The sequence below is a fragment of the Polyodon spathula genome, chromosome 5 (genome assembly GCF_017654505.1).
Source record: "Polyodon spathula isolate WHYD16114869_AA chromosome 5, ASM1765450v1, whole genome shotgun sequence".
NCBI classification, from domain to species: domain Eukaryota; kingdom Metazoa; phylum Chordata; class Actinopteri; order Acipenseriformes; family Polyodontidae; genus Polyodon; species Polyodon spathula.
The window spans coordinates 3910188-4139782 of NC_054538.1; the positions used below are offsets into that span (position 1 = coordinate 3910188).

General features: G+C 39.5%; 5 protein-coding genes and 2 long non-coding RNA genes across 13 annotated transcripts; 4 read left to right on the top strand and 3 right to left on the bottom strand.

The window, feature by feature from the left end:
* Positions 1-1762: 1762 nt before the first annotated feature.
* LOC121315440 (akirin-2-like) lies at positions 1763-9778 on the bottom strand. The gene is made up of 5 exons (XM_041249543.1): positions 9322-9778; positions 6895-7038; positions 3330-3479; positions 2650-2721; positions 1763-2062 (listed from the first exon to the last, which is right to left on the bottom strand). The coding sequence occupies exons 1-5, from the start codon at positions 9500-9502 to the stop codon at positions 2052-2054; spliced, it is 558 nt and encodes a 185-aa protein (XP_041105477.1). The 5' UTR covers positions 9503-9778; the 3' UTR covers positions 1763-2051.
* Positions 9779-9912: 134 nt separating this feature from the next.
* LOC121315438 (lymphocyte activation gene 3 protein-like) lies at positions 9913-36793 on the top strand. 5 transcript variants are annotated; one of them, XM_041249538.1, is made up of 19 exons: positions 9913-10021; positions 12386-12430; positions 13590-13634; positions 14387-14428; positions 17247-17291; positions 18386-18430; positions 18662-18706; positions 19721-19762; positions 22549-22593; positions 23679-23723; positions 23955-23999; positions 25069-25110; positions 25455-25499; positions 25830-25910; positions 26693-26794; positions 27859-27965; positions 28592-28727; positions 35001-35106; positions 35559-36790. In XM_041249538.1, the coding sequence occupies exons 5-19, from the start codon at positions 17267-17269 to the stop codon at positions 35878-35880; spliced, it is 1233 nt and encodes a 410-aa protein (XP_041105472.1). In that variant the 5' UTR covers positions 9913-10021; positions 12386-12430; positions 13590-13634; positions 14387-14428; positions 17247-17266; the 3' UTR covers positions 35881-36790. The 5 variants fall into 5 exon arrangements, with proteins under 5 accessions (XP_041105472.1, XP_041105475.1, XP_041105474.1 ...); XM_041249541.1 differs by lacking the exon at positions 18662-18706 and having other exon boundaries at positions 35559-36793; XM_041249540.1 differs by lacking the exon at positions 19721-19762 and having other exon boundaries at positions 35559-36792.
* Positions 36794-47705: 10912 nt separating this feature from the next.
* LOC121315442 lies at positions 47706-66794 on the top strand. The gene is made up of 3 exons (XR_005950266.1): positions 47706-48477; positions 53760-53766; positions 66781-66794. It is a non-coding gene; the product is annotated as an uncharacterized LOC121315442 (long non-coding RNA).
* LOC121315441 (cannabinoid receptor type 1A-like) lies at positions 48696-55274 on the bottom strand. The gene is made up of 2 exons (XM_041249544.1): positions 55026-55274; positions 48696-51835 (listed from the first exon to the last, which is right to left on the bottom strand). Exon 2 carries the CDS (start codon positions 51767-51769, stop codon positions 50342-50344), a length of 1428 nt encoding a protein of 475 aa, XP_041105478.1. The 5' UTR covers positions 51770-51835; positions 55026-55274; the 3' UTR covers positions 48696-50341.
* A 6665-nt stretch (positions 66795-73459) lies between the features above and the next one.
* On the bottom strand, positions 73460-194734 carry LOC121315443. 3 transcript variants are annotated; one of them, XR_005950267.1, is made up of 12 exons: positions 194430-194734; positions 191493-191602; positions 186869-186972; positions 186211-186301; positions 179574-179811; positions 179059-179156; positions 173003-173102; positions 123801-123845; positions 109465-109564; positions 90058-90124; positions 74286-74413; positions 73460-74099 (listed from the first exon to the last, which is right to left on the bottom strand). It is a non-coding gene; the product is annotated as an uncharacterized LOC121315443 (long non-coding RNA). The 3 variants fall into 3 exon arrangements; XR_005950269.1 differs by lacking the exons at positions 191493-191602; positions 194430-194734 and adding an exon at positions 189985-190028; XR_005950268.1 differs by lacking the exon at positions 191493-191602 and having other exon boundaries at positions 73461-74099.
* A 5877-nt stretch (positions 194735-200611) lies between these two features.
* LOC121315444 (proline-rich nuclear receptor coactivator 1-like) lies at positions 200612-205853 on the top strand. Its single transcript, XM_041249546.1, has 2 exons — positions 200612-201616; positions 204341-205853. Exons 1-2 carry the CDS (start codon positions 201212-201214, stop codon positions 204812-204814), a joined length of 879 nt encoding a protein of 292 aa, XP_041105480.1. The 5' UTR covers positions 200612-201211; the 3' UTR covers positions 204815-205853.
* A 5549-nt stretch (positions 205854-211402) lies between these two features.
* LOC121315445 (peptidase M20 domain-containing protein 2-like) lies at positions 211403-222533 on the top strand. Its single transcript, XM_041249547.1, has 7 exons — positions 211403-212101; positions 213527-213675; positions 215237-215379; positions 215839-215993; positions 219220-219355; positions 220870-220977; positions 222075-222533. The coding sequence occupies exons 1-7, from the start codon at positions 211676-211678 to the stop codon at positions 222278-222280; spliced, it is 1323 nt and encodes a 440-aa protein (XP_041105481.1). The 5' UTR covers positions 211403-211675; the 3' UTR covers positions 222281-222533.
* Positions 222534-229595: the final 7062 nt, after the last annotated feature.

Genomic DNA, 229595 nt, shown 5'->3' on the forward strand with positions numbered 1-229595 from the left:
TTATTTATTTTTTGGGTATAACAATGGTGCTTACATGAAGTAAGAACAAAATATGTGAGAAGTGATACATTGATTACATTGTGTAACAAAAAAAAAAAAAAAATTTTGTTCCTGGGTAGTAAGTGTTATTTCCTAATTGCTTATGCCTCAAAAGTATAGAAAATGGCTATTATTCCCCACAAACTTTGCTTTTGTGACCAGGACAGTGATATTTCAACATATCACTATTTCTAATGGGAAAATGGGCAAATGTGTCTTTTCGTTCACATAGACAGAAAAAAACAACATGAGTGGATTTACAATTATACTGTAAATACTCGAAAAACTACTCGCTTCTAAATCTTTTGTAGTCATTTTTGTATTACTTTAGTATAAATACATGTTAATTTGGATTCATATGTTGTTTTTTTCTGACTATGTGAACGAAAAGACACGCATTTGGCCATTTTCCCATTAGAAATAGCGATATGTTGAAATATCACTGTCCTGGTCACAAAAGCAAAGTTTGTGGAGAATAATAGCCATTTTCTATACTTTTGAGGCATAAGCAATTAGGAAATAACACTTACTACCCAGGAACAAAAATTGTGTTACATAGTGTTATATTAGTGACAGCAGGAGACAGAATTCATTATCTCCGTTATTAATAGAGCAGATCATCAGTTTCGAATTGACCGGTCAACCAAACATACCACTTTTAAATGAGTGGCACTACAATAAACTGCATGCTGGTGACAGAAGGAAAATTTACTGAACCAACAAATGTATTCAGACAAAGGAAGCAGACTTCAAAAGCAATGCGGGCAATTTTATTAGGAACATTTTAGTTTTAAACAAAGCTAAGGCTCCCCCCCCCCCCCCCAAAATAAATCTATTCAAAACACTGATATTACTGTAGTTTAATTACTCCAGATACACTAATCAGAGCATTACTGACAAAATCTAAAACACATGTATGTGTGACAAGGCACATCCACATACCCCAGATTATGACGCTGCATAACTTATGCTAAAAAAGGTCGTCAGCAGCAGGTTTCAAGGTGGAAGACTGAACTGTGTATGCAAATGACGAAACAGGCCAATATTGTACATTTTTGGAAACGTCTTTGAACAGTGCATCACAAGATCATGCCATTTTACAGACAGCACTACAGCTGAACTGTGCTGATAAATCAAATCTGCACAGCAAGCCTCTGACAGCAGCCAGTCTTCGGGATTGGCTCAAGATCTTGGTCTGGGAGGCCTGCAACTGTCATTTCAGTGACGTCTTAACCCAATGGCTTGACTTTACACGCCACCTTCCCCTCCCCATGCAGCAACACATCTATATAACCAATACATTTATTTTGTGTAGGTGTAAAAAACCCAAAACAAGACTTGAGCCCAAATATTTTAGAACACAATCAGATGTAAACATTTTATTTCAACTAAAGTCCATTATGCTACATGTGTAGTAAAACAATTGCTGGGTAGTGAAACAAAATGCAGTATGCTACAATAAATAAAAAAAAAATAAAACCAAAATCAGTTAACCGATCATGAACCCCATAAATGTCCTGGGACACAGAAATGTCGTCCTTTATCCTTCAAGTCCAAAAAAAGATCAGGCACCTGAAACACAAAATGTAATGTGTGTCTTCCAATCCCCATCCCTTCCCTGGTCTAAATATATAAATTTGATATGCAAAATGACATGGCATTCTACACTGGCATCATCAATCACAATAGATTACGAGAATGACGGTCACTGTTTTTATAAAGGAAAAGGAAAAAAAAAAAAAAAAATCAGAAAAAAGCCTAATCAATCTTTATACAGCAAATGAAACATAGGAGGCCACTGGTAGAGTAATAGTAGCAGAGGTCCATATACACATTTTAACATCAGGGAGCACTCCAAAACCAGTTGCTGAAGAAAAAGTGGTTACCGATGACAAAAGCTTGAAACAGCCTGCGTGTGCCTACAGGGGAAACATGGCACTGCTGAGAGTCTGAACAAACAAAGCCAAGGTTGCAGCAACCAAGAGTACTGGAGAATACAAGCAGGTTCTCTCTCAGGAGACATCTGTGAGGGAGAAGAGACGAAAAACTGTAAATCAAGTTAAAAAACACAAACCAAACATTCCATTCAAAACATTAAGAGGCAGCTCCAATTACTACAGAACACTAACTGGACAGTTTGGAATTATATTGCAATATAAAACTAGGATGATCACTAATCACTACAACATTACAAAGACTAAACTGCTGAAAAATAAAACCAAATAGATGTAAAATATCAGAAAAACGCAATGTGCAACGTACTGGAGAGGCCTTAAGAACTTCCTTTCAAGAAGAACTGCAAGACCGACACCTATGCTAGTACAGCTCATCTCTGTGGCAGATAGGCAAGTTATGTAGTTTAACAATCAGTGCCGATTCAGTTGTGCATTGGGATACTGAATCACGGTGCCTTAGACAGGGAAACAATTCAATTTGAAAAACGAGCACTCTTAATATTGGGGACAATACAAAAATAAGAGTAACTATTGGAACATTTTAAAAAGACAACAGCATTTCTATTTCCAGTGTGCAAGGAGATTTACAAAATTATGAATGAAAGTCAAGGTCACAAGGTAAACACACAAACATAAGAAATTAACAAATACTTACAACTAGCAGGTTGTTCACCAAACCGCCGCATTAGCTGGTCATGTGTAAATTTCACAAATGCATCATATTGCTCTAAAAAGATATAGCAATTGAATAAGACTCTGCATAGGAATCTGGCAAGTATTTAAAGCTAAAAAAAAAATCACTGTGGTAGGAATGTTAAAACAGTACTTTTACACATTCACTTTGTCTGTAGTTTTCAGATTTGATTAAATACTCTGCTCAAGTAAACTGGTTATATCCATATAGCACTATATTACTGTACTCAATCACACCTAGGATTCTGATCAATTTTTACCAGGTGGCTCTCTCCATGCCCTGTATATGTAATATAACTGGTTAAAACAAACAGTACAGTTGTATTGTTGGCCAATACACAGAATGATAGATGTATCAATCCAAACACACAAGTATTAGTTTAAAAATGAAGCTACTTTCATTTGAATGATGAACAGCAGGGTTTGTTTGGTGCCAACAGTCTTCCAATTTCTGTTACCTAGTTTCATTTTAATGTAGTTCAGCACACAGGATAATGTTACATACAGATAGATATGGACACCACTCTACTCACATACATTAGAGCAGTTGTGTGTTCTCCAGACCTTAGTTGTGGCAGGTGTTTGCTCTGAAATTCAGACTTGTCTTGTTACCAAAATGAAACACAGTAAAAAGCTGCATACCTGCCAGTTTTGTTGTCAAAATCTCTTCATACTCCTCTCGAACTTTCTCTTCTCGCTCTTTTAATAATCGTTCACAAATCATTCCAACTTGTCTTAGAGTAAATAAAGGCTGTTCTTTTTTAGCTGGTGATAATGGCCCTGATGATGTGCCTAAAGGGAAAAACATGCACGTTGGTGATATTCATCGCCCACCACAAATAATTTAACATTAGACTCATCAGCAAATATGAAAAAGTAGATCACCATGACAACACCAAGGTCAAAAAGGCATTTTTACAAAAGACAGACGCCTTCATTTACCCTCTAGATCAGCAGTTTTCAAACTGGGTACGTGAATAATCCTGGAATGGAGGACAGGGATTTTTTTTTTTTTTTTTTTTTTTTTAAAACCACGTTGTAGTATTTTGCAACTTAATCGAATTAACAATGTTAAATCTCCTTTCAAATAACACCACAGTCGTACTGGTGTGCGTCTCCTTTGTTGGGCGGTTAATAAGCCCCCAGCTGGCTGCTGGCAGTGAACGAGCATCGTTGAGCGCACACGGGCAGTGGTTACTGTAGTCTGTTGCTTCTTTTAAAAATGTCTAGTATTTACTAGAGAAGTTTAATTTCTGGAGTTTAAATCTTCAGTGTTAATTTAATCAGTTCAGTGTTTTACCTACGTTTAAATTTTTAAAGAACAGTATTATTGAGTTGAGCAGGCAGCTGGGCCGCTCTACTTTAGACAGTGAAATCACTCACTTGTTCTGTGCTGGAGCGACACGACTGCTAATATGCTACACATACAACCGATCAGGTGACAAATTTCACCAAATGCATATTTAATGCATTGATTTTAGTAATTTATCACAGTCAGTGTTGTGTATCCGACTGCTCTGGTGCCACAGTGAGGGCGGATATTATAAAAAGGAAGGGGTTTGGCAATTGTCTCCAAGTAGCTTTTCTAATTGGTGCAACAGAAAGATTGACACCGGGGCAGGTTTTATTCTCAGTCGATCTGGCGCTTCACTGATGCCTTCTGTGTTCATGCTGTACTGGGTGTGGTATGGTACCCAGTCCACTTGGTAAGATAGTTAGACAAGCTTTTTTTCTGACGTTTATTATATTTAATAAAATGGCATCTCTAAACAATGGAACAAGGTGAAGCAAAGTTAGAACAGGGGTATAACTGTTTAAAACAAACGGCCACTGAATTTCCAGACCGCTTTGTAGAAGGTGATGGATTTCAAGATGTGATGAAATTTGTTGAGCCATACTGTGCCGATGCAGCGAGGCTGTGTGCTGCAGCTGTTCATACAAAACTTTCAAAAGGGAGAAAAAGTTGCAATGACCACAGACTCGTGGGCCCCATTCCCCAAATATTCCCTCAGTGGAAGGTTTTTTCACTTGAAATTGTTCTGTGTGACTTTGAACCGAATGGCCTTTTATGTTTAGTACAATTTGTTTCTATATTGGAACTACTGCACTAAAGTAAAGGACCTCTGAGAGCCAGGCATCTCTAACAGTTTAATGTAAAGTTGTGTGAATACATTAGGAATACTTGACCATATAGAATGAACTGCACAAGGTGGCAAACATTGTATTACTTACTTAATATATTACTTGATTGTGTGTTAGATTGGCATTTAAAAATAGTACTTGTGGTAATGTTTGGAAGGGTTATGTAGTGGATTGCAAATGTTTTAACCTCCAAGGCAGACCTTTTAATATCAGTCACAGTGCTCTTTCCAGTTCCAAAATATTGTGCTATTTTATCCCTGGTAACTCCCTTTTCCAGAAGTATTTAAGTTTGTTTCATTTACAAAAAAGTAACTACTCTAAAAACATACTATCTGAAAATATGCTGAGTATGTCTATAGTTCTATCTCCACTGCCAACTTTAATTACAAGCATTTTGTTTGAAGAGGGCATTTAATTATGAACATTTCAATAAATATTTTGGCGAGTACATATTTTTGTTTTGTATTTAATACTTAGGATTCGGTGAACCGAATCCTAATCCTATATCCGTCCAGACACATATCCATTTTAATACATCCCTTCTTACAGTTCGTTAAATAAGAGGCACGAATCCAGTATTGAATGCAACTTTTAAATTCAATAACAAGAACACGTTTGATGAACTCTGTCGCAGCTCTCAATACCGTTACTGGTGTCAAACGCACTGAACACACACAACTGCTGAATAGAAACGTACCCCCATACCACACTTTTCATGGAGTAAAGTTATGCAGTAAACCTGTAATATATAGTTATGGCAAATTGTTGTAGACTTCTATGCTTTATCTGTCAAACATGTTCTAGATATCTTACTGAGAAAAAAATATATAATAAATCAGTGCACAGAAATATATTTTTATAACTTTACAACTGTCAGATGTGCAAGACACTGTAGAACAATATGCTTTAGTAAATTATGTTATTGTAATGTGCAAATACAAGTTGAACCATTTAGGAACTGCTGTGTTTTATTAATATTTTTTAAACTATTTCGTAGCCCATTAGATGTGTTACACACACAGTGCATTAAATCAACATGGGTTTTATTTCACAGGGAGATTCAGGTCACTCACAGTAGTTTATTCCTCATCGCTGTCAATCTCGGATCAGCTAAGCAACAGGTTGAAATGTCATTAAAGACAATAGAGGGTTAAGCAAAGATGCATCTCTACTTTCTTGTAAAGGTAAAGTAAATGGTTCTGTATTTTGATATTTCTATTGTGGGGGGAGGGGGCTAGCGGTAAACTGTGTAAGTTTCAAACTGAAATCTTATTCAGGGATATATTTCCATTCAGTAATAAAAATACTATGAACTAAAAGGCTAAAAATTATAGATTGTGTGCGTCCCTTGTTAGTAGCTGCCAGTCTGTTTTTCGTTCAACAGTTTCCTTCAATTTTCTTGACTGTTTTTTAGAGTCAGTATTTGGCCGAACCCCAAAAACCTGGATTTGGTGCATCCCTAGTTTAAACATTCAGGAAAAAAAAAAAAAAAGTACCACCAAAATGCACAATGTCAGCTTCCATTTGCAGTACTGAGTATCAACAACCATGTCCTTTAAAGTTTACATTTCTTTGACAGGTGTTAATGCAAGTGTGACATTTAGACAGTCTATATTCAGATAGTAGGATGCTTATGCCATTCCAAACCCACTAGTTCGCCATTTAGAGTTAAACAGTTTTTTTCAATCAAGTTTACTGTAGGTCAACATTTTAAAGACTCCCTGGCATACATTCTGAAATGGATATGACAAAGCACACAATAATTCACTTAGTTTAGTGACACAAAGAGCAGCACAGTAGTATGCAGTGCCTAAAATAAGTGATTTATCTCAACCCATTAGCAGAACAGGGTCAGAGTGGATATTACACCAAGATATATTGCAACTAAACAAATTGACATTTCTTCCCTAAAGGTTTTCTGAATCTCTTGCAGGACATCCGCTTACCTTTTGATTCCTTTAGTCAAAGTGCATAAAGAAACCACTACAGCCACCAACACACTGTGACTAGATAGTCATAAACCAAACCATCTCATGTAGAAATGCCTGCCGTTTTGTTGATTTACCTGGCAGAGTGGATCCACCGAGAACGGAGGCAGGAGGCTGTGCATCAGTGGAACAGCAAGCGTCTGTCTGCTGGAAGCTGCTCTCCAAGTGCCTCCTCTTCTGCATGCGCTTATACTCCTGTTTTATGTTGTAGAGGATTTGTTCTGAAAGAGAAGGATGGGAGTTTTAGACAAAGCTGGTCTCTACTCAATGGTGCATTTGTGTTTTAAGTAAAAATAAACTGGTTAATTGTGATACTAGAAAAAGCACAGGAGGTACAAGTTACCTTTGACACGCACTTGACTGTGACAAAAACAAATAATGTGTAAATATTAGCCCTCCTATTATGTTCAGAATTTAGATACATCGTTATGTTAAGTTTGTTTCATTCCTGCACACAAATTTACATAGATAAATGCCATGGGTCACAGTGAACCGAAGCATCTTATTTGTATACATGACCTGTTCAAAAAAAAAAAAAACACCTCAAAGGTTCTGTTTTCTGTGGATAAGTTCATGACCCCAACTTAGGAAAAGTCATAAAATATTATACAGAAAATTAAGAAAAATAGCGTTTAAGCTATTATGGTCAAATAGACCCGAAACCTAACAGGAGGGTTAATGTGCATGAGGTATAAAAAGGAAGCACGTACACAGACATTGTGCACTGACATTCGAAAAGTCCTCATTCCCCTGAAGAGCTCAACTAAATATTAAATATTTCCTCCTTCACAAGCCCCTTGCAAACTACCGCAATCAGCCACACAACAGTAGTATTAAGATCACTAAAAAATGTAACCTACAAAATGTTAGGATGAACATGGTCCTATTTTTAAAGTAATTTTTTTAAATACCTCCATGTGTTTATATTCACACTGTACTCTTCACACCTGATAGAATAGAATGGTGCATTGTTCACGGAAAAATGATTAAAAATAGTCTAAAGTGTTGGCAAGTCTTCAGCTTCAGCTCCTCCTGGCTAGGTTTTGTGAATAAAAATCAACTTTGGTAGGTGTAACCAAATTACACACTGAATTACATGTTCCACTCCAGTAAACGCTGAAAAAAGCAGGGTTGAGCAGGCCAAGAACTCAGTAGTTCACGTGTGACCAAAACATGACATACAAATAAGGCAATGCCAAGATGTTATAATAACAAGCAAACATAATAAGAAACAAATTGAATGGAAATCTTAACCAAAGCCGCGATTAAACACAGTACTTAAATACTGCGTCGATCGCACATAACTTACCAAGTGACAAACTTGACAATGGCCAACAGTGTGATCCATATTCGAGCTGGTATTACACAAGTATTTTATATTTACACTCTGCTGTACTGAAACGACTGAATCAAATCAGACACGAGGAACGTGAGCAACCAACTGGCGACTTAGATACATGATCCGAGCTCATTTCGACACCCAACCCCCAAATACAACAATGCAAACCTCCATTTTAAATGCTACAAACACCATTTTAGTCGCTTGAAAATATCTGTGTCACAGATTGTGTATGTTGTTTGTTTTGAAACAGCCTATCAAAACTGTACCGGTATTTATTTAGTTTTTTAAAAAATAGTTTGCTGCAGCAATCGCCGAAGGCAACCGAGTATACATACCAGGAAGTTTCAAATCAAGCTTAACGCAAGAGATTGTCAACTTTAAAATTCACACTTCACACAATGTTAATCCAAAAACTCAAATGAAACATACGGGCAAGTGGTTAAAGATTAAGTTGGATGTTCGCAAGCATGAGACATTTAAAAAAAAACTCAATTAGCTACGCAGAGGGACAATTCAAATTGGATCTACTCCTAACCCCCCTCCCCCAGTCAAAGCCTCTCTCTGCAAGGTCCTCTTCAGCCATATTTCCCACACTGAAGCGTCAGGTTTGTACCGGGTGGCCATGTTGAGACATCATGAACACACTACCGTACTTTGAACAGAGACGCCAACCCATTTACCGGCACTTGAGTTTACAAACAGTGTTACACTATTTTACAAGATCTATCTGTGTGTGTGTGTGTGTGTTTAAAAAAATGCATACGCCCAAAGCGTTTATTATTCCTAAATTGCTGAACGAACGCATTTATTTATAAATCATTTATCTTTAATATCCATTAACAATGCTCTTAAGCATCGCGTAGACCAAGTCTGAAAGACAAACTAACTGGACATCCTGTCTGAATTCAGGCCACACTAGGCCTTCGGCTGGACACCTCTGCCCCGTGTTAAACACGGACTGTTCTCCAAAGAGACTTTAACAGTGAAACCTCCGTATAGCTGAGGGTTCAACTGCATGGAGCGGAAAACGCCCCGACTGCACCCAAGACAACAAGGAAAGAGACCATCGAAATGACCTTTTGTTGTTTCTCTTAAGACTTTCCCTTGACTATTTTATTTAAACTGTATTTTGTTTGTTTAACAAACTCTTAGGGTTACACACCTGTTGTGAGTCTGGACGACACCTCTCCGAACGGAGACGGCTCCATACGCAGGTATTTTTGCGGGGAAGAAGTGGAAGCTGACGGGGTCGACATTGGGGCGCATCGCCTCCTTTTCGGGGACGCCTGGCTCATGAGAGGGTCGAAATCCATAGTCCTTTTTAAAGTAGCACCACACGCCATGATGCAAAGATAGTAACAACCTGAACAAAGGCGACGAAAAAAATGAGAACGACGTGATCTTATCGAGCCTCCCGTGGCTTTCTTCAAACTTCTCTCCAGGGAGAGTTCTGTTCTGAAGAAAGACTTTAGGTTTTATTATTTTTTTTCCGGCCTTATATAGTCCTCCTTCTCCTACTACTGAAATCTCGCTGATATTCAAACGCTGTAGATTTGCTAGCTATGGTTCTCTGGGCTGCAGGATGTGAAACAAAGACCGATGAGGACGGATTTAAACTGAAACCAGTCTTCAACACTTCCGTTTATTTCCCCTCTTACAGTCAACATGGCGTCAACAACAACGTCAAGATTCAGCAACGCATTAGTGAGCAGGCGCAAGAGCCCGCTGTCGCGGAGGGACTTGTAGTTTTTCTAGTCATCGGTTGCATATAAATGAATGGGAAGAAGACTACATTTCCTCTAATATTGGATGAAAGCTTTTTTTCCGGGATTCGATTTAAATGCCCGCATTGGTAATTTAAAGTAAGAGCGATTAGATATTAGTTGAATCAAGCAGCTGAGAAGTCTATCAATACTATCGTCAGGAAGTCCGCGCCTCACACAGAATACATTGTGCGAGTGCCCCAGAAAGCGCTGGATTCGTGCCCGATGGTTTTTTCTAAGGCTCAGACGTTATTTGGTGGCAGAGCGTTCATTTAATTTGATTTCGAAATGAAGCGTTTGTCATCATATTTTATACCTCATGTACTTATTTTGACCACTGCTTTTTAAAGTAATCAAAATTCATTTTTGTAACTATTTTACAGTGTGTAATTTAAGTGGTTATTTTTATCATCTTATTTTGTATGCCACTGATTTGTGTTGCTTTAATCTGTAAAGCGCTTCGAGGCGACTGGCTTATCACGAATAGTGTTTATATATATATACACCAACAAAAGGTGAAAAGGGGGTGTAGACTGTATAGGCACTGTGTGTGTATATATATACACACACACACATTTGGAGAGTCGAGACATCCCGTCGACGTAAATTCAAATTTTTGTACCACTTACAAACTTTCATTTTAACTAAGTTTTGTTGTGATGGCACCAAGTCTGGCCTGCCCGCGTTGTATCACCACATGCTACCACATTGTGATACACGTGTCAACTGCGTGTAAAGGTGTTGCCATTTGATTGCAACTGTGATGTCATACTGAACAACCAACCTCGCTGTAAGCAGACACAAATAAAAAACAAATGTTTATGGCTTTGATAAGTTTTTATCACACATTGAATCTATAGCTCTCTGCTATTTTAGAATATTTCTGAAATGCAAATCACATCAAAAGTGGCCAACACATTTCACAACAGCTGTACAAATCGCTGAAGACATCATATGCCAACATTTCTGAACATGTATAATGGATTCGGTACTGAAAAATAATTTCCTTAGTCCTTTCACCTCTTACGTAAACGTGACATTAATTATGTAAACCTCATTTATTTAAAATCTAGAATCGTTTTTACGAGTAATGGGGTACAAGTGTCCCATTTACCAAACTGTCAAAAAAGGTCTGCAATAACACTGAGTGGATTTGCAAGCAGTCTGGCAAATTGAAGGCTGGCAACGCCGCTTAATTTGAACGAGACACCCTTGGCAACGATAATTAATAAATAAATAAATAAATACGTTATATTGTTAGAACAAATGACATCCCTTCGGTATTATTGTGTGCATATGACCAAACTCACAGTTACCAAGATAATTACAACCGTTTAATTAAAATGCAGCAGTTGGCTGAACTCCGTGATCAGCGTCTGGCCGGCAGCATGTCTTCTTCTGTGACGTTGGGGCTGATAGTTTCTTTTACAGATGGGTTGCCTAGCTGCCACTTGACAGCTACCAGCTGTAGTAAAAGCTGCTTATTTTGATGGGTCAAATTTCTCATAGAAGTGATAGTAACAAATAATGTTATTTATATCAAAATCGACAACAATAAGCTACGCGCTTCTATTTTTTATTTTAAAAAATGCCAACTCCGATGATAGCTATCAATCAACTGAAAAAGCAGGCGAGTTGTATTTTTGTTTGTGTTTCTGATTTTGTGGAGGAGTGTGTTCATGTAAGACTTGAGGTTGTCAAGACGTGTTTTACAGCGGCCCTCATGTTAGCCAGTTTACTCGTTGGGTTGCGCGTAATGTGAACCTCGCAAATACTGGGGGCTACACCAATCTGAACGTTTACCGAAGCAATACAAAATGTGCACGGTAATTTAGCACTTCACCAGGTAATAGCACTGTTATTTACGTTGCTTACCTGGGTTGCGTTTTTTAAAAAAATGACTTGCATCCTTTTCTTTAGTGAGGAAAACGTTAGGTTACATATGTGAGGAGGAGGATGATGAGAAATGTAGTTCTGAGAGGTCCATGCGGGTATTTGGGAAGCCATCTTGAGGCAAGGAATGTAATCTAAAAGTTTAAAAAAAAGCGGTCAAAATGTAAAAAAAAAAACAAAATCAATACACATGCCATACGTAAACAGTTGTAGCAACACAATACAATAAAAAGGCCCTTATATACCCTTTAATCTACGCCTATTAACAAAAGTTTTTTAAAAAGTGTTTTTTATTTAAATAAATAAATAAATAAATAAATAGACTCTGGCTCAGGACCAGGTGTAACCAGACAGCACATTTGCACAGCCTCTACACAACAAGGCAGTACACGCCAGCTGAAGTTATTAATGTAACAACGATTACACATTGATGTTGCAAATCTCAATTGTATTAACAAAGATGAAAACATTTAAAAAAACTGAAATTACATTTCAGGCTATTGGATGAATACTGTGTGTAGTTTATATATTTAAAACATGTATATTAACTATATATTTCTTTTTCACCAGAGTCTGTAACTGCTCCCAATAATACTCTACTTACCAAACTGCCAGGTGAGTCTGTCTGTCTGTCTGTCTGTCTGTCTGTGGCATTTACATGGTAGCAACATCGATCTGTTGAATGGCTGGTCCAATTGTGGTAAAATTTTGCTAAGAACCTTCTTTAGCTTAAATCTAAGACACATGATTGAGAGATGGTCTGTCTGTCTGTGTATTTTACAACTATCAGCAAATACAAAGTTACAAACTGACAGACACTTTCAGGCTGTTGGGTGAATACTTTGTGTAGTTTATTGTGGCAAAGTGATTTATTGTGTACAGGTGCAGAGGTGATGCAGTGCAGGAATAAAACAGACAGTGATTATAATCCGGTATGGAAAAGTGCTTTCTTTATTTTATAATCCAAGTCTGGCGACCAAAACAATGACCCACGGCAATACACAGCAATGTGTAATACACGGGGTAAATAATAATGGGTTTGCAGTCCCAAACAATAAACACAGGTATCTCTCCCACAATATACAAACACAGTCACCAATCCTGGGAGCGTGCTGTAGTGCTCGTGGTGGGTGATAAGTTTAATGAGTGACAATAGTGCAGTGCTGTTCCGGGTTTTATGCTGGCCCTTAGTGACAGCTCCGGAATGTGTTTGCCATCTATGAAAACACAAGTAACAGACAGTACAAACAAACACTCATGATATTCTCACAATTACTGCACGGGTCCCTCCGGGTTATATTTCGTAACCAAAGCGAAGGAACAGATTACGAGTCTCCGTCCCCCTTTTATGCTGTCACTCATGACCCCTTGGTAAAAGACTGCAGTTGCCTTTACAATCTGCTGCTGCTACATCGTTTCCCTTCCGGGTCAATACGTTCTTGCAACAGAGTCTCGCCGCCTTCTACGCTGACCGACTTCCCGACCTGGGGAAAGAACTTTAAGGCCAGCCTGTCCAAAGACCTCTGTCCTCACTACTTAGCACCCTCACAGGTCTGTCTGTCTGTCACACTTACATGGTAACAACATACCTCTGTTGAATCGCTTGTCCAGAGGTAGTCTGTCTGACTTTCTGTCTGCATTTTACAGCTATCAGCAAACACAAAGTTACAAACTGACAGTCACTACATTTCAGGCTATTGGATGAATACTTTATTTAGTTAATATATAATATTTAGTTAAAATGTACATTAACTATATATTTCTTTTTCACCAGAGTCTGAAGCTGCTCCCAATAATTCTCTAATTACCGAACTGCCAGGTGAGTCTGTCTGTCTGTCTGTCTTTCTGTCTGTCACACTTACATGGTTTAGCTTAAATCTAAGACACATGATTGAGAAGCTGTCTGCCTGTATCTTACATGAATGCTGTAAACTTGTCTAATATTGATGACATTTTGCTAAGTACCTTCTTCAGCTCAAGTTATCAGAATCGGACAATGGTGTCCAGGTTTATTGATCAAATGCACTGTCCAGAGACTGTCCCCCCTGCATCTGTTCTGAACACACTCTCACCTCTTTCAATGTCTCAAGGGTTAAGGACATTCTCCTGTAAAACTATACTGAAATCATTTTAGCTTCTGAGGGCAGAATTACAACAACAAGGAGCAATACATCCATTACTTAGCATCAGATATGTGGGATAATATCAGTTGTATTGAGGTATTTCATCTGTCATTTAGCATCAGATATGTGAGAGATTGTATTGAGATATTTGTTGGAATATCCCGTGAGGTTATGTATGCCTCTTTACACAAAGTAGACTTCAGCATCAACATGTTTAAAATGTGTGTATATAGAGAGTGCTTCTATATTAATTCTTCAAGCATTTCTCTCTTTAAATTGTGGATTTTTGTAATAATAAAGTTTTTAATATTGGTGCTGCAGGCGTGTATGTAGGGATTGACAGCCTGAGGCAACTATTGCACAGACTGAGACTGTGCTTGACATCGTGCTAGTGGTCTTTTCTAATGTGCTTTTAAAAATATAGAACTCATTATTTCTTTTCAAAAAGGATCTGCGGCTGATAATTATTACTCAACTGCTGTAACACCAGGTGAGCTTTCTTTTCAATTCTTATACCAGAACTATGGAAACAGATTTAAAAATAAAAACAGATGACACCATTAGTGCTGTGCAGTACACAGCTATGGTGTAATGTGCTTTTACAGATTATTAGCAGTTTCTTATTGAATCTTTTTTGCATGTGCTGTTCATACAGTGCCTTGCCAAAGTATTCAGACCCCTGACCAATTCTCTGATATTAGTGAATTACAAATGGTACCTTGAAATTTCGTTCTGTTCGATATTTTTTTTTAAAACACTGAAACTCAGAATCAATTATTGTAAGGTGACATTGGTTTTAAGTTGGTAAATACTTTTAAGAAAAATAAAAAACTGAAATATCTTGCTTGCATAAGTATTCAACCCCCACACATTAATATTTGTTAGAGCCACCTTTCGCTGCAATAACAGCTTTAAGTCTTTTGGGGTAAGTATGTACCAGCTTTGCACACAGTGTCGGAGTGATTTTGGCCCATTCTTCTTGGCAGATTTGCTCAAAGTTGTTCAGGTTGGTTGGACGACGCTTGTGGACCGCAATTTTCAAATAGTGCCACAGATTCTCAATGGGATTGAGATCAGGACTTTGACTGGGCCACTGTAGGACATTCACCTTTTTGTTTTTTAGCCACTCCAATGTTGCTTTGGCCTTGTGCTTGGGATCATTGTCCTGCTGAAAGGTGAATTTCCTCCCAAGGTTCAGTTTTTTAGTGGACTGAAGCAGATTTTCTTGCAGTATTTTCCTGTATTTTTCTCCATCCATTCTTCCTTCAATTGTAACAAGATGCCCAGTCCCTGCTGATGAGAAGCATCCCCACAGCATGATGCTGCCACCACCATACTTCACTGTAGGGATGGTGTGTCTTGAGGCATGGGCAGTGTTAGGTTTGCGCCACACATAGCGCTTTGAGTTTTGGCCAAAAAGCTCTATCTTGGTCTCATCTGACCACAAAACCTTTTCCCACATCGCAGCTGGGTCACTCTCATGCTTTCTGGCAAAGTCCAGACGTGCTTTCAGATGGTACTTTTTGAGTAACGGCTTCTTTCTTGCCACCCTCCCATACAGGCCAGTGTTATGCAGAGCTCCTGATATGGTTGACTGGTGCACCATTACTCCACTCCCGGCCACTGAAATCCGCTATGTATATTATGGATATACTGTATAATGTATTACCATATGTATTACACTTTAAAACTAACATTTCGAATATATTGTTATATATATATATATATATATATATATATATATATATATATATTATATATATATATATATATATATTATACAGTGCCTATAGAGTCTACACCCCCTTTTCAACTTTTGTTGACTTATACCCTGGATTTTTTTTTCTTTTTTTTTCTACACATCCTACCCCACAACTTCAAAGTGAAAAAATATTCTAGAAATTTGTAGAAAATTAATTAAAAATCAAAACTGAAATAGCTTGGTTGGATAGGTGTCCACCCCCCACCCCCACCCCCCTTTGTAATACCAGTCTTAAATTAGCTCAGGTGTAACCAATCACCTTCAAAATCACACACCAAGTTAAGTGGCCTCTACCTGTGTTAAATTGTAGTGATTCACATGATTTCAGGATAAATTTAGCAGTTCCTGTAGGTTCCCTCTGCTGGGTAGTGCATTTCAAAGCAATGACTCAACCATGAGCACCAAAGCGCTTTCAGAAGAACTCTGGGACAAAGTTTTTGAAAGGCGCAGATCAGGGGATGGGTATAAAAAATATCAAAGGCCTTGAATATCCATTGGAGCACAGTCAAGACGATTATTAAGAAGTGGAAGGTGTATGGCACCACCAAGACCCTGCCTAAATCAGGCTGTCCCGCCAAACTGGATGACCGAGCAAAAAGGAGACTGATCAGAGAGGCTACAAAGAGGCTAATCGCAACTTTGCAAGAGCTACAGGCTTTTATGGCCATGACTAGTCGAAGTGTGCATGTGACAACAATATCCCAAGCACTCCACAAATCTGGCCTGCATGGTAGGGTGGCAAGAAGGAAGCCATTACTCAGGAAAGCCCACGTTGAATCGAGTTTTGAAGTATGCAAATAAACACGCAAGAGATTCTGTAGCCATGTGGCAAAAAGTTTTGTGGTCTGGCGAAATTTAAATTGGAACTTTTTGGCCTAAATGCAAAGCGTTATGTTTGGCACAAACCCAGCACAGCGCATCACACAAATAACACCATCCCAACTGTGAAGCATGGTGGTGGCAGCATCATGTTATGGGGATGTTTCTCATCAGCAGGGACTGGGGCACTTGTCAGGATAGAAGGGAAAATGAATGGAGCAAAGTACAGAGAAGTTTGAAAGGAGGTGTAACTGCAGTGTACAATAATGAAACAAGGTTTTTTGTGGATGTTAACAAAAGGTTTTATTTTGAGAGAGAGAGATAGAGAGAGAGAATGATAATTGTATTTCCATGGTTTAGGGACTCCTTCCAGGTTATACTTTGTAACCAAAGAGAAGGAACAGATTACGATTTTCCATCCCCCTTATATGCTGTAACGCATGACCTCTTGGTAAAAGAGTGCAGCTGCCTTTACAATCGCCAGCTGCTACATTGTTTCCCTTCCGGGTCAATATGTTCTTGCAACAGAGTCTCGCCGCCTTCTAGACTGACCGACTTCCCGACCTGGGGAAAGAACTTTTAAGGCCAGCCTGTCCAAAGAACTCTTTCCTCATTGCTTAGCGTCCTCACAGGTCGGGAGGGAGATTTACAACCAAGATTCATTGTATATCTGTGACATTTATATATTTAAAACATGTACATTAACTATAGATTTATTTTTCACCAGAGTCTGTAGCTGCACCCAATATGATTCTAATTACTGAACGGCCAGGTGAGTCTGTCTGTCTGTCTGTCTGTCTGTCTGTCTGTCTGTCTGTCACACTTACATGGTAACCACATGCATCTGTTGATTGGCTTGTCCAATTGTGATAAAACTTTGCTAAGAAGCTTCTTTAGTGTAAATCTAAGACACATGATTGAGAGTCAGTCTGTCTGACTCATTTTACAGCTATCGGCAAACACAAAGTTACAAACTGACAGTCGCTACATTTCAGGCTGTTGGATGAATACTTTATTTAATTAATATATAATATTTAGTTAAAATGTACATGTAGAAGGGTGGTGGGTAATTCACTGACACAGGAGACAGACAGGTGGATTTGGCAACACCGCACAGGTGCCCAATTCTATTTTCGGGGTGCTGTTTTTAAGTTTATCCCGCAGATGGCGCTGTGGGTCCGTGGTCTGATTTACCAACGATGGTAAACAGAACCACGGGCATACCAAGCGATGGTACACAATACCGGCGCCTTGCAGGTGCTCAAAGAAATAATAATGAAAACAGAAGGCAAAAATAACAAGGGAAAAAAATAACACAATAACAAAACTACAAATAAAAGGTGCTGCACTCTGCAGCAATATCCCAGTCGCCACTGCCCGCGTGACCTGGATCTCCGTCCTACGCTGCCGGCTACCTAGCCTGCTCTGTTGTATTTTTAAGGGGTCTGCCCAAGGGTTCCCCTCCCTCACTGTCTCACTGTGACACTTTCGTGTCTTTTTCTCTCCCGGCTAATTCTCGGTCCGCGACCAGCGTTTCGGCACTCTCAGCGCGTCTATAAGGGCAGACGTGAGGAAACAGCAGAGCGTTATTTTATAGGACCAACAATCTCCCAAGACTCGCCTCTCAGCCATTCAGAGAGGGGGAAAGTCCACACACCCACTTTCCCACCTCCCCGTGTCACTGCCATGACTCACAGGCGGTTGTTGGGCGACTGCCGCCCTCTTCCTGCAGCCCGTGAACACGCCAGCAGAGTCAGTCAGTCTTTAGTGTAAATCTAAGACACATGATTGAGAGTCAGTCTGTCTGACTCATTTTACAGCTATCAGCAAACACAAAGTTACAAACTGACAGTTCTTTTTCCGCAGAGACTGCAGGTGCTACCAATGATGATCTAATTACCGAACTGCCAGGTAAGTATGAAAATTAATCAATTAGGAGACGTTTTTTATCCAAAGCGACTTACAGAGACTATTGATATGAACTATGTATCAGCAACTGCTGCAGAGTCATTTCCAATAGGATCTTGGTGTAACACAAAGTTACAAATTTACAGTCACTACATTTCAGGCTATTGGATGAATACCGTGTGTAGTTTATATATTTAAAACATGTACATTAACTATATATTTCTTTTTCACCAGAGTCTGAAGCTGCTCCCAATAATACTCTAATTACCGAACTGCCAGGTGAGTCTGTCTGAGAAGCTGTCTGTCTGTCTGTATCTTACATGAACGCTGTAAACTTGTCTAATATTGATGACATTTTGCTAAGTACCTTCTTCAGCTCAAGTTATCAGAATCGGACTCTGGTGTCCAGGTTTATTGATCAAATGCACTGTCTGCTACACCAAAGCTCCATGGCTTTATTTATGAAGCAGATCTGTGTAACTTTATCTCTCAGCTCAGTCAGGTAGCAGACATTACAGTTGCAGATTAATGCATTTACAAATGGAAGAGTATTGGACTCTTTCAAACTGTAAGGAAAATAATGTTCAATAAATCATTGTATTGGTGCTAGAAGGCCTTGCATAAATAATAAAATGGTATCTTTTTGCTGGCTGGTGACACGGGTGCCCAGCTCTTTGAAACTGTAAAGAACTAAACTGTCCAGGCAATGCCTTTGCTCATCCAGCCCTTGCCTATAGATACACCATACCTACCAGAGACTGCCCCCCCTGCATCTGTTCTGCACACACTCTCACCTCTTTCAATGTCTCAAGGGTTAAGGACATTCTCCTGTAAAATTATACTGAAATCGTTTTAGCTTCTGAGGGCAGAATTACAACAACAAGGAGCAATACATCCGTTACTTAGCATCAGATATGTGGGATAATATCAGTTGTACTGAGGTATTTCATCTGTCATTTAGCATCAGATATGTGAGAGATTGTATTGAGATATTTGTTGGAATATCCCGTGAGGTTATGTATGCCTCTTTACACAAAGTAGACTTCAGCATCAACATGTTTAAAATGTGTGTATATAGAGAGTGCTTCTATATTAATTCTTCAAGCATTTCTCACTTTAAATTGTGGATTTTTGTAATAATAAAGTTTTTAGTATTGGTGCTGCAGGCGTGTATGTAGGGATTGACAGCCTGAGGCAACTAATGCACAGACTGAGACTGTGCTTGACATCGTGCTAGTGGTCTTTTCTAATGTGCTTTTAAAAATATAGAACTCATTATTTCTTTTCAAAAAGGATCTGCGGCTGATAATTATTACTCAACTGCTGTAACACCAGGTAAGTTTTCTTTTCAATTCTTATACCAGAACTATGGAAACAGATTAAAAAAAAAACAGATGACACCATTAGTGCTGTGCAGTACACAGCTATGGTGTAATGTGCTTTTACAGATTATTAACAGTTTCTTATTGTATCTTCTTTACATGTGCTGTTCATACAGTGCCTTGCCAAAGTATTCAGACCCCTGACCAATTCTCTGATATTAGTGAATTACAAATGGTACCTTGAAATTTCGTTCTGTTCGATATTTTTTTTTAAAACACTGAAACTCAGAATCAATTATTGTAAGGTGACATTGGTTTTAAGTTGGTAAATACTTTTAAGAAAAATAAAAAACTGAAATATCTTGCTTGCATAAGTATTCAACCCCCACACATTAATATTTGGTAGAGCCACCTTTCGCTGCAATAACAGCTTTAAGTATTTTGGGGTAAGTATGTACCAGCTTTGCACACAGTGTCGGAGTGATTTTGGCCCATTCTTCTTGGCAGATTTGCTCCAGGTTGTTCAGGTTGGTTGGACGACGCTTGTGGACCGCAATTTTCAAATAGTTCCACAGATTCTCAATGGGATTGAGATCAGGACTTTGACTGGGCCACTGTAGGACATTCACCTTTTTGTTTTTTAGCCACTCCAATGTTGCTTTGGCCTTGTGCTTGGGATCATTGTCCTGCTGAAAGGTGAATTTCCTCCCAAGCTTCAGTTTTTTAGTGGACTGAAGCAGATTTTCTTGCAGTATTTTCCTGTATTTTTCTCCATCCATTCTTCCTTCAATTGTAACAAGATGCCCAGTCCCTGCTGATGAGAAGCATCCCCACAGCATGATGCTGCCACCACCATACTTCACTGTAGGGATGGTGTGTCTTGAGGCATGGGCAGTGTTAGGTTTGTGCCACACATAGCGCTTTGAGTTTTGGCCAATAAGCTCTATCTTGGTCTCATCTGACCACAAAACCTTTTCCCATATCGCAGCTGGGTCACTCTCATGCTTTCTGGCAAAGTCCCGATGTGCTTTCAGATGGTACTTTTTGAGTAACGGCTTCTTTCTTGCCACCCTCCCATACAGGCCAGTGTTATACAGAGCTCTTGATATGGTTGACTGGTGCACCATTACTCCACTCCCGGCCACTGAAATCCGCTATGTATATTATGGATATACTGTATAATGTATTACCATATGTATTACACTTTAAAACTAACATTTCGAATATATTGTTATACTATTATATATATATATATATATATATATATATATATATATATATATATATATATATACACACTTATACGCAGTGCCTATAGAGTCTACACCCCCTTTTCAACTTTTGTTGACTTATACCCTGGATTTTTTTTTGATTTTTTTTTTTTTTTTTTCTACACATCCTACCCCACAACTTCAAAGTGAAAAAAATATTCTAGAAATTTGTAGAAAATTAATTAAAAATCAAAACTGAAATAGCTTGGTTGGATAGGTGTCCACCCCCCACCCCCACCCCCCTTTGTAACCAATCACCTTCAAAATCACACACCAAGTTAAGTGGCCTCTACCTGTGTTAAATTGTAGTGATTCACATGATTTCAGGATAAATTTAGCAGTTCCTGTAGGTTCCCTCAAAAGCAATGACTCAACCATGAGCACCAAAGCGCTTTCAGAAGAACTCTGGGACAAAGTTTTTGAAAGGCGCAGATCAGGGGATGGGTATAAAAAAATATCAAAGGCCTTGAATATCCATTGGAGCACAGTCAAGACGATTATTAAGAAGTGGAAGGTGTATGGCACCACCAAGACCCTGCCTAGATCAGGCTGTCCCGCCAAACTGGATGACCGAGCAAGAAGGAGACTGATCAGAGAGGCTACAAAGAGGCCAATGGCAACTTTGCAAGAGCTACAGGCTTTTATGGCCAAGACTGGCCGAAGTGTGCATGTGACAACAATATCCCAAGCACTCCACAAATCTGGCCTGCATGGTAGGGTGGCAAGAAGGAAGCCATTACTCAGGAAAGCCCACGTTGAATCCAGTTTTGAAGTATGCAAATAAACACACAAGAGATTCTGTAGCCATGTGGCAAAAAGTTTTGTGGTCTGACGAAATTAAAATTGAACTTTTTGGCCTAAATGCAAAGCGTTATGTTTGGCACAAACCCAGCACAGCGCATCGCACAAATAACACCATCCCAACTGTGAAGCATGGTGGTGGCAGCATCATGTTATGGGGATGTTTCTCATCAGCAGGGACTGGGGCACTTGTCAGGATAGAAGGGAAAATGAATGGAGCAAAGTACAGAGAAGTTTGAAAGGAGGTGTAACTGCAGTGTACAATAATGAAACAAGGTTTTTTGTGGATGTTAACAAAAAGTTTTATTTTGAGAGAGAGAGATAGAGAGAGAGAATGATAATTGTATTTCCATGGTTTAGGGACTCCTTCCAGGTTATACTTTGTAACCAAAGAGAAGGAACAGATTACGATTTTCCATCCCCCTTATATGCTGTAACGCATGACCTCTTGGTAAAAGAGTGCAGCTGCCTTTACAATCGCCAGCTGCTACATTGTTTCCCTTCCGGGTCAATATGTTCTTGTAACAGAGTCTCGCCGCCTTCTAGACTGACCGACTTCCCGACCTGGGGAAAGAACTTTTAAGGCCAGCCTGTCCAAAGAACTCTTTCCTCATTGCTTAGCGTCCTCACAGGTCGGGAGGGAGATTTACAACCAAGATTCATTGTATATCTGTGACATTTATATATTTAAAACATGTACATTAACTATAGATTTATTTTTCACCAGAGTCTGTAGCTGCACCCAATATGATTCTAATTACTGAACGGCCAGGTGAGTCTGTCTGTCTGTCTGTCTGTCTGTCTGTCTGTCACACTTACATGGTAACCACATGCATCTGCTGATTGGCTTGTCCAATTGTGATAAAACTTTGCTAAGAAGCTTCTTTAGTGTAAATCTAAGACACTTGATTGAGAGTCAGTCTGTCTGACTCATTTTACAGCTATCAGCAAACACAAAGTTACAAACTGACAGTCGCTACATTTCAGGCTATTGGATGAATACTTTATTTAATTAATATATAATATTTAGTTAAAATGTACATGTAGAAGGGTGGTGGGTAATTCACTGACACAGGAGACAGACAAGTGAATTTGGCAACACCGCACAGGTGCCCAGTTTTATTTCAGGGTGCTGTTTTTAAGTTTATCCCGCAGATGGCGCTGTGGGTCCGTGGTCTGATTTACCAACGATGGTAAACAGAACCACGGGCATACCAAGCGATGGTACACAATACCGGCGCCTTGCAGGTGCTCAAAGAAATAATAATGAAAACAGAAGGCAAAAATAACAAGGGAAAAAAATAACACAATAACAAAACTACAAATAAAAGGTGCTGCACTCTGCAGCAATATCCCAGTCGCCACTGCCCGCGTGACCTGGATCTCCGTCCTACGCTGCCGGCTACCTAGCCTGCTCTGTTGTATTTTTAAGGGGTCTGCCCAAGGGTTCCCCTCCCTCACTGTCTCACTGTGACACTTTCGTGTCTTTTTCTCTCCCGGCTAATTCTCAGTCCGCGACCAGCGTTTCGGCACTCTCAGCGCGTCTATAAGGGCAGACGTGAGGAAACAGCAGAGCGTTATTTTATAGGACCAACAATCTCCCAAGACTCACCTCTCAGCCATTCAGAGAGGGGGAAAGTCCACACACCCACTTTCCCACCTCCCCTTGTCACTGCCATGACTCACAGGTGGTTGTTGGGCGACTGCCGCCCTCTTCCTGCAGCCCGTGAACACGCCAGCAGAGTCAGTCAGTCTTTAGTGTAAATCTAAGACACATGATTGAGAGTCAGTCTGTCTGACTCATTTTACAGCTATCAGCAAACACAAAGTTACAAACTGACAGTTCTTTTTCCGCAGAGACTGCAGGTGCTACCAATGATGATCTAATTACCGAACTGCCAGGTAAGTATGAAAATTAATCAATTAGGAGACGTTTTTTATCCAAAGCGACTTACAGAGACTATTGATATGAACTATGTATCAGCAACTGCTGCAGAGTCATTTCCAATAGGATCTTGGTGTAACACAAAGTTACAAATTTACAGTCACTACATTTCAGGCTATTGGATGAATACCGTGTGTAGTTTATATATTTAAAACATGTACATTAACTATATATTTCTTTTTCACCAGAGTCTGAAGCTGCTCCCAATAATACTCTAATTACCGAACTGCCAGGTGAGTCTGTCTGAGAAGCTGTCTGTCTGTCTGTATCTTACATGAACGCTGTAAACTTGTCTAATATTGATGACATTTTGCTAAGTACCTTCTTCAGCTCAAGTTATCAGAATCGGACTCTGGTGTCCAGGTTTATTGATCAAATGCACTGTCTGCTACACCAAAGCTCCATGGCTTTATTTATGAAGCAGATCTGTGTAACTTTATCTCTCAGCTCAGTCAGGTAGCAGACATTACAGTTGCAGATTAATGCATTTACAAATGGAAGAGTATTGGACTCTTTCAAACTGTAAGGAAAATAATGTTCAATAAATCATTGTATTGGTGCTAGAAGGCCTTGCATAAATAATAAAATGGTATCTTTTTGCTGGCTGGTGACACGGGTGCCCAGCTCTTTGAAACTGTAAAGAACTAAACTGTCCAGGCAATGCCTTTGCTCATCCAGCCCTTGCCTATAGATACACCATACCTACCAGAGACTGTCCCCCCTGCATCTGTTCTGCACACACTCTCACCTCTTTCAATGTCTCAAGGGTTAAGGACATTCTCCTGTAAAATTATACTGAAATCGTTTTAGCTTCTGAGGGCAGAATTACAACAACAAGGAGCAATACATCCGTTTCTTAGCATCAGATATGTGAGAGATTGTCAATTGTATTGATGTATTTCATTCATTATTTAGCATCAGATATGTGGGATAATATCAGTTGTATTGAGGTATTTCATCTGTCATTTAGCATCAGATATGTAAGAGATTGTATTGAGATATTTGTTGGAATATCCCGTGAGGTTATGTATGCCTCTTTACACAAAGTAGACTTCAGCATCAACATGTTTAAAATGTGTGTATATAGAGAGTGCTCCTATATTAATTCTTCAAGCATTTCTCTCTTTAAATTGTGGATTTTTGTAATAATAAAGTTTTTAGTATTGGTGCTGCAGGCGTGTATGTAGGGATTGACAGCCTGAGGCAACTAATGCACAGACTGAGACTGTGCTTGACATCGTGCTAGTGGTCTTTTCTAATGTGCTTTTAAAAATATAGAACTCATTATTTCTTTTCAAAAAGGATCTGCGGCTGATAATTATTACTCAACTGCTGTAACACCAGGTAAGTTTTCTTTTCAATTCTTATACCAGAACTATGGAAACAGATTTAAAAATAAAAACAGATGACACCATTAGTGCTGTGCAGTACACAGCTATGGTGTAATGTGCTTTTATCAGATTATTAGCAGTTTCTTATTGAATCTTTTTTGTTATATATATATATATATATATATATATATATATATATATATATATATATATATATATATATAATATAAATATACTAGACATACTGAGCCTGTATATAAACTATGTATTTCAGCGTATTTGAAGCCTATTTTAAACATGTTCTCGTAATCCATTTAGAAAATGTTATCCATGTGTGTGTATTTTCTCTTCCATAAGGCTCTGTGGCTAATGACAATGAATATAGAAATGACATGAGGGCAGGTGAGGACTTTCGCTGTGTATATTATGGATATACTGTATAAGGCATTACCATATGTATTACACTTTAAAACTAACATTTTGATATTTTGAATATCTTGTTATATACAGTGTGTGTGTGTGTATATATATATATATATATATATATATATATATATATATATATATATATATATATATATATATATATATATATATTTGAAAGGAGGTGTAACTGCAGTGTACAATAATGAAACAACTTAACAGGTTTTTTTGGATGTTCACAAAAGGTTTGAGAGTGAGAGAGAGAGAGAAATAGAGAGAGAATATGATATTTGTTTTTCCATGGTTTAGTGGCTCCTGAGATGTCTAGTCATTTTCAAGGACAATTGAATCCAGCAGACATCGTGTTTGGACCGTGTAGTGTTACCTGTGGTAAGTACAAAGAGCAGGGATCATATACTGTAGAACTGATGTAACCTCAGATTCAGACACTACCTTGAATGTGAATTCAACACAGATTCAGACACTACCTTGAATGTGAATTCAACACATATTCAGACACTACCTTGAATGTGAATTAAACACAGATTCAGACACTACCTTGAATGTGAATTCAACACATATTCAGACACTACCTTGAATGTGAATTAAACACAGATTCAGACACTACCTTGCATGTGAATTCAACACAGATTCAGACACTACCTTGCATGTGAATTAAACACAGATTCAGACACTACCTTGAATGTGAATTAAACAGATTCAGACACTACCTTGAATGTGAATTCAACACAGATTCAGTCACAACCTTGAATGTGAATTAAACACAAAATTCAATAATTAAGCCATTTATATTTACTGACTGCTTAAAGATTAAAACAAAACACCCTCCTTCATCTTTTACTGGCAGTGATTGTATTTTGAAATATTGTCAAATGGATTTCTTGGTTTATTTCTGTGTTTCCACGTTTGGTCCCCACAGTTTAATGTGTTCTCCCAGGCAGCTGTGCATGCTGATATCCGGTCAGCCAGTAGCATGCAGTATCAGTGGGCTAGTGCTGGCGTGTTCAAGCGAACACTCCTCAGAGTCACTGGGGTGCACAGTTAATCACTTGACTGTGAAGCTTGCTCATTGGATAACTGATTCAGGGTCAAGACCCTGCCTGTTAATGCTAGGAAAGCTAAGTCTTTTGTAAACTGTTGTTTTTCACTAGGAATTGGAGTTCAACAAACTCTAAGAACTAAGGGCTGCCCTGGAAATCAAAAACAATGTGTTTTAGGCGTAAATGAGTGTAAAAGGGACCCAGATTGTGGTTGTAAGTATTGAAAGAATGATTTCAAGTAACTGGCATAACAGTAAGGGATGAAAGGATGTCCAAAATATTGTTTTATTTTGAATAAAAGGTATACCTTTATTTAAGATCTGGTACCATTTAGATCAGTATGAACTCTGTGATTGTGTGTGCCTTGTTTTCTGTGTGAGGCAGACGTTATAATCAAGGCTTTAGTCCCTTCTCAGGTCTCTTGGTAGCTTGCTTTTATAAGCCCTATACACAAAACTTCTATTCAATCACTACCTTGAAGGTTATTTTATTAGATTTGAACATTTGATTAAACAGTACTTTGAAGAAATGTGAATACATTAATAAAAAAATGAGAATGCATTAATAAGCTTTTCATCTCTTAAACAGTTGAAAAGCTTGACTGAATTATTCAAAATGAGAATGCATTAATAAACGTATCTTAAACAGTTGAAAAGCTTGACTGAATTGTTCAAAATATTTTTTGGTTTTGTTTTTTTAAACAGTCCAGACAAAGCATTCATTAGCAGCAGTTGTATGATGTCTTGTGAATAGGGCCCTTGACTTCATTGATATGTATGCAAATCTTTCAAAGTTAATACCTTATATGTAGAAAGTTTCCTTGTTCCTTATCACTTGTTGTCCTGCAGGTCAGCCTGGTTACACACACCCTCCCTCCCAATATCACTCCCTCCCACCCAGTATCACTCCCTCCCATATCACTCCATCACTCCCTCCCTCCCAATATCACTCTCTCCCACCCAGTATCACTCCCTCCCATATCACTCCCTCCCTCCCTCCCTCCCAGTATGACTACCTCTCTCCCAGTATCACTCCCTTCCACCCAGTATCTTCCAGTATCTCTCCCTCCCAGTATCACTCTCTTTCGGTATCACTCCCTCCCTTCCAGTATCACTCCCTCTCTCCCTCCCAGTATGACTACCTCCCTCCCAGTAACACTCCTGCCCACCCAGTTTCACTCCCTGTAAGTAGCCCCCTCTCCCTCACATTGTCCAACTGTCGAGACTGAGGATCGCATTTTAGTTTCTGCTTAGTAACTGTATTTTTCCATTATCCAGACGGTTCGGTTGTACCACGTGGCCGCGCCAAAGCTTTGCTTTATTGTGCTACCATCACATCAGGATTCAGGTTTACATACAGATGGCAACGAATTGAGGGTAATAATGTGAGTTGTTTTTCTTTTTTCCTTCTTGTAGAATGCGTCTTGAAAGTATTTGAATTTGACATAATGTTTCCAGATTCTGTCCTGTACACCTGCTCTCTGCGTGCATTTGATTATGATTGCATAGTTTGGATTAAAAGTCACTTTGGCGGTTCGAATTAGCAAAAGTCAATTGAATATTTTAAAATAAAAGTACAGTTCACAATGCGTGACAGTCATTAGCTTTGTTTACAACGAAAACAGAGGTAGCACACTATGATAGACTGAGATCCATGACGTGGGTTTACAACAACTTCAGAATGTTAATAAGGGGGGGCTATGCTACGTTTTGGATGTAAATGCATCATAGAAACTGTACTATAAAGGAACTGCATTGCTTTGAAAAGGCATCCGTTTTGGGTCTGAGAATGTGTTGCAAACAATAACCAGTGAGAACCAGCTCAAACATTTTTCCCTTCTCAATCTCTCTCTCTTTTCCTGGATTATTAGGATGTAGTCTTTTTCCATATTTTAGTTTTCTCCACTAGTTTTATTCTTGATTGTGAAACCTTTTTTTCATTTAATATTCTTCCTGTAATAATAATAATAAAATTGACTCAAATGAATTTAACTTTATGTTGCTTTAACAGGAGCCGTTAACTCTGAAAAATACTCGTTCTGTCATTGAAGTGAGACGAAAGAATTATCCCGTGGATTACCAGTGTGACACTTATGAAAACGATTTGATCACTAGCACAGTACGATTTACTGTGCATCAATCTCCAGGTATGTATACTGGATAAGTGTATACTCAATGTTGAGTAACAGTACAATTTCAGTGCCATTGTGTACATGTGGTGCTTAATAGGGTTTGCAGCATTAAGCTCCAGGTCTTTATTTTCTTTTGCTGTCTGAAGTGAACTGTATTAATAGAAGGTCTTTCATCTAGAACTAATGGGCATGGTGGAAGACGTAGTTATACTAGAACACAGTGCATTGGAAGACGGAGCTCATGCTGAATTGTTTTTTGGTATAGTCCTTCTATTTTTGACCACAGTTCCTTCTGTGTAGTGATTATTGTTTGCAACATCTGTCTGCTACCCGAAGAACTTTGATTTGTTAAAACACCATCACATGACCGGTTATAGTTGGCCATGGCCCCTGACATCCCAAACAGCGGTCTAGATGCACAGCAGCGGTACATATGCGTTTGTCAGAGCTTCTCCTCTCAGAGGCTTTGTGACAGGGCTCCAGGTCTGTAGCCCGCTCACAGTCATTGGTTCTATGTGGCATTGCTGATTTATTTTTCACTGCCACTAAGAGTGATGCGCAGGGGCAGGTTTGTGGTTTCTCTATTGTGTCCCAGATGTTAATGATTCCGTGAGATCTTTTGAAGCCGTAGGGTGGTGTGACAGGACAGCTGCAGGGGTGACGCAGGGCTGGTTTTGGGGGTGGAACCGCATAAATATCTCGCGTTTTCTTTCAAATAGCATATAGTGTATCTATAATCGTCTGTGTGATTTATTTTGATTGCAAATATATATCCTGCCCACTATTACAGTTTTGTTACAGGATTCATTAGTCTATCTGTAATGTAATCACAGTTTTACATATAGGGTGCTTATTCTCAGGGTTCTGACCCTGGGATATTCTGCCCAGCTGACAGCCAGGTCTCTAAGTCATGCATGCTCAGTTTACCAGAAAAAAGTACACAGAAACTGGATTGTGAATTCATTTAAGAGTAACCCTAAGTACATGAATCAAAGTTAATGTATTTTTTTACTCTCCCCAGAAAACTTTATTATTTCTGAAGAAACAGAAATCAAATGTAAATGGGAAAAAAAAACCCAACATATTTCTTTATTATAATGAAGAAACTGGATTGCACTGAAATAGATACATGAAAATGAATTAAAACAGTCGTTTTTCTTTATTAAAGGCTAATATTAAAACACATTTTTGAGAAGGAACGTGGTATTCCAAAAAAAAGGACATCTAATTTTATATATATATATATATATATATATATATATATATATATATATATAGTATATAGATAGATAGATAGATAGATAGATAGATAGATAGATAGATAGATAGATAGATAGTAGCGTTTTGGGTTCTTTTTCGGACAGAAATAAGACTGCAACCATGAGTAGATGAAGGCGCAAGCTGTTTATTTTTACAGTAATTCAAGTAATCACAAAGTAAAGTCATAAGTGAGGGAAAGTGAACCGTGAGTCAAAAATTAAAATAAATGATTCTAGGTTTTCTTTTACCCTACCTTTTCTCATGCTATGTCTCTGTCTCCCCCAGACACAACCTTTTGTCAAACTTTTGTCTTCCCCAACCATCCCGGTCTTTTCCCTGCACGCCCTTATTTGCCCTCGCTTCCTCCACCCCCTCCCCCCTGTCTTTCGTGCTAAACCTGCACTCCAATTCCCATCCACACACATCCACATAAAACATGCAACCCCTGCACTCACCCACCACCATGCAACCCCTGCATGCACACCATTGTGCGACCCCTGCACGTACAAACCACCATGCAACCCCTGCACGCACATACCACCATGCAACCCCTGCATACACACACCACTGTGCAAACCCTGCACTCACAAACCACCGTGCAACCCCTGCACACACACACCACTGTGCAACCCCTGCACACACACACCACCATGCAACCCCTGCATGCACACACCACTGTGCAAACCGTGCACCATGCAACCCCTGCACGCACAAACACCACTGCATGCACGTGTGTAAACATTTGTGGACTCACAAACCACACGTTGGTGACGTACTTGGTGTGACAATGACACGTTTTTGGGTGCACCACCATGCAACCCCTGCACACACATGCCACCATGCAACCCCTGCACGCACACACCACTGTGCAAACCCTGCACTCACAAACCACCGTGCAACCCCTGCATGCACACACCACTGTGCAAACCCTGCACCATGCAACCCCTGCACGCACATACCACCATGCAACCCCTGCACGCACACACCACTGTGCAAACCCTGCACTCACAAACCACCGTGCAACCACTGCATGAACACATTACTGTGCAAACCCTGCACCATGCAACCCCTGCACGTACAAACCACCGTGTAACCCCTGCACGCACACACCACCATGCAACCCCTGCACGCACACACCACTGTGCAACCCCTGCCCTCACAAACCACTGTGCAACCCCTGCACTCACAAACCACCATGCAACCCCTGCACATACACACCACTGTGCAAACCCTGCACCATGCAACCCCTGCACGCACATACCACCATGCAACCCCTGCACACACACACCACTGTGCAAACCCTGCACTCACAAACCACCGTGCAACCCCTGCACACACACACCACTGTGCAAACCCTGCACTCACAAACCACCGTGCAACCCCTGCATGCACACCCACTGTGCAAACCGTGCACTCACAAACCACTGTGCAACCCCTGCACGCACACACCACTGTGCAAACCCTGCCCTCACAAACCACCGTGCAACCACTGCATGAACACATTACTGTGCAAACCCTGCACCATGCAACCCCTGCACGCACATGCCACCATGCAACCCCTGCACGCACACACCACTGTGCAAACCCTGCACTCACAAACCACCGTGCAACCCCTGCATTCACACACCACTGTGCAAACCCCCTGCAACCCCACACACACACCACCATGCAACCCACTGTGCAAACCCTGCACTCACAAACCACTGTGCAACCACTGCATGAACAAATTACTGTGCAACGCAACCCCTGCACGCACACACCACCATGCAACCCCTGCACGCACACACCACTGTGCAACCCCTGCCCTCACAAACCACTGTGCAACCCCTGCACTCACAAACCACCATGCAACCCCTGCACGCACACACCACTGTGCAAACCCTGCACTCACAAACCACCGTGCAACCCCTGCATGCACACACCACTGTGCAAACCCTGCACCATGCAACCCCTGCACGCACACACCACCATGCAACCCCTGCACGCACACACCACTGTGCAAACCCTGCACTCACAAACCACTGTGCAACCCCCTGCATTCACAAACCACTGTGCAACCCCTGCACTCACACACCACCATGCAACCCCTGCACACCACATGCAACCCCTGCACGCACACACTGTGCAACCATTACTGTGCAAACCCTGCCCATTCACCCCTGCCCGTGACACACCACCTGCACGTGCACACACCACCGTGCAACCCCTGCATGCACACACCACTGTGCAAACCCTGCACTCACAAACCACCGTGCAACCCCTGCACGCACACACCACTGTGCAACCCCTGCATTCACACACCACCGTGCAACCCCTGCACGCACACACCACCGTGCAACCCCTGCATGCACAAACCACCGTGCAACCCCTGCATGCACAAACCACTGTGCAACCCCTGCACTCACCACCACTGTGCAACCACTGCATGAACAAATTACTGTGCAAACCCTGCACCATGCAACCCCTGCACGCACACACCACCATGCAACCCCTGCACGCACACACCACCATGCAACACCATGCACGCACACACCCATGCAACCCCTGCACACACACATACGTTGGTACAAACCCTGTTTGGGCACAAACCAACGTGCAACCCTGCACCCACACACCGTGCACGCACATGCCTGTTGTGGTGTACACGTGCACACACCACCATGCAACCCCTGCACGCACAAACCACTGTGCAACCCCTGCCTCACACACCACTGTGCAACCCTGCACTCACCACCACCGTGCAACCCCTGCATGCACAAACCACTGTGCAAACCCTGCACTCACAAACCACCATGCAACCCCTGCATACACACCACTGTGCAAACCCTGCACCATGCAACCCCTGCACGCACACACCACCATGCAACCCCTGCATGCACACACCACTGTGCAACCCCTGCACGCACACACACCACCATGCAACCCCTGCACGCACACACCACTGTGCAAACCCTGCACTCACAAACCACCGTGCAACCCCTGCACACACACACCACTGTGCAAACCCTGCACCATGCAACCCCTGCACACACACCACCATGCAACCCCTGCACGCACACACCATGCAACCCCTGCACGCACACACCATGCAACCCCTGCACGCACAAACCACCGTGCAACCCCTGCATGCACACACCACTGTGCAAACCCTGCACTCACAAACCACTGTGCAACCCCTGCATGCACACACCACTGTGCAAACCACCATGCAACCCCTGCACACACACCACTGTGCAACCCCTGCACGCACAACACCACCGTGCAACCCCTGCACGCACACACCACTGTGCAACCCCTGCAACCACTGCACACAAACCACTGTGCAAACCCTGCACCATGCAACCCCTGCACACACACCACCGTGCAACCACTGCATGAACAAATTACTGTGCAAACCCTGCACTCACACACCACCATGCAACCCCTGCACGCACACACCACTGTGCATGCACCCCGTGCAACCCCTGCATGCACACACCACCATGCAACCCCTGCACGCACAAACCACCATGCAACCCCCTGCACGCACACACCACCATGCAACCCCTGCACGCACACACCACTGTGCAAACCCTGCACTCACAAACCACCGTGCAACCCCTGCATGCACACACCACTGTGCAAACCCTACACCATGCAACCCCTGCACGCACAAACCACCATGCAACCCCTGCACGCACACACCACCATGCAACCCCTGCACGCACACACCACCATGCAACCCCTGCACGCACACACCACTGTGCAAACCCTGCACTCACAAACCACCGTGCAACCCCTGCATGCACACACCACTGTGCAAACCCTGCACCATGCAACCCCTGCACGCACACACCACCATGCAACCCCTGCACGCACACACCACCATGCAACCCCTGCACGCACACACCACCATGCAACCCCTGCACGCACACACCACCATGCAACCCCTGCATGCACACACCACTGTGCAAACCCTACACCATGCAACCCCTGCACGCATACAAACCACCGTGCAACCCCTGCACGCACACACCACCATGCAACCCCTGCACGCACACACCACCATGCAACCCCTGCACGCACACACCACCTGTCAAACCCCTTCCAGCACATGTGGGGCAAAACCCTGCACTCACAAACCACCGTGCAACCCCTGCATCACACACCACCATGCAACCCCTGCATTCACACACCACTGTGCAAACCCTGCACTCACACACCACCGTGCAACCCCTGCACTCACACACCACCGTGCAACCCCTGCACTCACAAACCACCGTGCAACCCCTGCACGCACACACCACTGTGCAAACCCTGCACTCACACACCACCGTGCAACCCCTGCATGCACACACCACTGTGCAAACCCTGCACATGCAAACCACCTGCAACCCCTGCATGCACAAACCACTGTGCAAACCCTGCACTGCAAACCACCGTGCAACCCCTGCATTCACACACCACTGTGCAACCCCTGCACTCACACACCACCGTGCAACCCCTGCACGCACACACCACTGTGCAAACCCTGCACTCACAAACCACCGTGCAACCCCTGCACACACACACACCCATCACCATAGCAATTACAATATATACAATAATAACACAAATATTTATAAGGCGGCGGGGCACCCCATCACAGGTGGCGTTAGAGTTTTTGAGAACTGTAGAAAGGCTGTAATGACACTAAATTAATCTAATCAACAAGAACTATAGGTTCCAATGACCAAGTTGTGTGCCTGTTATGCATGTGTCTTAAATGCCCATGCAACGTTTAATCAAATTCCTGTGAGCCGTTTCAAAGATTTAGCCCGCCTAATACTAGATTCCAGAATCTAGGTCATCATAACGCCCTTAACACCTTGTGTAGGAATGTCCTTACAAAGTTAGTCTCAAGATGGAGCTTACATGTTTGGAATGAACTGCATGTAATGTTTATCTCTATCACTAGATGATTAGAAATCATGCAGGCAACTTTTGTTTGTAATTTTCAACTACTGACATGCTTTCTTTTCCCTAAACAAGCAATTTTTATTTTTTCAGGGTTAGATGAACATGCTTATTCAAAGAAAGGCTCGCAACCCATTTTCATCAGTGTAGGAGTTCTGACCACATTGTGCTGCATTTTCCTTGTATATGAATTGTACAGGTATGTAAAATTAATGTTGTTTTAATGAATGTAATTTAGTGAAAAACACATTTTCAAACTGAGCTGCTATGTCCTCAGTGGACTGTATGGCTGTAAATGTTGTTTTTTTGTGAATCAGTTATTGGTAGAAACCACGGAAATGTAATTATACATCCTTATCCACTGAAATATTCCGCAGTCTAGGAAAAGTTGATATTTTCTATATTTCTGGTGGTAGCAAACTGCAGTCTATCTAAAAATTCTAAAGTATTCATCCCAGCCTATAAAATCTTTAGACTATGGACCCTAATGAAAGCATCTAACAAAAGCACTGGTTATCAATACCAGTCCTTGATTCCCTGATCACTCCAGGTCATTTTTATAAACCAGTTAAACTGTATCTCAAACAGATCTTGCAGCATGCAATCAAAACCTTCTCCATGATTCCCTTTTGTCTTCCACTTTGAATTTAGTAAAATTATGTCGAAACGCTGCAAGGAAATAGATGCAGAGAGCTGCCAAGGCCCATCTGCAGATTCTGCTCCAACCCTGGCACCACAGCCTCAACCTGAGCCAGAACCGGAACCAGAAACTGAGCCTATAGCAGAACCTGAGCCAGAACCAGAACCAGAACCAGAACCTGAGCCGGAACCAGAGAAAGAGCCAGAACCAAAGAAAGAGTCAGAACTGGAACTAGAACCTGAACCGGAACCAGAGGTTGAACCTGAGCCAGAACCGGAACCAGAACCAGAACCAGATACAGAGCATGGTTCTGAGCAGGAGCAAGAAGACTGAGCCTGCTCAAGCATAAATGACTGACACATAGAAAAGTGACTGCAGTACTGATTATGGACTTCCATCGATCCTCTACATAGAAAACAAACTTTCAAACCAAATATACATGTAACCAAAAAAAGCGTACTGTAGTAACTGCTTGATCTGCCTCTCCAGCTATCATATTGAAAACACTTTAAGACAAACATTTTGAAGAACTGATAAATAATTTAATATGTGTGTGTGTGTGTGAGTGTGTGTGTGTGTTTAAATATGTGCAGTTTGTACTGATAACTTTGCTTAGTCTTTAACAGATATCACATGTATACGTGTCTCATTTAAATATAGAAATCCTTTTGCTAACCCAGTGTGAAATTGCAATGAGATTAGGGTTTACAGACTGATTTCATGGTGCAGATGGAAGCGTTGAAATAGGTGCATTTTACATTCTGCGTGTGCATTATACTTAATATTGGTTTTCTGCACGTGACAACGTTTCACACTGTGTGGAAAAGAAATACCATGATAAGGAACAATAGGAAAAATAAGTTAAAAACGTGTGTCGTGTATGGACCATACCAGGGCATATGTGTAGAGAACAAAACAGTTAATTAAGGTTGCTGTTTTGTAAACAATAACCTTTTTTTCTAGTTTGCGATGGATTGTGTTTTCTGTGATTTTGGCCACTGACGTTTCACTCTGTTTTATAGTGCAATTATGTCATTATTCATTACAGTATTCAGAAATTCATATTTTTGCCTATTGAAATTGTAAAATAATAACAATAGTATACTCTCAATTAAATGCTATTTTGTTTTAAATGTATAAACTAGCTGCTGTAATCTAACAAGCATGCTCACTGTGTGTATGTCATTCACAACAATCAAAGGAATGGAATCTAGAACTATAACACTTTCTACATGATGCACTTGCGTGGCCACCCGGTCATACTGTGGTGAGCTACAGTGTGTGTGTGTGTGTCTATATCTGTATCTATATCTATATCTAGGATAGAATCTATCTATCTATCTCTATCTATCTATCTATCTATATATATATATATAATGTACTGTCAAACTAAATAAAGAACACTCCAGTACCGACGTAGGGCCAGAGTGTTATAAAGATAACTTAAAGGTGCAAACTCAGTACGTCGTGCCCTGTTCAGACGTGCGACTCCTTGTGTTCGCGCCAAAATCATTGCGCATACCCGGGCACCAGGTTTTAACGGGTACCACAAAATAACACCGCCCCTGCTGGTAGAGGTAATGCTGCTAACTGGTTTTGACAGCTGTTTCTCAGAGGTAACTGTACACCGGCAGTTTCCCCTGTAGATTAAAAAAAATAAAAAATTCTCTCTTCCGAGTACAACTACACAGAAGGCAGCCTATTAGCATAACAAGACTGGAAAACGATGACTATTGTGACGTAATGTCTTTGGCCTGTGTTTATTTTTTATTTGAAAGCTCCCTTCAGTAGGAGACGCTACGCGAGAAACTTCCAACTATGCTCTACTACAGTGTTACAAAATTGAAAGTAATACGTTTTGTGGTTACATTCCTAATGTTCACAAATGTTTACGGTGAGACTATTTCAATCGGAGACGCTAATGGTAAGTACAAATGTATTTACGGTGAGACTATTTCACTAAACAAGGAGTGAGACCAAAAAAAACTGATTTGTTTTGACACAATACATTGTAATTTTCAGTTACGCTGATACTTTAAAATAAACTTAATTATAATTTCTGCGAAAAATTTTAATATAAGTTAAAAAAAAAAGAAAAAAGAAAGAACTATTTTGTTTTTTTTTTTTTTTTTAAAATAAATTGTAATTATTTATTTCTGCACGAATGCAAAGGAATCTTTTTTTTTTGTTTTTAATTATGTAAAATACCGCCTTTGGTTTTGTTGGGTATTAATAACGTTTGATAATCTAGTTTTATAGGTGTGGTCGGGCGGCGAACCCCCAGTCTTTTATTAATGAATTGCGCTTCCCTTTTTGTGGGAGATGTGCGTCTCATTTCCCGCCTGACACTGGGATGCCTCATGCAGCTTGTTTAATGGGCTGAAGCCGGCCCGTGCTCGCTCCCAAATTCCAGCGCGGATTCAAGCGCAGCAGCTTAGCGAACGCAGTGTACTAGGTTATTATTATTATTATTATTTATTATTATTATTATGATATCCTATTACTACTAACTACTACGACCATGAGACAGATCTTGGGAGTTAAAAGAAACTCCAACTAAACTTTATTTTTCAACAAAATCAAAGTTGGTGTAGTCGTTTTGTTTGTATAAAATCAAATAAGTTGTTCATTTAAAACAAACACACGTTGGTGTGTGTGTTAATTTACCGCCCACTACTGCCTGCATGTGGGTAATCAGTTATTAAATCTACTGTACAGTATATGTGTATTATTTGAATTATATGTGTGTGGGTGTGTGTGTGTGTGTGTAGGTATCTATATATATATATATATATATATATATATATATATATATATATAGATATATAAATTGCTATTTTTAATTTTTTTTTACTGTTTGTACCTGCTTGATTTCTTTGAGGATGCAACATCGACAATGGATAACTGCAAAGCATATGGCATGGTTTATTTAGGTTTCCAGAAAGCTCTTGACAAGGTCCAGCATAAAAGATTAATTCTCAAACTGAATGCGGGAGGGATTCAAGGAAATGCATGTACATGGATTAGGGAGTGGTTAAGATGTAGAAAACAGAAAGTACTGATTAGAGGAGAAACCTCAGAATGGAGTGTGGTAACCAGCGGTGTACCACAGGGATCAGTATTAGGTCCTCTGCTATTCCTAATCTACATTAATGATTTAGATTCTGGTACAGTAAGCAGACTTGCAGATGACACAAAAATAGGAGTGGCAAACACCACTGCAGCAGGAAAGGTCATTCAAAGTGATCTAGACAGCATTCAGAACTTGGCGGACACATGGCAAATTACATTTATAGAGAAAAGTGTAAGGCACTGCACACAGGCAATAAAATGTGCATTTTAAATATCATATGGGAGATACTGAAATTAAAGAAGGAATCTATGAAGAAGATCTAGGAGTTTATGTTTACTCAGAAATGTCTTCATCTAGACAATGTGGGGAAGCTGTAAAAAAGGCCAAATAAATGCTCTGATATGTAGTGAAAAATGTTAAATTTAAATCAAAGGAAGTAATGTTAAAAGTTGACAATGCATTAGTAAGACATCATCTAGAATATTGTGTTTAGTTCTGGTCACCTCGCTACAAAAAGGATATTGCTGCTCTAGAAAGAGTGCAAAAAAGAGCAACCAGAATTATTACTGATTTGAAAGGCATGTCATATGCAGACCTGATTTCAAGCATTCAAAATCCTAAAAGGTATTGATAGTGTCGACCCAGGGGACTTTTTCCTTTAGCCATGTTATCAATTGAAAAAGACATGATGCCCCCTGGACCCCACCCCCTCACCTGCATCTGAGGTGTGAACACCCAAACATTGAAAAAGACATTTCATTTTATCAGTCTCTTATATTAAAATTAATAATACATGTCCTAATTATTAATACAACATAATTTCCAAGTTATTATTATTATTATTATTATTATGTTATTATTATTATTTATTATTATTATTATTATTATTATTATTGTAATTAAACTGCCTGTTTTGTCACAACGTGTAAGATAAAAAAGATTTGTAAGATTTGTGAGCTAGTTTTTTGCCCTAGTTTAAGACTGTATTTCAAATAGGTTTATTTGAAACTGGATTATTTGGCTGCTGTCAGTGTAGTTGCTGTTCTATCTTGATGGCAGTGCGCTGTGTTTATTCGTTTTTAGAAAGGTTTTTCTAATAAGTTTTCTAATGTGACAGTGAAGGTGGAACTCAGGAAAGAACAAAAATGCAGCATTCTGATTGGCTGAAACACTTTACAATAGTGGTGATGTAGAGTCGTTATTGATGTGAGACGGGAATTCGGTGTGGTTCAGCTTTGTGTACCATGTGAAAGATTTCTCCTGAGAGAGATAATACTGTACTGTAAATATTTCTTCACAACGCCAGATTCAGGCCATCTTAGCTCATTTTAAAACTATTGGAATACCTGTAACTAATAGAATACCTGTAACTAATAGAGTGCCTGTAACTAACAGAATACCTGTAACTAATAGAATGCCTGTAACTAATAGAATACCTGTAACTAATAGAGTGTCTGTAACTAATAGAGTGCCTGTAACTAATAGAATACCTGTAACTAATAGAGTGTCTGTAACTAATAGAGTGCCTGTAACTAACAGAATACCTGTAACTAATAGAATACCTGTAACTAATAGAATACCTGTAACTAATAGAGTGTCTGTAACTAATAGAGTGCCTGTAACTAATAGAATGCCTGTAACTAATAGAATACCTGTAACTAATAGAGTGTCTGTAACTAATAGAGTGCCTGTAACTAACAGAATACCTGTAACTAATAGAATACCTGTAACTAACAGAATACCTGTAACTAACAGAATACCTGTAACTAACAGAATACCTGTAACTAATAGAATGCGAAACAACCATAACAAATTTGTGGTATTGTTGTTTAGACACACCTGTGATGGACATTGGCTCCTCAGAAAAAGATCGTTGATGTCTGATAGCAAGTACTTGGAGGAGATACCCTGCATAGTTCTACCTGTGGTAAGTATCAAGAAGGATTGATGCATTTTAATTACTGGAAAATATGTATTACTGATCAGTCACATACTGAATTCACAATGCCATCTTTAGGTTACTTCTAGGATGACTTTGGAGAGATGATATAAAATACACATCGAGTACTGCTGTAAACATTGTTCTTTTTATGTCAGTTACAAGAACAGTAAGGGGTTCTTTGTCCTGTGTTTCTTTTTTTTCTTTTTTTTGCATTTTCAAAGCTCTGGGGAATTGCATCGAAGGACACCAGCGTCCACTCGGTGGCTGTCTGATATATACAGTATTTACCTGTATTCAACAAAGCCTTCCATGAATTAAATAAAAATCTTATGAATAGCATTTTTACAACTTGTACCTACGAGTACTACGACAAAGGACCACGACAAATGCTGTGCATGTGACAAGTGCTGCTGTTTCCTGTGCCTGCTCACATCCTCACCTGTAGGAGAAGCACACTCATTGCAGCTTCGAAAGTGATAAAGCACCAAATGATTTTGAGCACAGTGAAAGGGGATCAATGCAAATACTTCTCATGCTAGTACTAGGTTAGATATTGATGTAAAGCCTGTGGTTAGGATGATCCATTCTAAGAGGACATGCGCTCGCATACTGAGCTCCCGGAAATCCACACAGGGTTGAGTATTTCTTTGCCATCGGGCCCCTTCATTAAAGACATACCGCTGAGAGAACGGTAGGATAAATAGTTCATTCAAAATAAAGACATGGGCATGCAAACAAAGTAAGGAGAACTCGCAACCACGTGTGGTTGTCAGACCTATAACAGAGAGGAGAGGGAAAAAAAACAACTAAAAAGTATTATTTTATTCTTGGTTGTTTTTGTTGTACTGTGCTTGTTAATAATGGTGATGCTTTGTTTTTAAATGTATTTACGTTTGTATGCTTTAAGAAACTTAGACTATATCAAATAAAATATATGGTCAGAAGACGATATTATTATCACATGATAATATATGTCAGTTATTGTATATTCTGACCCATACATGATTCTATTTATATTAATTCAGAGCTGCCATAGCAGTTTTTCACATCAATAATGCAGTCTTTTACCTTTATCCTAATGTGGCAACTGGATGTGTCTCTTTCTTTTCTCTCTTTCTCCCTCTCACACTATGCCTGCCCATCAGTCTGGTCTTTCTCATTATTATCAGAAAGATATATTATAATAATAATTATTATTAATAATGATATTATAATTATTATCCTTACTAAAATACTTGCCATATTTTTTTTTTCTCCAGGTTGGACATCAAGAAATTCTGAAAACTAAAGGCTGTCTGGGAAATAATAAACAACATTAGTTTTGTACGCACAGCTGCGTGCAGAGGGGCCGTAGATTGTGGAGGTAAACGCCTAGTATGTATCTTGCTAGGGAAATCAGAATGTCTTAATGACATGCCAGTGATTAAACTTCTCTGTCCTGGAAACCACTGTGAAAAAAGCCTAGAAAGTAGCGGTTGTGTTGGCCTTTTTTAAAGATTTTCATACATACCACAACCAAAAACATATATAGTGTACGGTTATCCATACTACAAACTACAGACCTCTTGAGATCACACTCACTCTTAATTACAGTCTGTTGGGTTTTGCAAAGCAAAGGCAAGAACAGGCTAAGCTTTTGGATATTTCAGTCCAAAATTATTGTATTACGATTGTTTGTCTCAGTCAATAGGCACTTGTCCTTATTCAGTTAGTCCCACAATACCCCTCGGCCCGACCAGACCTTTACTGTATTGTGTTGCCGTAGTAATGTTCCAGCGGTTTACCTTCGTTTGGACAGTAACAAGGAACAATATGGACTTTAACAAGGTTGTTTCGGTATGTCATGCCTGAAATTGTTGACCTAGACTTGATTATATCCAATTTGTACATAGCTGTAGCCATGGTAAAATGCCGTTGAATGGCATGTCTGTCTAGCTGCACTACAGTGGCTAGTCGAGTAATGCTTCAATCCAAGCCTTGATGCTAGCTTCAAACGCACTGCGTTGATAACTGATATACAGCAGTAAAACTGGACCGATAATGTCAGCCATATTGTTGTCATCTCACATGGTGGTTTCTGCAGGATATAGACATAGCTCTTTTAGGGTTTGGCTTCATACTCCATACATAGCTGTATTCTGTGATTCTCTTAGTCAAGTTTGATGCATGTGTGTCGTACAATCAAAATTCAAATAAAGTGATCTTCAGAATTTCATTTTATGACACATGCACAGAATATCTGCGAAGTGAAGTAGGCATATTGTCTCACACTGTATATAATACATACTCTTAACGTTACAAGGGTGTCTATCAAAGGGCAGAAATGATAACTGAGTTAATGTTGTCGACAGAATCCCTTCCAGCTTCCTGATAATACCTTTTCCTTGGAAGTGATACGAAGGAAATCTCCCATGGAATACCACTGTGACACTTTTGAAAAGGGTGGCTTGGTAAGCACAATCAGGGTTGTTGCGGATGCTGTTGGGGGTATGTATATCTGGTAGGGGTTTGCAAAAGAGCATGCTGTGCAGGCTGGCTGCATTTGAGGATCATTTCGGACGACCCATAAGAGTAACAGTTTAATTTTCCTTTAACAATGATGCCAAGTTAATTTTAGTAGATAGACCTTCTTAAGTTTCATGCACAAAAAGTCAGTTTTGTATTAGTCCAAGGGTATGAGGTTATGAAACTGATGCTGAGCTATTGTAGGTCAGCATGTGTGTAGTAAACCGTAGAGCTTCAGGGCTTAATCCACTTTCTGTGGGATATTAAAATATGAAAGGGGCTCACTGTTCACCCATTGATAGTAAGCATAGTACTGTACAAGTGAGGGGCATTGTGCTAGTTCAGTTTTTACTCAGAGAATGCTGGGAAGTTCATTCAGAATTGTTGTACACTGTGAGTCTGTAGAGCCTAATAACTGCCTGGTTTGTGATTTCAGAGCAGGAAGATGCAGAGGCAGCAATCCTTCTTAACAAGGGTGGGATTGGCCTGCTTTTTGTGTGTCTCTGGGGCTGCTTCTTATTCTCGCTTCTATCTTTATTATTTCCACATTGCTTTTTCTTTATTTTAAGAGGTAAGCCAAAACATACTATATTTTTAAATGAACGCAAGTACCTTTCCTTGGTATTGCTAAGACTGGATTGTATTAATTTTATTTTAAACTCTTGCCTCATATGAGAAACCCTTATTAATACATCTATATACAGTTCAGATGTACTGTATTCACTTTGCAAATCCTTAACGGTTTTGCTTGGTGTTTACAAATCATGTGTTATTCCCGATATGGACGTTTCTTGTAAAAGGTAGTTCTTGGTGAAGATGGATGTTAGCAGTGCATGTTCTCCAGGGGCGTCATTTCAGAAACATTTGGGGCAAAGTTGGATCAACATTGAACATTTTCTGTTCCAAATAGCATCATGAATGAGATAAAAACAGGCAGCAATTAGGCCAGTTTACAATGAGATAGTGTGCTGCGCTTTGTCAACGTTGTTCTTATTCTTAAAATATAGATTTGATACATACTTAAAACCTCAAGTTAAGTTTTATACATTTTACCTACTTTCCACAAAGAATGACACTTTGTATCAAATATAAACCAATGAACATAAACTGCTAAATAAGCACCTCAATTCTGTGAATGTCTGTGGCGGGGTAGTGTTGCAGCCCCAGGTGGTATCGGCAGGAAAGGAGACTCAGAGGCAAGAAAACTGCAGTTTAAGCACTAGTGCGCACTTTTAATAAACAAACAAAAATACAAATACAAAACAAAACACTGCTCACAGAGCTAAATAAAAAGGTGTGGCAGAGCAAAGCTCTGCCCTTTTTAAATTGGCAGGGATGGGGTTAATTTCCCCTACCTGCCTGGGTTTATTATCTTCAGGTGGCTGGGGTTGATTAGTTGATTAAATGATTAACCGATCAATCAGCGCCCAGCCACCTGACATAAAAGGAGGCCTCTGCTTCTCATTTAGGAGGAGGGAGCTGAGGAAGCAGGTGGGTGTTTGTGGTTGTGTGTGATTTTTTTGAATTTTGCTAAAACCAGTGAAGGCATTGCCCAGCCTGGAAACCTTTGTTTTTGTGAGTTTTGTTTTTGCTTTATTTGTGTTTGAGTATCTGTTATTTTGCCCTTGTGCACGTTTATTTTTCTTTATAATAAAATTAGTATTCTTTTGAAACTACAGACTGTCTCTGGGCCTCTATTCACTTGCCAGCCTGCCACATTTGGTGTCAGCACTGGGATAGCGCCACCTAGAGGCTCAGAGCAGTATTTTTTTTTATTTTTTTTTTTTAATTTTTGGGATAAATTTCTTTTTAAAAACATGGGAAAGAAGAGCAGACAGCGGCAAAGGCAGGACAAGCAGCAGCTGAAGAAATGTAAGCTGCTGCAGCCACCGCTGGAGGACCCGGCCAGCCTCTTCCCTTGGTGTTCCTGGTGCGGGAAGGAGGACCATCGTTGGCGGTCCTGTCCAGATGTGCCACCGGCAAACTGGTGTGGCCGGTGTGAGGAGGACAGCTGCAACTGGGCAGGATGCCCCTACAACCAGGCCCAGGAAGAGGTGCAGTATTCACCCCGGGCATCGAGTCCACCCCACTACCTCCAGCACCACCACCATCACCGCCGTCCCAGGAGATCTGGGACTGCTTGATGCACCCTGAGGCAGACCTCGTCCACGATCTCCCCATAGTTATCAACACGCTGTGGTGTCGAGATGGGGAGAGGTGGGAACAGTGGGAGGAACAGCACCACCCAGCGTCCTTCCCAGAGGTTGACCTCATGGTGGTTAATTACCTGGCGGTAGACATGGGAGATGCCCCGGTCACTCCAATAGAGAGGGGTGAGCCCCCCGCCTTCCCGGGAGCCATCGAGGGGTGAGCCCCCCGCCTTCCCGGGAGCCATCGAGGGGTGAGCCCCCCGCCTTCCCGGGAGCCATCGAGGGGTGAGCCCCCCGCCTTCCCGGGAGCCATCGAGGGGTGAGCCCCCCGCCTTCCCGGGAGCCATCGAGGGGTGAGCCCCCCGCCTTCCCGGGAGCCATCGAGGGGTGAGCCCCCCGCCTTCCCGGGAGCCATCGAGGGGTGAGCCCCCCGCCTTCCCGGGAGCCATCGAGGGGTGAGCCCCCCGCCTTCCCGGGAGCCATCGAGGGGTGAGCCCCCCGCCTTCCCGGGAGCCATCGAGGGGTGAGCCCCCCGCCTTCCCGGGAGCCATCGAGGGGTGAGCCCCCCGCCTTCCCGGGAGCCATCGAGGGGTGAGCCCCCCGCCTTCCCGGGAGCCATCGAGGGGTGAGCCCCCCGCCTTCCCGGGAGCCATCGAGGGGTGAGCCCCCCGCCTTCCCGGGAGCGGGGTGAGCCCCCCGCCTTCCCGGGAGCCAGAGAGGGGTGAGGCGCCGCCGTCCCGAGAGCCAGAGAGGGGTGAGGAGCTGCCGTCGCTCCCAGAGCCAGAGAGGGGTGAGGAGCTGCCGTCGCTCCCAGAGCCAGAGGGGGAGGAGGAGCTGCCGTCGCTCTCAGAGCCCAGAGGGGAGGAGACGCTGCTTCCAGAGCCAGAGAGGGAGGAGCCGCTGCTCTCTGAGCCCAGAGGAGAGGAGCTATGGCCCAAGGATGCCTGCCTTGCACCGCCCAGGGATGCCACGCCCACTCTGCTCAGGGATGACACATTTGCATCGCCTGGGGTTGCCTGCTGCTTTGCATCGCCTGGGGTTGCCTGCTGCTTTGCATCGCCTGGGGTTGCCTGCTGCTTTGCATCGCCTGGGGTTGCCTGCTGCTTCGCATCGCCTGGGACTGCTGGTGTCTCCTTTTTGTTTTCTAGGGTTGCCGAGGGTCCGCCGCCGTCGCCGCCTCCGCCACCAGAGGGAGCCGGGCCGCCGTCGCCGTACTACCTTGGAGATCCGGGGCCCCCTCAACCAAAGAAGGCTTGGGGGCTCCGACATCAACCCCGCCCACCACCACCCACCATAACAGCCCACCCAAGGGACATAATTGGACTCTTGGGGGAAGGGGGGAGTTGGCCGATTGCGGCCGGTGTACGTTGTACATGGGGGGAGGTGTGTGGCAGAGCAAAGCTCTGCCCTTTTTAAATTGGCAAGGATGGGGTTAATTTCCCCTACCTACCTGGGTTTATTATGTTCAGGTGGCTAGGGTTGATTAGGTTAATTAACGATCAATCAGCGCCCAGCCATCTGACATAAAAGGAGGCCTCTGCTTCTCATTTGGGAGGAGGGAGTTGAGGAAGCAGGTTGGTGGTTTGTTGTGGTATTTTTGAAAGTTTGAAAGTTTTGTATCCAGTGAAGGCATTGCCCAGCCTGGAAACCTTTATTTTTGTGAATTGTTTTTTGTTTTATTTGTGTTTTAAAGATTTTTTGTTTTGCCCTTGTGCACCTGCATTTTTGTTTATTTATAATAAAATTAGTTTTTTGCAGTTTTTAACTGCAGACTGTTTCTGGGCCTCTGTCCACTTGCCAGCCTGCCACACAGTCCTAAACAAAAAACAGAGCAGGGTGGATGGAGGACAAGGCACGGACGAGCAAACGAACGCCGCTTGCCGTGCCGCTATGCGGCAAGCTTTGGTGTAAATAGCCTCCCAGCCGTGGCCTGATGAAGTCACCTTCTCCACCTCCAGCAGGTCAGAAGCTGCTGGTCTGTGGATCAGAGTCTCGAACAGCACAGCCAGGGGAGCAAAAAATACATTGAAAACAGTGCAGAGCTGAATGTGCAGAGCTAAATATAAACCTGTGTAGCAGGAACAGTAGATGTAGATGCAGTCGGTTGATGTGCGCAGTAGTGAGGTTGGAGGTTGAATAACTCCCATCTCCCACACAACTGTCTGAGTGAGTCAGTATTCCTATTGATGCAATGAAAAGAACGTTAGGAGCTTCTTATATTACAAACTACTTCTTTAAGAAGGCTACAAATGCTGACGAAGACGACAGCAGCAGTGCATCGACTACGACTGTGGACACAAACACAAACAAAGCCAGTGACACACAGACATATTAATAAAGTAAAGCCTTCTGACAAGATGGAGAAAGACAATTGTAGAAATTAGATAAATGCATTACATTTTATATGTGTAACCAGAAGTTAAGTATACAAAGAAAACATGAATTTGTATAATAATAATTCTTTAAGAAAATCAGTATTTTAGTGCCTTCAGATTTAGGACTTCCAGACTACATCACAAGCAAATATGAATCTGGAACCAAATTTTTTTTTTTTTTTTTTTGTAGATTGATTTCAGTTTATTTTTTAACATCTTTAATTGAAGAACACTGATAAGTTTTACACAAACAAGAGGATCTCGGATGTTTAACAGGAGCGACTTTATTCATAGGTTTAGTTACAGACTACATTTTATATATGTCAAACACCTCTGGCCAATGGCCTGGAACGTAATTTGTTTCTGACTAATTCTTTGCATGCAGCCTTAATACAGAAGCCACTTCACAACTGAATCCAAGCTGAAGACTTAAGACATAACAGGAGCGTAGACCAATACAATTGTGAGTCACATTAAATTGAATACAGACCATTAAGTTCAAACGTAGTTATTCAGGTCATCTAAAATGTCCATTGAACGAACCATTACATATATCAAGTCCAAACTGAAGTTTCAACCCCCAGTAGTGCAGTGTATGAATCTTGACTATTCCAAGGCAAGACACGCAAGCATCCTATAATGCATTTATTCTGTCTTGTTTTCTCACTTTCACTTTACCCTAAACCATTTGTGCCTTAAAGAGAGTAAATAAAATAAATATTTAATCAAATGAAACTTTTTTTGTTGTATTTAAATACTTTACTGTACATTACCGCAACACAGTAATAAAATATTGAATGACCAAATGGTATGCAGGTTTACCTGGTAATTTTCAATGAAAATACTGTACAACCAAAGAACAAAACACTGAAATTAACATTAACTGTAATTCGAATTTAGTAATAAAATACATATCATGTACCACACTGGTCGTGCATTGTTCCGTAAGTGATACTCGCGATATTCTATGCTTTATAGTATATATATATATATATATATATAGATATATAATATATATCTATATATATATATATATATATATATATATATATACATAAAGAGTTCTCAACAATAAAGAAACTAATCTATTGACAATAGTCTGGGTTTGTCCAGTTCAAGGGATTTACACATTCATTATCTCTGTAAGTACACTGCTCATTAGCCTCCTGACAAGCCTCTTTAGTACTGTTCATTTGTGATGTAAACTGGCTTTGAAACAGTTTTGAACAGTGATTTACATAATGCTGCAGCGATGGATTGGGGGAAGGCCGACACTTTTAATAATTGTGCAAAATAATTCAAGCATAACCTTAAACACCTAATTATAAAATGTGAGTAAAACTAAAGAAACTCCTCATTCTGTTTTCAGTATGATTCTACTACAGAAGTGTTACTCGGGTTTGTGTTATGACTGCGTTTTGTAACGTGTCAAGTGTGCCATCCATCAGATATACATTAGGGCTGTGTAAATTCCCCTGTGAAGAGCGTTGTCAGAGTCCCTGGAATGTAATACCAGGTGACTCTTAAACTCTGTGGCGTAATGCTTCTATGTGACGGAGTAGCTTTTGATCTGGTTCTGCCAAAATACTTAAATATGTTAACTCTAAAACACAACAGATTTTCTATTTTTTTTTTTTATGTTTTTTTTTTTACTCATCCCTCAAATAATGTTAGAGATACAGTACTTTCTTTGTGTCCGTTGAAAGAAAGTTGCCTGAGCAGATCTTTTGAAGCGATGGGTTTAGAAGGAATGGGCTGTCTTGAAAGCAAGCTCTGGAAAGAAGGCGTGCCCACAGCCACCTGGAAGTCTTACAAAACCGGTCAAGACTACCAAGAAGGGCTGTGTTTCGTGTAGTAGAATGGTTTCTGTTTTCAGCACTGCAGTTTTGTGTGTGATAAGTACCTGTCGGTACAAAATTAACCCTATGCTGCACGACATGAAACAAAGCCAGCAAAACATCAAACTAGTATCCAACTGAAGCATCAAGTCACTGGACACAAGTACACATACACTGAAAGTAAAACACGTACCAATAATACATATACCAATAATATTCAATATCCACTGTAAAGCATGCAGTGGAACATAAACTGTCAGGCTATGTCATGTTAATGCTGCATTTACAACCAAGGCATAATCTAAAGAACAATGACATCTAATTTTTATAAAGCAAGACTGAGTGAAATTACATAACAACAACCCAAGTGCACAGATGGGGAGGGTCGTACAAATGCAAAACTGCTTGTGTACTGTAACTTGTAAGCATGGCTGCAAGTATTTACAAACAAATATTTAACTGAAATATACATATCAACATGTTTGCTGTACAATCTAGGTAAAGACCACTATAGCCCCTTTGTCCCATCGTTACAAAGATATACATTCTTCTCAACTGAATTCAGTCACCTAATGCTGTTATTTAAGTTGATACACGCTGGCAAATAAGATCAAATTAAACTAACTTTGTTTTATCCAATTTAATGACATTAGGAATTGAATCCTTCTTTAACCCTTTATTTACATGTTTGATCCTTTTTGTTATAAACGACAGTCTCACAAAGTCATACAATGAAGCTTAACTGAACAACAGGTAGAAGTATTGTTGTGTTTCCACTGCACTGGCTCACATAACAGTCCATATGCAATATGTAGGTTATGAAGGTTTTACTCTTGTGAAACATTTAACAGTAAGTGCTGTATGAGACTTGTATATCACAGCTTAGTACATTAAAATCCTGAAAAGGCAGTTCAGACGGCTTCAGCAGATGTCTCTGTAGAGACAGACATGGTCACTTTGGCAATTTTCACAGTGCTCCTGACGCAGTTCTCTGCAGCTTTGTTGGCACTGCCAGTATTGTTTGCGTGCTTGTTCTGGCAATCGGACTCCACGCTATTATCAAGGGGCTGGGTCGTCCCTTTGCAGAACTGAAACGTGGTCTGGAAAGCGTGCCTAAGATCTTTGCTTCTAAGGGCATAGATGATGGGGTTCACCGTTGAGTTCATCAGACATAGCATGCTGCAGAATGCAAAGATGGTCTTGGTAAAGTCATTCATCTTCCAGAAGAGATCGTACACCATGATACCCAAGACTGGGCCCCAGCAGATGATGAGAACCACTAGAATGAGGACCAGCGTCTTTGCTAACCTGATGTCCATTCGTGTTTGATCTGGCCTAGTAAGCAGCACTGTGGTGCCATCCGAGGAATGCACAATCACGCTTTTCTGAGTCCCGCGGTTCAGCATCCGAACTGCATGGGAATGCGCCTTCCACAGAATGTACATGTAAGCGTAAATGATGAACATCAGTAAAACACTGGTGACTCCGATCCAGAACATCAAGTAATTCTCATCGATCAGTGGGAAGATGTCCGAGCAAACAGAGTTCAGCTTCTTGCAGTTCCAACCCAGCAGAGGGAGGACCGCTATGATGATTGAGATGATCCACATCATGCAAAAGGCAATGACTGCCTTCATCTTGGTCACAATGCGTTTGTAAGCCATTGGCTTGTGTATGGAGATGTACCTGTCAATAGCAGTGAGGAAGAGGCTCCCCACTGAGGCTGTGAAGGAGGCGGTAACTCCTCCCAGCTTGAACAGGAACACATTGGGGCTGTCCTTACGATGGAATACATGGAAGTCAACAAAACTGTAAACGAATATGACACTGCCCAGCAGGTCAGCCACTGCCAGGCTTCCTATGAAGTGGTAGGACGGTCTATTTCTGAGGCTGCGAGAGTGCAGGATCACACACAGCACCACTAAGTTCTCAAGAACTGTGAATGTCCCCAGGATCAGTGCCAGGACAGCGACCGCCAACTGTTGACTGGGAGTCAGGATCATAAAACACTCCATGTCCACGAAGTTCTCTCCACATTGTATAGTGCCTTCCTCGTCCCTGTAGCTGGGGGTAGTTCTGTTTGTGTACAGATCGGTAATGTTTGTGGGGTAGAATGGAATGCCTTTTAAGAAGAGATACTCTTCGGCCGATGCCTTCCCCTGTAATGAGCCGCTTTTGAATGCAGAGAAAGGTAGTTTTTGCGAAGAGTGCCCCACCTTGGTGAAGTCTGCATTAACACTGGAGTCATCATAATGGACATCATTGGAACCAAGGTATTCCAGACCTGTCGTTATCGTCCGAAACGTGGTATCCGCTATACCATCCAGGACTGACTTCATGGCTGGTCCCCTCTGAGACGTGTTGTAGAAAAGCAGTAGGAAAGATGTGGGAGGGCTTAAGGAATCCTATAGAAAAAAATTAAACAAATCAATAATAAATGTGCTGGTCAAGCTGCGTGTCAATCATTGTAAGGTCTTTATAATGTCAAATTGATGATGTGAACACTTCTTACATGCTGGGATGGGAGAACAGAGGAGAGAGGGATAGGGATGGGGATTGGCATGGGGGACTGAGGTTCAGGATAAAAGATAGGGAGTCTACAATACTGACCCCTGGTGTGTAAATGACAAAGAAATACATAAAGTCTGTAACTCCTTACAAACAAGCCTGGCTACATGGTTCAGATCTGGGCTGGCGTGCACAAATTGCCAAACTTCTATTAAAATGCCCTGGAGCCTTTTACTTAATCAGTGTAAACAGTGGCTCTTTACTAGACTTAAATTAAAATGAAACAAAACATACAGTCATAAAAAAGCAACGGGTGAAATAAGTTCTCACAAAAAGAGATATTATTGTGCTTGAGAAGGTAGTAGAAAATTATAATGAATAATAACACCATTTACTTGGTATAAGAAAGACAATGGTGGAGTATGGAGTTCAGCATGCCTTTATAAAACATGTCAACATACACAGAAATACCCAAACTATTCAGAAAACGCTCCATTGTCCTATAGTGATAAAGTGAAGTTATATTAGGCTGCTAATACATATCAATTCTTGAGATAAAACACAAATAGATATTTTATTATTAAATAGATTTCACAGAGAGTATTGTTTTTATGTATATATAAGCCTAAAAGTAAAGTGTAAGACTCTCAGCAGCCGTGATCCTTGAATTTTTTTTTTTTTTAAAAACCCAGAAAACAAGGCGTACCGATACCTGTCCTGTAGCTTCCTTTGTTCCATTCACTACAGCAGCTGTAATATTTAAACAGACCATTAGAGGCCACTGTTTACAAAGTTCCAAATACTGGATGCAATATGAACGTTTTCGGTTATACAAGTTGTTGAGTACAGTTATAAAAAGAAAAAAAAGGGGGGTTCTTTCGCTTGTACGATATTCTTTACATATATTTTAGAAGTAACCACCTATAACTATATCTATTTTAAATATATGAAACTACTACATAGATAGTGGTGTTTACTGATTACTTGAGATAATGTATTGCTTTTCAAGATGTTTTCATAAGGGGTCAATGTAATGTAATGGCGGTGTGACAGTGACAATATCACACCTCGTATTTCTTCACCTTCCTTGTGTAGTCAGTATACTAATTCAGATTACCTAAGCATTCCCTAACCTACCCCGTAGCTAGGCTGTCATACTAAATCCACCTGCTTCGTCCCATTAAGGTCATTACCGTTAACAGTGTGCTGTGTCCACATTTCGATTGCTCTTCACGGTGTTAAATCACAGCATTAGAACTCTTTGTGCTGTCGGTGTCGGCTGTTGCAAAAGGTTGTTTTTGTTGTTGTTGTTTTTCATGATCTCAGTTCAAAGGCGCATTATTGTTTTGCAGCTGATTTCTGATCTTTAGTTGGAACAGAATGTGTGCAGTATATAAATCAGATCACAACGCGTGCTACCTGTGGCTGAGGAGCTGTAAACTGTACTAATCTGCGGAGGCGTTGTACACTGTACAAACGCAGATTCGCTTTCTCATTTAAAGAAATGCATTCATGAAAAACTGAACACTTACACTGAGCGTTGTATATGCTGAAGAAAGCCGTGAGTGATAAAAAAAATATATAATGCATGCTAAAATACACTGTAGAATGAAATGACCTACTCAGTGCAAAATGTAAACGTCACGCAGCAGTCGTTTATAACGTTTTATTTCAACGCCATTGTTTTGAATGAAAATAAATAGATGAATACAAATACACGCCATTGTCTCCAGTCTGCTTTTAAACGCCAGAAGGCTGGAGACTGGAGTTTGTGATTTTTACGCAAAATGATACACACTCCATTAAAGGCTCAGCAAGGAGTAAACATGTAATCTGAGTGATAAAATCTGAGAAGACAATAATCTGGTTCTGCATTCGATTTCAGAAGGCGATAATCTGATTCTGCATTCGATTTCAGAAGGCGATAATCTGGTTCTACATTCGTTTGAAGATGTAGTTTAAGTTAAAGAATATTCACAATAAATAAATAAATAAATATGATTTTAAAAAATGCAAATAAAAGCACTGCAAGTTAAAAACCTATGTATGAAAAGGATTTAGCATAAAAAACGCATAGTAACATAACGCTATTGTATTTGCCATGATAATGGTCTGTTGCACTTAGGGCTCATATACCCGCTCAGCACAATACTGTCTTGAAAGTGTGCCGTTTTTATTTGTATTAGAACGTTATGTAGACCGAGGTTAAATCGTCTTTTATGTGGGTCAAGACGATGTGTTAAAATAATTGAGAACATTACTCAGTAGGTTTCCACATCGCAGTAAGTGGGATCTGTCACACACCAAACATGAATTCATAGCACGTTGCACACACTGATTTCAGACCGTCAGTTTGGCGATTTCGTTCACGATTTGTTTTCCTAATACTTTAATTAAAGCATTGCTCGGTTAATCTACATGGCAAGGATAATTGCTCTGAACGTGAATAAAAACGTGTAGAGAGTTCTGTTTTGTATATCACACAACTGCGAATCCAAAAGCTTGTAGAAAGTACTGAAAAGGACCGCTGATCTTATGCATTAATACTGACTCGATCTTGAGTACGAATGGATCACAGCTGATACGGGCAGTACTTTACTCGGATATTGTAAATGCTAACGGTCTAGGATCTTTGACATCGAATCTATTTCAAATGTTAATAGCGGCTGCATCGTTTTGAAGCACTGGTAAAAATAAAAAAAACGACGTTCATAAAGTCAACAGTTCTGACTTTAAAGGAATATAAAAAATGGTTAAACTGTACTCTGCACTGTAATGAACTTATATAAATGATTGATGGATGTACGCAGCATTTAGCTTCACCTCATAATAGTACCATCATAAGGCTTCACATTTTACCATGAGGGTGTCCAATCGTGCATTCGAATAGAAAATGGTCTATCATAAATTAAATGTGTAGTTATGGAACGTAAAACTCATCAATTTATTTATTTTATAGATACATGTTAAAAATGCATTCTGCACTTTTACTTAACCAGCCGGATTTAAAAACATTGTGTACCGTTTTCCGTTTACAGGCTGCATCAAAAACCCACTAAATCTATAAGATACAATATGCTACAATACCTTCGCATAGTTTGTTAGTGGATTAATTCTTGTAGTTGGACGGTCGTCTTGCTGAAGTCCAATTGCTGATGTAAACTGTACTGAGGAAACCTGTTGTGTTGAATTCAGTCCACGCTCTTTCTCTGGTTCTGTAGTACTCTGTTCTTGCCTCCCTTGCCTTTGTGATGTGAAGTGATGTGATTGTTGCGAAGCACCTCTGAAATCCTGGCGCTGCCGCTCCCTCCTATCTTTCTCTATGATAATCTAATGCTTCTGCATATTTATGAAGCGCAACTCACAGCATCACGTGTTACAACCCATTACCTCCCCCCTTGAAAATGACTATCCAGGCAGAACAAAAGGCATCTGCGGGACCGCAATGCAATGATCTGTGCCTCATGGCAAAGGAAGCCAGGGACAGCGCGGCATAATAAGTCAGCTTCCTTTATTCATCAAAACTATTAGAAAGATGAACGAGGCAAGCAATTCTCAGGTACCCCTGGCTGTAGAAATGAAAAGGTGAAACACGTGGTCCTGTTTCTATTGCATTAGATTTATTACAGTGTTAGAGAACCAAGGCAGTCAATCCATTTTGGTTTTACTGGTGTTTGTTGAGGAGTTTCATGCACAGCCCGGCTGGTTTGATCAACCCTACAGATCATCTCTTCCTCCACCTCATGTAAAGAGTTGAGCAGCTCCTTTGATGGACTCATACCTATAACAATGACTGGCAGAGGTAACATTGCACAATGGAAGAGGCTGGGTGTATGGTTATCACTCATTGTCTATTGGTCCTCCCTCCATAAAGATGTGGTAGAACCCTCTGGTTGCTATGGAGCTAACCTCAGGATAACAAAACCATTGTGCAAATACTGGGCCTTATTTACCTCACCTACAATAATGTACACCCCCTTGATAGCGAATGGTACTGTACATTCACGAATGAGAGAAACTTTCCCTTAGATCTGCACTGACACTTACAAAAAAGATCAGCAGACTGCACATATCAGCACACATTAAGGACTGAAAAGAAATCTCACATAGCATAGGAACTATTCCATTGTTAAGCATTTTTTCGGGCTCTTGGCTGTTTGCAATTGTCTGCATTGGCTGCTATAATAGCAATAATTTACATGCAGATTAACCAAGCTCTCAGCGAGTGTATATCTTCAAAAAGCATGGTTTCCTATGAAGCAGTTGCACTTGTTCAAGTTTAATGGCTCCATTAAACTCGGAATGCTTTGCTAAATCAGTAATAAAAGCATTACAGAGGAAGGCTTGAGAGGCATTCAGAGCTCCTTTGCTCACTGAGTCAGCAGCACGCCAGCATTAGCTGGATGCAAAGTGAGGAGACTCACACTATTCCAAGGATAATAGTGTGTGAAGCACAAACGCCACGGCAAGATCCGACATTGAAGGTAAAATTGTTTTGCAGTCAGAATAAGAATACTGTATTTCAGTGTGTGGATCAGACAAAGAGATAGATTATATATGAACCTGGATTTAAATTTAATGCACACACATTATTTTTTTCAATGTTATATGATTATCTGCAGTTGGTTTTGTATCTGGTGCCTGATGGAAATATAATCTGACAGAGAATGGAGCTCAGTCTCTGTCTGGACTGCATTTGAGGCAAGTGCATCTGAACAGGGTTTTAAGTTCATATTTTAGACACTGATGATGAAGAACCCATAACCCCTGTCGCATCAGTTAATGAAGTTAATTATGCATCCCAAAGGGCGTTTCTGTTTCTGTAAATCTGCTCTTGCCTATTCAGTTGATGATATCCGTTTTAGAGGGAGTCGTTGTGCTTTTCACATCATGTTAACAATTTGAGTAAGATGTGACAGTACTGAGGGTATAGCTACTAGATTGAGGTCATGCGACTTTTTGGTTTCTGGATTATTTTCTTAAAGCTTTATGATTCTTTTGGTCAACTTCTATCCTATGTATCTTTCAAGGCAAACAAACCCTATAACTTTACAAAGTTGTGGCAGCCACACTCTCAAATACATTGACCTTTGACACAATAGTCATGTGACTTTTACAGTTTCTGCATGACACAGGCAGCACACTTTTTTTAGATTTGTTACATTCTGCGATTCTCTCAGTCAAGTTCCATTATGAGTGTTGAACTAGTTCTCTGCCACTGTATATGAATATGAATGATGCATATCACACTCTTTTTCACATGTCATTTACTTTCATGAGTATAAACATCAAATCAGAGATGCTATTCTAACATGTCATTATGCCTACAAGGTAGCTTGATTTGTGTTCTAAAAAAAAAAAAAAGCAAATAGATGATGCATTCAATTTAGATGGTTCAACTGTATCATTATCCTCTACACTTATGATATGATCACCTATATTAATAGAGGAAAACATTCCCTATACTAGACCTGTCAGATGATCTACCAGACTCTTTGAGTGAACAGAAATTATGAGTAAGAGTGGCACAACATACAACTTGTCACATGGCAAAATGTCTTTTGTTTCCAAATTTTACACACAAATCTGCTAAGGAGTCAGACTCTGACTGCAGAAAAAGCCTTGATCGTATCAGAGCCCTTTTATCAATGTGGATCTCGGAGCTCCATTACTGCTTCTTCCAATGAGCCTGCAGATTAAATAATGGTCTGACAGCATCAACAGGATATACTCCTGTGAAGCCACTCATCCCCTCTCGATTTTAACCTGCAGTACACTCTTGTCATTGCATCCCCTCCAGTTTGGACGAGAGTCCAATTTAGGGGCATTGCCAGAGCAGATCCAGTAGTGGGGAGAATAGTTATCTTACCTGGTAAACAGGCAACACATCTGCATTTTGAATTAAATGTATTCAGACAGGCAGGCACTAATATTGCAGAATGTAGCTGTTACAGTACAGGGGTTCCCTGGAAATCCTATTCTGCAAAAAATGCATGGGCTTGTTCACTTTTCAATAAAATGCATGGGCTTGTTCACTTTTCAATAAAATGCATGGGCTTGTTCGCTTTTCAATAAAATCATTCAAAGTCACGTACCTGTTCTTCGTCATGAGTTAAGGTTCATTTCATTCAGACTACATGATCTGATGTTTAGTGAAGTCCCATGTAAGCAAAGTTTCTTGCCAAATGAAAATGTACTGACAACGAGCTACACTGTGCTAATATATTAAGCTTGTTCGAGTGTGAAATGCTCTTATGCTCGGTCTTTTCTCTCTGTAATGAATGGTAAGTGTTTTGCATTAAAGTCTTGAGCTGTAGATACATTAGTTTGCATATGGCCATTTAGTTATCTGCTGTCTATTATGATTTATTTCATAGCAGACGCCGGCCCTTATCAAGGGCGACACACGATTTTTACAAAATATCACATTACAAAATATCACATTACAAAATATCATATTACAAAAATCACATTACAAAATATCATATTACAAAAATCACATTACAAAATATCACATTACAAAAATCACATTACAAAAAATCACATTACAAAATATCACATTACAAAATATCATATTACAAATATCACACTACAAAATATCATACTACAAATATCACATTACAAAAAATCACATTACAAAATATCACATTACAAATATCACATTACAAAATATCACATTACAGATAAGAGCACTTATAAGGTACAGTAAAATCAGTAGAAAATACAATCAAAATCAAATAAGAGCAAAATAAAGAATGGACTGAGCAGTCCTGATGTCTGTGGGTAGGTCATTCCGCCACTGAGGGACAAGGAGCGGGCTCTGGAAGCGGGGGAGCGGAGGGGGTACAGCTAATCTGCCAGTGGTGGAGGAGCAGAGGGGGCGTGAGGGATGTAGGGAGAAATGATAATCCGGAGAGCGATAGGAGATTATAACATTTTTAACAATTTAATCACTGTGGTTTAAATCCACATTAAAAAGGTTTCTGTTTTAAAACCCTGTCTAAAACACAACCAATCATATTGCGAGGGACAAAGAAAGAAAACACTTGTTAACATTTCTCAGGCAGCTGAACTGTCCTTGTCATATGTTTCTGTATGATATGAGGCAGTTGAAATGCCCTAATAAATTAATTGGATTCAGGCACTAAACAAGGCACCTGACCTTTTCACTCCAGGTGTCCTCGGTGTCCTCAGGGAGCTAAATCTGTAGGTATGAGTCCAGGTGGACATTACTCCCAACTGCTGCCAATCATCTCTTGTCATCATTAGATTTTTTTTAAAGTCATTTTTTTTATGTATCTTGTGACCTGATCTTCTGACCAGACCGGACAAACCAAGACAGTTAAATCCCTGGCACACTAAACAATAAAGGACATGTACAATGCATGCTATACATTAACACACAGCAGTAAAGTATTTTCTGTGTCTATGGTGGGTGGAAGCCCTGCTGGTGCACAGGTGTGTGGGTCTGTGTGGGTTGAATATTGGGTGAGTTAATGTTGGAGACGAGGAGAATTGTGTGTGGGTATCGTTGGTGTTTAGGCGTGTGCAGTGCCATGTTTTATTGAAACCACTGGGTATTTAAATCGTTTGTATTGTTTTTGTTCAACTGTTTATGTAGTATGGTGGCCTTGAAGTGCAAAACAAAAACAAAAAGAATATGCTAAAAACATGTAGTGTATTCTAAAAGTACTGTGCATTTTTCTAAAAGTACTGTGCATTTTTCTAAAAGCACTGTGCATTTTTCTAAAAACACTGTGCATTTTTCTAAAAGCACTGTGCATTTTTCTAAAAGTATTGTGCATTTTTCTAAAAGCACTGTGCATTTTTTGTATAAAGCGCGCACCTTTTTAAATGCATGCCAAAAAAAGAGTGTCTTCAAAAACGTAGCGTGTGTGTGTTAAAAGCACTCATCTTTGTAAGAGCAGTAGGGAGGCACCACGTGTAAACAGGATAGCGTCCCTGGCAAGGCTGTTACTGACCAATGATACCCACACAAAATTCTCCTCTTCTCACCTTCTCCAAAATTAACTCACTCATCAACACTAAACCCAACACCATTAACATCCTTTATATACCCGTCTTTCACTTGATAGAGGCAAATATTTGTCTGTGTAGCTGTTTACAATTTCCAGGTGAGCTGGAAGAAATAAAGTTAACCAGTCTACAGTATGAGACAGTGTGGAACCAAGAGACAGTGAGGAACCAGTCTACAGTATGAGACAGTGTGGAACCAGGAGACAGTGAGGAACCAGTCTACAGTATGAGACAGTGTGGAATCAGGAGACAGTGAGGAACCAGTCTTCAGTATGAGACAGTGTGGAACCAGGGGGCAGTGAGGAACCAGTCTACAGTATGAGACAGTGTGGAACCAGGGGGCAGTGAGAAACCAGTCTACAGTATGAGACAGTGTGGAACCAGGGGGCAGTGAGGAACCAGTCTACAGTATGAGACAGTGTGGAACCAGGGGGCAGTGAGGAACCAGTCTACAGTATGAGACAGTGTGGAACCAGGGGGCAGTGAGGAACCAGTCTACAGTATGAGACAGTGTGGAACCAGGGGGCAGTGAGGAACCAGGGGACAGTGAGGAACCAGTCTACAGTATGAGACAGTGTGGAACCAGGGGACAGTATGAGACAGTGTGGAACCAGGGAACAGTGAGGAACCAGTCTACAATATGAGACAGTGTGGAACCAGGGGACAGTGAGGAACCAGTCTACAGTATGAGACAGTGTGGAACCAGTCTACGGTATGAGACATTGTGGAACCAGGGGACAGTGAGGAACCAGTCTACAATATGAGACAGTGTGGAACCAGGGAACAGTGAGGAACCAGTCTACAGTATGAGACAGTGTGGAACCAGGAGACAGTGAGGAACCAGTCTACAGTATGAGACAGTGTGGAACCAGGGGGCAGTGAGGAACCCGTCTACAGTATGAGACAGTGTGGAACCAGGGGGCAGTGAGGAACCAGTCTACAGTATGAGACAGTGTGGAACCAGTCTACGGTATGAGACAGTGTGGAACCAGGGGACAGTGAGGAACCAGTCTACAATATGAGACAGTGGGGAACCAGGGGAAAGTGTGGAACCAGTCTACAGTATGAGACAGTGTGGAACCAGTCTACGGTATGAGACAGTGTGGAACCAGGGGACAGTGAGGAACCAGTCTACAGTATGAGACAGTGTGGAACCAGGAGACAGTGAGGAACCAGTCTACAATATGAGACAGTGTGGAACCAGGGGACAGTGAGGAACCAGTTTACAGTATGAGACAGTGTGGAACCAGGAGACAGTGAGGAAGCAGTCTACAGTATTAGACAGTGTGGAACCAGGGGACAGTGATGAACCAGTCTACAGTATGAGACAGTGTGGAACCAGGGGACAGTGTGGAACCAGTCTACAGTATGAGACAGTGTGGAACCAGGGGACAGTGAGGAACCAGTCTACAATATGAGACAGTGTGGAACCAGGGGACAGTGAGGAACCAGTCTACAGTATGAGACAGTGTGGAACCAGGGGACAGTGAGGAACCAGTCTACAGTATGAGACAGTGTGGAACCAGGAGACAGTGAGGAACCAGTCTACAGTATGAGACAGTGTGGAACCAGGGGACAGTGAGGAACCAGTCTACAGTATGAGACAGTGTGGAACCAGGGGACAGTGAGGAACCAGTCTACAGTATTAGACAGTGTGGAACCAGGGGACAGTGAGGAACCAGTTTACAGTATGAGACCGTGTGGAACCAGGAGACAGTGAGGAACCAGTCTACAGTATTAGACAGTGTGGAACCAGGGGACAGTGATGAACCAGTTTACAGTATGAGACAGTGTGGAACCAGTCTACAGTATGAGACAGTGTGGAACCAGGGGACAGTGAGGAACCAGTCTACAATATGAGACAGTGTGGAACCAGGGGACAGTGAGGAACCAGTCTACAGTATGAGACAGTGTGGAACCAGGAGACAGTGAGGAACCAGTCTACAGTATTAGACAGTGTGGAACCAGGGGACAGTGATGAACCAGTCTACAGTATGAGACAGTGTGGAACCAGGGGACAGTGTGGAACCAGTCTACAGTATGAGACAGTGTGGAACCAGGGGACAGTGAGGAACCAGTCTACAATATGAGACAGTGTGGAACCAGGGGACAATGAGGAACCAGTCTACAGTATGAGACAGTGTGGAACCAGGGGACAGTGTGGAACCAATCTACAGTATGAGACCGTGTGGAACCAGGAGACAGTGTGGAACCAGTCTACAGTATGAGACAGTGTGGAACCAGGAGACAGTGAGAAACCAGTCTACAGTATTAGACAGTGTGGAACCAGGGGACAGTGAGGAACCAGTTTACAGTATGAGACAGTGTGGAACCAGGGGACAGTGAGGAACCAGTTTACAGTATGAGACAGTGTGGAACCAGGAGACAGTGAGGAACCAGTCTACAGTATGAGACAGTGTGGAACGAGTCTACAGATGGGGCAGTGTGGAACCAGTCTACAGTATGGAATTGTGTGAAACCAGTTTACAGTATGTGGCAGTGTGGAACCAAAGTAAATAAACAGCTGCAGATAACCTTATCCTACACCTCTGCCTAATTTATAAAGAGAAAGAATACGATCAGAATGGTTTGAGACCCAGTAATCAGTCACAGCTCTACTCTTCTACTCTTCATATACTGTCATTGCCAAAGGCTTATACTAAATGCAAATCTACTCAACAGCTTACATTAGCACATATAGAGAGAGATTCACAACACTGACTAGAAAAGTGGATGTGCAGTACAATGCCTGTCCCTACTGTTACCGGAGGCAATGAGGCATCTGTTGAAATTAAGCTTAGTGGGGTGATCACTAAAGAGTAAATAAAAGTTATTTCACCAGATATTCCAGAGCAGCAACCCAGTTGCACAGCCAGTGGAGTGCTGGGCGAGTCATGCAATTAACGCATCACTGTTGTGCTGAGTATCTGATCTTGGCAGAGGGTTGGCTGGGCAGCATCTGCTGCTCAGGGTTGATGGTTGAAACGAGAAGGGGGGCAGGGTGCATCCCTGTGGGCGGAAGTCGAATGGCCCGTTTCTAAAAGGGTACATTTTATGAAGCATTTTTACTTTTACTGTATATTTATTATCTTCAGAAATAACTTCAGTAAAATAAGTAACTGCGGTTGGCTCATTACTAAAAGAACCAGAGCTTATGAATATTCACCCATTTTGTTTTACCTCGTACTGGATAAAAACTGACCAAAAAAGGTAACCAATTTACTACAAGTTTATTTCATATTCATTAATATTTTAATTGCACCAGTTTCTATTCCTCTCCCAATCCAATTGTGCTTTTGCAGTTTCATTGACACTCATTTGGGTCTAATTATTCTTTTGATCAAGAGTATTTATTCGTAACTATTATAAAAACAACTTGAACAGTCAATGGTACAAGCAAAAGGACAAAGGCCATCCTAGCATGTGACTTATTTCAAATCATGAAGTTGTAATGGATCTCCACATAGTGGCTGCTGAGCTAATACTACTGACATCAGCATTAGACCTGTACTTACCTCTCCATTACAGAGCTATCTAGGTGAGTGCCAGAGCTCTCTCTCTCTCTATGTGAATGGCAGAGGTCTCTCTCTGTGTGAATGGCAGAGCTCTCTCTCTCTCTATGTGAATGGCAGAGGTCTCTCTATGTTTGAATGGCAGAGCTCTCTCTCTCTATGTGAATGGCAGAGCTCTCTATGTTTGAATGGCAGAGCTCTCTCTCTCTATGTGAATAGCAGAGCTCTCTATGTTTGAATGGCAGAGCTTGCTCTCTGGGTGAATGGCAGATCTCTCTCTCTCTCGCTCTCTGGGTGAATGGCAGAGCTCCCTCTCTGTGTGAATGGCAGAGCTCTCTCTCTATGTGAATGGCAGAGCTCTCTCTCTATGTGAATGGCAGAACTCTCTGAGTGAATGGCAGAGCTCTCTCTCTGGGTGAATGGCAGAGCTCTCTCTCTATGTGAATGGCAGAGCTCTCTCTCTGTGTGAATGGCAGAGCTCTCTCTCTATGTGAATGGCAGAGCTCTCTCTCTCTATGTTTGAATGGCAGAGCTCTCTCTCTCTTTGTGAATGGTAGAGCTCTCTATGTTTGAATGGCAGAGCTTGCTGTCTGGGTGAATGGCAGATCTCTCTCTCTCTATGTGAATAGCAGAGCTCTCTCTCTCTCTATGTTTGAATGGCAGAGCTCTCTCTCTGGGTGAATGGCAGAGCTCTCTCTCTCTGTGTGAATGGCAGAGCTCTCTGAGTGAATGGCAGAGCTCTCTCTCTCTCTCTATGTGAATGGCAGAGCTCTCTCTCTGGGTGAATGGCAGAGCTCTCTCTCTGGGTGAATGGCAGAGCTCTCTATGTGAATGGCAGAGCTCTCTCTCTCTCTATGTGAATGGCAGAGCTCTCTCTCTGTGTGAATGGTAGAGCTCTCTATGTTTGAATGGCAGAGCTTGCTCTCTGGGTGAATGGCAGAGCACTCTCTCTCTCTCTCTCTCCCTCTATGTGAATGGCAGAGCTCTCTCTCTCTATGTGAATGGCAGAGCTCTCTCTCTGGGTGAATGGCAGAGCTCTCTATGTGAATGGCAGAGCTCTCTCTCTATGTGAATGGCAGAGCTCTCTCTCTCTATGTGAATGGCAGAGCTCTCTATGTTTGAATGGCAGAGCTCTCTCTCTCTATGTGAATAGCAGAGCTCTCTATGTTTGAATGGCAGAGCTTGCTCTCTGGGTGAATGGCAGATCTCTCTCTCTCTCGCTCTCTGGGTGAATGGCAGAGCTCCCTCTCTGTGTGAATGGCAGAGCTCTCTCTCTATGTGAATGGCAGAGCTCTCTCTCTATGTGAATGGCAGAACTCTCTGAGTGAATGGCAGAGCTCTCTCTCTGGGTGAATGGCAGAGCTCTCTCTCTATGTGAATGGCAGAGCTATTTCTCTATGTGAATGGCAGAGCTCTCTGTGTGAATGGCAGAGCTCTCTCTCTGTGTGAATGGCAGAGCTCTCTCTCTATGTGAATGGCAGAGCTCTCTCTCTCTATGTTTGAATGGCAGAGCTCTCTCTCTCTTTGTGAATGGTAGAGCTCTCTATGTTTGAATGGCAGAGCTCTCTCTCTCTGGGTGAATGGCAGATCTCTCTCTCTCTATGTGAATGGCAGAGCTCTCTCTCTCTCTATGTTTGAATGGCAGAGCTCTCTCTCTGGGTGAATGGCAGAGCTCTCTCTCTCTGTGTGAATGGCAGAGCTCTCTGAGTGAATGGCAGAGCTCTCTCTCTCTCTCTATGTGAATGGCAGAGCTCTCTCTCTGGGTGAATGGCAGAGCTCTCTCTCTGGGTGAATGGCAGAGCTCTCTATGTGAATGGCAGAGCTCTCTCTCTCTCTATGTGAATGGCAGAGCTCTCTCTCTGTGTGAATGGTAGAGCTCTCTATGTTTGAATGGCAGAGCTCTCTCTCTCTGTGTGAATGGCAGAGCTCTCTCTCTCCCTCTATGTGAATGGCAGAGCTCTCTCTCTCTATGTGAATGGCAGAGCTCTCTCTCTGTGTGAATGGTAGAGCTCTCTATATTTGAATGGCAGAGCTAGCTGTCTGGGTGAATGGCAGAGCACTCTCTCTGGGTAAATGGTGAAACATTAATTTCAAACTTGAGGCTAGTGGTTCAGGTACAGCCTTTCCCTCTCAATGCAATTCAATGGGATGAGAAGCCAAGCCATAGCAAAGTATTCAGAATAAGTGGACAGCTAGGATTCTACATTGCTATTCAGTATTGGAACAGAAGAACTCAAAACCATGGTAGACAGGCAATGGAAGGGGGAGAAAACAAATAAAATGACACCTGATGACTGACACGTGACTCTCCTCAGAAACAACTGTTTAAAAATGAAAGATGTCATTGATCGTTGCATCGCTTCCTTCACACATCTCCTAGACTATTCTTCCATAAATGTGTTCTAGTTGGTATTCCTGGTGCTTTGAGAGTGTGTGTTGCTGAATCCATCATCCACACACTTACCAGCTGCATTCTATTGTCATTCCAGGTCAAAAATAATTGAGTGTGTCACTGAAGTAGAATTACTGGTTTTGTTGCTTTAAGTTTATGTTCAGTTTTATTGGCAGAAGTTCCCCTAAGCCGTGACAGTGTAATTGGATCTCCTTTCCAAACATAAACAAATTATAATAAAATGCTTTTGTTTTATTCGCAGCAAATCAATCTGATTGACCTCCATCTTGATCGTCTGGTGGTGGTGGAGAAGGGACAATATCTCTTCTCCTTTCAGAAATTCATTCAGCAGGGCCTGGGGGACCATGAAATACGAAACAATCTCAGACTCTAATATGTTTAGCGGGAAATGGCTTCAGCAGATGATTTTATGTGGCTTTATTTACACGGGTGGAAGACATCAAGTTGCATTTATGAACTATATATAGCAAAGAGTTATTAATCTTTTATAGAGGCACATTCCATATGGAAATGTTATTAGTAGCCTGCATGTACATACACTGCTCTACCAAAACTGTGTTGGTGTGTGGTGCTGGAGTACTTGGATGTTGTATCAGTCTTGGCAGTCCACATTGTAGTATTCTGGTATTTCACAATTAGCATACCTGTAAATTCACCGTGCAATCCTGACATGTCCCTGTTTTGCTGCCTCAACCTCTCAATATTGCAACAGTAATAAACAATACCTTTACTAACCCTAAAGATTAATAGGGTGGGAGTTTGACCACTTAAAAAAATTGTGTGAGATGTGATTAAGTACACAGATGTGATTTCTTCCCTATTTGGTTATTAAGAAACCACGTGACATATTATTTCAAATAACAGTGAACATCCAATAAAGTATTAAATATATAGAAAAGAATACAAGCAAACATTATTGTGGGTCACGTTAGCTTTAAGAAAAAAAAGTTGTTAGGTAAGCCAATAAAGGAACAAAGATATGAAGCAACCTGCTAAAAAAAAACCTTTGTTAAACAATACATAAACTGTTTCCACACCCACCGGATTATAAACCACAGTTAAACATACATCTATACAGTCTCATACATTAGAACTTCTACAATCGCTGCGGTGCATGTGTAACCAATAACCAGAATTAATAATCTCTTCCTACTTAAACCAGTGTGACCTAATGAATGCAGTCTGCCAGCTGTTGTACAGACACCCCGCCGAGAGAAATACATGCAATGGCAATCAGTAAGAAAAAGAATTGACCCTATTTCAGACGGCAGGTCGTTTTAATAACAACAGCGGGGGACTGGGGGGGGGGGGGGGGGGTTAGTAACAAGCTGTCAGCAGCGTACAGTTTTATTTCTCATAGTCACTGCACAAATATCCCACATCTCTTCATTTTACAGCGCAGACATGGTACGCCTTTGCAAAGTAACCCCAGTCTGCATGTGACATGTAAGAGCCAGTGCAAACTCAAGTGATAATGAGCTCTATCTCTTTTTTTATGTTATCTCTAGTTTTTATGTTATTTCTTTTTTTTGTTTTGGTAAACTGTTTACTTTGTTGTTGTTTAGTTAAAGTCAATGTATACGTCATAAATATAGTATATTCTGAGTGTTCTTCTATTGCAGATATTTAACTGGGCTGTTACAAAAACAAGGCCAATTCAGCAAAATCGCATGTTTTACTGTCTGCTTCAGGTAGTGCTGAATATGGAGCGTTTTGAATTCCTATACCTGGTACCAACTAAAATCAAAGTGCCATGCAAAATATAGCCTCCCTTGGGTTGTGACCAAAGCTGTCCTTATCTAATAAAATCATCTGCCATCTGCTTAGTTGTTGGTTTTGTTTTGTTTTGTTTTTACATTCGGTGTTTTTCAGTTGATTAATTTGATGTATGTGTTGTGTCTTACACCAGCTGTATGACCAGATGCCCACTACATAGCTATCAAACTTAAAAGCTATATGTTAACATTCAACAAAAAGAAACGCCGCAAATACTAAAGTCTTACTTTCTATATTATAAAGCTTCTTGATCTGGTTTCATTGTTCATCAAAGCCAGGCTCAGTGCGAGTAAGCAAGTAAAACAAGGATATACTAAAGTCAGGAAAATCCCTTGCAGATACCTGGCAACATTTTTAAAAGTTGGGTGCTGATACTGGCTCAGGGCCTTCCAAAGAGGAACTCACTTGTGGGCAACCTTCCAATTGTATACAGAGTCTTGCCATAGGGGGCAGTAAGCCTGGACAAGGCTGTCAGCATAGTACAAGCATTAACTGGCTAAAAAAAACACTGATGGAGGATTTTCTTTTCTTTTTTATAGTTACAGTAATATATTGAGCACATGATATTTTTTTTTTACTCTTATCAAAATGTAGGATGGTTCCACACTTGCTTAAGAGGCTGAGATAATCAGAAGAGCCCCAGTTGCAGGTGTTACCTGGTGTGTATAAAAGCATGACCAGGGCACCTGTGCATTGCTATTAGGCTTGATTCTATGCTTCACAGGAACACTGTCATATCAACACTGACTTCCAAACGCTCAACTCGTAGCACGTCAGAACTAGCTTTCAAAGTTTATATAAAACCAATGACAGAAATGATCTCTCATCACCAGGAATGGTTTGCAAGGTTGACAGTGGAAATATAGATGCAGACAACCACAGGGATTTCAAGATTCATGCATCACCTTTCCTCCAGGCACATCAAGAATAGGGAGTAGCCGTCTTGGAGGTGGAGAATCGGGATGCGTATCAGCCTGCGGGGCAGTGATAAAAGCGAGCAGGTATAAACGGGAGAGCGGCTGCAATGTGGGCACTATCTCTAGGGAAACGGAAGACAGTTCTGAAGGCATCAATACATATAGTCTGCTGGTACTTTTAGAATTGTCCAAACTTATTCCACACCAAGGAAAATGTTTAAAAGTAAATTAAGCTAGTGGTTCTAAACAGCACATGTTTTTGTTTCAAAAAAGATCCCTTCAAGAAATGCATTGTAAGAGCAATGAATTTATGTCATACTGCAACAAATACTTTTTAGTTAAATCTAGACATTTTACCATTTATCTTCTAATATATTGTGTATGCCCCCCACACGTTGTGATGGGTCAGACTATATCAAGAGCAAGATTCTACATTGAAGGCACTTACTAAATGAGTTTAGCTTTTAGCCCCTTATGGATCATCAAGTGTAACCCTCAAACCCTTCCTCCCTTGTACAAGGTGTGAGGTCCTTTTTTGAGTGAAAGGTGTATGCCAGAGATGCATGGCTCTTTGATAGAACCGGCTTAATTTCTTTGGGACACAAACTGAACATTTGTGAAAATGTCAAAATATTATAATGGTTCTGTGTTTTAAAGAATATAAAGCAGAAATACTATTGCAGCAAATTATGAGCAGGATAACAGGATTCAAACTAAGAAACAAGCTTATTGAAAGAACACAGGTGAAAAGTACTAGCCTTCCTTATCTGAGAGCTGCTGGGAGGAAAGGCAGAAATGAGGATCGCATTTAATGAAATGGAGAATGTGTTCACAGTCAGGTTTCTTATCAGAAAAAAAGATAATCTTGATTGTCTTCAATCTAATTGAAAACGTGTAAAGGTTTTGCTGTAATAGAAAACAGAAGTGTTATAACAGAAAAAAAACACTACAAGCTCTTATTAGTAGACTTACTGAAAAAGGCCTCATGGCTTTTGCCTGCATGAGCAAGGCAGTATTAACTGTCCAGAGAGAAGGGAATAAGGGAATAAGGGAATAAGGGATTAAGGGAATTTTGGCATCCAAAGTGGGGTTTACTGGTCAGCTGCTGTCTTAGATCCAAAGTCCTTTTACCATGTATAATCTGTTATATTTCACTAACGAGAAGTACTGCATAGTACAAGAAAACAAGAAAATGATCTTAACCTTTATAAAATTAATGAGAGCTTGGTAGTTACTTGAAATTAAGATGTGGACCTCTTCTTATCTGTAGAGATACCAGTCCGAGCAGTTTCTTAAATCTGGCCAAGGCATGACTTCATGCAATGGAGTTGGGAAAGTGCTTATAGTATAGTTTCTTGTTAACTGAAGTAACTCCTGTCAGAAAGTGGGCCTCCTCGAATTCTTATCTATTGGTCGTCAAGGTCTGCTGAAGCAGGGAATTTTCAGGTAGAAAAGTTTATTAAACACACAAGCCAAGTTTATTAAACACACTGCTAAATGAAAAGAAACAAGTTTATTAAAACATACTGAGAAGTAGGTTTTTACTGTTAGGAAGGAAATACATTTTAGACCAAGGCTGGAATAATTAAACAGAGCTGGTGTTATATATATATATATATATATATATATATATATATATATATATATATATATATATATATATATATATATATATATATATATATGAGAACTTTATGGTACCAGAAAATATGTTATCAGTTTAAATATGACCTCACATTTTTAGAGATTAAAAGGTAGAGGACATGAGATCATATCCAATTAATTTTAAAGGAGTTGTTGGAAATTTTTAAATATATTATTCACTTAAAGATAAGAGCTTCCAAAACAAACCAAATGTTTAGATTTACATATTTCTTCTGACGTACGAAGTGGAAGAAAGATTCTATGAAAGTTGAGGCAAGACTACAGTCAAGTATCGTTAAACTTGCTAACACAAGCTGTTTAGTCCAGTCTCTGAAGATCTCTGAAAAAGCTGGTTGCTGTTTGGTCGCATTCAGAAGCCTCTGCCGTTGAAGACAGCTCGTCTGTACTTATATTCCACACAAATCTACCAATTATCGGGAAGTAGGCATAATCTTGAATTAAGATCTCACTTATATTGAAGAATTGCATTAGGAATAGGAATTATATTTTAGCTTTAGAGAGTGACTTATTAGTTGCTATAGGATTTTTAGCAGTGAGCATTTATTAGCATTTTGCATGTCTAGCCCAATGACAAAATATGTTCTAACCACAACTGTTTGAAGTACCAACTCTGTTAAGTTTGCACAATGTACTGGACTGCACAGATTGTCTATCAGCTGGGATCTGACGTGTCTGTAACCACTCGATCCATTTTAAGTATTTAATAAACTGAAGGAGTACTAATAATGCTCTGAATCATGAAACTTGAAATTGAATGGGTCAATTATTCTTGATTAATGTTGTCTAAAGGCATCACACTGTAAGCCAGTAGATGAACTATGTACTTTAGTGTTTGAACGATCTATATAGCACCCTGTTAGCCTCCCCTGTGCTCTCTGATCAAGAACCAAAGTAGCATTCGAAGTGACAGGATGCATGTGCATCTTAGAATTTATAATTTATCATTATCACCACCCCCCCCTCCATCTTTGTAAAAATAGCTTACCCAAGACGGTTATTTCCACATACATATATATATCCCTAAAAATGTCAATACTGTAAGTTAGCAGTGTGTGAAGATCCTCTTGCTTACAATCCTCCCACCATCACCAGTCACATTGACTGACACACAAGAAAGACAGCCATGTTATAAGCCCCAAAAAAGTACTTTAATAAAAGATTGGAGTTTCATCTGAAAACACTATATATATATATATATATATATATATATATATATATATATATATATATATATATATATATGGTGAGTTTGGATGGTGCTGACAATCAGACTCGTTAGATGTAGATATGTACTTAGATGTAGTTGAGACTTTACTCATTTCCAAAAGGGCCCAGAGGAGGCCAGCATTTTTCCACTGCTTCAGAGCAGTGTTTCATTCTGAAAGAAAGGGTAACCAGCCAATGTTGTGCACCTGTGCTAAAAAAAAACAAAAAAAACTTTTGTCTATTTCTAGCTATAAAAACAGGTTATTTTTTATGGAAAAAAAATATGTAAAATGATGCATGCATTAAAGTTTTGTAATCTGTCTGAAAGAATGGGCTAAATGATAATAAGGGAATTTGGTCCAGATGTTGCATGTGGTTAGTACAGAAATAAAAGCTGTTTCTCACTGTGGGACATGGTTTGATATTGATGCAAGTGTACCACCCTGAGTCTAATTCAGGTGTATTTGCTGCATGTCTAGCAGACAAGTAAATCTCTATACAGAATAAATGTAAGGTCGCTCTTACAGTGACAAGCAACATTAACACAAATTAAAAACATTAAGGAAGGCCAACATCCCCTGAATCACAGGTTCCATTCTCAACCTGTCTGCGGGACGAGGACCAGAGGAGCTGCCTCTATCTTGTGGGGCCACCTGAAGACAGTAGTGTACTGAAAAACCAAAGAACACTGCTGAATTACAGGTCACAACTGAATCAGAATGTGCACTCATCTGTGCAATCATCACAACCGGCATTCTAGACAACGGCCTGCCACTTGCCTAGCAAAAGGTGAAGCTCAATTCTGTGGCATGTTTTCATGTGGTGGGTTATTTGTGAAGCACCCTGTAGAACTGGATAGTTTTATCAGTAAAAGATAATTCGTTTTTGAACTCCAGTTGGTACCAGAAGAGATTCTATATTTTTTCTATTGGTGAATACAAAGGGCTGCCTGGTAATAAAAGAAAACATTGGTGTTATACCAATCTTGTTCAAACTGCAATTTGACTTGCAGGTTCGTATAACGCAATCTACACTGTGAAATTGATGCTAACAGAGGGAAAAGGCAGATGACGGTAAAAACCTTCAGACGGTTGAAAAAATTATTAGCAAACATGAAGATAGAAGATGGAAAACTTGATGGATTGGGTTGAAACGCAATCCTTCATGAGATCCTTAAGGTCAGAAATGTAACATGCATGAATGTGATGAATACTGACCCACCCCACAAGTAATCTGTGGTTGTAGACTGGCTAGCTGGAATCTGAAGCATTGATACTGCCTCTGAACCCTGAAGAACTCTTCAATTTACTAATAGCAACCTTGCATTTGCAGAGAGCTTCTAATATAAGCTGCCCATTTCTCTGGTACAGACACAATCCCTTTGGATTGCAACTGAGATTTCATTGCCCCCAGTAAGCTAAGCGCACATTAAAAGCGAGCAGAAGACAGATAAGGTGCTTTGAAATCTCTGAGCTGATCTTTTATAAGATAAAGTTGTGTTAATAATGTAACTTAGCTATTTGAAATGAACACCACCACTGCACTTTATCTTTAACACGACAGCCTATTAAAACTGGGCTGGAATGCTCCAATGCAGGTTCCCATGCTAAAGTCAGGAACTAGTAAGACGTGCAATTGCTGTGTAAATACAACTCTGAACATGTATTTATGATTCTGATTTAATGTTTTGGCAGCCTCGCACTTGTGGCAAGAGTGCTTTATCTTCATTGCACCATATCATATCCACCCTGCTTGTAAGCAATAAGGGTTTCTCTTTTAAGAGACGGCCCAGACTGAATGGCAGGGTGGTTGTTGGGAGACCGCTGTTAGAAAGTTCCTTGAGCACAATCACTGGATAAAAACATTTAGAAATTCAAGTCAAATGATCTGCAAACAATTTCAAAAGGTACAATTTAGCAGAAAGGAAGACGGATACAAACAGAAACCGAAGGTGTTCCTTTAATCCAAATGGTTGAAATTTAAATAGACACATGTGAAATACAAAAAACAAATTGAAACATATTGCTTTAATGTTTCACACCAATCAACAAATGCGTAAAATACTTCTTTTAAAAATAATTAAACTAAACCAGTCCTTGCTTGTATGTAAAATGAGAATATATTGCATACAGTTTAGTAAAAATGTCTCTGAGGCAAAATAAGAAATCCACGCTACAGTACTTGGAATGATCAAAATTAAACACAAACAGAAAATGTATATGATTCCTGTACAGGCAAGGGGGGAGGAGGAGGAGGAGGGCAATCCATTTTTAAAAGAGAAGCAGTCCTTTTTGAAAGGCTGCCACAGATAACCCTAAATATTAACCATAGCCCTAAGAAGAAATGTTTGTACATCGTCAATTCCACAGAGGTGGATGTTCTATTTCAGTAAACGTGGGGGTGCTCTGTGCAGGTGAACTGACACTGCACAGCAGCAGCGGTAGTGAAGGGGTGCGAGTGGCCCCTGGCCCCAGCGCTATGGTATAACTCGGTTCGGTCTCTTTGGGGGAGGGGGTGGCATCAGCTCCGAGTCTGGATCCAGGGGGTGTTTGTCCTCAAGCTGGAAGTGCACACCTATCGATGAATTCCAGCAGGATTGCCTTTGTGACTGGATGCTGAATGCTGTTGCAAACCACTGGAAGAGAAACCAAATGACACATGTTAATAAATGTAATTTACCCATGTCCATCCATTATTAGAAATTAGCCTCCTCAGAAGTGCAGTGCAATACACCTCGTGTTTATACACGGGATGAGCTTGATCACCATTCTAAAGTCGCCCTGTTTCTGTGAGGTTGGTTTCCTGCTCTGTAAATGCTTACCCATGGCTGTTTGTTTCGTAGGCGTTTGGGAAGCTCTTGTCTATTCGCTGGTGCATGAAAACCCAGGTGTTGTTCACAAAGGTGCATTCAATGATTTTGTTGTCATGCTGTTTCAGATCTTTTGACCCCTAACCAAAGGAAAAAACAAACAGTCTTATCATATAATTGTATTTTACAGTTTGTATTCCATGCAGGTTTGTAAACTTATAAAATATAAAACTGGTAACCCATTCACTTTTCTTTTCATGATAAAACAGCCAATAAGAATGCATGGTTTCAGTGCCTTTGATCAGTAATTTTTATCAAGTGTTGTGCATGAAAAACTGAAAATTAAATTCAAGGCCCTTTCTCAAAGGAAAGGGAGAATACTAAAAAATAAAATGGACAATTACACAGAAATGTCCTGATCTTTTAATTAAAGAAAATTGGTCACACTCTTGTGAACAGTGACATACTGTACCCGTGTAAAGATAAAATGAACATGTAATATTGTTTGTCTGAAAAGGCACTCACAGTTGAAAGGTAAAACAGCAATTACTGCAAGCTAAGCGACTACCATTTCTCATCTAGAAAAATATGTTGCAATTATTGTGATGTTTCTGTATGTTGAATAACCAATGAATGTAATCAAATCATCTATTAAGAATATTGTTTTATTAATCAATAAACCATGTAATTCAATTTCATTATCAAAGTAGCATTGTCTGATACATTATAACAAATAAGCAAGTTACCACTATTCCCTGCACCTGCAATGCGAATGCCTATTCTCTGAAAAGTGCTTTCACAACGTGCTGAGCGGACTGCTTTGCAGACCTAAACCAAGGTCCCTTTTTGTATTGGTGTTGACAATATCAATACAACATGTAGTCATTTGTCTACATGACATTGCATGACTTTTTGAATTAATCAGTAATGTGTTAAATACCATAATCTTAGAATATTTAATTGTTGATTACGGTGCATTTGGTTTTCTTCTATCAATATTAAATACATCTCACTTAGACATTTTAAGATTTCAATATTTTGCAAAAGAGTAAAAGCATCCTAGCTTGTATAGTAACCTTCAAGAGGTACAAAGTTCAAGTGTTTTGATTGAAAAGCAGCATGAAAGATCACGAGCAGCTTAAAAACATACACATTTCTAAAAATATAAATCCATACAGAAAAAGAAATTAGCTCAATAAAAAGCATGACTTGAGAGCAATAACCAATTAAATCTTACAAATAGTTCTAACTATTCTCAGCAAGACATCACAGCAGGGTTCTGCTCAACAGTATCTTCCCAGTATGCAAACATTAATAACTGTTGACTGGCTGACTTATTGAGACATTTAAATCAGTGAAACAACTCGTGTCAGTCTGAAGTCAGTCACTAATGTCTGCAAAGACAGGTAGTTGGGGCCCACAAGGATTTCACATTCATCAGCTTGACATAGACGACAGATCACAAACAATATTAATCAAGCAGAGATGTGTAATGAAATACCCCCCCCCCCCCCAAAAAAAAAATGCATTACAAGGATTGAAGAAAGATACCGTTAAGTTATTATCATAACCCTTGTTCTCTGAAATAGAACTGTAACCATTACCTAATGGGATGTATCTCTTCTAGCTCGAATCACCTGAGCACTTACATCAAAGCTGCTCCTTTAAGAGCCCCGTATGCGTTAGACGGCGTTAGAAGGAGGTGGATAGAATGCCTCCAATTCCACTGATTGATATAGAAAAGCAGAAACACTTTACGGAGAAAAGCAGGATTAGTGAGGAGAGTAACCTTAGCTCTGGCCTCCGCAAAAAACAAACAGGCTTTCACCATCGAGAATGCTTGTGTTTCATCTTCCTGCTTGGAAGAGGTAGCAGCAAGCAGTAAAGCTGTCTCTCTGGACAGGAATTTTAGCTCTGCTGAAGGGGCTTGAATGGTGGTCTTATAAGTGCATCCAGCACTATATTGAGCCGCAAGGGTCTGAACCTGTGAGTACCCTTCAAAAGTGTGCTCCTGGGGAGACTGAGTCAATTTAAATATGGCAAGCCTAAATAGCTGCAAGGTAGACCTTAAGTGTGGAGGGAGATTTCCCTTCATCAAACAGGTCCTGCAAGGGGCAAGTCATAGGGTCCAGTGCACACTACTGACACCACATCTGGAACACGCCTCATTTGTAGTTGTACTGGGAGCAGGTAGACGCTGCCCTGGCATGCTGAAGGGTGACAACGACCTTGTCAGATAACATGAAGTGACTGAAATGTCTCCGCTCAGGGGCCAGGCCCCGAGCTGCAGAATGCTTGGGTCTCTATGCCAGAGTGCTCCGCACCTGACTCAGCAGGTCACGATGGGCTGGCAACTCTCACAGCTGACCGTATAGGAGCTATGCCAGTACCGAAAAACAGGTCCTCCTGGGCCACTTCGGAGCTACTAAGAGCACCCGAGCCTGGTCTTATCTGATCTTCTCCAAGTACAGTGTAAGCACTGGGAACACTGGAAAAACATAGGAGCAGAGTCTTGGGCCATCTGTGGGCCAATATGTCTATGCCGACAGGGTGACCACTCTTCATTAACGAATACCAGTGTTGACAATGGGTGGCCACACCCAAACTTCTCCCAGATGAGGTTTACAACCTCTGAGTGAAGTGCCATACCGAACTGTGGGGGCCACCTCTCGAAAGAAGGTTCGCCGCCCAGTTCCTCACCCCTGGCACATGAATTGTTGTTACTAAAAACAGGTATTCATGTGCCCACAGCAAAAGCTGCTGGGCAACACGAGAGACCCCGTGGTGGTTGATCTAAGCAACCACTGTGGTGTTGTCTGTGTGTATCAGCACATGTCTCCCTTGTATCTCTGGAAAAAAATTGTTGCAGGGCCAGATGAACTGCATGCAACTCCAAAACATTGTTGTAAAGACCAATCCTCCCACGGGGGGTTCCCACACTCCTAAGCTGTTCCACACAGCGCCCTGAACTACCTTGGGAGCATCTGTAGCCACCACTTCTCTCCTCATGACACTGCCCAGAGCTGTGCCCAAGCACAGATGAGCTGGTTGAGGCTTACGCTAAGATAGACAGCCCTTTGAAAGGGTGTTAACCGGCTTTTCACCGTGATACCCAACCGTTGGAGGTGGTTGGTGACCAGTCCCATGGGGGTAGTAGCTTTGTCAAAAGGGACTGCTGCTGGTTCATAGCTTCAAAAAGCTTCTCCATTTGCCCTGCAACCAGAATGTACCAGAATGCCTTCCACGGTGGCTACTGTTCGTCTTCCTTGGAGGAGGAGAGGGGGAGCTTTCCAAGCCAGAGGAAGATTTAGAGGAGTGAGGACTCTAGACCTGCTCCTACCTCTAGCAGCTCATTTCCTAGCTCCAGGTGTACCAAGGAGTGGGAACCCTGTTGACCACACTGCAGGAGATGAAAGGGGAGAGTCATGCTGCGCTGGCATCAAAGATACACATAGGTCCCTGGAACAGCGGGCTAGCCTGCTTTCCAGTGTCCTTTTAGAAAAATTAGTCTTTAACTGCTCCCTCTTCATGCTTCCTTCCCAGGCAGTGGATGCACCTGTTGTGCTTATCCTCTGCTGGAATGTTTTTCATGCAGCCAGCACTAGGGTGAAACCCAGTTATGAAAAAACAGTTCAGCTGTGCAATGAATGTGCACAAGAACAGACAGTAAGCTGGCTGGTGCTGAAAGCTGTTTTGTATGGTGTACACAAGAATGGAGCACTTGTAATGGTCTTGGTGTTAAAACGGACAAAACCTGGTCACTGGTACCAATTTTGGTATGAGCAATCAGGTAACTGGTACCAAACCTGGTATCGACCGGGCCACTGTAGAGGCACTGGTACCAACAGGTCACTGGTACAGGCTCTGGTACCGACCAGGTTATGGGATCTGGTACAGAGTAAACCTAGACTGTAAACTTCCAGAATGTAAGCAGCTGGCACGTTTGTCTTACTATTTGTAGCATAACTTGTTATTAAGGAACTGAATGAAGGCATCAAGTATTCAGTACTATCTGGGAGGCAACAGGAAAACAACAGAGCAACATTAATGTGCTGCCCTGTTCTGCATTTTCACTTTTGCTACATGATTTAACTGCACAATGCTTTGATTTTACAGCACATTAAGGGTAATAATTCAGTATAATCATTAATAATTTAATACATTTTCTGTCATATAAAAAACACACTGCTCTTTTTATCACTGAGCAATGTAATTGCTTTTACACCACAAACACCTGGTTCAGAATATGCCAACCTGTGGCTAATGTGAAAAAGTAGCTTGTTGTTTCGGTTTTAAAATCCCAAACGAGAACTGAATCAGTGCACTAAGGACAATCTAAAAGCAGGTCAGAGTTAGGGGAGATGAAGGCGCTTCTATTGACTGTGGCTAGCTTTTATTTTAATTGAATGCAAAACAACATTTCAAGCTCTAGTACTTAAACATTTTGTGGTTGCCACAAAGTTTTAAAAAGTACTGCGATTCATGTTAAATGCCAATAAAAGACTGGTAAAAAACAAAAATCAATATTCTACATGCAAGCTACAGTGTGAGGTGGGAATTAAATGTTCCAACAGACAACCTCTAAGACTGTGTTATTGTACTGCTATGAGAAGGCGCTCTGGGGTCAGGGAATCAGACTGTGTTATTGTACTGCTATGAGAAGGCACTCTGGGGTCAGTGAATCAGACTGTGTTATTGTACTGCTATGAGAAGGCACTCTGGGGTCAGTGAATCAGACTGTGTTACTGTACTGCTATGAGAAGGCACTCTGGGGTCAGTGAATCAGACTGTGTTATTGTACTGCTATGAGAAGGCACTCTGGTGTCAGTGAATCAGACTGTGTTGCTGTACTGCTATGAGAAGGCACTCTGGGGTCAGTGAATCAGACTGTGTTATTGTACTGCTATGAGAAGGCACTCTGGGGTCAGTGAATCAATGTTACTGTACTGCCATGAAAGGACACTCTGGGGTCAGTGAATCAGACTGTGTTATTGTACTGCTATGAGAAGGCACTCTGGGGTCAGTGAATCAATGTTACTGTACTGCCATGAAAGGACACTCTGGGGTCAGTGAATCAGACTGTGTTATTGTACTGCTATGAGAAGGCGCTCTGGGGTCAGTGAATCAGACTGTGTTATTGTACTGCTATGAGAAGGCACTCTGGGGTCAGTGAATCAGACTGTGTTACTGTATTGCTATGAGAAGGCACTCTGGGGTCAGTGAATCAGACTGTGTTATTGTACTGCTATGAGAAGGCACTCTGGGGTCAGTGAATCAGACTGTGTTACTGTATTGCTATGAGAAGGCACTCTGGGGTCAGTGAATCAGACTGTGATATTGTACTGCAATGAAAGGGCGCTCTGGGGTCAGTGAATCAATGTTACTGCACTGCTATGAAAGGACACTCTGGGGTCAGTGAATCAGACTGTGTTATTGTACTGCTATGAGAAGTCATTCTGGGGTTAGTGAATCAGACTGTGTTATTGTACTGCTATGAGAAGTCATTCTGGGGTTAGTGAATCAGACTGTGTTATTGTACTGCTATGAGAAGTCATTCTGGGGTCAGTGAATCAGACTGTGTTATTGTACTGCTATGAGAAGGCACTCTGGGGTCAGTGAATCAGACTGTGTTACTGTACTGCAATGAGAAGGCACTCTGGGGTCAGTGAATCAGACTGTGTTATTGTACTGCAATGAGAAGGCACTCTGGGGTCAGTGAATCAATGTTACTGCACTGCTATGAGAAGTCATTCTGGGGTCAGTGAATCAGACTGTGTTATTGTACTGCTATGAGAAGTCATTCTGGGGTTAGTGAATCAATGTTACTGTACTGCCATGAAAGGACACTCTGGGGTCAGTGAATCAGACTGTGTTATTGTACTGCTATGAGAAGGCGCTCTGGGGTCAGTGAATCAGACTGTGTTATTGTACTGCTATGAGAAGGCACTCTGGGGTCAGTGAATCAGACTGTGTTACTGTATTGCTATGAGAAGGCACTCTGGGGTCAGTGAATCAGACTGTGTTATTGTACTGCAATGAGAGGGCGCTCTGGGGTCAGTGAATCAATGTTACTGCACTGCTATGAAAGGACACTCTGGGGTCAGTGAATCAGACTGTGTTATTGTACTGCTATGAGAAGTCATTCTTGGGTTAGTGAATCAGACTGTGTTATTGTACTGCTATGAGAAGTCATTCTGGGGTCAGTGAATCAGACTGTGTTATTGTACTGCTATGAGAAGGCACTCTGGGGTCAGTGAATCAGACTGTGTTATTGTACTGCAATGAGAAGGCACTCTGGGGTCAGTGAATCAATGTTACTGCACTGCTATGAGAAGTCATTCTGGGGTCAGTGAATCAGACTGTGTTATTGTACTGCTATGAGAAGGCACTCTGGGGTCAGTGAATCAGACTGTGTTACTGTACTGCAATGAGAAGGCACTCTGGGGTCAGTGAATCAGACTGTTATTGTACTGCAATGAGAAGGCACTCTGGGGTCAGTGAATCAGACTGTGTTATTGTACTGCAATGAGAGGGCGCTCTGGGGTCAGTGAATCAGACTGTGTTATTGTACTGCTATGAGAAGGCACTCTGGGGTCAGTGAATCAGACTGTGTTATTGTACTGCTATGAGAAGTCATTCTGGGGTCAGTGAATCAGACTGTGTTATTGTACTGCTATGAGAAGTCATTCTGGGGTCAGTGAATCAATTTGTTACTGTACTGCTATGAGAAGGCAATTACAGATACTGATAACCATTTGGTCCAATTGGCTTTTCTCTTACCGTGCACCGCTGGGTTTCAAAATATCTTTTAACATGGGCAAACTTTTTAAATAAGAATTGTCCCGAAGCCGCTGCCTGTCTTCTTCAATTGCTTCCATGTGTATTAGCACTAATGTGACTGGCTGTACGTGGCCGCACCAGATGGACGTATAATATTCCATCTACAAATATCAGGTATTCTGTCTGTTTGTTACCCTTGAGTCACTGACTGACTGAACAAACTACTTAAAATCCCAATAGCGAGTGTGCAAGTACTGTACTGTGCTGGACGCTACCCCTGCTTGTAGAAAAGAAAGCCACTGGAGAACTTTAAGAATGGTAGCTCACGATTCACGATTAAGAGCTGCACCTGCAATTTGTGGTCTATCTGCTGAAATGAAAACTCTTCCTTTCCCAGGCTGCAATTACACCAATGTACTTCAATGCATTCATTTATTGCTAGAGAAAAAGGGTTAACTTGAATGATAAACATCCTTTCACTGCTGTTTAGAGATAAAGCCATTAAAGAGGTGCATTATTAATGTAAGGACTTTAATGTCCTTACAAAAAAGAAAAATCAATATCAAAATACTTCATGAATTCTTAATTTAAGAACACAGGGAAATGATGGGAAACAGTAGACTGAACTGTCATGGTTACACAGTTATTTGACTTATATTAGTTCACCTAGCATGCACGACAGTATGTTGTCACTTTTCCAATGCCACAGTAAAAGGGTCTTCAAACTGGACTGTGCAAAACGATTCCGGCAGGCTTCTGTGTAACAGTGACTTGATGGATTTGGTTCCAAATTAAGATTTCTTTCCTTAAAGACATTATAAAGGACACGTTGTTCTTTTGTGTTTATTTTCATTAAATGCTGATGTTTATAAGATGAAAGTCTGCTTCTATTCATCCAAAGACGCTCACACCCTTCTGTGGCTAGTGCGGAACAGCTCAGTAATGTAAAAAAAACATGATAAAGAGAATAATATTCAAAAGAAATGCTGCAAGGGCAATGTAAGATTAATAATATAATAAATAAACAAATAAAAAGTATATTTAAAAAAAAAAAGATTTTGGAATTTGAAAAGGTGTTTTTTTTGTGTTTTTTTTTTTATTTTTGTGGCGGTCATTTTCAGTATACAACCCATCTGTGCTGAATACTAAGAGGTCTTCTCTAAAAAAAAACAACCACCCACTTGAAACTGCATTACCTGACTGGAATAAAAAACAATATAAAGCATTTAAAAAGGAAAGATGAGGCATAGGATCTATTGATTTTGGTTTCTAACACACTCGATTATGAACATCTTACTAGCAGATTTTGAACCTGAAGGTTGTTTTATGTCTCTATACCGTGCCATTTCTCTCAAGCTCGATATTTAAATTTCTTTTTAAAGGTACAGTTCTGAATTTCAATTATTTTTCACAATAATTTTCCCTGGTGGAATCGCCGGTGAGCTTTTCTTGTGGAGGCATATTGGCCAGTTCATAAGCAGGCTTAACTGTGCCTGTCAGCCACTTAGACAGACGCTGCTTAGACAGAGCCTGTCCCTGGGATTCAGCCCTGTAACAGACAAATAATTGCTCTGACTGCCTCCAGCTTTTAGTCCTGTCAACATAATATGCTAAGGAGCTGGTGCTCCCTGTCAGATTGGAAAGGTGGGGGATGGAAAGCCTTCAATTCCACTGACTGGTTAACATGAAAGCTGAGATGGTAATCGGCAAAAAAGCCGGGTTAGTACGAAGGGTAACCTTCGTTCTGGCCTCTGAAAAAATTAGACAGGCTTTCGATACTGAGAATGCTTTCATTTCACTCACCCGCTTAGCAGAGGTAACTGCAAGCAAGATCGATGAGTGCACGGGCTCAAATGGAAGTTTCATCAGTACTTTAAGCACTACATTTAACCTCCAAAGAGGAACGACATCCTTCACCAGTGGCCTAAGCCACCAGCTGCCTTTCAAAAATTGCCCTGCCAGGAAATGAGCTTCTGGGGAGACTGAATCTATTTTTACATGGCACACCGAGATGGCTGCCAGATAGATCTTTACAGTAGAGGGGGATTTCCTCTCATCAAAAAGGTCCTGTAAAAATTGCAATATAACTGCCATAGAGCATGTGGGTTCAAACCCTTGAGACATGCACCACCCCTGAAACACGCCTCACTTGTACCCATATTGGGAAAGGGTAGAGGCTGCCAGGGTGTCACAAAGTGCCCTGCACCTGAATGAGCAGGTCGCTGCGCATCGGCAGTTCACACGGCTGGTCGCTCAGGAGCTGCATCAAGAAGGAGAACCAAACTCTCTTGGGCCAGTATGGGGCTATTAAGAGCACCCTGGCCCAGTCCTGCCTGACCTTCTCAAGAAACAGTGGGAGTGGTGGAAAAGCATAGAGGAGATGTGCTGGCCACAGGTGTGCCAGTGCATCTACTCCCAGAGGCCCTCCGTCTCCTTTTACGGAGAACCACAGGGGGCAGCGTACTGACTCCTGAAAGGCAAATAGGTGTTCCTCTGCTCTCCCAAATAAGGGTCACAACCTCAGGATGGAGCCTCCATTCTGCTCTGCTGGGGACCCCTCTCAAGAGGTCAGTAGCCCAATTGATCACCCCAGGCAGGTGAACTGCCCAGAGTGAGAGCAGTGTCCACAGCAGAAGCTTGGGTGACCGCAAACCACCTTGGTGGTTGACACAGGACACCACAGACTCATTGTCCGTACGAACAACCACTTGTCCCCCGGACCTGCTCCAAAAGGTTCTGCAAGGACAGGCACAGTACCTGCAGCTCTAAAACATTTATATGGTGACCCTTCCATGGTGGAATGAGTCCAGGCGCACCCCTAGATAGGTAACTATCTGGGTGAGCACTAACTGGCTCTTTACATAATTCACCTTCAGGCCCAGTCGAAGTAGATGGTTGGTGACAAGCTCTGTGTGCTCATGTGCCTGTGCTGGAGACTCTGGGTCAGTATAGGCTCCATGCATTTTGTAAATACGCGTGGAGCTAGGGAGAGGCCTAACGGCAGACCACAGAACTGGCATACTGTTCCCAGAAAGGCAAACCTTGTTTATTTCCTGTGTGCTGGTTTTATGGGGATGTGAAAATAGGAGCCCTTTTGGTCCACCATGGTGAACCAGTCGCCTGGCCTGATGGACTGCAACAGCCGCTGCGACGTCAGCATCTTGAACCGTCTCCCACTCAGATACAGGTTCATCTGCCTGAGAGTGGTATACTGTGCAAATTGCCCGCTTTTACAGCATAGCTTCTACCTCCGGAGCTACCTGAGTGGCAGCTTGTGGGTCCGTGACAGTAGTTATTGTCACACCCGAAAAGGAAGGAGGGTCGTGTTGGAATTGCAGAGAGTAACCAGTATGAACAGTATTGAGCACTGGTTCCAGCAGTCATCCACCACCAGGCCAAAAGTGTGACCTGGAGTGACTGGGGTATCCAACTGTGCTGTTTTGTCTCCATCAAGCAAACATGCTTGGGAGAGCCAAAGCTGTCTTCGAGCAGCTACCAGTGCTGCCAGATTTCTGGCTATCGCCTGTCCACTAAGCTTATACAGTTGGAGAAGGTTCCTGGACACCAAGCGTAGCTTGTCCACCTGTTGAGACGAGGACTTTTGGGTCTCAGCAATGGACCCAAGAAGGTATTCCTGGTAAGCCATGAGGATAATAATAATAATAATAATAATCTTTATTTTTATATAGCACCTTTCATAGTGGACCACCATCACAAAGTGCTTCACAAGATGCAAAACTAGGATGTGTGAACTATGCATCAGTTGCAGAGTCACTTACAACAACGTCTCACCCGAAAAACGGAGCACAAGGAGGTTAAGTGACTTGCTGGGGTCATACAACGAGTCAGTGGCTGCGCTGAGATTTGAATCGGGGACCTGCTGGTTACAAGCCCGTTTCTTTAACCACTGAACCACAAAGCCTTCCTGTTGTAGCTTCCCAGGCATGCTTTAAAAACACCAGCAGCATACACTTTATTAAGCATTACCTCTCTCACCCTGGACTGTTTGTTTACGCACACCGCATCCTTGGACAGAAAGGTGCTCCTACTGGCAGAAAATGGGTCAGGCCCAGTTCTGGGTGAACCGGAGGGGCAGCAGAAGCAACAGTAGGCTCATCGTAAATAGTGTGCATCTCTTCCTTTGTCACAAGCCAGGGTATCTCCAGGACTGCAGTAGCCAGCTGCATCAGAGGTATAAGCTCTGAAGATAAGGAGAGCTGTGCCATAGGAATGCTGTCCGATACCGCATCATAAGATGGGAAACTGCATCTTGATCATCAGCCTCCTCATAGGCGATGACAGACAGCATATTGCGCTCCAGGTCACAAACCTCTGCCTGCAAAGGTGCAGGTGGGGCTGGAGGAAGGGAAACCGGTGGTATCAGTGGGGCTGAACGCTCTTGCCGTAGTTCAGCAAGGACAGCCTGCTGGAGTGACATGGCTTCCCATATCTTATTCAAATGTCTCCTGTCTGCCAAACATGAGCGCCCAGCTTTCTTCCTTTTCCACTTGGGAGGAGGGGAAGGAGATGGAGAACTGTAGGAAGACGCCGAGGAGAAAGACAAGGAGCACAGCTTCTCGACTGGACTCCTTCAAAGGCAATTCCTACCCTCCCTTGACACAGAGCCATGGGAGGAGGGTTCCGCCTCACTGACAGAGTGTGGCAATGTCGAGCAGGTGTGAGGGAGCGTTCCCTTGAATGACGGGCCACTTCACTCTCAAGTGTACATTTGGAGAAGAGGGCACAGAAATCACATGAAGTGGAATCTGCCAGGACTCTTTGAGCACGCTCAGGGCCCAGGCAGACAGTGCACTTACTGTGCCCGTCCTTTGCAGGCAGCTTGGCCTTGCAGGAAACACATGCATGGAATCCAGGCATGGTAGTGGTGCAGTGTACTTAGTAGTAGTGTCAGAGCACAGTAGTACTGCACTCAGTACACTCGGTACTGACCCAGTACACTCGATACCTACACAGTGTACGCAGTACTGACCCAGTACACTCGATACCTACACAGTGTACGCGGTACTGACCCAATACACTCGATACCTACACAGTGTACGCAGTACTGACCCATTACACTCGATACCTACACAGTGCACTCGGTACCGACCCAGTACACTCGGTACCTACACAGTGTACACGGTACTGATCCAGTACACTCGTACCTACACAGTGTACACAGTACTGGCCCAGTACTCTCGGTACCTACACAGTGTATGCGATACTGACCCAGTACACTCGATACTGACCCAGTACACGTGATACCAACCCAGTACACTCGGTACCTATACAGTGCACTCGATACCGACCCAGTACACTCGATACCTACACAGTGTACTCGCAAATGACCCAGTACACTCGGTACTGACCCAGTACACTCGGTCCCTACACAGTGTACTCAGTACTGACCCAATACACTCGGTACCAACCCAGTACACTCGGTACCAACACAGTACACCAGGTACCAACACAGTGTACTAGGTACCGACACGTCACTCAAGTAAAAGGGAGAGAAGCCTTGATACACAATAGCCATTCATCATTTTGACTTTGGGAGCTTCTTTAACTTGGTATAAAAAAAGCACAGAAAAAACTAAGAAAGCTGTCAATGTTTCAGAACACACATCCTACAAAGCTTGGGGTCAGAGTGAAAGACCCCCAACATCATCAAGGTCAGGGCAAAACAAACACAATAATAACCAGCATGCACTTCTGTCGCTTCAGAATGACATCGCTGTATAGCTATGGCTAAAAGTTTTGCATCATCTCATAAAACTAACACATTTTTCTTCATAAAGTTGAATGAAACCTGCTAAAAAAGTTATTTAATTAGATACCAATTTATACTTAAGAGAAAACTGACATTGAAAAATGTGACATTTCAAAATCCAACATGAAATACTGTACTACTATTATGGCTGCCGGTGGACTATTTGCAATATCATTTTGTAGTTTCTTTGGCTACATATTGTTAATTAAAAATATATTATGTTCATATAGTTTTTAAATTACAATCTCAATCCTACAATTCCAGATGATGCAAAACGTTTGGGCCATAACTGTATACAATTACAGATACAAATCTTGTAAACTGTAAACTCTTGTAAAAAGTCACAGTTCAAGCAATACAAGTAATAGTGGAAACAAATAATAATTCCACCCGTAAGACCGCAATGAGCTGAACTGAGCCAGAATGCAAATCCCCTATCGCCTGTGCAAACAGGGGCGATGAAGCTGCAAATCCCCTATCACCTGTGCAAACTGGGGCGATGAAGCTGCAAATCCCCTATCACCTGTGCAAACAGGAGCGATAAGCTGCAAATCCCCTATCACCTGTGCAAACAAACAGGGGCGATGAAGCTACAAATCCCCTATCACCTGTTTAAACAGGGGCGATGAAGCTGCAAATCCCCTATCGCCTGTGCAAACAGGGGCGATGAAGCTGAAAATCCCCTATCGCCTGTGCAAACAGGAGCGATGAAGCTGCAAATCCCCTATCGCCTGTGCAAACAGGAGCGATGAAGCTGCAAATCCCCTATCGCCTGTGCAAACAAACAGGAGCGATGAAGCTGCAAATCCCCTATCGCCTGTGCAAACAGGGGCGATGAAGCTGCAAATCCCCTATCGCCTGTGCAAACAAGGGCGATGAAGCTGCAAATCCCCTATCACCTGTGCAAACAGGGGCGATGAAGCTGCAAATCCCCATGACCTGTGCAAACAGGGGCGATGAAGCTGCAAATCCCCTATCACCTGTGCAAACAAACGGGTGATGAAGCTGCAAATCCCCTATTGCCTGTGCAAACAGGGGCGATGAAGCTGCAAATCCCCTATCGCCTGTGCAAACATGGGCGATGAAGCTGCAAATCCCCTATCACCTGTGCAAACAGGGGCGATGAAGCTGCAAATCCCCATGACCTGTGCAAACAGGGGCGATGAAGCTGCAAATCCCCTATCACCTGTGCAAACTGGGGCGATGAAGCTGCAAATCTCCTATCACCTGTGCAAACAAACGGGTGATGAAGCTGCAAATCCCCTATTGCCTGTGCAAACAGGGGCGATGAAGCTGCAAATCCCCTATCGCCTGTGCAAACAGGGGCGATGAAGCCTATAAATGTCATACAAAGTGAGATGTTTATTAAATTCATGGCATATGCTGGCCTTCATTTTAATTTCCATGTTAATTAAAAGTAGATAACTGACACACTGAATAACGGTGCACAGTCAGTGAATTATTTACATGTACCTGTACCTTGCTCACTGGCAGTCCTAGTAGAGATATGATAAAAACATTTTAAAACTAAATTCCATCATTATTAGGAGCTATGAACAAGGGAAACCTATTTTCCACTTAGAACTATTTTGCACAAAACAGAGCCATAAAAATATATTGCTATGAACAGCATGTAATGAGTCTGGAAACCTGATTTATGAAAGGGAGGACAACGAAATTAAATGTTCTTATCTCTTTGTGCTCTCCTTGTCAAATATGTTGAAATACATCTGTAAGATGAAAAACACTCCAATAAAATGCACCTGTAACTCGATCTAGGGTTGAAGCAGGTATGAAAATCAGGGCTTGCTCTTCCATTTCTCTTGAATTCCCATTAGTGGGTAGGATTGAATTTGCATGTATGAAGAATGCAGTGAGATTGGGAGAAGCTGAGGTTACCTGGATCACTGTTTGTTGCCGGTCCTATTAAAATGCTCAGTGCTTAGCCAGGGCTCTACACTAGCTTTTTTTTCTAGGTTGCCCGGAGTGACATCTAGGTTACCCGGAAAAAATAAATACAAAAACATTGCTCTTTTCTTAAAGCGTATTATTTATTTACCAAGCAGTCACCCTTATCCAGGCCAACAAACACTCAACATTTCATTGTGATATACAGCATCACTTTCAGTCACACTTTCATATAGTCTGGCCGATGAGCCCTCTCCCCTTCTCTCCACCATCTCTTCCACTTAACCTGGAATTTGTGTTGCTGTTTCTCCTCATGAAATCGCAGCATCCTCTTTACCGGCAGCCTGTGGCACAGCAGAGACTGATGATGATGTCGAGGGGATACGGTCCTCTTGTTGATCGCCGCTTTCCTTTGTTTTTTTGGAAGGGGTGAATCCACATTGAAAAAGCCTCTTCTGACTCATTTTTTTTACATACTCAGTTATACTGGGGCGAACCAGACAGTTTATACAGATAACGGTGAGAAAGTTGTGTTTCTGTCAACGTCAAGCACGTCTAGTCGAATCAGATGATCAGATTGTCCATGTGGGGAGCGAGAGAGGAGCAGTAGAAGTCAGTTTAAGTTCTGTTTTTATATTTAGACAGGTTTTGATCTGATAATGAACAAAATTGTGGTTGCCCAGCTCGGGCAAACTAATTCTCTCTGGCTCCACTTTCAAGTTGCCCAAGGCTGAATTTTGGTTGCCCCGGGGAACCTGGTTTAGGGATGTTAGATGATTAAATGTTTTACAAATAGTCCTCAGTTCCCAAGGGTTTCTCAACAGCACTGCAATCTCTTGTTTACTGTGAATACAGTTATGTTTTCAGGGAGTCTTTTAACAGTCAGTGTGCAGTGACAGTATGTCAGTATAAATTATGATAGGGAAGATTGGGTTATGGAACAGGGTTAACAGTTTCAGAAGCAGAGGAGAAGAGTTCTGTAGAATACAGGGAGAAAATAACAAATTAGCAGAAGTAGCCAGGGAGACAGTGTCTGACTAATTACGCAACGTTTAAATTGCATTAAGTGTTACAGCGCTGCTCCCATAGGTAAATAGTTGATTTACTCAGTGGTAATAGTAGATGTTGCTATATTCATCTTCTAAGCTGTACCACGCCCTACAATGGCAGGTGTATGAAGGGTTAAAAAGTCCAGCAGTGCTGTCCTTTAATTTCTCTTCCACGAGTGATGCTGAAATCGGAGCTAAAGCACACCCAGGCATGTCAATATCCAGGTCTAGTTTAATCAGCCCTGAAGTGCACACAGTGTACACTTAACAGGCTTACCTTCACCTGAGCAAAATGTCTTTCATAGCTGCCAACATACAGCAGTCCTACAGTCTGTGTCAGCAACCTGCAAACAGAAAGAATTAGAGTCACAGGTTAGCTTTCACTAGCTGGTTGACTGCACCTATATTCTATAGCATTGAATTATATAGACTATAGAATCTACATAATTAAACACACCCAGAGAGGGACAATACATTGTAATGAAATCAGCATCTCAGCCTCCTGAACTGACTGGAAAGGCAAGAGCTGCAAGTACACTGTTTAAAGGTCTTAACATTCAACGATAGAGCAAGCTCAGGAGTGCAGAAGCAAGTACCTGTGTTTTGTGGATGTTAGCATTATAAAAACTCATTAGCCTCTATAATATAAGGATTAATACAGCTATTACACAGGTGTTAACCAAAGCATTAAAACACCTTTTGTTATTTATTTGTTAACATGCTGGCCTTTCTTTTTAAAACTAAAATATCATTCTGGATTTGAAACCCTTGGTTAGCACTAATTTATGACGATACACTATAAAAAAAAAAACCTCTAGCAGTTTAGAAAATGTCTCTGTATTCTTGAATGTGATTATAGCATCCAAAACACAGATAGCTAGTTGTCCTTTGTAGATGTTTTCAGAGTGAAACAAAACAAACCAAAAAAGTACAGTTTTTTTTTTTTAAAACCGTGAACCTATTTTAAAACTCATTGAAACAAATAATCCTGAACAGAGAAAAGCCGTTCCGGCACTCTGTAATTTACTGATGTGATCTCACACAGGAGGCAAGCGGATGATTTCAGTAAAACCCAGCAAGTTGGATGTTGGCTGGTCCACAAACACACAGCTTCTGACGTTTTAATTACAGAGGGTTGTTCCAAACCAGGGGACAAATGCTTAGGCATGCCATGATTTGTCATATAATAAAATCCCTTTTCATCACAGAGGACAACTTGGAGGAGTATTGATTATGAGATTCCCAGTGCATGTGTCTGACAGGAAAACAAAACATTCAAGGGTTGTTTTCATTTATTTATTTTAAATACCGGAATTCTGTTTTTGTATAAAAACAACATGCAAGACATCTTGCTTTCTCCCAGAAAAAAAAAAATCCACCCAGAAATAGTTTCAAGCTCAACCTCTCAGCAGAAATCATCACAAAAATGACTCCATTCAAATTTCTGTTAAAATCTGTCACAACTTAGGATATGGGCAAACAACCTAACACTTATGACTTCTACTTCAAAATGGAATAATTATAACTTATTGTAACAAAGTGCCCGCCCCTGTGTATATTATCTGTTATGTGTTGCGTGTGGTGTGTTTAAATGTTGGTGTATAGACATTGGTACACGGGATATAAACGGGTCTGTGTAACACGAGTGTTTAAAAATGTATATGTGTATTTAGGCACGAGGATTGCACAGCACTTCACGTGCAAGTAAAATGTAGTAATATGTGAGCACGGGGAATTGCACTTTATTAATTCATGTGCTGGGATTCAAGTGAATAATTAATTGGTAATTGAATCCCAGCACAATAGTATATATAGATGCACGTTGTCACATACTGGGGGTTGGGTGTTCGGTGAGCGGAGAACGGGATTGGAGACGGAGGAAATAAGCAGTAGTAGTAGTAATAATAAGAGGAGAAAGTATCCGCTCACCGTGTTTGTCAGTGTCTGTCCGTGCACCGTTTTGTTAAGTTTAGTCTGTTTTTGTTTGTCTATTTATTTTGGCGTAGAGTGCCGTGTCCTGTGTTTTTCGTGTTTGTTAAACCTTTTATTTTGTATTAAACCGGCGCCAACAGGCGTCTTCATCATTTAATTTCATCCGTCCTGTGTTTTGTGTATTTCATTACTTTTCCTGGCTCTGACGCCGCCCACTTCGGCAGTCTCTGTGACACTTATAAATTGAAAAGAAAATAATTATATGAAATATATATATATATATATATATATATATATATATATATATATATATATATTATACATTATTTCTATACCACAATACTTATTTTTTGGTTTAGCACCCCAAAAGTTTCAAAATGATCTACCTGTATGCATTCATAATTTTTTGTAAAATTTTGAATCTCCAATTATTTTTTCTCATTTTCTCCCCAATGTGGAAAGCCCAATTATGTTTTTATTTCAACCCGGCTCACCGTTGCCACCCCCGCGTTGACTCGGAAGAGACGAAAACAGACAAACAAGTCCTCTGAAACGCGTGCCATTAGCTGTCCGCTTCTTTTCACTCTGCAGGCCCACCTTGCGGCTACCTCAGAGCTACAGCGTCGGAGTACCACGCAGCTCCGGTCAACTCACAGGCAGGCCTGTAGGTGCCCGTCCATTCTACAAGGGTCACTGGTGTGCTGTGAGCTGAGGGCACCCTGGCCGACCTTAGTCTTCTCCACCCAGGTTGGCGCTCGGCCAATTGTGCGCCTCCCCCTGGAACTCCTGTCTACAGCCTGCAGTGCAATAAGCTGAACCAGCAATCTGCAGGCTATAGGGCATATCCTGCACTCCACGCGGACTGCTTTACCGGATGCGAGCCCATGCATGCATGATTTTGATAGAGCGTATTTACACTCTGATATTGGGGTGGGCGAAGCAGGCATCTGGCGATTCTCCCTTTATGGAGAGTGCTGCTCACTGCTACTCATGGACTTTGCAGTTGTCAATTTGTTGTATAATTGAATATTAATCAGCGAAGCACAATCTGCATTTTTTAGACATACAAATGCTTCGGTAAACATAAATAATAACCTCAATATAAAACAAACTTTGACAGTTTGTTTTATTTATTAGGTGTTGCTACATTTTAGTAACAGCAATAGTGTTTGATAGAGTACATCCAGATTATTCTGTGTATTGAAATTAATACATTTCTTACTTGCAAAGAAAAAACAAAGGAAGAAAATAGTCGACAGAAAGAAAATAATTTTTATGTTGGCTTTAATAAAAAGTTTATCATTGTCAGTTATTATAGTTTTATATTACGTTTAACGTTTTTAATGTTGTAAACATTTTAAATGGCACACATAATTGTGTTGAGATGGGAAGTAAATGGTAACATGATCCATTTGTTAATCAGATTAGTCTGCCTTTTATGAAACTGTGGTACCATCTGGTACAGCTAAAATTGAAAAGGAATACTTGAGCTGAAACCTGCAGAAGAGATTGTTCAACTGCTTTCATTTGAAGCCAATTTAATTGACCAACAATGACTGAACAATTTCAGTAATGTGGTGTCACTGTGAGAAGCTTGTTTTAACAGAATGCTGCTAATTGCAATTTTGATCAATGTGTTGGAATTGATTGAAAGGGAATTGTAATTGGGAATTGATTTTAAAATGGAATTGGAACTGAAAAACACAAATTGGCCGCAACCCTGTGTGGAGTGAATTAGATTATTCAAATAATTACACATCTTTGCAAAGGTGTTTAAGAAGGGCTGCTTCAAAAAGCACATGGTCTCTTTTTCAGTCTGCCGTTGCCTCTCCTCTTCATCTGAACCTTTAACTGGGCCCACAAGGTTCTGCTTTCAGCCCTTTGTGTTCAATTCTCTGGACTATTTATACAAGTTTGGAGCTGTCTTCCAGTCTGTCTTTAGCTCTCCAGACCACCTACATAAGTTTGTTCATCATCTTTGCCTTCATCTTCATCTATGAGACCCAGTAGATCACCGCCTGCCTTTCATGCCTTTGTCTAGTCCATATCCCTGTCTTCAAATCTTCTAGTCCATATCAAGCCAGTCTGTCTTCAAATCTTCTAGTTCATATCAAGCCTTTGTCTTCAAATCTTCTAGTCCATATCAAGCCAGTCTGTCTTCAAATCTTCTAGTCTATATCAAGCCAGTCTGTCTTCAAATCTTCTAGTCCATATCAAGCCTTTGTCTTCATATCTTCTAGTCCATATCAAGCCTTAGTCTTCAAATATTCTAGTCCATATCAAGCCTTTGTCTTCAAATCTTCTAGTCCATATCAAGCCAGCCTGTGTTCTTGAAAGCTATGTGACAACCGCAGGACTTCTTTGCTACAAGCAAGCTAGAACCTCAGAAATCTGACAAACTTTAAAACAGTAAGCTAGAGTTACAATAGCCCTTCTGTTTATGCAGCTTTACTGGACTCTATGCTCAAAATACACTATGTTAAATCACTGAATACTAGTCTGAGTTAATTCAGATCCTAGTTAACAAATTGATTACTGATCCATTTCCTGAATCTACCGATCCTCACTTGATTGAACTCAATATGGATTTGAGTCAATAATGATCAATATTACTTTGAATCTTTCAAGAATCAATGTTTTATTTATAGCAGAAAACCCTTTGATAAATGTATTTAAAGTACTTAAAAATGTACTTGCCATTAAGCATATCATCAAAATTCTTACAATTCTTACAAGACCATTTCTGCACCTGCAGTGGCATCACATAAACTCAAAGTATTTCAGGGGCATACCAAACACCTACTTTTCTAAGTAGGCCAATCATTTCAGTTGGCATCTGTAATTCTTTGAATCTTGTTGCACAAAGGAACACATCCAGTCCATAAGAAATGTCAGATTTTATTTCTTCATTTAGCTATCTTTACTTAAAAAGGAAACATATTTGATTTTATTGGTGTGTGCTGTTAAAATGACTGATGTGTGATGGACAGAGTGGGCGAGAGCACCCTGACATGTGCTTCTGCTTTGACACAGATGGGAGACCCAAGCTGCTTGTGAGAGGCTGTGATTTAAGAGAATGCGGAGGTGTTGAGAGTTAATACTCAAAGTCAATACAATGTGCTAAATGTAACCCCCACTCTGACTCATTTCACCCATCTATAAATATTGCCAATCAGTTTGTTCTGGATATCTGAAAATTGATCAAGCCTATGGAAATTAAAATTTGGGTCATTCCATGCCAACTCAACCTGTGCCGTTACCCGTCCGTCTCAGATTTTCCTAGAAAAATTCACCTCGGGATTTTCAGACATGCCGAGTTCAGAAATGATGGCCATTATTTTTTTTAAAATGTCACCTTCGACCTGTGACCTTGCAAAGGTCAAACTAAAGTGAGAAAGGGACCTTGAACAGAAAAATCACCCTGGGTGCAATTTAGATGCTGCCATCATGTGTAGCACCTCGTTCTTCTGTATTAAACTGGGCTTTTCAGAAAAAAATACTAGGAGCACCCCACTCGCTTCTGGCAAATTGCAAGATGAGGGGTAACTGACACGTTTTATTCGAACTTCAGCCTAATCCTTTACCCTGTAGGGGATGTGGGTCCTAAAATGAAGTATTGCTGTATTGCTGTCATTAAACCACCTTGAAATTCGAAATTCTGCAATTTTTTTTAACAAGTTTAGGCTGTAATAACTTCCATGGGGGGACAAAGATATGTTTGGATAGATGTTGATGAGATCCACAAGCATTAAGCAAAATATGTTGGTATCCAGGGATTTGGGATCTTTGGCAAATTTTGAAGTTGCATGTGTCATGCATTCGAGCATTGCTTACGGCCATTTTGTTGAGGCTAAAGTGCCACATAGTTCTACCCAAACTGGCTATTTCTTCAATTGTGCATTCTCCGAGGATTGATCTAGAGGACAAAGTAACAATGCAGGCTTCTAATGGCACTAGCTTGGAGTTGAGGGGTTATGAACTTGAATATGGGACTTGGGACTTCTCTGTTAGGATAACACATTTGAAACTGCCAAAACCTTACTTAGTTGGATTTTAATAACCAAAAAGTGAAGTAAAGGTGTTTTTATAAGTTGTGGTGCCGACCTAGGGGGATAATTGATTGACTGACCAACCACCTGTGAAAAAGCCATTTGGTACATTCTCATGCTAGCCAATCATTCAATTTCAGGCTGAAAGTCTTTGGTTTAGGAGGTCTTCGATGACAGAGACAGGTGTATTTAAATGGTGCTGTAAACAGGGAAGAATTTTTTTTTTAAAGAAAAACAGTGAATTTAGTTTTTAAAACCCAACCAAGTAAGGTTTTGGTAGTTTCAAATGTGTCATTGTAACAAAAAAGTCCCAAGTCCCATGCAAGTTCATAACCCCTCAGCTCCAAGCTAGTGCCAGTGGAAGCACATGCTGTTACTTTTTCCTCTAGATCAATCCTCAGAGAATGCAAAGTTAAAGAAATAGCCAGTTTGGATAGAACTATGTGGCACTTTAGCCTTACCAAAGTGGCCGTAAGCAATGCTTGAATGCATGACAAATGCAACTCCAAAAATCTACCAAAAATCCAAAATCCCCGGATAGCATAATATTTTGTTTGATGCTTGTAGATCTCATCAACATCTATCCAAACATATCCCCCCCACGCAAGTTATTACAGCATAAACTTGGTACAAATAGTAAAAATTAAAATTGCAAAGGGGATTTAATGACCAGTGGTGGGACCAAGTTTCTCACAAATTCAAGCTTATCTCTATAAGCCTACCAGTTAAAAATATCCATACGAATTGCAGTACCACCATTCTGGTGTAAAAGCTATGTGTGTTAAATGACATATGACAGGAACCTTCCAGTGCCCATGTTTCTTTTCTTTCAAATACTGTACTGTGTCTATTAAAACTCACATGGCAAATCATGTAATGTGCTCTCACAAAGCATTCCCCTCATAGATTTATTAATAGCTTTATTACAACAATCTGTCACTGTGCATGTTTTGTACCCCACATCGTTACAAAGGCGGATGCAAATTTTCCATCAATCTAAACATGCTGTTCAGAAGTTATAAGAGAAACAAAATTTCACAGAAACAAACTCCCAAACAAGCACTAGAAGTGCACTCCTGTTCCAGCTGATGCATGTGCAGGATGCACATTACAGCTGAAAAGATCTTAAACCAAAAAAACAGTGGCAGAACATTACTAGACAGTGGATTCTCTAAGGAATCATTCAGATATGAAAAACTATGCTCATTACTGCCAGGATCCTTAGTACAACCTTGATCCCAACATAGACTTCAGACATGCAGTAGCAGCAGCAGAAGTTTCCAATTATTGTATTATATTTTTATGATATATGCATGTGCAATTTGCAGTAAAACATATTTTTAGCGTTGGAACAGCATATTAATATTCTGTAATTGTCTGTCCCAGTTCCCTTGATTATTAGAACTAGGAACAGTGTTTTCCGGAAATGGATGCACAACCATCAAGTATTGAACATGTCAGATGTACGATTTGAATACAAACATGGAATATAACTTCAGGATTTCAGTTAAAAAAAAAAAATCTGAATTCAGACTTCTGAAAAGTAATGGCTAGATAATCTGGAACAAGTCTGCATGTTTCAAGAAGCATTTTTTATTACCCAAAAGGGCTCAAGTCAAAATTGCATGGTGAAACGAACAGTCAGTAAACATATTCTTTACATAGATCCTATGCATGCAAAGTTGTGCTTAACTTTCCAGCAGCCACTCTACTATACATTTAAATAATACCTCAAAAGAGCATGCCAGAGTATTATACATGTAGCTGGGAACATAAATAAATAAATACATGTAAAAATAAGCTAGTTTTCTTAATTATGGTGAGTTTCAATTGGACTTAGTTGTTCTGAAGATCATTTAATAATGTCTAAAAACCTTTACTGATCTTTCAATATACCAACTCATTAAGAAATTAGCTTAAAAAAACATTAAAAAAAAAAAACCTACCAAAAAGGGTTTAGAGAAAGTAATCACAGCTGATTGTTTGTTCTGCTTTACATGCTGTAGGCTATCCACAAGTTACATATCCCCCAAAGCTGTTTTTGCCAACGACACTAGTATGGAACCACTTGAGACCAGGAAAGAGTTAAAGGCACTGTCAATATGTGCTTCTCTGACAGCGTGCTTTATAGGTATCACCTCCAATAATGAATAATGTCTGGATGCAGTGACTGTGATGAAGTGAAGAGCTCTACAGCTCCTGAAACTGGAGAGAAAACATCCCTCTATTAGCACAGTCAATGCTCTCCGTGTCTACATAGATCAATTCCTAACGGTGCTCACCGGACTGGATAATGTGCCCCAGGCTCCACAGACGTACTGAACGAGACTGGAGTTTGACAAGAGAAGAAAACAAATGTCTGAATCACAAACAGCAGCAACAAATAATGAAAGTATCATTACATGCACTTTAACCTTGTCAGTATTAAATACAGTGCCTATAGATTGTGACAATGGAGAGGTTAGACAATGGATTCGTACTGAAGCATATCACTAGATACTTTGTGGCCCAAACACAGAACTGCAACTGGAAAGACAGGATAGAAAACCTAATGAGATGCGTGCACTGTGTATTCTCATGGTTCACTCTGTAGACCTCCACAAGTTCCAACAGCCTTGATAAATCACCTTAACAACAATCACAACAGTGTCGTGGAACAACATTTCAAATGCAATGGTTCTATACTAAGGGAAGAACAGGGGCAGCTACCTACAATAGTAGAATGATGCAGTCGTTCTAATACAGCAACTTAACAACTGACTGATAACAACACTGATTCAAATGCATTTTTTGTTTACAGTACAAGGGGATGGATAATCATGTTGTACATATAACTTTATGCAACGTTGAAAGGAAATTGAATTGAGATATTTTGAATGCAGCACAAAAGAGAGGGAGGGGGGAGTATTACTATAGTTCCAATGATGAGGTTTGATCTTTGAGGAGTGCCCCAATTACAGTGACAAGCAGACTCAGGGACAATCATTGAAAAGCCTGTTAATTGTGTAACAGTTTCTTTCACTGAGCAGCTGCATTTCATACAATGGTTCAGATTTAAAAGATTAGAGAAATTAAGGATTGGAGTAAAATCCAATTATAAGATACAATATGTGGGTTGCCTCCTTATGAACATAACACTGCATTTTGGCTCCTTAGCTTTTGTAATTATGTTTAAAATATTTAATATAACTGAAAAAGACATGCAATTAGACTGTGACATTTGAAAGAGAAAAGAGGAGAAGAGGGTGTGATTATCAGAGCTATCCTCCAGAGGTAATACACAAAAAAGAAACTCTTATGACAACCTGCTGCACTTTTAGAAGAGCTGTTATGTAATAAAACAAGTCTGTGTCATGAAGACAAACAACAACAACAACATGTTAACAAAGTAACCTTGCGGCATGCTGAATAAAGACTGTGCTAAATGAAAAGGTGAAGGCAGGTACTCAAACAAATAAATACATAAATAAATCACACTAAATCATATTTATAAAATATGCAGCTCATAATAAAATGCAATATGCTTGGCTCCCAAGGCCTGCAGAATTCACATGAGGGTAGAAGATCATTTGAAATGTTAGAACTGTTTGACAATTGCTTTTTCATTAATAACAAAAGTCTGTGGTTTGGTAGGGCATGCCAGAGATTTCAATGAATGTTTCTATTTCTTTCAAAAATCTGCATATAAAAAGGACGCTGTCAGCAACCGATAGAGGAAAGTTACTATGCGTGACTGTCAACCAGTACTGGTACATGTTACACTAGCCTAAAGCACGTCATGAGAAACAAAATGATGCAACTCTGCTGGAGTGAGTGTGGACATATACATCATATATAAAATGTAAAACATAATGGAGAAGAAACATCATATAGGCCTATTCAATTTGAGCAAAGATCCTGTTAAACCATGAATCTGGTTTAAGAGTGTCCATTTTGACTGTAAGTAAGGCTTGAAGTTTTCGAGTTTTATTTTTGATCGCATGAAATCCCTTTAAAGTTATTTTGAGCTGATTCTGTTTCCTAACTAAACTCAGAAAAAGCTGTTAATTACAAAACCATGTCACTTGTTTTTACCTTCATATCGTGACTGAGTCTGTTTTGCTTAATTTGTATTTCAAGCAGACGTAACAAATTACATTAATTGCTCCTCGCTGCTCCTAATTGCATTTCATTCTTGCAGTCCCCTAGTTTATCGTGTGCTCTTGTTATTTTCACTTCTTTAACAGAGTTGTTCTGACAGATTTTCTTTTCAGCATAAAATACCCAGTATGGAGTGTACAGTGATAGCATGTGCATTATTTAAAATCTCCTCGATTTGTAGCAAAGAAGAAAAATCATCTTAAACCCAAAGTTTAATTAGTAGTTTTCTCTTTATCAGGAAGCAGAGACAGCCTAACAACGACCAATTTAAAGGGAGGTCGAGATTTGGAAAACATAAACCGAAAAGTTGAAGCCCTAGCTATAAGCCATTGGAGGATACCAGCTTCTACTGCACCTACAGAAGGGTACATTATTACCATGAGTGACAGTGGCCAATGATCATTTTGACAAACTCCTGGACAAAAGCAATGTTTTGGCCGGGGGTCTGGGTCTGCCGCTCTAACGTTGTAGATGCTCTCAAACATTTTGGACCACTTTCAGAAACATGAACTTGTAGAAAAAGAAATTCAGAAATTACTTCACTTACAACTTGTTCTTTTACCAGATGGATCAACCTGATAAATCACACATGAGGCTAGTTAACAAAGCTTTTGAAATGCAGTGCTTTCTCCAGGACTTACTGATTAAGGGTCAATTTGGCTCCCTACCAAATAAGGGGACATTTTCTTTAGTGTTCAATATGTTTTATTAATTAGAATTCAACACAACCACAGTATTGTTATACAAGCCAAAAGAGTTTACCGACCTCTGAAGAACAAAAAAAAATGTAAAAAAAGAAAGTTTTCATTAGTATTCAGTCAGTAAGCCTGACGCCTTTTGAAATTGCCTTGATAAAAACAAAAACTGGTAGAAACAAGGGGTCCCTAGATTACACAAGTCACCTTTTTTGAGCTCTTGTGCAGAAGATCCTTCTTTCCTTTTCATTTCTGAGCTTTGCTCAGGCCATCTCATAAAGAAACTCCTCCCAGTGATGTCACTCAACTCCAAGACAAGGAGGGGATTCAGTCTGTCACTTGGAAGTCTATTCCTGAGGGCATCTTCGGCCCTGAAGCCCCTTTCCAACAGACATAATTTTTTTTTTTTAAACACATATACAGTCTAACTTCACTATAACGAACCCTTCTTATAACGAACCCCCTTTTTTAACGATCCATGTAGCAAGAACTGTTTTTTTTTTTCAATGGACATTAGCCCTATTACAACAATCACTTTTACAAAATCTACCTGGATAAAACAGACACTGAATTTTCTCCAGTGTGAATGTATTATTCTCTCAGTGAAAACAAAGACATTGGTAGGCTAATTCGAAGACAAGGCAGATTCATAACGTACTGTAGTGCGACACGTGACATATGCAACCATGGCAACAGGCGTGAGGAGGTAAGAAGACTGAAACATGAAGCAATCAATGCTGGATATGTTTTTCAAGAGAAAGGGCTCTTAATTGCTGTATTCCGTGTCTAAGTGTACTTACCGTTTCTTTACTGTTTCCTTTTAAATATACAGTTTAAATGCTGATCAATGTGTGTTTATCTTTTTATATGCTCCAAAAGAATAAAAAATAATTAATGACCACGCAATCTGTATTAGAATATAAGAAGAACATAAGAAAGTTAACAAACGAGAGGAGGCCATTTGGCCCATCATGCTCGTTTGGTTGTTAGTAGCTTATTGATCCCAGAATCTCATCAAGCAGCTTCTTGAAGGATCCCAGGGTGTCAGCTTCAACAACATTTCTGGGGAGTTGGTTCCAGACCCTCACAATTTTCTGTGTAAAAAAGTGCCTCTTATTTTCTGTTCTGAATGTCCCTTTATCTAATCTCCATTTGTGACCCCTGGTCCTTGTTTCTTTTTTCAGGTTGAAAAAATCCCCTGGGTCAACATTGTCAATACCTTAGAATTTTGAACGCTTTAATCTTTTTACTATATATCCAAGCAATGAGTTGTCCTTTTTTATAGCTTCCCCACATTGTCTAGATGAAGACATTTCTGAGTCAACATAAATTCATTGATCTTTTTCATAGATTCCTTCTTCAGTTTCAGTATCTCCCATATGGTATTTATAATGGACATTTTTTATTGCCTGCGTGCAGCACCATACACTTTTCTCTATTAAATGTCATTTGCCATATGTCAGCCCAGTGTTGAATCTTGAATGATTCATGATCATTTTGAATGACTTTTGCTGCTGCAACGGTGTTTGACACTCCTCCTATTTTTGTGTCGTCTACAAATGTAATAAGTTTGCTTACTATACCAGAATCTAAGTCATTTCTGTGAACGTTATTAGAAAAATTTAAAAAAATAAATCAATAAACTGTCAAGCATCATAGCCTGAAAAATAACATATAGGCATATTGACATACATTATTTAAATAATTTACAATAGCATATGTTTTTGTAGAACTTGTAGAACATAAGAAAGTAAACACAGTTTTTTTTTTCTTTTTTTTTTTTTTATAAATGAAGGTGCTGGCACTTTAACGGTAAGTATACACTTCAAACTAAACAACAAATACAGCACGCATTTCTCCCATTCTCATGCTCTGTAACACAGTATCTTACTGCTGCTCTCTCTCCAGTCAAAAACAAACTGCCACTTAACACTTCAGGCATAACTAATCAGGCAGGCACGGCTTTGTTTTGGTCTAGCAAACAGATATGTTTACAGTATGTTTTACTGAGTTTCATTTCCTGGTGGAGCATTTTACTCACTGTGGTGTTGGCGTCTTCAGAACAGCATTTTGTTCCAAGGTAGATCAGTTTTAACACCTGCCGTCTACAGATGGAAAAATTTCACCCATGCATTATGATTCACAGAACCTGAGGACTTACAATATGAAAACAAATCTTAGATAACCATCTTAGATTATTGGAGTGCACATATACATTTCTACGTGTGAATGCTTTAAATGCTTTGCAAACTGCTGTGCAAACAAATTAAATATATATATATATATATATATATATATATATATATATATATATATATATATATATATATATATATATATATATATATATATATATATATATTAATGAGTAGATAACTTGGATAACGGCACTACAAATGTGTTCAGGAACAGTTTATAAAATCCGGGGTGCCTCGTCCTGGGATACAGATAATTTGAAGTTTCCTCCAGTGAGAATTCCCATCGAAGGAGAAATAAAGACAGCAACTCTCATTTCATTTAAGTCCAAAGCCCAAAGGAATTCTCAATAAAAGCAAAAGTCTTTATTTGAACATATTAAAAACCACAGTTAACACAACAACGGCTTCTGCATTTCGACCTGTAGGTCTTCCTCAGAGCATAATAGAGACTCTAGCCGCTGTACTTTATGCACCCAGGGCAGGTCAAACATCAGAAAAAAATCACAAATTGTTGCGTTCCCTCCTGTGATTTCAATTGCGCAATGTGTGATGCCCACCCGTAAAGATTTTTTTGTGATGCGACTTCCTCCATTGAGATGGGACGGTCGCATCAGGCAATGTGTTCCAGGCTTTACTTGCAGCCAGGGCCGGCCTTAGGCTGTACAGGGCCCAAGGCAGTGATGATTAAGTGTGGGGTCCACAAAATGAAATGAATGCTACAGTAGTAACCGTGTCTCAAACTTAGTATATAGGTGAATCATGTAATCATATGCACCTACATATAGTAATGTTAAGATATGGTAAATAATATTAATGATACTAAAATGTTAATGAACACTTCTTTCAGTTTGTTTGTTCATTTCATACCAAGTATCAAAATAAACTTATCACTATTATAACACACTTATTTTCGGGAAAAAAAAAAGTATATAAATGGTGGACATTGACAAAATGTTTTTGGTTCTTTTTAATCATTCATTCTTGGCCATGACACGCCTGAGTGACTATGACTGAAGCATATGCACTTAATCACCTAATTAGTAAGACAGTTGATTGGACACTGGATATGGAGTGATTTCAGCTATTGAATTGCAAGCTTGAATAAAAGCGATAAAGAAAATCACAGAGAAAAAAACAATATGCCACGTCTGTCAAGAGAGCAGTGCCTTCGTGCGATCGGCATGTTGGAGGCTGGACTAGGGCAGCGTACTGTGGCTCACCGTCTTGGGTGCTCACAGCCAGCAATTTCAAACCTGGCGAGATGGTATAACCAGACACTCTGTCAATGACAGGCCACGAACTGGGAGACCAAGAGTCTCAACACCTGCCCAAGATCGACAGATCATTTTGCAGCATCTTCGTGATGTCAATTGTTAATAAGCACAATAAAAAGTCACTGTACCTACTCCAAAACAGAGTTTGTAATGTTTCGATCACATCTAGTGAATTTTATCCAAATATAAGTGATAAGTTCCTTTTGATGCTATCTCTCTCTCTCTCTCTCTCTCTCTCTCTCTCTCTCTCTCTCTCTCTCTCTCTCTCTCTCTCTATATGAGAGAGATATAGTATAGATATCTATATATATATATATATATATATAGATATATATATATAATATAAATTTACAATTCATGGCAGTGACGCAGTGAGCATTCCAGTCTACTTCAAACATATCATACATGTTTTTCTAAAATGATCATGCCCCAATAGGCCTATTGAAAAATACTTTAATGGGTTCTGACAGGTCGGCAGTGAGAATAACCAGGCATAAATAATAAGAACAAATGTCACTTTTAACAATTTTTTTTTTCAAGTGAACCCCTGGGCATTATCAAATTGTTTTTTTCACAACATTAAAGACATTTTCCGAGCTTTAGCAGCAGCAAAGTCCTTCATCAAATCTGAGTATTCCAAATTCTTGGCAACTTCGCTCACAAATTTGACAATTTTTTGACCCTTCACTGGATACCTGCGGGGGCCAACATGATGAGCTGCAGCTACAGCTTCAGGGTTGCAAACCTACTGGTGCTAAATTATCAATCTCTCCCCCCTCACCAATAAGTTTTAGTGTTTTGTGTTACAGTAAATATTTTAAACAGATCACAAATTTGTAAATCACACCCTGTGGCAAAGTGCCCCGCCTGGGCTATTTATTTGTGTATATGCTACGGGTAGTGTGTTAATGTTGGTGTATAGTCATTGGTCCAGCAATATAAATGGGTCTATGTAAAACGAGTGTTTAAAATGTATATTTGTATTTAGGCACGAGGATTGCACAGAACTTCACGTGCAGGTAAAATGTAATAATATGTGAGCACGGGAAATTGCACTTTTATTAATTCACGTGCAGTTGTACCGAGACTCCAATTGAATGATTGATTAGCAATTGAGTCTCAGTACAGCTGCATAAAAGCAACATGCTTTCACTCACTCAGGGTTGTGTGTTCGGTGACTGGAGAACGGGATTGGAGATGGAGGTAATAATAATCAAAGTAAATAATAGCAGCTCACCATGTTTGTCTGTTTGTCCTGTGTTTGTTAGTGTCTGTTTCATGTAGTGTTAATCCGTTTTGTTTGTCTGTTTTCAAAATTCAATCTCTGTCAGGAACAAAGCATTTTCAAATCTCGGATTCAGACCTTCCCAGTGCTAGGTTTACCTACAATTTGGTGACGTCCTTGACTCTGCTGTATATAAACTACTAAACACTGACCATGCAAGTTGCAGTTTTATCCCATTTTAATTATTCTTTTTAATACATCTCAGCATTTTATCTGCTGCTTGTAATTTAGCCTTCATTTCAGATATGAAATGTATGAGACTATAAGTACTGTTTAGTCACCATTAAAATCATGAAATATTAAAACTGCTTGTGGGGGTTGCAATAAAGCAGGGCCTTGATAAATTTGAAAGAATAAAAATGCTCAATTAAAAGCTAGGTAAAATATAATAAAAATTACTTAATTATTTAAATAGTCCAATGTGAATAATAACACCTATTTATTCAAGAAAAAAAGCTAGGGCTTGACTTCCAGCAGCCACTCTACTATAAATTTACATAATATCCTAAAGATAATTTGGGATTTGGTTTAAAGTTTGGTACTGGTATGGATTATAATTAGTTTTTTAATAAATCACTAAATAAGGTACAGCGTACAATTAAAGCTGGCTGCCAATCCACTGGAAAGCATTAAGTGTGGAATGGAGGAAACATCACAGCCAGGCATTACAGCGACCTGAACACTCACATTTTGGTTGGGACCGGAGAACATTAAACCTTGTGCACGTTATAATTAATAATTAAAATATCATAAAACTCTCCAAAAAAAAAACCTACAAAAATAAAAAGCTATATTAAATATCTAAACTGTGATCATTTTACATCAAAGGAACAATTAGGAGCATGTCTATGGCAATGCTCATATTCCTTAAAATTGACCTTTCATTTCCAGACTAATGTGGTTATCTTTGTTATCAGTTTGCATCTCATAAGAAAAGCAATAATGGCAGGGATAGGTGTAAGTATAGGCGCAGTGCAAATAATTGCAAATGGAAAATTCTAATTGCATTGCAGCCAGGCAATTATTTTGCACTGCGCCCTATGTAAGCTTAAGAGCAATGCAAATTACTCAACACGAACAAATGATGATCCACAATTATTATAACAAGGTTCTCAATGAGCACATCAGTCTATTTAGCAGCCGCACTTGCAGAGTTAGGAGTACAGAGAGCAGTAGGCACTGTATGACATTTGTGGAGCAAAAAAATACAAATATATATAAATATATGTATATGTCAGAGGAAGGGCAGCTAAGTCCTCTTAGCACACAGAAAAGAAAAGTTTTCTGTAAAGGAGAGTCCTTACGGCTGAGGTCATTTGGCACGTAACTGAGTTTATTGAAAAAGCCCCATCCAATATCAGCTATGCTAGTATCCTTAGGAAATGATATGTATTGTCTGCCCTTTTCAGCATGTCATCCAGAAATGTATCTAGCACTGGAAAAGGTGGATTGGGCTATCCCTAGTAATAGCGCAAGGAACACTTTCACATGTGCAGGGATGGTGGTCCCTAGATTGATGCTGGGATCCAGCTCACCCCTCAGTTGAGCTATTCGGTCTAGGATGACCTGCGGAGTGAGACGATAACGCTTCAGCACCACATCCTCCGGCTTCCCAAACAAAGTGATCCTGGGATTGAATAAGCAGGGTCGTCTTCATCTTGCCCTTCTCCTCCAAACATGTTCCTGACTCTCCTTAACAAGAGCCAAGTGTCGCCACATTAGGAGGTGCACCACAGCAGCCATCCTGAAGCCAATGGCAGGTTTCTGCAGGTGCGTGCTTTTATACAGCTCTTAGTTACTTGCTTCTACAATGGCATGAACCTTATAAAATGAGATGTAAAGTTTTTGGAGGGTCAGCAACTGCACAAGTGCAAGGCAAAATCCTTACATCACAATATAATGTTTGCGTCTGCTTAGTATCCAGATATCCAGATCCCAGATGAACACCATTCTTTATATACGATTAATTTTTGCAGCCACTAAAATCAGACTTTACAGCTGCTGAACACGATTTATGGGGGTTTTGTACCCATATATCACTTTGCACATATCCTTACATCTACCCCATAGCATACATTACTCTGGTTTAAAAATACAGTGGTGGTCATTCCCAAGATTTTAATTTAACAAAATGTTTGGAAAAGATTCTGCATTCCAACAGGAATAAAAAGATAACAATTCATTAATTGTTCTTTGAAATCTGAAAGTCAGTGAGAGAACATAAACAACATTTCTTAAAATGCGTTTCTTTATGAAGGATTCCAACAAAGAACATTTAAGCAATATAACCCACGTTGCACAACATTACCATGTTGGTTGACTAACAATTTTATTTTTGAAAAGCCAGACATTGTATCTCTTTTTAGCAATAGATCCCAAAGAGGGCTTTACCGTCTGATGGGCCTTGCCAAATGGTAAAGCCCTCCTAATGAGGGCTCTATTGCTATTAGAAAATGGCTGCATTAAAAAATAAAAAGAAAGTTTGTTTTTACCATGGTTTTATGCAGCACTAGTTTTGGTTGCTAATAAATACAAAAATTTTCCGCAACATATGATGACTAATGTGGTTTGCTCAGAATTCCATATGTTGTCTGGTAGCCTTCAGCTTGAGTGTAGGTTGTTTTATTTGTGAAAGATTCAGCATTTAAATTACCATCAGGTTCCAATAAAAATTTATTAGCAAAAGTGAAAAATATTAGTTTTTTTTTCCCAGTAATGAAAAATAGACGACATGTGTTAATGCTGATCGTGTTGTTTGTTTAGGGCTTGTGTTGAAAAAGTGTATTCAAAGTAGCATGCCTTCATTAGAGGAGGAAGCACATTATCTGTTATTATTATGATATGTTGTAAAAAGGTTGCTGAAAGTAATCAGTCTGTATCCAATTTCTACACTTTTTTTATCCAAACCGGAGACAAGCTGCTATTGCTCATGTGTTTAGTGTATTGTCGTTGACAGCAAACTACATTTGCTACACTAAATTTAAAGAGATAGATTGAAAATTTAAATAGATAGATTGATCATATAGTGGGGAGGAAGACTTAGTTCAGAGGGCGTGTAAAAAATATATAAATGAATACTGTGTTTACGTATTTTCTGGCAGATTGATTTGGAACAGAGATTAAACACAGTTTGAATGATACATTCAAGGGCCTTTACTTCATATGGACCAATCAGGTTAAAGGAAATCTGATCCATTTTCTAAATATATAGTGTAGGCCTGTAATGGACATTCCTGATTGGTGGATGAAGGTTCATAGGTTTTTATACACTTTTATACTGTATGTCACAACAGTGTGCTCTATTGACACAAGCATGCTCATAAATGCACTTAGAATCACTGTATGTGGACAATGTACTGAAACAGACTTTGTATTAGTTCCATCTGTGTAGCTGGCAGCCAAGCACATCCATTACCTTCTAATTAATTGGATTAGCCTGGATGAGGCACTTTGGTACTAATAAGCAAGTTCAAAAAAGAAAAAAAAGGTGTTGTGTCTCATTAAGAAGACTTTGTGTTTGAGATGTGGTCGGGCTTGCCATCAGTGCCACATGCTGAACAGTGTATAATGAACAGCTGCTGAAATGAGGGATGTCATTATAATAGGCTAAGCAGGACAGTTAGTCACTAATAAGATGCTAAGTCATATAAGCATGACTGATGGTACAGTGTCACAGAACAATGAACTCCAAAGTGTGTAACTAGAATATTTCAATAAGTTCTTATATGCCAGCTGATTTTTTATTTTTTTTAATCATTGTATACAACTAATGGTTATATTACTGCTTGTTTATAATTTAGGATTATTAAATCATAGCTTTAGTACCATGGTGCATTTTCTGCATGAATCATATTAAAACTATGTTATCAGAAATTCTATTCTGCATGAAACTAAAATTATTTTCAGGTAAAGATGAAGACTGGATGCATATTATTTATTTTTTTTAAATATATTTTTGTTGAAATAACTGATTATTATTATTATTATTATTATTACATTTTTTTTTAAATGAGAAATCTGTTGCATTTGTCCCTCTTATTAAATGTGTCTAAAATAAAGAAGGAATGCTTAAGATAGCTGATATTAACATTCCCTTTAGCACAACACTTACCCTAGCCTCCTGCTTTTGTTATTTTAAGACGAAAATCCACAGAGTTGAGGATAGGAAGTTTCCATTTCAATATATAATCACATCTGCCAGGCTTGTATTTCTAGAAGAAACCAGAAAAGTAGTTTAAAAAACATACTGTGTATTGTGCAGCCATGACTTCCCATGTCTACAACACTTAATGAGCCTGTCACCTTTAAACAAGGGCTGTGGGCAAATCTTTAGAGAAACAAACCACTGTACTTCTCTCTCTTATTGGTAGCGTCTCTAAAGAAATCACAATATTGGGTATGCGTCTGTAATTTCACAGTAACTACTGTACATGGTTCGTTTTGATTGACTAACCTTTGTCAATTGTAATGAGATAAAACAGTCAGAAAGATGGGACATGACATTCAGTGGGTGCTATAGCAACACTCCAGGCTATCTGGAGGTAAAACACAACTCAGTCTGAAAATGCCCCAAGTGTTGAATTCAGCCTGCAACATAATCCAAGAGTTTGTGCCAAATGCTGATGCTGTCACTGAAAAATGAATTCCTGTTGAAGATCACTGAAGAACTATGATGATGCAGACGTTCTGTAAAGAGCTTTGAGACACCATGGTATGAAAGGCGCTATACAAATACAATAAATACATTAATAAAATCACTGTGCAGAGACAGAAGATATGGATGGTAGTCTATTAATCGTATTTGTTTCTTGTATGTTGGCAAACCTCAATGATGCTGTCGCTGCTGATGCTGTTGTGACTCAAGCTAATAGGGAACTTCAATAGGCTGTTTGAGGCTTTACAATCAGACAGTTAAACCTCTGGAAATTATACGGTGTCTCAGTCATTAATTGTAACTAGGGAGTTTTTGTTTTTAAATCATTTGTTAAAGTAGGCCAAGCCACAAATCAAATAGAGGCAATTTGGGTTTCTTTCAAACCGCATCAATTGCTATGCACTGCTTAGGTATTATTACAAGTTTCCAAGTATCAATAGGGTGGAAATGCAAAACCCCTTTCTTACAGCTCAGAAACAGCATGGAATGGATCTCCTTCAATAAGAACACTACCATTATCTGTTAGTCTTGCTTCCCGCTGTTTAGAAACAAATATATAGCATACCATATCAACGAGTACATTCACAACTTCATTCTTTCAAAAATAAGCTGACAATTTCTCTTGTGAAGCATAGTGTGAGCATACTGCTCTGATCCGTAGCAGCTGTATGTACACACACAAACCAGCTTACATAAATAAACAAGGACTTTGGCAACAGTAACCTCCTTAAAAATACCAAAGTGTGTAGAGGGCAGGAGATTGATGTGAATATTCCCATCACGTGACACAGGCATTAATCCTATTTTTGGGTTTCTGCACTTTGCTGATGGTAGGAGGTAGCAGATAAGAGCCATAGTAATGATGATCAGAAACTGGGAAATGCGACCAGGGAATGCCAATAAATTACTCAGGTTCCTGTTTGCTAGTCCCCAGATGGATTCATAAGAAAGCAATCTATACTGTTGTTACAAGATTCACTGTGATGATACCAAGAAAAAATAAAAAAGGATAATTTCAGCAATCCAAATCTGACATAAATTACAATTCAATATTGCTTCAATAAAAAATAAAAAAAGTCCATCTTTCTTTCCTACCACAGCAAACTGCTTTGTCTTGTATGTATCAATGTAGGTTTAATAGAGGCTAGCAAATAACAAAGCAAAAAGGAGAGATGCAGGGAGAGTTTGTGGAAGCACAAACTGGGCTGAAGGCTTTAATGCAGGACAAAGAAAACTAACTTTACAGATTTATAGCTGCAACCCATGTTCTTCCTGATCCTTCTGCATGCAAATGGACCAGTGTGCCCTTCTTTTGACCTTTTAAGGTCACTGTGTAAGCAGTTGTTTTCAGAGCTACCAATCAACATAAGAGAAGGTTAGGATCTCTGAAGGAGACATGTTTGTGAACAAAACCAAGCAGTCCTCTCTAAAATAATGACATGTTTGCCATTTGCATCAATCTGACGCCATGAAGAGGGACTGGCAGGGCAGAAAAGCCCTGTGTGTAAATAGGGGCAGGGCAAAACCTTGCTAATAACTGTGTTGTATTGTAGCGATTTGTCTTGATGTATAGTATGATTTAAATGTGTTATAGTGGGGGTATTTAAAAGAATGGGTTGCTGGTGAATGTATTGTTATGATAAATGTATTATATTATTATTTAAAATGCATTATTGTTTGGTTTGAATGTGGTCCTGCAGAGGCGATGGTAGCAGCTCATCTCAGTCAGACATCTCTTGAGACTGTGTGGTTGGCAGTGAATTAAGAGTGGCTGTCAACCACGCAGATATCCATATCTCAAGCAGAACGTGCCCCTCTCCAGATTGATTCATTTATTACTAATCTGGAGATGGTCACTTGTATAAAAACCATGGCTGGCTGATCGGGGTGCGTGTACACAGAGGAGGTATGTGGGAGAGAGTAACAGGAGAAAAATAAAGTAAAACAAAAGGAAAAGAAAACAATTGCTATTTGCTACGCGTGCAGGAAGCACAGTGACTGTTTGGGTGTCAGTGTTGTTTGAGTTGGAGATTATTATTTTTTTGGCTCTGTGAGCTGTGGTTTTTGCCTGCCTATTTTATTTATATTTGTCATTGAATAAACACGCGCAGCAGCGGTTTCATCTGCAGTACCTGTCTGCATACTGGTCTTGGAAAATTACGACTCAGCTGTCCTGCCACAGGGACATCGGGTCAAATCAATCAAAAATGATGACTGTACCCATTCTATATATTTTAATATCAGCCATTTCCGAGACCAGACGGAAAACTGAAACTGCAAATGTTAAAAGATACAAAAGTTCAACAAAGCAGACTGATTTTTTAGCATGGTATTGCACCCGATAAAATGTCACATTGAACTGCAAAAAGTAAAACAGCCAATCTGTGAACACAATACGTCACTGAAGAATTGAAGCCCCAGTCAGTCACTGAAACAACAAACTGCTGTTTGCACACAATGTCCTGCTAATTCATACAGACAGGATTTTTGAAGCGTTTCAGTATTTTGAAATTAGCATAATAAAACATTTTTAACAATTTGTGTAATAAAACTTTTCTGTGTCAATGGTTTAAAATCAGCATGACGAGCTTGGTTACAGCTGAACCCCACTTGGGACACTCCTGACATTTACTAAACACCAAGTAGCTGAGCAAGTGAAGAGGTCTGTAGAATAAAACAAATGGCTTTTACACTCCTTATACAATGCATGCCTCCTTAAAGACAGATAAAGGTTACAACTTCAAATGTGCTTGACAGAATCGCTTTATATAAGGATAGGGAATTATTTTTTTTCTCAGACAAAACATTTCATTGTCTCAGAATATTTAAAATATCAAAATTACCAAATCAAATTACACACCACAGCCTGCCATAACCTTTTTAATGTGCACAGTAAGAATGCAATGTTAAAGTGCAAACACACCAGAGTAAAGGAGCTTCTTATTAAATGTCACTCCCAGGAAAAATAAGCTACCGTAAAAAACGTTATATAAGTTGATTTATTGACTGACTGATTGTTACAGCCATGGTTATGGCTCACACAAACTTAACTGTCAACAACCTGATTTATTTATTTCAGGATATACAGCATTCAAGTCATGTTGGTGGGTAGAAACACAAATCCACTGTTCTAATTAAAAGTTTGAATTTCTTACTCTTAATACCCTTAGTCATTTTGAATGTTAAACGCAAGCTTTCAGACTCCTGACACCTCCTCTCAAACATCACAGCTATACTGCTTCACTTAGTGTTAACACAATAGCTTATGAAGTATAAAACATTTATTTTGAATGGAATTTTCTTTGAATAACTTTAATACATGCTGTAACTTATTCTATATGTCAGTGCAAACCAGTGGTACACTTGGAAAGTATGTGATTGGATATGTTTCTGATTAACAAAACAATGAATGTATTTGTACAGCTGGAAATTGAATGCAATTGTACTGCACTGTATGCAACACCAAAATGTTTTAAAAAACTAGTTATTAAACGACGCACTTTTTAGTTGATTTTTTTTTGTTTGTGTGTTTGTTTTTTTAATTGATGAAGCAGCACTGTTTAATACTTTTCTTTTAAATCTGAATTAATACAACGAATTTGTAAAAGACAATGCAGCGGGAACTATTGTCTAAGCGTGGTTTTGGAAAGAAATGCTCAGTAAAGCAAATAAGGTATGTTCTTGAACTTGTTTGGGTACTTGATGAGCTCAAATAAAATACCGGTAGTTTAATACAGATGTGATGTGCGAGGCATAACTTGATTTTATGCTCTGTTAATTATTACTTTTAAAAATTTTGAAAAACTAATAATTTCTAACAGTTTAACTAAAAACCAAACAACACTGTTAAATTATTAATGGAATAAAATGTTGCAAACAAGGGTTATTTTGAAACTAAACCTGTGTATCTTTATTTGTCAGTGTAGAGCATGTAGGAAACAAATAAATTGTAAAAAAAAAAAAAAAAGTATCTTAAAACACTGAAGTCTCAAAGGGGGGGGCGACTTTTGCGCCAGTGCGACATATAAAACGATTTTTAAGGTACCTATAAATGCAGGAAGCTCCGTTAGCAAACAGTACCCCAGTGTAAATGACTGCAGGCAACTCTAAAAAAAACATATGGGCCATCACCCCGTTAGTGCCTCTATATTTCACCATACCTTTGTTTATGCAGCGTTTCAGTATTACAATATCTATGGTCTGTGCGTGCATCAGTATACTAGACGAAAAATAAAAATTACAGTGACACCTGGCATCCTGCTGGTATGGGTTTCACGTTCTTGGAAACTGTAATAACCACAAACCTTTAAGGTCTGCATATGCAGTCCACCCACTCTGAAGATTAATTTATCTGACAGGCTGCTGTCAGGCACATTCTGACTGAGGGCCCAGGGGGGTGATTGAAAAACAAGGTAGGCTGGGTAAAGTTCTTTAGTGTGGGATGAGGTACCGTTTCACTTGCACTTGCTCACAATTTGAAAAATGTGTTCTACATCCCTGGATTCTTTATTAATTATTTATTTATTTTATTTATTGCATTTATATAGTGCTTTTTATACAGCAGAAAAAAATAAAATAAACCACAATACATTTGTATAGCATGTCACACATAAAAATGCCACAGTCAAGCCATTTAAAGACCAGTATACACATAATAATACAAAATCAGCCATTTTAAAGTTGCATTAAAACCCACTAAGATAAGAAAGCCATTTTATAAAAGTGTGGTTTTAGTCTTGACTTGAAAACTGTAACAGTCTCAGCTTCCCTGACAATCGAAGGCAGAGCATTTCATCATTTAGGAGCTCTACAAGAAAAAGCCCTTGCACCTCCCGTGCTGCTTTTGTTGACTCTAGGAATAACCAGCAGCCCCGCATTCTGTGATCTCAGAGAGCGGTTTGGAAGATACTAGATTTGCAGATAATTAGGTGCTAATCCATTCAGAGCCTTGTAAGTTAACAGCAACATCTTAAAATGGATTCTATACTGCACAGGGAGCCAGTGTAAAGAGGCCAAAACAGGGGTAATATGATCACTTTCCTTGGTTTTAGTCAGAATTCTAGCAGCATTATTCTAGTAACTGCCCTCATATGAGTCTCCTGATAGATCAGGATCAAAGATGACCCTCAAACTCTTTCCATGGAGAATCTGTTTGATGTTGGAATCATATGAATTAGTGCAGTGATGAACAGGACCTGCTTGAAATCACATAAAATCCACTCCCCTGGAAAACACTGCAACTGCAGAACAACTAATACAAGACATGGCACAGTACTGTACCTTCACCATCACTAATTCCAACAGCCATGACCATCCTTTTTATACACCTGTGGCTGGAGCCTAATTAATCATTCATTCAATTTACGGCTCCAGCCACATTCCCACACGTTTCTGCAGGGAGGAATTTAACTTAAACAAGCCATCTGTGTAATTTAAACTTGTCTTACATTTCAACAAAATACATAGCAACAGAAGTGCTATGTAACAGCTTTTTTAAACCATTCACTGCTGCAAGTAGTTCTTTTGAACCTTGACAAAGTCCATTATAGTCTTTTGTTTCAATGAGGCAAAATATTTTTGCTGGGCTTCACTAAGTAACTGCCTCAGGAGAACTCATTTTATAGAATCCTTCTGCTGTTCATACCAAGACATGAATCCTCACATCTGTAGCGCCTCCACAGGCTAGACTGATGCATGCGTGTGTGTGTGTGTGTGCACTGTGGGCATTAAATGTACATTGGCAATAATGTACTGTATTTCAGAGATAAAACTCGCCAGGGAGCCGAGAGTAATTGAAGTCGTGGATAAACGGGGTATAGATAAATTAGGTTCTACTGTCCAGTCATTAAAAAAATTAAATTGCGATTAATCTCGCAATTATAAATTTTAATTGCATATTTAATTGATACAATTGCTGCATCCATCTCGTTTGTTTTATTACTTATGTTAATAATAATAATAATAATAATAATAATAATAATAATAATAATATTATTATTATTATTATTATTATTATTATTATTATTATTATTTTTAAAAGTCTTATTACCTATAAGGCCTTACATGGTCTTGGACCTCCTCATCTTCAAGATCTGCTGAGCCCATATGTCCCTGGTTGTTCCCTGAGATCAGAAAATGCTAATCTGACAGTCCCTAAAATTAGTTTGAACTCTGTCAGAGCCAAGGTAATTAGTCTTTGGAACTTGCTCCCAATTCATATCAGGAATGATAGCACAACTGAATCTTTTAAATCCTTTTTGAAAACGTATTTGCTTGGGTCTGTTTATTTGTAGCTGGATTATATACAGTGCCAAGAAAAAGTTTATGAACCCCTTAGGATTTTCACATAGTTCACATATTTCAAACCTAAAATGTTATTTGATAATAGTAGATAAAGATAACCTGACTAAACAAATGACACAAAAACATGATACTTTTTCAACATTTATTTATCCACAAATTATTCAATATCCATGTGAACCTTTAGATTCAGGAACTGGTGGCACCCCCTTGAGCAGCAATGACTTCAACTAAGCGTTTCCTGTGACTGTTGGTCAGTCTCTCACATCAGTTTTGAGGCATTTTGGCCCATTCCTCCTTACAGAACTGCTTCAACTCAGTGACATTTGAAGGCTACCTTGCATGGACAGTTCGCTTCAGGTCCTGCCACAACATTTCGATGGGGTTTAGGTTTAGCTCTCTGGCGAACTTCAGACGGGCAGCAATGTTCTTTTTAGAGAGCAGTGGACTATCCTTCGATGAACACCATTCTTGTTCAGTCTTTTTCTGATAATTAAGTCATGAACACTCACATTAGTCAAGGCGAGAGTGGCCTGCATATCCTTGGATGTTACTCTGGGGTTCTTTGTGACTTCCTTGATGATTTTCCGGTTTGTTCTTGGAGAGATTTTGCTAGGACGACCGCTCCTGGGTAGAGTGACTGTGGTCTTGAACTTTCTCCATTTGTAGACTATCTGTCTGACAGTGGATTGTTGGAACCTCAAATCCTTAGAAATGGTTTTGTAACCCTTTCTAGACTGATGAGCATCAAAAACTGGTTTTCTGAGGTACTCAGAGATTACTTTTGATCGTGGCATGACATGTCTCCACACACCTGTATGGTGAAGACCAAACTCACAAAGTTTCTGATCTTTATATAGGATGGGGCCTCCCAAACTCAGCACTGAAGATCTACCTAATTATTTAAACATCTGATTATAATTATTCCCTTAATTGAGCTGATAAAACCAGGGGTTCATTTACTTTTTCACATACTATGAATCTTAATTACTCATTGTTTGTCTAATTCATACATCATTTTGTTTCAAAAGACATGGAATTGGTTAATATAAACCATATTGGATATTTAAGAAAAGACTGGTTTTGACTCAAGGTGGCTATCGTGGTAAAACAATGGAATCTCCATAATTTTCATTGGGGTTCACAAACTTTTTCTCGACACTGTATTAGACACAGGATTTTTTCTTTTGCAAAGCATCCTTGCATGAATAGCGCTATATAAGTGAAATTTGTACTGTATTATTATTATTATTATTATTATTATTATTATTATTATTATTATTATTATTATTATCATCACCGAAAAAACAACCCAGTATAAAAAAAACATGCTATCCTATTTCTGGATTAATATTGTTGCCCCTTTGTAGTTTTATATTTATTTACACAGAATTATACAGAAAATTCCAGCACTTGCTGTTAAATTGTTTGAACCAACTGGGAGTGACAGCATGGAGAAGTACATAGCAGTTAGAAGAAGTAAGAAGAATTAAATCTTGAATTGCTTTTATCAGAAAATACAGTAAACTGGGAAATTACTGCAGCTTAAATTCTAACAGCTGCGTGTCTTTCTGATCACAGGCTGAAGCTCAGAACAGCTGATTCAAATTGGTTGCCGTTCTGAGACTCATTTGGTCTCATATGAAGTAATGACTAAAGCTATGGTTTACAACTTTAGAAAGCCAAACTATGAAGGTATGACAGAGACTAACATAAGTAGATTGGAATAAAATAGAGAAAACATCCACAGAAAAAGGGTGGCTGTTTTTAAAACATGCAGCACTAGATGTGCAAAACAATTACATCCCAAAAGTAGAGAAATCAAAATCTAAAACAAAATGGCCAAACTGGTTTAATAGATCAATTAAAAATATATATTCAGAGAAAAAAGGCACTTTACAGAGCGTTTAATAGGGACCGAGAACAAAGTACACAGAAAGAGTACACAGAACTGCAAACACAAGTCAAAAAGGAAGTTAGAAAGGCCAAGAGAGAGATAGAAATGAGCATTGCTAAGGGGGTAAAACCAGTTCCGAGTGTTTTTCAATACTATAACAGCAAAAGAACATTCAAAGAGGAGGTCAAATGTCTAAGAGATGATAATTAAATGATTACTTTTCACAAGGAGGAAACAGACAACATGCCCCACATGTCGACCTGTTGCTAACCATTTTTAAATAACTTTAGCATAACCGAGGCAGAGGTGTTAAAGGGACTAGGAGCTCTTAAAATAAACAAATCCCCTGGGCCGGATGAGATACTCAAAGAAATGAAAGAAGTTATTTACAAACCGTTAACCAAGATCATGCAGCAGTCTCTTGACACAGGGGTTGTACCGACAGACTGGAGAATTGCAAACGTAATACCGATCCACAAAAAGGGAAACAAAACTGAACCAGGTAACTACAGACCAGTAAGCCTGACTTCTATTATATGCAAACTTATGGAAACTATAATAAGATCCAAAATGGAAAATTACCTATATGGAGACAGTCAGCATGGTTTTAGGAAAGTGAGATCGTGTCTAACTAACTTGCTTGACTTTTTTGAGGATGCAACATCGACAAAGGATAACTGCAAAGCATATGACATGGATTATTTAGATTTCCAGAAAGCATTTGACAAAGTCCTGCATAAAAGATTAATTCTCAAACTGAACGCAGTAGGGATTCAAGGAAATGCATGCACATGGATTAGGGAGTGGTTAACATGTAGAAAACAGAAAGCACTGATTAGAAGAGAAACCTCAGAATGGAGCGTGGTAAATAGTACTGTACCACAGGGATCAGTATTAGGTCCTCTGCTTTTCCTAATCTACATTAAATGACTTAGATTCTGGTACAGTAAGCAAACTTGCAGATGACACAAAAATAGTGGCAAACACCATTGCAGCAGCAAATGTCATTCAAAATGATATAGGCAGCATTCAGAACTAGGCAGACAAATGACATTTAATAGAAAAAAGTGTAAGGTACTGCATGCAGGCAATGAAAATATCCATTAGAAATACCATATGGGAGATACTGAAATTGAGGAAGGGATCTATGAAAAAGACCTTGGAGTTTATGTTGACTCAGAAATGTCTTTATCTACAGTAGACAATGTAGGGAAGCTATAAAAAAGGCCAACAAAATGCTTGGATGTACAGTAAAAAGTGTTGAATTTAAATCAAGGGAAGTAATGTTAAAACTTTACAATGCATTAGTAAGACCTCATCTAGAATATTGTGTCACCCGCTACAAAAAGGATATTGCTGCTCTAGAAAGAGTTCAAAGAGCGACACAAATTATTCCTGGTTTAAAAGGCATGTCATATGCAGACAGGCTAAAAGAATTGAATCTATTCAGTTGTGAAAAAAGACTATGCGGCAATCGGTTTCAAACATTCAAAATTCTAAAAGGTATTGACAGTGTCGATCCAAGGGAGTTTTTAGACGTGAAAAAAGAAACAAGGACCAGGGGTCACAAATGGAGAGTAGATGAAGAGGCATTTAGAACAGAAAACAGGAGGCACTTTTTTTACACAGAAAATCGTGGGAGTCTGGAACTACATTACTGGGGAGTCTGCTTGATGAGATTCTAGGATCAATAACCTACTAACAACCAAACGAGCAAGATGGGCCAAATGGCCTCCTCTCGTTTGTAAACTTTCTTATGTTCTAACTGCTAAGTCATTAATGTCAAATCAGAGTGGAATTATGTCACCTTTAATACATTTTGAAATTATACTGTAATATTTTTCTTATCAGTTTCCTTTATAATATATAATTATTATTATTATTATTATTATTATTATTATTATTATTATTATTATTATTATTATTATTATTATTTTTTTTATAAAAAATCTAAGTAGTCATTAGACTGATCATAGGCATTGCTCTCCGTTTCATTTTGTTGTGCTGTCTTATAACAGTAAACTTCCTTTGACAAATTAATAAATGTTTGATATCAATCTGTAATCAATCTGTAGGTATGAGCATAATTTAAACCACATTAAAAACTGTATATATAAAAACACACACACATGTACATTATTATATATGATTATATTATTTTTTTTTGGTGACAGTATTTGTCAGGTTGAGATGAATTGATACGTTTTCAGGTCCTGGTAATGTATAGACTGTCCACATGAATATACCAAAAAACTTTTTATTTTTCACCGATATGTAAATAAAGACGTGTTTATTTAAAAAAAAAAAAAAAAGTACCTGCAACAGCAGTCAAATTTCACTAATGAGAAGAATATTCTGTACAAAACAGGCGATGCTACGTTCGGCACGGTTCTTTAATTATATCTCATATCTCTCACAGACGCTTACTGCACAGTGGTAAACACTCCCCCCTCCCCTCTGTTACCAGGGGAAGTCAGGAAACAATCGATGCAGTGCACAAACACACTAGATGCTGACAAAATCCCAGTGTATTAATACAAAAATAAGTTTAAAAAAAAAGTAAATGTCAAGAAACAACAGACAAACGTGCAATTAATGCATGTTAAAGAAATTTACCTCTTTGAGAAGAAGTGAACATGTTAAATCGCACAAGTAAAACTATGATTAATTGACAGCCCTAATATACAGTGTCTGTTGGAAGTATTCACCCCCCCTTGGATGTTTTCACAGTTTGAAAGTGTTGAGTAGATCGTGTAAATCAAAGGAAAAAAAATCCCATTTAAATGCATCAAGATTTCAGGTTGTAACACAACAAACTGTGAAAATGTCCAAGGGGGATGAATACTTACTGTAGACACTGTATATATTCCATGTTTGCAATTATTACTTCAAAGTGCTGCTGTCAGAGAGCTCAGGGTGCACACTGTTAAACGCACTGCACTGTTAGTGTTTGATGTCTAAAAGTGAACTCCTTGTGGCTTGTCAGAAAGGCCATTGAGCCAGGTGTCTGGGGTTCCTAAGCAGACTCAGGAAAGATCAACAGGGTGAGGGGAGGCAACCCTTAGCACAAGCACTGTTGTCCCTGTGCACTCAGGGAGCGAACGAGCACACACATTACTGTTCTTATTGCAGCATCAGTAAATTACCAGATTGCATCCATACTATCTACTGTCATCCACACTGTCACCAGCGATCAGGCCTTGGACACCCTCTGCTGTGTACAGAGGGTGTCTCCCTCTACCCTGTCAACTCCACTGGCATTAAAGATCCCATGCCCCTTTTGTGAAGACGATCAGGGGTTAGGGGTTCACCTGGTTCCAGTTTTTAATCCCTGTTCAGTTCAATTAAACCCTGACCTGGCTAAACTCCCTCCCATTCTCAAACAAACATGTTTCCTTCCCCCTTCCTGTTTCCCCAAGTGAATGAGATTCATTTCTCAATTGGTCTTACCTGTTTGACCGAGATCAGCCTGAAAAGTTGTGGATTCAATTTATTTTTCTCAATTGTTTAGAAAGAAAGACTACTGGTAATCCCAAAATCAAAATCTAAACTATGCAAATCTTACAGGGTCTCAAATAAAATGTGCTTCCCTGCTAGAATACAGGTTGCAGTGACAAATAAATAAAGAAGACTGTTGTGTAAGCACAATGGGAAAGGCACACTAGGCTGCAGCCTAATCACTTTTAAATTACAACAGAAGTCTTTACTCACAGTAATTATGCCAGTAAACACAGCACGAAACCATCTTTATAAAAAAAGCAAATAAAAAAATAAATAAAAGCAGCTGTTTATGCCCTGCAAAGCAAACTGCAATCAGAAATGCAGATCCTTCATAAGAGCATCAGCAGATGGTACAAGGAAATGAACGTGGATGTAAAGTTTGTAGCCCCAACAGCTGTGCTAAATTATAACACACAGCAGAACCTCAAAGTTATGAGCGCCACACTTACAAACTGAGCGGTTATCCAAACCCACCACTTGAACCCAGAAACAGAGGCTGCAGTGAAAGACATGAAGAGCAGCTCTGGCATTTCTGACAGTTAAACACAGCTCTCCTGGCTTAATATTTAGTTTTCTAATATCCTGCATGTTACAGATCCCCATGAGATTGTAACTTTGGGGCTCTACTGTGTGTATGTTTGTTAACCCTCATTATCCCAGAAAGACCTGCCACTCTTTTGTAGAAACAGGATATTTAGGACGTTGTTCTAGCACAGTTCTTTGTTATTACAAATGATTAGTCTCATGATTCAACCACTGGAGGCTCCTGGAATTCTGAACACTTCCTGGACAGGGGAGTAAATGATTGAATGTTTTCATTTGATATTTTCTGTGTTGTGGCACAGTCTCCACGAGACAGACCTGTCCGACGAGCACAGGGTTCTGTATTTAATGGTTTTAATTTGATATTTTCTGTGTTTTGGCACAGTCTCCACGAGACAGAGCTGTCCGATGAGCACAGGGTACTGGACGTTTTGACGATTGCTACATTGCTTTTTGTGTATTTGAAACCACACTATTTTATTGTTATTACTGTTTACAGCCTGGAAGGGGTTAAAATGCCCCATCCAGATAAAATCGTAAGAATGCGTGGTCAACAGCGACAGCGTGCATATGAGAAACCCTGTGCTGAATGTGGCCGGGGGATAAACTAAGTAATTGATAGCCAGTAAATCCCTCGTCCACAATATAAAAACAAGCAGCTTTGGCTGGACAGGGAGCGTTGTCCAGAGGAGGAAAGAGACAAGTAAGCTGATACTGAAAGTAAACAATTGGGCTTGTTCTGGTTTTGAACCAGCGCGATACTTGTTCACAGTGTGTTGTCTGTTTGTTTTGATCATCGTGCTGTTTATTTCATAGCAGTGTGGTGTTTTGTTTTGTTCAATAAATAAAATGCGCAGCAGCGCTCACCTCGCAATCCTGTGTGTCGATTCTCTTCCTGGTCTGACGCCCCCACAAAGCCATTCTGTCACAAAGCCCCCATTAAGTGTTCAGAAATAATTATGCTCTTGAAGCCCCCAGTGGTATAGTGGTTGTTCTGTCCTGACTACATCGTTTATTAAGGTGGAAACAAATGCGTGTCACACTAACAAATAATAATACTGGAACATCATTAAAAAAATATTGTGTTTGCAACGGAGGCTGTGTGGTTCATTGGTTAAAGAACCGGGCTTGTAACCAGGAGGTTCAAATCCCAGCTCAGCCACTGACCTGCTGTGTGACTCTGAGCAAGTCACTTAACCTCTCTGTGCTCGGGTGAGACTTTCTTGTAAGTGACTCTGCAGCTGATGCATAGTTCACACACCCTAGTCTTGTATCTTGTAAAGCACTTTGTGATAGTGGTCCACTATGAAAGGCACTATATAAAAATTATTTATTATATTTATTTAAAAGCAGCAGCACCTGCAAGTCTATCTAGCTAGAATCAGGCAGACGGTGTTGAACCCTGCATAATGAAGCCTTAGGGAACTGAGGGTGTTCGTAAGTCTGAAATGTCTGTAACTAAGTGTAGGTGTACTGTACAAATGTATTATGAGGAACACAATGGGAAGAAGACTGTGTCATTACCTGGAAAAAAAATATTCACATGACTTACCCCTACTGCATGGCTTACTTGAGAGGTAAAACTGCCATCAAGAAGCTTAAAAAGAAGAAAAAGGTTTGTTTTAGTACAAGAGTTTAGTCATATTCAATTCACTCAGAACAATACAGCATCAAACCACCTAGACTTTACTGCTTTTCATTGTTAAAAATACATCTTTGAAAATTAGAAAACAGGATTCTGACCGACAAAAAAAAAAAAGAGTACAAACAATAAAAGATTTGACTAATTAGTTTTTCTCTTTGTAAATTCACAAGCAGCTCAGAATCAGTAGCTGAGAACATACTCATGTCAAGGTCACAATCTTGAACAAGGTAATCTGTGAGATATTTCTATTTGTAGGCTGCATGAATAGAAGCTTTGCAATACTAAAGCTGATAGCTCTACATGATCTAAAGCTTTCTTTTGGAGTTCTATCGTGTCCTAGTTCTATTCAGATTGTGAGGCAATACACCTTGACCTTTATGACTTTTCTATCCAGCTACAGTGCAGAGAAAAAGTTTGTGAACCCCAAAGATAATTATGGAAATTCCATAGTTTTACCATGCTAGCTTTCTTGAATCAAAACCAATCTTTTCTTAAATATCCAATAGGGTTTATATTAACCAGTTCTGTCTTTTGAAACAAAATGATGTAAGAATTAACAAACAATTAGTAATTAAGATTCAGGGTATGTGAAAAAGTAAGTGAACCCCTGGTTTTATCAGCTCAGTTAAAGGGATAATTAGAATTATATCTTTAAATAATTAGGTAGATCTTCAGGGATGAGTTTGGGAGGCCCCATCCTATATAAAGTTCAGAAACTTTGTGAGTTTGGTCTTCACCATACAGGTGTGTGGAGACACCTCATGCCACGAATAAAAGAAATCTCTGAGTACCTCAGAAAACCAGTTATTGATGCTCATCAGTCTAGAAAGGGTTACAAAACCATTTCTAAGGATTTGGGGCTCCACCAATCCACTGTCAGACAGATAGTCTACAAATGGAGAAAGTTCAAGACCACAGTCACTCTACCCAGGAGCGGTCGTCCTAGCAAAATCTCTCCAAGAACAAACCGGAAAATCATCAAGGAAGTCATAAAGAACCCCAGAGTAACATCCAAGGATCTGCAGGCCACTCTCGCCTTGGCTAATGTGAGTGTTCATGACTCAACTATCAGAAAAAGACTGAACAAGAACGGTGTTCATGGAATGATAGCCAGGAGGAAACCACTACTCTCTAAAAAGAACTTTGCTGCCCGTCTGAAGTTCGCCTATGAACACATAGATGATCCACAAGACTTCTGGAACAATGTTCTCTGGACAGATGAGTCAAAGGTAGAACTTTTTGGCCTCAATGAGAAACATTATGTTTGGTGAAAACCAAACACTGCGTTCGAATAGAAGAACCTCATCCCAACCGTCAAGCATGGTGGTGGGAGTGTGATGGTTTGGGGCTGCTTTGCTGCCTGAGGACCTGGATGGCTTGTCATCATTGACACAACCATGAATTCTGCATTGCATCAGAAGATTCTAGAGGAGAATGTCAGGCCATCCGTCAGTGAGCTGAAGCTGAACCGAAAGTGGGTCATGCAGCAAAACAATGATCCTAAACATACAAGCAGATCTACAAAAGAATGGCTGCAAAAGAAGAAATTTCGCATTTTAGAATGCCTTAGTCAAAGTCCGGACCTAAACTTAAACCCCATCGAAATGTTGTGGCAGGACCTGAATCGAGCAGTCCATGCAAGAAAGCCCTCAAATGTCACCGAGTTGAAGCAGTTCTATAAGGAGGAATGGGCCAAAATGCCTCAAAACCGATGTGAGAGACTGACCAACAGTTACAGGAAATGTTTGTTGAAGTCATTGCTGCTCAAGGGGGTGCCACCAGATACTGAATCTAAAGGTTCACATACTTTTTCACACATGAATATTGAATGTTGAATCACTGGATAAATAAATATTGGATAAATTGGATAAATAAATATTGAAATAGTATCATGTTTTGTGTGATTTGTTTAATCAAGTTATCTTAACCTATTATTAGGACTTAGATTAAGATCTAATAATATTTTAGGTTTGAAATATGTGAAAATCCTAAGGGGTTCCCAAACTTTTTTTCGGCACTGTATACTACACTTAGAAATAGAAATTATTAAGTGACAATTGAAGGGAATTTTAGGGAACAGTTAATTTTTCTTAATAACTGACTCAACTATCCAATAAAATATACCCATTTCATTCTACATATATCTATAGGGCAGCTGGCACTTTGAGCTAATATTGCATTTTAGAACAAAATATTCCATAATTCATGTTGTTTTATCATTTACAAAAGTAATTGAAATACTTCAATGTTGTTAACTGAGTACATTCACAGAATTACATTAAACCAGTACAATAACTACAGTACATAGGGACGGATCTGTTAGCCACAAGTGATTCACTTCGAAGTATCTCAGATAATTGAAGTCCAAAATTAAATGAACACGCCCGATTTGTAATTGTGAAATAGCGCTTGAATCCTTAGGGCGTCCCACACAGCTGACAGCTGAGAAAGTGTGTGTGTGTGTGTGTGTGTGTGTGTGTGTGAGTGTGTGTGTGTGTGTGAGTGTGATTGGGGGGTGTGAGCATTCTCATCAGGGAACTGAAAAGACAAGTCATTTGAAAGGAAGTACTAACTGGGCAGATCCTGGGAGCAGAAAAATGCAGGGTCTGTCAGCCAACAGTTGACATAAATACTGCATTTGGCATCTCAGACATATTAATAATAGCTTTCCTTTCCTTTACCAAGTGAACTATTGTCCCCTGTTCACAAAAACAGTATTTTATATGTTCACCTCCCTCTCAAATGTTCTCTAAACCTAAAATGTAAATCAGAAAAAAGCGGCATTTCAAACTATGCAAATTTCTCATCTTACTCCTCAGATTATGATAACCATTTTATAGCATTAACTCCTATTTTAGTGATTTTCCCAGAATAACCATGCATAGGGAGTAATGCAATCAAGTACAATGCTGCAATAAAATCAATCCCTCTCCCGGCTGTCCTAGCTGGAATCATGGAACCCAAGAAAACCACTAACCAAGATCATGCACCAGTCTCTTAACACAGGGGTTGTACCGAGAGAATTGCAAACGTAATACCAATCCACAAAAAGGGAGACAAAAACCAACCAGGTAACTTCAGACCAATAAGCCTGACTTCTGTTATATGGAAACTTATGGAAACTATAATAAGATCCAAAATGGAAAACTACCTTTATGGTAACAGTATCCTGGGAGACATTCAGCATGGTTTTAGGAAAGGGAGATCGTGTCTAACTAGCCTGCTTGAGGATACAACATCAACAATGGATAACTTCAAAGCATATGACATGGTTTATTTAGATTTCCAGAAAGGTTTTGACAGTGCTGCATAAAACATTAATTCTCAAACTGAACACAGTAGGGATTAAAGGAAATACATGCACATAGATTAGGCTGTGTGGTCCAGTGGTTAAAGAAACAGGCTTGTAACCAGGAGATCCCCAGTTCAAATCCCAGCTCAACCACTGACTCATTGTGTGACCACAGCAAGTCACTCACCCTCCTTGTGCTCCGTCTTTCAGGTAAGACGTTGTAAGTGACTCTGCAGCTGATATATAGTTCACACACACGTCTCGTATCTTGTAAAGCACTTTCTGATGGTGGTCCTCTATGAAAGGCACTATATAAGAATAAAAGATTATTGTTATTAGAGGAGAAACCTCAAAATGGAGCAACGTAACCTGTGGAGTACCACAAGGATCCATATTATGTCCTCTGCTATTTTTAATCTACATTAAATGACTTAGATTCTGGTATAGTAAGCCAACTTATTAAATTTGCAGATAACACAAAAATAGGAGGAGTGGCAAACACTGTTACAACAGCAATGGTCATTTAAAATGATCTGGACAGCATTGAAAACTGGGCAGACACTTGAAAAATGACATTTAATAGAGAAAAGTGTAAGGTACTGCACGCAGGCAATAAAAATGTGCATTACAAATATCATATGGGAGATACTGAAATTGAAGAAGAAATCTATGAAAAAGACCAAGGAGTTTATGTTGACTCAGAAATGTCTTCATCTAGACAATGAGGAGAAGCTATAAAAAAAGGCCAGCAAGATGCTTGGATATATAGTGAAAAGTGCTGAATTTATATCAAAGAAAGCAATGTTAAAACTTGATAATGTATTAGTAAGACCTCATCTAGAATATTGTGTTTAGTTCTGGTCACCTCGCTACAAAAAGGAAATTGCTGCTCTAGAAAAAATGCAAAAAAGAGCAACCAGAATTATTACTGATTTGAAAGTTATGTCATATGCAGACAGGCTAAAAGAATTGAAGCCGATTTGTTTTCCTAAATCAGAACTGCATAGCAATATATTTCCTGAAAACTGTCATGACTTGTGCATATAAACGCCGCCAATGAAGACACAAGGGACTTTTTCAACCTGAAAAAAGAAACAAGGACCAAGGGTCAACAAATGGAGATTAGATAAAGGGGCATTCAGAACAGAAAATAGGAGGCACTTTTTTACATAGAGAATTGTGAGGGTCTGGAATCAACTCCCCAGTAATGTTGTTGAAGCTGACACACTGGGATCCTTCAAGAAGCTGCTCGATGCGACTCTGGGATCAATAAGCTACTAACAAACAAACGAGCAAGATGGGCCGAATGGCCTCCTCTCATTTGTAAACTTTCTTATGTTCTAATGGTGGAAAACCCACCCAGTCCTGTTTTTTGTAACTATCACTTTTTGTGTTAAATGCAGCTGGTTCTAGCAACAGGTCTCATCCCACATCTGCTTGGAACTGATAATGCTTATTACAGGAGTCAGTATACCAGCAATTAGACTCACTTGAAAAGGTTTGATTACTTTCTGAAAGAGATCAATCGATCCATCAAGGAAAACAGGGAATGGGTATTGGGTTTGTGATAAGACTGGTAGAGAGATGCAGACTTCTATCCTCTCTACCCTATTTCATTTCTGACAAACCTAGCTTTTTGTTAACCACAGAAGCCAGTTTGATAGCATAATCCGAGGGGGCTTTCAGTTTTAGAAAAATAAATACAGTGCTCCCTGCTATAACGCGGGTCTCGGTACACACACAATATGAGCATTATAACTGAAGAGCGTTATAAACGGGAGAGGGGCGCCGTGGGACACATAACTCACATCTGACTGAAATACAAAATAAAATAACTCCCTCTTTATAATGCACATATATTGAAGCAAAAATGGTACAATAATTGGAAACTTATTAACATAGGAATTGGTACTGTGCACTGTCATTTGCAGACATCAAATTAGTTTCCTTACAGTCTGCATCATTGACATGGCCAGAGGTTAAAGCAATTCTGCAGTGAAAGGGCTTACTTTTACTGGACAGCACTGGTAATGCAACTGAAAGAAGAATCAAAAGTTAAGTTAAGTTCTTAAGTTCTTAATGCTGCGTGTACCAAACATTAAGACAATAACTCAAAGTATGATGTCTCTATGCAGCTTTACGACACCCATGAAATTGACCTAGAGAATTACAGAATGCAACTGTGAAGCGAGTATGAAGTCAATATCTCAAAGAAGTAGGTCTGAACAGATGTTTTGTAAATTACAGGTTTTGTTTGTGCTATAAAAATTAACCCTTTGTTTTATACAGCAAAGTAAGTGCTCAAAGACCAAACCTGTTGAAGTGGCTTTTAATAAGTTGCTGTTCTTGCACGATTTCAATTTTCTTGTTTACACAATTACAGTCAAAGTTTAACGAGCACGGCACACCAAATCTGTGCCTCTGTCTGAAGTTAATGTACAAACAGCTACATTTCCTATTGAACTGTACCTTGCAAGTATGTAATCATCGGATTTGAGTGGGAAGTTATTTTGAGGTTTTCATTAGTTGACTATATGTGTACCAGTGAAAAATATCTTTATGAAACTGGAGAGTGTATCCAGCAAAAGATATTTCTGATGTGTTAAATTTGCAATGCTCCGATGGAATTGTGTGGCTCATGTGAGGCTGTGACAAAGCCAGCACTGAAACTGAGGAGGATGGGTTTGACAAGCAGAAACAAACATGTCAGTAACAGGAACAGCCACCCCCCACTCACCACGTCTATCAGCATGACTATGACAAATATCAACAGCACAGCATGTACAAAATAGTACAGGATAAGAAATAGCAATGACATGTTCTAGAACAGTTTGATTAGCGATTCTCCAGACATGAGCAGGACAGCTTGGGTGGCGACGTCAGGCCAGGAGATGAAACCACAACACAGGCAAGTACTACGGGGTGAGACGCAGACACACTTGTTTCTGTATTAAAGAAAAGATTTAAACAAAAAACAAAACACTCAAAATAAGTGGCTCGGTGGCCAAAAGAAACAGACAAACAAAACACTGACCCAAACAAGTATCGTGCGAGTCCTTCTAGCACGAGGAGCAATTCTTTGCATTCTCGTGTCTCTCTCCTGTTCTCCACTCTGAACACACTCCTCACATGCAGGCAGAGCAGCAAGCCTTTATATTCTAGCCGAAGGATTAACTGCCTGTTAATTATGTTATTAACCCCTCGGTCACAGTTTACATGAGTTTAATAAATCTGTGTCTGTCAGCTAATTAAATAATTACTAGCCGACAGACACATTCTCACCAGATATACTAAAACATTAAACAATAACAAAAATTTGCATTTAAATAATAATACAAATACAAAATAATACAAAATATAATGTGGAGTACCCTGTCACAGTGACAAAGACTGATGGATGAACAGACAAAAACAAACCTCAATGTAATCTGCTCAATAATTAAAAATTAATTAAGAGGTTCTCTAGATATACAAAATTTATTTTTTAATAAATGACACACAGAACAAGATGCCACTGCTACAGCAGCAACAAGCAACAAGAGGTTTCAAAAAACAAAAAGGCACCGAACCACCATGCGAGGCTCTCCGAAAAGACATGCTTAGTAATACCCAATGGATGTTACAAAAGGTCACATACAAAGTGATGAGATGACTGTTATTACTGTCAGCCTAGGGCAACAATATCAGAGCTGTCATATTAAAAGTCACACCCATGACCGCTTCACAATCTCACGCTACTCAAGTTTAAATTATAATTTCTAATTGACATATCTCAAAATACGTCGAAAACAAAAGAATGTATACAGAACAGCTGGCAAAAGATGTGTTCCATATGCAGTGGTCTTACAGCAGCACTCCCTGAAGAGGCAAATGCTGTTTAATGCTGTTTCTTTGCCATGCCTGCTTGCTTTATAAATCACCCCCTACATGCTTCAAATCACATACTGGAAGTTAGCCATCTGATCACTTTATCATTAGGGGATGAATGACACTGGCCAACCATTAGCACTGTATATCTTTGCTTTGCTTAAAATATGTACTACTTTTATCTTGATCCTGTTTAATAAAAAGGGACTTTAAAATATGATAACAACGGATCTGCAGCTGGAATTGTTCCCATATCTAGAAGCTGCCGGGTTTTGTGTCCCAGAACAAAAGCAAAAGCAAACAATAACTGCTAATGGCTCCCATTACATTCATAGCAGTCTCTTGATCACATTAAACTGTTTGAGAAAGGAATACATATATTTTAAGCTGAACAAAGATGTAAGAAGATAATGGCAGGCTGGTGTCATATAACTAAGATTCAGTGTTAGATTTTGATTAACCCCTAATGAAAAGCGATTTAATTAAGCATGTTATAATCACGATCACATAATGACTAATTATTTCACACCTTTGATTCACTGTTTGTTCATGCCTGAATCTACAGCAAATGGTGTACAGTTTGTGCTGCGGACAGCAGAAAAGCAAGAAATAGCTCAATTAAGCAATGACACATCACATTGGTGCAATATCCACTGTCCAGACCCAGTCATATATATTTAATTTATGTTTTAAGACACTATCTATAAAGCACAGAATTATCAAACACTCCCCTAGTTGATAAAGCCACTTCTACATCCTGCCATCTGCTGTCCTGTCAAGAAGCATTAAACAATTGCTTATTTGTTAAAACCCAGGACGTGGTGGTATTTTGAACAGTTGTAAGACTGTATTTTGTGTGTTGTTCTGACAGAAAGCACATGTTATAGCAGACATGTATTTTCAGTTTAAAAGGTTGTAAGTGGTCCAATACTTTAAGAAAGCTGTCAGTCTGCAAGCCATACTTTAATGTGTTTCACTTGCACTTCTTGCATCATTTCACTGCTCGTGATGCCCTATCACGTCAGCTTGTTCATTTCTGAAAATGCCACTCTAGGTAAAATGAACTAGTCATAATACTTTACTTGAAAATAAGGAATGAAAACTGAGGCGTTTTTTTTTTTTTTTTGCACCTAGTAAAAAGTACCAGATAAATTAATAAACACATGTTTGCTATAATGTGTTTCTTTCAAAACTGCACATGTAAGACTAATATAGTGAATGGAAGTGCATAATATGTAAGATTTAAGGAACCAGTATCTGTAACCTCTTCAAAAGGTTCTAATACAAATAAGGCAGTGCACAGTACACAACAGCCTTCCATTCCATTCAACTGTATAGGCCCATATTAAAGGATAACCTGCAGTAACAGTACCTCAAGAAACAGCTCAAAAAACAGGTTTCATAGAGATTTTTCAGAAACGTATTATACCACTTTGTCAAAAATATTCAGGTGGTTATTTATGAAACAGTTGATGCTTTTGTATATTTTGCTTTATAACAGAATGTAGGACTACACAAGTGACCCCCCCCTCAAAAAAAAAAGGCATTGATCATATGCATTTAAAAGACCAAACCAAGCACATGGTTAAAAGATCAAATTAATTCAGGGAGCTGGATTTCTGTTAATTGCAGTTTTGCTTTTAACACAATGATTGACTGTAAACCCCCACAGTATATGCAGATTTCCTTGTGCATATTGCAAACCAACACATTTTACTACATCTCATGTTACTCTTGCAAGACATACCAGCTAAGGAAGAGACAGGAACTGTATTCATATTCAAGTCAGTTCACAGCAACTGTCAATGCAATTCTAGCTTGTGCAACTAGCTACATTCAAAACTGCTTATGTCCTGAAAGACCAGTACGGTCTTAAAATAAGACCAGTACATACATTATTTTAACAAACATGTTAGGCAAGTGTGAGGCGAGAGTGTATTAAATGGAATGTCCAGACAGTAATTTATGTGTACAGAAATAAAATAATTTATTTTTATTCTCTATACACAACAAAATGATTAAATAACAAAAGAAAACAAAATGGTGTGAGGGAAGGAGTGCAGGGGTGAAATCCAAAACAAACCGTGATGACTCGTCTTTAATTGTCTTCGTGGCGACCCATACATAAACAAAAAAAGACAAAAGAAATGTTAGTGTTTTGTTTTAAAAATCCCGCTGCACCAAACCAGTCTCTCCCTCCACCCGTTACTCCTCCTATTTTACTTTCGGACCAACCCCGAACACAGTAGTACGTTCCCTTTAGTATGTAATGTCCCGCCTCTGTAGTCAGTGGAACACCAATCCTCAACTGACAAGTGTCCTTATCCTTCACTTGACTCCAGTGGCTGGAATTTACATACTCGTACTTCCGCCCCTCACCAAGGTGCCGCCCCTCAAAAGATGACTTTTGCCATGGTCACGAGATCTTGGTAAGGGAAGTCCCGAGTTGGTTTGATGCCATCTACTGTCGGGAGGCTGAATCACAGACCGAAAACCCTTTGACTCATCACAGCAAGATACGACTGATTACGGTTACAAATACCGTTCACATTTAGAGCCATCAGCATCATGAAAAGGTAGATCACTATGATCTACATCCACTGTATGTGCATTTCCAATTTAAGTGTAATGCAAAGAAACAGACAACTGTTTCCATAGTTAATGGAGCTGTGTATCAAAGATACTCTGACTATGTGCTGTGTGACTAATAACTGCAATTATTAAATCAGTTCCTCAAATTGTCATATCAAGATACAAGGGTTTTTTTGTGAGGGAGCAATAAACTTGCAACATTAAATGACAAAAATGGGAAAAAATGTTCTTGTACAACACCTGTAAACTTAAGAATCACGCAATATAGTTGTGTACTGAATATCTCATTAGAATAAGTTGAATTTGATCTACATTTTTTATAATGCAAACAGATAAGCTAGGTTGTAAATATCTGCCCTAAAATACTCTTGAATGGATTTGGGTCAAATCTTCACTCAATGTCAACATCTCTGCAGAAAATATTGGCCAGTACGTGTTTACTTTTTTCAGTCAATAGCGATACATTTATAATGAGCAGAACTGATGTTTTGTAAGCTACATACCTGAGGAAAATATTGATTAAAAGGTAAAGTGGAGGTCATTATTTATGAAAGGGGTCATTTAATCCTGGTATTGATTTAAAATGGTTATCAATACATATTAACAGATTAAAACGTCTGCACGATGTAAAGCAGAGATGTAGACGCACCAAGTGAAATGTTTTTAAAGCCTGAAGTAATGTATTCTTGGTGTTAAGAATTACTTGTATGTCATTTTGTGCTTTAGTCATCACATCGTGGTAACTTTATAATGAAGTTTTTTTACAGTAGATGTATTGGGGTTTTTTTTTGTTGTTTTTTGGTTTATTTTTTGCTTTCATGCATGACTTCTCTCTAATTGAAGATGGTGCACCAGCATATACAGTAATCATGAATCTTTTCCCCTGCACCCCCGATCAATGTAAGAAATACCACCCCTGTTCTCTATGGTAATTCTTACAGTGTTGCAGGGGGGGTAGATTCATGATTACAAGCTGCTGTACCAGCTGCACTGGAGAACGCATCTTTGAGATCTCAGATGAGTCACCAGGATGTAATCACTGAAAAGGAAAATTACATAAAAAGAGAATCTAAACTAGAAGAACCCAACAGTTACAAAAATGTGATATTCCACAGCCATAGCAAGCTGCTCTTCAAAAAAAGAAAACTCAATCCCAACTAGAAAAAGTCAAATAAATGGCATTGGTAACCACAGTTCTCTTGTGTGGTCCTACGAACACAAGACTCTCCGATCGTTCAATTCATTTCACATCATGGTGCTTAGTCCCAATCATTTATTAAAAAATATTTTGTGATGCAGCATTTGTTGTACAAATCTGATGTAGATACAGAAGCATAATTTGTATTACACAGACAGCAGAAATACTAATCTAGCATTAAAACAGCTTTGCTGTGGAAGTTTTCAATATGAAAATGCATTTCATGTGCCATCGTCATGACCCTGAGGTTGTTAATGGATTGGCAACACTGCAAGGTTTGATTTTAATGTACAATTTTTATATATCTATATCTATATCTATATCTATATATATAATATATATATATATATATATATATATATATATATAATAAAGCCATTTGAGGATTAAGAGCAGGTGATATAAATCTAGAGACACACTCCTGCAATGATGAACATATGTCCTGATTTGTTTTCTAACAGAAAGAAAGCCATATTAACTATTATTTTATAAACTGCTCTATGTGATCAAAGTTATTGGAGAATTTGATGCTTGGTTGCTTTTCTGGAAGGAGAATTTGTCCCTAACCAAAACGTCATCACCAAGCGCATGTATCTTTTACTCGGGCTCCGAGCATCCTTCAAAGTTCATAAATCATCTTTAATTGCAATCGCAATCATCATCATTCATCCATTGTCATTTTGACAGTCAACTCTGCTTATTGCCACCATGCTTGCTCAGTCCCTTTGAAGTGATATTAAAAGGCTTTGACTGCTGTACTAGCCTTGGAAATACAATCAAATAAACATTTCAACAAGTAGTCTCAGTCAATATATTTTCATGGTTTACTAGTTCAAGTTGTTTTGTTATTAGTTTTATACATTTTTTGGTATATTTTGTAAAATCAGCATACAGTAGCAAATAACATCAATTCAGTCTACAACTAGGCTCAATCTCTCTCAGTTTGCCAGGTTACAAGATTTACAGTATATTGGCTTTACCTTCGATTCAGACAAGAAGTAAATTGGGGTCAAAATGTTTTTTAAAAGAGTTAAGGGATTCTCAATAAAGGAGTTTATTCTTCAGCTCGACAAAAATAATTCAGGACTGAAAAGGTTAAGTTGCCTGTCACGTCATTCTGGATAGTAAGCGAGCTGATGAGCCTAAAGCTAGGACAGTGCAGTATGTGCCCAGTTTGAATTTAAAATTTTTCCAAATTGTCATTTGTGTGGTGACTGTGTGAGGTGGTTGTATAGTCCATTTTGGCACCAAAGTCTGTATCCTTCCCCCATAAAACCCTCCTCCAAACAAGCATTGTTGTTCAAATTTCAAAAAACAAGACAGTAAAAAGGGGGAAAGGAGGGTGGAATATTGGTGAATGGAGTTCATCATCCTACGAAGAAACTATACAACAGGTAATCTTCATAGTCTTACCTTGTCTGTGGTAAGAGTAAACCATACTAAAGCATGTATAGAAGATACCGCAAGGTTAAATGTTAGTAGAGGATGCCACAGATAACATTGAATGAGTGAAGTAGGTTAAGAGCAAGATGCATATAAATTATAACGTTTAATAAAAGTCTCAATACTACGGGTTGCGTGAATGTAAAAATGCAAAGCTCTCCAGAAATCAATCAGGTGAAGTCTGGCCTCTTCTTTAGATTTTGGGTAGAAATCCGGAAACGTTATCACCTGTTCTAAATGAAACTCTGTTACCAATTTTGGTAAAAACTGAAGGTTAGGTCTGCAGACGACTTTACCCTTAGTCTTATCCTAAGACTGGAAATACGGAGCATCAGTGACCAGCACTTGAAGTTCACTTACTCTTCTTGCTGATGTTACCACAACTAAAAATGCTGTTTTTCATGCAAGAGACTTCTCACACATGTGGCCATGAGTTCAAAACGGTGGTCCCATGAGTTTCCAAAGTACTAGGCTGAGGTTCCATTGCAGAACAATGTGCTTTCTTGGGGGTCTTAGATGGTTAATCCTCCTAATAAATCTAGAGACCATAGGGTGAGAAACAGGCAGGTGACCTTACTAACCAGCAATATGAACCTTGAGGGAGGAAAGAGAGACCCTTATGAAACAGGTGACTGAGGTAGGATAAAAACTCAGACATAGCTGTATGGTGCAGGGATTTTGAATTGCACCAGTGGACAAATTCTCTCCATGTGCCTGTATATGCCTGGAAATTGGAAGGTTTCTTTGATGCAAAAAGGATGTTTGCCACTTGCTCCGATGGTCCTTGTTTCTTTAACAGTTGCCATTCAACCTCCAGGCAGTTAGCAGGATTTCTAAAAACGAAAACCTTTTTGAGTCAGTAAGGCGCCATCAATGAGGCTGGCTTTGTCTCTCCTTACCTTCCTGAGTACTGAAGGGATCAGTGGCAGGGGTGGGTATGCATACATTAGGCCTCTTGAAATGGACAGACCGTCTGTTGCCATGGCTGCTTCCTGCTGAACAGGGGAGCAGAAAAGTGGTCGCTGAGTGTTTTCTGTTGTCGTAAAATAGGTCTACTTGTCGATGACCTAGTGTGTTGAATACTCAGTGTACACCCACAGCACACTGTAACCCAAGAGCAGGGAATCAATTGTGAATGTATTACATTAATATTAACATTTGATGACTACAGTCTTTCTTAGCTCTCAATGTTCACATTTATAATCAGTTGGTAATTCCACAGATGTTCTCATCACGGAAACAGAGCAGCACAACTTCCAAAAGTTATCAACCAATCAATCTTTATTTTATATAGCGCCTTTCATAGCGGACGACCATCACAAATCGCTTTACAAGATACATTAAATAGAGTGAAAAAATTGCAAAATAATACATTAAATACAAAGCTAGGAAGTGAAAAATCTAAAATATTATGGATGCATATGTCATATAGAATCATAAGATACAGTGAAAGATCAGAAGATCACCTGCGATTGCCACCACTAACCTTTGACCTGATATTGTCTTGTGGTCTGGATCAGCATGCCTTGTTCATCTGGTAGAGTTAACAGTATAATGGGAGGATGCTGTGCATGAGGCATATGAGAGGAAGAAACTTCGGTATGCAGTGAAAGATCAGAAGTAGATCACCTGCGATTGCCACCACTAACCTTCAACCTGATATCGTCTTGTGGTCTAGATCAACACACCTTGTTCATGTGGTAGAGTTAACAGTACCATGTGAAGATGCTGTGGATGAGGCATATGAGAGGAAGAAACTTCGGTATGCTCAACTAGCTCCTGAAGTGGAACAGCGAGGATGGAGAGTCTGAGTTTACCCAGTGGAGGTGGGCCGTCGAGGATTTGTGGCAGATGCCACAACCCGGTTTCTCAGAGATGTCGGATTCAGTGGCCAGGACTTGCGTCGCACAGTGAAGAACTTATCTGAAGCAGCAGAAAGGAGCAGCAACTGACTGTGGTTGAGACGGAAAGATTCTGGATGGAGATCTCAAGCACAAAAGAAAAAAGCAACGCTGATGTACAGGTAAGTAAGCTGGGCTGAGCTGAGTGGAAGACGGAGGGGGATGATGCTGTCACCAGAATCCCTGTCGAGCCCTCTTGAGGTGTTGTGGGCTAGTCGACGAAACACCTAGGACAGAAGAAGCCCACTTGAAGACCCCAGAGATGTACCCTACTTAGCTCAATCCAGACGGTTGTCATGTTGATGCGCTGGGGAGACCGCACTCATCCGGAGCCAGCATCGCAGCCGTTGTATGTGCTGATGCGCTGGGCAGGCAAAATAAGATGATTCCTGGTGCTAGCATTACACTTCAGCAATCAACACCAGACAGAAGGATATCTACATCATCAGATGGAAAGAAAAGCAAATGGATGGAGATGCAGATGGATGAATCAATGGTGAATGCATTACATTAATATTAATATTGTCGACTAAGTTCTTTCTTAGCTCTCCATGTTCACATTTATAATCAATTAGTAATTTCACACATGTTCTCATTATGGAAATACAGCATCACAAACATCCAAAAGTTATCAATTAATCAATCTTTATTTTATATAGTGCCTTTCATAGTGGACCACAATGCATAATACATTAAACAGTGAAAAACAGTACAAAATAATACATTAAATACAAGGCTAGGATTTGAAAAATGTAAAATATTGTGGACGCGTATGTCATATAGAATCATAAGAAGCTACAGTGAAAGATCAGAAGCAGCAGAGACACAACAGATAATAGCAGATATCAGGCTTAAAGAGCATGGAAAACAAGAGAACAGGTGGGTCTTGAGAGTTGAAAGCGAGTGATGGTGGAAGCATCAACTGTGTGATGAAGGGCATTGGAGGCGAGCAGGAGAATTTTGAAAGTAATCCTGAACTTTACAGGTAGCCAGTGCAGCCGGGCAAGATGGGGGGTGATGTGACCACGTTTTTTTACATCTGGTAAGAATTCTGGCGGTAGCATTCTGAACTAGCTGTAGTCGGTTGATGGCACGTGCTGGAAGACCACAGAGAGTTGCAGTAGTCGAGTCGAGAGGAGATGAATGCCTGACAAAGTACCACTGCACCCGGGAGGGAAAGGTAGGGACGGACTTAGGCGATGTTTCGAATGCTGTAGAAGGAAGATTTGACCACGGAGGAGATGTGTGCATCAAAGGAGAGGTTACTATCCAGAAGTACACCAAGGCTTCGCACTGTGGGGGAAGACAGCAGCAGACAGTTTCTGAGGTTCAGTGCCGCTATATTAAGATTCTTAAGTTGAGTTTTAGGAGATACTTAAGTTGAAGGAGTTCAGATTTGCTAGTGTTGAACTGCAGAAAATTGGTAGATATCCAGGCCTCGATGTCTTGAAAGCAAGCAGAGAGCCGGACCATGAAAAAGGGACATCCAGAGTAGAGTTTTAAGTAGAGCTGGGTGTCATCAGCATAGGAGTGAAACATGAGGCTGTGTTGGTGGATGAGTTGACACAAGGGAAGCATTTAGATGTTGAAGAGTAGTGGCCCAAGAACAGACCCTTGAGGGGACACCACATGTGACTGGGTTTGCGACACCACTGCATCTAGCACAGAAAACAGACTGCATGCATCCGGATAGGTAAGAGGCATCCAGGAGAGAATATCCAGAAATCTTTATTATTGAACTAAAACTAATTCAAGAAGCACTGCTGTAATGTAGTGCGCACAGATAAAAACCTTGCATAAATAAAACTATAATATGTAAATAAACCTAGCAGTGAAATTACTGGAACTAGTCCAGAGTAAAGCCAGTCTGTAAAGTGTGCGAGTTATAACATCACCCCTAATCTTCCACAGTTGCACACACAAGCATCCCCAGAACAAAATTCAGTTATAGTAGCTTTGTCAACATTCTGGAAAGTAATGCACCCAAAGTTAGGTTTAAATATAGCATTTACAGGACAGAAAAAAGTAATATTTCATTTTGACATTCAAATTAATCTCTTGTGGTCTGTGAGTCATCATGAATACAGGGATAGAAGTCAATTTCATACCAACTTCTAGGCGTATATTTTAAAGAAATGATGCATAGAAAGCGAACACATTTTTCTGCTATGTTTGAACAACAAGCAGTTTGTAAATACATTTTGACCATCTGCGTTTCAGTATTAAAAATGCATTTTAATTACCTTTTTTCATGCATGAATGTCAAAAAATTGTCTACTTCTGACACTAAACGGTTACTTTGTTATGTTAAGTTGTCCATTCTTCATTTTCTCAAACCTTGGAAAGATGATTTCCTTTTCTTACAAATTAGTCGAACACTGAAATGACACAGATCCTACAAAGAAAAACAATTTACACAATTTGAAATACATTTAAAATATATACAATGCCCTGTAACACATATTGAAAACCCATCCATGCTACTGGTCTGGTATGCACACTCATTACATTGTATGTGTTGCACAAGCCATTAAATATGTAAGGCCTGTGGTTCAGCGCTGACAGATGTGAAACCACTGGCATATTGGAGGAGATATTTCTGAAGATCCAGTTCCTATGGAAAACAGTGTCACTAAAACATAGTAGAAACCGATACAATATACTACTGATAATATGATTTTATCCATACATGCAACTGTTTTTGCAGGCTAGGAAATCCTTTGCTTTTGGTGTATGTAGCAGGACCATTTGAAACCCTTTTTTAAATGTTTGGAACAAAGAATTTGCTGATAGATTTAATGGTCTAATCTGAAATATCCTAAATGAATTCCAGTTGGCAAGCAATCCACAATACACAGCAGACGAGTCACAAACAGTGCTCAAACACAGTCAGTGACTAGCAACGACACCGCTGTGTTCACACAACAGGGCTCCGCCAGCTGATGCTTCCTGCCTTGCCATTTCTGAGATCCACACACACAGCCTGCCGCCCCTCAGGCTGATGTGACCTTCAAGAGACAGGAGGGATTCCAGATGAATACAAGCTAAAGGGCACTTCCTTGTCCAAGGAAACCAACTTCTTCTTCAGAATTATCATTGAACTGTTTTAGGATCAGAGGAGTCTAACGCATATGGAATGATGATATGTAACACTCCAGAGCGATCCTGGGCAGGTGTAACAACCAACCTAATCGACAGGACTTTGGAAACAAGAGGGTGGATATTGGCCTTAACAGAATAATAGGCTACAGCCATCTTTACCACATCCAGCCATCCCAGCATTGACATTAGTGACAGGAAATGATTAGATGCCATTGCGTGGAGCACACATGTTGCAATGACCTCTTAATAAAGCACATAAACAGTCTAGAAGGGTGCTTGATATTTGTAAAGCTTTAAAAGGTTCACAGAATTAAACCACTGGTTGAGATACTTACTACGGTTTTGAATAACTTTTTATGTATCTACTTATAACATTTCATATACAAAATAATCATACATACATACACACACAGTATATTATATCAAAAATAAATTACAATGTGTACAGCTATAGATATTAAGTACAGTAGATTAGTTTACAGGTGTGCTGATCTTAACATCGCTTGTATACATGTGTGCGGTGTTGAATGAGTTAAAAGATTCATGTAAATACAAAAATCAACCTGTCTGGTCCCTGTGTATTAAGGAATGTGGATGCTGAAGGCGTTGCTGTGATTTAATTAACAAACGCTGATGGATGGTTTTAAAAGTCCAATGGGGTAACCAATAATAACCTTTTCTACAGACTATCTAAATGTGCTGGCAATTGGTAGCCATAGCAACATGTTTAATAACTTAATCTCAAAACAAATTTAATGGCAACATCACAGTAGTTCAAAGCAGTACAAAATGTACAAGCATATTTTATGCTGAAATATGTTATGCATGGTTTCCATGGTAGCCACGCCATGGAACTACACCTTGCTGTTTTACTCAAGTCAGGCTTGTTCACAATGCTTTGAACAAAGGGAATGGCTAGGTGAGCTTTGACTTTAATTTATTATCAAACTTGTCAGTCCGTGTAAAATCTACTACTAAAGGAGGATTGGTTTTCTGCTCACAGCACTGACCAAACTGTTTTCAAAAAGGTTTAGCACTGCATTTGTTTTCCCAGTTTTGATCTCCACCACTTTGAACTTCAGAACAAATCAACTCCAAATACCTGTGTGGGCGACCTTAAGGTTTTGAGAATAGGGCCCAGTGTTTCAAATTTCTATAGTACAACCAATAGTTCCGTGTAAAGCACTGTCTGCTAAATAAACAATGCCTAACACTATGAACTAAAAGTTAGGGGCATTCATTAGCCAACCTTAGATAACCATCGGGAATCATTCGTAATGACTTGCACGGTCATCTAAGGACTGCAGTGACGACATTAATACCCAATCCACTGCCTACAGAGATGAATCAATAGTCCTTTATTTCCATCGCTGTGACTCAGGACACTTGAATTTTAAGAGATAGTAAACATCTGACTAAGTCATTGCATTCGTCTTGGTTCACCATAATCTGAACCGTTGACTAACACAATAAATTTTGATTATGTCGTTTTTATTCATTACTTAAAAAAAAAAAATCCCTGAAGGAAAAAAACATAGTTTTTAATTACACTATCACATTTATAATTCTCTCTGGTCCACCCCACTTGTTTATATTCTTTGAAGACTGGCAGCTGTCCTTCACTGTCTTCTGCCGTGGCGCTTTTTTCTGCTACAGCCTTGTAGGTAGTTCTGCTGCCCTTGCTGAAAGTTTCTCTACAGGCTGGATTATAATGATATAAACAGTGGAGAGACCAATATGCCATGGTAGTCTAAATTATTATATACTCTTTACAACAGATGTTGCATTTCCATAATCTTATTGCCCAAGAGCCCACTTTAAAAGATTTCGATCCGCTACGCATTAAAAAAAGAAAAGGACGTGTGTGACTTTTTGATGATGCACCAATCTAATCTTTTAGCGCCAATAATCACATTCCTAGAAAAGAAATACAATGACAACACAGGCTGGTGGCGCGTCGTGGGCGAAGCGAGCTGGTATTTGTTTTCATTTCACTTCTTCAATGTGGGATGTGTCATATGCATAAATGATAGCGAGGTTGGCGTGGTGTTATTTACTCAACTTAAAAATCCCCATGTCACTTTAGGTGTGATCTTCTAAAAAGTACTTTATGAGAAAAATATAACTAATACAGCTACATCCTGTAGTTCCAATTCCAATTAAACAGTGGAGAGAGAGACACAGAGAGAGAGAGAGAACACAAGACCATTGAGACAATAACTGTATCCTACTGTACTGCAGTGGTTAAATCAGGAAGACATTTTCCTCCCAAAATAGAGATCCTGTTGTGTTCAAATAGAGGACAAAAAAAGAAAAGAAAAGCTTCTTTCATGAAACAGCCCAACTTCCTCTGAGCAACCCTGTAATCTAGAATCTATATTCTGCATCATTTTAATTTCAGCTGTATGAAAACACTGTTAGGAGGCTGTCACATCGTCCCTGCAGAAACCAGCAATCTTTAACGTTTCATTAAACCGGGAAAGGCTAAGATATGCAATTTTAGACATCATTTAATGGAACATTAAACCACTATAGACAGACTTTATCTATCATTTTCCCAAACTGCGAATTCAGACAATTAGGAATTCATAATAAAAAAAAAAAAAAAAAAAAAGAAATTAAACCTTATATTTTACTTTTTATTCAAGTTTGGTCTATCACTCTTCTAAACAGAAAGAAACTGCTCTAAATGATGTATTAAAACTAAAAAGGAGTTATCTGGATGTTAAATCTCAGCTAATTTAGCAGCATATCATTTTTTTCTGGACTCAAAATGTAGGCTTTATTGTATTTCAGATCTTAAATAAAGAATTAAAAAATTAATAATAAAGGATTTCTTGTGCAAATAATGGGCTATTTAAAGGGTACGTAAGGACCTTTTTATTGCATTGTGTTGCATGTTCCCATGTGTTGCTACAATTGTTTACATAAGGTGTGTGTATTGTTTTCATTTTTTTTTTTTTTTTTACATTTGAACACTTTAAAAAAAAAAAAAAAAAATGTAATTCCCTGCCTAAAGATGGTTTCACATGTACCCACATGGATCTCTCAGAACTACATTTCCCATCATTCTCCTGCTCACATATGTTAATGAGATGGATTTATCAATGAGTCAGAAGCTGCCTGCCTGCCCCCACCGTGCCTGTCTAATAGTTGGCTCTCGGTTGGCAGATTACGGGCGGACAATAATACCGTTATTTACCAGGCAATACAATGACCAGTATTTGAACAACAATACTTGTATTTTTGTTTTAACTGATTCAGGGAAACGTCTACTGGAATATGTCGCCTACTATCTTACGCGTTAATCACTTCCTGCGAGAACTCGTAATGTGAGCAGTGCTAACACAAAAGAAAATTTGGCAGAAGCACACAGATTTTGAGCTGCTTAAATTCTGCAAAGTCACATGTGTGGAATCATTTCATAACAAAAAAAAAATCTAGAAAGGATGGATGTATAGCAACAAACATTATGCAAGGCTGAAGTAAAATATGTTGGCTGTACCACCAACCTTACATACAGTGGTGTAGTCCTACAATTAAAATATAGATTTTTCCTAAACAAATTTTATAAATTCATATTTTATTTGTACATTGAACTTGAGGTAACATTTAATAGGTAGCAAAAAATTAACATGAGCACGTTCCGCATTGAATTTCAATATGTATCGCAATATGTGATCCTCAGTCCCAATACCCACCCTCTATCTGATACTGTACTCAAGAGTGCACAAATTACAGGATGAGTCACTAACCATCTGACTAGCACATACAAAAGAAAACTGTGAAACGCTGAGGGCTGTAAATAAGTGAAGGGTCCTTAAACAGTCGAGCATTTGTCACTTCCTATAATGATCTTTCTGAAGTGTAAAATAAAAATTTTAATTGGCATTTTACCCTCAATACCTCAGCACTTGTTCTCATAATTACAGTAAAAGTGCAGTTCATTGTATACCACTGCTTTCACAACATGAAAACCAGTTTCTCACCCTCTAACACTGGAAGTGTCACTGTATTCTTGTGCCTTTCTTTCAGTTTTAAGAGGGTACCATTAAGTTGCATCTGTCCTTTTCAGAATGGTAGATAATGTTTTTAATGACTAAGGTTTTTGTTAAAAAATAAATAAATAAATAGATAAACAAACAGGACTTCCATTTCCTAGCCAGACCAAGAGACCAAGGCAAGTATTCAGTTAGATCCAATTCCCTAAATTAGTTTGCAAAGCAATACACTGGAGGAAGGCTGTGATTCTGACAGCAAGAAATGTGTGAAGAGCCCTTCCAGGTGGCTCACAGCCTGCATTTAGGATACTTACAGCTCTACCGATGTCAAGGAGAGCAGAGGGTTGTCGATAAATGGAAGTCAAGAAACCTAATGATTACTTTTGTTTGCTCAGCTTTTGTCCCTATTGATTGCACCGTGTAACAATTTTTTTTTTTTTTTGTTCCTGGGTAGTAAGTGTTATTTCCTAATTGCTTATGCCTCAAAAGTATAGAAAATGGCTATTATTCCCCACAAACTTTGCTTTTGTGACCAGGACAGTGATATTTCAAAATATCACTATTTCCAATGGAAAAACAGGCAAATGTGTGTCTTTTCGTTCACATAAAGTCAGAAAAAAACAACATATGAATCCAGTTTAACATGTATTTATACTAAAGTAATACAAAAATGACTACAAAAGATTTAGAAGTGAGCAGTTTTTCGAGATTTACGATTATACTGTACATACAGTATTAGTACATTATAACTATGACCTTATTGGCACGCCCTAGGAGATAAAATTTAGACGTTAATTCCAATATGGCCGCGTGACAGACTGGCGTTGCGGTGACGTCAGGCCATAAGCAGGAACAACACACTGGTAACAGCAGTTCAAAAAGAAGCGTGGTGCGCCGAACAAAATAAATATAATATTTAAACAAAAACAGAGTAAAACAAAAAGATAAACAAAATAATCAAAAACACAAAAAGAAAATAATAAACTCCAGGTCAGGCTGGGCAAATCGCCTTCACTGTTCCTGTTTTTATATTCAAATTTCTTTTCTCTCCTCTCGCTCTCTCATTCTCCACTTCTGAACACCCGCCTTGAGGGCAGAGAGCTGCAGGCTTTTATGCAGGTGACCATCTTTCGATTAGCAACAAATTAATCACTTAATTAATTCAGGAGCTGGCCATCTTCTGCACAAGGTTTTTTTTAATTGATGTGGATGGGCTTCCCATCCACGCTGCAACATAATTACAAAACAATAACAAGGCTGACGTCGTCATTTTTACACATAACAAATAAATCATAATACAAACACAAAATACAAAATAACACGATACAGGGGTGCAGGGGGAGACCCCGTTCTAAAAATACACACTGTACAGGGCTGCTCGCCCTTTTACAGTCCGCCAAACCATGTGGCCAATCTGCTTTCAATTTTAGTGGTTATTACTTTATTATGGGCCACACAACTGTACCAACATTGAAGAGCATACATGCAACACTGTTCTTGTTATGGTCTCAATTCTGCAAAACATAAAAGTGCCTAATTTTGGTATGCAACTGGAAAATGAATGGTTACGCACAGGCAAGATGGAAAATACTGTAAAATGAATGAATCTGTATTTGCAACCTTCTTTTTAAAAAAGAACTTTTGTACAAACTCCATGGCCGAACATGTATTTAAGAAAAATAAAAACAGTTCTTCTTAGTGAAGAGTAGGCCAGAAATGTCCGCTCCACGCTCCACTCCAGCAACCATCCCGCTCCGCACCGCCACTCCATATAAAATTGGCGCGCTCCACTCCCTCACTCCATATAAAATTGGCGCTCTCCGATCCCCGCTCCACTCGCTCTCTGGTTGGGTAGGGGTGCACCGATAATCGGTAGCTTATCGGGCATGGCACCAATAAGGAAAAAATCACAATCACAAAAAACAACAACAGGACAGCTGAGTTTTGTGCAGCAGAAGAGACCTGATGCTACATTAAATCCATCGATGAACTATGAGTAGAATATTATTCTGATGGGTTTTTTTTTTAGGTTGAATCCTAAATTATATTGATGGTTTAAGTTAGTTATTATTATTATTATTATTATTATTACATTTGCAATGCCATCAGTGCTGTTGTGGTTGCTAAGTTACATGTTGCCTGATGTTGTGGAGTGTTGTGTCAGGCTTGCTGTTGCTGGGATACATGATGTCGTTAGTGAGCGAGTGGTGTGTACGACAGAGACACCAGCTTAACGCAGCACAATAAACAAGCTCGAATGGTTAATCTACAACAACACTGTTTCGTAAGACATAACATTATTATTATTATTATTATTATTATTATTATTATTATTATTATTATTATTATACAGTACACTTCAAAATGCCCTTTTGTAATTTGTGTTTATCCTGCTTAATCTGCATGTGTTGCAGGTGTACTCACCGGTATTTTTAAGCAGGAATTGATTACTGTGCCATCTTTTGTTAAGTAACAAATTCAAGTTTGAATGAATTATGTAACCGGAAATGTAATATGTTTATGACATCTTTTTTTTGGGGGGGTAAGGGAACAGTTTCAGTTGTGCTGCGTTTTTAAGCAGGGTATGCTTAAAATAAGAATCCAACACAAGTTGTTGTAGTTGGCATTACACAGGCTACATTTTTCTTTTCTCCTGCACAGTACAGGTTGAAGTTATGACAGCAAGTGGCTATAATGCCACATTCTATATTTTTTTCTACATTTGTGTTTTTAGTAGTACAAATGCAAAATTTTATTTTTGTGTGACTATCTTGTAAAACAAATGTATATATTGCTGTCAAGCACAATATATAATATTAAGTTATTCTTTGTATTAATTTTCTGAAGTAAATGCAACAACATTACAATACCTGTTCATTTTTGTCATAAATACACAAGTAAACGATATCTGTTTATTTTTTAACATTTATAATTATAGAACATTTAAATATAGGCCATATGTCTTGTTCTGTTGGTTTACAATGGCTTACCGGCACTATCTATTATTATCGGTATCAGCCAAGAACAGCTTTATCGGTGCTCCCCTAGTGTTGGGTGTTTTATGGCAATGGATCCCACGCTTTCGTTAGGCATTCCTGACTGAGGACCCCCCCCACCCAATAAATACACAAAAGTGTGAAATGTTATGGTGCAAACTGCTGCTGTGGGACCTGAAAATAAAGATGACAAAGGACAAGTGTACAATACATTTTTTTGTGTGTGCTGCGCCGCGCTCCTCCACCCATGTTTTATGTATTCCGGGCTACCATCTCAGGTCAACATTTTTGTGTAGAATTTTTGTGTTCGCTTACAGTGAAAGTTTTGACTTGCATGAGGCTGATGAACTTGCTGAAGCGACTCGAGTGAAGAGATGTAAAATGCCACGCTCTGCTTTAAATCATTGAAGGAAAATAAGAGCAACCTTTGGTACTTTTGAGCAAGTGTTCACAGAATGACAACTTGAAAAGTAATGAATCTGCTGCAGCTTCATGGTTCAGAACCCAAATGCATTAAAACACAAGTTTCCCTGAGCTTCTTCAGCCAAACATGAAGAACTTTAAAATAATCTGAATACATTTTACTCACTTCAGCAATGCAAATATGGACATTCTTTTCTTCCTTTCAAGTTCACTAAATACATTGTACATTAGTTGTAAAGCCAAGGTTATATGGAAAGATTTATGTATAATATAAAATTGACCAAGGACAAATGTATTGAGACATTTGAACACTTTTTCATGGAAGTAACTGATTGTAGCTGCTAAAAGTACCATTCATATATTCATATACAGTAGTAATAATCCCACAGGGGCTTCAAATATTTCATTATACAAGTCCATTGTAGCAAGTAGGGTTATTTGTATTGAATAGTTTAGTAATAAACCAGATTTGAGCAGCTTAGTAAAATTCAACATTTTGAATCTATACCGAATACGAATTTTAAAAGACAAAACATTCAAACAAACATGAATTCAATTCATGTGACACTGATTTTATATTTAATTTATAAATGCAATCTTAATTTATATATCTAGTTTAATATTGTGCTATACATACATTCTCAAGAAGGAAGAGAAATTACCTTTCTCATCAAGAGGTTTGAAAACACAAATGAAAAGGAATACGTGAAACAGATATGTTTCGATATATGATCGATATAGCAAGGAGGTAACGGGGCTTGACAGAAAGAATCATAGAATACAGCCGTGTACAAATATGAACATACTACTGTGTCTCAAAAGCTTATTTGTTGCCAGACTTTGAACCAATAGGGTAGTACAAATCTTAATTTTGACCAAGCACTAGTCATTGAACTGATTAGATCACAGTATTGAGCTGTGTACCAAACATTAGGTCAATATAAAATAAGTGTACTGTCTCTATATAGCAGAGAACATCAGTGTGAGGGTATAGAAAGCACATGCACTGTAAGACCCTGCGAATATGAAGTCACTTCCTCAAACTGCCTTACAATACTTAATATATAGAAGGCTTGAGGCAGATTCGTAACATTACTAAAATGACAAAAGGGGTAGCGCTGATCTTTTCATAAAAATGAAAAAAGAGATGCCACAAGGGTCTAAAGGACGGGAATGTTGCCAACAACCGAAGTCCAAAAATGAAGTACTTTATTTCCTATGGAAGTTGTTTCATCTTTAAATGGAACAAGCACAGGGTAGATTTTCAGAAAAACGGTTTTGTTCATTAAGGTCATTTTAACTTCTTTGCATTCACTTTGTAATGTGCACTAGACTTCTACTCGGGACTAAATTTAAAATCCGATCCAAACAAGACCTCGACTGACACACACTGACCCGAGCCGAGCCAAACCAAGCCCAAACTGTAATATAAAAACGACACCCGACCCGAACCCAACACTTATTGTCGGGTCCCGTCAGGCTCAGTCGGGTAGCAAGGCTCCGAGCACCAAAAATAGTACAATGGGGGCAATTTCCACGGAAAAAGAAAAATATGTCTCGCTTTTTTATCACTATATTTTGGTAGTACTTTCGAGTTGGGTGTCCATGTAGTTTTCTTTGAGCATCAGAAATTCTCGTTGTAAATGCAAATAACCTAATTATGCTTAAATTTAAACCTAAGTATGTTTAAATGTTTGTGTCCTTGTTCCAATCTGGCCTTGTGTGAATGCTTTTAAAAAGATTTTAAAAAACAGGTTTCCATTAAGGTTTTAGGTTGTCTTAAAACACACAGTGCAGCGTGCCTCATTTACCCACAGAAAACAAACATAGCGTTACACAAATACTAATAAAAAACAAGATTCCACAAGAATGTGCTGTGTACTGTACTATCCTACAGGTTAACTTCACTATAACAAACTCTTCTTATAACGAACACTAGTTTTTAACGATCCCAACAGGAACCGATTTTTTTTCAATGTAAATTAGCCCTATTAGAACGATCATGTACAGGATCGACCCGGATACAACGATCTCAGTCCTGACTGACACTGAATTTTCTCCAGTGTCAAGTGTGTTATTCTCTCAGCGAAAACAAAGACCATGGCTGACTAATTCAAAAATAATGTTAAATCAAAGATTACCTATTGTAGTACGAATCGTGCATGACGAATGCAATTGTTACCTGTCCATCATCTTAACACAAACTGCTACCAGGCAACTGACGTGAGGAGCAATGTACGCGGGATAGTTTTTTCAAGAGAAAGAGCATGTAATTACTATATTCAGCATGGAAGTGTACATTCTTTCCTTTTTCATTTCTTTACTGTTTTCTTTTAAACATACCTGTAGCAGGGTGCCCTGCACAGGGGAAATAGTGTTGGTATAATTTATTTGTGGAAACGGGTTTGTTTTGTGTGCTATTTGTAGTTGCTGATTGAATGACTGATAGATTTGGTTTGGAAGGGCCGCGAGTGATTGGCTGTGCTGGTCCTCAGTCAGGTGTAGCCGGTTCCTGGAGCGGGACACCTCCTTCAGTAAGGCTAACGCTCGCCCTGTGTGGCACCTTTTATTTGTAGTTTTTGTACTGTGTTTTATTTTGCCTTTTGTACAGTCTTCTGTATGCGTCCTCTGTGCGTTACCATCGTTGGTAGCGTCACGTGACCCATTTGTTTACTTTCTGTTTTGTGTTTAATAAATCCTGCGCACCTGTGCCGGCGTTTCAATTCCACTTCTCGCAATGTGGTTATCCACAGAAAAATGCCAAACCCTGTTACAGTGAACACCCTGATATAACGAACATTTCTCCCGGTCCCAAGGGGGTTCGTTATAATGAAGTTAGCACATATATATTACAAAAACTAGAGATCGACACGGGTAGAAAATCCTGAACCGGGTATCCGGATCTTTTTCGGGTAACGATTAAAAAAATTTAATTAAAAAAATCACATATATTAATGTTTTAGGTGCATGACATTTAAATACTATATAATACACATACAATTAGTCCCTTCAGATCTGTAGACTTATGTAACCTTTTTTAGTACTGGAAACATTAATAATAATAATAATAATAATAATAATAATAATAATAATAATAATAATAATTAATGTTAAATGCACATCATGCTGCGGGATTATCCATATTCCGCTGTTGTTGTTGTTGTTAACGTGGCTGTTATGTTCAGTTTTAAAACTAACAGTAGCAGAGCAGTGCTACATTATGTACTATTGCAATATCTTCTGTAAATTGAGCCAGCTGAGTTTTGATGGCAGTCGCAAGAGAGACGTGCCTCTGTCTGGTTAACAATGAAGTGCCATTCCTGATCATCACTAAATTCTGTCTTGTGAGTACATAACAGTGGCATCCAAGCAAAGCACTGGATGGAATTTCTTTACCAAGCAGAAGCAAATAGAATTTGTAAACTGCCAAAGAGGTATTTCATTAAAATGGAGGAAGCACTCTTACTTAATGTGCTCCACATTATTGGTAAGAAACTATATCTGCCCAACAACTGTAGATAAAGCATTCCGTATTGGAAGCCACCCGGTTATTATTAATTTATCACTGACATAAATCCAACATGATGTTGTTTTGTTTGTGAATTAGTTCCTGAGAAGAACAGTCACCACAGTTATTATTATTGAGGTGTACTTGCCACTCGCTGTGTTACTATTTTCTGTAAAACATTGATATCCTGTCAGTTATGAAAAAGCTTAATGTAAAAGTTTTTTTTTTTTTAACATTGGCTTTACTACGCTGACCAGAGACCCACGCTTACAACTGTATTATCATATTTTTTACATTTTCTTTAAATTCTCAATAAATAAATCTGTTGGAAAACATGGATTGAGAATTGATTAGCAGTTTGCTACGCATGTGGACTGGCAGAGCTATACTGGTGTTCTTTTCTGAAAAGAGACTAATATTGCAGATAGCAGACTGTTTGGTTCAAATTGCATGTACTGCTAACCACTGATAGAGACGTTGCGTCTACAAGCTCTTGCCCAACATTGACTGCAAGCTAACGAGATAAGAATGCTGTGGACTAGAAGGGAACAGGCTCTAAAGACTTCAGAGAGATCGAAAGAGATAATGCTACTAGGATCAAAGAGGGTCGCAAGAAGATAACAAAAGGCAGATGTATGGACCTTTTGTCTCCAGGAGTGTGAAGAATGCACTGAGTTCAGAGGTTGTCACACTAGACTACACACACAGACACACACACACACACAAACACACACAATAAATTAAATTACCTTGACCATTGGTTAAGTGTCAGAGTAAGGGGAAGTGGACCATCTATACAGATGGGTATTTAATGTCATGCAAACATTGTAATGATGAGTATTCTGTTTGTCCTGTACCTGGGACCAGACTCCCTGCATATTTCAATAAACCTGGCAACCGATTGAAGAAAAGGACTCTGTGCATTTTCTTGAATCTACTTAATCACCATCATTTTTTTTTTGTAAGTTACTTCAAAATCGAAACCCGGGTAGTAAAGAGACCCGGGTAGAGTCTGGTAATTTAAAACCCGATAGTAGGCTACCCCACTCGCCCACATTTCCCACTAAATAATATTCTTATCAAGCTCTGTTTAAACCAGCACATTACTTGATTTGTGTTTGTTCACCATGATTTGTTTATTGTCTGTTTGTTTTGGCCATCGTGCCTTTTTATTTGAAAAGTGTTTTTAAAACATCTTATTATTAAGTATTTCACTAAAGTGTGACACTAAGTGTATTTTTCACTTAGCTAAGAAAAACTGAAGGGTGTTGCACAAAACATCTAAACCGCTCTCCTTAGCTAAGGGAAAAACTGAAGGGTGTTGCACAAAACATCTAAACCGCTCTCCTTAGCTAAGGGAAAACACTTAAGCATGCATGGACTATTTAAGATTTCAACTAACTGGCGAGCAGTTTACTATACTCTGTAATTCCTGTCTCCATGGCACATTAGGACAGAGATACCTTGGAAACCCCGTACATTCCTTTGATGATGCAAAAATTTTGAATTTCTTTGGACAGACCTGTCTCCACCTTTTTTGTGGATAATATACTAAAATCAAGCATTTTAACAACAGTCAAACTGTCCGTTTGACAAGCACACTTGAACTGTTGCAGTGTACTGGGTCTTTTTTAACCGTCTTTATTTGACTTACCAATTTTAATGTTCGTCGTAAGTGTTCTAATTTATTATAAAAAAATATTATATATATATATATATATATAATAACAAGCTCTGGAAAAAATAAGAGACCACTATATCAGTTTCTCTGGTTTTATATTTATATATATTATATATATATATATATATATATATTGTCATTTACACATTTACATACAGCTCTGGAAAAAATTAAGAGACCACTGCAAAATGATCAGTTTCTCTGGTTTTACTATTTATAGGTACATGTTTGGGTAAAATGAACATTTTTGTTTTATTCTATAAACTACTGACAACATTTCTCCCAAATTCCAAATAAAAATATTGTCATTTAGAGCATTTATTTGCAGAAAATGACAACTGGTCAAAATAACAAAAAAGATGCAGTGTTGTCAGACCTCGAATAATGCAAAGAAAATAAGTTCATATTCATATTTAAACAACACAGTACTAATGTTTTAACTTAGGAACAGTTCAGAAATCAATATTTGGTGGAATAACCCTGATTTTCAAGCACAGCTTTCATGCATCTTGGCATGCTCTCCACCAGTCTTTCACATTGATGTTGGGTGACTTTATGCCACTCCTGGCGCAAAAATTAAAGCAGCTCAGCTTTGTTTGATGGCTATTGACCATCCATCTTCCTCTTGATCACATTCCAGAGGTTTTCAATGGGGTTCAGATCTGGAGATTGAGCGCATGAGTTCTGCATCTAACAAAGACACTTTTATACTTAGGCCAGTGTCTAACACCGTGATTTACATTTTCATTTAAAAATGGTATCCACTGATGGTCACTCAGAAATCCACTCATCAAATGTCCAGTTTCTGTGTTTTTTGGCAATTCCCAGATTATCAGCAAGTCTCTTCCTCTTATTCTGCACTCTTAACAATGGTTTCTTTGCAGCAATTCTTCCAGTTAGGCCAGCTTCACGCAATCTCCTCTGAACAGTTGATGTTGAAACATCTGTACTTCTAGTAGCATTTAGCTGAGCTTGTATTTCAGGGGCAAGTTAATCGCCGGTTTCGCAGACTTGTGACTCGAATGAACTTGTTCTATGATTCTGAGGTCACCCTTGGCCTGCCTGACCTTGTTCGTTCCTCATGAGTGCCAGTTTCTTCAAATCGTTTGATGGTCTTGGCCACAGCAGTTACAGACACTTGCAAAGTTCTTGCGATTTGTCTTAAAGATTGACCTTCATTTCTTAAAGTAATTACAAACTGTGCCCGCATTGACAAAGAATTTACAAAAGATTCTGAACGCTAGACCCGCCACGATAGTCATGCGTTGTATGTGCTAATGTCCATTCTAATAGTGTTTCTGCTGTGCAAATGTTAGATATTATAATCACGAATACATTTACCCGTCAAAATAACTGCTGTCGGTAAAAGGATAAACAGACGCAAATGTTGACCAAATTTGCCAAACAATCTAAGACTTCAGCTTACTCCTAACAAGTGGCCTGGAACTTACACTTCAGGGAATGATCCAAAAACAACAATCAACTGCAAAAGCAAATTTCAAACCTGCAGCTCTCACATCACACGTATCCATCTCAGATCTAAATAGTGACATTGAACTACAGCTGCACTCAACAATGTGCGTAGTAAAGAATGCCAGAAGCCAGTCACACCGAGTACAGATCCTGCCTGTATGTGGTATAAGAAAATAAACAATAGTTAGCTATCACCCAAATAAGAAACAAAAACAAAACTATGCTTTTATATATAGTGAAAATTGATTTGTTTGGATATCAATATTACGCATGTACTGGAAAAAATAAAGGTCAGCTGCATTTAATAGTGTGTGTGATAGTAATTGCAGTAAAAAATATCAGTGAAATGCTGAATTAAGCACTTTTTAAAGTTTGTGGTTCTTTTTCACTGTACATTTTGTTTTCTTGGCTCTTGGTCTGTGAAAGGATGGCCAGCTGCCCCAGTAGTACCCTCTTTGGTCACTACATGTAGAATTGTACAATCTTATGCTTTCTAGCTATGCTACACTTTCTGATCCATATTTATTTCTTTATTTATTTTAAGTATGGTTGGGCAGTTGCTCATACTCTAGAGTTCACATAAATAGTTTTAAACATTTCTAAAAATTAAATAACTAAATTGTGACCAAAGGGGACATGATAATAAAGAGTAATTAATGTTAGAATCTCGTGAATCTCGCTTGAAGGGCAATGAGATACCAATTAGCACTTGCTTACTTCATAAATGCCACACACTCCCAACCATGTTTTCCACGACAGAACAGTCTCCTGCAGTGATTAAACAGTCTACCACCTTCCATGGGAATGTCCCCGTAGACAATTAATCTTATTCTTTATTTAAAAGTGTAGCATTTCTCTCTAGAGTGCTCCATTGGGAGTTTGTAAAGCCTATTGCACACATTGTGAATACACTGTGAAACAAAACACTCCAGGAAGTCTGATTGCATGACACCACAGAAAAGCACTAAATTGAGACATATCTATCGACTAAGAACTTGGGAAGATGTGGTGTGCACAGTGCCTATACTGTACCAGATGTGACTGGCACTCCCACACACATGATGCTCACACCAAGTGTACTGGTTTTATCATATACAGAAGGCATACTCCTCAAACATTGAAAATGGTATCGCTTAACCTCAACGCGCTGAACAGCTCTAATTTCGCTGTTTAAGCACTGATGACGCAATCTCTTTTCTGGAATTTCTCACGGCAATAATAAGCCCTGGGGTAGTCAAATCAGTCTTTCTGAGTCTTGTCCTGAGCTAGGCATTAGGAACAAAAACATTTCTATCCCTACATATCAATGTTGATGACACACTACAAAACCGCATACACAGAAAACACGTCTACCAGCATGTATTTTGAGTGGAAGAGGACAAGATCGAGAGGAGGCTTGTACAGCATGTACACCACATTAAAGCTCTTTAATTAATTCATTCATTAATGTGTTTGTTTGTTTACAGTGGTGGTCACATTTTATCACCCCATTATATGTACAATTACTGCTTTATGGTCACCATAGTTATTTTTCTATAAGCTTTTATGTTATTGTTAATTTGCTGTTCATGGTTACATTGAATTCTATAACTTTTGTATATAAATATGATATATACAGTACACTGTCTATATGCCAAAAATGAAATGCATTTATTTGTTTGTTTTTTTTGCTTTACAGTGGTGACATTTATTGCAGTAGCCCAACATAGTTAGTTTTACTGCTTTGTTGTCATTTATAGTTAGTTTTTTTATATATATACTTTTTGTTGTTATAGTTAATTTTTCTGTAGACTTAATTTTCTGTTCGTGGTGATACTGAATTCTATAACGTTTGTATATAAATATGACTTTTCTCTTCCTAATGCAAAATTATTGAATTCAGATATAGATATAGATAGATAGATAAAGTTTTAAAAGGTTTTACATACAATTTGGCAATGTACTTTGTGATATTTTGCTACTTCCATAAAATAGGTCACAGTGCTGACAATAGGGTAATTTATCGGGGTAGGTTATGGAATGAAATGAAGGTTCAGCTGACATTTCCTGGACCTCTTTAAACATAAACAAACCTCAGTAGATAATATTTCAGAGCACCTCAGTAAAGTGGAGTGCTGTCATTTGTTACAGGCAAGCAAGAATGCTGCCGACATTCTCTTCTGTCTCTGTGGTGTGGACTTTCCCACACATTGAGATTGCACATTCTGCATCCACTGAATTGATTGGAAGTGTAAGGCAACGCTTTGCCAAAGTTACACAGGTGTGGAAATCGATTGGAAACAGTCCCACAACTCTGTTATCCTCAAGGGCACCCGCATTTGCAGCACGTTCGTTGTCATTTGTTTGTCCCATCCAGGAGTTGATTTTATTAGTATGTGGTTATTTGAGCCGAGATGGCTGTACTAGATCATACCTGTAGTGCTGATTTAACTTGGCTAAAACTGACAGGAATACTTTTTGTAAGCTGTTTGTTTTACGTTCTGTTTAGCAGCTTCTGTAGTAGTCTTTCGTTTATGTGTGATTCTGAAGCTAAATGGTTATCAATCGTATTTTTTCTGAAAAAATCCAGTCACATTACAAGATGTGCAAAACTATTTACCTCCACCTGCAAGTAGTTTCTTTGGGAAATTTCTTCGCACGATCCTCAGCTGAAATATGCTTACATTTTTTTATTATTATTATTTTACTTTCAATGCTTTATTTATTTATTTATTTAGCCTAAGGAGTTTTTTTTTTAAATTTTATTTAGTTATGTATTTATTTGCTTTAGTGCCAATGCACACCGGACGGCAAAGGTGTAAAATCATAGAAGCATATCTACAGAATTAAGATACGTAGTTTGCATTGATTACACTGTGCATTACTTCGTTAATTTAAATCTGTAGGTTTCTTTTTTTCTCTCCATTCTAGTCCGTACTCATTGAAAGAAAGAATAATGACATCATTAAAAGAGGAATGTCTTTTTCTGATTGGTTAAGAAACGGTATAACAATGCAAACATGTGTATTCAATCGTTGATTCTATTATGACTTTTCTTAAGGAAAATGGAATACCCAGATGCTGTACTGTATCTAAGAAAATATCTTTGTTGAAATCTATAACGGAGTTCGGAATCACAATCATTTCTACTAACAGATGTACATGAGGCGAAGTCAGAAACTTCAATTTGATTCATTATTAATTTGTACATTCTGTGTTTCCGGTTTATTCCGAATTTTACCGAAAGAATTACAGGATTTTCTTTTAACTGGACGTATTTTTTTTTAACTGATTTATATCCGATTTTTGTCTATTATTCAATATTTTCCCAGTACTATTTTCTAGGAAATATACAGTATTTTGATTTAAAATGTTGTTTTATTTTGACTCTGAGAAAGAACTTTCAAATGTGGGTCTGTGTCACTTCTCAAAAACATTATCACCTGATTATGTTGGCCAATCAATGTCTGATTACTTTGGCAACTACTTATAATTTTACTGGATGAGGAATGGGGCAAAAACGTAAATTAGTCTATGAATATTCAAAAGAAAACAAATGTTCTGACTTACACAAAAAGCAAAAATAGCAGAAGTGGATCAGATGAGGCAGAGGATGCATAGCGCTGCAAATGCTGCTGCATCGAGGCACAAGTTCACACTGACAATAAAAGAACATACTGAAAAATAAGAGACACATTAAACTAAAACAATAAAGTGAACTGAGAGACAAGCAATTACACAATTTACACACACTTTAAAAGAAAGCACAGAATGGCTGTGCTAATGAGTTTGTCAGAGTGCTGTGCTTTGCTGGACAGCCACTGTGTATTGCAGAGGTTTGTATCGATTTGTATGATTTTGAGCGACAGTACTGTCTCTCCATCAGCTAAAACTGCCCAATGCTGACAATCTTAATCGTAAATATTTGACAGAAAATGATGATGCTTTAGTTGGTAAACTTATGGCACGCACTGATGGAAATGTCCAATGTGATTTTTGACGTGTCTCCCGATGGCTTGTACCGCCCAGTTCTGTCAATTTTCTTTTCTTTTTATGATTTCAAAAAGCTAATAAACCTGGCTTGAATACTTTCTGTAGATACTAATTCTGGCAGCACAGCCATTGTCCAAACGTTCACATAGTACCAACTAACTTGGTAAAATGTGGCTTCGACTTACACAGATTCTGCTTCATCATACATGCCAGGGACATTATTAAACCAGAAACCACATCATATTCCACATGAAAAGTGTCTATACTGAGATTTTTTCCCCCCAATTTTTACAGATGTTTAAATTGAATCTATTTATTTCCAATTTCAGCCCTATTTTAATATATGTAAAACAAATTCATAGAATTATTATTTTAAATATAAAAACCAAAAATGCGGAACACCAGGTATCCCTAACTAAAAAAAGGGGACTTTAACTAAAATAATCATACTGTAACTATAAAAGAGATAACTGCCAGGCAGTTTTACGGCTCCCAAGCCCCAGTATCAGTACCCGTCTAAGAATGTTTAGTTCTCAATGTGCCAAGTTTAAAATCAGCAACTTCAACAGTTGCACAGAAGAAGATTTTAAAAGGTTTTTTTTTTAAAACAATGCGTCGGGCGGCCATCTTGTTTAACGCACAAATGCCATTTTTGAAAATGTAAGTTTTACCGACACAGGCACGATGGTTTTCAAGTTTGGAGTTAATCAAGTGCACCATTTTTAAACTGAAGCAGGTTTAAATATAAGAAGAAAATGTAGGAGTGGCAGCCATATTGTTTCACGAAACAAAAAACATTTTAACATATTTGTATTCCACTGTCACCGGAACGATGCCTACCAAGTTTGGAGTCTGTTGGTCAGACGGTTTTCAAATAAAAGCAGTCTGCTGTCAAGGGAGCGTATCGGTGGAATTTGTCGCAGTCATTTTACTATTGAATTGTATCACAGCAACTTCTGCTTTGCAAGCAGGTTTGGATGCTGCTAATATCTACCAAGTATCAGATCAATCACTTCAACAGTTCCAGAGAAGATTTTGTGAGGTTTCAAGAAGAAACGCGTCACACAGCCATTTCGTTTTAACACCAGTTTCTTAAAAGTCAGTTGTATTGTTACAGTGTCAAGGATGATGCTTGTGAAGTTTGTAGTTAGTCAAGTAAACTGTTTGTCAGCTGAGACAGTTTTAAATTTCAGAGGTAAATGTACAACTGTCGGCCAGCTTGTTTTATAAAACATAACCATTTTGACATATTTGTATCCCATTGTTAATGGGACAATAACTACCAAGTTTGGAGTTTCTTCGTCAAACAATGTTCAAATAGCAGCAGTTTGCTGTTAAGGGAGCGTTTCACCTAAAGTTTGTGGCAGCCATTTTGACATTAAAATTTATCACAGCAACTTCTGCTTCGCAAACTTGATGCGGGTTTGGATGCTGATGATATATGCCAAGTTTCAGATCAATCGCTTCACCGGTTCCCAAGAAGAAGATTTCAAAAGGTTTTATCAAAAAATGCGTCACGGCGCCAATTGCACAGATGCAGTAGTACAATTTTTTCAGCATCTGACAGGCAATGAATCCAGCTTGTTACCTGTCAAGTCAGAACCTGATCAGTCACACAGCTTCGAAGCAGCAGCAGTTTAAAGTTTTGGGAATAAAAAAATAAAAATAAAATAACCATAACAATAGGCTTCCCAAGCCTCGCTTGCAAGCCTAATAATCATAGTGTAACTATAAACTAACTAAAATAATCATACTGCAACTAACAAAAAGAGAACCATAACTAATCATACTGTAACTATAACAGATAACTATAACTAAAATAATCATACTGTAACTAACAAAAAGAGAACCATAACTAATCATACCGTAACTATAACAGATAACTGTAACTAAAATAATCATACTGTAACTAACAAAAAGAGAACCATAACTAATCATACTGTAACTATAACAGATAACTGTAACTAAAATAATCATACTGTAACTAACAAAAATAAGTAACTACTGTGTAACTAAAATAATCATACTGTAACATAAAAGATAACTCTAACAAATCATACTGAAACTACAGTGCACTCTCACTATAAGGGTGTCTGTTATAACGTGCCTCAGATATAACGCTCCTACAGCATGTCCCCCAGTTCCCTATACTAGTGACTCATGCAATATTTCTACACTAAATACAGTACCGGAGTTGCTCAAACTGTAAACAACTTCTCAGTGTAACTTCCGTTTCTGTCTCTCCCTTTTGATACAGTGTCTGAATTGAACAAAAGCTGCTCTGGCACTTTATAACACAGACATCTTATTCAGCATTCTCTTTATAACTAAATAAATATTAGGCCTATTACATGGTTATCTTTCCTAATGTATTGACTTTTTTGCTGCAGGAGGAGCTGAGGCTTTCTCCGAGAGGCAAGATACTTCAGCTTTGTCTCAGCCCCATTCTGGCAGCCGAACCCAGGGCAAGCCCATTCCCTCTTCCCCTCTCCTGACCCACTTTTCTTTTCACACTTGGTCTGCATGTCTGTCACTTCGAAACTGAATTCCCTACTGCTGTTCAGCCAGGCTATTCTTATAGTTTAAAAACTGCTCATTAAAGATCCACAAGTGGGAATGTTACTTTTTTTTTTTTTTTTTGTAATACAAATTTAGCTTTGATTCCTGGTGCTTTGTGTTATTTTGTATTTTAGTCAGATGTGTGTTGTTATGTGTCTCGCAGTGCCCCCCCATCCCCTCCCCCTTTTAGAATGCACTTCTGTTATAATGCTTATATTGTGTGTCACCACGAGACTCGCGTTACAGCGAGGGAGCACTGTATAACTAAAAAAATAAAGTTATAAACACTGCTATTACATTTGTGAAACTTTGTTTAGGATGCATATCATTGTTATTGTACTTGACAGCCAAATTAAGCCCAACCTGTAATTAATTAATTAAAACATGTATTACTAGACGGCTTGATAGCTGTCATTGTGAAACACTTTGAATGTTATAAAAAAATAAATAAAATACTAGTCTCATATTTATAGACCCACTCCTGGCTAGTTAGAATTTTTTATACAGTTGTTTCAAGTATCATTCTGTTACTTTTATGATGGACAAATTTAGCTTTAAAACTGACAAGTCCTTGGAGGTATGCCCTAAGACTTTTTACGATTACCCTTTACAAGGTGTAGGGTTTAACTCCAGCGTAACTCAGAAAGACACACTTGCATCCTGGTGGTACAAGTCAGACGTAACAGCCGATCTGACTAGAATCAGTGGATTGAATGGGATGTTATCAAGGAAAATCATCCCATAGGAATGGGCCAGTAGTACCTAGTAGCCTCCCAACCCCTAAATCTAAATTAAAAGTAACTGTTACTATTATTTCAACACTGCTTGTTTAGCGCCCTCTAGTGGCGACTACATCTGACTGCCATGAACGCGCTTGAACCGGACCTGCTCTACCTGTTGGGCGGCTACTAGGTTCCGACTGGCCCATTGCTCTCGGATGATTTTCCTTGATAAAGTCCCCCTGAATCGACTGACTCTAGTCAGATCGGTTGGATGTAAATACAGTTGGTGCAAACCCGCCCATGGTGTTTTAAAAAAAATTAAATACATAAAATACTTTCTGGCTGCCAATTGTTCAAATGTTCAGCTCAGTCTTGAAAATTGTGGGGTTTTTTTTTTTTTCTTTTTTAAAATAGGCCAGCCTGCATAGGAAAGAAATCTATAAACCGTCAATTTTTACTTCCTGACTTGCTTCAAGGGATTGTTGTCTTGATAACAGAGATAGACTAATTTCAGTTCTCTACTGCCTCACAGCAAGAAATGAACAAACAACAAAATCAATACAACACTAATCCCACTCTGGGTGCATTTTACTTGTTTAGAAGGTTCAACAGAGATCTTTGAGGGAAGTTGTATGACTTTCACTCAGTGACCAGCAGCAATAAGAGGCAGCTATTATTCTTTTAACTTTGAAACATAATGTTACTCTACATCTGTACATAAACTGCATACTTTACCGGAAAATGTGAATAATAATAAAAAATAAAAAAACAGAAATGAAGTTGGGTAGAGCGGCTCATTGAAGAGAGCTGTGGTCGATCTGACTAGTGAACCACATCAGGGACTCATCCCAGCCTGGACTCAGGAGGCTACACACAGTGAAAGCAGTGTATTAATGATGGGCTGAAGTAACCCTCATCAACAAATTTCGAGAAGTAAGGATACCACATCTCTCCTGCTACAGAAGCATCAATCACACACACACACACACACACAACCTGCTAATTGCCACTTTCTGTTGTAAGTGTATCTGTAGATTGAATACTGTGGATCAGATATTCCATCATTACATTCTCCATGGCCTGGATTTACCCACATAACTAGGCTTAGTTCTAAATCTTCAGAAGAGTAAAATTAGTGCTGGGACAAACACAGGATTTTCATGTTTGCATATTCGCTCATAATTGAAATATTCGTTCGGATATTGTTTGCTTTCAAAAAGCAATAAAAGCCAATATACTGCTCAAAATGCAGGTAGAGACAGCACAGCAGCTGGGGCAGGAGGCGTGGCTGTGGCCCTGTGAGTGTGCCTTTATTTTACAGCAAGACCTTACAATAAGTAACAAGGCAAAGTAGAAAAATATCCCCGGAGTAAAGAATACGTTGTGTAGGACTCACTTTACTATGCAATGCAGTGTGTAAAAATGGTTCCACTGCTCCATGCATCCTCTTAAAAAAAAAAAAAAAATGAACGGGGGATTTTCAAAAGATTTTTACCGTAACATGGTAAGCTTGTCATTGTCTATTTCTACTACCATTGTTTATACTGTGTACTGTTTTGCATGGTAACTTCATTAATCTGAAATAGTTACACTGGAAAATAATATAAATATGTTGATGCAATATGCTATGGTTGAAAACACAGATTTTGAGATGGTATGCCATCGACACGATTTCATAAAGTAATAACATGAGGTTTACTTGCGCCTTATTGTAACTGAACGAAACCAAGCAAACTGAAATTTAACTTTAATAAATAAAAAAAGTTATAATATATACAATCTATATAAAAAATTACTACACAACACTTACAGCAAGTTGGGCACTATTTAAGCGAATCATTTCAGAATTACGGGCTTGCTTTTTTTCTGTCCTGAGATTCTTATTCGCGCTAAAGCAGCACAATGCTTTTTTGACCCAGATAAGTTTCCATAGAGAGCGCTATGCGTGTATACGCACAATCTGGTTTGTTTACTTGTTGGTGCCTAAAACGTTTAAATAGAGGCGAAAGGCTGTTGTGCTGATCCTGTGTTTTTTATATAGTAATCTCGCAGATCACACAGAGTAAATAAGTGCAAGGTATTTTTGTCATTTCTAGCGAACACGAACATTTGAATGTTGGGTCCGAATACATGTCAAATCATACACCGTTATCAAGGTCTGAAATCAAGAGGTCTAACTGAATCCATCTTGTCTAAGGTCTATTGACATATGTAATTATATGAGCCCCTGTAAATAACACGCAAGATTGTCTTTTTTTTTTAGAACCGTTGGCTTATTTCACACAAATGTATGTAAAATCGTTTAGGTTGAACTGGTGTAAAAGTTGCTCCCCTCTTTGAGACTTCAATTTTAGGAAAACATCCCCCCCCCCCCCCCCCCCACACATGCTTAACACCGATAAATAAAGAAAGATACGCAGGTTTACTTTCGAACCTTTGTTTCCAACATTTTATTCCATTAATAATTTTAGTTTTTTTTTTTTTTCGTTTTTAGTTAAATTGCTAGAAACTGTTACGTTTTTCAAAATGTAAAAAGTAATAATTGAGAAAGAGTAAAATCAAGTTATACATCCCACGTCTGTATTAACCAAATTATTCTAATGTAACGTTCTTGAAATTCACATATGATATTGCCTCATCATTCGTGACGCATTTCAGAACTCACCCAAACAAACTCAATTTATTTTTTTAATCGGACAGCAATGATTAATTAACACTTAGTATAAGCAAAACACCAAATATTTATTCTGAATAATCCGATTACAATTTAATATTCCACTATTATTCCATATTTGCAAGCAAAAAAATAACAACTATCTGGAATACTACATTATGGGGCAAGTGTAATGACTGAATTACAAAGAGCAATGGAGTATTAGCCTGCATGTAAACATAATGACAAGCCCTGTATAAAACAATCCACAAAACGAGCATTTCATTACAAGTGCTTCTTTCAAGATAAAACACAGAAGCTTGGCTTGGCCGTAAATCAATGCATCTGCTGAAGCAGCTGACATCTTACATTACTTTGCTTCCCCATAGTGTGAGTGAGGATTGATCCTACATATTTGGCTTTATAATCTTCCCTCTCATTAGGGATCAACTGTGTACTACAGCAAACCCATGCACCTGCTGCCCCTTGGCTGACAAAACAGAATATAACACAAAGAAACTGCAATCCCTTTAGACTATTAATTAGATACAACCAGACATCAAATTCTACATATTAGCTGCAATCTGACATTAAAGCATACATCATCACAAACATAGTTTTTCTTTCAAAAAACCATTGCATCACTCCAACAAATACCTTGTAAAACTACAACGCTAAAGGAGCAGACTCCCATCTCAGGGACCAATTTATTGTAATCGTTCCACAAGGCAAAGGTCGTTAATCATACAAGAATAATAATTCGGAATCACAAGACACCATCCCAAACAGTATTTTAAAAACCAGACAGATAAATGGTGGTTCAATTGGAGATAACAACTCAAAACTGTACTGTCTCAATAAAGAATAAAGAAAAAAATGGCACAACCTTAATATGGCAGTCGTATTAAGACAGGTCAGTCAGTCAGCATTACATTTAGCATGCAGGATCTATATAAATATGAAGCCACTATCTCAAATGGTTTCTGGTGGCGGTAGTTTTGTTAAATAACTGGCGTGAAAGGGTTATTTCTTCTTGTATGACACCCTTGATCAATCATCACAAGCACAGTCTCGATTTATGAAGCCAATCTCTTGAAGCACTTGCTCTATCATTTGGAAAGCAAAACCCCACATGACCCCAATCTAGTGACCCTCTTGGTCTAAAGAAGGGTTGTTACATTTTGACCAAGAAGTTTCCAAGACACCAAAAACATGAAGTTGTGAACTAAAATGGTTTATGAGATATCAGCAGTTTTAAGTAAACTTTCAGGAATTAAAAGACCACATATTTGCGTATCATAAATCAACTGCAAATAGCAGCTTCCATGATTATAATTGGCCCTATGCAGTTCACCTCAGAGATTCAAATGAACAGACCTGCTAATTGTATATCTGAGTGACGTTCCAGAGTTTGGCGACGCTGTTAGAATACTCAGCAGCAGGCAGCAATTTTGTTGGCAGGTTATCCATATATAATACTTTCTTATCCAATGCATTGTTCCAAATGCGTTTTGAATATAAGAAAACACTGCACAAACCGGCAACATGAGAACAGCTATTATCATTTGTGTTTGGGGTTACGTCAAAATGACTTGATATTCGCTAGTTTCCAAAGATCCGGTTTAAATATGCAACGTGGGAATAAATATGGTTGTGGATCTCCCATGTTTACTGTACCATTTCACTGCTTTTGACTGTTAATATCTATAGTGCAATACTGAGAACCAAAAGTAACAAAAACAAGAATGTTGATTTTGTGGAGTTAACATTTATCTCCTTGTTTTATAATTTGGTGGAGGGCTGGGTTTCAGCGCTTGTTTGGTTGTTTCTGTACTGATCCATAGCTAACTGCTATCATTTCCACATATCTAAACTTCAACAACAGCTAAATGCAAGGTATTTAACCATGCTGTGCCAGCCATCTTCCATCTGTTACAAGGCATACATACTGCACAGAGCCGAAGTCTGAAAAAGCAAACACTGTGTCTCCCATGCTTTTGTTGGAGCATCTGTTATATGCAGTACCATTCCAAATTCAAACATGTTCATTTCAGTTCAGATCAACAAGACAAATGTTGTGGTGTTTAATCAGCCATTTTAGAGAACATGTTATAATTGCTGATGAAAGGTAATATTACCAAATTGAGGGTTTAAAAATATATACTCGACCCTGGTATCCCCTCTGTCATGGTCCAGCTCTCATCTTGCATTCAAGGCCTGGATGTCTACCAATTTTCTTCAACTCAACACTAACAAATCTGAATTCCTTCTAGTAGGATCTAAAACTCAACTTAAGAATCTCAATGTAGCTGCCCTGAACCTTGGGAACTGTCTGCTGCTGCCTTCCACCACTGTATGAAGCCTTGGTGTACTTCTTGACAGCAACCTCTCATTTGATGCCCACATCTCCACCACAGTCAAATCTTCCTCCTGCCATCTTTGAAACATCTCCAAAGTCCATCCCTCCCTTTCCCTCCCGGATGCGGAGATACTTTGTCATGCATTTGTCTCCTCTCGACTCAACTACTGCAACCCTCTATATGGTGGTCTCCCGGCACGCACCATAAACCGACTGCAGCTAGTTCAGAATGCTGCTGCCAGGATCCTTGCCAGATGTAAAAAACGTGATCACATCACCCATGATCACAGGTACCAAGTACCTCCTCAACCTGCTGACCTGCTTATGTTCCTGCCCGCAAGCTGAGGTCCTCCAACTCTGGCCTGCTTGTTATCCCCAAGCAAAAGTGCACCACACTTGGACAACATTTATTTTCATGGCTCCAACTCTTTGGAACTCTCTCCCAGCTTTGTTACTTGATGCTCCCACCGTCGCTCACTTTAAATCAACTCTCAAGACCCACCTGTTCTCTCTTGCTTCCATGCCCTTTAAGCCTGATATCTGCTATTAGCTGCTGTGTTGCTGCTACTATTTCACATTCTGTGTTACTATCAATTATTATGCACTTTCCACTGTATTTAATGTACTATTTCATGTATTATGCTACTATCACGTATTATGCACTTTCCACTGTATTTAATATATTATGCTTTTTTTTTTTTTTTTTTACTGTATATCATGTATTATGCATTTCTTGTATTTGAAGTATTATGGATTTTCTTGTTGTTACTGCATCTTGTAAAGCGCTTTGTGATGGTGGTCCACTATGAAAGGCGCTATATAAAATAAAGATTGATTGATTGATATTAAACATATAAAAGTTGTAATACATGAAACCTGTCTTGTCTATGTTTTGTTTACTTTTATTCTACTACATGAAAGATTTATCTTGACAACACTTTTAAATTAAATGTTGTTTAATATTGTTGTAGCAAATAGCTAATTACACACTTAATAACTCAATTTAAATTTTAAAAATCCAAATCAAAGCAGTCAAACAGATACGTGATGGAGAGCTCCTTCATCCATGTAGATCTATAGCCCTGCTTAATGCAAGGCTTGAAGTTAACATATATTTAGCAGCATTTTGCTACCCAAAACTCTTACTTTGCTACTAGCTTTTTATGCAGTAGCATTTTGCCGATACCTTATGTTGCAGTATGTATATCCAACTAGACTAAGCCATAAACTGGCTTAAGACCATTTTGCTACCTACTATACAGACTGATAGCAAATCCTCACTACTGCCTTAAAGTTAACTTCTACCCCAGATTAATGACACATTCATTTTTGACACAGCATTGCCTCATATTTCATATCTTTTTTTTGTTGCAATCTTACTGTAGAGGTTTGCAATGAATCATTATGAATTATTGTATCTGATGGCCACCATGTGCACACTCTCTATGTGATGCATCTTAATGTCTGACAGCAGCGCCAGTCCCCAGACTGCCATTAAAGCAAAAGCATCAGGTATTGTTCTAGGCTAGTGCACCAACTGCTACACCTGTGCGTGTCATAGTCAGTGGGATTGGTGGGACCCTCAAGTTAAAGCCATTTAATTACCCCGCAGGTCAGACAGAGTGTGCTTCTTGTCTTTGTTACAGAATGATCAAGCTTGTCGACCACATCATGCTGAAGTCTAATCACTCTGAAGGCCCAGAGCTCTGCGTGACAGTTTTTAAATGGACTGCGAGTGTCACTCATCCTAACTCCAAGCACTTAGGCCGGAGATACACGAGCAATTTAAGCTATTTTTTCTTGGCAACTCAAATTGGCCGTGTGTCGCTAATTGACAACTCGAGTTATCAACAAATTTTCCATCGGCACTGGAGTTGTTGGAATATAAGACTGCTCTATTTTACAGCAATCCGGTTGACAATTTCTGTGCTCTGTGTTCAGCCAATGATATTGCAATTTCTAATCACCTGATTTCACTCTCAATGGAAAATATATACCAAAACTCTAATTATAATTATGTTATAACCCTAGCACCCCCACTCCCTCCCTCCAAAGACAAAGAAAGAAAGAAAGAAAGAAAGAAAGAAACTAACCAAAATAAAAGAAGATAGATTCGCAGTTAAAAGAAATCAGGGAGGAAGGTCACCTGCTACCATTCCATTCAGAGATGGCTTGCTTTATATTAAATGAGAGTAATACACAATTACTATTAGTAGATAGGACACAGAGGGGATTTGAAGATTATCAAAATATGATCAAAATGGTTGCCATGCTGTGTAAAATGGTTGCCATGCTGTGTAAAATTTTTCCATGGATCCCTGAACAGTGTATTTAATTTTTTCTAACTTAATAAAACTCCATAATATCCCTGATCCAGTGGATATGCGAGGGTGGGACAGTCTATTTCCAGTTCTGTGGGATTAATCGCCTAGCTAACATGGGAGCAAAAGCTAGGGTGTCATTTTATTTTAGACATTGATATATCCAACACATCTTCTGGACATGAGAATAGAAGGACTACTGCCTGGATGTAGGGAATAAAGAGAGCCACGGGTCAGAGATTGCGTAATTACTGACTGAATGGCTAAAGAAGATTTTGAGGAGGGGACAGGGTTAGAGCATGATCACAACTAACATCATGCCCGACACACTATTAAGCGGTCTCCAAACTGTCGCCATTAAAAGAAAAACCCATAAACAGGCTCTTCCCGTACAGACATCAAATAGAATTACAAATACATCTGTTAGTATGAAGAGTATAAATATTGAGCAGCTGCATGAACACCTAAAAGAAAAACAAATGCAGCTGACTGAATTACATAAAGACAAAGCGTGCTGCGTTACCTGCACTTAGGCATCACATTGACCAGAGCAAAGTTCAGTGCGTTACAGGTGAAGTAACAAAGCCAGGAATGTTACATTTCATTCTGGACATAGATGAGGCTAAAAAGTGGACACTCGCATGCACAGCCAGTCAGTTCTGATAACGCAAGTGGCGTAACTAGCACACAAACATCTGCCCCGCGTTTGCCCTCCCAGCCCAGCTGCCCCTCACACTAACTCAACAACACCTCAGAGCCGCAGATTTGTGTTTTTCGTTGCCAATCATTTCTGAGTAGTGTACTGTGTACTATCCATCACTGACATTTTGTAACCAATCAGGTTTTGAGTTTAGTTGACGATCCAAACTCCATTTAAAAAATAAATAAAAGTTATCGTGGCCGAGCTGCCAACACTCACGCCCTATTCTCAAGCTCACACTCATTAGTTAAAAAAAAATCTCATGCAATTTTTTGAAATTCTGGGCAGTTTTTGGTCGGTTTCTAATCGATGTATAGTTTAGAATAAGCAGCTATCTAAAGCACACTGTGATTTCTTGACTGGCTGGATACAACAAATTTTCAGCCAATCATAGTGCGCCTCCGTTTTTGGCGCTCCGTGCAGGTGCTGTCAAGGCAACATGAACCAATATTTGAAGCACGCTTTGGTGGTGCGATTTGGACTGTATTAACGGAGGTAAGTTTTATTAATTTTCATTATCAAATGTGCTTTTTTAAAAAATAAATCAAAACGACCAAGTTGATGTCAATGCCAGTGCTGTTTTTAAAATGTCTAATAACAAAAATAAATCATAGTCGTTAATAATTACCATAACAAACTTCAATGAAAAACAAATAACTAAAATTATTTAGTTATCTCTGATCTATCTGGTAAAATTGACATGTGATTCCATTTACCCTTTGTAGGGTGGCCTTGTCAGATTGTTTACAAGAGCGTATGCTTTTATATTCAGTATTGAACAGTCAGTTGAAAGTAAGCATTATGTGTACATTTGTTACTTTACAGTAATTTAGCGTGTGTGGGAATCTGTTTATTGCAATCTCTGAAGAGGGCCCGCTCACTGTCTGATTGTACTCGTTTCAAGTGCTGTTGCTCGGACACCACGTTGTTGCTAATGAGATAATAATAATAATAATAATTTAGAAGAAAAGTTCTTTCTGGAAAAGTTTATTTAAGTAATACATGCTGAGTGGATAGTTCATAATATTGTGCTGTCATATGATTTATTTAATTTATTGGTTTATTGTCAACACAGTGAAGTAAGTAAATAAGAGGATGCTCCCCCACAGCGTTCATGCCTGTCACAGCCAGTGACAGCAGTGAGACTGAGAGTGTGAAGAGAACACACTGAACAGCCCGAGAGGGAGGGAACTAGTTTCTTAGTTTTATTAGACATTTGTTATCTTGAGGTTTTGTGCCTTATCTGACCATCCATTATTTATGCTAATAATTATTTCACCATTGATTCTTTTCTTATATGAAAACAATGTGTTGCTCTGAAGTTCACAGGATATATCACTCGTCGGTATCATAAAACCAGAATGCCATGAATTGGAATTTAACAAATAATAAAAACTGACATTTTTATTAATATAGTAATATTAATTCATATGATTTGTGGTTAAGTGTTTGACGTCAAGTTTACAGGCGGCTAGTTCAGCAGAAACGATGATCACAGATGGAACGATTTTCCCTGACACAGTTCAGTTTCCATATTACATTGTGGAAACAAAGATTTTATTTTAATTTTTGTTATTATTATTACTGTATTAATGTCTAATGTCTTGTCTAAAATTAACCCTGATTAATGTCTCATAACCGGAGCCAATGGAAATGACTGTTAACTGGAGAAGCTTTTCTTCAAGCAGACACTAGACAAAACCATTTAGGGGGAAGTGAGTGCTTTTTCTTATTAGTTTAGTCATTCAGTTGTGTTTATGCTTTTAGGTTACTTTAAATCTATTGCTAACAAACTAAACCAAGCAATAGATTCTTTGCTGTACAATCGAAAATCACTTTAGAGGAAACAACCTTCTGGGATGTGTCATCCAGCTAAACTTTCAAACTGGATCGCAAATCAACAGTAAGAATTCTGGTTCTTTTTAGGGAATAAAAATAAAAACACTGTTAACAAACAAAACAGGTTCCCCTGCAATGCTCAACTGCTAGCGGTTGTAGAAATACCATATTGCTCATGTGCTGTTTCTTTAAATGTGGCATTTCTTCAATCCACGAAGGGTAATGCTAGGGAACAGGTTACATTACACTCTGATTTACCAGGATTCTGAGAGCTTGCTTTATAATTCTACTTTAACAAAATTATGACAACTGCACCCCCCCCCCCCAAAAAACAAAACACCACCAAATAACAAATTGCTATTACATAGCATGATGTAGTAAAGCACAATAAATGTGTTATTAAAAAGAAGAGAGAGAGAGAGAGTTGCTTTTGTCAAACACATATCACTGTACAGCATTATGTTGGGACTTTGCCATCATAACAGCCCCACAAGCCCTTGGACTTACGAGTGCCATCTGCTTTCCAGCTGACTTTGTATGCCTTTTGCTCCAGGAATTGTTGGTTCTTCTACCCATGGATACTGGCTGTGCTCCAGGGAACCCAGACCTAAGAATTACAAACATTTCTTTCAAACCACAATCAGGCTTTAAAAACTTCTATCAGAAGTCAATCAGGCATGATGCACGTTTCTCCCCTCAGTTTGTCACAGCCATTTCAATCACAAGTTCAATTTACAGATCGACAGTCAATGAAAATAACAACCCTTTCCCACCTTCCATCAATTTCTACCAAGGCAATTTCTGCAATGTAATTTCATAAATTACTGCCTCAAAGCTTTTAAATTAATTATATTTGCTGCCTTGCATCCTAAATCCAGAAGGCAAACTGAATACAAGTACTACTGATGAAAATATAGTCTGTGTCAATAAGCTTTTATTAACAAGTTTATTGCATTCCATTTTGAGTCCCTATATGTGCTGCCAATAGTATACACATATTGTGGCCTTAATATTGAAGGGGACTACATTAACATCAATAGGAGCAAACTGGTACTGTAAAGAAGTGGCATACATTGTGAAGTTATACTTTGTTTTTCTCAAACTTGATTATAATAATTGTGTGTGTGTGTATATATTATATATATATATATATATATATATATATATATATATATATATATATATATATATATATATATATATATATATACATACATACATACATACACACACACACACACACACTCACACACAGTACCTGCACAATATGTGTATACTTTAACAAGGATGAGCAATACATGAAGATGATATCCTTAAGGAACAGAAAGACAACAAGTGTTGAAATTGATAACATAACTGGCAGAAGGCACAGGTGTCGTTGTCCATCAAATCAACAGTACGAAGGTCCCTCTTGAAATCAGGAAATACCTCTTAAGAAAATGGTACAAGACTAAAAGGCTCAAATATGCACAAGAACACAAAGATTGGACTATGGAACAATGGTCAAAGGTGCTTTGGACTGTTGATGGATGGACAACGACAGCTGTGCCTTCTGTCAGTTCTGTTGTCAACTCGACGCTTGTCTTCTTTCTATCCCTTAAGAATATTATCTTCAAGTATTGCTCATCCTTGTTAGACAGCTTTTTGGGTCTTCCAGTCCTGGAGTGTCAATTACAGATGATGTTTCTCTGTATTTGTTGATTATGCTTCAGATACCACACCTTGAAATTCGAGTGATGCAAGCTATTTCACGCAATGTTTTTCCTTCTGTATGCAAGTCAAGGTTGTTATAATAGTAGAAAACACTAGTGGAGGCTTTGAGTAAATTGTTGATGCTCATAATGCATCAGAGTAGAACAATGCAACAACGACTTCTTAAAATCAGTCGTTTAATATATAGAAGTATATTATATATATATATATATATATATATATATATATATATATATATATATATATACACACACACATACACATACACACAACACACACACACACACACACACACACACACACACACACACACACACACAGAGTACTGTGCAACAGCTTTAGGCAAGTGTGAAAAAATGCTGTAAAGTAAGAATGCTTTCCAAAATAGACATGTTAATAGATTATATTTATCAATTAACTAAATGCAAAGTGAGTGAACAGAACAAAAATCTAAATCAAATCCATATTTGGTGTGACCACCCTTTGCCTTCAAAACAGCATCAATTCTTCTAGGTACACTTGCACAAAGTCAGGGATTTTGTAGGCATATAGTCAGGCGTATGATTAAACAATTCTACCAAACAGGTGCTAATGATCATCAATTCAATATTTAGGTTGAAACACAATCATTAACTGAAACAGAAACAGCTGTGTAGGAGGAATAAAACTGGGTGAGGAACAGCCAAACTCAGCTAACAAGGTGAGGTTGCTGAAGACAGTTTACTGTCAAAAGTCATACACCATGGCAAGACTGAGCACAGCAACAAGACACAAGGTAGTTATACTGCATCAGCAAGGTCTCTCCCAGGCAGAAATTTCAAGGCAGACAGGGGTTTCCAGATGTGCTGTCCAAGCTCTTTTGAAGAAGCACAAAGAAACGGGCAACGTTGAGGACCGTAGACGCAGTGGTCGGCCAAGGAAACTTACTCCAGCAGATGAAAGACACATCATGCTTACTTCCCTTCGCAATCAGAAGATGTCCAGCAATGCCATCAGCTCAGAATTGGCAGAAAACAGTGGGACCCTGGTACACCCATCTACTGTCCGGAGAAGTCTGGTCAGAAGTGGCCTTCATGGAAGACTTGCGGCCAAAAAGCCATACCTCCGACGTGGAAATAAGGCCAAGCGACTCAACTATGCACAAAAACACGGGAACTGGGGTGCAGAAAAATGGCAGCAGGTGCTCTGGACTGATGAGTCAAAATTTTAAATATATTTGGCTGTAGCAGAAGGCAGTTTGTTCGCCGAAGGGCTGGAGAGGGGTACACGAATGTCTGCAGGCAACAGTGAAGCATGGTGGAGGTTCCTTGCAAGTTTGGGGCTGCACTTCTGCAAATGGAGTTGGGGATTTGGTCAGAATTAATGGTCTCCTCAATGCTGAGAAGTACAGGCAGATACTTATCCATCATGCAATACCATCAGGGAGGCATCTGATTGGCCCCAAATTTATTCTGCAGCATGACAACAACCCCAAACATACAGCAAAAGTCATTAAGAACTATCTTCAGCGTAAAGAAGAACAAGGAGTCCTGGAAGTGATGGTATGGCCCCCACAGAGCCCTGATCTCAACATCATCGAGTCTGTCTGGGATTACATGAAGAGAGAGAAGCAACTGAGGCTGCCTAAATCCACAGAAGAACTGTGGTTAGTTCTCCAAGATGTTTGGGCCAACCCACCTGCCGAGTTCCTTCAAAAACTGTGTGCAAGTGTACCTAGAAGAATTGATGCTGTTTTGAAGGCAAAGGGTGGTCACACCAAATATGGATTTGATTTAGATTTTTCTTCTGTTCACTCACTTTGCATTTTGTTAATTGATAAATATAATCTATTAACATGTCTATTTTTGAAAGCATTCTTACTTTACAGCATTTTTTCACACCTGCCTAAAACTTTTGCACAGTCCTGTGTGTGTGTGTGTGTGTGTGTGTGTGTGTGTGTGTGTGTATGTTATATATATATATATATATATATATATATATATATATATATATATATATATATATATATATATATATATATATAAAATTTATAATTTCTAGAAAACAAAGAATTTTAGGAAAAATCTTTTGTAGCAAAAGTTTTGCCTTTGTGGATGAAGAAAAAAGTTACATGAAACAGATGTCCAAATATGCTAATTCAAAAGTATTCATAGCCTTTGATGCTCTGATACCATTGTCTACAAGGTGCTACAAATTTCAATATGATAATGCAGAACCTAATTTTTGAAAAGTCTAGAAAATGCTGGATTTCAGGTGAACATTCTTAGAGAGTATAAAAGGGTTAGGCATAGGATGATTGCTGTCATTACCAATAAGTCAATATGGGAAAAAGTAAAGAGCTATCTGAAGACCTCAGGCAGAACATTATTTATTGTCATAAAGCTGGAGAAGGATACAAGAAGATTTCCAGGCTTCTGAATATCCCAAATTCAATTATTGTTTCTATTATCAAGAAGAACAAGGCTCATGGTACTGTCACAACGCTCCATCGGTCTGGAAGAAAGAAGGTTCTTTCACCAAGAACAAGTAGGAGAATTGTGAGGAAGATTAATAACAATCCAAGATTGACTGCCAAAGATATTCAAAGTGAACTGGCTGCAAATGGGACTGGGGTTTCCATTTCAATGATAGGTCGAGTATTGCATGGTGAAGGTCTCAATGGTCACAGGCAAAGGAAAAAGCCACAAGGACAATCACTTAAAGTTTGCAAAAGTCTGAATCATGGATATGAGTTCTGGTCATAGGTTTTCTGGAGTGATGAAACAAAACATAAAAAAGAGCTATTTGGTCACACTGATAGCCATTCCATTTGGAGAAAGTTTGGTGAGGTGTACAAAGGAAAGAACACCATACCTACTGTCAAGCATGGAGGTGGGAATATAGGCTGTTCTTCCTCTAATGCAGTGGTCCTCAAAGTGGTGCCTGTGGGCAAATTCGTGCCCGCGATGCCAGGTCATCGTGCCCGCAGCAGCTGTGCTTAAATTATGGGTCGTGAAAACATTTCTGGTAGGTCGTGGCGTGGGGAAAATAAATAAAGCTTTAAACACGTTGTCCAGCAAAAGCGCCACAGCAGTCTGACAGTGCTGCTTGCTTATGCTGGGCTTGTGCGTACTCTGCAATATGATCAACCAATTGAATATCTATATTGTCTCTGCGTTAGCCCACTCATAAGTTAGCTGGGTGAGTCTGACAGAAAGATAATGAGAGGAGAGAGGAGCTCTCAATTAAAAAGAAAACGACGTGTAAAGCACACCTCCGGAGCTGTCGCCGAGGGTCAGCACTATCCGGATCACCACTGCACTACCGTCATGAAAATACCCTTGTTTGCACTCACCCCCAGCACGACTGCACTCACCCAGGACTGGTGAGCGTGTGTTTGTTTTTGTTCAGGACTGTGCCCTGTTTCGTTATCCTCGTGCCTTACACATTGTTGTGTATTGCCGGGGATTTATTATTTTACGGTCACCAGACCTGGAATATAAATAAAACACTTTTTCACCGGATTACTGCTGTCTGCCTGTCACTCCTGCACCACATGACCGCTGCACCTGTTCCCCTTCACCAGCCACTTTGCCACAGTGAGACATAAACTGTGTCTGTTTCAGAGTCAGGTACTGACAGTGAGTTTAACCAATAAGAGAGTCAAATATCTACCAAGTTTTACGCAGCTGTCCTATTATAAGCAAGCAGAGGCCATTCATAGAATTCTGCATGAAAATTGAAGGCGAGTGAGTAGCCTATGTGAAAGTGAAAGATCTGACAGCTGTCCAATCATTTGTAAGCAGAGGCAGGTGTTAAAATGCCGGGTAAGCACTGAATTCCACCGACTTAGAGAAAAATAATACATTTCAGTATGTAGAATTTCATTTTCTCTGTATATATTTTTTTTAATTTCACCAGACAAGGGAAACACGTAGTCGATTTAGTTCCGAATCCACTTTCTCTGAATAATTGTACTGGAGATGAGCGATCTTTAAAACAGAGTAGTGTTGCCAAATTCAAACAAAGCGAGATGCTTATTTTAGTTTATTCATGGTTATCTCTGTAAACATCCTATTTAAAAATATATGCATTGCGTATTTTATAAAATTATTTAAATAATTAGTGCACCATGCGAGACTTGGCCTTATGACAGTGAGCTAAGAATAACTCCCACTAAAACTCTTATATATAAATATATATATATATATATATATATATATATATATATATATATATATATATATATATATATATATATTATATATAAAAAAATGTCACGGGAAGGCAGTGTTTAAGTCAGCGTGCTCACAAACAGCCAAGTAAGATCAGTTTATGCCCATGCCGAAATTACTTTGAGGACCACTGCTCTAATGGCACACGAAATTGTGTTCCAATACATGGTTCAATGGATTCTATAGCATACCAAACAACAGTGGACAATCATCTAAAACCCTCTGCTACAAAACTTGGTTTAAAGCGCAACTGGATGTTCCAGCAACAACAACGATCCAAAGCACACATCAAAATCTACTTCAGAATGGTTGAAGAATAAAATCAAGGTTCTGGTATGGCCTAGTCAAGGTCCCGATCTAAATCCGATGAGAATCTTTGGTGCACAAGAGAAATCCTTGGAATTTGAATGAACTGGAAAAATTTTGCATTGAAGAATTGTTAAAAATCACTAAAGAATCGTGCCAAAAGCTAATCGACAAATATCCTAATCGTTTAAAAGAGGTTATTATTGCTAAAGGTGCCTCAACCAGCTATTCATTTCCTTTCATTGTCAGGGTATGAATACTTTTGAATATGTTCGCTCAGTTACAGCTTCTGAAAATACACACAGTCTTGATAAAGACAGATCTGCTTACCTTTCCCATTCAGAGAACTGCTGACATTTCCTCTAGATTTCACCAAGCTTTGTTTGCGTTACAAATTTAACTTGAATTCCTTCCAAGAACACAGCTCCCTACAAAACAAATGCATTGCTTTACTCTAGTGTAAACAGAAAAGCTATAGATGCTTTGTACTGAAAAAGTAAAATAACAAAAATAAAAATAAAGCTGATATTATGCACAAACACTTTTGCTTGAATTTTTGTTTTTTTCAAAATAACTCATGCAGTACATTTATTTTCCCCCTCCTCTGTGGACTTCTAATCTAGCCTAGTACACCCAGCTAGGTAATTACACTTTAGAAGAAGGGATCTGTTCCTAACGTTGCGGAACCCAATTTAGGCAAGCCAGTAAAGATGCTGGCCTCGGAAACATTACGATGCCCAACGTTGCCACCTTGTGGACGAAGGACAGATGTGCTCCCAATACACTCAGTATATGGGCTGAAGGGAGAAGGGTTTACACTATTTCCAAGCTTTTTGTTTTTTTACCAGTTTGAGATGTTCCTTTTTCTTTTTGCCTGGCAATGACCCTGAAGAGCCAGGTCCCCTGTCCTGACCAATCGTGTTGCACATCATCATCATCATCTTCAAAACACCAGTCTGGCGGAGGTGGGGCAGGAGGGGAGTCTTCCGCGTCACCACAGCGACAGAACAGCTCTTTCAGGTAATCTCCTTGTAAATTCCTGGTAGTCTCGCTTGAGCAAAAGCAGCCACAGCAGTTCTGATGCTAGGAATGACAAACAGAAAACCAAGCAATAAATCCACCTTTGCATGAACTCTGACCTCCAGCTGCCATTCAAAACAAACTCAATTAATTAACAGAGATGTGGATGTTTGTCCCTGAACCAACCTATTGGTAGTCAGGACATTCAAGGTTGCGCTGATATTTGTAACAATTAAAGGATCCATACTGTACTTAATACAAGCTAAATCTCAACAAAGATTCAGTTTCAGAAAGTGCTGACAACCATGTAAATAATTAAGCTCTTTTAAAAGCAAACTGTTATAATAACCTTTTTCTTAAATAGCCTTGCTCCAGGAAATGTCTTCTCTACCTACAATGCACACGATTTCAGTGACCTTCTCTCAATCTGCAGTCTCTCAGCTGCACTAGCAGTCATTACTCATCACCAGAGGTAACACACTCAGTTACTCAGAGGGAGACACATAACCCCTGTTCATCAAAAATGAAACAGCAGAGACAACCTCATTCCTAGGAGATCACTTCGGAATATTTAACAAAACTCATAGGCTGTTCTCTATGCAGGGTAAACCCAAAGATATAAAAAGCGTCCTACTGTACATGTGTTAGTACCTGCACAGAACAAAAAACACGAAACAAGATATCTTCAATGGCTCAAGCATCAGTACTGTCACATACAGTTAGATACCTTGAAACAAATGCCCAGGGTATTTTTTTATTTATTTACTTTAACCCAAAGTATCCACTCTGCCTAGCTGAGCCTTAGATTGAGACGTTGCTATTCCCTGTTGCTATGAAACAGTTATTTTGAGTTCTTCATGGTTTGAAATCCTTCAGTCCTTTATACTTTTGAGTGCTCTGCATATAATTCTTTTGGCATTTGAAAAATTAGCATTTGCTTCTGCTAATTTTCACCCAGCGGCCAAAGCTATTTAGTTGTTATATGCTATTCTATTATCTCCAAAAGGCTTGCTTACACTTCAGGCCATTAAAGTAACATGAGAAGAAGTTATAACTCCACTCTGGGAAATCCCAGTTTTCATTTAGCATTTTCATTTGAAAAACAAATCCGTCTCATGCGAAATCTGTTCTGTACAGATGTAACATTAAAAGCAGTTTAATGAGAAAATGAAGAGAGCACGTCCCTCGAATTAAAGGATCATTTTCAAAAGGGAGAATTTTGTTTAACTTACCAACAATAAAAACGCCATCAATCTGCAAATCAACCTAAGTTTCAAGTTTTGTACAGCTCAATGCTGCTGTACAGTAGTCACAGTGGTTGTACCTAAGGGACTGTAGTAATGATAACAGATTGTTCTACCCAATTAAAACATTCAGGAGTAATAGTAGCAAAATAAAACAAACAAATACATACATAAAATATTTGTAAATAAGTAAGCTTATCTCAATCATAACTAATGTGCAGCCTGGTGTCTTACCAGTACAGAAGCCAGATGCATATCGGACTGCGGTGGGACCAGAGTAAGGGTGGATATGTAAAAAGCCAGATAAATGAATCCTGTTTTAAATCCCATTATACACAGCTGCAACAGTTACTATATTCACAGAGTTATTGTTTTAAGATTCAGCTTTTATGAGGGAGCGCCACTAAATCCCCAAGATACAGTGTATTGATGCTTGTGACAGGGTAGCCGTCTGCCGCGTGGGTGCGTGCATTCGCTGCTGAGTGACAGGCAGGAGATCGAGACGGAGGTTGACGTTGATACGCCCCGCAGGCAAACAGAATTTATTTACATATCAAGTCAACATACTGAACAGCTCATGGGACACTACCAGCAATGGCAGCGCACGGTGCACATACAACACAGTGTATGAAAACTTTGGCAGGATCTACAATCTCTGAACTAATCTTCTCTGTTCAATAATAAGCGAACGTTGCTGAAAAGCTTGATCGTGGCGGATAAACAGGACGGATGTGTGACAGGCGCATACACAACAGATTACTGCAATATGCTTGACATGATCAGAAATACACACTAGTCCTGCACCCACTCCTGCTCTTCAGAGCTATCCTTTATGATGTATATTTAAAATGACGAGGGGGCAAGAGACACAGGTCTTGGTGCAGGACTAGTGCAAGCATCTACCCTGCTAACCAACCTAAAATAAGTTAAGTTTCATAAAAGCTACTTCCAATCCATCTCCTCAATCAGACAGGCACAAATCAGAAAGCATGTTCGACTGAAGCCGTGTGTACAGTGGACACCTGTATGTGGGAAAACATTTACAAAAGTCAACAAAAACAAGGAGATTTTGGTACACCCACTCCTGTTTTTCAGAACGTTTCAGATCACTGCAGTGGTACAGTAGTTAGCTACAGTAACAAATGAAAGCAGCGAGTTCTGGACTTTTAATATATAGGATTGTGCATCCAAGAATAAAGAATCTAAATTTCAAAAGTGTGTGAACATAGTATTTGAATAATCTTTACTACTAGGATGACAGAATGATAATTTAGGTGGCAAGCTCGTTATTCTCAGGTACAGCATGCCCTTGGGTGTCCAAAACCATCTATGCATGAGTAGTGGTGTTAATAAGCATTAGACTGGGAGTGATGGGTGAATATAGAGTGACTGGACATCTTAGCAAAACTAGGGAAGCATGAATCACTCACAGGCATAAATGAGTCTCAGCATCATGTTTAACAAGCTGATGCTGTCTAAGCAAGACCTTCAAAATTGCCTTCCAATTTGCATTTCTGGAATTAGCATTTTCTGTGGCGATATTATTTAAAAGCCTTTCATTTCACACACTCTGGAGCAGGCACATGCATGTGCAATACAGCCTCTTCTCTATCTAGGTATGCCAGGTGTGATATAAATCACTGGTCCAGGTTTCCACCCAAGATGAATATGCATTGGCCAGGAGGCTTAAAAACAAATACTAAGTTATGAGTACTGTAGGAGTCCATTTAAAAGACAATGGTGATTGTCTACACGCCTGGGTAATTAAGGAAATTAAGTGTCAGTTAGCAAACCGTAGATTTTGAGCACTGAAAAAGACCACTGACCCGTGACTTTGCTTCCTCTCAATGTGCTGCTAATCCAAGACTTCAGCAGCAGGGAGTTCTCAACTGTACAGGAATAATATCTGGTGCCAGTAAACCATCATAAGCCTTCCACTGTTCAGTCACAACACCAAGATATTAATAAATAGGTGGTAACTGCTGGTGCATTATTCACTCAGTATCAATCCAAAGCCATTATTCTTTCAAAAACTGCACAGAGCAGCTTGAAAGGTCCATCTAGTGGCTAACACAAACATAATTTCTTAACCAAGTTTATTTACTATAGGTAGTGTGAAGGGTATAAAAGTGCTTATTTATCTGCTTTTTTTTAACTGCTTGCTAGATGTGTGGCTAACAGTTAGGCTTTATCAGCATAATGTTATGACATTTGACGTCACTTTGGCCAGTAGATCATACTCTATGAATTTGAGGTTCAACAAAAACTTGTACTGAACTATGCTCATTAGAACTGGACAGTTCTGCTCAGCTCTCTGCTGGGATGCACATCATGTGCGTATCCACCCACAATACAATGAGCTTCCAGGTACACACCTTAGGCTCCATTTGTCACATGCAGCCACCTATAGCAAATCTATCAATGCTAATGCCAGCAACACAAGCAGATACTGCAAGATACAAATATGCAAGGGTTGGCAATGGGAACCTGTGTGATACATTTGACCTGTTTTAATAATTAAATAAATAAATAATAATAAAAAAGACTCCCTGCCAGAATACACGTGAGAATGTGGCTGGAGCCTTCACTGAACGTATATAAAGGAAGGAGAAATCCTTTGTCTGGTGAAGGGAGTTAGGGGAGTGTTTGGATTTGTGTTTGTGTACTTACAGTGAAAGTGAATACCCAGTATACAGTAGATATGGCTTTATTTTGGCCCTTATGCCTGTTTATTTGTTCCTTCTTGATTGACAGCGCTTGCACTGCAGGTTCTCCTGACTCTTCGGGGTAGACGTACTGAAGTGCTGCGGCTGTCACAACAGTCACAAACCAGTCGCAAACGAGTCTGAAGTCTGGGGTGAACTGTACTAAACAAGCGCACTGCTGTTCGCGACAGTTTGCGGCAGCACTTTCTTTGCAGTTCAGCCTTCGATGAATATGCAATTATGGGCATTTCTGTATAAATCTGTAAAAATGGGGTGGAGAAAGTGCAAATGAGGGTACTCAAATATGAGATGTACTAAAGCTGCCGGCAACTGCGACACTTACAATTGCATCAATTTGTTGAAATTTTTAAAGCATGTTTTAAACAGTCACAATTAACAAACCTTTAAAAGGCAGTATGAAAAGCGCTATCCCCTAACCATGGCCGCTGTGATTGCAGTAAGGAGACATTGTCTTCAGCAAGAACGAGTAATGTGCAGGATGAGAAGAGAAAGGGTATTTTGTACCAGCATTACCCTCGTCGATTTAAATGAAGACCAGATTAAGCGCAGGTACAGGCTCGGCAGCCAACTCATTGTAGAGCTGCTGTCTGATTTAAAAGATGACCTGGAGCCTGTCACCCAGAGAAGCCTTGCTGTCCCTGCAGTGGTCAAACTGTTGTCCACCCTGCATTATCTTGCCTCTGGGTCCTTTCAGGGGACTGTGGCAGCTGTTACTGGCATTTCCCAGTCTGCTTTTTGTCATGCGTTGCCAGTTGTGCTCAATGCATTTTTGAGGCAAGCATCCAAACACCTATTTTTTCCTAAAAGCAGGTTGTACTCACATGCCTTGAAAACAAATTTCTATGACATTTCTGGTTTCCCCAATGTGTTGGGAGCAATGGTCTATACACATGTGCCGCTAACCCCTCCAGCTCATTCTGAACATCTGTATAGGAATAGGAAACACACCTATTCTATCAATTTGCAGACGGTTTGTAATTCTGCATAACTTAGCACTACACCACTGACTAACTTAAATAAAAATGAACAGTATACATTTGGCTTATAGGATATTCATGATAAAACTAATTAGTGGTATAATGCAAAATGTCTTGCTAGTCCCTTGATATTCGTATTAATGAGAATTGACTGTCCTCCTGTATCATAACTTGTCAATGCAGCACCATTATCTATTTTGTGTATTGTCTAGGCTACTAAGTAAGCCAAGTTAAAAATAATAATAATAAAAAGAATAATAAAAAAAACTAAAGTAATTTAGTTTCAATTTAAAATCATTACAGGATAAAGTAAAATGCGCTAGGTATTCATTTGATTTTACTTCTGTCCTGTACTGGTGTACTGTACAGATTTATAGTTTTACATAATGTAATACGCAGCCTACCCAAATCACGAGTGTTACTTCAGCGCAATGATTTGTACATTTAAAATACAATCAGCACTATAAATGTACGTGAGTGTGATTTTATTGTGTTTTTTTAAACTCGACACCTCCTTATTTCGGACAAACATGTCCGGTTTAGCGAGGGGCAACTATATGATTAGAAAAAGCTTTTTGACAGAAACGCATTTTTTATTTGGGGGTGACGGTTGGGGCCCCACTAAAGAATCTGATCGGAATAAACTGTCTTTCATTATTTATTCTAAAACACGTTGCACGACTCTGGCAACGCTAGAGATCTCTAAATATTCAGCTTGTTATATTTCAGCTCTCCTCATTAACATTCTTAGTATATATGACAAAATGCATACTCTGCGAAGCGTCGCAACGAAAATGCAGATTGTGGCATGCTTGCCCTGTGACTGGCCTACCTTAGTAAATCTGCCCAAGTCTTACTTGTGATGCTATCCTGCTCCACATGTCAATGTGAAGAACTGGAATGTTTAAGAAGGGTGATTGTTTTTCTGTTTTGATAGACACCTTAAGACCCAGAGCTCCCTATGACACAGTCACATCTAGATTTGATGGACTAAATTGTGCAGTCTTCTGCTCATTTGATTGATGAGTCCTTTGTGCAGTTCAAATCACTAAACAGCAGTGCATTTACACAAACAAGCAATTCTGGAGAATCAAGAAACACAGAAATACAAAATTATAAATGTATATTTTAGATTACAATGTAAACAGTGTCATGCGTCACACGCAGTTGTGTTTTTTGTGGGTTTTTTTGTTAAATGCAGCTGGCTATAAATAATTATGCAACAGTGTGCAAACATGAGTATGTCTGAACATTTAAAGCGTATTTTAATATTCCTCATATGCACCAGATAAAGAAGATGCTTTTTTTTTTTAATTTATTTTTTTAAGATCATTCTGGTTGAAGACTTTTCCACAAGGTGGCAGCATAGCCCAGAAAACAACAAAAAGTAGCACGAAACAAGACACGTCATCTCAGGAGTCACAGTGTAATACAGTTGGTCTCATCAGTCTGAAATCACACTCATTCGAGTAAGGATGCCAAGTGGACATGATGCCATTAAACTCACATACATACCCATCAGTTCAGTAGGAGTCTTTTCCATGAAGTGCTCACACAGCCTGATAAACATCCGAGTGTGTTCTGTCGAAGAGCATTCACCATGCCTCTGACAGAAAAGACATAAAAAAGTTATAAAAGTTCATAACTGAAACTACAGTGGCACTCGTTTGATATTCTTGTGGAAAAAGGCTATTCCAGGTAAAGAGAAAAGATAGCACACCACATGAGACCAATTAAATAAATCGGGCACATTCTAGGCTTAAAAAATAAAAGTATAAAGAACAACAACCTAGGCTTTTTTTTCATTATCATTTTTATTCATTGCCTCTGGTTATCTTGTCTTACCGTATCTTGTAAGAAAGGGGGAGTTTCCATGTGCGTTATTTGCACATCAAGTGGTGAGGCACGTGCACGCTCGAGAGGATCAGGTTTGTTGCCGACAGTGACGGCCTCAGAGAGGGATAGGTTAAATTGAGAGGAACGGTAGTTCCTCGTACAATTTAGAAAAACTTGTTGGAAACTACCGTGAGTCTCTATACAGCCAATAGTTTTGCTAACTCCAGTTACAATCATAGATCCCCTTCAATTAAAACCAACACCTATAGACTGGGGCAGTCCTACAAACAGCACTGATAATGTTAACAGAACATACGTCAATCAAAGACACACCTACCCTTTACACTGACGTTTCACATATGTAATGCCTTCTTGTTCGCTCTCATTCCGGTTGTAAACTTGTGTTGCGTTGGTCAAATCAACTAGCAGTCCCATTTTCACCTGAAATGAAAAAATGGAATTCATAATATTTTACACACTAAAGATTGCTAAAGGGAAAAATGCCACAAGGAACTGTACAAAGCTGATACATCTAAATAATGGCCTTTCAATCACTGGTGTCTTTTGTTTGCTTACAAAAATGGGCCCTACATAATGCTATATCACAAGCACAATGTTACTGTAAATAAACATTGGGTATAAGTATGATTAAATAATGCAGTAGTATTCCTATTGTAGAACTATTCAGTACATTTGCTACACACCTGAATGCACATAAAGCACCTAACTGGTCTGGACTTGAGGCACTTCTGAAACATACAGTTCCCATGTGCAGGAGATTCTGCTGTCCTGACTGAGTGTTTACTTGGTGCAACAGTACATAAGAACATAAGAAAGTTTACAAACGAAAGTTTACAAACTTGCTCGTTTGGTTGTTAGTAGCTTATTGATCCCAAAATCTCATCAAGCAGCTTCTTGAAGGATCCCAGGGTGTCAGCTTCAACAACATTACTGGGGAGTTGATTCCAGACCCTCACAATTCTCTGTGTAAAAAAGTGTCTCCTATTTTCTGTTCTGAATGCCCCTTTGTCTACTCTCCATTTGTGACCCCTGGTCCTTGTTTCTTTTTTCAGGCTGAAAAAGTCCCTTGGGTCGACACTGTAAATACCTTTTAGAATTTTGAATGTTTGAATTAGGTTGCCATGTAGTCTTCTTTGTTCAAGACTGAACAGATTCAATTCTTTTAGCCTGTCTGCATATGACATGCCTTTTAAGCCCGGAATATTTCTGGTCGCTCTTCTTTGCACTCTTTCTAGAGCAGCAATCTCTTTTTTATAGCAAGGTGACCAGAACTGCACACAATATTCAAGATGAGGTCTTACTAGTGCATTGTGCAGTTTTAACATTACTTCCCTTGATTTAAATTCAACACTTTTCACAATGTATCCGAGCATCTTGTAAGCCTTTTTTATAGCTTCCCCACATTGTCTAGATGAAGACATTTCTGAGTCAACAAAAACTCCTAGGTCTTTTTCATAGATTCCTTCTCCAATTTCAGTATCTCCCATATGATATTTATAATGTACATTTTTATTTCCTGCGTGCAGTACCTTACACTTTTCTCTATTAAATGCCATTTGACATGTGTCTGCCCAGTTCTGAATCTTGTCTAGATCATTTAGAATGACCTTTGCTGCTGCAACAGTGTTTGCCACTCCTCCTACTTTTGTGACGTCTGCAAATTTAACAAGTTTGCTTACTATACAAGAATCTAAATCATTAATGTAGATTAGGAATAGCAGAGGACCTAATACTGATCCCTGTGGTACACCGCTGGTTACCACACTCCATTCTGAGGTTTTTCCTCTAATCAGTACTTTCTGTTTTCTACATGTTAACCACTCCCTAATCCATGTACATGTGTTTCCTTGAATCCCAACTGCGTTCAGTTTGAGAATTAATCTTTTGTGCGGGACTTTGTCAAAAGCTTTCTGGAAATCTAAATAAACCATGTCATATGCTTTGCAATTATCCATTATCGATGTTGCATCCTCAAAAAAATCAAGCAAGTTAGTTAGACACGATCTCCCTTTCCTAAAACCATGTTGACTGTCTCCCAGGACCCTGTTACCATATAGGTAATTTTCCAATTTTCTTTGAGTACTACTGGGAGGATCTCATCCGGCCCAGGGGATTTGTTTATTTTATGAGCTCCTAGTCCCTTTAACACCTCTGCCTCAGTTGTGCTAAAGTTATTTAAAACTGGATAGGAACTGGATGACATGTGGGGCATGTTGTCAGTATCTTCCTTTGTAAAAACTTGTGAAAAGTAATCATTTAATATATTTGCTATTTTTTTTTCTTCATCTACGATTTTGCCATTTGTATCTCTTAAACATTTAATCTCCTCTTTGAATGTTCGCTTGCTGTTGTAATATTGGAAAAACATTTTGGAATTGGTTTTAGCTCCCTTAGCAATGTTCATTTCTATTTCTCTCTTGGCCTTTCTAACTTCCTTTTTGACTTGCGTTTGCAGTTCTGTGTACTCTTTCTGCATACTTTCTTTTTGGTCCTTTTTTAATGCTCTGTAAAGTGCCTTTTTTCGCTGAATATTTTTTTTAATTGATCTATTAAACCATTTTGGCAATTTAGTTTTACATTTAGATTTGTCTACTTTAGGGATATAATTGTTTTGCGCCTCTAGTACTACATTTTTGAAGAACAACCATCCTTCTTCTGTGGGTGTTTTCTCTATTTTACTCCAATCTACTTCTGTTAGTCTCTGTTTCATACCTTCATAGTTTGCTTTTCTAAAATTGTAAACCTTAGCTTTAGTCATTACTTTTGGGGATTTAAAAAACACTTCAAATGAGACCATGTTGTGGTCTGAGTTTGCCAGTGGTTCTCTGACCTCTGTTTTAGTTATTCTATCTTCGTTATTTGAAAAGACTAAATCAAGGCATGCCTCCCCTCTAGTCGGTGCCTTGACAAATTGTGTTAGGAAGCAGTCATTTGTCATTTCCACCATTTCTATTTCATCCTTCGCGCTACCCATCGGGTTTTCCCATTTTATTTGGGGGAAGTTGAAATCCCCCATTAGTATGGCTTCTCCTTTGCTACACGCATTTCTAATGTCATTGTATAACAGATTATTTTGCTCACCGTCTGAATCTGGCGGTCTATAGCATGCTCCTATTATTATGCCCTTTGAATTTTTGTCCGTTATTCTGACCCATATTGATTCGGTTTTATTTTCTTTGTCCAGGTTTAACACCTGGGCTTCAAGACTGTTTCTTATGTATAGCGCTACCCCTCCTCCTCTTCTGTCCTGCCTGTCTTTCCTATACAGTGTATACCCACAAATATTATATTCGTCCCCATCACTCTCAGACAACCACGTTTCTGTAACACCTATCACATCATAGTTACCTGTTAGTGCAGTAGCTTCAAGTTCTAAAATTTTGTTTCTGATACTTCTAGCATTTAGATAAATACATTTAATGGTTGTCTTACCTGAGTTGTTGTTCTTGTTTTGATGCGGTCTCCCTTCTGTTTTTTTGTTGATTTCTCCCCCCTTCCTTTCTAGTTTAAATGCTTCTGAACCTGCTCGAGGATCTTTTCTCCGAGTAGACTGGTTCCCTTGTTATTTAAATGCAGTCCATCCCGTCTATACAGATAGTCCTCGTTGTAGAATGTGGTCCAATGATCAAGATAGGTGAAGCCTTCCCGTGTGCACCACGTCTTCAGCCATGCGTTTTGATTAATTATTTCCAGCTGTCCATATGGTCCTTTGCAAGGTGCTGGTAGTATACCAGAAAATACCACAGTTTTGGTTTTCTCTTTTAATTTCCTTCCTAGCTCTCTGAATTTGTTTTGCAGGGATTTTGGTCTGTCTCTTCCAATGTTGTTTGTACCGATGTGGACGACTACTACCGGGTCGTCTCCTGTTCGTTCTAGGAGCCTGTCCACGTTCTCAGTGATGTGCTTGACCGAGGCTCCTGGAAGGCAGCACACTGTTGTAGTAAGGGGGTCCAAACTGCGAATTGAACTTGCTGTGTTTCTCAATATGGAGTCCCCAACAATCATGACCTCCCTTCTTTTTGCTGTCTGGTCACCACTGTCAATGGGATCCTGGATGTTGTTCCTTTCATTCTCTTGTTGTTGGTTCTGCTCATCAAAATTCTGAAGTGACTCAAATCTGTTGGTTGTTTCGATTTCTGGTGGTTGTGTTTGACGAAGTTTCTTTTTTTCCCTGCTTCTGCCTACCTGAACCCAGCTGTTCTGACCTTCTATCTCCCTGGTGGCTTTCAGTCTGTTAGGGGTGATGCAGACTTCCATGAATTGTGGGTGTGCTAGTTCCTCAAGATCCTGTTGCTGTCTCACTTCTTCCAGCTTCATTTCTAGCATACTTACTAGTTTATGCAAATCCTGGATCGCGCAGCACTTTACGCACACTTGGTTTAGCTCCGCTGGGTTTTCTCGGATTTCCCACATCAAGCAGGTGTCACAGATTACTGGCTTGAAGACCATGTTGAGGTTTTTTTGAAGTTTAGTTTCTTCTGCAGCCGTCAACCTGCTTTCAAACTGCTTCTAAACTGCTCTGTACTTTTCCACGCCTGTACTTCTCCCACTCGCTGTCGCTGGGAAGACTGCCTCGTTTAACTGCGTTGTTCTGCTGTGCTGTTGGCTCCTCCCCTCGCCCGTGTCTCAGAACGGCGGTGAATTTTAATCAGCTGCTCCGAGTTTCAGCTTGTTTGTTTTCAGAAAAACACACACGGCTGTTTGACTTTGAGCTGCTGCTGCAAAAAGTAGAAGTCAATGGCATCTGCTTTTTAGCATGTAACATATGCAAACTGAAGATGTTAAATTACCACACTTACTGAACAGTGTCCTCGCACTTGAGATTGCTTTCTGATGCTCACATAAACATGCCCTAATAAGACCTCATACACACCAGTAAAACAGTTTTGAACCACGAAATGGTTTCAGTATGATGTACATAAAACTAAATTCACATGTACCTTGAGACTCTTTAGATAATCAGAGAGCATGCTGGGGTGGAATCGGTTCTCCGCTGGGACCAGGTCATCGTATTTTGGCCCCAGCATCATTTTCATAGGCAAAACTGTTCCTGAGAAAACAAAAAGAAGAACAAGATTCGGAGCCAGCGAATGTACACTGCCCACACCACCATGGTGTTTAACTGCAGTGCTGCAGGCTGTTCAGGGTCCTGATTTAATTTACTCTTTCAACACTCACACTAGTCAAGCACAACAGAAAGAAAGCAACACTGATGTACAGGTAAGTAAGCTGGGCTGAGCTAAGTGGGAGATGGAGGGGGGTGATGCTGGGACGCCATAATCACTGTTGAGCCCTCTTGAGGTGTCGTGGACTAGTCAACGAAACACAGAGGATGGAAGGTATCCACTTGAAGACCCCAGAGATGTACCCTACTTAGCTCAATCCAGACAGTTGTCATGCTGATGTGCTGGGGAGACCGCACTCGGTTGATCCCCGGAGCCAGCATCGCAGCCGTTGTGTGTGCTGATGTGCTGGGGAGGCAAAATGAGGTGATCCCTGGAGCCAGCATTACACTTCAGCAATCAACACCAGACAGAAGGATATCTACATCATCAGATGGAAAACAACGCAAATGACTGGAGATGAAGATGGATCACACTAGTTTACTGCAAAGCTACGTCTTAGTTGGTGATTATCTTGGCGAAAGCAGAGTTCAAATCCACATGAAGTTCAACATCTACTCTCAAGTAATGGAAATCTGCATTGATTTTGGAGAATCACATTCTTTTGAACAAGCTCTGCACATACTTAGCAATGCTGCATAATTTGGAGCAGTGCGAATTGTTCTGACATTCTGTTGCTGGATTTGACTGAATAAAATCTGGTAAGACAAATAATAACTATCGAATATGAAAAGTTTTATTGGATTATAGATAAACCATTCCAGGCCTGGGTGCAGTACATATTCCCAATAGCTTTGATATTGTTTTTATTCACAGAACATACTAGGGAATTACTTTATTTGTTCAACTTTTTAACCAGGATCGTTCGCCTATAGAAACATCGCTGTGTATCCAGTTCATGCCCCCTCCTGCAACAGTACTGGTGCTCCAATTGAAATTAGCAGTGTGGTGAGGGAAGAGAAAAGCAGCATTGCTGCATGAAGGAGACACTGTGATCCGGAGTACACCGATCCCCAGCGTATATTGTGATCCAGAGTACACTGTGATCCAGAGTACACTGCGATCCCCAGAGTACACTGCGATCCAGAGTACACTGTGATCCCCGGAGCACACTGCGATCCAGAGTACACTGTGATCCGGAGCACACTGCGATCCGGAGCACACTGCGATCCAGAGTACACTAATCCCCAGAGTACACTGCGATCCCCAGAGTACACTGCGATCCCCAGAGTACACAGGTAATCTGGAGTACACTGTGATCCGGAGTACATTGTGAGTGACCAATGTTGAGAAATACATTGTCCAGTAGATTTATGACCTATGATGTGCGGTTAAATATATAACGCTGTGATACAAACACACATGACACAGCAAAGGTAATGTAAACTATTTCTTGTGAGTATGTCAAGAACTGAATTAAACATATCTGAGTAATGGCAATGAGAAGAGTAACACAATAAAAAAGTAAACGCACAAAAAAAAATTAAAAGCAACTTCTTTAATGCTAAAAACAGCAGTGGTGGGTTTCCAAGAATTGGCACATACTGTACTGAGAGAAAACGGGCTGTATATTTTAAATGACATACACAAGGAAAGTTTACATGGTGAATTGTTAGTGCACCCTGTCAATGTATCATCATACTGTCACTGGGACACTGCAGCTCAGTATGGACAGTGTCTGCTGTTAGTTCACCAGCTGCTCAGAAAATTGTTCATACACAGCATCCTTTGATATAGTAACAGAACACTGCAACTGTGTGTCCAGCACTTGCTGAATGTTCCTTGATGCAAACGTCATGCAAATATTTAATTATACTATTTTATGCTGATATTTTGACTTGAGTCATGGTGAGAACGTGTAACTGCATTTTGTTACAGAACATCGTTCTTGTATACTTCTCTCCAAGTCCCCTATCAAAAATGTTTTGTTAAAAGAAAATGACAGGGAACGAGAGGTTTCAAGGTTAGTCATACAAGAAATATAATGGCAAACTAAACACAGAACTACACGGAGATGAACCTGCACACAGGCACGTGTACAGCATGCTGTAAACGGGGACTGTTGATCCAATGCAACTTTTACAGTTTCTTTGTTGTGGAAAATGATAGCTTCGTTACAGTTTTACCAGTTTCTGCCAAATGCATCTCCTGCTCGTTTGATCAATGCGTGCCGTCCGATTCGCTCATTGTCAGACAGAACATGCGCATTTTTACACGATAGCAATAGCAGAAGCACTCTCCAGGTTTACAAGCTGTAGGCATCAGGTAGCACGAATGCGATTTTCAGTGTCAAAATACAAAACAATATTGCCACCGGTTACAAATTATTTAACCTCAACCAAGTACCGTAATGAGACACAGCTGAGTAAGCTGAGGAAAAGCTGGACAACTGCCCGGTTATTTACAGTATTATTAGTATAAAAAGAGTCATTACACCTATTGGTGTGTACTCAGAAGAAAAGCTTCAACTTACTAACTATTGACGTTGCCAGCTTTAAACAAATGAAATAAACATGGAGTGCCAAATACACAACCATTAAATAAAATATATTAAACGTAATGTTGGTTGCTTGTGTTTTGACACGTGATATGTCTACATACGCCGCCTGTGAAATGGAGTGCTGTGCAGCTTTTGATAGAATCGACATTTTATGGCATGGCAGCCCTGTTTGACAACTACAAAAAATAAAGTTAAACTAGCACATCTCTAATTGTTGGGTTACGGAGTTATTCAATTAGTGATGTTCGACTCACCTGCCACAGATTCGGGAAGCGTTCCATTATCCAAAATAAAACGCCGCAAACCTCACAGCAAAGACTGCGTTGTCAGTCCCGCATTGGGAATGTTTTCCAATGGAGAACTGCTCTCCAAGCACAGGCTCTTTTATTCCATTAATCCGCGTCTCCGGAGCCTGTACCTGATTGTTGATATCAGAGTGGGGTAAATCAAATCCGACTTCCCACAGAGTCTGCTGTGAAAGTTTAATATGCGCCATTGCCACAACAAACGCAGTGACCACAAACACAACGCTAGCTGGCGCAGGCAGGCAAGTGCTTGAGGCGACGCCACACGAGAGTGCAGGCTCTCGGGTATGTGGAGTGGTGCGTTTATAATAATAGTAACCTTAAAGAAACACACACAGAGGTATGTATAAGAACGATCAACAGTGTGAAAAAATAAGCTTGTGGTTCGGTTAAGAATTGAAATACTTCTTAATAGGATAAACCCCACAGAAAATAATGTGAGACCGTTAATACTGTAGCGATCCAGGGTCTGTGCTATAAATAGTCAGCTGTGTTACCGCACTGTCATGTTGTTGTACTGGGGGGGGTACATGTGCTTACCTGTACTATCTGTGTGCAAGAGGAGTGCCTCGTGTGTGTGTGTGTGTGTGCGGGCTCTCCAATTGGTTGGTTGGTAATTGGGGGTTTCCCTAGGTTAAAGGCAGGGTTGGCGCCAAATCAGGGCTCGATATAAGGGAACGCGGGAGCTGGGAGAGGGGAGAATGTTCGAAGGGTGTGTGTGAGAAGATGTTACGCTGTCCTTGAGTTTGCTTTATGTTGGTTAATGTTCAATAAAACCGGCTATTGAAGAACTGCAAGAGCTGTCTGCCTCTCTCATTTTATCCTAGAACCCTAAAATGAATAAATAAACCCCCCTTTCGGCACAACAGCTTCAGTACTGGCGCGCTTGCACCTCAGACTCCTGGGTGCTCACCAAAACTGCTATGCGCTTCAGTTCCGCTTGTGACTTCCTCCCTTTCAAGGCATCATGAATACTTTTGTGACAGACCCTCTACAAGCCTCACTACTTCAGAAAGCAGTGGCTGCTTTGCTGTGCAAGCGAGCCATTCGTCCAGTAGACCCCATCTCCCACGGAGAGGGGTACTACTCTGGTACTCAAAAAAGCCGACGACTTTCGCCCCATCTTAGACCTGAGGCTCCTCAATGGGTTCTTAAAAGAAAGGAGGGTCCAAATGCTGACACACCGTCACATCCTCCAGTTCATTCAGCCAGGCAGTTGGTTCACCGCCGTGGACTTACGAGACGCGTAGTTTCACATTCCCATTTGTCTAGAGCACAAAAAGTATCTCTGCTTCTCTTTTCAAGCAAGAATGTATGATTTTGCTGTGCTATTTGGCCTCTCCCTAGCTCCACGTACGATTTCAAAGTACGTGGACGCTATCCTGGCTCCCCTGCGGCTGCAGGGGATCAGAGTAATAAACTATCTCAACGACTTGTTGATCTGTTCCCAGTCACTAGAGGGAGCACTGGCCCACGCGGCTGTTGTAACAGCAAGTCTGATCAGGCTGGTTCACCATAAACGATGCAAAGAGTCAGCTTACACCAGTGCAGTGCACCACGTACTTGGGGCTCTGGCTGGACTCCACTATGATGCGCACATACCTGTCATACGACAGAGTTGCAGCTATCCAGGGTTGCCTCTCCCTCTTTTGACAAGGATCGCAGGTCACCCTCAGATTGTACCAGATTGGGTCAGATGGCCGCAGCTATATCGACCGTTCAGCTGGGTCTGCTTCGCGTGCGCCCGCTACAAGCGTGGCGCAATGCGTTCCATCTCGGTGCCAAATGAGACAGACACCCTCAGCTGACTGTGTCTTACGTATGCTCGGCAGCCCTACACTGGTGGAGGACTACCTCTCACCTACACAAAGGTGTGCAAATGGGAGTAGTGCTGAACCACCAAGTAGTGACGACAGACACTTCCAACTTGGGTTGGGTAGCAGTCTGGGAAGGCAGAGGAGTATGCAGAACCTTGCCTCACCACTGGACATCCCTGCACATAAACATGCTGAAGTTGCAAGCGGTATCCCTTGCTCTCGAAACCATGACCCCATTTCTTGCCCTATGCCAGTCATCTTGCTGCTTCTATAATAACTACTTGATGCTGGAAGGTCACCTTCAGCCTTGAAGGTGTATTTAGCGGCTCTCTCTGCGTGCCATGCCCCCGTAGATTCTATGTCTCCGGCCATCACCCGCTTTGGTCGCTTTAGTCGTCCTCATGGGTTCGATGGAAAAATAGAAAGAGCTTCCTTTGGGTGACAGTTTTATTCCCTCAGTGGGAGATACCGAGTGCACTTGAGCAAAAAGCTTTAAAAGCAGCCCTGCAAGCCTACTCCCAATGCAGTATTGCTACAGTACACTGCTCAAAGCCCCTCTGTACAAAGGGCTGGCACACCGGGGCATTGCAGTCTTATGGTCCCTTGTTCTGAAGAGCTGTTATGCTCACTTTTTTTAACCTCAGAGGGTAGCATGTACACAGCAGTAGGATTACTACAGAAAAGAACAATGGGACTACTATAGGTCAGGTAAATCTTTGATTCGGTGTAAAATCATTTCTTTTTGTTATTTGTTTTGTGGCAACCAAGAGACTTGAATAAGAAAACACCATTACCTGTACGTTTCTGGTTTTGAAAGCGATAACAGTTTTTACTTTAATGCTTTCTTACACATATATGCTTTCTGATATATACAGTACTAATGTTATATATCAGACGTGCATGACACATTATTTGCATGTTCTGGGAAATTCCTGAAATTACTTTTGGTTCTTCAGTACATTTAAACATGCTGTGACTCATTTGTAATATCATATACATTGCAGCACCTCCCACAAACTACAGCAGTTAAAGCTAGATTACTCACCGTAACCCTCGTCACCCCTTTTTCTAACTCCAAATAAACTCCAGCTAATTTTCCAAAACTAAGCTTAGGTTAAAAAAATATTCATTGAATTTCACTTTTGCAATATCTACATTGCCTCTTGGGTAAATTTGCATCTTTAAACTTTTACAATTTTTTTGTTTTTTTTTTTTTTTTTTTTTTTTTTTTTTTTTTTTTTTTTTTTTACATTAACAAGGGTATTTCTCTTTTTATAGAATAGTGCTGAAGACACTTTGCATATTTCCCCCTGAATGAATCTGTTGTCCAGATTTGAGGAATTTAAGAGTAGTAGCTGTTCTTTTCTTAATCCCTAAACAATCATGTTTATGGTGCTAGAGGATGACACAAGCCAAAATGAACCATGAAGTGTTTTTTTTGTCTTGGTTCAACCACTATTAACATGATCAACCCTGATTTAGTCACCATTTACCAAAACGTTGACAACGGCACCACAGCCAATGTTAATCTCTTACACATTTGTATTGTCAGACCATGGAGTTTTAGAACCAAGTCTGCCTCATTTGAAACTGAAATGGTACACTTCTGCCTTCAGAGCCACTTCTAATCAGAACACATGCTGTGTGGATTTTCCCAGAAGGCATGTGACGATTTATTGACAAGCTTTCTCTTGCCTGGTTGGACAGGTCCTGAAAAACTGCTAGGCAACTGCTGTTGTGTCTGTGTTGCTGGGGAGGGTACCACCATGTGACTTTGCATCTCACTCTGCCATTGGTTACTGTTATAAAGGCAGGGGATAGATTACACACAACTGAGGAAATGAAACTGGTTATGTCATCACTGCTTTGTGCAATACAGGTTTTGTTAAAATGTAGCTTCGTGGTTGGAAAGAACAACCAAATAAAACTACCTTCTAAAACAACCAGGGGACACAGAGGGGGAAGTACGTTGTTATTACAATAAGACAGATTATTTACCTATACGCATTTATTTTGTGATGTTTAAGATTTCATGCGGCCACAGAAGACTCCCAGTAACTCCCCAGTAGCCCGTCCTAATTGTCTTTCATCCTACTTTTTACCAGTATTTGTTTGTGGCATGCAGGGACCAGATAGTGTGGCTTTAAAGCCACTGATTAGATCATTAAAACAGCATACAGACAGCAAAGTAGCAAGATAGGACAATTTATATGCTTAAAGCTGTTTGGGAAATGTCTGACGTCCTGTGATGAAAATGCAATTTTTACAAGTATTTTGATGTTCCCATAACACCAAGTTTTATTGTACAGTAGAGTGTAGGCCCTACTAAATAAATGTACTGTTGTATATCAACAGCATACAGTAAAGTATTGTTTAGTATTTGAATGTTTAAGTATTGTATGTTTAGTTTGTTGTAGGCCTAGATAGTAATGCACTGAAATAAATAACAATGTACTGTAATAAGGAGTAAATGGCGCCGTTTGTTGAATTTAACCACAGTACAAGAAGTGGATGTATTAGGTTTTTTATTTATTTTTTTTATAAATGGTAGCAATGAATATTTGTTTTGCCAGGTTATTAGTGAACTGAAAATGTCAACCTGTCCCTTTCAAGGGATATGAAGCAGTTTCTTCATATTCATGAAGTCCACGGTGCTGATCAGCAAGGGTTACAATCTGCTTCTGGCCCTGAAAATGTGTTCCAGCACTATCCCATCATTAAATGCACTGCACCACTGGCATATTTCAAGATAAAACGTTGTGTGGATTTTTTGGTTTTCTCTTGAGATTGTATTTGGATGAGATAAAGGGAAGCTTGTGGAAATGTACTGATAAGGACACACTCGGGTATGATATATTGTCAATGTCTTGTAATCTTCTCTACCAATGTCTGTTTTTTACAGTCTTTTTGTAGCAATATATCTTATTAGCAGGGTGTGTGTGTGTGTGTGTGTGTGTGTGTGTGTGTGAAATGCATGTGGGGCTGTTTATCATAGAAAAGTAGAAGTAACCAAGAGGGAAGGCATACCAAGCTGCACTGGACAACAGATAAAATGAAAGACTCATTGAACAGTGATGGAAGCACAGGTTAGGTATAAAAAGGCTTACAGAGCTCTTTTGTCAGACCACAGGAAGAAGAGGAGACAGACACACTCTGTGTCGCTGAAACTGGCAATTCTGTGCTTTAATACCTTTTTCACATTGCTTGATGTTACTGAACTTTAATAAAGCATTAGAATTAAACTGACTGATTGTTGTATTGAACAAAGTAAGACTCACACCAGTGAGACACTTAACAGCTATTCCCTCCTCTTATTCACATAGCGGTGGATGTATCATGTACGACTTGAACTGTGTCTCTGTTTCAGGGCTCTGTTCAATCAAACTGTCAGACTATAGACGCACAAGCCAAAAACATCATAGCAGGAAATTGTATAGAGGCAGCCATTGTATTGTATCGTTTGACTCCGCCCACACAACCTTGTGTACTGTATATATATATATATATATATATATATATATATATATATATATATATATATATATATATATAGACACACACACACACACACACACAATGACAATGCATTTTCTATGCACAGGAAACATTTTACTTTGACATTTGAATGATTTATATTAGGAAGATGACTAATGTAAATAGCTTTACTGGGAACAAGCCCACCTTTCATGCTATTTATCCACTTCCTCCACTCATTTATCTGCAGTAGCTGGCGTTTCAAACACTTGACAATCCTGTCCCCACCTACCCAAGACTTGTGTCTTTAAACACTATTGAAAGCTTGGGCGTTGTTTCAAAGGACTGTCTAAATTAGCATACAGGCATCATTGAAACTTAACATCAGCCTAATACATGTATAGCAAACTGATTATGAATTCATGCTAGTATAATCACAACCATATATATATATTGGTAGATCAATGAACTGTGTATTCCCAAAGATCTCCCATATGAAATAAGTATACATATAAGAACTGAAACTATTTACATTATTCATTCCATTTTGTAATCCCTCTAAGTAATTATCTTACTCAGTTTACTGTACATTACATCATTTCACTATTGCCAAAGGCATTACACTACAAAGTTATCGAGCCATCTCCAAAGTTTCCCTTATCCTCTTGTCACTTCCTAGACTGGGCTAACTTCGGAAACTCCCTCCCCTCCCACCTCCTCCGAACGGGTAAGTTTGTCTCATGACGTAGTTCAATGGGAGGCGGTGCATGGTCTACAGGCGCAGACGTGATTGGCTCACCGATTGTACACAGAAACGTTGCAGTTCGTTTTGACCTGCAGTTGAGTTATTTGTAAGGGAGCGGGGCTGTGGAGAAGAGAAGCGAGTGCTGAGAACTGCTGGCCTTTTAGGGCGGGTTAAAATTATAACAAATAAGACAGGACAATGACGGTGGTGAGCGAGAAGTAATGTGTATAACAAGCTGCAGTTCAAACTCGACTGCTAAAACAGTAACCTATCGTGTTTATTTAAAACCATAGTTTGTGGGAATTTGCCAGAAATCTCGTAAATAAGTACAAAAACATTTAACTGCGAAAAAAAGCCCAGTTTTTTTTTTCTTTTTTTAATTATTTCACGTTTCTCTGTGTGGGCGTGTTTTTTTTCCGCTTTTGTTTACAATCAGGAAGTGGCTAGTCTTACGCCGCCATTTTCACTTGCTTTAAGACTGCGCCATCTCGGAAGAAGGGGCTCTCGGCGAAAGCTGGTTCGGTGCAGCGGGGATTAATACGGCACACAGCCCGGAGTCCAGAGCAGGGTCTGCAGAGAGATCGGGGCGACACACAGTGTAGTCGGGCAGATTGCTGTTTATACATGAGGACTCTCTGCCGTAAAGGCATTGCATTTCGAGTTCAGAAGGAAAGTTTTATATAGTCAGCTAGCCGATGTGTCCTCTTTCGCCGCCCTTGTGCGATTTCCAGACCATGATCGGGGAAACACTAGCTCACCACGTCGAGTCGAAACTCGACCATACCGAGAACAGCAAGCCGCCGTCTTACCATCATTATGCAGGGGCCACCAATATCAACAAAAGACAGTCTCTGTTGAAGAAAGGTGGGAGGAAAGCCCGCTCGACACCAGCGGCTTTACAAAGCAGGCACCATCATCACCCCCATCGTAACCAGAAACATCCAAGTTTGGCGAGGAGCAACCCGTCGCGCTTCAGTGATATCAACAACAACCTGGGGACAGGCGGAAAGCCAGCCACAGACTGTACGAGCAACACGGGCCGGACTCCTGCATCTGCTGCGGTAACACTGCACCACCCGAAACAGGGGGCGAAGAAAGAGGTACTGCAGTGAACGAGTGTGTGTGTGTGTGCAATATAGTCTTCATAGGTTAACATTACCTGGTATGTTTCTCATTTGTAATATTGTTCTGTGTCCAAAAAACAACCATGCAATGAAGCCTGCATGCCAGTTTGTAATGATGATAATGACGTGTGGGTGTAGTGTAAGCGGAATGTGATAGAAACACCTGGAGACAGCGGCTGGAATCTCCTTTGTTTGAAACATCAACCCGCGTTCAGTTTTTAAATTATAGAGATATACTAAAAGTACCAGTTCATACCTAACAATAGGCAGCTTCACATTTTAGACAAGACACTAAAACAAAGGATTCACTTGGGACGATGGGGCGGTAGCGAGGCCAGACGTCTCTTCTTTGTCTAGGCAGCGTTTCCCCGGGGTGTTGTAAAGAATTGTTTAATTCTCTGCTTTGTGAAGCATTAGCAACACCAGCACAAGCCTGCAGTACATTTAACCACGGCGTGCGTTTTTAATTGTAAATAATGTCTTACAGTGCAAGGGAATGGTCTAGCTGCTCAATTAGACGAGGCAGAAGACACTACACTTAATTTAATGTCTTACAGTGTCCCTTGAGGTACCTCTCCATTTAAACTAGAAAGCAACGACTCTTGCTTTTAGGCTTGTCCATCTTAGTTTTATAATACACTTGTTTGTACAACTTTTTATATTTATAATATATATAATATATATATAGATATATATATATATATGGTGTACTGGAACACATCTGTGTTTTTGGGGCGGGGCCGGGTACGGAGGCGTGGAACAGAGCAGGTGGGTTTGTTTTGGCATAGGAAAATATGACGCAAATTGCCAGACGTCACGAGTAAAAATAGTCTTCCACTTGGCAACAGTGGTAGAGAAGCGGAGCCCAATCGCTGCAGTGGGGGGTGAGGGGTGGGGGGTGGGTTGGGTGCTTCAGTGGTGAACGTGCTGTGCAAGCTGGCAGTAATGAAGGAATGTACCGAGCTGCTAGTGTTTACATAACACAGCAATGCCCACTTTCCGTGGACAGTCGACTTGAGTACGCGCGAATTGGCATGAATTCTCCCATGGCGTTAACATGTTTTTCTGAATCATCATGCCACCGATTTCACCCAGACATACTTGCGAGTTGAATGTCAAGACGTGAATTCGCTGCAGACGGTAGTATAGTCAAATTATCAACGATTTATAAGCTGAGGCCATCCTAGACATTCTTTCACGTTTGTTTCACGCAGTGCATACACATACATTGCTTTATATCCCTACATAATCATATAATATATATAGATATAGATATATATAGAGAGAGAGAGAAACTGTGCTGAAAGTGAATTTGACTTGACCCAGGTCAAACCTGCAGTCCATCCCATATATCTCATGAAACCCCAGGTGATAATTCAGAGGTACGTCTTTCTGACGCACAACACTAACCAATAGTGTACGGTTTTGTTGATTTTGGTAGTGCTTAGGGCATTGAAGTATTTAAACTTTTTTTTTTTTTTTTACCCGCATGCTTTGCAGCCCACGCATAGCATTATTAATTTGATTTAAAAGTATGTTATGTTTATTATGAGGTGGACCATGATGTCAGGTCAAAATAGGGAGACTGTAACCAAAAATGGAGGTGCCACAGGCATAGTCCCAAATTTGACTGTTGCATTTGTCTGAAAAACAAATTGTTACTTCATTTAAAAAAAAAAAAAAAAAAAAAACACTTAACATTTTTTATGCCGAATGTAAGTTAGGTGAACGGTGCAATCAAAAATACTACCAGTGTAAACGCAGATATGTAAAAGGTTGGATAAATTAATCTTTTTTTTAAATACCATTCTACACAGCTGTGACAATTACTATATTCACACAGTTATTGTTTTGAGATTCAGCTTTTATTAGGGAGCTCCCCTAAATCCCTTGTTTAGAAAGATACAGGGTATTGATGTTTGAGAGGGTAGCTGTCTGCCGCATGGGTGAGTGCATTCGCTGCTGAGTGGCAGGCAGGAGATCGAGGTTCAGCTGAACAGGATTTATTTACATATCAACACACTGAACAGCTCACGTGACACTACCAGCAATGGCAGCGCATGGATCACATATAATGCAGTGTACGAAAACTCTGGTGGGATCTACAGTCTCTGAGCTGATGTTCTCAGTTCAATAATAAAGCACCGTTGCTGAAGAGCTTGATCATTTGAATATTTTAGGACAGATGCGTAGCAGACAATTATATTAATATATGTATATGTTTTGCGATTGATTACTTGGATAATCTTACATCGATTTGAAAATTGCACCCCCAGTCCTTCCCATAGGGGCTGAACTCCGTCATGTTTTGATCGCCCACCCTACTTGGAGACCTGGGGGTGAACTATATAGTCAATTACAATAGAATGGTTTTATGTCTCCTCCGAAGGTCAGAGCACAAGGTGGTTAAGTGACTTGCCCAGGATCACATAGGTGAACGGGGTTGAACCTGGAACTTCCTGGTAACAAGCCCCTTTCTTTAACCACTGGAACACCAAGCCTCCTTCCTACCAGACCCAAACTTCTATTCTGTTCTTTGCTTTGTTTATTTTTCGTTTGGTAAATTCATACAGTGTGTTTTTGTTTCGGAAATAATTGTGCTAATGACAAAAGCTCCCTATTTAACAAGCCATTACTGTATAGGCTACTCTGCTGCTGCCCTCCTGTTAAACCCAGTGTTTGTCTCCTTTTTCTTCCTAGGTTTTAAAATCAAAACCGGTAAGAACAGAGAAGACCCCTTATCCTGGCGGGCAGCCCATTCACAGCCTGAATAAATATGAGCACCCAGTCCAGTCTGTGAACACCACCAAACAGAAGATTAAGCACAGCACGCCTGTCAAGGTTTCTCCAATAAAAAGAAATGAAAACAGCTATCGGCCAAGCCCCGCCTCCTTGGACTTGTACCATAGAGAGGGGATTAAAATACCTCTCAACCCTGCCGATTATTTTAAGAGCGTTAAAGTTCCTGAAGCTGAATTGATTTCTGAAGAGGACCACAAAGATGGCAAGAAGAACTACGCTGGTGCTAAGTTTAGTGAGCCTCCATCTCCCAGTGTCCTTCCCAAGCCACCGAGCCATTGGGTAGGAGACAACACCCAGGAGCATTCGAACCCGAGCAGAGCGCTCATGACAGTGCACCTAAAGACTCTACTCAAGCTCCACGCATTGCCATGAATTGAGATTCAGAAATCTGAAAAGAAAAAAGGAGAAAGAGTAAGCCACCCTAGTGCAATTCAGCACATTTTAAAGAGTTTTGGAGTTGGAAGTTGTTGCAACAGAAGGTCCTGAAGTTTGGACTGTATTGAATTTTACATTTGCGTGGAACAGCAGCCTTGTACAGTTTAGTGGATTTTTAATGAACTTCTGTAAATGTAAATATTGTAAACCATGTAATATTGTGTATATTTTTCATGTTCTTTTAACAAAAGTAAATTATAGTTTTGTTACTGAAACCTGTATGTACTGTATTATGTACCAACAATCGGTGCACTTTCTGAATTGTTTTATTTTGTCTATAAAAATGAGACAGTAAAATCTGTTGGGGCACAAATAAAGCAAGAAACAATTTGTGTTCTCTTACTAATTTGCACAAGACTGATAACCAAACAGATGCTTAAGCAACTGGATTGGAGCAAAACAACCTGTGGATTCTTTAAGCCAACTCGTAATGCACTACTGAGAAAACCAATAACTTGAGGCTCAATCTCAGAAGTCCAGGAACTGGAATTGAAATGTGAACATCTCATCATGAATCAAGCTTTGTGACCTCAGATGAAGAGAACTGCCTCCTGGTTTTACTAATCCTGCTTTCTTCACTCAATACCACCAGCACTGACCTTCTGCTTAACAAGAACGTTTAGTTTTCAAGGTTATTTTAATATCTTGCCCTTTATCCCCTATAACATCTATAGTGACATCCAAGAATAATACAGTTAAAAAGCCCCATACAAAAAGGTGTCAGTTGGACTTTTGTTATGTCATTGGAAAATGTTCATTTTAAAAAAAAATGTTTGATTTGTGTTAATCCTATTTTTGAGTTCTTGGATCTTTTTAATAGAACACAGATGGAAAATGATACACAGCACTAAAATCAAGACATTTTGTTGCAACTCTTCTTTTAAATTCCAAAAAAAAAATATATATTGCTAATCTCCCATTTCTTTACAATTGGCTACATAACAGAACAAATAAAACCTATTTGGCCTCCCCCAAACATTGTGTGTTTCTTTTTGTTTGTTTAATTCATGTATTTCAGGGGAGTGGTTAAAGGATCCAGTTATGAGACATGAAGTCATAAACCCCGTCAGCCTCAGAACTCCAGAATCCATTATAAATCCTGGTACACTACCATACAGTTCAGCCTGGAGAATATGATAACAAAAATGGAAGACAACTTTGAAAAGGATGGCATTACGGTGGCAGCTATGTGATGGCTTGCTGCTCGTGCGGCAATGTCTATTAACCATGTTAACAGCATGCATTATTAATGAATCGGACAGACATCACCCAAATAAATCTTACCTTGTTAGCATTGCAACATTCCTTCAAGTCCCTATCATTTAGCAGCTAATGTTTTCTTTAGGGATTTATTTTACGTTTGACCTCATAAAGTTCCTTGCGTTCACAGTATCTGCTGCTGCTGCTGGGAAGCTGTTGCCTATAACACAGAAGAGATGTACGTCAGCAACGCGCCTCACCCAGCAGGGCTCTAAACACACAAGTAACTGATACTCTCAGAAACATGCTACCGCATGTCCCTGCCAAGCCTGACATACGTAAGTGACAAACAGACACACTGTCCACTAACAGCTCCTTGCAGGGATCAGTTTCACTCAGTAAGAAAGTACACAGTCATGCATGGAGGCTCTGTTGCTGTTGTTTTGTTATGCAATGTTTAACTTGCGGGGAAAATCCCTTTGTGGTGTAAAAGTAGAATTAATTATGCTTCAGTCAGTATCCTAACATTATAAAAAAAATAGCAATTCTGTTGTTTAAATGTTTTCAATTATGCTTTCAATGTAACTGATTCCCAAATGGGTTTTGTGTTTATGTTTGTGATTCATGCGTATTGTTTAGTCATCTAGTATTCTTCAGCCAGTCACATTTTAAAGATCATTGAAATACCACTAGCACTGTATAATGACACAGAATGTATGCATAAATATAATAAGTTCAAGGTGTTGCCTTGTATTTATATTTTGCCATTTTCATGTATAGTAATTCTCTGCAGTGGTGTCTGAAAAACAGTGACAGTTAAAATTATTCTCTTTCAAGTTAGCTTTCATGCCCATAATCACATATTATTATTATTTCATTTGGAATTCACCTCTAGGTTTTATTCCTGTTTTCTCCCAAATTTGGAATGCATAATCTGCTGTTTCCCCTGTACTGGCCTAAGGACTGAAGCTGGACAGACGTTCTTCAATCCCATTGACATCCAATCGCTTGTAGTGGACAGTAGGGGTCGCTGTTGCACAGTGAAGCAAATTAATCCTAGATGATTTTCCATTCCTTTGAGGGAATGCAAATGCACAACCAAGATTCGTACTCACATATATTAAAACGTAGGACTGTTTAACTGTCTGAATAATTCTGGTGGCACTGTGTCAGTGCATTGTCACAGTAATCAATGTGAGATACCAACAATATAGTAAATTAAAAGTTATTCGAATATTTAAAAGTTTAGTTATTGGGTTGCTTTTGTTTTGTTTTTACTGTTCATGCGTTTAAACATTTACAGCCCCAATCAAGGTAATACAGATTATATTTATTAGCAAAGTAAATTGAAATTGTAATTTTAGGTATGTAATATGTGATGTTCTGTACTATACATGCAGGTCTGGTGAGGCAGTGGCAGATACTTTGTGTGCCCCTCCTGTACTCTGCAGCTTCAGCATTATTATATCTGTGGTCTGAAATCATTTATTTTCATTGTCGTTGTCTTTATCATCCCTTGACATCCAATCTTGACAACCTAACACTGGTTGCTGTGTTGCGGTTTGCTGATCAGGTTTAGTAGAAGTCAATTCTCCAGGGCTGTGGAGCCTAACAGCCAGGGACTATATTGAGTGAAATATTTTGTTATTTAAATATCACATGTGCAGTTTTCAGAGAAGCACATAGCAGGCACTTATCTTCATAGCTCTTCATTTGCATGCCTTACTTTCATGACTTCATGCACTTGTACTTCCCAGATCATTTGATACCAGATACTTTTAAAAAATGGGAAAAATTTCCTGTTGCATGCTTGTTTCAAAACTGCACACGTGACAAATATTGGTGCATTCAACGTCTGATATATGAAATGCTCATAGAAATGTTACCTTTAACCCTTAACACCATCCTCTTTCCCACATATGAGATTATTCACCCCCAAATTGCACGGTTACTTCCACAAGGAATGATATTAAAGGTTTGTTTAGGCTATAAGTATCATCCACCGGGACTTTACAGTTGCTAATAAAAATCTGTTGAGTATACAAATACTACATTTGTCAAGGTGTCAGTTTTAGCCATTATACCACATGCTTTTGTTAAAAAAGAATGTTCTTTTTTTGTATGGTGTCAACAAAAGGATGTGGCAAAGCAAGCCTGGGTGTTTCTAGTTTAAGTACAAGCTGCTGCAAAGTGTTATGGTTTTGCTCAACCTGGAGCTGAAGAAGTTGCTGCATGTAAATGAGGTCCCCCTGACTGGCAGTCCTGTCTTCTGTAGGGGGGTTGGGTGTTTAGATGAGATAAGTAATGTGTGCAATGGTTTCATTCAGTTAGCACTCTTAGTTACATATTTCTCTCAAAGATTGCAAGGAAACAATTGCACAATAAAACACACACCACAGTTATATCTTTTATATCTTTATCAAAAGTTTGTAAATACAATGCAGTACAAAAGCAGGAAAGAAGGTTAATGTCAAAATATCATAAATCAGCACATTAATCTCAGTAAGCAACACTAGTTAGACAGAATCTCCATGTAAATGTCAATTACAAGTGAAAGCAATACATTCATTGTCTATAATTTCTCTATTCTGCAAGAGTAACTATATTCTCAAGTCAGTAAACATAATAATATGAATATGCATCGTTTGAGTGAGTATGTAAATTAATATACATTCTGTGAATTCTAATTAATATGATATTATGATAACTGAGTAAGTAAATTAATATGATAAATTCAAGATCGCCTTGCAATTATTCTAGCTTTTAGCTGTGATTCACTTTCATGGAAGATTAAAATAGCCTTTCATTTTGTAAGAAAGAAAAATATAGCGAACACCCTTTTAACATTACACCGCTATTAACTTTTCTATATAAGATATACACTTATTTAATTTCCCAAGTATAATTTCTGAAACCTTTCTATTGTTTAGTTTAATTGGGAATACTCAGTCTGTTTCGCCGAGTTGATGCGGTGTTGAGCATGTGTGACGTCTTGTACAGCGGTGTCTCCTTCCAGTCTTTGTTTAACAAAACAGATTCTTCCAGTAAAACTGGCATTCCCTGTAGGTCAATTCAGTCCTTTAACTGAGTCGATCCCATGTAGTGAAGTTATCTGTAGGTTAATGTTCTTTAAACAATCTTTGATTCTTCTAGTTTGTTAATTATTGGATGTTTTCTATATGTTGTTCAGAGCTTGCAGTCCAGTTATTGAACGCAATCTCCATTTTCTTTGACTTATTCGTTCATGTTTGGGGTCTGTTTCTTTCCAAGCTACACCGTTACAAACTCCTCAACTTTATTTCCGGTGCTAGATCAGTAGAGCAAAGTTTAACCCTTTAATACTCTTATGGTCATTACCACAAGGGGTCTGTCTTAGTCAACAAAATGGAGATAAATAAATAAATCTGGTCTCATTTTAATAAAGGGTTGTTAATATTTGATTTGATTATATACCTCAAGCCTTTTGCTCACTTCATATCCCAGAATCTAATTATCTTGGGATACATGGAGGCTGTCTGTCTGTCTGTCTGCGTAGAGGACTGCAAAATCCAAACATGATGAAACTTAAATTGTAATCAAAAACCTCCTTCTTCAAAGTTATGAATTTATCATCCTACCTTATGTTCTTCTCATCAAATCATAAAGCTGTTTTCACTCAGTGATTGGCAAGTGTCAAACTGGAATAAGAACGCAGAACCCTGAACCATTCTGAATGATTGGCTTCAGTGTGAGCAGGTACATCGTGATTCCTGTTGACTTTAGTTGGGAGGCGCTGGCCTGCTCTCAGCTACTTTTAAAAACAAGCCGGCATTATTGTTCAGTGGCAAATTGTATTTCTGGTTCTTAAATGGAGAATAATACCAAGGCACTGCAAGACCCACCCAGCAGGAGGCGGTCTTTGCAAAAGAGCTCCAAAACGCAGCACGGAAACTTTCATAAGTGTGGTCAAATAGTTCATAATAAAAGAATGCATGCACAACACTATGAAGGATTAACTATGATGCTGGATCTTCAACCTAGTTTTAAATTAGATTTACTTGTGACTTCTGATGTATTCAAAGGAGGCAAAATCCTATATAAGACCAGAGCAAGACCCCATTCGATATCGCTCGACTTACTAACTACAAGTTGTGTGATCCATGCTCTGAAGATATTTTTGCCTTTTGAAGACCGTTCTTATTTTTCAATATATCCTACACTACACTTCCATATACTAGAGGGTAAGCATATATTTGAATTTAATATCTCTTTTATATTGATGCATTGCTATAAGGTATAGAAATTATGTTTTAGTCTTAAGAGTGATATATATATATATATATATATATATATATATATATATATATATATATATATATATATATATATATAATGTTCTAGAACGTAGAGATGGATGTATTAGCTTTTTGCATTTTATAGCCTAAGAGCTAAATATATGATAACCATATTTGTATTACTGTATTGAAGTACTAATGCTATTGTACCTGTTAAGGCACTGGACCTCCCAGATTACCTGTCAGCTGGGATTCGAAGTAGTCTGTAACTACTTGATATGTTTAAAGCATTTAAAAACCAGAAAAGCCACCTGGATATGTTGCAAGCCCAGTGCGGGAGCAATCCGCTCACAGGAGTCTGAAACATCTTTATGTCCTCCTTGAACGTCTCCCCTGAGTTTAAGAGTGTGCTCAGAGCACACACACACACAAATATACTGACTAGTACAGTACTACAAGCTGGCAGACATAAAAAATATGTGTGTATGTGTGTGTGTGTGTGTGTGTGTGTGGGTGTGTGTGTGTGTGTGGGGGGGGGGGGGGGGGGGGGGGGGTCATGGAAAGGTACCTTAATACGTACCAACTCTGTTGCTATTCCATTCTACTCCAGCTTTCTTTGCTCTTAATACTGACTATGCAATTGCAAATGTGCTGCGTGCACGTACTGCCTTTCTATGTTTAGCTCCTCCACCCTCACTGCACCTTGTTTGAATTTAAAGCGAGGTAAACAAGGTGACTAAGCTCCTAGAGTTTCGATACATCCGGGTTCCGTTTGGATCTGGAAGGCAGCTCGTTTTGGATGTTTACGAGGCACTGCTTGCGCAATCATGAGTGGCACACAGGAGAGTAAATACAGTTTCCATGTTACACAACAGCGGAGAGAAAATATCGAAATACATGCTGGGCTTTGTAGTGTGAAGTGCGATTGAACAAAGTGTCAGGCTATGAGAAGAACCACCCTGTAAAACTACAATTAGAAGAGTGCATAGCGATTAAGTTCCCTTGCTTTTGACCCTTTAAATGCTTGGGAAAGGCTTCGTGACACAGTTCTCACTCGTGCTTGTACTTGAGCAGTTGGTGATTAAAGTCAGACTCTGTCTGTTTCAGTTAATCTTTTTAAAAAGCTTGCAGGGTAATTTGACAGTGCAAACTACTTATTTTTACAGAATTACCGTAAGTTTTCTTTTTTTCTTTTTTTATCTGTTGATTTAAAAAAGAGTTAAACGTTACAAATTATTTTTAATTAATAATAATTTCAGTTACTTGGGGTTATTTTCAGTGTTCCATTAAGCGCTGTCATATAATATCATATCATATACTGACCATGCGAACAGCGGACATGTGCAATCACGAGAAATTGCAGCACTGCAAACAAAAAGCAGGGTGCTGCATAGATTCAGCGAAGGATAAGCTGTTCGCCTTGAGTAAAGACATATGGAGCTGTCCAGAACTAGCGTACGAGGAAAAGCAGTCTCATGACATCCTCGTCCGCTTCTTCACGGAGACAGAGAAGGGGTGGAGCGTTGAAAGCCATTACAAACTGGACACGGCGTTCCGGGCCACATGGGGACCCACAGGAGGCAACGCGGGGGGTGACACATTAAACATTGGCTTTCTGTGCGAATATGACGCATTGCCAGGTATCGGTCACGCATGTGGACATAACCTGATCGCTGAGGTCGGCGCTGCCGCAGCTGTGGGAATCAAAGGGGCCTTGGAGGCGCTGGTCGATCCGCCAGTTCGAGTAACGGTAAGAAAAGAATCACAGAAGCTGCCAAGCGTTACAAATCAGGGTAAAATTGTATATCTGTTCTATGATATTCATGGTTGCTAACATTTTGAATCTCTTAGTTATGCATTACAGTCTTCTTCAATCATTACTTCGTTGGGAAAGTCGTTAATCAGCTTTGCAGAGCTGCAGGAAATAAGCACAAGTCAGATGATACAGTACCATGTGGGGTTTGGTAACAACCCTAAACATACTTGCCAGCATTTGGAAACTGTTCAGCGGGACCCTCATGGGGTGTGGGTCATACGCATCATACACATGAGAGGAGTCATAAGCAAAAAAACACTCAACAGACGTATCCGCCCAACTCAACACGACACGACAGTAAAACACAATGAAGCGTTCTTACCTGTGTATAAGTTAGTAATCAGCAGAAGAGCACAGTGTGTGGGTTTCACTAACTACTGTGCAGAAAAAATGTTGTGGGTTTTTTTTTTTTTTTTTTGGGGGGGGGGGGGGGGGATCAGGACTTTCTTCGTATGCATCGGGACGCGGGACGTTTGCTAGGAAATCGGGACTGACCCGACCATATATGAACTTTTGGCATGTATGCGCAAATAATATATATGTAAACGCTGCATACGTGTATTTGAGAGGGTCATCAAATTGCTGGCGGATACCGTGCCATTCTAACGTGGTCCCCCTTAAAATAATACCCCCCTAAAAAATTATCTTGGGGTCTGTTCCAAAGGGGTCACAATCAGGGTATTGCAGGTTCTGACAGAGCCCAACACAAAACTGATGCAATGGAACTAAACTTGTGCAAGGTGAGCTAAAGCAGCTAAAAACAGCCTCCCACTACTGGGTGTAATAATAGCGCTGTGTGCCAGGCCGCAGTCTGGCTGCAACACTGTGCCTCCACAAGACCAGTTATCATTCCGTGGGGATTCAGACACCTGTAGTTAAGACATGGTTTGCCAACGATAAACAACAGCCTGTAGACCTTGTGGAACAGACTGCCGTGGTACAACCCAATTCATATATCCTAGCAGTAACAAAAATTAAACCTAACCATCTGTGTTCCATTAGTCCAGACATGGTTAGATTTTTGTGTGTTTTTTTTATATCATTGTGGAGACTATTGGTTGTCATTATTAATGGGTAGCGTCAGTCCTTATTTAATTTTGTCACTTCACATTTTTTATACTGGACTACAATTCCTGGATGCCAGATTGTGCCTTAAGTACTTTTTTGATACATAAATATCAGTTCATTAGTAAGTGCAGTGAGAAGGTGTAACTTTAATTGAGCGAGCGTCATGGAACTCCCTACAGAAGTAGTGGATTGTTTTAAAGCACCCTCAATACAATATAGTGCAGACCCCTCTGATGCCAAGGCTGTGTAAGAATACCCTCATCACTAACACTGGGGGGGGGCTTTGTTTAGGTGACTGTGATTGGGACTCCTGCAGAGGAAGAGGGAGGTGGCAAGATTGACCTGATTGAAGCAGGAGGCTTTGAAGGGCTGGATCTGGTGTTCATGGCACACCCATCACAGGAGGATGCAGCCTACCTTCCTGACATGGCTGAAAACGAGTAAGCGAGTAGTTGACTCTCCGAATAGTAGTGACAGGCGACCGCAGAAACTGGTAGTCGACTAATCACACTTGAAATGATTGTGAAGTAATTGCAAAGCCTGCTCTTTCTAGCAGACGGAAGTGATAATTAGGGGGGAATATTTGAAAAAATGTGCTCAGGAAGAGTCATTGTCTTAAAAAAAAAAAACATTCAGAATTGTATTTCCTTCAAGGACTCAAACTTTAAGAAGCAACTTTTCTGGGGAAACGGATGTTCACCAGGGTTGTTGTTTACAAATACTATAAAAAAAAAAAAAAGAAAAACACCATATATAAAATCAAATACTCATTTAACATAACATAATGTACACATGAAACTATTATAGGTAGACCCCTGTGTTTTTCGCAAATACGAAATAACATGAAGTATAATATATAGCATGAGGGGATGTATGCAGCTGACAGTGACTTTAATTATAGGCCCCTGTACCGACAGTCCATAATAATTGTTATCAATATGAAACTTTATTTAAATCATTAAAAGCTTTGCAAATACGATTCTGGGCTTTGAATAACTCTAACGCCACGCGATTTGTTTTTATTAAATCAGTCTAAAATTCCTGTGAGGGTAGGGAAATCCATTGGCCATGTTAGATGGGTGATCGTGAGTTTAAGGTTTACAACATAACCGAGCCACTGTCAGTCTGGTACTGGAACTCCTATATAAATGTCAGTCTGGTACTGGAGCTCCTATATAAATGTCAGTCTGGTACTGGAGCTCCTATATAAATACCAGTGTGGTACCAGAGCTCCTATATAAGTCAATCTGGTACTGGAGCCCCTATAGAAATGTGCCAGTCTGATACTGGAGCACCCATATAAATACTAGTCTGGTGTACTGGAGCTCCTATATAAATGTGCCAGTCTGGTACTGGAGCTCCTATATAAATACCAGTCTGGTACTGGAGCGCCTATATAAGTCAATCTGGTACTGGAGCCCCTATATAAATGTGCCAGTCTGGTAGTGCTACTCATTGCTGATGGGTAAGAGCGGGCATTGCACAAAGTAAAATAAAATTAATTATACATTTCAGTTTAATCAACTGGATTTCCTTTTTGCTCCTAGATTTTGAAATGTGATTGTAGCCGAAGCCTTTCTTCTTCCTCCTCCTCCTCCTCCTCCTCCTCCTCCTCCTCCTCCTCCTCCTCCTCCCATGGCTTTACACAAGCAAAATATGAATTAAAGAACTAAACTGAAGAGCTGTTACAATATAATACTGCCAAACGAGATCTAAAGAAATCAGGAGCAATGCCGTTTGTGTGTGTTTTCAGGCTGCCACAGCTGTACTGTACGTAAACAAGGAGAGAGATACAAACAAACAACAACATTCAATACAGCTCAATTGAGAAACACTAAAATAAACTAAAATTCAATGACAAACTTTTCAAGACATTGAAAAAAAAATTGTAGTGGAAACGTTTGTCTTTGAATTTTAGTTTCTTTTAGTATTTCTTAATAAATAAATAAAGTGAAAGGTTGCTGTGAGCCATTTTAAGAAGGCGTGATTTTGATTTTGCAGTGTGACGGTGAAGTACTATGGAAAGGCCTCTCATGCTGCAGCATACCCATGGGCAGGAATTAATGCTTTAGATGCTGCTGTCCTCGCTTACAACAACTTGTCTCTGCTGAGGCAGCAGCTGAAGCCTGACTGGAGACTCCACGGTGAGGATTCATGTACTACTGCCATTAAACATCTGCTCCTTTTTCAGCTTTTTTTCTTTCCTGGTTTATTTATTCATATATTTTTATTTTCTGCCAAAAGGAGTAACCCTTTTCACACATTGGCGCTATGTTCAAGAGATTTTATCAGCGTGACTCATTTGTACAGAGACATGTTTGATTGGCTGGTTAATTGAAAATCTGTCCTTATGAAAATGTTCTACTGAATTCTACAGGATCCTAGGGAGCTGCTCTTTAGAAAGTCAATAGTTTTATTTTCTATAGAATCCTGTAGGGATTTTCTGCACAGCCAATTTTCCATATCAATTCTATAGAGGTTTTTTTCTAAAAAAAAAAAAAAAAAAATTTTATAAGGGTTGCATTCAGCAGCTTGCTGTTCCCACTCTCTGTATTCGGTTTCCCTGTTGCCTTGCATTACCTTTGTCTTGTGCCCTTTTCCAGGTATCATTAAACACGGAGGGGTGAAGCCGAACATCGTTCCAGCATACTCCGAGCTGTACTTCTATCTGCGCACCCCGCAGCGCACCGACCTCCCGTTTCTCAGAGAGAAGGCGGAGCAATGTTTCAGATCTGCTGCCATGGCAACCGGGTGCCGAGTATGTTTCAGCTGCTTAAAGCCCCTTTCACACAGACGAGTTATGATGGCTCAGAACCGCCACTGAATAGAGATTTTGGTCTGTGAATTGCCTGTGCTCTCACAGAGCCATCATATTTTATGCCTTCTTTGAGCCACCTCGAGGTTCCGAGATGGCCCTGAAGCATCTAAACTCCTGTGTGGAAGCCTATGCCAGAGTCACGGCGATTTCGCCTTGTGATTCAGAGTGAACACAAAACAGTATGTTTGTGCATTTTTATTGGTATATAATGTTGATACTTTTCTTGCTTTTGATATTTTTCATCTCTGGATAATTTACATTGATCTGTGTGTGATTAAATATGCATACATCTATCTATTATACAGTGCTTATAGAAAGTCTACACCCCCTTGAACTTTTTTCACGTTTTGTTGTGTCAGTGCCTCAGAGTTTCATGCATTTAAATGAGGATTTTTTCCACTTATCTACAAGCCAAAATTATATATTAAAAGTAAAAAACTGAAAGATCATAATTGGATAAGTCTCCACCCTCCTGAGTTAATACTTGGTGGTAGCTGTGAGTCTGTTGGGATAGGTCTTTACCAACTTTGCACACCTAGAGTTAGCAATATTTGACCATTCTTCTTTACAAAACGGTTCAAGCTCTGTCAAGTTCCTTGGGGAGCATTGATTGACAGCAATCTTCAAGTCATGCCACAAATCTTCGATGGGATTTAGGTCAGGGCTCTGACTGGGACACTCAGGGACATTTACCTTTTTGTTCCTTAGCCAGTCCAATGTAGCTTTGGCTGTGTGCTTTGGGTCGTTGTCATGCTGAAAGGTGAACTTCCATCCCAGTTTCAGCTTTCTTGCAGAGGGCAGCAGGTTTTCCTCAAGGACTTCTCTGTACTTTGCTCCATTCATTTTCCCTTCTATCCTGACAAGTGCCCCAGTCCTTGCCAATGAGAAACATCCCCATAACATGATGCTGCCACCACCATGCTTCACAGTAGGGATGGTGTTCATTGGGTGATGCGCTGTGCTGGGTTTGCGCCAAACATAACGCTTTGCATTTAGGCCAAAAAGTTCCATTTTAGTTTCGTCAGACCACAGAACTTTTTGCCACATGGCTACAGAATCTCCTGCGTGTTTTTTTGCATACTTCAAATGGGAGTGCTGAATTTATCTTGAAATCATGTGAATCACTAGAATTTAACACAGGTGGAGGCCACTTAACTTGGTGTGTGATTCTGAAGGTGATTGGTTACACCTGAGCTAATTTAAGATTACGATTACAAGGGGGGTGAACACTCATCCAACAAGGATATTTCAGTTTTTATTTTGAATTAATTTTCTACAAATTACTAGAATATTTTTTTTTTCATTTGGAAGTTGTGGGGTAGGATGTGTAGATAGATGAAAAAAAAAAACTATTTTAATGCATTTTAATTCCAGGCTATAAGGAAACAAAAGGTGAAAATTTTGAAAGGGGGTGTAGACTTTCTATAGACATTGTGTGTGTGTGTGTGTGTGTGTGTATATATATATATATATATATATATATATATATATATATATATATATATATATATATATATATACTAATTTTGTTTCATACAAACACACCAATGGTTGTTTAGTTTTTTTGACGCATATTAATAACGTTTGTTAATAAATATACTTTTCTAGGGGCGGCACAGTTTGCCATGAAAATGGTTGTGAAGCGCTATCGTGGGCGTGGATTGAAAGTCAACATCCCTTGGGACTGCATACCGGATGTGTTGGACATTTTTTGTTACACGCTTTCCTTTTTTTTGAAATACAATGGCCGATCAAGAACGAGGTAGTAATTGGAGTCGGGAATGCCTGAAGGAATTGTTAACTTTACGGTCTGACAAGGAGGTGAATTCACAAATAGAAGGGACGGTGCGTGATGATGTCATTTATGGGCGAATCACCGACATGATGCATAAGCGTGGATACAACCGTTGCCATGAAAACGATCTGTTGACTGACAGGTTTGAAAGTTGTACAGTAGTCCCACTGCGGTGGGACCAGATTAAGGATAGATATGTAAAAAGTTGGCTAAATTAATCATGTCAACACATTGACACTACCAGTACTGTCACCGGACGGAGCACATACAACACGGTGTACGAAAACTTTAGTGGATCTACAATCTCTGAATTAATCATCTCAGTTCAGTAATAAACAAACTCTGGCTACTCACCCGGCTGTCCGCGGTTTCGACTTGCTTACTCACTCTTCGGTATCCCACCCTGGATCTCTCACACAGACGCACACGCACGCACAAGGTGAATAAATGGAACCATTTTATACCTGATGCCCCGCTGGAACACACCTCCCTGCTGATTAGATTCCACACACAGCAGACTGGCTGTGTCAGCAGTGTCAGGGCTGTATGCACCTACATTAGTGTCAGGTAATTTACACAGTAGGAAATGCATAGGTTAAAAAAAACCCTTTCAATTGTAAGCACAACTCGCTTTCACTTCCCTGTAGCATTTTGCAGTAGTGCTGCACACGTGGGTGACGTTGCTGAAGAGCTTGATCACGGCGAATAAACGGCTGGGGTGGGTGCAGGGTTACTGTACTGCCATGATCCCTTTGGCTGTCTGAAAAGGGTTATGACGGTTTCATACCAGCGTAGATTGTGCAATTTCTTGCTGTGTGAATGGGTATTTTAAATCATTTTTTTAACGTCTCTGAGATGGGTCAACCCAAACAAAGCCCACATGTTACCAGCTCTACTCGGAAAAGCACACTGGCAGTAGGGTTTTTTTTTATTTTAAATTCCACCAAGTACAAAAAGCTACCTACTGAAAGACTTGACTCTGTGCAATAAAAATAGTTTTAGTCATTTCTTCCCTTTCAAAAATGTATTTCGAGATCCTGTTAAATGTTCTTTTTTTATACAAGCCATACCTTTACCTTACTTATTTTTACAAGATATTTTTCAAGATATTTCCTGCACACAAATCAGCTGAGGAATAAAACCAAACCTACATAACGCATCTAGGTCACGCTCCGTCCTGCAACATTGGTGCTGGTTTTCTGTCCTACGATGAGCATCAGCATTGTTGCACGAGAGAGCACGTCTGGGTAGAGCCTGACAAACCCCAGTGTCTGTTCGAGTGTTTAATTAACAAAATCTTAGTCAACATAAAAGCAAGTGGAGGAAGCAATCCTGTGCAGAGCTGAACAAAAGCTGTGCTCTTTGTTTCAGGTAGAGCTGCAATACGGGCCTCACGAGTACCACAATGTTCTTCCCAACAAGACACTCGCGCGGCTGTATGAGGAGAATGGGAAGGCACTTGGCATTGAATTCACAACAGACAAGCAGGTGCTCAGCACTCCATCTGGTAAAATACATCCCTTGTGTTACTTCATACTTTAGTTAGTTTATTTCAAAGACAGGAGAAGAACACAGCAGTCATTTATACTGCTTGCACAGCAGAGTCTTGTATTTCAGAAACATCTGAGATATGGGCTGTGACGTTCCTATTGCAGCTAAGGGTTATGTACTGTAGGTTTGTGCAGACATAGAGACTTCTACTGATTTAGAAAGTTATTCTGTCTGGCTGACCATTTCAATTACCGTGACATTTACTGTCAATGAAAATACTTTATACAGATAAGATGTGTTGTGTCTGTTTTAAATAGTCAGGTGCAGAAGGGGTATGTCCTTATTACCACCCTGTTGGATAAAGAGACATTTTAAAAAATAATTTTATTGTCAAGAGAACTGCATGTTCTTGCTCAGCACTAGTTATGTAGTGTATTTTCGTCTGGGACATGCAAAGGCTGTCGGTCTATTTGTCTGTCCAACTGTGTTCATATGTCACATTGTTTGGTATTTTCAGGAGTGGAAGGGGTTGGATGTCCTTCCTGTCTTCCTAGCAAACAGAACTAAATTATTTCTTTTATTCTATGACGGGTTTTTTTGCATCGTATGTCAGAATTCAGTTTGTTTCCCTTGGGATTGAGTGAATGCTGCTGACAGGTGACAGAACGCTTTGCAGCGCAGGAGGCTCACACCCTTTGTCACACATTGGAGCGGTGAAAGCATCTTCACAATGCTTTGCCAAAATACCTTTCCCCATTTAGGAGTGGGACTCTGTCTGACTGCCTCAAAGTGTACCATGTACAGTAGAGACGAGGTGGGGTGTTGTTTCTGAATGCAAACTGCTAAAGCAATCAGGTCAGGTTTTTTTTCTTGCTGCAAATCTGGGGAAGAAAGCAGATCGCTGGGTTCAAGAATAGCATGGTCGATCCCGAGTGGCACGTCTGGAAACGGCACTCCGTGTGGAGTGGAGGATGCGACCTGTAGCCTGGAGTCCTGGCTATTCCACTGCCAGCCATGGACAGGAGTTCCCAGGAGGCGGCGCATAATTGGCCGAGCGCTGCCCGGGTGGGGAGGGCTTCGGTCGGCCAGGGTGTCCTCGGCTCACCGCTCACCAGCGACCCCTGTAGACCCCTGCGGGCCTGCCTGTAAGTTGCCTGGAGCTGCATGGTTCTCCGACGCTGTAGCTCTGAGATGGCTGTATGGCGTGCCTGCAGAGTGAAAAGAAGCGGACAGCTGACGGCACATTTCGGAGGACGCATATGTCCGTCTACGTCTTTCCTGAGTCAGTGCGGGGGTGGCAGTGGTGAGCCAGGTTGAAATAAAGAAATAATTGGCAATTCCAAAATAAATAAGTGATTCTAGCATATTCAATAGTGCCCCTGGGGTCTGGATTGAGATCTAAAAAACGAAGTCACACATAAGGATGACACTGGAATCAGCCCGGCCTGTGCTTCGAATTTTGTGTTTCTGAACAGATTGAGCAGTAATGCAGCAGCTGGGTCTTAATAAACTCTCTTTTCTGCTTTATAGGATCCACAGATTTTGGAAATCTGTCCTTTATTGTTCCTGGAATCCACCCCTATTTTTACATTGGTTCTGAAGCACTGAATCACACTGAAGAGTACACTGCAGCTGCTGGTAGGGATTGTTATACATGCTCTCTGTGAACAGCAGCATCTGTTTTATTTTTATTCGCTTGCGAATGAAAGATCAAATTGGGTCCGATCATATCGTTACTGCCATGGGCTTTTTAATTGTGTTGTTCTCAATTTAAAAACACACAATAATTTCTTCAGCTTTTATTTATTTTTTTAAAATCTGTTAATACAATATGCCATATCTCATATAGGTTTTAAAATGTATTTAAAATCTATTTTCATACCTCTCCCAGATATTTCATAGACAGAGCTAGAGGTGAAAAATTGATGCTGCTGCTACCTGGAACATAACCCTGTCAAATACTGTAGTTCCAGCTTGGTACCAGGATGAACGTTTATCTACTGCGTTGGAAAACACGTGTCTACAATTTGCAGAAGTGTAACCTGTTTGTTTGCAGTTTTGTAACTCGCTTACCAGCATTTTTTTTTTAATTAAGGGTCACAATGCTATGTTAAGAAATATGCAAAGGAAGGAATATAATGATAAAAATGAGCCATTTGTTCTTTGGAAAATGGTGGTCATGACAATACCGAGACATACCAGCTGCACTGCCATATGTACAAGAAACCAGCCCTTGGGTCGACCGCACCGAACTAGTGTATATAAGAGAGTCAAATGAACTAACTGGAAACTCCTGAGACTGAGAGACAGAGTAGGTAGCAGTTTCTGGGACACTGATTCTGTACTAGGGTATCAACTACAGACTGATGGGGTTTATATGTTGTTGCAGACCTGTGTGCCGGAACCCCTATGTTTAATCTGATTGTTCCTAATAAAGTGGCCTGAGTTGGGTACTTGGTTGGCATGTTCTTTACGTTATTACTGTTTAACGTATTACTGATCATATTCTATCACAGTTTTAACTTCCTGCTTTTGCTACATATCATATTGAGACAGAAATCTAATTAAATGGACCTGACTGATTATTACAGAGTATTGAACAAGTGATCAAAAATCCAACAGAAGCAGTAACCATGGCAATAAAGCCTATAGGCAAAGCCTTGGATTTGAAACCATTGGTCTTTTCATATTTGTTCATCAACATAAGTTTCACTGAACTGCTCTCGTTTCTGCAGGTTCTGATGAGGCCCAGTTTTTCACCTTGCGGACTGCCAAGACACTGGTGATGATGGCGCTGGATGTTCTGTTTAACCCAGAGCTTCTGAAGCAGGTGAAAGAAGACTTCCGCCTGTCCAAGCTGAAAGAAGAATGTGAGCTGAGAGGAAGGGAAAACGGCAGTGGGCCTGGGCAGTGGGGTGGGGCAGCCAGCGCCTCCCGCTGAACCCTAACTGAGAGTACCATTCTCCCTCGCTGCACTCAAACGAGAGCACAATCACATACCTGTCTCCATGGGTTTCCTTTTATTTTATTTTTTAAATTGCTCAAGTTGCTTCATAGCGACCCATCTATTACTGCTTTAAAGTTTAGTTGTTAGCTTTTTCAAGGAAGGTGTAAGCTGCTCCTTTCTCATGTTACCTAAACCACACTACAATGCAAATCAACTGATGAGCAGTTAGGAGTGATTACAGGGGTTGGTTTTTCAAAACTTGTGATCTGGATAAAAGTGATCCAGATTTTGTAATTCTATATATTGTTGTCGGGATTACGTTTTTCCAGATCACAAATAATTACGATTCTGAAGTCTGTTTTTTTATTTTTTTTATTTTATATAAAGTAATCTCGATTACAAAATCCAGATCCCTGTTACCCAGATTACAAGTTTTGAAAAAGCAGCCCCGGATATGTCATAGTACCATGGCAGCATTGGATATTGTTTACAAAATATAAAGGATATGGAATGACATTTACATGGACGTGTCATGCACATTTACGTTGTATATCTAGGATTTATGTCACAACTGTGTCCTCGCCAATTACCTTTCAAGTAATTATTTACCATAATAAACACAATACCTCGATAAGAACTAGCAATTCTGGCTTAATTATCCCCGAATTCATGATGAAAAGAGATTAACAATTAATATTATGTATGTTTATGTATTTCAAATCAATCATAGAGGTGTATTTGTTATAAGACAAAAATAAACGTAACAATCCCAATTATTATTACATTTATTCATATTCTGAAAGGAAGAAGAATAAAGGTTCGGCTTCATAGTTAAAAACGTATAAAGAAGAAACAAAATAAAACATTCTTGGAAAAGTAATGCATTGTTAAATTTTCATAATGAATCCTTGATGTGCTCTCTGGTCATAGAGTTCTGCATTAGTGAAGCAGTCTTTAATAGTTCATTATGCATTGTTTGAGTCACGCATTACATATACATGCACCAGCTTCCACGTGGCTAAGTACGCATGTATAATGTTCCAGCATCTAGTTGGATAGACGCACTTTACATATTGTGACAATATCAATATCATGGCTTCAGTTCAGTTACTTGTAAACACACAATATAAGTTTAATACTTATTCTCTTGGTGCAGTGTTTAAAACAAAGTCTTCTTAACACGGTCGTCCTCTCTGTAGAAGTTAGTTGTGCAGCAATGCAGTGCAGTATCTCTGTGAAGTCTAGGCAAAAGCTTTCATCGTTCCAGAGGAAGCCCATCTTCTCTGGGACAGCTTTGAAGATTACATCATTGCATCTTTGTTGAAGAACTTCAGAGTTGGATGAGTTAAGAGCAATGAGATGTTTTGAAGAAAGACAGAATCCAGCGAGAACCCAGAGAGAAAATCCTTGTTTTGAGTTTAAATAACACAATGTACTGTAAACAAGTCTTTGTTGGTCCTTCCATTGGTTCACAGTATTTGATAGACAGTTGCATGTCACACAACAAGGGTGTGTTAGAAATGCAATGTAACCACCCATTTTGTTATCAAAGGATTTTACATTTATCATTTAAACCTCCAATTCAGTATAACTTTAGTTACATTCATTAGAGAAGCATATGAATTTCAGTTTCATTCTCTATACAAAATTACAATTACAAGCATATAAAACACAAATACAGTCAAAGGATAATATTTAAAAATAGTTATTAGTTTATAATATTCATTTAAAACACAATAAACACTTTAGATTTATTACCTAAAATAACTATTAAACTTGTGTCCACAAGTTATGTAATTAAAAATGATTCTTAAAGCATTTTAGCTAACTTTTAACACAGTAATGGTACAACTGCATTGTCACTATAGCTCGCTTTGTTAAGTTCTATGACACCTTAGGAGGCCAGACAATCGGATAGCATTTTGGAAGGCGAGCTTCAAAGAGTTAACAGTTTGTCGTCTGCCTTATCTAGCTTTGAAGTTCTGGAATCGGTGTTAATCACCCAATCCCCACAGCATGTCACACAGACAACAGAATTAAATATCTGAGAAATGCTTATATTAAAATGAATTTAACCATGAATTTCCTTGACAGACGGGAGTACCTAATAAAAAAAAGAACAATAGAACTGTCCAAAAGGGTGAAAAAATGTAAAAATCTGGTACTGGTCACTGGGCTGGGCTAAGAGACCTGAGTCTCAGAAACTCAGCACACATGTGAAATTAATTTGATCTCAAGTATATATATACAAAATCAAGCAATATGGGTGCTGAGCATGTGAGCACACTACAAGGAACAGTATTTTCCAACCTTTTCCATTTCAAATTCATTCTCAATTCCTGCATTCAGCATGAAAATCCCAATTCTAGTAAATTCTAGTTTGCTGTATTTAAACCTCAGGAATACACACATGCGTACACACACAGTCACATACATCCGCACACAAACACAGAGTTACACACACAGTCACATACAGACACACCCACACACACAGTTACACACACAGATCTGTTTACTGAGAGGAAACGTCTTTAATATTGATTCTATTAAGGGTTTTTTCTCACCTCAGAGTCTGTTTGCTTTTAGAAGGTCATTTTGTTGCTTAGTGATACTGCAGTGTATTAATAGATGTAACGCTGGGTCTGTTTCAAAGTGATTTTAAGTTCCTACATTGTTTGGTTTGGTCTAAACCGTGAATGTTTCCACTGTACTATGTGATGTTATCTATTTTGTTTTAATAAATATCATTTAAAAAGACAATGTATTACTTTGGTCCTGTTTTACTTTGGTAATGTATTACTTTGGTCCATGGAAACGTATTTCCCACCTTAGTGATTAAATGGGTTGTTGTGCATTACACATCTAAATCAAGTTCTAGCTATATATTGTTTACATTTATTCTGTTTTTTTAAATGATCTAAATGTAGAATATGATGCAAGGTGTGCCAGTGTACTAAGTGGGAGTTTTAGTTTTATGTTCACATCCCATACATGGTTCAGTAGACGGGCCAGATGCAAGGTCAGCCAAAAGAATTGGAAGAAACAGCAGGTTAAAGTAAGTGTATGAAAACCTTTCCAATTTTTAAACAAAATAAATGGTAGCTTTTACAAGCAGTACAAGCAGATGGCCAAAACACTGTTCTTGATATTGTATTGTCTTGCAGTTTATTATGTTCATTCAAAGTCAAAGCCTTTGAGGCAAGCACCATTTTTATATGATTTAGGCAACATAACTGTGATGTTCCCCCCAAAGGGTTTTCTTTTGATGTCTGTATTTACAAGATAACTGGGGGCACCTTGGATACAGAAGAAAGGTGCAGGGCCTGCACCAGGCACAACGCTGGTACTTGTAGACCAACCAGCACACACCGTATAAAAACAATTCCTTCTGAATCCTGTAACTACCATCCGAGCAAGGCTGAAACACAGGCCTGTGAGCTGTAAGTTACTAGCATTGCCTAAACAGTCACTTCAGAAAAGCTGTCCTTGTGTGTATTTCTCAAAAAACTGTAAAACAAAATGACATTAAAATGTTCATTTATTCTAGTGGCAGGCAGAGTTAGGAATTAGGAACTGAAAGCATTTGTAAATAATCACATTGTCAGTATTCTATTTAAAGCAATTCCTAATATTACAGTGCATTTTGAAAATCATAAAGATCAAGCAGGGTTATTAATGGAATCCTGTACCACAGACATGTTGTAAATACTGTACAACAGCAATAAACATTAAACTAGTTTAACAGAAGCAGAAACAATATTCCACCCCCCAGTTTATTTGAACTCATCGTTATAAAAATCATATCAATAAAAAAACATATTGAATGCTGTTTGATATTCAGAGGAAATGATGACATAACAGAGGCTTTGATTCAGAGGTACTTTTTTTAACACAAATAGAAAAGCACAACACATCAGGTCCTAATGAATTTGTATGATTCTGTGCAATCTGTGTGAACCACAATAGTAATAATGATAATACAAAGACAGGATGGATGCAACAGCAGGATGCTATCTTTCAAATTGAATATTTGGATTGGAATGAAAATGCATTACTGTGGTATTATGAATGATTAAAAAGATTATATATTGTACACAGAATAGCACTTGTATAGGAACTGTGGAGAAAGTGAACACATTGCTCTCAATAGCACTGCACAACTGCTGGCTGAAAGCATGGTCTTTTTAACAGCAGACTGACAGAAGCAAGGCATTCTGTACAGGATACCCAGAATACATTGCAAATGGCATGCGGTTCTAAATTATTCATACTGTATACTGGCTACATTGTTTTCAAAACAAGCTGACTAGTTCAACACATTACTGACATGTAAACCAATGTTTATCCACTAGGTGGCAAAAGTGGTGTAGTAATAACGTGATCATTTATTTTAACATTTCACATCTTTACTGACTCTTTATTGCTCAGTTATTTGAATATATGTAGAATCTTTTAATTATTTGACAAGTCACATATCACTGTGGAGGTGCTGAAATGCTTTAAAAGTTTGATTATGGCTTGACATGCTCTGTTTAAATGGATCATAAAGAACATTTCACACTCTCATGCTAGTATATTGCTTTCACACCAAAATAAAAATGGCTGTAAGTGATGAGCACAAAGGGTAATGAATGTAAAACAAATTCTAATGAAGACATGTTTTTTATTCTGATTACTAAATTAAACCAAAAAAATGACAATACAAAAAGGAAGCAACAATATTTTCACTTTTAAACCCAAGCAACACCCATCCTAATCCCAGGTTTACTGTCTTGCACTGGCTCAGCGGGTGCTGTGGATTGTGCCCTCAGACTAGCAGTAAATGGACCAGTATATTGAAAAGGATGTAGGCACCAGGAAAGACCACTCGAGAGTACTTGTCAATGGCGTGCGTGTCAATCCACATGCTAATGTATCCGCTGGACCCTTTCCTCCTGCTTGTGGGGCGTCCGTCCTCCAGAGCCAAATGCGCTATAATCCTTTTCTGTTTCTCCCCATTCACAGGAATCCCGAAAGAGCTGATGGGCTGCGGGTGAGACAGACCACAGGTACAGGGAAGCTGGGACTGAAACACAGAGAATTGCACACTTACAGTACAGGGCTGGGACTGAAACACAGAGAAGTGCACGCGTACAGTACAGGGCTGGGACTGAAACACAGAGAAGTGCACACGTACAGTACAGGGCTGGGACTGAAACACAGAGAAGTGCACGCGTACAGTACAGGGAAGCTGGGACTGAAAACAGAGAAGTGCACACGTACAGTACAGGGCTGGGCATACATGGGCTGCACAACACATGAGAACTTAATAATAATAATAATAATAATAATAATAATAATAATAAATAATAATAATTTAGCAGACACTTTTATCACTATAAGTGACTTACAGAGACTAGGGCAACTGCTGCTGTAGAGTCACTTACAATAGGACCTTGGTTTTACGACTCATTGAAGGACAAAGCAGTCTGGTCTGTAATTTTATCCACATGGAGTCACTCGAAAAGGGAAAGGTTACATTTATAATAGATGATTACATCATTACTCAATTGATTAATTAACATAACATTCATCACCACATCATTAACAGCGAGCATGTAAAACAAAGGCATGCAGTGCATCAAAATGAGTTCTGAAATAGTCAGCGTGTGCCTCCCAGGTAGAAGAGCTGTATTGCTATATTTGAATGGGATCCATTTTGTTTTACCATGTTTAGTGTTTTGACTTTTCTTGTTCATGTTTTACTGGCCCTTGATCTGCTTATACAATGTAATACAGCAATACATGAGTGATAGAAGAAAATAAAATGAAAATCGTTGTCTTTTTTATATACTGACATGTCAAAAGTACTGACATGTCAAAAAGCAAACAAAAGCTGGATCAGCTAACACTTGAATAGTGGATACTGTTTGCAGGGGGCTAGTACCAGTGTCCAGCTGAGGCAGCCCATTTCAGAATGCCTTCTCAAAAATCATGAAACTCTTTAAGAGCAAAGAGAAACCAGAACAAAAATGACAGACAATAGATCCAACAAACAGTATTGTATCCTGCGCAGAGGGAATGTTAAACACAGTACACATTGAAAGCTCAGGTTAACACATATAAAAAGTAGCACAGTTGGGGCACACACTACTAATGCATGGCCTTGCTTTATTTATCATTAACCTTCGGAATCCAGAATTGGAACCGCAGAGCCACAGCTTTAAAACAACAGAAAGTCATGTGTGGTGTTAAGAGGTCTTGAACCAGATTAGCTACACAACAGTCTCTACGCTGGAGCCAGTAACTGCTGTGAACCACCTAAATCCATTCCTGCCTCCTCCCACTACTGATCCTTCATGCCAAGAGTCAATATAAGTAGGCTAGACTCCTGCACACAGCAAGGTGTATCTGAGAGGAGTTGGGAACAACCACAAAAACAAAATATTGTATTGCTGGGTGTTTTTAGAGGCCTGAAACCTAATCTCCAGAAACCAAGTTCCAAGCCACAAAACTGCTTCATGTTCAGTTTAAGGCTGCAAACATTTTCTATTGTTAGTTTTACATGTTCACCTGATTCAAATTGATATTTTGAATGTATTTTGAATCGTTATCATCTCAGTTAAATGAAGCTTTGTTCATTCATGTTTTAAACTGAAGATTGAGAATAATACGTGTGCTTTCCTATCTCCACAATATACTGACAGAAGAAATGCCTGCTAGTGTTGCACAGGAAGCACCATATGACGCATGTGTAGGCGTTTCTTTAAAGTATTAAAAACACAAGGAATAGGAGACAGGGATCTTTTTGACAGTGCCAATAAAAGTGCAATTGGATTTTAAAACCTTGGATCACACTCTGTTACGTTTTTTTCTGTTTGCATACCATCTGTGGTAAAGTCTATACCCAAGCTTGCAGAAGGCTGTGTGGCATTTTTTGTGTACTATCTAAGCAATTGTTTAGGACTTGTACCTAATAACGGACTAGGCAACTACTTGCACTGATCACAGCCTCGACATGACATGCTATAGACTGGTTATGAGGGAAGGTGTCTCTAGGGATTGTCAAGTCATTAATTAGTGTGGAGAGGTAGGCAAGTAAAAAAATTATATTTTGTTGCTGCATTTTATCTAGCGGGGCAGTTAAGCCAAGTTTATGGCCCAAACCTTACACTTTAGTTCAAAGCATAAAACTTGGCAGGAATTTTCTGATGAGAAACCACAACCAAAGCTCCCCCTGGTGGCCGAGTTGGGAACTTTTATGTCTTGCATAGAGGCAATGTACCTTATACTTAGGGCTCCCGGTATGGTGTTATTTTGCAGTACATGT

Bases quoted from the DNA above. Each gene is read 5' to 3' on its own strand.
- LOC121315444 (XM_041249546.1), top strand. From the start codon at position 201,212: ATGTGTCCTCTTTCGCCGCCCTTGTGCGATTTCCAGACCATGATCGGG. The intron at 201,617-204,340 runs GTACTGCAGTGA...TTTTCTTCCTAG, and splicing joins AACAGGGGGCGAAGAAAGAG to GTTTTAAAATCAAAACCGGT.
- LOC121315441 (XM_041249544.1), bottom strand. From the start codon at position 51,769: ATGAAGTCAGTCCTGGATGGTATAGCGGATACCACGTTTCGGACGATA.
- LOC121315440 (XM_041249543.1), bottom strand. From the start codon at position 9,502: ATGGCGTGTGGTGCTACTTTAAAAAGGACTATGGATTTCGACCCTCTC. The intron at 3,480-6,894 runs GTAAATCAACAA...TTTTCCCTTTAG, and splicing joins CGGTGGATCCACTCTGCCAG to GCACATCATCAGGGCCATTA. The intron at 2,722-3,329 runs GTATGCAGCTTT...ATATCTTTTTAG, and splicing joins TTTGACAACAAAACTGGCAG to AGCAATATGATGCATTTGTG.
- LOC121315438 (XM_041249538.1), top strand. From the start codon at position 17,267: ATGATTCTAATTACTGAACGGCCAG. The intron at 23,724-23,954 runs GTAAGTATGAAA...CTTTTTCACCAG, and splicing joins TCTAATTACCGAACTGCCAG to AGTCTGAAGCTGCTCCCAAT. The intron at 27,966-28,591 runs GTGAGTTGTTTT...TTGCTTTAACAG, and splicing joins AACGAATTGAGGGTAATAAT to GAGCCGTTAACTCTGAAAAA.
- LOC121315445 (XM_041249547.1), top strand. From the start codon at position 211,676: ATGCGAACAGCGGACATGTGCAATCACGAGAAATTGCAGCACTGCAAA. The intron at 219,356-220,869 runs GTAAAATACATC...TCTGCTTTATAG, and splicing joins GGTGCTCAGCACTCCATCTG to GATCCACAGATTTTGGAAAT. The intron at 220,978-222,074 runs GTAGGGATTGTT...TCGTTTCTGCAG, and splicing joins AGAGTACACTGCAGCTGCTG to GTTCTGATGAGGCCCAGTTT.